The 288,358-nt window shown below is 42.1% G+C and overlaps 1 protein-coding gene across 1 annotated transcript; it reads right to left on the reverse strand.

Annotated features, from left to right (window-relative positions):
- Positions 1 to 1,996: 1,996 nt before the first annotated feature.
- Positions 1,997 to 194,519, reverse strand: ROR1 (receptor tyrosine kinase like orphan receptor 1). The gene is made up of 9 exons (XM_068961244.1): positions 194,444 to 194,519; positions 193,514 to 193,585; positions 138,897 to 139,184; positions 138,204 to 138,234; positions 39,401 to 39,528; positions 37,003 to 37,320; positions 34,648 to 34,893; positions 18,170 to 18,381; positions 1,997 to 3,424 (listed from the first exon to the last, which is right to left on the reverse strand). Exons 1-9 carry the CDS (start codon positions 194,517 to 194,519, stop codon positions 1,997 to 1,999), a joined length of 2,799 nt encoding a protein of 932 aa, XP_068817345.1.
- Positions 194,520 to 288,358: the final 93,839 nt, after the last annotated feature.

Here is a 288,358-nt window from a genome sequence, read left to right on the forward strand (position 1 = left end):
AGTAGATATTTTACTGGCTCATGGAATGCTAATTTCCCTTTAAGGGACTCCTAGAAAAACTCAGATTCACTGAAATTGTGTTTCCTTAAAATAATAAATATTCTTGGAAAAGAAATTGATTGTCATATGATATACAAAATTGTGGTTGAATCTTCATTATTAAACAGTTGCATAGCAACAAAAGGATACAAATATTCGCCTTTACCTAAAGTTAAAAAATGTAACTGCTGAATCAGCTTATTTATGCCGTAAAATTGTATTAATTTATTTCCAAATAAATCTGAATATAGCCAATTTTTTATGTTCACAATACCTACTGGTCCATGTTTGTTGTCTGAAGATTCATTGTTTGGGAAAATTGCCACACATTTTTGTAAACATATTTCTTTGATTTCTCATCTTAACTGAATTTGTTGTTTTACAAAATTGAAATGTCAATGTGCTTCTAATTATCTTACATTCTCTTTATCAAATATTATTGCCAGGAATTATTTTATATCCTGTAAGTCTCTTTGTAAGTCTCTTCAGCTGTAAAATTAAAAAAAATAAAAAATGAGACTTTGAGACATTGTTCTTAGAATAAAGGAGTTTTTTTTTTTGTTTGTTTAACAAGAGAAACATCAATCATAATATTCCTTTTTATATAGAACTTGAAACCCATAAGAACTCTAAGTTTGGCAAAAGATGTCTAGCAGGTAAGGCATGAGATGCACATTTGATACCTTCCTCTAACTAAGGCAAAAATGATCATTTTGCTTCTATTTACCAGCTTAAAAAATTCAGTTCATAGTAAATGTTTGATGAGAACTCAGTACTTGGTTTTCAAAGGTATGTAATATTTTGGAAATAGAATTCATAGTCTTTGGATTCCAACTAACTCTATGGATAAACTGTCACATAACTCTTGGTGCTGGAATAAAATCTGTGAACATTTCCAGATAAGAAAATAAAGTGTGAGAAACTTTAAATTAACTAGGTATTGATAACAAAGAGTTCCTCCTGCCCCAGAGTCCACTGATGGTGTGCACTCCCATACCTTGGACAACTCATATGCAGGAGGAGGCAAGTACAGGTGATCTGGTCTGTAGCCACACTTGTATTTTTCAATGTTACTGGTCCAGGGAAGCTTCTGTGAGGCTGTCCCCATGGGAACCCTGTTCCCTTCCCACAGATGCTGATCTACGCCAAGAGGCCGCTTTTCTGACTCTGCTGCCTTTGGTGCCTCATTTCTACTGCAACACAGAGAACTATCAACCCACAATCAACTTCAGCATCCACATCTAGCCTTCTTGTGATCTGATGCCCTAGTTATTTCAAGGGCTTGTGTAAACACACTGTGGAAAAGGCCTTCAAGATCAACAGAGGAGATTCACAGAGAAGCATACTCTGCACCTTCTCCAAGAAGCCCCACTGTATAGAAGGCTTCAGAAACTTAACACTTGTCTTAGAAACTTACACTTGTCTTATGGCTCGTTTCCATTTGGGATTTTAAATTTGGCCTAGTTTCCTCATTGATTCTGAACATCACTTCCACGCAAACATGCACAGAATCTAAATTGAATCAATTTAATTCCTGAAGATCTGTCCTAAAGAAAAGACAGCAGGTAGACAAATGCTATGGTATATACATTTTGGAGAGAGAACAGTCATGGTGACCAAAGGTGAATACATAAAGCACCATTTGACTTTCCTTTTTGGTTTGATACTTAGTCATAAGGTTCTTTTCCTCTTCACTGGTTTACAGTGTTCAGTACTTGAAACCAGATGTCCAAATCCCAATGCCAGGGCATACACCCTGATGGAGTGTTGATCCCACAACGTTTCTTTTCTGGCTGGTGTCTGCCCTGGTTGGTAAGACACAGTTAAACTTCACAGAAGATACTTGTTGCAGTGTCTGCTAAATGAGAACCTTACTTTAATAAAAATATTTGAATATAAATCTTTTCTACGACTTTCTAGTTTCTCCTGTATACCACATTTACAAAAGTCGTGCATTTTACAGTTCTGCAGAAATCATAGATTCGGTGTGTCCATGAATGTTGGAGTCTCCTAGCAAAGACGGTTGCTTTGAGTCTATTTTGTAGGGTTTTTGAGATTTGTTGCCAAAAACGGTGATACCCATCCCACTGGGATGATTTGGAATCGACATGTGTGGTAGTAAGGGAATATTTGCTTCCTGATTGGATCCTGATGAAGGCAAGCTGGTCACATGACCAGTACTAGTTGACCCACTGGCACTGCTGGGGGACCGACTCTTGGGAGGTGGGCAGTGCTGAATCACTCTGGGAGGGCCTGTTGGCTGATAGTGGGCAGCTGGAAACGCAGCATATCCAGGAGGTATTGGGTATCCATTGATGGGGATGAATCGCTGGTTCTGAGGTATTGGTGGGCTGATGAAACCAGCAATCTGGCCCTGTGGTGTAATACCCTGGCTCGGGAACATATAATTGGGATATCTGGGATTACTGAGATTACTCACTGGGCTGGCACTAAGGGAGGTTGTCTGAGTGGTGGCATTTCCGCCGGAAGGAGTAGTAGAGCTGGTATGACTTGAGAGTCCCTCCCAGGACCGAAGTCGGACATGAATATCTTTAAATCTTGGTCTCCTGGAAGGAATCTCATTCCAACACTCTGTCATGAGGCTGTACATCCTGGGTGGGCAGTCTTCAGAGCATGGCAACAACTGTCGTTTTCTCACCATTTCGATCACTTCCTGATTACTAAATCCATAATATGGCTGGAGTCCAAAACTGAAAATCTCCCATAAGACAACTCCAAAAGACCAGATATCTGAATCAGAAGAGAATTTGCCATACATGATGGCTTCAGGGGGCATCCAGCGAATGGGCAGCAAAGACTTACTCTGCACCCTGTAGTAATCAGCAGAATATATTTCTCTGGAAAGCCCAAGGTCTGAAATCTTCACATGAAGCTGCTCTCCAATTAAAATATTGCGAGCTGCAAGATCCTTATGAACAAAGAAGTGACTAGACAGGTATTCCATGCCAGCTGCAATCTGAATGGCAATGTGTAGAAAATCTCCGTGATCCAGGCTGGATTTTACAGTCCCATCTTCATCACTGCTGCATCCAACATCCGAATGTGGGGACCGCATGATGAGGAACTCATGGAGATCTCCCTGATTCATATACTCAAAAAGCATACACACAGGTTGTTCCTGAGTGACAGCCCCTAGAAGGCAGACAATATTGGGATGGTGTAGTTCAGCCATCAGGGAGGCTTCCTGTTGAAATTCTGTCCATTGCTGGGGGTTGTTATAGTCTTTCAAGGTCTTTATAGCAACTAACTGAGCATGGTCCATGCCTGGGAGATAGAGATGGCCCTTATAGATCTTTCCAAAAGCACATTCACCCAATTCTTCCATAAAACGTACAGCGGAAAGAGGCAGCTCTTTAGCCTTGCTCTGTATGGAAAAGAAAAGAAAAAAATGTTGTTTAAAGCATTTCCTAAGGCAAGATATCCTGGCATCTGAAAGGAGGGATGGGTTATATCGAGGAAGGTTCTATACATCAAATTAAATACAATGTTGTACATCTAGAAGTCTTTCAAATTGTTGGCTAAAACTTAGCCATAGGCAAATTTCTGTCCATCACTCACCTATCCCTCCATCCATACCCCCTGCTCCTACAGTGCTTCATTGCTATTGCCTAGAATCTTCCTACTCAAAGGGCAGTTTTGGGAAGAACAATATCAGCACCACTTGAAGCTCATGATAAATGCAGACTCTTGGGCCCACCTTAGACCTACAGAATCAGGATGTGCATTTAACAAGAGCCCAGGTGATTTCAGTGAACACTGGAGTGTGAGAAGCAGTGCTGCAGAGGATACAGCCTTCATCCTTAGCCTGGCTACCCCTCTACATGATGGCATCATTTAGCTGAATAGGTTTCCTTATCATCCACATGCAAACACCATGCTTATTCTTGCCTTACACCGTTGTTCTTCCAATGCTGTCCTATTTTTAAGGTGTATATTGAGCTAAAAGCCAGAGAAACCAAATAAAAGACTGTTCTGAGGTGCCCATAGTAGAGATGGGGAGGTTTGGAAGGGGCTCCTCTCTACTTTTCAAATCCTTGCTCTGAAACTCTCCCTGACCACTCTGGTCTTTGCCTCTTCTACAATCCCTCTAGCTTTACAGTCCAAAAGTCGCTACGTGCAGGACACAGTGAGATAACTGGTTACTTGCATGACCTCTGCAGACTGATAGTTCAGGTTGAAATTCTGCCCTCTCTGCTCACCAGCTGTGTGACCCTGGGTACAATATTGAATCACTCTGTGCCTCAATTCTCTCATCTATAAAATGGGATGATAATTATTGTACTTATCTTGTAGGGCTTTTGTGAATTTGCACAATGTCTGGCACATGGTAAGGGCTGTTTAACTTTTAGCAATTATTAACTCGCTGTTGCTATTCTTTTTATGAAAGAAAAACAACATTTGTCCATTTTATATTTTGTCCTTTCAATCAGATTTCAATTTTTTTTGAAGCGAGCCATTGCCTTCAAACCAACTGATTATCTCTATAGCTTTGCCAGTGAATTATTTACTGATTGACCTTAAAACAGGAGAAAGCAACTAACACACAATGAAAATAAGTATTAAGTTGTGACATTTGATCTGACAGTAAATGTCTATTATGTCATGTGTTTTTACTATTTTTGAAACTCAGCTCCAATCTATCCTGAAGTATAACCTAATTTGTTAGGGAAAAAGTTTAAAAGCAATGTATTTGTACATAAACTGGTTTTTAAAAATAATCCCATTAAATGGACTTTAGTCCTTATTTTTTAGAAAAAGAACTGCTGTGAGTATCCCAATTGAAGTTGAGAAATTTGCAAATACATATGGAATTCAGAGCTCTGTGCACACCGTTTAACAGTTTGGAAAATTAAGTAAAAAATTTCTCCAATTCAAACTGCTAATCTAGAATTCATGATGATTAGCTCTGTTCTAGGCTGATATTTTCCAGGGTAAAATGCCCATTAACCTAATGATAAGTGTAAATAAACTTGCAGCAAGATACCCACTTAAGTGAACAAAACAGAACTGAGGGTTTCCCTCAGAATTTTTCTTAATGATTTAAATGAATCCAATTTATGTGGAAGTCCCGAATGGCACGGAAGGTATTACTTTTGATCTAAACAGGATCCCCATGCTTTTGGTATTAGAGAAAGGTAACAGTGGGGTAATAAAGTACTTTTGAGGGAAACTGGGATGAGGAACTAAACCCAAAGAATATAAACTGATTTAAGCTTCCCAGGTGGTGCTAGTAGTAAAAACCTGCCTGCCAATGCAGGAGACATAGATGCAGGTTCGATCCTTGGGTTGGGAAGATCCCCTGAAGGAGGGCAGAACAACCCACTCCAGTATTCTTGACTGGAGAATCCCATGGACAGAGGAGACTGATGATCACAAATAGTCAGACACGACTGAAGCAAACTAGAATGCACACACTCAATGAGGATTTAGGACTCCCCCACTGAAGCTAACCCACAGGCAGGGTGGGATAATTCAAACCATTTGACCTTTGGATTCATATCAACACGAATCTGAATTTGCACTTTGGATCTGCTGCTTTTCATTAATAATAGTTAATATTTATATAGCATTTACTATGTGCCAGACACTGTTCTAAGCACTTGACCAATATCCTGGTGGCTCAGACGGAAAAGAATCTACCTGTCATGCAGGAGATGTACAGGGTTCCATCCCTGGGTTGGGAAGATCCCCTGGAGAAGGGAATGGCTACCCACTCCACTGTTCTTGCCTGGAGTATCCCATGGATAGAGGAGCCTGGTGTCTATGGTCCATGGGGTTGCAAAGAGTTGGACACAACTGAGCAACTAACATTACTACAACAATCCTGTGGGATAAGTCCTATATTATAGGTGACTGAACTTGGGTGACTTCTTAACTTCTCTAAACCTCTATTTCCATATCTATAAGATAATATAATATCTAGCCTCCATAATTCAGAGACGGCAATGGCAACCCACTCCAGTACTCTTGCCTGGAAAATCCCATGGACGGAGGAGCCTGGTAGGCTGCAGTCCATGGGGTCGTGAAGAGTTGGACACGACTGAATGACCTCACTTTCACTTTTCACTTTCATGCATTGGAAAAGGAAATGGCAACCCACTCCAGTGTTCTTGCCTGGAGAATCCCAGGGACGGCGGAGCCTGGTGGGCTGCCGTCTATGGGGTCACACAGAGTCGGACACGACTGAAGCGATTTAGCAGAAGCAGCAGCAGTAGCCTCCATAACTATAGTAGGGATTAAATCCAACAATGTATGTAAGCAATTTCCACCTAATAAGTGGTCTTTAAATCAATTTTATTATCCATATTAGGGAAGTAATCCAAAAAGTTGAGTCAATGCAAATGATTTAGATCTATTTACAGCCTTAAATAGGGCTTCCCTGGTAGCTCAGTTGGTAAAGAATCTGCCTGCAATGCAGGAGACCCTGGTTTGATTCCTGGGTCGGGAAGATCCCCTGGAGAAGGGATAGGCTATCCACTCTATTATTGTTGGGCTTTCCTGGTGGCTCAGATGGTAAACAGTCCGCCTGCAATATGGGAGACATGGGTTCAGTCCCTGGGTTGGGAAGATCCTCTGGAGGAGGGCATGGCAAGCCACTCCAGTATTCTTGCCTAGAGAATCTCCATGAATAGAGGAGCCTGGCGGGCCACAGTCCATGAGGTTGCAAAGAGTCGGACATGACTGAGTGACTAAGCACAGCACAGAGAAAGAAAGTGAAGTCGCTCAGTCGTGTCCAACTCTTTGCAACCCCATGGACTGTAGCCTACCAGGCTCCTCCGTCTATGGGATTTTCCAGGCAAGAGTGCTGGAGTGGGTTGCTATTTCCTTCTCCAGGAAGCACAGCACAGCCCAGCCTCAAATAGCTCTAGATAGCCATCTATGTTTAAAAAAAAAAAGAAAGGAATGTTTAAGTTTCTTGTTAATCTTTCTCTGTTCTCCTGTAGTTTTTGGTTTTTTAAAAAATTCTTTTAAAATGACAGAGTCTGTCTTGGAACCTGCGGGTGGGTAAGAATTTGAGTGTCCTGTGGCTTGTTCCTCTGAGGATTCTGGAAGATGCAGATGGAGGCGGAGGGAGCAAAAAAAAACCCACGGGGAAGAGTAGATGGTGGCAGATGGGAAAGGAAGCAAGCAGGCCAAACTTGTGTGGATGGGGAGAGAAGAGGAGGTGGACAGGACTTTGGCGCTGGCCTGACACATGGCCCCTGGGGCTTCATGGCTAAGGAGGCCAGCTGCATTCCCCTACACTGAGGTAAGCAAATTAGTTCTCTGGTATTCATCTATGGAAGAAGAACTTTTTACTCTTGCCATTTTATAGACAGAGAAAGAGGCTTAGAAAATTATCAAGAATTTTTAAGAGAGCCAAAACTGCTGTCCTTGCGTGTGTAAGGCCTTCTGTTTGAAACCAGAGAAGCCCGCCGGCCAATAGTCCCAGTTGGACTCAGCACGTCTCTGTCAGCTCAGCCTGGGGCCTGACACCTTGCAGGGCTGTGAGGTCAGCTTTCGGTGTGTGGTCACTCTGTGGAATGATAATTGTTCTTCTTTCTCCCTGTTCAGACACATGAAAAAAGTTTGTTTTGACTCCAAGTGTGCCTTGTCATAGCTTACCGATACCCAGTGGGGCAGAAGGCATATAGTCCATACCCTTCTCCAGCCGATAGAGGGAAGGAATAGCTCACAAGAGATAGTCATAACCAAATTTGGGGATTTGCTTTGGGAAGAAGCATGGAAAGTAACTAAAACGATCAATTTCACAAAACCTTTTCTTGGAACACCTGTGCAGCAGCCGGCATAGAAATACCCAGGAAAAAAAAAAAAACCAACCAAAAAACTGCTCAGAGCTTGGTTTCAGGGGAACGATTTACACAGTGATTTGCATTTTTTAAATGCTCAAGTTATTGGGTACAAATGAGTTTTAACTACAGACTCATTTTCAAATTTTACATAAATCCTGAACTAGTTAAAAAATCATAAAAATCCTTAAAGAAGCAGTCAGTAGACTGTATGGTGACGGCAGGAAATTAGCTGTATTGTTGAGGAACAGATGGTTTACATTATACAAACCCTTTAGGCTAAACTTGTTTAGGTCTGGCATATTGTAAATTATATTTTAGTAATGAAAGTGAAATGACCTCTGCTTGACCTCAAGTGGGGTTTGTCTGTTTGAACCAATGTAGTGGAAAACTATGAAAGAAAATGAAGTCATAAAGTTTTGGCAGTTCAATTTTGGCTCATTTCAAGTTAAAGGGTTATAAATCTGTTTAGTTTTTGTTTGACAAGTATTTGTCATACAGGGATGTACAAAATGTAAAGAAGTGTAAAATACACATGAGGCACGATGCCAAAGTAAACCAAGTACAAAGGAAAGCTGGAATGAATAGGGTCCTGGGCTCCTATCTCTTTATCACTCCCTCCATTAGTTGAATGACAAGATGGGCTCCGTTTATTATATGCTGTAAGGCAATTAAGTACCTTAAAACTGAAACAGGCTTTCAGTTTAAATGTTAACATTTTTACTTCTCAAAGTAAACACACATCTGCCTCAGTGCAGTTTAAAAAATTATAGAATTTTGGCGGGGGAGAAAAATCAGAGTTGATGTAGAAGTTGATACATTATTCTAAAATCTGATTGTATTTCTTCCCCTTGAAATTTCTGAAAAGCAACTGTATTCGGGCTTCAGTGAGCGCTGACCAGAAAGAAAACCAAGAGAGAACATTTTTAGATGGTGAGGTCTTAGATGTGAGTCCATATGAGTATTGTAGTCCTGTCTAAACAGCTGCTACAGAGGCCAGGCTTCTCTCACCTGAGTGATGAATGCTAAGTGAGGACATGTGCCCCTTTTACATCCATTAACTTGAAGTATGAAAGCAATGAACCATGGGTAGAGTTTTTTAAAAAATTGCAATTATGTAGATGGAAGATGGATAAGAGCAACAGACTCAGCAACTTTATCTCTCTCCACCTTTGGGAAGTTACACCTTAGGTGATAGTACACCTCTGGGTGACACAGCTTGCGACTAACCTGCTATTTCCTGCTCACTTTTGCTAAATGATTACCACAGGAAATGAGGTGAGGATTTTGTGATGGCCATCAACGTTGGCGTGCAGCATAGATTCCGCTCTGTGACTTTTCACCTCTACCCTGAATGGGGTACGAGTGATGGCTTTACTTTGAGTCCAGAGTGACGTAGAGACACAGATAGAAAGCAGAGCCCCAGGAAGGTGGTGTGAACCAGAAGCCAGGGTGGTGGTCCGGGACGGGAAGGTGGCCCCGGCAGCAGGGGCTGGGAAAGGACTGACGTTCATGTTCTTGCAATGGACAAGCCTCCTCCTATAGTCCTTGAACCCCTTACACTGGTTCCTTTCCGATCCCTCATGCCCTGCCACTGCTGCCCTTTCACAAATATCTTCCACTATACACACATGCCGATTCTAGCTGGATGCAAGTATCTGCAGGAGAGGGGTAGGCCCCACAAGCGGCATTTGTCCTCAGGATGAAGCAGACCGTGGCCCTATTGAAATTTCTGGGGGAAATGGAGTTTTATTTGGGATAATAGGAGGATACGACCAGGTTTGCTTCTCTTTGGAGGCACAATCTTTTATGAGAGCTATATTCCTTGCAGACTTACTCTCTGAATCTCAAGAACTGACCAGCAGAGTCTACACCAGAGCAGGTACTGGAATCCCCCCAAGGGCTTGTTATAACACAGATTGCTAGGCCTCACTCCTAGAGTTTCTAATTCTGTAAGTCAGATTCTGTAGTTCTGACAGGTTCCCAGGTGATGAGGATGCTCTGGGACTGGAAAAAATGAGAGAACCACTGGAATAAATGGAATATGACTTTTAAAAAGAAAGGAAAGAAAAGAATATGCCTTCTTGGATCAGACAGTTAATGAGTATCTGGTCTCTGCTCCTGGCATGAAGAATGACCACAGTCTCTGCAGAACCAATTTGAGCAATTCTGACTAATAGAGAACCGTAACACTCTGCTTTAGGAAGATGCTTTGGAAATACCAGCAGAGAAAAATCTGAGAGCCATCAACTAGTGTTTTACTGGGTTATATTCTGCATGGCTCCTGTCTTAGAGAGATTCAGGTTTTGAAATAGACATCACTTCATAGCTTGGGCCATGTCATCAGTTTATTCTATTTTCATGTGCAACCAATTATATAGGATACATTTTCATAGCTGGTTACCTCAGTCAACTGATACTATATATACTATATACCAAAGAATATACACATGGAATAGTATATGAGAAACCATTTAAGAATCACGAGGAGAGGGGACACAGCTCCTATTCTAGATGTTTGTAATCTGAGCTACCATGTACTGAATACTTGCCATGTGCCAGATGCTGAGATTATAATAATGGCTGCAAGTTGGGGCGAGGGGTGGAGTGTTTATGTGTCAGGCTATAAGTACTTTATACATATGAATTCCTTTCATATCACAATAACCCTATGAAATTGGTCACTATGACTATTATCCCCGTTTCACAGGTGCAGAACCTGAGGAACGGCAGTTAAGTGACTGCACAACTAGTATTTAGGTTGTAAGTTCAGACTCCAGGGTCTGTCTTCCTCATGACTACACTATACTCCCTCATGGGCTCTCTCATTGTTTAATGCATCAACTCATTTAACCCTCGTCACAAACCCATGAGATTCATACTATGATTTCTCCACTCTATGGATCAAGAAATTAAGCCCTTCAAGGTTAGGTAGCTTGCCTGTGGAAGCACAACTATTAAGTAGTAATGCCAAGATTCAGCTCCACCTATGTCTGGCTTCAAAGATGGAGCACTTTTCTGGAAAAAAGAGGGTGGTTTTCATTTGATCCTCAGAGGGCTCCACAATTTTAGAAGCATGAGTCCCACTGGTGTAAAAGTGGAATGTCAAGGTGTAATTAATTACTCTCTGGTCTCTGATGACCTAGACTTTACTCCGGCTGATCCTTTGTTGCTCACATTAGTTGACTGGGATAAGTGAATAAAACCATTCAACAGCAGCCTTTACCTGAGTTGGGCATAACAGCCCTGGATAGCATACAAGATTGAGAGTTTTCAGTATCTGAGAGGAATTCATTTGACTCTAAAGCTGGTTTTCCTTTCCTGTGCATTTTACTGGTTCTTAGGTAAACAGTGGTAGAATTGTGAGACAACCGACTCCACTCATAAATGGAAATGATTACATTCTAAAGCTGAAAGGCCACAACCATTGGATTTGGAGAGGTTATGGACATTTTCAAAGACTACAGCCAAACTAAGTGCCTTCTGGCTTCAGCAATCAAATCCTGGAGGGCGTTCCAACAATAGTTGGCCACATTTGCTCAGAGTTCAGCTACGCTTCTCTGGAAGTGATTTAACTTCAGAAACAGTTCTTTTCTCTGTAATGTAACTTTCTGATAGTTTGAATGTTTGGTGGTGACCAGGGTTGATTCTGTGGTGGGGTTACTTTATAGTGTTAGTGGGAGAGGGTCAATTCTGCCTGTAAAGAGGTAGAACAGACGTCAGCAATCTGAATGACTGCGTGAGCCACCGTGGGCTTGTAACTTGGGCTTGCGTGTTTCAGCAGCCAGAAAATTAAGGAACACTGGGCTCCAGGCCTGCTCACACCTGGGTTCAAGTTTTGGCTCTGCCACTCACCCGCTGAGTGACTTTGGGTAAAATCTTAATCTCAAGCCTCAGTTTTCTCACCTTCCAAAATCAGGCTCAAAATTAGTACCACCTTCAGAAGATTATTGTAAAGATTATATTGAGATAATGCATGTAAAGTACTTTAGCTTTTTCATAATATCCATTTATAATACTCATTCTTCCTAGAAGTAAAGCTTCTTCAGACATAGTTTAAGGCTGAGCTCAGAACTGGATGGCCCCCAATCCTCATACCACCACAGGGTAGAGACTATCCTCTCCATCCTGAGGGGTTTTATCCAGGGTGTGAACAGGATGTGGGGCAAAGGATTTATGCTCACTGGATGGGCACAGGAATACCAGAGCTATCTAAAGAGTTATCACTGTAATCTTTGCTCTGATCCTCTTGTCCCCAGCTAATGCTGTGGGCTGCTGAATCCTGTATCTTCCTCCCCCGCCCGCAGAATCCTGTACACAGCATTTGGTAGTTGACTAAAAGGTTTGCGGCTGTTCATATTATCGCTGTAGCAAACAATAATAGTAAATTCTAGCTGTTGAGTACCTGTGAGGTGCCAGACACACTATCTTGAAATGTCAGAAGTAACTCTTTTAGAGAAGATTGGTGGCTACTAGTGGTGGGGGGGGGGGAAAGGGGGGTTTTTTGGGTGGGCGGGACAAAAGAGGTAGAGAGAGTCAAAGGGTACAGTCATAAAATGTCAGAGGGATATAGAGCATGGTGAATACACTTCATAATACTGTACTGCACATTTAAAAGGTGCTAAGGGAGTAAATTTTAGAAGTTCTCATCACAAGTAAAAAGCTGTTATGACAGATGTTAGCTAGGCCTGTTGTGGTGATCATTTTGCACGACTTAAAAATATCGAATCACTATGTTATATACTTGAAACTAATATCACGTGTGTCAATTATACCTCAATAAAAATAAATTTAAAAATCTCTTCTAAGCACTATTTGTATCCTTGTTTTATAAATGAGAAAACAACGATCTCATGGCCAGTAAATAATGAAGCCAAGATTTATAATCATATCTCTTTGTCTCTAAATCCTTGATCTTTGAAGTATATCATACTACTTCCCAGAAATAAACCAAGAACAAATGTGGCTAGAAAGGTAAGTTAGGCCCAGAGAGTAAGGTAATTTAGGCCCAGAGAGACTCCTGGGTGCTGGGAGAAAGAACTTGATAACTTGAGATTAGGTCCTTTCAGATTGCTGAATTATGATGTCAACTGGGAGCTAAAGCAATGCCAGAGGATGAAATTAGCATGAGAGAAAGAAAGAGGAAAGAGAACTGACAAACATCAGAGGAGGCGCTCCTTTAGGGAGTCAAAAGAGCTAGTGAAGGAAACAGGAGGAGATAGGAGGAGAGCCAAGAGAAAAAGTACTTCAAGATGGTGGCTGAGAAGAATGCTCCGGAGAAATTAAGGAGGAAGAAGACTTAGGAAAGGTCACTGGATTAAATTGCATTCCTGGTGACTCCCCAGAGGCCATGTGAATAGCATGATGAGCTCAGAAGCCTTGGAGATAATGGCTTTAACAAGTGAGTGGAAAAGTTATTGAGGATGTTTTAGCAATAAGTGTAGTGACATTGGATAAGGACAGGGGTTTCCAAGGGGTCCCCCAATCACAGCAGGGCTTTTTAGATGAAAGCATGTTGCTAGCAAAAGGGACTGGTCCCAGGAATATAATCAAGTGTCAGTACATTCAGTAAAGCCTGAATACTTTGGCTGGAAAAGAAAAGGAGAGAGGAATAGTCTGGAAGTGAAGAAACAGAAATGAGGTGAGAAATAAAATACATGCCCTGCAAAATTCATTGCAGCACTGTTTACAATAGCCAAGATACAGAAACAACAGAAATGTCCACTGACAGAGGCATGCATAAGGAGGATGTGGGGTTTGTGTGTACACACACACAATGGAATATTACTCAGCCATTAAAAAGAATGAAAAAATGCTATTTGCATCAACACGGATGGACCTATAGATTGTCATACTGAATGAAGTAAGTCAGATAGAGAAGAAGAAATATTGTATGACATCCCTTCTATGTGGAATCTAAAAAGAAATGATGCAAATGAATTTATAAAACAGAAAGAGACACACAGACTTAGAGAATGAATTTATGGTTGCTAGTGGGTGGGTGGGGGGAGAGGGGTAGTTAGGGAGTTTGGGATGTGTACACTGCTATATTTAAAATGGATAACCAACAAGGACCTACTGCACAGCACAGGGAACTCTGCTCAATGCTATGTGGCAGCACGGATGAGAGGGGAGTTTGGGGGAGAATGGATACATGTATATGCACGGCTGAGTCCCTTTGCTGCTCAACCTGAAACTGTCCCAATATTATTAACTGGCTATATCCCAATATAATATAAAAGTTTAAAAACTAAATAAAATAAAATACAGCCACCAGTTTTAGAAAGCTATAGGCAAATTTTGCTTTCCCCCAAATCTTCCTTATAATCAGACAAGAGCTGCAGGAGTTTGACCCTGTAGCCCTCCCCCGAGTCTTCCTGCTCCTCATTTTCAAACTCCTCCACCCCTTAACCTCTCTGTGGATCTAAATCCCACGTAAGTGGGTCACATAGGGAAAGACAGAACTGGGTTAACCCTGAGCTTGAGGGGGAGGCTCTGCCCCTTTTCTAACTCCCCAGGAGGTGAGCTCCACAGCATTCCTCCCCCAGGAGACTACCCTGTGTTCCAGACACGACAGTTGTGGCAGGGTGGCAGGAGCTGAGGGGAGGCAAAGGGAAAGAATCAGAGAGATGGGAAGTTAGGGTTTCCAGAATTCTTGGGGAAGTTTCATTTTCTGTAGCACTTAAAAAAAAAAAAAATCCTGCTCAGATTGTAAAATGTGTAATGCAAGAAAGAATAACCCTACTTAGTTTCTGTATCACCAAGAGTACTGTCAGAGGATTTAAAAGATGGAAAAGATAGGAGATGAACTGATCCAACAGAAAGGATTGAAATCTTTTGCCGGCCAAAATAAAAGGAAAATAAACAAACGGTCCTTTGCATGAACACAGTTGACCTTTCTCTGAACAGCTGAGAAAATTGAGCCACAGAGAGGCAAACTGGCTTCTCAGGGTCATAGGGCAGTTAGCGGTGGGGCTGGGGGAGCATCTCTATTTCCTGACTGTTCAAGGCTCAGAGTTAAGATGCCTCTCTGGTCCACTGGCTTCCTTTCCTCACATATCTGAAGGAGACTCATGCCTCATCAAATTTTTAACTTCCAGCTTTCCCGTCTACCTCTCTGGGGACTCAAGCCAGGTCCTATCAGCCAGTCTGTCTGGGCTGCCTATTGTCTCCTCTGAGGGTATGGATTTCTAATCTCCCAGAGAAGCCTCTTCTTAATACAAACACTCAGTGTGGGGGAGTAGGGGCAGGGGTGGGTAAAATCAGCTCAGCAAGTGGAGAGAATGGAAAGAGATAGTTTAAAACCTGAAGGGCACATTCATTTGGATAAATAAGTATGAGGCCAGGGCCGACCAGCTTCTATCCTTCATTCCTTTCTCATCCCAGCCTTCAAATATCCTTTTGATTTTATTCTGGTAGGGTGTTTGTTTTCAGGACTCTTTCCGCCCCCTCTTTCTTTCTTATGTGTGTCCCTTCTTTTTAGATTTTATAGGTACATGTAATATTTATGTGTCGGTGACCTTTCAAACTAGTTTTAGAGATCAACTGTTTACATTTAGGAATTTTCTTTAAGGTCGACAAAGTCCTTTGTGCTTTTTCCAGGAAAGGCACTCAGTAAGAACCAAAACAAACAGCTGAATAAGTCAAATTTGATTGGAGCCAAATCTCTTAGGAGAGAAAGAAAAAAAACCTTAGCATTTGTTTTTGTTGTTCCCTCTCCCTCCTCAACCCAGTCACATATGCTCAAGCTATTCCTCCTTCCAGTCTGATTCAGAATTGTTGGTGAGCTGTTTAAGGCGAAACTCTAAGCCTTGTGTTAGAAAAATCTTGACACTGGGAGATTTTGCAAGGCATGCTGAGGAAATGGTCCAGAAATGATGAAAACAATGTTTTGCTTTACCAAGTCTTAGGGAAAAATTTATCCTAGTGTGTGTTACATTTGTCTCCATGACCATGGAGCACGGAGGACTGTTATTTCTTTGGCCAAATTTCACATGTCCCTGGCAGGACTGGGGCTGTATAACTCAGGCTTACAACTGTTATCCAGGCCTCCTCAGGAGGTCATTCACAAGCCAGGTGATGCCTGTGGTTAGCATTCAGCCCAAACTGACAAATGGAGTCATATTTAGTTGTTCGTTGGGCCGCCTACTCCCCCTTCACAGCACGATTTCTTCAGTAAAGAAGAAGAAATCATGGTGTCAGGCAAGTTCAAGGGCTTTACCTAGAGCTGAAAAATACTGTAGTCACATTTTATCTGTTCCACTTACTAGCTTTTTGACCTTCTGTAAGTTACTTAACTGATTTGCAGTCTTGGTTACCCTGGTTGTACAACAGTGATTATAATACCTCCCTTATGTAATGGGTGTGAGGATTAAATGAGATAATGAATGTAAAGTTCCTAGAATAGTTTCTGAAAATTTGTATCACTGAATACATATTTGCTTTTTCTGTGACACCACAAGCTCTCTGAGATCTTTATCTGAAAGATGATATAAATCCCAAACGTCATGCAGGTTGGACATGTGCTGCAAAAGAAACCTCCGATAACAATGGAATTAAGCTGCGGACTGAGGCTGACCTACAAAACTGATTATTTCTCCAATTGGAAATGACTTCTTCTATGACTCCTGCCATAGCAACAAGGAGCCCACCTCCCCAGGATGGTGGTTGCTACACAGTGACTACTGGAACCAAACTGATCTGGGCCTCACTTTCACCCAGAGTTCTGGTGTTTGTAGGGATTCTCAGCATTTCATAACAGAAATGACAGGGAAAGATTCTCACAGAACAAAGACTGTTGCATTACAAGTTTGAAATCATGGGATATGTTCAGGGTCAACTAGGTATGCCTACATGAACGTGCACTAATATTAACCCTTCTATTTTCTTCTATTCATTGTAAGGATTAAGGGTGCTATGATGTAACACGTTATAATATACGTAAATTGGCCAACAAGCAGCTAGGATATCAAGAGTTAAACCTCCCCCCCAACTCCCCAACCCATTCCCCAACCCACTGAGTGAACTCTGTGGTCTCCAGGGTCTGTGGGTTTTTTTCTGGTAAAAATTCACACTTAAGAGAACAGTTGTTTTGTTTGGGACAGAATGCTTAATGATGAATTTTTTAGCATTTAAGAAACCCCATAACCCTACCAACAAGTATGACTCTGCAACAGAAAAATATTTTAAGTATTTTAAAATTAAAAACAAATATCCAACAGCAAAGCAAAGTAAGATCAAATGAGAGCTATGTGTCAGGCTCAATTATGCTACTTATTGGGTGAAAGGATTGATTTGAGTGTGAAGGCATTTTTTTTCTCTAAAACTGTATGATAAAATGATGCATCTTCTCTTTATGAGGGTCAAAAGAATAATATAGTCTCTAACCCACAGAGAAGATAAATATTTGCTGAATGAATGTTCCTATGGAGTGGGAACATGAAGAAAAAGCAGGCTTCTGTGGATGCAAGAATCCTAAATTATTCAAATGAAATCTCCTTCCCGAGAGGCCTGAGATTGAGGTGCTGGTTTTCCAGAGAGAAAGCCTCTGTTGTATTTCAGCCCCAAGATGTGATGTTGTGTTCCATTTAAGGGAAGGGCCAGTGACCCTGGTTTCCTTGCCAGGACCTTGAGCAACCCAAATGTTGAAAGATGTGGAGGAAAAACTAAAAGGAAGTGGATTGATTTAGCATGAGAGAGGAGAAAGCTAAGGGGTATCATTAAACAGCATTCAAAGACTGTAGGAAGGACAAAACTTCTCTTAAAATATATTGACACCAAAGAGAAAGGGATTTAGGTTAGGCACGAAATAGATTTTTTTAAACTGTGGTAAAAAACACACAACAAAATTGACCATTTGAGTGTACAGTACAGCAGTGTTAATACATTCACATTGTTGTGCAAGTAAAAGGATTTTTTGACAATAAAGTTAGTAAACAGTGTTCGATTTCTCTCTCTCTCTGTTCAGCTCTTTTCAGTTTAATTGGAAGAATATGGGATTTCCTTTTCGAAAATTTAGAAAAATAGCTCACACTCTGAGTCCTGAGGGGCTGGTAGAGATGATCTCATAAGGGTTCCTTCCATTGCAAACTCTAGGCAAGGCAGTGAGGTGATCATCCAAACCCAAAGTGGTCACACTGATGAACGTATGCTCGATCTGCCTGGGACAGTTAGAGACGCATGCTTCTGCTGACAGTGCACTCTAGTATGAATACAGCTTCTGATTCTACATCATTTGATTTCTCAGCTTGGGAGGGTTACAAGTTTTGCTTTAACGTGAAGTCTATAGAATAAGTGCAGCTCAGGACTGCTAGTTTTACCTTGGGTTTATACGCGTTCAACATTGACATCTCTACATTTTGACCTCTGACGTGTTTTGGTTGCCTCTGAACAGGTGGTGACGATGACTTCTGGTTATTGCGACAGACACAAATGAAGAAGAAGAGCAAGGCAATGGCCAGGGGGATGGCAACACTAGGCACCAGTATGTACAGGATTTCCATTTTATTCTTCTCCTTGGAATCCTTTGAATCTGGGTGTAGAAATGGAAAAGAGCAAAAGTTATACTAGTTCAAATAACATCGAAATATTACATAGCAGAGCTTTAAAATGATCTCCTTATTCTTTAATACACACAAATCTTCTGTGAGAAAAAAGAACCCTTGCTTATTACAATTTGTTTCTATCAAACTTTCAATGTAATTTATTAAAGTTGTAAAGTTTAGAGTTCAAACGTTTAAAAATTGCAGAGGGACATTATGAAGGCTTCGCATGTGTGTGGGTCACCTCTGTTTAGCAGCAGACCTGCATTTCTCTAACACCTTAAAAGCTAAACGCCACATGGATGGACTGTATACATCCAGGAGTGTTAATGTAGACCACAGGGGTCTTCTTCCATTGGCTGCCAGCCCATATCAACCGCAATGTAGCGTTCCAGGAATCGGGCCCTTGTCTTGGCTGGCGTGGACATACAGGGCCAGTCCTGCATCTTCCAGAATCAACATCACCGAAGAATGCTGGCCCCAGGGACCACAAAGCCCCTAGCCTGAGAATATGAGGACCAGAAGTCAGGGCTCGCTCCATCTCTGCTGAGCTGTGTGGCCCTGAACAAATCATTCACCTCTCTGTGTCTTGCTCTTTCTCATTCACAAAAGTGAAGTATCTGTTTTTGGATGCTGTCTATAATTCCCTCTCTCACAGCATCACTGTATAACTTGACACTGTTTTGAAAGCCAAGGATTCTTCTTAAAGAGTTTCATATGAACTCAATAATTATGAATGGTAACCCTTTGAAGTATATTTTTGAAATCTGATATATCCACTGTTAGCATTGCTTGGAAAATAATATAATATAAAAGAATATATATAAAATAATATGTATAGAAGGACACAAGGACACATATTTTTCTTTTTTTGGTTTGAGTCTGACTGTTAAACTGATCACCAAGAACTTCATCAGCTGTCTAGTTTTAAGAAAATCCAAAGTGTGAAAAGTCAGAGTGACATAAATTTGAGAGTTGATTATTTACTTAAAAGAATTAACCATGCATCCATTCCCTCATCCTCCCATTTGCTCAGTTAGTCAATAAACAAAAGTTACTACTGGCAAGCATTCCACTAGGTACTGGGAATATAAAATGAAATACAACATGTGCTTTGCTCTTAAGGAGTTCATGATCTGGTAAGGAAAACAGAGACAAGATAATTACAATATGCTATTGGAAATGCTACAAGGGAAGTAGGGATAGAGGGGTGGAGAGACCCTAAAAGTCCCTTTAAGCAGTAAGCTTCCTCAATACATGTAAGTGAGAATATACTATACATAGCTTTTACTTGCACACACTTTCTTTGGGAACCTGCTGGTCAGTGAGCTATGGCAGTAATTAATCACACTTTCTATAGAAACAGACTCAACATGAGAAGTTAGGAAGGGGCACTAAAACCTGTCATCTGTGGGTTAACCCTCAGAGGAGCTGGGGGAAGGGTGAAATCTGCTTACTGAATATAATAAAAATTATAGTTTTAATATTTGTTGAGTGTTTTCTATCAGCAGAAAATCATGTTAGCTGTTATTATTACTAATATGGGCCACATATTGTTCCAAGCACTTTTCATATCTCACTCATTTTATCCTCACCACCAACCCCAAGGCATAGGCATCATCCTCATCCTTGCTTTTACAGATGAGGAAGCTGAGGGGCAGGGTGGTTAATTTACTTGCCCAAGGACATGTAGCCAGCAATTCAACAGCTCGGTTTCCTCTCCAGCTGGTCTTGCTTCACACCTCCTGCTCCAGTACACTAGACTGCCAGTCATTTGAGAGTGGCTGTTGTTTTGCACCTATTTTCCTGGTGTAGGTTTTCTCTTGTTTCATGGAAGTAGGAAGGAAGGAGGCCTGAAAGGTGAAGCTTTGCCAGGTATGATGCTTTTGAACTCTCCACTTGTACACTGTGGCAGGTGAGCATAAACCCAGGCATCTCTGAAGGTTGTTCTAATCATACTAGTCGTTGGGAACTGGGTTTTGGATGTTGTAGTAACACCTATGTCTGCATGTTTGTGGGTGGGTGGACAGACTGAGGGAAAGGAATGGCTATATCTCTTTATCTATCTATCCATCCACTTTACACAACAAAGGAGAATATGTTTTAGAGTGAGAAATCTCTGAAGACGGACTTTTTCATTATCTGTGTAAACTTGAGTAGGCACGTGGCTTCTCTGAGCAAATTCATCTGTAAAATAGGTCTATTTCAGAAAACTGTTATAAATCACAAGTGAAGAAATATGGAAAGTATTTTATTTTAGTACCTGTTACAGCTCAATCACATAATGTTTACCCTCCACCTTTAGAGTAGGAAGATTCAGGGAATAAAACCTGTAGGCTGGAAATTCTAAATAACAGTAAGCCAGAAACCTCTCTCTAACCTCAATTATTCAAGGGGGATAATACCTGCTCTGCCAACCTTGTTTAGTTCATAGGAGAGAGGATAGTCAGCAAAGAGTCTGGGAAACCTGAAAACTGCTGAGTAGTTATTCAATGCTGTTATTATTATTATTTGGAAAAGGAACTGGCAGCCCACTCCAGTGTTCTTGCCTGGAAAATCCCAGGGACAGAGGAGCCTGGCGGGCTACAGTCCATGGAGTTGCAAAGAGTTGGACACGACTTGAGCGACTAACACTTTATTATTATTACTAATTTTTTTTTGGAGCATAATTTGCCTTACAATTTTTTGTTAATTTCTGCTGTAAAGCAATGGAACAGGATAGAAAGTCCAGAGATAAACCATTGCATCTATGATTATTATTAACATTATAAAACACTTTCAAGATTCTCAGACCCCCTGGGGGGGAAGTGCCTCTTGTTATTCTTGGATTTTCAGTGAAATCATTTTGAGGGTAAGATTACAAAAGGAATGAGGTTAATTTAGCACAAATGTAAAGCTAGTCATTTTTCTGGCCACATTTTTAGCAACAAGAGAAACTAGGGCCCTCACCTGTCTGGCAAACAAAGGAGTCTATTCTGTACTCACTCCGTATCAGATTATTCATGGAACGCCTTTGACTGTAAACGGGAGGTCTGGGACAAATCCCCGTGTAGGTCTGCCGGAGAACAAACTTCAAGAAGCTAAATCCTTTAAAAATTGTCAAACTTGGCTCCCTCTGATTACACTGAGGATATGCAAACAAGGACAGTGTCTTCTTGCCAAGTGAAATAATCAAGCAGAACTCTACGTGGTCATGTTGGAAGTGATAGAAAACAAATTCAGGCCCATTGTAAGTCTTACTGACTACACGCTTCCTTTCCCACACGGCTCTCTGCACTTGGCTAGAAGGGGAGTCACCGTCTGGTTCAAAAAACTTCATATAAAAACATTCCACAGAACAACTAACCTTACTCATGGAAAATTAGAAAACTAACGTTTGCCCAACTTCTTTCTAATGTCCTAGCCTTTTTATTCCTCATTTTAACCCTGCACTTTGGATTACCTTGTTTTCTATTTTTTTTTTTTAAGTCTTTCTTGAACTTGTTACACTATTGCTTCTGTAATGTTTTGGCTTCTTGGCGAGAGGCATGTGGGATCTTAGCTCCTCGACCAGGGGTTGAACCTGAATCCCTCACGTTGGAAGGCAATGTCCTAGCCACTGGACCAACAGGGAAGTCCAGGTTATCTTGATTTCACATACAGGGAAACCGAGGCTGAGAAAGGATAAATTTGCCAAAGCTTGAACTAGTGTTGGAGAAGACTCTTGAGAGTCTTGATCTATAAGATCAAACCAGTCAATCCTAAAGGAAATCAACCCTGAATACTCATTGGAAGGACTGATGCCGTAGCTGAAGCTCCAATACTTTGGCCACCTGATGCGAAGAGCTGACTCATTAGAAAAGACCCTGATGCTGCGCAAGATTGAAGGCAGGAGGAGAACGGGTTGACAGAGGACAAGATGGTTGGATGGCATCACCAACTCAATGGACAAGAGTCTGAACAAGGTCTGGGAGATGATGAAGGACCGGGAGACCTGGCGTGCTACAGTCCATGGGGTTGGACACCACTGAGTGACTGAACAACGACAAAGGAAGTGGTGCAGTCAGGGTTGGAATGTAAGTCTGTCTTCGATGCCTCTGTGCTTTTTAAATTATATGACTAATAAAAATTAAAATACTGTATGGAATTGTTTTTCATCATTCTTGTTAAGATTCCAAGATTCCTTCTAAGTAAGGACTAATATCTAGTGGGAGTTATACTATTAAAAAGAATCACATAAGAACAATGGCCATTATTCTTACTATTCATTTTAAAGGGTAATAGACACCTCTAAGGCACTGCAAAGAAAACTGGCTGAAAATTAGAATGGGAAAGACTTTTAAAACTTTGGAATAACTGTTTAAAAGTTAAATGCACATATTAGTTACATCAAGTTAAATACTTGGGAATTTTGAAACCAACAATTTAGCCTGGACCACATGATTAATTTTCTTTTAAAAATCAACAATTTGGTATCACAGTTCACATCTGACATTCCTATTTTATTTTTACAATGATATTCAATACTTTTGATTAGTAATTAAATATAATGGAGAAAATACTTCTTTCTTCTCTTGGGGCTTACAGCAAGGTAAACACAATTTCTCATTCAAGAGGTACTTTTATGAAGTGAAACGTCATCTGGGATATTACTTTGAGTTAAAAAAAGAAAGTACTCAGATCTTAAATCTGGCAAAGGTGGGAAGAAGTCTTACAGAACCTTAGAATTCAAAGGAAATTAAACAAGTTGAATTATGATCTTGTCTGAAAAAATTTTAAAAACCATAGAAAACAAACAGAGGTGCCACCATTTATTATTTGAAAACTACAAAATAAGTGGGCCTGTGGCAGATGGGGGCCTGCACTGGTGATATTTAAGCATGTACCTGGAAACTGAAGGAGGAAAGGTGGCAAATAGGCCTTCAGTTGGCACATTGGGTCCAGCCACTCGCTCTCCTGACTTAATGATAGAAATACTAAGGAGATGATCTATTGCCTTATGTATTCTCAAATGAATTCTTTAAAAGACTCTGAATAGCCCATATACAGTGATTAACACTTTTCTCCTTGGAAAATGTTTTAACCACATTAAGTTAGGGGCAGTAACTCATCTGTGAGTACTTGAGAAAAACCTTAGTAACTGGAATCCACACAAGTTCACTAAAAGTTTCTTTAAATCTTGGGGCCTATGTTTTCTACAAAAGGAAAGAGTTGGGCTAATCTTTTAAATTAAAATTTTTTTCTTAAAAATCATGGTAAAAAAAAATGTAAGAAAATTTACCATCCTAACCATTTGGAAGTGTACATTTCAATAGTGTGAAGTATATTCATACTATTGTACAGATCTCCAGAATTTTTTCATTTTGCAAAACAGAAACTCTGTACTCATTGAAAAGCAATTCTCCATTTCCCCCTCCCACCAGACCTTGGCAACCATTATTCCACCTTTTGTTTCTAGGAACTAGACTACTTTAGATATTTCATGTAAGTGGACTCATATGGTATTTGTCTTTCGGTTGGCTTGTTTTACTCAGAATAATGTCCTTAAGGTTTAACCATGTTGTTGCATGTGACAAGACTTTCTTCTTTCTCAAGGCTGAACCATGATCCATCGTATGTAAGTACCACATTAAAATTTTTTTTTTTTTACCCATTCATCTACTGGTCGGCATTGACTTGCTTTCTGCTTTTCGGTATTGTGAATAATGCTGCAATGAACATGGGTGTGTAAGTATCTTTTTGAGATCTTGCTTTCAGTTCTTTCGGATGTATACTCAAAGTGGGATTGCTGGATCATATGGTCATTCTATTTTTAATTTTCTGAGGAACATCCATATGTTTTCTATGGTCACTACTGCAACATTTTTGCCTTTCTACCTACAGTGCAAAATGGTCCTGATTTCTCCACATCCTTGCTAATATTTGTTATATTCTCTATGGTTTTTCCAGCGGTCATGTATGGATGTGAGAGTTGGACTGTGAAGAAGGCTGAACGCTAAAGAATTGATGCTTTTGAACTGTAGTGTTGGAGAAGACTCTTGAGAGTCCCTTGGACTGCAAGGAGATCCAACCAGTCCATTCTGAAGGAGATCAACCCTGGGATTTCTTTGGAAGGAATGATGCTAAAGCTGAAACTCCAGTACTTTGGCCACCTCATGCGAAGAGTTGACTCATTGGAAAAGACTCTGATGCTGGGAGGGATTGGGGACAGGAGGAGAAGGGGATGACAGAGGATGAGATGGCTGGATGGCATCACTGATTCGATGGACATGAGTTTGAGTAAACTCCAGGAGTTGGTAATGGACAGGCAGGCCTGGCGTGCTGTGATTCATGGGGTTGCAAAGAGTTGGACATGACTGAGCAACTGAACTGACTGATTGAGCATATTCTTATGCTTGTTTTCCATTTGTATATCATCTTTGGAGGAATGTTTAAGTCCTTTGCTAACTTTTTAGTTGAGCTAATCTTTAAGGAGCTATATGCTCTTTGGATCAAAGGGGAAAAAAAACGAATAAAGGATGCAATAAAAGTCCTAAAATTTCAGTAAGAAATCACACCAGATGTTAAAAACTAGTTCTGGTACAGACACTTGTTCCTTACTAGCTTTTTATTTTCCCCCAATTTAAAATAGTGGCTCACATTTAAGAAAAAAAAGATTAAGAAAAAAAGATTCCAAAATCCAATAGGTTCTATAACATTGAATGTCTTTCATCTTTGATAGGATTATTTTGGAGTGATAGGGTAAACATGTCTAAACTTTAGAACATTTGATCAAGTGATTCATGATATCCTTATGGACAAAAGATAGAGGACTAGACAATAATATCAATAGATGGATTTGTACTTCATCACATGGCTATACTCTAATAGTGTTAATCAGCAAACAACATCAAATTATAGAAGGCTATCCTTGACAGGACCTGCCTGTTTAATACTGTCATCAATTACTTGATGATGACATGTTTATCAAACTTGAAATGGCCTGAATCTAAGGAAGATAATTAGTTGACTACAGAAATAAAATTTTAAAGGATCATACACAACAGGTTAGAATAATGACCCTCAAACCGACAGCGGAAATTTTATAATATCTTGGGAGTTAGGTTAAAGCCCTGCTTAGAGAAGTCCATGATTCAACAGATGTACTAAATAATTTTTGATATAACCAAACTAAAGACAAACAAACAAAAGAAGACTCATCAGTTTTAGTGAAGACTTGAAAGCTCAGCTGGATCTAGCAACAGCATGATGAAATTTCTGAAAAAAAGTTCATAGCTGGCCCTGATAGCAATGAAACATCCTTCATTGGCAGTACTGAGTCATGGTCAAGAATCATGGTCCTCTTCTGGTCTGTTCTGGTTAAAAGATGTCAAAAATTATTTCAACCCTAAGAGTCGTGTTTTTTAAGAAGGATTCTGGAGGAGCAAGAAACACTCAGAGAGGAGGATTGGTAAGGAAAGGTGGGAGGAGCTATATGCTCTTTGGATCAAAGGAGAAAAAAACTGAATGAAGGATGCAATAAAAGTCTCAAAATTTCAGTAAAAGATGAAACCAGATGTTCAAAACCAGTTCTAGTACACACACTTGTTCCTTAATACCTTTTATTTCCCCCCAGTTTAAAGTAGTGGCTCACATTTAAGGAAAAAAAAAACAAAAATCAGGAGATTTCACATACAAGTTTTAGCTTCAGGCAGACAAAGGCAGATTTGAACAGGGGGAACCAGCACATAACTTTGGTTAGAGAGATCACCTTGTCTCTGCAGGTCTCTGGCATGGCAGAAGTTGTTTGATTTCTATATTCCTTCAAGATGCTCTGATTTTATAAACGAAGTTGACATACCTTACTTAGACTCCCACTGAACTTTAGACTCTCTTATGAAGCAACTGATTTAAAGCCAGTGATGAATACTTCCCCTAAGTGTCCCCAGCTCACTAGTCTTAGTCATTTTCTATCCAGCTCTATGCTGAGGCTGATTTCTATGCACAGGATTAATGGGACTCTGGCTTCCAGTTAGGTCCAGCTCTTGGGAGGCACTAGCATGATAAAAAGAACCCCAGGGCAAGAAGAAAGAGTATGGTTGGTGTGTTTATTCCTCTGGCTCCCTTCCTGCTGGGTTGCAGAGGCTTGCCTGCCTGCCTCTACCAAAGGCCACAGCACACGCTGTACAGCCCTCTCTTCAGCCTCGGCTGTACTCTATGGGGAGGGGTAATCGACTCTTATCGACTCTCCAGGCCTAGAATGGTATTGCTTCACTCCTGTTAGCCCCAGGTCCTGCACCTTATTGGTTTACCCTAATCCTGCCAACACCTTTAAAAACCATATCTTTATAAAATTCTCCTTAGTCTACTTGCTTGTGCTTTTTGTTTCCTGCCAGAATCTTGACTGATGTAAAGCCAGTAACAACAATCACCATGGTGTTACAGCAGAGTTCTGTCACTCAAAGTTCAAAATGACAAGGAGCACTTCCTATTGGCATGGGGGTGGGCCCAAAGAGTTAAGGGCCTCCAAAAGCTTACTGCTAGAGTAGCTGACACACTAGGTAAGCGACTCAATATATACTGGGGACAATAAAATTTAAAAAATCCTCTTAGAGAAACTTATTTTATATTGAAACATGTTTGTGAACATGACTCAGTTATAAGTTTTTGGTAACTATTGTTCTTTACTTTGCTGAAAATATACAAAGACTGGAGACCAAAGTACATCTTGAAAATCTCTGGAGCACAAAAAAAACTCTTCCGGAAAACTTCAAACTATACAAAGCAGCGCTCTATTCCTTCCTCTTCTCCCCCTCCCCAACACCCAATCCGCTGTAATGTTCAATTTTAGTTTCAAGAAATGGCTGAAAGACAAATTGCCTTACAACAGGTCTTCTATGAAATATGGGAGAAGGCTGCTGACAGAGTGAGTTAAAAACTGCAGTGTTCACAATCTGGAAAACATCTGCCTTGCCCGAAACTGTAAACCACCACGTTGGAGAAAATGGTTTGTGACAAAGCAGAACCCAGGGTGGGTGTTTGTAAGGTTATGGGACAAGTCAGGGCTTTTCAGGCACAGAACTGGGCAACGTGCCCTTTGGCAAACCGGTGCAAGCCAAGGACTTAAAAGGAAATACAAAAGCAACAGGCCAGGTATGAAAACTCCACATGGAGCCAAATGGCTCACTACTTTTCGTATCAATGGGTACTCTTTGGTGAAGCTGGTTTAAGAGTAAAAACCGTACCACTGTTTGGAAGCTCTGGTTCTTTGGTGGATGAAGAAACCTTTATTTAGCAGTGATTCAAACACTCTGGCCTGGCTAGCAGAAGAATCAAGACTCATCCTGGTGGAAATAAAGGGCTGTTGCTGTTAACTGTTGTTAAGTTGCTTCAGTCATGTCCGACTCTGTGCGACCCCATAGACGGCTGCCCACCAGGCTTCCCTGTCCCTGGGATTCTCCAGGCAAGAACACTGGAGTGGGTTGCCATTTCCTTCTCCAAATAAAGGGCTAAGGTTTGAATATGAAAACATGAATGTAATCAAGGTTCTGCCTCCTCACTACAATTCAAAGAAAGAAATAAATAGGGGATCTTAATTAGTTGGGAAGACAGAAAATGTGGACCAAGGGAAATGGCCAGATCAATGCAAAAGGAGCTCCCAGAGAAACAGACATATTTCACAGCTTCCCTCTCAGAGCTGCATAAAACAGCAATGATAAGGGCTACAGTGAGACTGTGAGTTGGGAGGTGTGCCTAGGTACCACTTGGAAAGAACATAGGCAAATGTTTCTTTTTCAACTTCGTTTCCACCCAGTCCACAGTATTTGGCTTGGAAGGTGGCCACAGGGACTAGAGGTGAAAACGTAGCAAATGAAGGTTTGCAGGCAGGATCTCAGGGAAGATGGCCAACTCTGAGGACTGGGAACCCAGGGCTGCCAGGAAGGGAGGAGACTTAGGACTTAACGGGAAAAGGGCAGATGATGTGAGGCCTGTGTGGAGCTGCCAGGGGAATTAGTCCCTATCAGGCCGAGGCTAACACCCTGAACACCCTGGTCTCAGAGTAGATGTCTTATGGCTGGGGGCTCCATTCCTGCATCTGTGCAGCTTCAAGTAAGAAAATCAAAGACGTAGAGAGGGACTTCCCTGGTGACTTGGTGGATAAATCCACCTGCCAATGCAGGGGATTTGGGTTAGATCCCTAGTCCAGGAAGATTTCACATGCCATAGAGCAACTAAGTCCATGCGCCACAACTACTGAAGCCCGTATATCTAGAGCCTGTGCTCAGCAACAAGGGAAGCCAGCGCAATGAGAAGCCCGTTTACCACAACTAGAGAGTAGCCCCCAGCTTGCCGCAATTAGAGAAAAGCCCACACATTAACAAAGATCCAGCGTGGACAAAAATAAATAAATAAACAGACAAAGATTAAGAAAAAAGATGACCTAGAGAGCTCATAAGGATCAAAGGGAAAAGGAAAACGATAAAGGAATGTTTATTCTTCTGAATAAGATAGAATTTGTTCTTTAAGCAGCAGCAGCAGCAGCCTGGTGGACACAGGCTGGACCTTGAATCCTGTGGACCCAATCTTATCTTTAGTAAAAACAACACTGTCTCAGCTTCTCCATCCGTACAATGGAGGTGATACCTTTAACTTCATGGTTATTATGAGGGTTAACTCAACACATTTTATTGAGCATCAGCTAAGTCATAGGCCAGGTGCTATTGTAAAGAACTTCACACAGTGTTCAACCAATAGCAAATATTAGCACACACAGAAAAGCACACTACAGCACACAGGAACACTGGGAACTACAGTGTTTAAAGTGATTTGTACTTTGCCCCTCTGTTTCTCCTACTAGATTGTAAGCTACAGGAGGGCACGGCTTGTTCATAAAATCTAAAGCATAGTAGAAGTTCAATATATATACGTTGGTTTCAGTAAGTGAAAGAATAAATAATAACTGTTCTAATTGCTGGATATCTGGGATAGGAAAGAAAAGACAGGGAAGATGAGCGCTCAAGTCTGGCTCAAACTTCTTTTGTTCTTTCCCCTTCTCCAGGCGCTGCCTGGGCTCATGCACGCAGCCCTAGCTAAGCCATTTCTCAGAATTCACAGCAGACATATTTGGTTGTGTTTAATTTTATGTTCTGTCTTAGAGTAAAAGTTCACAGATAAAACGATCTGGGGCACACTGTTCTCAAATGCCTTTATTCTAGAAACTATAACAAATGCTCACATTCTGCATTTAATTAGGTCTATACTTCTTTCAGCCTTACTTAGTTGAAATGAAAACAAAAGATATCAGTAGGAAAATGAGAAACCCCATGGAGATTTTGAAGCCTCTTTAACTTTGACTTAACTAAAGAATGCAGGAAAATTCCCATGAGATTCCATCCCCTTGGAGAAGAAGGAGGAAAAGGACTCATTGCAAATATGCCCCATAAGCTTACACCATATTCTCCATATCTCTATCACCAATCTATCAATCTATCCATCCATCTATCCACCTACCTATTTATATACACAGACACACACATACATAAATCATAGAATTTACAAGATAGGCTATAGCTTTGAATCCTGGGTCCACTTCTTATTAATCCTGTGGCCTTGGACAAGTTATTTAACTTCTCTAAGTCTCATTTTTCTCTTCTTGGGTAAAATAAAACCCAACTCATACCGTTATAGAGCTACTGTGCATTCTGGGGTGTTCAGCAGAATCCCTGGCCTCTGCATGATAGAAGCTAGTAGCATTCCTCCGGGCTTCCCCAGCGACTTAATGTCAAAGAATCTGCCTGCCAATGCAGGAGGCACAGGTTCGATCCCTGGGTCAGGAAGATCCCCTGGAGAAGGAAATGGCGACCCACTCCAGTATTCTCGCCTGGGAAAGCCCATGGACAGAGGAGCCTGGTGGGCGACATACAGTCCATGGGGTCACAAAGAGTCAGAAACAATTTAGTGACTAAACAGCAGCAACAAAGCTTTTCCCAAGCCCACACAGTTGTGATGACCAAAATATCTCCAGATATTGCTAAATGTTCCCTGGAAGGCAAAACTTCCCCTGTTTGAGAACCATTGGTATAGAACAAAGAGTGAGTGGCCCCAGAGCCCGGAGACCTGGTTTCTATTAACTCATTTGTGTTCCTGGGTAAGTCCTACCACTTCCCTAGACCTTGGCTGTCTCATATGTTAAAATAGGGCAGGAAATTCCTGCTTTATCTTTCATGATTTTTCTAAGGATGAAATGAGAAAAAAAGCAAATGCTCTAAAGAAATGTTATAAAAGTAGGATTCTGTATGATTACTTTGTTAGAGGTGGGCTATTGAGGGGCAATTACAAGAAGCCTCATCTTGGAACAACAGCTGATGCCGACCTACTCTCTTTTGTAATTCATACCCTAGGGAGCCGCTAGCCTCTCAGCAGCTGTTTATTGATCACATGTCAAGGATTCCCTGTTCCTTTAATGGATGTATTTGTGGCTTGGCCTGAAGAATTCAAAAGGAACTGTTTTCTCTCAAAATGAAATGAAAATGTTCTTTTAAAGAAATTATTATTATAAGTGGTGAAAACTGGCTTGTCATCTGTAGATTTACCTGTCATCTAAATTTCTCTCTCATGTGACTAGAATTAACCAGTCCTCAGAATTCTGCAGATTGATATTCAGAAAGAAATATCTTAGGGTTTCCAACATCACTGAACTGATTAATACTATAGTAATATACTGAGAAGCACTGTGATGGATTTCTTCATTAGCAAGGGAACGAGTGTTGATGTCATATCATGTTATGGGAATCAGTGTACTGAAATCCAGAGAGCCTATTGTCATCCTTTGATTTATTTCTGAAAGATCTTTAAATGGGAAATAGCAGAGTGTCTGGGAAAAGAGCACGAACTTGGAGTTTGGTCGGAGCTATATGCAAATAGACAAGGGTTCAAGGTCCAATGCTACGAGTTATCTCCTTTAGACAAATACCGTGGTGGTAGGATATGTTAATAACATCTGTCCCACAGTGTGGTGATGAATTTTAAATGGAGATGAAGATGTAAAGCACGAAGCACCATGCAGGCACATGGTAGATAATATAGGTGGCCTTTCTCTCTCTGTCTAAGGTCTGAAAGACTGCTCGAGGGTTTTTTTCATCCCTCAGAGAGTGTTTTTGGTCTGATTGCCTAACGAATGCTGCTGAAATGAAAATCAATACTTTCTAGGTATCAAGTCTTGACTTAAACTAATTGTAATAAAGCTTGAGCCCAATTATCAACAAATCTTCCAGCTCATGAGTAAATTATCTCCCAATTTCTTTTTTATTTTTAAAAACTGTATTCCAGAATAGTTGGTTTATACTGTTGTGTTAATTTCTGCTGAGAGAAAGGGCCTCAGTTAATACATGTGTATCTTCTTTTCATTGGATACTGAACATAGTAACCTGTGCTATACAGTAGGACTTTGCTGTTGATCCAGCCAGTATATACTAGTTTGCATCCATTAATCCCAAACTCCCAATCCTTCCCTCCTATCTCCCTCTCCCCCTTGGCTACCACATATCTGTTCCCTATGTCTGTGTATTTCCCTACTTCAGATGAGGATTGCAGTTGGAAATTCTGGGTCAAAAGTCACCCACAGGACAATGGTGTTCACCTGCAGTCAAGTGAACAATGCATTTTTTTTCCTTAAAATCATTCATTTGGTTTCCTTAAGGACACAGATCAGTCTCCTAAGACAGCACAGTGGAGTAGCAGAAAGATGAGTCAGACAGACTAGTGGGGTAACTCTGTTGTTGTCTGAGCCTCAGTTTCATCATGAGCAGTATGTGCTGTGCTCAGTCACTCAATCGTGTCTGACTCTTTGCAACCCTATGGACTATAGACCGCCAGGCTCCTCTGTACATGGGGATTCTCCAGGCAAGAATATAGGAGTGGGTCACCATGCCCTCCTCCAGAGGATCTTCCCAACCCAGGGATAGAACGCAGGTCTCGCCCCATTGCAGGCAGATTCTTTACAATCTGAGCCACCAGGGAAGGGTTAATAATACCTGTCTCTGTCTCAGGGAGAGGGTGAGTATAAATAAAGCTTTGGAAACCTCAAGAATGATGCCTGGCACATGGGATGTGCTCAGTAATTGTTGCTATTTTCTCTGGCTCTCTGGCAGATTTTCACACCTACCTGATGTAGGAGAAGAGATGGAGCAATTAAGTAAGTGATTATAACTCTCCTTTTCATGTTGAATATAGCATGTGGGAAAACCATAAATTTTAAGTGCTCATCATTTAAAAAAATCCAGAATAATTTTCTTTGAAGTTTCCAATGGTGGCTCTGGAAGAGTTAATGTCCTAATTTGTTCTTTATGCTGCATATGAAGGCATTTTAAAGCCTAGTGCCATAAAAAAGGTCTGGTTACCTCCTTTTCAAAATGAGCATGTTGAACCATCCCTAAAACCATTTTGCAAGGGAAGACGATATGGCGTAACAGATAACATGTAAGAATGAAACTGTAGTATAATAGTTTCCCCAATTTTCATCACTGAGAATTCTTTCAATATTTTTGCTACTTTCCCCTAATGATCTCTGTAGTATATTTCAGCTTCCTGTTCTTTGTTTCACAGCATTTGTGCTAACTTCTACTGTATCACACACACTGCATTGCGATTGTAATATGAATCACATTTTTTCCTTTTTCAACCTCCCTACTCCACAACAGGCTCAACCAGTATCTGCTGAGAACAAGCATCTCTCTGTATGTGTAGTGAGTACGTAGGTGCACAGTCTGTTCAGTCGTGTCTGACTCTTTGAGACCCCATGGGCTGTGGCCCGCCAGGCTCCTCTGACCATGGGATTCTCCAGGCAGGAATACTGGAGTAGGCTGCCATGCCCTCCTCCAGGGTATCTTCCCAACCCAGGGATCGAACCTGTATCTCTTGTGCCTCCTGCACTGGCAAGTGGGTTCTTCACTACTAGAGCCATCTGGGAAGCCTCCGATACGTGTATGCACGCGTGCTCTGTTGCTGCACTCATGTCTGACTCTGTGACTCTATGGACTGTAGCCCACCAGGCTCCTCTGTCCATGGGACTCTCCAGGCAAGCATGCTGGAGTGGGTTGCCATGCCCTCCTCCAGGGAATCTTCTCTACTCAGGGATCAAACCCAGGTCTCTTGCATTGCAGGCAGATTCACTACCGCTGAGCTACTGGGAAGCCCTCTATATGTGTATATTACATACTAATTATAATTAGTTCCTCTTTACATATATACTGACTACATAAAAATTACACAAGAAAATATTTATTAAACATTTACTATCTTCCAGATATCATAGAGTTTTTCAGTTAACAACTTACTTCTTCTCTTAAGAAACCCTGAATGTAAATCGTTATTATTCCATTTTACTGGAGTGGCTTTCCTATGACATCCTGATGCTCCCCCATGCCTGGGAAACTCAAGTGATGTTATTTATGAGAACTATAATCAGGAAGACAAATTGTTAAAAAATCATCCGAAACTCCCAGTATCACCAACATTTTCATTCTCTTTCTCTTACCCTCCAAACATTTTCTAGAAAAAGGAACAAACTGATTCAGAAATTTCATTTTCTTCCTATACTTCTGCAGTATAAAAGGATGAGGCAAAGGACACAGTTTATCCACAGGTTGCCCTGGATCCCTGAGTACTGGCTACAGATTCATTCTCTCCTGTGGGTTTTCTCAAGGACACAGAAAAAACGGTTCCCTTTCTGCTTCCAATACACCTGTTGTGCTAAAAAAGGTACACTTGGACATGGGCCATCGTGGGTAACATCTCACTTCATGAATGATTGTGATAAGCTGCTTCTCCTGTACTTCCAGAGAGATGGGGCCTGTTATAACAACTAATACAACGGCCCCAGGAATAAAAGCAGTTTCCTCCTTGAGAGTGTGCTTTGGTACCCAAAAAGGTATTTTCTGCTCAGACAGCAAAATTTATCTCTCCTAGAAACAGAGTTAGAGATCAAACAAATATTATCAACCTCCTTTGGCCCCTTATATGATTCTCCTAAGGGAAGGGGCATAGAGCTGGGATCTTTTAAAGCAGGGGTCCCTAATCTCTGGGATCTAATGCCTGATGCTCTGAGGAGAAGCTGATGTAATAAGAATAGAAATAAAGTGCACAATAAATGTAATGCCCTTGAATCATCCCAAAACCATCCCCCCATCGCCTGGACTGTGGAAAACCTGTCTTCCACAAAACTTGTCCCTGGTGCCAAAAAGGTTGGGGACCACTGTTTCAAAGTGACTGAAACCATGAAAGGCAGTGATAGTATTTACCACATGCTGGGATGTCGCACAGGTCAAACTTATAGTTTTCATCCAAGGTGAAGCACCAGGGCGCTTCCTTCTGATTTCCCGGGTTGCGGCAGTAGGAGTGTCCTCCATTCAGCTCTGGGAAGCGGAGGGCAGTGAAGGTGTGCGTGTGGGGATACTGGGAATTCCAGGGCTGGCACTGGCGCCCTGATTTGGTCACACTGACGGTGCCCCGGTAGTCCACGCCCGTGCTGTTATAGCACTTGTGATCTGAAATACATGAAAGAAGAGCCCAAACTGTGAGAAACAGAGACAGTGCTGGAGCTCCTGGCCAGCAGTTTCTGGAGGGAAGACGTGCAGTTACCCACATGGCCGAGGCTTCCCCGCTGGCCGGGGCCACGCGGCAGTCTCCCGCATGCGGGGCTGGGACACAGAGCAGACCTTGAGGTGACCCTGCTGGGAGGATTTAGAGCTTATGCTTGAGGAAGGAAACCAGTCTCCACAATTATTCTTGATATGGAACACAGAAGAAAATCAGAACCGGGGCAGGATCCGGGGGCACAGGAGCAATCACCTAGTGAACGGTTCAGGGACTGCTCTTTCCATTTCTGCATTTCTGCTTGGTGACCTTAGACATGAGATAGATGGATGCTGCTGCTGCTTAGTTACTTCAGTTGTGTCCAACTCTGTGAGACCCCATAGACAGCAGCCCCCCAGGCTCCGCCATCCATGGGATTCTCCAGGCAAGAACACTGGAGTGGGCTGCCATTTCCTTCTCTAATGCATGAAAGTGAAAAGTGAAAGTGAAGTCGTTCAGTCATGTCTGACTCTTAGTGACGCCATGGACTGCAGCCTACCAGGCTCCTCTGTCCATGGGATTTTCCAGGCAAGAGTACTGGAGTGGGTTGCCATTGCCTTCTCCGAGATAGATGGATAGGTCATGGGATAAAGAATGTAGTCCTCAGAAGATGTTCCTTAGTAGCAGTGCACTAGGGGTTTCTGACAGGAGTTTGGCCATTGCTGTGCTGATACACTGGACATCTTCAACAAGCAGGTCCTATTAAATCCTCCTTCAGGGATCTGATGCTTGAAACCATGGCAAAAATCAATTAAGCTGAAATAAAGTGAAATCTGGAGGGGTAATGATAAGATGAGAGTAATAATAGTAATAACGATGGTATTGCTATTATATGTTAAGCATAGTTCTAAGCATTTTAGGTGCACTAACTTATTTAACTAATAAAAGAGTTAACTATCAAAAGGAAACGAAAACATTACCAGTCAGTAAAGTGTAATATAGATGGATGGGAAATGCACAGAAAACAGTCTTTTTTTGTTGGCAGTGAGAGGATGGAGGCAAATTCCCATATAGATAGATAGATAGATAGTGGTATAATATAATATAATGCAATTTACCATTAATGTATTTAGAACATTCAAGATATTGGGCAACCTTAACTACTATCTCATCCTAGAACACATACATCACCCCCAAAGGAAACCCTGTGTTCATTAAGCAATCACTCCACACTCTCCCCTAGTCCCTACAGCTGGCAATCTGCTTTCTATCTCTATGGAATTGTCCACTCTGGATATTGTATATAAATAAACTCATACAATGGTGTCTGACTTCTTTCTATAACAGTCTTTTTAAGGTTCAGCCATATTATAGCATGTAACAGGATTTTACTTTTTTTATGGATAAACAATATTTCATTGGGGAAGATCCCTCGGAGGAGGGCATGGCAAGCCATTCCAGTATTCTTGCCTGGAGAATCCCACGGACAGAGGAGCCTGGCAGTCTACAGTCCATGGGGTCTCACAGAGTCAGACACGACTGAAGTGACTTAGCATACAGCATGCAATATTTCGTTATGTGGATATGCCACAATGCATTCATCTACTTACCCACTGATGGACATTTGGGTTGCTTCCACCTTTTAGCTACGGTGAATAGAACTGTTATGAACCTTTCTGTACGAGTTGTTTTTGAACACCCGTTTTTAATTCTTTTGGGCCTATATCCAGGAGTGGCATTACTGGGACATACAATAATTCTATTTTTAAGTCATTAAGGAACCAGCAGCCATATTTTTAAATTATCATCTTCAAGTAACTTTTTGCAGAATGGCACTGGAGATTAGAGAAACTAATTTTACCCACTGGAAACTCAGCCCCCACATGGTATCTGGACCACTGGGAAGTAATTTTACTACCAACACAAATTATTACCCACTGGAAACTCAGCCCCCACATGGTATCTGGACCACTGGGAAGTAATCTGACTACCAACACAAATTATTACTGAGGATCAAGATCCAGTTTTCCTGGGGCTGCTGGCCCCTGAGGCAGCACAGAAGGTCAGGGGCTACCACCTACTTTTATTGATGGGATCCGCCATGGGAATTCCAATCCGGATACAGTTTGCAGCTTCGGGACTCTCGGGCTGGGGGAGATCTTCACAGTTTGGCAGTTTCAGCCTCATCAGTATCATGGGATTTGATCTCGCAAAAATGTACTCTGTTTGACACAGGACGTTTTCCAGGATTTCACATTCATCACGACACAAGTCCCTGGGCTTTGGGACTGACGAGGTTTCATCACAGTATGGGAAGGCGTAGTGACACAGGGAAGGAATGGCGAACTGAGAACACTTATCAGATAAGTGACTGGAGGTGCCAATCATGGTGAAGGCAGCTGGAAAACAAACGCAGTCATTAACCCCCAGAGGCAGCGTTTATCTCCCCTGGCTATCCAGTCAACAGACATCAGATGCAAACACACACTGGAAGGAATCTGCTATACTCAGACAGACAAGGCCAGCAGAAGGAGATTCATTTCAGATGTCTAAGCAGCTTACTTTCACTGGCTTGAAAAAAAAAATTTTGACTACAAAGTTTAAAAAAACAGGATTAAGTTACATATGTACTGTTTCCTAATAAAAAGAATTAATTAGGTTAAAGTACAATATATTTTTCATTTTTACTACAAAGCAACAGAACTTTGTGTTTCATCCGGTACTTTTTATTAGTTTTGTAAGGCTTCTAAAACATTTGACAGCTGCAGGGCAGAACTTGCTTTATACAGTGGCTGAACCCAATCACAGGATTTATTTAGTTCTGTGTCTTAGTTGTTGGATGACCTTGGGTAAGTGGTTTAATTTCCTTATAATTTGAAGACTTTTGATCCCATCTTCTGAACATGAGGCAACTCATTTGAAAGTTCTCAAAGAGCACAACTCAGTTGTCCAATGTATATTGTAGAATATCAGTGGTTGCTTTGCCTAATCTCTTATCCCCATACCAGCCTTTGCACACGTCTACTGACAAGGAGCTTATTCTCACAATGCAGCCTGTGAAGTTTATCGTATACTGGTTCCCAAAGCATGTTCCTCAGAACATTAATTATGTAGAATGTTAATAGTGTCTGAGAAACTGGGGTTCCATAGCTAAACAAGTTTGGAAAATGCTGGGTTAATCAAAGTTAGATGGATTTTTTTCTAAAAAGAAAAAACTGTAACACTCTCCAGTAAGCTGATATCTATTGAAAATGTCCAAGAGAGGATTATTATAAATGGGTGACCAAATATTTATACATTTATATCAGAACTTCCATTTATTTTTGTGAATACCTAGTAAAAAGTATGTTCAAGTGATTTTTTATTAAGTTGAAATGTATCTTTTATAGCTTCCCCCTACCAGTCTTGCTTCTCTGGAATTTCACGGACTTTCCTCTTGAAAGCCTGAGAGATTTAGCAACTGGCAAATACATCTTCCTATAGTTGCTTCTTCACATTAAATAATTCCCCTGGCCCCCTCTTGGTTCCCTCAAATTCCTCTTGGGGCATAGTTTCTGGGCCGTTGGCTATTCTATGTGTCTTGGGTTTGTTGTTGCCTCTCTTAAATCATAGGGTTGCCAGCTAAACTATAGGGCATCTGAATTTCAGGTCAACATTTGGGACATATACTAAAATATATCAGATGCAATGGGGTGTCTTCTATTTTCAGTGCTAACATTGGAAACCTTATTAGAATTTCAGAAAAGCCACTTTAATGTATTTAATGTACAGGGCACCAAGGCATAATAACTACACTAATGGGAGAGACACAGGCTGCTGTAACCATCCGAACAAAGTATACAAAATTGTGCACAGTGGCCAACACCACCTACCTTGTATGTGCTAGGCAGTGCTTCAGTATTTGATTTCCATTAAAAAGATCCTTTCAATTCAGAAACGTGAAGGGTAAATAGAGAAAGCTAGAGCAGGAATAGACCCATGATCACCTCACCTCCTCACTCACTTCACAGATGAAGAAAGAGATTTCCATGGAGAGTAAGATTTTCTTCAAAGTCACACTAATGGCAAAATGGGATTCATATCCAGAATTCTAACTCTAAATTCATCCCCTTTCAGTGGACACAATGTTATTTCCAAACAGTAAACTCTGTGAGGGCAGAGACATACCTGGCTTATTCCTCACACCATCACATCGTCCATGCCCAGCCCAGGTCCTGGTATGCCAAAAGCACTCAATAATATTTATTGAGTGTTTGAATGAAAGTGAGACTTCTCAAAGCCTCCTTTTCCTCCAAGGGCAACCTTTAATAAATTATTCTAATGTAAATTTCAGAACAGAGATTATATCTCTGGCTTCTTTATGGCCCCGTTCCTAACCCCTATGCCTTGACTAATCCTTTGTCAAGAGAAGGGCTCAATAAAACTTCTGGGGAGAAAAAGTGTTATGCAAAGTATAAATATAATTTCATTGCTACCAACCTGTGATCTGATTTTCTATTTCCCCTTGCATGTGCAAAGACTCCATGTAGACAGTGCGGTTGCCAATAAATCTTGCACAGGCAATCCCTCTGTACGGCTGACAGAATCCATCTTCTTCATACTCATCTCTGAAAACAGAGCACATACATAAGCTGGAGCAGGACACACACGCAGTTGGCGCTGACTGCGCGATGCCCCAGACAGTCACTAGGGGGCGCAGTCGGGCACAGTATCCTCAAGACTGGGTTAAGGACTCCGGCTTCCTCCTCAGTTCCATCCATCGCTTAAAACATCTGTTGGTCACATTGGTCAAGTTTCCTTCACCTCTAGAAATATCATCCTGAAGCACAAAATCATCCTTAAATGTGGGAGAAAACACTTTTATTTTCGCAGCTGGTGGTGGGCTGGAGGATGATGTAGTTGTAAGAGTAAAGAGGAAATGAGTTGGAAATCTGGGCACATGTTCTACAGTTTTTTGTTTTTTAAGCACAGATTATTTCTGTTTCATTTGCTACAAAGGGGTGGGCGCAATACCCCAAGACCTACTCAGACTGATATGTCAATTGGGAAACTCCACGGGGTGAGAAGCTGGGTGCCGCGGGAAGGAAAGCAGAGGGCAGTCCGGTTACACGGCTCCTGCTTGAGACCCATCACCCCCACTCTGCAGAGACTGTCCACGGTAAACCGTGGACTGGGCAATCTCAGATCAGTCACCAAGGCCCAGGAAATCCAGAGAAAATGTCAATGGAAACTTGCTTTCATAAGTTGCTAGAACAAAACAAAATCTTAAAAAAAAATTGTCTCCTCAAGTTATAATAATAAAAGGGAGGGCACAGATTTTATTCTGAAGATAAAGTGAAAGTCGCTCAGTCGTGTCCGACTATTTTCAGCCCCATGGACTTAGTCCATGGAATTCTCCAGGCCAGAATACTAGAGTGGGTAGCCTTTCCCTTCTCTAGGGGATCTTCCCAACCCAAGGATCAAACCCAGGTCTCCCGCATTGCAGGCAGATTCTTTACCAGTTGAGCCACAAGGGAAGCCTAAGAATACTACAGTGGGTAGCCTATGCCTTCTCCAGCGGATCTTCCTGACCCAGGAATCAAACCAGGGTCTCCTGCATCCCAGGCGGATTCTTTACCAGCTGAGCTACTAGGGAAGCCCCATTCTGAAGAAGGGGATACCAGAAAGTGGTGTGATTAGTGACTGCGGAGTAAATGGCTAGAGACCCAAGGCTGGAGATTAGGACCCAAGAAGGCAGGTTCAGCTTGAAAGGTCGGAGGCCAAAATCTCCCACTTGGGCCTATGATAAGCATAAGACAACCAGAGTACAAGGTATCAATATGGTTCTGAAAGGCAAACTACAGCCAAGCAGAAGGCTACCTGCCAGGCTTATGGTCTGACTTCTGCCCTGGATGCTCCTCCTCTGTTAACCTGACTGGAAGCAACATCTTGCCTGAAAGAAGTGCCATTTTTTTTTCCTCTTTGGTTTCTTCTAAGTTAAAATACTTTAGAGCAAAAGTCAGGAGAACAAATTCTCCTGCTGGATTTAACATCTGCTTATCCTTAGGTGTGATTCCCTGGTGGCTATGACAGTAAGGAATCTGCCTGCAGTACAGGAGACCTGGGTTCGATCCCTGAGTCAGGAAGATCCCCTGGAGGAGGAAATGGCAACCCACTCAGTATTCTTGCCTGGGAAATACCATGCACAGAGGAGCCTGGTGAGCTACAGTCTATGGGGTCGCAAAGAGTTAGACATCATTGAGCGACTAACACTTTTACTTTCTTATCCTTAGGCAACCTCTCAAATCCTCTGAGCTATGGTTTTCTTATCTATAAGATGAAGATAATAATTGACCTCCCAACCCTATAGGTCAAAGTCAGGTTGCTGTTTGTTGTTTAGTTGCTAAGCCATGTCCCTTTGCATCCCTGTAGACTAGCCTGCCAGACTTCTCTGTGCATGATATTTCCCAGGCAAGAATATTGGAGTGGTTTGCCATTTCCTTCTCCAGGGGATCTTTCTGACCCAGAGATAGAACCTGTGTCTCCTGCATTGGCAGGTGGATTCTTTACTGCTGAACCAAAGTCATGAGGATCCTATCAAACTGTGTAAAAGCTTTAAAAAAGTGCTACACAGAGGTAACATATAATTATTATTAAAGCCCTTACAGTTACCAAGAGGGCTTCCCTAGTGACTTGGAATCTGCCTAGAATGCAGGAGACCCAGGTTTGATCCTAGGTTGGGAAGATCTCTTGGAGAAGGGAATGGCTACCCACTCCAGTATTCTTGCCTGGAGAATTCCATAGACAGAGGAGCCTGGCAGGCTACAGTTGTCCATGGGGTTGCAAAGAGTCAGACATGACTGAATGATTAAGACTAGCAGGTACCGAAGAAGATATTTAAAAGATAATTATTTGCTAAGCTTCTGCTTTGTAAAATCAACTGTGTTCATAGCTCTGGCCTTGGACATCCACACCTGAGGGTTCAGGGAGGGAGTCTAGAAAGCCCAGTAGAATAGGAAACCATGTGCAAAAAATCTGATAGAGCTGATCCTTAAAAGACACTTGTTTTCAGCTGCTTTCTACTCCCTATTCACTAAAACAGTCAAGTTAAAGGTGGAGATGGGAGTAGTATCTCCAGTTCAGCCCCCCAAATAGTTTGTAGTGCAAAGCTCTTAAAAAACGTAACCTTTAAGTACACATACAAATGAATATATCATACACCTGACATAAAGACATTGAAATTTTAATGTTGCAAAATCCTGCAAGCACTCCACATGTTTACTTTCATAAATCCTAGAGTAATGTTGAAGCCTTTTTGGCTTAAATTTTACTTGGGTTGTAAAATTAACCCCACTTTTATTGGGTAACTAATACCATAAACCTATGGGGAGAAAGAAGTTTCTTGATGACCCAGCCTTGGATCTTGAAAACTGAAGTCCTGAGGCCAGAAAGTACCCCCCCACCATCACCCCCCTGCTATTATAGATGACGCTAGTCTATCCCTAGGCATTAGCAGAGTCCTGGATTTTTAAGGTGTCATTATGAGAACACTTCTTCCTCCCCCACATTAAATTCTCAAGGCCTCAATTTATATCTCTTGGGAGGACAAAACCCTGGAATTACCCCCAGATATAAATCCCTGACCTACTGGGAGCTCCCATATTTTATGTGTGAGGCTTAGGCTAAACTTCTTACCACCTTTCCAATTCGAGATTCTGAAAAGACCCTTTGAATACTGTTTTTCAGAATAAAATGGAATGCAATTCTTTGGCTGCCTTTTTCTTATCGAGGGCTTTAGATCTGCAGGTGTATTACATTTTTTATTGTGCCCAGAATTCTTAATACTCTGATCAGTCCAGTCTCTTGGGAACAGATATAAAAAACAAAGCAAACAAACAAATAAAAAAAAATAGTATGCAACATCAGCTGCTAGGGAGTAGTTCTCAGTCCTGGCTGTTTATACCATCTCCTTAAGAAGCTTTCGAAAATTCCTATGTCCAAACCCCACCTTGGACCCATTAAATCATAGTCTCTGGGGATGCAGCTTAGGTATTCATGCATTTTAAAAAGCTCTCAGGTGATTTGACTGTGGTCGAGAACCACAGCACTAGAAAAACAAACATGTCTTAAGTGTCTGCCACTCTCTGTGCTGAGTACTATGATAAGTGCTTTCTTCAAAGTAGCCCCTTGTGACGTTATTATCCTTATTTATCCGAGTGAGAAACTCAGGTTCAGAGAAGTTAAGTAACTGGCTCAGACTCACAAGGCCAGCAAGTGGAGGAGCTAGGATTTAATCACAAAATTCAAGCTCAAGCTTGACTACCAGGCCATAATAGTGCTCTGCTTTTCAATCCTACTTTAAAGTAAATCAGCCTAATAATAAGTAAGAGACTTTATAATGAGCCTTTACTCTGTTCCAGGCACTGTTAAATTTCATTTACATATAAAATCAATATTAAGTCATTTAATGCTGACAACTGTCTTATACAGAAGGTGAAGACGTAAGGGCTCCCATTTTACAGATGAGAAAACTGTAGAGTCAGAAAGAGCAGAAGAACTTGTCCACTTTGACACAGTAAGCAGAAGAACTAGCCCTGCCCCCAAACCTGTGCTTGTAACCCTGGTATGCAACTTCCTTCCAAATAGTTGTGTATGGGAGTTTTTCCACTGCTTACGGGGGCTCTCTACTGTGAAGGTGTTTTGGTGTCTGCTGGACAGAGGAGCCTGGCAGGCTACAGTCCAAAGGGTCACAAAGAGTCAGACACAACTGAGTGACTGCACATACACACATGCGCAAGTGGCGAAAAGCTTCTCTTTTAAAAGTCAAGACACAATCTCCTTTCATCCTTCCCATTTTTCCTGCCAGCCGTGCCTGGAGGGGAACAAACGCTCCTCCAACATTAATCAGCTTTATGCCTTTCTCCAGCTCACACTTCTTTCATCGCTGATGTCCTCCATGGTTAGCAAATTAAAAACATGAAGAAGCAAAGCCGTGAGAGCACAGGGGCACTTGCAGTGAGCATGCCCAAGGCTGCGTTCTAGGGAGAAGAAACACTAGGAGAGGGCAGACGGGATTCTGGCCATCCATCACATGCGCCAGCCACCTCGCTGTGATGTCAAGATGCTGGAGTGCTTTGTGAATGGCACTCATGATTCTTCTAAAGCTAATTTAGTTACTGGGTTGCCAGCCTCTACAACCTTCCAAATTTGCTGCCAGGTGATAGGGAAAAGCAAACACAGTTTGTCCCCACACCTCCAGGGTTTCCCCCTTCCCCAGAGCAAGGGGCTGATGAGGGGTGGTCACACAGGGTTGAGAGTGATGGCCACCAATGTGGCAGCAGTAGGAGTATCCACCCAAGAAGCACCACAGACCAAGAATGGGGAACATGCTGCCCATGGGAGTCTGACAGCGACTGTGGGAGTCAACGGTTGCACACTGCTGGGTGAACTGCTTGGGTCTGGAATAAGGCTCTCAAGCATTCTCCAAAAAAGAGAACAGTGCAGTGTATAGTAAGGGGCCAGGGAAGCCCAAGATGTAGTTTTTTGAGAAGGGGGAGCAGGAAAGGAGAGAAAGGATGGGTGGGAGGGTGGGTGAGGTACGGGGACTGAAAGGATGCAGAATACCCCAAATGGATGCCCAAATGGATGCCCAAATGGAGTTGTGCCAAGCCTGGACCAGGATAGCCCCGCTGTGTGCTTAGTCCCTCAGTCATGTCCGACGCTTTGCAACCCCATGGGTTGCAGCCCACCAGGCTCCTCTATCCACTGGGATTCTCCAGGCAAGAATACTGGAGCGGGTTGCTATACCCTCCTCCAGGGCATCTTTCCAGTTCAGGGATCGAACTCAGGTCTTCCACGTGGCAGGCAGATTCTTTACCCACTAAGCCACCAGAGAGGCCAGCTAGTGCTCTCTTTAGTGCTTCCAGGGGGGGACGGGGTTTCTGAAGGGTGCCTCAGTTTAAGGGAGAAAAGAGAGCAAACGCAACTGTTGTCTTATACACATGATTTCAAAAGAAACCCTTAATATGTATAGAGAAACTGGAAATCTGAATGAAGTCTATACACTACTTAGTAGTGAGTGTGCCTGCACATGCTCAGTCATGTCTGACTCTTTTGAGACCCCCTGGGCTTTAGCCCGCCAGGCTCCTCAGTCCATAGAATTTCCCAGGCAAGAATACTGGAGTGAGTTGCCATTTCCTTCTCCAGGGGATCTTCCCGACCCAGGGATTGAGCCTGCAACTTTTGCATTTTCTGCATCAGGAGGCAGATTCTTTACTAACACTGTGCCTCCTGGAAAGGTAAGTAGTAGTACACCAATGGTAATTCCTTACTTCTGATAATAGTACTATGTTGATGCAAGACATTAACATTAGGGGATAAGGGAATATGGAAATTCTGCACTACTTTTGCAACTTTTCTTAAACATAAATATTTCAAAAGAAAAAGTAAAAGAAAAAAGACAGACTTACAGTTATACACATATCCCCTTCCTGTTGAGCCTCCCTCCTCCCACAGAAGCAGGGGATATAGGTATAATTGTGACTGATTTGAGTTGTTTTACAGCGGGGATCAGCACAGTATTGTAAAGTAATTATCCTCCAATTAAAACATTAAAAAAAGAAAGAGTCTTACAAGAAGGTACGGAGATGGGGACCTTATTGTAGATAAATGAACAGGAGATGCTATGGTGTGAGGGTATCAGGAAGGCCTTCAGATGACCTCAATTATTCCTTAAAACAACTTTATTAGAATCCCTCTGGACCTATCCCTGGTGGCTGAATTCTCATCATGAACAGTTCACTTATTTGTAATTGGCCTACTTCTAAATTCAAGTACTTCCAGGAGAAATGACCTACTTAGGAAGGGCTCAGTATTGATGGATTTTTATTAGCTGCCATGAGCACTTTCATCTCTGTAGAAAGTTGTATACAAGAAGGGCAGGGCAATTGATGAGAGGTCCCTGTGTGAAGAAGAAGGCAATCTTCCTGACCTTGCACTTCAGTCCAGGGCTGGCTGAGGGCCGGTGAGATGACAGAGAAGGCAGGCTGGGAAGGAGGGGGAGGGAGTCTGGTTCATCAGTTACTAGTTACAAAGGGATCTTTTCAAAACACAGACTTGGAGGCAGGTCATTTCCTGCCTAAAATTCATCCTAGTTTCCGACTCACCAGTTACTTGCTGCAGTACACAAAGCTCTTCCCTAGTTCCTGCCCATTTTTCCAGCCTCATTCCCAGCCTGATGAGCCTGTGAACCTGATGATACCAGCCATGCTGCTGTTGACCTTGCTCGTCTCAAAACAGGAAATGCACTTTGCTGGCCCCCTGGCTTGGTCTACTCTCTTCCTGAGGCCTGGAGGGCCATCTATCTGCTTTCTCACCTCGTGATTGCCTTATCAGATGCTCCGAACCCCTCCTTCCCGGGAAAGTTAGTCACTGCCTACCCCACACTCCCGCCCACCCAGAACCTTTACCACACCACTCCCACAGACTTCTGAATTCATATTATGTTTGTCTGCTAAGTGATCCCCTTAGCACTACTCTAAGGCAGGGACCATGTCTGGCTTGGCTTCACAACTCCAGGGCCCAGGACAGTGCACAATACCCAACTCAGCCAACAAGTGCTGAATGAGGGAGAGGGTGCTGCTGAGAGCCGTCCTCCCCCCTGCACTACTGTGCACAGACTGACCTATTACAGCAGAACTGTAATAGACCTGATAGATGCGGAGATGACCTAGCCTAGCTCATAGATACGGACCCTCTCCATACCAGAACGACACTTCAAACTGGAAACCACTTTCTTCTGCGCCAGATTTTACACTGGGGCATGGCAGGCCTTAGTCAGTTGAACAGATTCTTACTGATGAGTGAGGCCCTAAACTGTTCTCCTATGAGGTACTAAGACCAGTTAAAATGCATGTCTCTCCTTAGGGGGAAGAGAATAGACTTAAAGACACTTTGCTAACTATAAAATCTCACTCAAAAGAATTGCAAACAAATACTTGTACACAAATGTGCATAGCAGGACTATTCACAATAGCCTCAAAGGAGAAACCACCTCAAATGCTCATCAATAGATGAATGGGATGGACAAAAGTGGTAGATACATTCAGTGGAAAATTATTCAGCCATGAAAAAGGCATGAAGTACCAAAACATGCTACATTGTGGAAGAGTCTTCAAAACATTATGGTAAATGAAATTAATCAGAAGAGAAAGGCCACAGAGTACGTGATTCCATTTAGGTGAAATTTCTAGAATAAGTAAATCCATAAAGATAACAAGCAGATTGATGGTTATCAGGAATAGGAGGAAGGGAAGAATAGGGAATAACTACTCACTGGATGTAGACTTTCACTTTGTTGTGATATAAATGTTCTGGAATGAGAGATGGTGGTATATATATTAGCTGCTGTGGAATTGCTCACTTTTAAGTGGTTAATTTTATGTGAATTTTATCTCAATTTTTTTAAATGAAAAAAATCTCATTTATACCCAAAGGACAAAGTAGAGGGAGGGAACAACAGTTGGAATTTTTAGCCTCAGAACTGGGGAGAGATTTTTGGGATTGTTTTTAAGCAAACTCACTGGCCAAAAGTGCTGGCAATTTACACAGTCCCAGCAGGTTTCTTTGTTCTGATTCTCTTGGTTCTTCAACTGGAATGCCAGAGACAGTGCTCTGCAAGCCCACAGCTTGGCAGGCTCAGGGGGGACTGACTGCCTCGAGTGAAATCATCCAACACTTCTGAATTTCCCCCACTTGGCACCTCTTACGAGTCCTATTTTGAGCCATGGAGATGAAATCCCATCGAGATGCCTGTCCCCAGAGCCCCGAATCTTGGTCTGAACGAAATCCATCACACAGTTCAAAGAGATGTAGTATTCCTAATTATGCTCCTTTTAGCAAAGCGTGGGTTATTTTCTCTCATGTGGGAAGTAATTTCACTTTATGAATGCAAATATAACTGGTAAGCTGTATTTGTTTTCCAAAGACCATCATGCTTCCCTTGTGGCTCAGATGGTAAAGAATCCACCTGAAATGCGGGAGACCTGGGTTTGATTCTGGGGTTGGGAAAATCCCCTGGAGAAGGGAAAGGTTACCCACTCCAGTATTCTTGTCTGGACAATTCCATGGACAGAGGAGCCTGGAAGGCTACAGTTCATGAGGCTGTGTGGCTCAGATGGTTAAGAATCTGCCTGCCCTGTGGGAGATCTGGTTTTGACCCCTGGGTTGGGAAGATCCCCTGGAGGAGGGCATGGCAACCCACTCTGGTATTCTTGTTTGGAGAATCCCCATGGACAGAGGAGCTTGGTGGGGTACAGTCCATAGGGTCGCAAAGTCGGACACAACTGAGTGACTAAGCATGGCACAGCACAAAGACCGTCACGACCAAAAGTGGATGAGAGGTACCCCTTTTTAAATCTGTAAATTAGGGCACATCTTAGCTAATCTGGTTAGAGCACAGCCACGGCAGATCCACACCCATGCTGCTTCCCAGGAAAGGCACTAGTAAGCTTGGGGCTGAGTGCAAAGCTTCCCATTTCAGAGGCTGGGTTCTCTCTAGGAAGGCAAAGTCAGATCTCTTAAAGGGGAAAATCAGGTCTATCTTTTCATTAAAGGGGGGGATACAAGATAAAATTAAGAATCTATGTAAGGGATGCAGAATTCTCCAATATGGATAAAAGCTCAGAGACACAGAAACTTGAAGAATAGAATATAATCTGACATGGTCTAAAAAAGTTGTTGCCTCTCCAAAATTACTTCCTTCCTTTTCCTGAGACAACTTTAAGCCTTGAGGCATCCTTGGTTAACTGCCAACCAGGAGGAGAGAAAATAATCTAAGTCATATAAGCTTTAACTGCATATACCTTGGAAGAGACGGCCCTTGGAGAAGAGGCATCAGGATAAATATAAGTGGAGACGTGGAAAGCGCTGGCTGGAGTGAAGGAGAGAAGGTGGTCTTGGACGGAGAGCTATCGGGGCCACTGAAAGTATGCTTTGCCTCAGGCTGGCTGTAGTGGAGAGATTAGAGGTTAAATATGGGATCCCAATGTTATCTACCACACTCTGTTTTTAAAGATCCATCTGAAAGTGGGCATCAAAGAGGGTAACGTGTTAACATACTTGACCTTTAAGATCAGCTTTCAAAGCGAGCCAATCAAGGCACATCAGCTCAGAGGGGTGATGACTCACAGAGAAGACTTCATCCTACAAGGCTGAGAATTCAGCCCACCCTAATCGCCCTTCTCTTATGGGAATTCTTCTGTGAGCACGAGCGATTCCGAGGTGCCTGTGTCAAGGAACACGTTCTGTTGCCCACACCTGGACACTGGTCACTGTTAACATTTATTTCCCTTAGCAAAAGAGTGCCTTGGTCTTTCTCATACCACTTTTTTACTTTAAAAAATTAAATAAAAAATTTTTAAGGTTTTTTTCCCCCTTGGCCATGAACCATTAAAACAAACAGATGAATAATGCTTTGTCATAGTTTCCAGAGCAGCACATAATAGTTACTTGTATCCAGCTTAGAAATGGGAAGGTACTGGCTTTGCTTCATAGAGATGTTCAGAAACACAAAAGTTGCATTTCACTTTGGAGAAGGAGCAGAACTACCCAGGTTTGTACCTCACAAGTATAATTTAAGGGAAAATTACATGTGTAATAGATTTTATTCCTATTTAAACACACTCTTGAAATGATAAGATTATATAAGTACAGTATTTTTAAGAATATGGAAGCTCACTACTCAGAAGAATGAGTGACTTCTGCCCCCTCCTGATTACTGAGGTTTTCGTGGTGGGGCAGCCTTGCACCTTCTAGGAAGCTCTAGAGTATTTGACTTTTTCTCTCATGTTGTTTAGTCTCTAAGTTGTAACCCCATGGACTGTAGCCTGCCAGGCTCCTCTGTGCATGGGACTTCCCAGGCAAGAATATTGGAGTGGGCTGTCATTTCCTTCTCAAAGGGATCTTCCACACCCAGGGATCGAACCCATATCTCCTGCATTGGCAGGCGGGTTCCCTACCACTGAGCCACATGCGAAGCCCATGAAGGGCCTGCTTAGCCCCTAAGCTTAGGCTGGCGCTGGGAGGGCACAGATGGATCTTGGAGCCCCCAAGTTCTCACCAGAAACCTTTTGGATGTTCTTTGGCAGTTCTCCAAATATTAGGTATTCAAACTACACTCTAAATTTGCCCGTTGAGAGTAACGGAAGTTCAGAATAATATGACATGCACACGTAGCAATCCGGTCAGGTTTTTTATACAATGTTTCTAAGATTGCTTTGATATTTTTCTCATTTTCCTTTTATGCCTAAGGCCATGGATTGAAAAAAAAGAAGGTTTGTGGAAAGAGCGGTAAAGGGAACTTAGGGATTTCTTAGGAGGGTTTTGATTTTGTCTTACTACTCAGAAGTTGGGTGAAACTCAATCCCCCATTTTCGCTTTTGTTTTGCCTCAGCTTTGTTTCCCATTCCTTCTGCTGATGGCAGTTAGGAAAGAACACTAACCTCCATAAAAAGCTGTGGTGACTACAATGCCTCCCCCAACACCAAATAATGCAATATAGAGGTGGTCATGGTCAAACATAAAAACATGTACACATTAAAAAAATGTAGAGGCAGAAATTCACATGAACATAAAGCTTGCTTTGTGATGCACTAAATGGGAACATGGTAACTGAACAAGTGGTACCTGTTGGACAAGGGGTCTCTGGGACAGAGTTGTGAATCCAGTGGGTTCCCTAAGGAGAAATGAGGAAAGAGGGTGGATTTGTGGCAGTGCTTTAACTAGAACGTGAAAGTGGAGAGCAGAGAGGTCTTATATCCTTGGTGTTGAGATACCAACAATATCCCTGTTCACCAGGACTTTAACATCACCTTCATTCCCCTTTATGTCCTTCTCTCTTTCTCTCTTTTCCAACAAGTTTGTTGAAGCCTTGTGCTGAAAATAAAAGAAAGGGTATCTAATTGAGGTTGGGAAGGCTTCTGGAGGAGGGGATAGCTTCAAAGAGGAATAGCTCAACAGATCATGGATTAAATGGTATGCCACCAAGATAAGTGGAGTTGAAATCAGTGAGACTTCATGGGACTAATGGTAGGGACAGGACAGGCCCAAGGGGAGGGTCCTCAGCTGCAGCGTCTGGAGGAGTAATGAGGTTCAACATGCCATTTGCTACTCTGTGGACTCAATCCTGCTCTCGTACTCCTTTAAAGTCCTTTTAACATGTTATTTCAGTCTGCTACCTCAAAATTATAATAATAGGAAAAATGGGGAGGGGATGGATTTTATAGATGTCAGAAAGTGATGTGATTAGTGACAGGAGAGCAAGTGGTGGAGCTGGAGAGTTAAGGCTGGGGATCAAGGCCTGAGATGGAAGGTTCAACTTGTTCACAACCTGCCACAAGGGCGATAAACCCAAGACACAGAGTAGAGACTCTCCAGCTGTTTCATGGAGAAAGCTGAAGCTATGTCAGAGTTGGGAAAAAATGGTAAGGTGTCTGCTGGGAGCGCGGGTATGTATAGAAGGGGCCGGTGAACTCGGGGCAGGCACCAAGCCTGTAGCTGTCCCTTGAGCCTGTCTGTTGTCTAGCGGAGTCATTCAGTTGGAACAAGCCCTTTCCAGCTTCTAGTGCAACCCCATCTAAAGCAGAAAGAACCAAGAGCTAATGGCTGTGTGACTTGAAGAAGTTTGCCAAGTAGCTGGATGGGCTGGAGTAAGACCTGGACTTTGGAGACCCACAGAATTGGGTGCAGTCCTGACAGCTGCCTTCCAGTTGTGTGTGGCTTTGCGTTAAGTATGTCATCTCCTCATCTATAAGACTAGTATATTAAATAAGATCATGTATACAAACTATTCATTCATGATAGTTGTTTATGAAGTATAAGTTCTCTTTTTGCTTTATCTATTCTAGAAATAGGTGTACTTGCCAGGTACTATTGTAGGCACTGGAGAAAAGAAAGCAGACAAAAAATAGCCATCCTGGTAGTACTGATCTTAGTTTAGGTTTCTGGCTGGAAGCTCTTTCTCTCCCTCCCTTTTTTATGCACCTTGCGGTTCCTTCTCATCAGACCAAAGATTACTCAGACGTAAAATGATGCCTGTGTGTGAACTCTGGACATGTTTGGGACAGAAGTAGGGTCTGGCTTATGAATCAGAAAGGACGAGACAGGGGCTAGCCTTTAAGAAGAGAAGTTTGATTAAACTACCCCTCCTTGGTCTGCTCCATAGACCCTGCCTCCTTTCTCATTGCCGGGAGTGGACCCTCTGTGCTCCATTCTAAGGTTCAACGACCATCAACTCAAGCACACGAACCTCATCCCTCTCACTTATCAATGGGTATTGCTCTGGCAATTGTCTGTCTTCTCAGCCCTGTTGCCATTTCCTCCTACCTCTGCTGGATTATCCCCATCAATACCCCAATGTGCTACAATATCTCCCACCTTAAACTCTCTTTGGCTCTGTTCAGCTACTTGCACGTTTTTGTGCTCCTTTCTATAGGACTACTCCTCTCAAGGATGTCCGCACCTGCTTTCCCCAGGTCCCACACTGGCTCTTGGAGAAGGCAATGGCACCCCACTCCAGTACTCTTGCCTGGAAAATCCCGTGGACAGAGGAGCCTGGTAGGCTGCAGTCCATGGGGTCGCGGAGAGTTGCACATGACTGAGTGACTTCACTTTCAGTTTTCACTTTCATGCATTGGGGAATGAAATGGCAACCCACTCCAGAGTTCTTGCCTGGAGAATCCCAGGGACGGGGGAGCCTGGTGGGCTGCTGTCTATGGGGTCGCACAGAGTCGGACACGACTGAAGCGACTCAGCAGCACACTGGCTCTCAGACCCACCCCAATCAGGCCTTTGCCTTGACATTCCACTGAAAGAGCTCTTGTCGAGGTCAGTGGTCTCCATGACCAAATCCAATAGTCAAGGTCTTCAATGTTACTGATCTAGCAGCAGCATCTGACACAGCTCATCACTCCTTGAAATAGCTTTTTTCACTCAGCTTCTAGACACTGTTCTCTCTTGGTTTTCCTTTCCCTGCTCTGGCTGTGCTTTCTTAGTCTCCTTTGCTAGTTCAAGATTTCAGTCACTGAGAACCCTAGAGTTCAGCACTCAGACCTCTTCCTCACTCTCTCTCTCTGCCTACCTGATCTTCCACTGCCCAAGCTTGAAATGGCCGTTTCTGTACTGCCACACTATTATCTCCAGCTGAGATAACTCTCTGAACTTCGGCTTCCCTATCTCCCCTTGAGTATCTAAAAGGAATTCAAACTCAACATGTCTAAAATTGCAACCTTTATTTCCCTCCAAGACCATTCTGGAACTCTTGCTCCACCCCAGGAAATAAAAATTCCTTCCTCCAACTACCCACACCCTGCTTATTTAACTTATATGCAGAGTACATCATGAGAAACGCTGGACTGGAAGAAACACAAGCTGGAATCAAGATTGCCAGGAGAGATATCAATAACCTCAGATATGCAGATGACACCACCCTTACGGCAGAAAGTGAAGAGGAGCTAAAAAGCCTCTTGATGAAAGTGAAAAAGGAGAGTGAAAAAGTTGGCTTAAAGCTCAACATTCAGAAAATGAAGATCATGGCATCTGGTCCCATCACTTCATGGGAAATAGATGGGCAAACAGTAGAAACAGTGTCAGACTTTTTTTGGGGGGGATCCAAAATCCAAAATCACTGCAGATGGTGACTGCAGCCATGAAATCAAAAGACGCTTACTCCTTGGAAGAAAAGTTATGACCAACCTAGATAGTATATTCAAAAGCAGAGACATTACTTTGCCAACTAAGGTCCGTTTAGTCAAGGCTATGGTTTTTCCTGGGGTCATGTGTGGATGTGAGAGTTGGACTGTTTAGAAAGCTGAGTGCCGAAGAATTGATGCTTTTGAACTGTGGTGTTGGAGAAGACTCTTGAGAGTCCCTTGGACTGCAAGGAGATCCAACCAGTCCATTCTAAAGGAGATCAACCCTGGGATTTCCTTGGAAGGAATGATGCTAAAGCTGAAACTCCAGGACTTTGGCCACTTCATGCGAAGTGCTGACTCATTGGAAAACACTCTGATGCTGGGAGGGATTGGGGGCAGGAGGAGAAGGGGACAACCGAGGATGAGATGGCTAGATGGCATCATGGACTCGATGGACGTGAGTCTGAGTGAACTTCGGGAGATGGTGATGGACAGGGAGGCCTGGTGTGCTGCAATTCATGGGGTCGCAAAGAGTCGGACATGACTGAGCTGAACTGAACTACCCATAGCAAAAACTATGACATTCTCCTCAATTTTACATTCTCTTACAACCATCTCCAAACCATCAGCCCATGCTTCTACCTCCTCCTTCAAAACCTATCCCCAACCTACCTTTACTGCTACCCTCTGGTTCAGGCCACCATTATCTCTGCATGGACTTTTTTCCCGTATACTCACAACTGTCTTCCTACTCCCACTCTTCGCCACCCTCCCCAGTCTGTTCTCAGTCTCCCTCTCAGCAGCTGGAGGAATCCTTGTGGACCTAAGTCAGTTTATGTCTCTCTCCTGCTCAAAGCCCTCCAGAGACTTCCCTTCACATGCTAAGGACACACAGGAGTCCTTACAATGTCCTTTCATAGGTTTCTGCTGCCCCTACTACTTCTCTGACCTCATGCCCACTACTGTCCTCTCGCCCATCTGATTATTACCTGTTACATTTAGTATCATCAGACATATTCTGTACTGATCCATTTAATTGTTTATATAAACCCTTCCTGGGAACAGCAACTGTGGTCTGGTCACTTGCATGTCCCCATTGCCTAGAGCAGCAGTGAGTGTCAAGTTGTTGACAGTGTCAACACAATAGATACAGACAAGATTAATGAGTGAATTAAATCTCTCCCACTTTTAAAAAATACTTTAACTTCTGTGTGGTGGCAACAGAGATGAACCTGGGTTCATCTCGCAACCTGAAATTTACAATTTCTACACTTCCCCACCCCAGCCACTCAACCTCCACATGCACTTAGTTCTGCTGAATGGAAGACACAAAGAATGGAAGGAAGGGGAAATGGGCATCCTTTAAGAGGAGCAACAGTTTGACTGGGAAACTAAATTGGCTTCCAAAGCACTTCTTAAATTTGACCCCTCTCCTCCTTCCAGGGGGCTTCCCTCATGGCTCAGTTGGTAAAGAATCCGCCTGCAATGCATGAGACCCTGGTTTAATTTCTGGGTTGGAAAGATCCACTGGAGAAGGGATAGGCTACCCACTCCAGTATTCTTGGACTTCTCTTGTGGCTCAGTTGGTAAAGAATCCACCTGCAATGCAGGAGACCTGGGTTTGATCCTCCCTCTAGGCTCAGGCACCCACCACCCTTCAGCTGATGACTCTCCTAACTGGGAGGCCAGCCTCTAATCTTCTGCTCTTCCAAATCCACCCTCCATGAAGCTGCCAAAGAGCATCTAAAATGGAAATCCGTGTCCTCCCTTTGGCTGGCAATTTTCATCAAGCACACTGCCATCCTCAGGTATAAAATACTGGCTCCTTCAATGTTAATGAGATTAGACACCCACAAACTTCTTAGCTAATTTAGTTTTCAAGTTAAAATGGTTCCCTCTTCTCTTTCTCCTTTCTTCCATTTACCTTCACAAGTTATCAAGATTGTACTCTTTCTTCAACAATATTCTCCTTATTGAAGTGAATTGAAAAAAGAAGCATGACCTTTGACTTAAAGCTATGAGTATCATTTGTAACCATATCTATGTGTTTATGAAAATAGTATATTGCCCCAAACCAGAAACAGCCACTAAAAAGGCAGGAAGGCAGGATGGACGCTTTCTGTACAGGAACCATGTGCCAGAAACTCTCAAGTTGGCAGTATTTTCTAGTTGAAGAAACTAAGGTTCAGAGATTAAGTAAGTTTCATGCCCAAAGCCTTAGGCTTCATTCTAAATTTCCTGCTGTTTCCACTATAAGAAATACTACAAAGCTAATACAAATATATGAAAATATGTGCACACATGATTTAATGAAAAAGAAACACCAAGCAGTATTTGCACAGATATGCTGCTATGTAAGATGGTTTTATGTATACAGACAAGGAAGGAGTTCAGATGGAAACAGTCACTCTTGATGTTACTGAACCATGTGTCCTCCAAATTGTCCCAGTGCTTAGCAATGAGATAGCCATTAGTTGAGAAATGTATTGAGGAAACAAGCTCAGGAAAAGGTGCTCAGCTGTGTGTATGCTTCTTGGACTTAGCAAAAGGGAGAGAATTTTGTAAACAGCAGTTGGTCTTCTGGAGGAGGAGAAGAAGGTGGCAAAGTTGAGGGAGATATCAGAAAGGAGGAAGATGAACAGAAAAGATTCCTCCCAGACAGTCTGGCTTGACACAGGGTCTCTCTATCCAGCAAGGAGCGTTCTCACTTCCTAGAAATTGACAGGAAAAATGCTGGCCAAGTAAGTTTCAAGTTTCTTTAGGGTATTACCTAACAAGCAGGATGCTGGGACTGATCTTGGCACAGATGAGTGGAAAAGTCACTGGGCTGGAAATCAGAAGACCAGGGTCCTTGGTCCTGATTTGGCTGCCAACAAGCTTTATTTCTATGTAACCTTGGAGAGGTCACTCACCCTCTTGTGTCCTAAGTTATTCTATTTGTATAATACAGAAGTTGAGTCATCTGATATACTCTTTCCAGTTCTAACCTTTTAAGGTTATTCTAGTCTAAGCTCTCATCATGTCCCATCAAGATGACTGCAGTAACCTCCTAATGTGTTTCTTGACCTCCATTCTTGACCCTGTAAATTGATCTTTCACACCATTGCAGAGTGAGCTACCTGATAGCTAGATCAGATCATCTCTTTCTTACAACTACAGTCACTCTCCACTGCATAAAGTTCCCTGGTGACAGTCCATTAATGTGTTAATAGCATATTAATAGAGGTCATAAGACCCTTGAATGTCCAACCCATCTACCTCTCTAGTCCATCTCCTGTCATTGCCCTCCTCAAACCCCAGGCCCTGGTAATAAAGAACAGCTTGTAATTTCTGAAGGGGCTTCCCAGGTGGCTTAGTGGTAAAGAATCTGCCTGCCAAAGTAGGAGATGCAGGAGACTTGGGTTCGATCCCTGGGTCAGGAAGATCCCCTGGAGGAGGAAATGGCAACCCACTCTAGTAATCTTGCTTGGAAAATCCCATGAACAGAGGAGCCTGGTGGGCTACAGTTCATGGGATCTCAAAGAGTTGGACACAACTTAGTGACTGAGTACAACAATAACATACTTTCTGAACATATCACACTATTAGTGACATTCGCACCTTGCCTGTTTCCTTCCAAGAAATGCGCGCTTACCTTTCTCCACCTGGCTCACTGTCCTTCATCCTTTCAGTTCTAGGTCAGGCTTAGCTCTTTTAAGATGCTTTCCTGAAACCCCTAGATTAGTCCATGAGCAGATTTGCTCTCTCCCACGTCCTGCACTTATCATTACACTATGATTCTTTGTTTTGAGCTGTGTGTTCCTCTACCAGGCAGAATGTTCTTGAAGTGCAGTGGCTTTCTTATTTTTCTTTATGGTCTTTGAGTGATATTCCCCAGCCTCACTCCTAGCAGAGCCCAGTCCGTTTAACCTGGTTTGCAGAAGGTGCCCAATAAATGTTTATGGAATTGCATGCTGTGCTTCCTAGCTGTGGCTGCACAGACGTCCTTCAGCCTGCAACACCAGCAGCCTTCAGCAAGCCCTCCTTGGAACACAAGCCCAAAGGTGGACCAAGGCAGTTTCATCCCTATTCCTTAAGTGCTCTTAGTCAACTCCCCCAGAGTCCCACCACCCCAGATTTGTGAGCTTCAGAGTTGGCAGGTCAAAGGCAGCCTCAGCACTCCCACTCCCTCCCACCTTGTTTTCTCTAAGCAGAAACAAAAAGGCGTCCAAGTGCCAGAGATCCAGGTTGCTGTTCCACAGGACTTGCAGGACAGCATCATATCTGACTCCATGAGGGTATTATTTTAAGCATTGCTAAACACCCCTAACCTATCAACTCCTGGCTTTGTAGTCATTTCCAGTTGGAATGTCTTTAGGCTGAAGAAAGACAGGTTTGTGAGAAGACATAAACATCTTTGGTGAGAGGTGACATATGCTTTCTCCTAGTGAAAGCAAGCCACTCCCGGAGACTCTGCAGTTTTTTGGACACTGCATAAAATACATCTCTTAGGCAATTAATTTCCTGGCAGGCTTTGAGTGAAGCAATTACTCCATGTTTTTCTTTGCCATTGTTCGAAAGTTTAACAGTGCATCTATCTCCTTTATTCGTGTCTGGAAGGCTAAAGACTACCTTGAAACCTCTGCCCCAAATGTATGTAAACACAGTGTTCACATGTTTGATTTAAATATTGACAAATTTTTTCATTAGTACATTAAACCCTCAGATTTATTCATCTTAAATGCTTTCCAGGAGAGTGACTCTGCCATCAGCATGACTCCCAGTAACTCAATACAAACTTCGTAAGCGGGCGAACCACGGAACCTGGTAGTCTATTGTGCTCCTATTCTGCGGCGAGGCAGCTGTGACTGGTTATGAACCAGTGCTGGAAATAGTGTTTGGAGCTTTCTTGGCAGGTTTCTTACATCGTTATTCAATATGAACTGCAAATCATATGCTCGTAGTTATGAAAATGTCAGGAAACTCCTAGTGTTCATGCTTTGTTTGACAAAGCTATTTTCGAGTCGTTCTGGAAGCCAGGGGCATCCAGCATTTGGGAGGGAGAGGGAACAAGCGGCCCCGCCCCCACCTTCCCTGCAGTATTTGAGAAGTTGGTAATTCAGTGCTAGATGACAAGAGCTCAACTCTGAACTGAGAGCCGGCTTTCGCACCGTCTCAATTAGTCCAGGATGTGTGTCAGGGCTACGAGAGGGCTGAAAGGAAATGCACGAAACTTGTTCACTTCTTGCTCAGTTTGGATCAGCCGAGGAGCTTCAGATCAGGGTCAGCAAGTGCTTGACTCTTACTCCTAGAGGCAGCGGAGCAACGCCCAGGGGACAGGAAGAGGAACAAAGGAGAGCCTAGAGAGAAGGGAGAGAGTGAGAGGAGGGAAAGTCAAGGGTTTGGCAGGGAGAGGGAGGGAGAGAAAAGGGCAGGGGAGAGGACAAAAAGGAAATGCGAAAGAAATGCAAAATAGGAGTTTAATATCACATCTCACACAAGGAACTACATTCCTATGATCTTTCAACACAGAGAATAACTTTAGAGTCTCACCACATTCTTGTAAGATATGTAAGGGTACACTTAATTTGAAAAAGCAAAGGTTGTCGTGGAAATTTTGGAAAACAGAAGCACAAAGAAGAAAGTTAAAATCCCCAGACATCCAGGACCCACAGAAAATCACTCTTAACAAATATTTTTTAGGCATACATATAAACACAGAAATGAATTCTTTTTAAAATGTGGAATTATACGAGACATGATTTCTTATTTTGAATGGAATATGTATTTTCCTTATCATTATTCTTCTAAAATTGGTTTGTAGTGGTTGCAGTGAAACATTTCGGTTGTATCCAACTTTTTGTTATTTACAAAAATGTTGAAGTGAATATCCTTGTGTGTGAATCTTTATACTCATCTATGATTATTTCCCTAGGCTGAAAACAATGAGTGGAATTATTTTCTAGGTCAAAGGTATGTAGATCCTTTAGCTTTTTTACATATATTTCCAAATAGTCCTCTATCACCTTGAGGTTATTTGATTCCTTATTTTAAAGATGAGGAAAGGGAGGAAGGGATAGTAAATGATGGAGGTAGGCTTGAATTCAGGTATCCTGGTCCCTGATATATGCCCCTGGACTCTATAGGCTCCAAGCTGCACTGTCTCTCAGCTATGATGATGAATAATCAGCAGTAGTTCTAACGATTATTTCTACCATCAGGGTAGGACAGAGTCTATTTCTCTGCGCTTACTGCTAACAAGTACCTGCTAAGGTACCTACTAGGTACCATCACTTTTTAAGCTCATATCTTGTTTTAATCCATAGTGAAGTTAAACATCCTTTTCATGTGCTTGCATGTTTGTAAAACATTTGTATTAGTTATGTAAACCATTGCACATTTTATACATCTTCTCTGTCTATTCTACTGTTGGTACATTATTCTTATTAGATGAGACTGAGGTTTTGAGAGACTGAACTGCTTGTTCAAGATCATATAGTGAAGTGGCAAATTTGTGTTTTTAAGTCGGTTTCATGTCATGCCAGGCACAGTGTTCTTTTATAAATTCCAAGGATAATAATGTCCTAAATCCAACAGAGGAAAACCAAATCCTCTGAATACCGCAGTAAATAAAATCAAGAAAATCCACAATAGTACAAGGAGGTGTACAGCCCTTCAAGAGAAGTATCGAATGTCTCTCTGGTCTTTAATCATAGCCACTGAATTGTGTGCTTAGATTATCTGCAGAGACATAGCAACAGCCTAAGAACCATGCTTATAATGTGTTTTTATTTGGGTGAGCTCTTCCTTCTAGATTGGCAGACTTAATAAACCTGTAGGGAGAAATGTGAGGAGAGATGCTGAGGAAGGTGGTGGTGTATTGGTTCACATGGTGTATGTGGGGATGGTGTATTGGTTGATGGTCTATTTCACTGATCAGAGAGGGAGGGAGGGTAGCTACCAAAAAAGCTGATTGATGGTAAGGGCACTCAGGATAGGAGTGAGCTCTCTGGAATGAGGGAGGTGCCATCTTGCTTTCCTCTCTACTGCTCTCAGTTCACTTGGAGTTATCAGGCTTCACTCTGAATACCAGAGTTCAAAAGGGCTCTACATCCACGATCATTCGTAGGCAGCAACAATACTCTCTTGGTGAACAGAACTAAAATCATGTCATAAGACCAGTGGCTGAAGGGGCGAGACAACAGGGGAGCCTGAAGAGGAGAAGACTTGAGGGAACATGGCAGCATTCTCCAGATGCATCAAGCACCCTCCGCGTCCTTTCTTAGACACGTGTGTTCTTCATCTTCCCTCCTCATTGCCTCATCTCCACCGTCCTGGCACACGGTGCTCAGTCAGAGAACATGTTTACTGACAGCCTACCGGGCACCAGGCACCGTTCCCACCCCTGAGGGTCCAGCAGTGGGCAGAGCCCAGACCTTAAAGGAGCATATCTCCTCAAGGTATCCAGTTCAGGGCTGCTGAGGAGGGGCAGACACATAGACGAATGAGTCAAAGACTGTACTCATCAGAATGGAGAGCAGAGGAGGACTATTTGGACCGAGATGGTAAACGAATGATGATCGCTGAAGTGGCTGAAGATAACCAGGAGCTGCCAGTGCCCTCAGAACGGAACTCAGCGGTCTGAGAAGTAAAGGCCAACTAGTTCCCTCTTTTCCCGTCTTCCTCACATCGCTAAATCTCATCTCCAATTAAAGATCCACCCAGTTAAACCATGTTGATGGTCCCCTGCTGCTTGTAGGATAAAGTGCAAATTCCTTGACCAGGTGCATAAGTTGTCTCACACTTGGCAGCCTATCTCCCTTTCTAGGCTTATCTTCTGCTGTTCTGACAGAAAGAAGAGAATCAGATAGATAAGTCCTGCTCAAGAGCAGCTAAGTGCAGGCTATGGGATGCCCAGGAAAGCAGCCTTCAGTGAACGTTATTCCTCCAACCAGCGTCAGGTGAGCGCCTGGCCGGCAGGGGTGTGACAGCAGATGGAGGTTCTAGTGCTCAAGGAGCCCACCCCATCAACTGTGGGTGATGTCATACGGACTGCTACCTGGCAGGGAGGAAATGGCAGGTGAGGAGGCAGCAGTAGCTCTATTCATTCATTCCACAGATACCCAGTGTCTGCTACGTGCCCACAACTATTCTAGGTATCAGGGCTCAGTGGTGAACCAAGCACAGGGCAGGAGAGCAGCCTGCGCAGCCAGTGCAGGGTCAAGGGTCTGTGAAGAATTTTAAAACGATTATAAAACCAGCTCTCAATTTCGTCTGCTGTTATTGCCACACTGAGCTTGTGATTCAAACAATGGCATATAAAATATTTCTCTCCATTGGGGAGGTGCTCCCACTGTCCTGCCCTTCCTACACCACTGCTGCAACAGTAAACGAAACCTCCCCCAGCCCCTGCCCTCACGGAGCGTGCACTCCACTGGGGGAGAGGGGTGGCTCGTCCCTCCTGCCGAGAGCTGCCCCTGGCTCACCGAGCAGGAGACCTCAGCTCGAGGTGGCGTGAGACTACGCTCTGGCCGAAGGGATGTGAGCCGAGCTGAAGCTCTGCATCCGGCTCTGAAGAAAGAAAGAAGGGACACAGGGGCAGGGGGTGAGGACAGAAGGAAAGAAGGAAGAAGGGAAGGGCGGGAGGGAGAGGGAGGAAGAGCGGCCTGAGTCTTTACAAAAGAAAGGAAAGAATGTGTTCCTGGCCAGCATGTGACTGTGAAGATGCTGAGGAAGCCAGCTAGGACAAGCTGGACGCCACAGCTTGGGGCGGGCAGAGGAGCAATACAGCGGCTCAGGGTGAGCGTGGGGAACAGAGCTCCCCTTCCAGCTCGGAGCAGCCTCCTTGGGACTGAGGAGAAATCAATTTCTGTCTTGTCTAAGCCACTGTATCTTTATCCACCTTTCTTCTTCCTTACTTCCTTTGTTTCTTCTCATTTATTACACCAACCTAGACAGTATACTAACCAACACTGAGAGATACGCTATATAGACAAAGAAAGGAAATACAGTTTGGCCGGTGATAACGTGCATGCAGAAAAATAAATCCGGGGTTAGGAGAAAGTAAGGGCTGGCAGGTGGGAGAGGCTGCAACGTCTGTGTTGGGGTTAGACGCGTCCCAACTCCCATGATCCAATACAATTGCCACTAGCCACTGGCACCTGAGTATGGCCAGCTGAGCCGTGTAAAATACACTCTGGGTTTCAAGAACTTACTACAAAAAATACATGCAAAATAACTCATTAATATTTTCATATTAATTACATGTCAAATGATAATATTTTAGCTCTACTGGGCTAAATAAAACATATTGCTAAAATAATATGTTAAAATGTAAACATTAAAATTCATTTCACTGTTCTTACTTTTTAAAATGCAGCTCCTAGAAAATTTAAAATTACACACGAGGTTGGTGTCTGTGGCTCACATGGTACTTCTGCCTAATGGTGCTGCTTTACTCTCCCACTAGGTACTTCTCATGATCCTCCCATCAGTTCTCCCCTAAGCCTTCTGACTCCACCATGTCACTGCCTCCCAGCTTTCCAGGATCCTGGTCACAGGGGAGAGTCCTGATCTTTCGATGTTAGGGTTTATCAAGAATTATCATGATTATTCAGTGGACTCTTTTAAGACCCAGAAAAGGAGGGCCCTACATGTATGCAGAATACACACCTGCCTCATTGGAGAGCAGTTGAGAAGGACCAAAGGCTTGTTGCCTCTCAAAAAACACATGTGTGTATGCTAAGATACTTCAGTCGTGTCCCACATGTACGACCCTATGGACTGCAGCCTGCCAGGCTCCTCTGTCCATGGATGTTTCAGGCAAAAATGTAGGAGTGAGTTGCCATGTCCTCCTCCTGGGGATCTTCCCGACCCAGGGATCAAACCTGTCCCTTATGTCTACCTGCACTGGCAGGAGCGTTCTTTACCACTAGCACCACCTGGGAAGCCCCTCAAAAAACACCGTTTTCCAACTGCTAAGTCACTTCAGTCGTGTCCGACTCTGTGCGACCCCATAGACGGCAGCCCACCAGGCTCCCCCGTCCCTGGGATTCTCTAAGCAAGAACATTGGAGTGGGTTGCCATTTCCTTCTCCAGTGCATGAAAGTGAAAAGTGAAGTGAAGTCGCTCAGTCGTGTCCGACCCTCAGCAACCCCATGGACTGCAGCCTACCAGGCTCCTCCATCCATGGAATTTTCCAGGCAAGAGTACTAGAGTGGGGATGCCATTGCCTTCTCCGGACCACCACAATACACAAACTTCCCCCACAGAAGGTATGCCTTTAAGTTCAAAGTGTTTGCTTCTAGAAGACCCTTGCTAAAGAAAGCTGCATTCAAAAAACTTCAATGCCATCATATCCGAGGGCAAGGGCTTGGAGTCAGACGAATTACGTTCACAGCCTAGCTCTTCCCTTCCACAGCCGAGCGGCCTTTGAATAACTACTGAGCCGTTTCATGCATCCACTTAATCTCCAGAGTCAGGATACCATTCCCCACACCTCACACCATGGTTTCACCTCTAATACACGTGCCGTGGATTTAGGCCAACTCATGGACGACAGACCCCAGGCCCCCAGCCATCCCTTTTAAGAAGCTGTTCAGAATTAGGAAGAAGGATTAAAAAAACCAAAAAGCATGACTACAAGGGTATGAATCACCTTTGCTTCACTGCCTCATGGAAAAGTTCTGCCAACAGGGAGAGGGCTGGGAAAGACAGTAAAAAGAGAACCACTTTCTCATTGAATGCACATGATAAAAGTGAAAATTCCCTTCATGCACGTACAGTGTTCTACCTGGAGGCCAAGGGGTCAGGACTAGGCATGAAAAAATTAACTGAAGCAGTTCTTCATGAAGGAAGAAAAACAAGGCATCTTGGTGCATCCTGGGTGAAATGTCCTTTTCACACTGGCCCTCAGGTTACCTCAGCCAGAGATGGCCTGTCAAGGTGATGCTGGCTGACGCACGATGAAGTGTTTCACTAACACTGTCAAGGCACAACGGCATTTACAGGTCCAAATGCTGCACCTTCATGTGTTGCTCACACATAAATCTGACCTTACTTCACAGAGCTGGGAGCCATTGAAATACCAGCAGCTTTCTGCCCAAAGTCACATAGGGGAGGAAGTGTTTGATGCTCACTCTCCCTGCAAAGTGCTGGAAGCTGGGTATTGTTAGCCCAAATTCTCTGAGGTCCAAAGGGACTCCTCAATGTTTCTCTGATCCAGCAAGCGTCAGATGAGAGCTAGAATCAATTTCAACTGATTATTTTTTAAAATCTTTATTTATTTGGCTACTCTGAGTCATAGTTGCAGCATGTGGCATCTAGATTCCCGATACCAGGAATTGAACCTGGGCCCCTTGCATAGGGAGCGAGGAGTCTTAGTCACCAGACCACCAGGGAAGTCTCAGCTCCAGCTAATTCTTAACCAGGTTGCCATGTTCTACCAAAACAGGAAGCACAGGAGCATGATGTTTATTCATTACATAATATTATATCAGATGGAATTTTACCTTGAATGTTTTAATCATTTATATGAAGAAAAATGCCAGGAAACCAATCTCTCTGGCTAGGACACAGACCTAAACATGATTGGAAAAGCCTTGGAAAGGATTTGTGCACAGCAGAGCCTAGGTGATGTTGTCCAAAGAGGACCGGATGGAGGAAGGCAAACCTTTGAGCCTCCTCTAGTGATGTGAGGACATTTTGAAAGCCTCTTGGAGTCTCACTTTGCTTATTAATGAAATGGGAAGCCTTACCCAAACCACCTTCCTCCCCACCACCCATGGTCTGGATCACAGGATTTTTGTATGACAAGGCATGTGAAAATGCTTTTGTGAGCTACAAAACCCTTCGTGAATGTACCAAACTAATCAGTGGGTGCAGTGGGTGACTTGGTGTGGGAAAAGGGCGAAGATTAGGGAGATTTGACTTTCTTTATTATTTTGGAAAATGTGATTTTTATCATTCCTTCCCTTCCTCATTGGTTTGAGGACAGAAAATTATCCATTTTTAAAATCCAAACCAAATTTTAAATTGAATTTAAATATAACATTGCAAAGTGGATCGTATTTCCAAAGCATTTTCCATACATCCTCTTATTTGATCCTCAAGGTCACTCTCTGAGGTGGATATTTTAAAGATGAGGAATATGAGATTGAAGAGATCGAGTAGCTTCTGTCTGACCCTTGGCTATTAATTGGAAAGATGGGAACTTGATACCAAGTCGGTTGATGTCAAATCTGATGTACTTTCCTCTTCATTCAGTTTCCTCTGAGCCCAAATTCCATTCTACCATCTCCTTCTATTCTCTGCCAAATATGTTTAGCAGAATATAATTTAACATCACTGATGAATCACTCATCTTCTTAGTTAATCAGGTGTCAGGTGAGGAGAATATTTACTTTCCAGCACTGTCCTTTATCTCAGAGAGTTCAAAAGACATGGCCTCTACTCCCAGGGAGCATGTAATCTTTCTAGACAGATAAGATATCAAATGTTGAAACAACTAGAGAGACAAGTGTGTTAAATCATATAGTACAGAACCTAGGTGTAATAGATTTAGTGCAGGAAAATGCCACAGGCGGCTGGGTGGTCAGGGAAGACTTCCTAGAAGAGGTGCAACTTGAGCTTCTTCTAAAAGTCATGGCGGAACAGAGGCCAGAGGCCAGATCTTGAGTCGTGGCCAAGTACTCTTACTATGAAGATTGGCATGAAAAGGAAGAGTAGATCTTACTTTTTCTTTATATCTTACATTTAAAAGATATCTTACATTTAAATACACTCATGTGTTACTTGGTTGGGGGACATGCACGTGGCGAGCAGATAGTTTATTGGTAAGTGTTTGTCATGTAAGAGGTTGATTTATATGTTAGTCAAAATGACCGTCACAGTATCAGTAAAATCAATTGACAACAGTGCTCAAAATGACATACTACTTTTGTGAAAGAGCTGTACTCTCCGAGGTAATACTCATAAAGGAAAAAAAGGCATTCTTTCATGTGGCTTTCTCAGAAATGCAGCCTGGCAATCTAAAAGCCCACGTTGTAAAGCTGCCCTCTTTGAAACCTCTTTTATATCTACCATGTGCAGATCCGCTAGGCATAACATTTAAAAATTGTGACACAAAACACAAAATGGCTGCACTATCCTTTCAAGTTTGATGCAGCCAGTTAAATATTCAGCATCACTGTTCATAGAAACACTTTTTGATCTGAGGAGATATGAAACCCAGCCATCCCGCAGCTGGAATGTGAAGATTCTGCAGAAGAGCGTGGATTAACTTGAAAGTACAGGGCAAATGGGATGGCCTCGTTTCCTTAGTGACCGAGAGTTCACAAGAAACCCCCTATTTGTTTCAACACATTGTAAATCTGTGTCCCCAGTACCAAACTTTGTGTCTGGTACAGAATAAGTATGTAAGAAATAAATGTTGAATGAATGAAGAGATGCTTTCTTTGATGATTTTGTACTTTATAGCGCCTTGAGAGTCCTTGTTATAAACATCGTAACGTCAACCAATTGTAGGCACATGGACGGCTCAGCACTTTAGAAAGATGATCTTATTCTCACCATATAACAATCACAAGAGGCAGATATTACTAGTCTCATTTAATAGACAGGAAACTGAGGCTTAGAGAAATGAAGCAGTCTGGCCAAGCTCACAGCCAGGCCCACGTGATATCTAAGTGCATGATGCCAACCTTTGTTTACAAGGCCACTTACCCTTGATGAGTGCATAAGGGTAGGAACAGAGAGAGACCCAAAGCAGAAAACAAGAGCAATATTATTAAAATCAGCCAACATTTATTAATATCAAGTATATATACTTTGTAAGAGATCATGTCTATCTCTTCTAATTATCACTACAACCCTAAGAGGTCAGTTCTATTTATCCCTCACATAGATGAGTAATCCCTGGGTTGTGAAGATGCCCTGGAAGAGGGCATGGCAACTCACTCTAGTATTCTTGCCTGGAGAATCCCATGGACAGAGGAGCCTGGCGGGCTATGGTCCATGGAGTCGCAGAGTCAGATATAACTGAAGTGACTTAGCTTGCATGCATGCACAGATGAGTGAAATGAGACTATTCACCTAGTAAGTAATGGAGCAAAGTCCCAGGTGTGAAACCATACAGTACTTAAAATTACTTTTCTTAAGAAAAAATTCCCAACCATCTTATTTTTGCCTAATTTACCCCTACTCAACGAAAGTTGGACCATAACAAAATAAAAGGCAAACAATTCTTTCTAAAATTTATTTTTGTTTTTTGCTGAAATGTTCCTGTGAATGGAGAGTTTATCACCTATTCAATGATGTCTTACTTGTGAAGAGAGGAGATGGATCAAGATAAAGATGGTTTGTGGTCCCTGCCAGGAATTCCCAGGGCTGACACTCTGATCCTCTCATCGTTCACCACTTCTCAGTGGGACTGAAAGGCAGTTGATGCCTATTTGAATCTTGTCAATCAGAAATGGCAACATGCCAGTCTTGTTAATGCCACCTTAAACCACTTCTCAGTTGATCTGTCAGCACTGTTGATAGCCCCGGCCCCTGTTGTAGAGCAGAAATGTCTACCTAAGCTTGTCTCTCTCACCTTTTCTTTAAAGGAACTGCAAGTCCATGGGGCCAGGCTATCTTTCGGTACTAACCTTCCAAGGAAGCCAGCTTAGTGTTCACACCTGCCAGGGGCACATTTGGTCTCAATGGCTGGGCCCCTCCCCTCCCAGTCTCCCCTCTGGAAACCACTCTCTCTCCTTTTGCTTCTCCGCATTTCATAGGGAGTATCCAATGGGTGCACACCAACTAACAAGTGGCTTATTGAGGAACTCTGCTGGTCTGACTCAGCTCTGTGCTAGTCATTTGCAAGCTGAGGATGGCCTCAAGCTGCTAAAATGTGGTGACAAATGAGCAAGAAGCAGCTGACATTTCCTAGCACCATCTGGTGTTTTGGTCCTTAGTTTGAGCGTTTCTTCTCTCTCCTTCCAGTAGGTGAGACCCATGTTGGGCCCAAGTTCACGAGTCAGGGTCTTACATGTAGAAAGAATTAAAGGCATGCGTGGTCAGTTGCTCAGTCATGTTCAATTCTGCAACCCCATGGACTGCAGCCAGCCAGGTTCCTAAAGGCACAGATATGCAATTTCAGGGGAAGAGGATGGATTGGGTTCCCCATGCCAAGAGCTATGCCAACCACCTTGAAATTTCCCCCTTTGAATCTGCATATGTTCCGATGAGTCAGACTGTTACTATCTTCATTTAATAGATGAATGGAGGAGGGTAAGGATGAGGAGAAATTTGTTAAATGTTCAAGCTGGATCTCCAATCCAGATCTGTCAAATTTCAAAAGAGAAATCCTTAGATAGTTTTAGCTTCATGCTTTCCTTATTAGAGACTAAGTCCTGGAACTCCCCAGGATAACTGTACTTGGGTCTCCTTTGAAGCGTACTCTTAGGAGCTTTATAAATAGGGGTTCTTAAAAGACATATGGAACTTGGGTGTGACATCCCAGGTACCAAGCTGGCCACATGTGTGATTGTCGCCAGTGAAAGCTTTCCCCTCAAACTTCTCTTTTCTTTGCCCCTCACTTTCCCTGATGACATGGAGGAGAAAGTCATGATGAGGGGTTGATCTGTCTTCCATTTTAAAATATTAAGACCAGCTTGGAGACTTCCAACATCCTTACCTAGGACCTAGAGAAGACCCTAGAGCAGTACACAGGCAGGTTCTTTACCACTAGCACCACCTGGAAAGCCCTGGTATTACCACACTGACCTTTAACTTCTTTTTCTGTAAAATGGGGCTGGTGACTCAACCACCTACCTTTTTAGCATACTGTGGAATTTCAGAAAGGTATATGTGAAAGCCCTCTGGCAACTGCAAAGTGCTAGATCGACTTCTACTAACAGATTCATTCTTTCAGTAAATATTAAGTGCTTCTTCGTGAAAAGCACACTGTCAGGCTATTTGGTGGATACAAATGAATAAAATATGATTTCTGTCCTTCAAGTATGTACATTGTTGAAAAGAAAATATGTTTATGCAAACAACTATAACACAATGTAGTGTAAAAAATATTCATCAGAAAAAGGAGAAACATAAGACGCTATAGCAGAGTAAGCAAGGGGGCTTTAGGAAGAGGGAAGAAGCCAGCATACTTAAGAGCAATCTGGGAGATAAAATCTACAAAACTTGACAATTGTCTCATTAAATTATGCATTCTTTCATCCACTAAATGTTTAGCAGAGGCTTATTATGTGCTGGTTACCATGTAAGTTATTAATACTAGGCCAGCAAGGGTACATTTCATGCAAAGATGGGCTCAATAAAGGACAGAAATGGTATGGACAGAAGCAGAAGATTTTAAGAAGAGGTGGCAAGAATACACAGAAGAACTGTACAAAAAAGATCTTCACAACCAAGATAACACGATGGAGTGATCACTCACCTAGAGCCAGACATCCTGGAATGTGAAGTCAAATGGGCCATAGGAAGCATCACTACAAACAAAGTTAGTGGAGGTGATGAAATTCCAGTTGAGCTATTTCAAATCCTAAAAGATGATGCTGTGAAAGTGCTGCAATCAATATGCCAGCAAATTTGGAAAATTCAGCAGTGGCCACAGGACTGGAAAAGGTCAGTTTTCATTCCAAACCCAAAGAAAGGCAATGCCAAAGAATGCTCAAACTACTGCACAATTGCACTCATCTCACACTCTAGTAAGGGAATGCTCAAAATTCTCCAAGCCAGGCTTCAGCAGTACATGAACTGTGAACTTCTAGATGTTCAAGCTGGATTTAGAAAAGTCAGAGGAACCAGAGATCAAATTACCAACATCAGCTGGATCATGGAAAAAGCAAGAGAGTTCCAGAAAAACATCTATTTCTGCTTTATTGACTATGCCAAAGCCTTTGACTGTGTGGATCACAATAAACTGTGGAAAATTCTGAAAGAGATGGGAATACCAGACCACCTAACCTGGCTCTTGAGAAATCTGTATGCAGGTCAGGAAGCAACAGTTAGAACTGGACATGGAACAACAGACTGGTTCCAAATAGGAAAAGGAGTATGTCAAGGCTGTATATTGTCACCTTGCTTATTTAAGTTATATACAGAGTATATCATGAGAAACGCCGGGCTGGAAGAAGCATAAGCTGGAATCAAGATTGCTGGGAGAAATATCAGTAACCTCAGATAAGCAGATGATACCACCCTTATGGCAGAAAGTGAAGAAGAACTAAAGAGCCTCCTGATGAAAGTGAAAGTGGAGAGTGAAATTTTGGCTTAAAGCTCAATATTCAGAAAACTAAGATCATGGCATCTGGTCCCATCACTTCATGGCAAATAGATGGGGAAACAGTGACTTTATTATTATTTTTTTAATTTTTATAAATAAAAAAATATATGCAAAGGCTAACTTTATTTTTGGGGGGCTCCAAAATCACTGCAGATGGTGATTGCAGCCATGAAATTAAAAGATGCTTACTCCTTGAAAGGAAAGTTATGACCAACCTAGGCAGCATATTAAAAAACAGAGACATTACTTTGCCAACAAAGGTCCATCTAGTCAAGGTTATGATTTTTCCAGTAGTCATGTATGGATGTGAGAGTTGGACTATAAAGAAAGCTGAGCACCAAAGAATTGATGCTTTTGAACTGTGGTGTTGGAGAAGACTCTTGAGAGTCCCTTGGACTGCAAGGAGATCCAACTAGTCCATCCTCCAAGCAAATCAGTCCTGGGTGTTTATTGGAAAGACTGATGTTGAAGCTGAAACTCCAATACTTTGGCCACCTGATGCAAAGAGCTGACTCATTGGAAAAGACCCTGATGCTGGGAAAGATTGAGGGCAGGAGGAGAAGGGGACAACAGAGGATGAAATGGTTGGATGGTATCACAAACTCAAGGAACACGGGTTTGGGTAGACTCCGGCAGCTGGTGATGGACAGGGAGGCTTGGCGTGCTGCGGTTCATGGAATCACAAAGAGTTGGACATGACTGAGTGACTGAATTGAACTGAATCTACCAAGAAAGACCCATTTCTCAAAAGTTCATGCTTTGGGACTTCCCTGGCAGACCAGTAGTTAAGACTTTGTGCTTTCACTGCAGGGGGCATGGGTTCAATTCCTGGTCAGGAACTAAGATCCCACATCCCCTGAGGTGTGGCCAAAAAGGCTGGGACGGGGGAAAGAAAGTTTTTTTTAAAAAAAGCTCATGGGCTCTGAATGGAGAAGTCACAGATCGGGCCTCCACCCCACTGCCAAGCCCCTATTCATGCAGGACATCCACTGCTTTGTGATGGAACCCAAGCATCTGGGGTAGAATTCTTGGAAAGGCACATCATGTAAACACCATTTTCTGGGACAGTTGTTGCCAAGCTGACCAGGGTTGGAAACATAAGGACTTTCTATTGATGAGCTTTGGGTAAACCACTGTAAAAAAGTGTTAAAAACCATCACATTGGACTGGCTTGTTCATTGTGGAAAAGGAACCCAGATCTAATACATGGTAACAAGGAAACAAGAATAACACAGGAAGATTTTGTTACTTTTAATCATATGTTTTTAGTCCACAGGTTTTCTGTTAGAGGGTTCAAAGAATTTGATCAGCTTTTTCCCTTCTATGTGGCACCTCATTTGTCACCAATGTTTTATAGATGGAGGCACAGAAACGTAAAATGACTAGCCCAAAGGTGTCATCTCTTTCCCACTCCCAGGTCCACCCTGCAGTGTGTCACTGTAGGGCCACAGACATGTTGCCATGGCATTGAGAGCATCACCAGCTTACAGAACGTCTTCCTAAGGCTTTGAGGGAGACCAGGAGACAGTGGCCAGCATGGTGGGGACCCATGTCCCTGCATGTTCTTGAGACATGTGTGAAGACTACTAAAGCTGCCTTTGCAATCCGTTTAGATTGTGGAAATAGGAATCTGGGGAAGCTGAATTTACTTTCAAGTCAACTGGATTAACACTAAAGTAATTTTCTTCATGTAAACCCAAGTTTAGGGTAATGCATGAGCTAAGTTTGGAGCAGGGGGCCAAGACACAGATTTCCTGAGCTGCAGAGCTCTTGTAGAGCTCAGCAGATAACAAAGCTATTATCCATGCAGAAATGGAAGCATCCTCAAATCCTGTCAGATGGCAGCCCTGACAAAAATCACTACCAAATGTATTTTTACACTGATTTGCTTTCTTGAGTCTGGCTCTTAAAAACAAAACATTCTCTTACAGGAATTTAGTAAAAACACAAGAATGCTGCTGTGAACGAAATCTCTAGGGAATGCTGGGGACTAACAACAGAGGATTTCTGACAGAAGAAAGAGATGAGGATTTGGAACAAGTTTCTGGATGGCATCATTGTCCTTTCTTTTCTTTCCCCCAGCTCTGAGTTTCTTAGCACGCATTTTGGAGAAAAGGATTTGGATCAGAAACCCAGAAATTACCTGGACTTACAAAATATGGTGTGAAAGTGTGTGTGTGTATGTGTATATATATATAAATGGTTTTAAGTTAAAGGTCTTTATCCTACTTCTCCTAACATATTGTTATCTACTCTTGGCCCCCTCCAGTGCTTTGTTGTATTCTGTTTCCAAGATATATAAGCCTTCTGAAGAGCTTGTGAGAGTGCTAAATTTATTTGCCTTCATTTGTCATCTGGTAAAATAAGGGAGCTTAACTCTCAAAAGGAGATGAAGGCACATGTAGCCAACGAGTACCATGTGATTTTCCATAAAATATCCTTGAACTATTACTATATTGAGTACCAACTTAGAAATCAAATCAGTCAATCCTAAAGGAAAACAATCCTGAATATTCATTGGAGGTACTGATGCTGAGGCTGAAACTCCAATACTTTGGCCACATGATGCAGAGAGTCAACCCATTTGAAAAGACCCTAATGCTGGGAAAGATTGAGGGCAGGAAGAGAAGGGGATGACAGATGATGAGATGGTTGGATGGCATCACTGACTCAATGGACATGAGTTTGAGCAAGCTCTGGGATATGGTCAAGGGCAGGGAAGCCTGGCGTGCTGCAGTCCATGGGGTCTGCAGTCCGACAAAAGTCGGACACAGCTGAACGAATGAACAACAACAACAACCAACTTAGAAATTAAAAACAAAAATAACCCTTGTTAGTTATTCTGTTTTTCAGGCAGGAATCACAGAATAAAGAGAACGGGAATCAGGAGATCTGAGTTCTAATCCCAGCTGTGATACTCACTAGCTGTCTGTCCTTGAGGTGATTTGAAGTTAGACAGATTTGGATTCGAACTCCAGCTCTACGCCTGACAGAGTGTGTGACCTGGGGGAAGTTACTTGCTGTCTCTGACCTTCCCTTTCCTCAGTGTCAAATGGAGGGAGTAGTACTTGCTAGTAGTTTCTCTTCCCAGATTACCATGTATTTACGTACACAAAAATCTGGTTAGAGTACACAATATGTACTGTGGCTGGCTTTTAGAATGGGCATAGGAGGAGGGTGAGCTGCCTTCATGATTTTGGACATTAGAATGATCTACCCACTGATTCTAGTTCTACTTGCTCATTCCCTCATTCCACAAATATTTAACGGTTTGTGGATGTTGTCCAGATGGAGACTGGACAGACAGTCCCCGGTAGAGGGCACATGGGCTCCGACGGGAGCCTGGGGAGAACTGAGGGGGGCATGTGACCTTGTACTGGGGGCCTCATCGTGGCTTCTCAGAGAAAGTGAGGTCTAAACAGGGCTGAGGGGGGAAAAGCAGGAGTGAGAATACTCCAGGGGTGAAGAACAGAACATGCAGACAGCATTGAGTAAGAAAGCACTAGCAGCCTCAGTCCACGATTAGTGTAGAGAGAGATTAGGGAGGGGCATTAGGGCTAGAAGAGGCTAGAGTGACAGAGGACACAGCGAATTAGGAATGGCTTTCTAAATCAAGGAAAGGAGTCAGTACTTTATCCTGAGGGCAAAAGAAAAACATAGGAAGACTCTTTACAAAAATTTTTTTAGCTAGGCTTCACAGCATGCGGGATCTTAGTTCCCTGACCAGATACCAAACCCGTGCTCCCTGCAGCGCAATGTGGGGTCTTAACCACTGTACTGCCAGAGCAGTCCCTGCACACACAGGAAGATTTTAAACATGATCATTTTGCAGCTGAGAGTCACTTTAAGCTCTATAGTTCATGGCAACTGGCTTGATCTCTCTTCTCAACCCAAGGGCAACCTACAGAATGCAGGTCTGTAATGATTATGATCCCATCAGAGAAGGGAACTAGATGTCTTGGTATAATATGTCTCAAACATACAAGTGATAAGTAAGTGCTTATAATCATTACTTTCCGTGCTTAAAATTTTACAAAGCCTTCTGAGTCTTTGGCCCTGCCCAACTCAAAGGCACTAACAATTTGCTCATTGCTGCCCGTATTCTAAATGCCATTCAGGGATATTATTTAGTGGTAGCAGATGGAAACATGTTTCAAGTATGTCCATGTGAGAGATCTGTAGGGTTATCTCTGGTCTGAGTTATATCTGCTTGAAGGCCAGAGCAAGACCTTGGATGTCAAAAGCCCCCAAAGACAACATATTCCTCACCCATCCCACCCCATCATAGAATGAATGAATGAATGGGAGAGAGGTAGGAAAGGAATGCCAGCAAGTTCCACAAAGCTCTATTTTCTCCCATGATGACCACTGGAGTATTTTTAAAATATCACATTCTTTCCCAGTGATTCTCTTTAATGTCTTTGTACTGCTAGTTCCCTAAGGAATTACTTTGTCTATTGCTAAATCCGGGACCACTGGCAGAGATTCTGGGTGCTAAGAAGTCTCCCTCTTTAGAAATTACTTTGATTCAACACCACGCATCCCCAAAGCTTAAACAGATTACTCTCAAGTACAGGGTCAGTCTTAGTGACAATTATAGGCCTGGGCTCTACTACAGTGCTTGGCACACAGCGGGTGCTGCAAAGTATTGATTGTCACCTGAATGGAATATTCTAGTTTATTATGTTTCCTAGCAGGAAGTGAAAGTTTTGTAGAACCCTTTAGGTTGAATTTGTTTTTTCTAAAACGTTTAAGTCTACTTTCTACTTGACTGTCACCTCCCTGAGGACAGGAAATAATGTCTCTTCGTCAGTGTTGGGGCCCTTCCTGAACCTCTTATTCCTGCTTTAGCACAATGCATGGCATAAAGGGAAGAATGAAATCTGTCACTCTATCAATAACAGACTTTTCTTCGTGCTTTGCTAACAGTGTCATTAAATGTAACAGAATCATCCTTTGCTAGCTGTGAATCGTATAGAACCTATGACTGTGTTTCTGCATTGGCAGTAAGAATCAGATGTCATGCCGATACCAAATTTATCAACGGTGCAACCATAGAACCCTGAATAAAGAACTTAATCTCTTAGTGACACCACCTTGTTATTTTAAGTGGGGATAGTAACTGCTATGCCCGTAAGATATTTTCAATAGCTTGAAGGAAATCCTGTGTGTGAAAATGCAGTATAAGCACTGTGTACAAAGTCAATAATGTAGGAAATGGAGCTTAGGACATGAGTCAAAAAGATGTGTAGAGCCCAAACTTGGCCACTGCTCAGAATGTGTGATAGCCCTAGATAAGTCACTTACGCTCTCTGAACCTCATTTTTTTCACACATAATCCCAGGTACAGCAGCCTCTTCGGACTTTCAGGACCAAAAGAAATAGAAAGTGTGCAAATAATGTGTAGACTGTAACGTAAGCTGTTTTTGAATCAATTGTTCCTTGGAGCTGATCTACAAAGAGTAGGAGTTTTGGCTGTCTCTGTCCTGATAAAACTCAGAACAATTCTTGGTGTGGTGTTATTCAAACTGGGTGTCCATAAGATGTACCTAAGAGGGTAAACTAAAGATGCAGACTGCCAAGAACACCCCGAGAGGTCTGATTCAAAAGAGATCCAGAAATGTGCATTCTTAACAAGCTACGTGTGGACTTCCCACCAGACATTGAGAGACATTAGGCTAGGGCTAGAGATATTCTCCCAAACAGAGTTAAGAAAGAGAGGGACCCTGAGGTTCCTGTAAAGCAGGAGTTGATATCAGAATTAACTGTGGAGCTTCATCCACATTCATGTGTCTTGGCCTCAGCCTTGGAGAGTCTGATCAGTAGGTCTGGAGTGGGTCCCAGATATCTGAGGCCCTTTAAAAAAATTAATCTCCCGTAGTTCTTCTAGATTTGGATTAGTAGGATGTCTAAACCTGCCTCTTGAGAAATCTGTATGCAGGTCAGGAAGCAACAGTTAGAACTGGACATGGAACAACAGACTGGTTCCAAATAGGAAAAGGAGTACGTCAAGGCTGTATATTGTCACTTATATGCAGAGTACATCATGAGAAACGCTGGGCTGGAGGAAGCACAAGCTGGAATCAAGATTGCCAGGAGAAGTATCAATAACCTCAGATACGCAGATGATACCACCCTTATGGCAGAAAGTGAAGAAGAACTAAAGAGCCTCCTGGTGAAAGTGAAAGAGGAGAGTGAAAAAGTTGGCTTAAAGCTCAACATTCAGAAAATGAAGATCATGGCATCTGGTCCCATCACTTCATGGCAAATAGATGGGGAAACAGTGGAAACAGTGACTGACTTTATTTTGGGGGGCTCCAAAATCACTGCAGATGGTGACTGCAGCCACGAAATTAAAAGACGCTTACTCCTCGGAAAGTTATGACCAACCTAGACAGCATATTAAAAAGCAGAAACATTACTTTGCCAACAAAGGTCCGTCTAGTCAAGGTTATGGTTTTTCCAGTAGTCATGTATGGCTGTGCGAGTTTGACTGTGAAGAAAGCTGAGTGCCAAAGAATTGATGCCTTTGAACTGTGGTGTTGGAGAAGACTCTTGAGAGTCCCTTGGACTGCAAGGAGATCCAACCAGTCCATCCTAAAGGAGATCAGACCTGGGTGTTCATGGGAAAGACTGATGTTGAAGCTGAAACTCCAACACTTTGGCCACCTGATGCAAAGATCTGACTCATTTGAAAAGACCCTGATGCTGGGAAAGATTGAGGGCAAGTTGGTGTCCATCACTGACTTGATGGACATGGGTTTGGGTGGACTCCATGAGTTGGTGATGGACAGGGAGGCCTGGCATGCTGCGGTTCACGGGGTCGCAAAGAGTCAGACACAACTGAGCAACTGAACTGAATGGAACTGAAACATTATTTTTAACAATTCCCCCAAGGGATACTCAGGATCCTGTAACAGTGACCCATATAACAGAAGCTTGTTGACACTAGTTGCCAAACCACTGCCTCCCATCCTTCTCTGGGCATAAACCCTAGGACACAGGACATCTTTTGGGGACTTCTCCCTGATTCTTGGCTTCAAAACTGTCATTAGTGATCAATATCACTAATTTCACTAGTATTCACTGTTTTGTTTTAAAATGTATGTGTGTGTTTTTGTGTGTATGTGTGTGGTGGGTACAGTGGAGGCTCATGAAACATAACTTGTCCAGGTTCAGGAGCTCCATAGAAATCCCATTGCTGGCTTCTGCCCACATCACTTGTCTCTTCATCTTAGAAGTGGAGAGCTGCAAACAGGGGGTTATTTGAAATTTTGCTAGTCTGCAGTCACCTCATGTTTTGTGATTTAGTACTTACAGCTAAAAAGTGATTGTGTGTGTGTGTGTGCGCGCGCGCTCGCTCAGTTGTGTCCAACTCCTTGCAACCCCATGGACTGCAGGCTGCCAGGCTCCTCTGTCCATGGTGTTTTCCAGGCAAGAATACTGGAGAGGGTTGACAGGGGATTTTCTACACCAGGGTATCTTCCTGACGCAGGGATCAAACCTGCATCTCTTGTGTCTCCTGCATTGGCAGGTGAATTCTTTACCACTGTGCCATGCAGGAAGCCCCCCAAAAATGAATAGAAAAGAAAAAAAAGAAAAACAGATGGCAAAAATGTGATGCTCAAGTCAACCCCTCTCCCAATTTGTACAACTGTATAATACAATGAAACCTCATTTATTTGCCATTAAAATGATTATGATTTAGCACAGGGCCAAATTTTGGCCACCGATGTTGAATATTTATGGCTGGCTCCCTCAGGAAATAGAGCGGGCTACAGAAATATGCCCTTTCTCTACCCTACCTCCACTTGATGAATGATTATTTTACTTGGTAATATAGTGAGACCAAATTTGCAAATACCTCAGAGGTGAGGCTCAGTACAATTACATTTATAAATAAGGGTTATTGTAATCAGCTCTAAGTGCAGGGCTTAAAATAGAAATCTAAAAAGCAAATTGATGAAAAAAAATGGTACAACTCAAGAACAGTACTTAATTTGCTGGCATTTTGAAATGTGTTTTGAAAATTTATTCACAAAGCCAGATTTTTTTTTTAAAGACCTCTTGTTTCCTTAGTTAAAGTTGGGAAAATACAAAAGTGAAATGTAATAGGCACCTTACAAAGATCATCTCAGTGATAAAACTGGAAGAGGAATTGGCTATGATGGCTCCACTGAGGCCCGCTGGCACACACAATGGCTCTCTAATCACCTAAACTAGTTATCAGTGCCCATAACAATTCTCACATCTGTTTAAGCTGACAGAGGGTTTTGTGGTTGAGAGAGCCTAAATATTACAACCAGACATCTCAAGTTCAAATGCTGGCTGTGCTGTCTACTCATGGCATGTGCACAAGCAAACTACACAACCTCTCTGTGCTGCAGCTCGATTTGTAAAGGTTATTCTAAAAATTAAATGAGGTAATGCATGTAAAGCACTTAATATAATACCTAGTACATGGCTGCAGTCCATGGGGTCGCTGAGGGTCGGACACGACTGAGCAACTTCACTTTCACTTTTCACTTTCATGCACTGGAGAAGGAAATGGCAACCCACGCCAGTGTTCTTGCCTGGAGAATCCCAGGGACGGGGGAGCCTGGTGGGCTGCCGTCTATGGGGTCACACAGAGTCGGACACGACTGAAGTGACTTAGCAGCAGCAGCAGTACATAACATGTGTGTAATAAAGGACTCTTCTGATTATTATTATCATTCTCACACAATCATTTCAACAACCACGTGAGAAAAGTATTATTGTTCCTATTCCAGATGAGAAAACTGAAATTCATTAGATAACATGATCTGTCAATTGCATGCTCCTTCTCCATGGCAGGAAGGGACTCTGGGAAGATGGACTGAAGCAGGGCAAAGCCTTCCAAACTTTTGGCACATGCACAAAAGTGAGAAGCAGAAAAAAAAGGCACATAGAGAAAACAATAGAAGACAATGTGGAACAAATGACTACAACTCTGCACCAAGAATAGATTATCTAGGAGGGAATAAGACATAGCCCTAGCACAGCACTGGGCACAAAAATCTGTGATTTTCTTTTCTGACATATCAGCATCCTCCTTGCAAAATCCCACCACACATGGTTTTCAGTAGAAATCATAATCATAATAAATTAAAACCTACCTATAGGAAGGCAGCTGGCTAGAGCAGAGATGACTGGCCAGAGGAGATGAACCCTGACTCCTGTTTTAACTAGTTTTAGGCTCTTAATCAAGTTACATTATCCCTCTCAGCCTCAGTTTCTTCATCTACAATATGGAGTTAATAACTCAAAGGATGTTGTAAGGAATGGTAGAAGGATTATATGAGATAATATGGGTAACTAATCCAGGGTTTCTCAACATCAGTGCTATTAATGCTATGGGCTGGAAAATTCTTGCAGGGGGCTGTCCTTTACATTGTAAGGAGCTGGCAGCATCCCTTGCCTCCATCCACTAGAGTCCTGCAGCACCCCTCCAGTTGTGATAACCAAAAATGTCTCTGCTGCTGCTAAGTCACTTCAGTCATGTCCGACTCTGTGCGACCCCATAGACGGCAGCCCACCAGGCTTCCCCATCCCTGGGATTCTCCAGGCAAGAACACTGGAGTGGGTTGCCATTGCCTTCTCCAATGCAGGAAAGTGAAAGTGAACTTGCTCAGTCGTGTCTAGACATTGCCAAATGTCCCCCAGAGGGCAAAATCACCCCTGGTTGAGAACCACCAGCCTAGTCCAGCGTCTGGTATATAATAGGTGCTCAATAAATGTAAATTTTCCCCTCCTTTTAGATGAAACCTCATATTTTTTTGGTGAGGTGAGGTCCAACTAATTTGGAATCTGTGTTAATTTAAATACTGGCAGGACCGAAGTACATATTTACAGTAACATGAAAAAATTAACAGAGTCCATAATAATCCAGAGGACATTGGTTTCACTTGTGAAATTATACTATTTATACACATTCATGGGAAAGTCATTTACATTCAATTTTTGTACTAAGTACAAACAGTTCTTAAACATTTATCAAAGCTCAAACCCACATGTACTATCAACCATTTTCAAGCAAATTTAAACTGCTAACTCTACTTCAAAGAACTGAAATGGCAATATTTTTAAAAACAGCTTATTTTCTGACTGTCCTCTAAGGCAGACTAATCTTTCCTTTTCATAAGCAGGTTGATGAGGTTTCGTTTCACACACATACCCAAAGTGGAAGATATTTTATAATTATCACATTGAGGTTTTCTAAGTTCTTACTGACTTTGAAAGAAAGGAATTCTTTTGCATAGCTAACCTAACGTCTTCCTGCCGACTTTTCAGCCTGTTTTCCATTGTTTAAGCTTCAGTGGGACATGAGACCAGCTGTTTGCGAGAATAGCTTCGTTCTTTTATACCTGGAGACTCTAAGCCATATCAGGCCTGGGCTAGGACTTCTACAGCTGTGCCAGTGGTTCTTAACAGGGGCCAAGTTTGCACAGCAGGGGACAGCTGGCAGTAACCGGAGATATTTTTGAGTTTTATTGCAACTGGGGGCCAAGGGCCTACTGGCACCTAGTGGATAGAGGCCAAAGATACTGATAAATAACCTATAATGCCCAAGGTAGCACCCTGGAACAAAGAATTATCCAGCCCCGATGTCAGTAATGTCAAGGTTGAGAAATCCCATTCTTGACCATATCTCTTAGATGATTGTAGCAGATGAAAGTGAAAGTGAAGTAGCTCAGTCGTATCCAACTCTTTGCGACCCCATGAACTATAGCTGACCAGGCTCCTCCATCCACGAGAGAATACTGGAGTGGGTTGCCATTTCCTTCACCAGGGGATCTTCCCGACCCAGGGGTCGAACCTGGGTCTTTTGCATTCTAGGCGGACGCTTTACCGCCTGAGCCACCAGGGAAGTCCTTTTAGCAGATGAACAGTGAATAAACTGTTAGAAACAAAGTCAATCAAATCCTGCTTGTCTGGCTTTGAGATACATGTTGCTCTCTTCAGGACGCCTTTTATAGCCTGATATCTGGAAGCCCTTCTCTGGACATCCATCGCCTGTGTGAGTCCCGCATCAGAGCACTTAGCACAATGCAGGCTGATGGTGGACATGTAACAACCAACAGCTGTGTAAATGCACAGCTGTGGGATCCAACAATGGGTCCTTGAGTTCCTGGGGCTCTCGGAGCTCCCCAGACATCCCCTCTGGACACATCTAACGTAAGCTCTGAGGCCTCGGGGGGCTGCTCCTGGCAGCACGAAGCGGGCGAGGGTGTGAAGGAGCTGGGTGTGCTCCTGTCACTCTTCCTTGTCCACACCAGGAGCTGGAGTTTATTTTCCTTCTCCTCCTCACACTGACAGGAATATAGATTTGGTTTCATTTACCATTTCACTTAATCGTCTGAAATGTAAAAACTGAACAAACAGATCTGATTCCACACTTTCCACACTCCTTCTTGTGGTGCTGCTAAAGTAGAGCTGTTAAAACAAACAGGAGGAATGTGGGGGTCAGGGTTCTGCTACTTGAAGCCTAGTAGCCATTTATGCCTCAGTCTCATATTTTCCCCCAACCTCGCCCAGCCCCACTCAGATTCTCAAGGGCAGTGTCTTCTCCTCCTCATTGCCTGGATATTGGAGGTGCTGCAGTTATTAATGGGCTCCAGCTCTTTTTGTCTGACTAATAACTATACAGCATACAGAAGTTTCCAACGGGGTGATAAAAAGATGACAGTTGTATTCAATCAACTTCTAAGATTCTTTGCTACTTTTTGATTAGGCCAAGCATGCTTCTATCAAGAAGCCTTTACACTGGGTGTCCGCTTTGTCTGGAATACTCTTCTTGCAGACAGACTAGCAGCTCAGTCCTTCGTTCGTGCATTTGCCCAAATGTCACCTTATCAGAAAGGCCTTTCCTAGCCAACGTAAGTCAGGTAGCCACTCTCGACCACATCACTTATTTCCTCTACTTTCTATTTCTTCTTAAACAGCCATCCCTCCCTGGCCTCACTGGCTTCACCCTCCAGAATGTGAGCTCCATCTAACAATCAGTATAGCATTTTGACACAGAAGGTCCCTGTCCAGTGATGGAATGAAAAGATGGATAGATAAATGGACTCTCATTACATACGATGTTCACTGTTGTACAAACAAGAATACTAAAGATGATTAAAATGAAAGAAGAAAAAAAGAACATAAGCTCCATAAGAGACAGAGCAGAATCCCTGCCTATTTCTTTCACTGTTTTATCCTTAGTTCCTAGAACAGTCACTGGCTCATAGCAGGTGCTTAACAAATATCTGTGGATTATGAGAAAATCTCAGCCAGTTTTGGTCAGGAACTTGTACCATGACCCCTTCTACCTCCTCCTCCCTTGACTCTACCAGCACATGAGGGGTTATTAAGTGCATTAGTTAAACCCTCTCAATCACTTCCACACATTCCATCTGGTTATTACTTAATGTTGATCAAATCAGCCTAGCTAAGAGCTCCTGAAGACTCCTTGGGAAGCAGACAGATTCCTGGTGAAGAGACTCCCTATTCCCTGCACCCACTCCCGCCCCCCATGGCACCGACACACGCTCCAATTCCTCAGGCACAGAGTCCCTTGAAGTTCTGGTTTTCAGATCTTTGTCACTCTGGGTATAACTTAGAACTCTTTCCCGCTTTTTGTACTCAGAGCAGCTGAACTGTTTTTCTCAGAATCATCATAGAACGTAAAAATAAAGGAGGGTTTCTACCCATAAAACCGTAAAACACTCTCATGGTTTCATCTGTGACCCTGAACCTTTCTTTTTTTCCAACCCTCTTTTATTTTTGTAAAAGAATGCACTATGTGCAGGCATCTGGCTTGTAAAAATAAATACAGTGACTGGTTTTCCCAAATAACTTGGCCTAATCACCGAGTGCCCCTGAAAAGACTTGTCTCCTGAGACGTGGCAATCTTATGAAGCCATCTATTTCACGGTCCAGGCACAGAGAGGGCTCTACCTAGGTTGAATTACAGGCCCCAGGGTGTCTGGATTTTGACTCTGGACTAACTCTGGACTCCATAGAATTAGATGTTTTCTTGTGGAGGGTGGACCACTAGCTTCACGATGCCCTTCCAACAGATTTGTTTTGAATTAGATATGTGTAGTCTTGATCACTCAAGGGCATGCACCAGCAGGGATTTTGATATGAGTCCAGCTTTATTTTACAACTGGACTTAAAAATAGAATGGATATTTTAGGAGTATTTATTTATTAAAATTAAGTGAGGATGATATGAAATCTTGGTGAGCAACAACCTCTAAACCAATGTATCAGTATTTGGAGATATTATTGATAGACATTTAAAAAAATCACTTTTAATCATTTTCAAAAATCAAAAGAGTCAATTGAATTCAATTTAGTTCAAGATATGATTATTAAGTATCTATTGTGGTAACATTTTAAAAAGTTTTTCAGAAATCTTTTTCCAATTTTTAAAATATTCAGTTCACTAAATACTTTAATTTATTTGCCACAATAAACCCATAAACTTCTTTTAGCAAAAATGAGCATGTGTTGCTTGAAATTTTTATTATCTTCATTACTTAATTTAGGGGAAAAACTATTAGCCAGTGTGTAAACTCTAAAACACTGGGTCAGCCAATTCATTTGTTTTTATCATTATTTCTCGATTTATGATCCACTAGAAAATACAAAGGGTTTCCCCAATGGCTCAGTGCTAAAAGAATCTGCCTGGAATTCAGCAGACACAGGAGACTTGGGTTTGATCCCTGGGTTGGGAAGATCCCCTGGAGGAGGAAATGATAACCTATTCCAGTATTCTTGGCTTGAAAAATCCCATGGACAGAGAAGTCTGTCAGGCTACAGTCCAAAGAGTTGCACAGAGTCAGACATGACTGAGCACACACACAGAGAAAATATAAACATTTTATTTCTGCTTTTATAGCTTTCAGTTAGAATGCAAACCCTCTGGAGCAGAATGTACCTTCAGTGGCCTCTGATGAATTCAGATGCTCAAATGGGCTTCCCCACCCTTCTCATGCTACATTAACAATTATAACTATACTAGCCACAGACGTTGACTGAGCACTTAGCAGCCATTAATGTCCACAGCACTTGGCCCATTGGCTTCCTAAGGGCCAAGCACTATGTGTTCCAACAAGCCAACGCATTAGAAGGACCACTGGGATTTAAGGCAGATCCCAGCACACAAGTGTGTGGGGCTTTGGCAAGACGCATAACCACTCTGAGCTTTAGTTGCTTCATCCTTGGGAAGAGGGTAAAAGACCCCGCCTGTCTTATGGAGTTATCTGCAGTTACATATGCTGTGAATGAAACATAGCTTAGTGCTGGAGGTGTGCTCTGATATTCAAGATCACAAGTCCATTCCTTAGCAAACTCACTGTATAATTCCAGAAGTGTATAAACCTCCTGTGAGGACAAGCTATGCCTCACTTCCTGAGCACTGGGGCCCCGCCTATAAACATTTCTTGATTAAGTGGATAATATATGTGAAAGTGCTTTAGGAATAGCAAAAAACCCTACAAGATTCCATTATTATTATTTATAACATTAATTCTCTTCCGTAACTTACTTCACCCAGAGCCCTAATGTTTATTTCTCATGGTTCTTGAGGAAATGATTTATTTATGACTAAAAGAAAATTATTCCAGGCTGATGAAGTCCTGAAGTCAAACAGGGTCTGCTTTAGCTCTGTAACAACCTTACAAAACTTATGCTGCCCCATATACAGCTGGGATAAGAGAATCTCTGTGAACAGAGATCCCCTCTGGCTGGACTTGGCAGGATGGGAGCTAAAGAATCACAGAACCTGAGATGACATCCTCATGGACATGGAGGGGTGATCACTGGGAAGAAACCTGAACAAGTTACCCAGAGAGTGATGACAAAGTTAGGCCTGCACCTAGCAAAGAGTTTTCACCTCTGGCTGGGCTGTTTTTCTTTAGCCTGGAGTCCCAGTTTGTGGCACACAGCTCCCAGAGAATGCTGGCCTCTGGAGGAATGGGAGAAGTAAGATAGCATCAGCTCTCTAAGAGAACTTGGGCTGAGAGATGAGTCAGAAACACTCCTTTTCTGTTTCTCCCTGAGAGAGTGAAGACCTTGAGATGCTTGAACTGCATAAACTGACCCATTCTTACACCATTTCAGAGGGAGTTTGTGAGGGTGTCTTGACTAAGGAGTATGAGCTGGCAGGAGGGCTGCCTCTGGATAGAGGTACAGCCCATTTAAAAACCCAAATGCTTGTGCTAATGGTCTTCTCTCAGACCATGCTGCATGGACTTCACACGCACTATGCATACCTCTGGGTCCAGTTAATTGGCAGTTTTCACTTAATTTCAGCACTTCCTTGGGGCCTCCCCAAATTACCTGGAACAAATTTATAAGAGCTGAAGTTCTTCTACAGCCAGCGAAATGTTGCTTCCCCCCACCCCCCACCAAGATTTTTTTTGGTGGGGGAGATATGGAACATTTTTTAAAGTCTTTATTGAATTTGTTACAATATTGCTTCTGTTGTTTATGTTCTGGTTTCTTGGCCATGAGGCATGTAGGATCTTAGCTTCTCAACCCAAGATTGAACCCACACCACCTTCACTGGAAGGTCCCAACCACTGGACTGCCTGGGAAGTCCTGAGAAACGTGACTTTGTAATAAGCACGTGACTGGGGCTGCTACTGCTACTGCTAAGTCACGTCAGTCGTGTCCGACTCTGCGCGACCCCATAGATGGCAGCCCACCAGGCTCCTCCGTCCCTGGGATTCTCCAGGCAAGAATACTGGAGTGGGTTGCCATTTTCTTCTCCAATGCATGAAAGTGGAAAGTGAAAAGGAAGTCGCTCAGTTGTGTCCTACTCCTAGTGAGGGTTAAATATAAAAGACAGTGAGGCAGATGTTAAGCCATGTAGATGAGTAGCAATTGTGTAAAGATTGAAGGAGAATGCTAGTTTTCTGAAGATTTGTCCATGAATAGCAATTAGTAAGTAGTCTTTACATCTTAAATGCTTCAAACTGTCCACCATGACTTAAGAGGTTTTAGAGCTTGAAAGTGCCAAGAGCTGGCTGTTGACAAGGACTACTTATCACTGAATAAGGACAGTTTGGAAATCTGGCTGATTCTGGCTTAACCAGATGCAGAAATGCACGCAATTCACTTCACTTCTCTATTTTTCTTGATAAAATGAGAATAATCATACCCAGAGTAGAATAACTTTGTTGTAGTCACAACATTGTTTTGAGGCTTAAAAAAGAAAAAAAAAAAAAAAGGTATATAAGTGTTTGGAAAATACACAAATACAATTCTACCTGGACTTCCCTAGTGGCTCAGATGGTAAAGCGTCTACCTGCAATGCGAGAGACCCAGGTTCAATCCCTGGGTTGGGAAGATCCTCTGGAGAAGGAGATGGCAACCCACTCCAGTATTCTTGCCTGGAGAATCCCATGGACAGAGGAGTGTGGTAGGCTACAGTCCATGGGCTCACAAAGAGTTGGACAAGACTGAGTGACTTCGTTTTGTGGTAGACAGAATAACAGCTCCCAAAGATATTCATGTTCTAATCCCCAGGACCTTTGAATACATTAGGTTATAGGGTAAGGAAGAATTAAGGTTGCAGATGGAATTAAGATCAGTGCTCAGCTGACCTTAGAAGAAAGAAACCATCCTGGATTATCTGGGTGGGTCCAATGTAATCATAAGCATCCTTTAAATGTATAAGAAGGAGGCAGAGAAGTCAGTGTTAGGGTAATGCAATGTCAGAAAGATTCTACTGCCTGTCGCAAGGTTTGGCAACGCACGGGACCAGAAGCCAAGGAAGGCAGACAGCCTCTGAAAGCTGGAAAAGGCAAAGAAATAGATTCTCCTTTACAGCCTCTAGAAGAAACCTTGATTTTCAGCCCAGTGAGACTTCAGACGTCTGACCTCCAGAACTGCAAGGGTGTTTAAGTCATCAATTTTGTGGACATTTGTTGTAGCAACAATTAGGAAAATCGGTGAGCACATTAGGAAACGAATACACCACCCAAGTGTAAGACAATATTCTCGTCATTATTGTTGACATTGTCATCATCCTTGACATCCTCATCATCATCAAGACTTTATTTCAAGTATGAGCCCGAGGATGAGGTTTCGAGCAAGATGTCAATTTGCCAAAATCCTCAGAAGCTAAACCCGATGGCTATGTCATGAGGGGGTTGCAGAGGGAGTTTATCTTTAGGAATGCTATGACACTGTTTCCATGCAAACACTGATAGCATCTTTCACACTATTTACTTATCTCACAAACCCTTTGTTGAGAATAAAAAGAGTACACTTCAGAGTGAATTGATGTTTAGCATATTATTCTTTAAGAGGTTTATTTGGAATATCTTTGCTAACATAGCTAAAGGATGTAAGCCTTAAATTTGGCTCTGCCAATTATAAGCTGTAATATTTATGGCATATCACTTCACTTCTTTGACCCTAGTCCCTCTTTTTGTAAAATATTCACGATTGAACTAAGATACTCTTTCTTAGATCTCTTCCAGGTTTAAGAATGTTGAGTCTAATTTCTATTTTATACAATGTGAGACCAAGACCTAACAGAAGTAAGTTTTGTGCTTAATTTCCAGTAATTTAGACTTTTGTGGGATAAGCATTTAAAGCTGAAGTATAATATACATACAGAAAACCTGAACAAATCATAAATATAGAGCTTAGTGAATTTTTACAAAGCAAACACACCCACATAACTACCATCTAAATATAGACATAGAACATTGTACGCTTAGTCGCTCGGTTGCATCTGACTCTTTGTGACCCCATAGGCTTTTCCGTCCATGGAATTTTACAGGCAAGAATTCTGGAGTGGGTTTCCATTTCTTCCTCCAAGATATAGAACATTACAGAGCCCAGAAACTTCCTGTATAGCTCTCTTAGTCATTCCCCACAGAAGTAGCCATTGTTCTGACTTCTATCACCTTATGTTAGTTTTTTATCTTTTTGAACTTCAGAGCAACTTAGTTAAATAATTTATATTTCTTCTTACTTGACTTTCTTGAAACATATCTGTGGAAATTACCCGTGTTGATGCCCATAGCTATAACTTGTTGCTTTTTGCTGCTATGCAGTATTTTTCTTTTTGTTGCTATCCAATATGCTATCACTATATCATACCATAATTTATTTATTCTAATGTTCATGGAAAGTTAGGGTATTTTCATTTGAACACTATAATAACTTAGATCCTGCTTTTAAAATTAATCTGTTTATAAAATAGAAAGCAATTTACTTAATTTAGCCTTGTCTTCCTAGCTGAATGATTTTAAACATACATATTTTACAAATTCTGGATAGGAGGGAGACCTCTAATAAAGTCAACAGGACCAGAGAAAGATCAACTTTCTCTGGATATTGTACCTTATCTGTGTGAAAAGGGGTTTTGCACACTGACATGTTTCTGTGTAGAGAGAGGAAAGAAATAGCTGACTGTTGAGGCCTCTAATAATGTCAGCACAGGATGGCTTGTATGCACAATAAGCATGACTGCAATTGGAAGGTAGTCTGACCCACCTGGAGAATCTTTAGAACCCTGAATTTGATGATACAGCACTGTCCTGTTTTGTGTAATAGAAACCACAGCTTAAGAAAGAAAAGACAGATGGCATGACATGGTGAAAAGGGTGTCTCACTGAACTGAAGGACAGGAATAAAACCTAGTAGCAAGCCATCACAGGATGTCTCTCCATGTCTGTCTCTGGTTCTCTTGTCAACGTTCAATATATTTGGTGAGTCAGCCTCTTGATCTTCTGTGCTGACTCTCTCCTGATCCTCATTCCTAGTTTAGTCCATTTAAGACCTGACTTGAATCAAACATGAAAATGATGGCTTCTGGAAGTCCCAATTTCTGGCTGATGTGAGGAGCAGGAGCGACAGGCAAAGTTCCTAGAGGAGAGGTGTAGTCGGCTAAGGTTTGGGAAAATACTCTCCAAGTGCTTACGAAAGATACACAAACTTTGGAGAGGGCCAGCTGGACAGTAGTTATTTAAGAAGACCTACAAAGTATCTCATGAAATCAGAGTCCAGCTTTATTACCTAAAGTTGCCACTTTAAGAAAGGGCTTTATCCCCCACCAAGCCCTAGTCTGTATTCTTTATCCTGTGGTGTAGGAGAAAGAGCAGCTTTTGAAATTGGATGGGACTAGTTTTCCATCCACATTCACCACTTCTGACTGAGTTTCATTGGACAAATCACTGAATCTCTTTTGGTCCATGTCCCGTATCTGTAAAATGTGAATAATAATAATGCCCAGCACATAAATTTGCTCTGGGAATTAAAGATAGATGTATAAGTATCAAGCATACTGCATGGTCCACAACTCTTTTTTCCTACTTTTTTCCAGTGTTAAAAGTTAGGTGGCATACAGTTAAGTTGAGGCAGTGGTAGGAACTGAGGCAGGGAGACTGAACTAGAATCAGAAGCTTTGCAATCTGACCCTGCATCTAGAGCTGTGGGGTCTTCAACCAGCCATTAAAACTCACTGTGTCTCATGTTCTTGACAAACAAAACAGGGGTTCAGGACAAGACTGTATCAGTGAGGTTATAACTGTTTCTGGAAGTCAGAGGTTTCCCCGTAAGTAGGTGTTGCTGAGTGTGGGGGAGGGCAAATAGCAAGGGAAGTGAAGTTTGGTAGAATTCCCCTACTTCCATCCCCTTCTATTATCTGTTTTATAAATTGAAGTTTTGTATCAGCCTTGTTTGGGGGTGGGGAAAGTATGCTGCTTAAAAAATTTAAAAGCATCTTGAAAAACACCAGATGACATGCCCTCTGGAGTCTTTCCTGCTCTAAAACATGGGGCTCTGCTAAATGCCTTCCATTGTTGGAGCCCGGCTACTTCCAGAGCCAGAAACAGCCTGGACATTTTCAGCAACCCATTAAGGTGTCTGTCCCGGGACAGTAGGAAAAACAAACCCTAAAAAGGGCCGTGGCTGAAACAGAGAGAGACTCATCCAACTTGTCCAGAAAACAAACCAAACACACCCTCTCAAAATGCATTATTAATATAGTAAAGGACATGTCAGCAGGACCATAAAGATGTCTCTTTCAAAGTGGATCAGCAACCTGGGCTCTGCTTTGATGATGGCTTGTGATTTCCTGGCGAACAGAGGACAGCTCAAGAGCGCAAGCTGTCCTACGTGGTCATTCTTACCAAAACAGTTGGCCCCGGGTGGCAACTGTGAAAACATACATGTCTTTCATAGCTCCACCACTGACAGATGTGTCTACACAGAAGATATTCACAGGGGATAACGGGTCTGGCTTGTGTATTTTGTGCTGTATTGAGCCAGGTAGAAAGTGGATGAAAAGGAGATTATTTTTGTGATAAGAAATTCATTCTTAGAGCAACAGCCACACAAGGAAAAGAAAGCCTCCATTCTTTCTATGAATGAAGATCACAAGCAGATAATTTATATATGAAATTAGATATGCCAAAAGGCACTTTAAAGATAATCTACTCCAGTAGTTTTCAAGCTCTTTTGGAATAGATTACCAAGCAGAAGCTCAAAAATGTGATAGAGTTTAAAAAGCAGTTTAACAAGACCATTTATTCCTTTTGGGGGGCCACAATGAGTGGTATGTGGAACTTCCCCAACCAGGGATTGAACCCATGTCCCCTGCATTGGCAGGTGGATTCTTAACCACTGGACCACCAGGGAAGTCCAAGAACAGTTATTCTGATTGAAGTAGAGATGGGGGAGGAATAAGTCAGCCTATTCTTACAACCATTTCCATGTCCCAGCATCCTTCTTGGGGCAGACCCTAAGGCAGCACCATAAATACTTGAGTGCTCCCCAGAACAGACTGAAAATCACTCACTAGTCCCACCTTGCCCATTTACTGATGACAAAACCAGGCACAGAGAGGCCAAGTGACTTGCCCAGAATTCAGGGCCTAATGAAAGGGAAGACAAGGGTTAAAGCTAGGCCTCCTGATGTCCAGCCTAGTGTTCTTGCCATTATAAAACATGGAGTCATTCTAACAGCTCACTTCTTAGAAGTCACATGATCAGATACCATTGGTTTATAAAGTCTCAATGAAGTTTTTTTGTCTTTGCTGGTCTAAAGGATATTTGGAAGGAAAGAAGGGAGAGAGCAGAGGAGGGAGGGAAAGGAAAATTAAATTTCAACATTAAAAGCATGAGTAACTCCCCCACCCATTCTAGAGTCATATTCAAAACTGTGGATAAGTAATTTGAAAGGGGGGGGAAATATGATATCAAAATGATTACAGGCTTAATAAATTCAATGACTTCAATGAGTCTTAAAGGAACTAAATGATCCAAGGCCCCAGGCCTCCACTGACTCATTCATCCAACTCATTAGACTCTTTAAGGAGATATTATTTGCTGCTGAAATATGGGAGTGAATGACCGCAGACCTCAAGAAACTAAGTTTTGAGGAGAAAAGGCATGGCTTGGTGCTACATCTTATGATGGGAATGGGTTGAGCAAAAGAAAGAGATGCAGAGGAAAAGAGAGATGGACAGGCGACTGGAGAGAGGAGAGGGGAGAATATTACAGTGGTCAGTGGCTGAGATGAGAAGGAAGAATACCAGGTAGGTGTGTGTGGGAGGACAGAACCTGAAAGAGTTTCTCCAGGGTCCCACCAGCCCAGAATGGGACATGTGCCCTGGATGACCAAAGACTGGAGACCAGCAGGCTGAGAGGGTGCTCTTTGTGATCCTAGGACACAAAGGGATAAATCTGTGATTTTCTTTTCCTCCCTAGCAGCAACCTCATCTATAAAATGTGCTTAAAATATGCTGAATTTTAATACATTAAAAGGAGTTTACTTATCTTCTCACAGTCTATAAGGCTAGTATTTCGGTCTGTGTTCAGCTGTCTAGGGGTGCTGATGCAAAGTGTGAAACAGCACGGCTCTAGTTTTGTTTGGTTGGCTGGACCCAATCTGTATTTTGTACTTTAGTGAGACATTTACAAACTTGTTTAGTGGCTAAGTTGTGTCCGACTCTTTAGCGATCCCATGAACTGGAGCCCACCAGGATCCTCTGTCCATGGGATTTCCCAGGCAAGAATACTGGAGTGGGTTGTCATTTCCTTCTCCAAGGAGATCGAACCTGGGTCTCCTGCATTGGCAGACAGGTTCTTTACTAATGAACCACCTCAGAAGCTCCCACAAACTTATATCACTATGCTAAAGTGCACCTGTTTGGGGTATGGAGGAAGCACTCACAGTTCATTAATTTTTTAAGTGGCCACAGGACTGGAAAAGGTCAGTTTTCATTTCAATCCAAAAGAAAGGTAATGCCAAAAAATGCTGAAACTATTGCACAATTGCACTCATCTCACACGCTCGCAAAGTAATGTTCAAAATTTTCCAAGCCAGGCTTCAGTAGTTTGTGAACCGTGAACTTCCAGATGTTTAAGCTGGATTTAGAAAAGACAGAGGAACCAGAGATCAAATTGCCAACATCCATTGGATCATTGAAAAAGCAAGAGAGTTCCAGAAAAATGTCTATTTCTGTTTTATGGACTATACAAGAGCCTTTGACTTTGTGGATCACAATAAACTGTGGAAAATTCTTCAAGAGATGGGCATACCAGACCACTTGACCTGTCTCCTGAGAAACTTGTATGCAGGTCAGGAAGCAACAGTTAGAACTGGACATGGACAACAGATTGGTTCCAAATAGGAAAAGGAGTACGTCAAGGCTGTGTATTGTCACCCTGATTATTTAGCTTATATGCAGAGTACATCATGAGAAATACTGGGCTGGATGAAGCCCAAGCTGGAATCAAGACTGCCAGGAGAAATATTAATAACCTCAGATATGCAGATGATACCACACTTATGGCAGAAAGTGAAGAAGAACTAAAGAGCCTCTTGATGATTTGAAAGAGGAGAACGAAAACTTGGCTTAAAGCTCAACATTCAGAAAACGAAGATCATGGCATCCTGTCCCATTACTTCATGGAAAATAGATGGGGAAACAATGGAAAGAGTGAGTGACTTTATTTTGAGGGGCTCCAAAATCACTGCAGATGGTGATTGCAGCCATGAAATTAAAGGACGCTTGCTCCTTGGAAGAAAAGTTATGACCAACCTAGACAGCATATTAAAAAGCAGAGACATTACTTTGCTAAGAAAGGTCCATCTAGTCAAAGCTATAGTTTTTCCAATAGTGCTGTATGGATGCGAGAGTTGGAGTGTAAAGAAAGCTGAGCGCTGAAGAATTGATGTTTTTGAACTGTGGTGTTGGAGAAGACTCTTGAGAGTCCCTTGGACTGCAAGGAGATCCAACCAGTCCATCCTAAAGGAGATCAGACTTGGGTGTTCATTGGAAAGACTGATGCTGAAGCTGAAACTCCAATACTGTGGCCACCTGATATGAAGAACTGATTCACTGGAAAAGACCCTAATGCTAGGAAAGATTGAAGGCAAGAGGAGAAGGGGACAAGAGAGAATGAGATGGTTGGATGGCATCACTGACTCAATGAACATGAGTCTGACTAAACTCTGGGAGTTGGTGATGGACAGGGAGGCCTGGTGTGCTGCAGTCCATGGGGTCGCAAAGAGTCAGACATGACTGAGTGACTGCACTGAACTGAAGTGATGGGCTTCAGACCCAGACAGATTGGTAATCAAGTCCTAGCCGTATCTAACCACCTACAGGATATTTGGACAAGCATTTAGCTTTACTGAGTCTCCAATGGGTATGAGAAGAAATGTATAAGACTAACAGGGTTGCTTTGAAGACTGCTTGAATTAATACATAAAATGGCCATTATTATAATAGGCCCATATCAGAGTGAGAAGTTGATATTAGAGTCCGTGCATAGAATTAAGCCATGCAATCAAAAACAAAAAGATGCTCACCAGGGGAAATAGGGAAACGTTTATGATATTTGTGAGCTAAAGAGTATCCCTTCTCCCACTCCCTCACCATTTTCTTGTCCTCGGAGTAAAACTTCACATTGATTTTCACTGAGGAAAACCACCCCAGCCATTTGCTTCATACCATAAAAAGGTATTTTTTTCTTTCTTACTCTGTGTAGTCAAGTGCAAACAGAATCCAGATTTTAGTCTGTAACAACGGCCATATGGAGGAGGAACTGATTTCCTCTTAGAAAACACTTAATTCTATAACACTGAGCTCTTGGGTCATTTCCTTGCACTCTGATGACATCATATCCCAACTTGTTTATTTGCTCATCTTTATTTGTTGCTCTACGTACATTTAACAATTGGAAGTACTTATGTACTGACTATACAGAGTATTAGAGAATTTTTATACTAAGGCAGCTTAGGGTTCATGAGATATTTGACATAATTAACATTTCAATGAATCAGCTAAAGTTCACCCAAACGTGACTCCTGAGATCCTTTGCTCTTTGGAATAGATATTTATGAACATGGTTCTGCTTCTCTCCAAAGGCCTGTCATGTGACCCTCTGGGTATTCTTTGAATGACCCATGAGACATACCTAAATGTGGAATAAATGCAATTGGTCTGGACATGGAGAACTCAATAGGCACTTCCTTTTCAATGTGCAAAAGAGTTGTTACATTTCCCTTATTCCACTGTGAATATCAAATATTTTCTTCCTTCCAAAAACTTTAAGTTGTGGCCAGGTTTTCACATATTCTTTTCTCATTTATGAAAAATCTAGATATAGAGACAGAAATGTGGCCTACCTATTGTTAACATTTTCAAAAAAGAAAAAAAAGTGAGCTTGATGTGTACATTCCAGTCTGTTTATTCTCTGGTTAATATCCCTCAACAGAGCCTGTCCATACTCACACTTTTTAACCAACTGGTTTGATTATTTAGCTGTTATCAAGCCAGCTAAAATGGTAAGCACTCACTTGGGAAATAAAACAGTATAACAAAGATGAAATGTATCAGAATTTTCAACATAATAATTTCTTTTCATTTTCAGAGTAATCCTCCTGAAAAACACCAACAGTTGTATTTAGTCACAATGGAAATATATTTTAAAACATAGTTTTAAAATGTTCTTAAAAACCTGTATCCAGAACAAACTAGATATGTCAATTTTAAGCTCTGCTCTCAGTTCTACAGGAAACATTGTAGAGATTGGTTCTCTGACAAAATTTATATTCTGCAACCTGCATTTCACCTCAAAGATTTCAAACCAGCCCTTAATGTCCTGAAGTGTACTGTCTTTTGTATTTTCATCCTCCTTATTTCATTTAAAGTAAGGCTTGCCTGAATGCTTTTCCCAACTACCAAGTTATAAGGATCACATTTCTCTGGGGCTGGTCTTTCTAATCAGACCTGTATCACTCAGCTCTCTTGGTTGCAAATGACAGAATCATGACTTGAAAAAAAAAGTAGTTTAAAGTAGTTTAAGCACTAAAAGAATATTTACTGGCTCACTAGCCAATGTCTGGGAAAAGTGGGGGTGGAGTGGTTCAGGCAAGACTGGATCCAGGGAATCAGGTACTCCTATCTGTCTCTCATCTCAGCTTCCTGGTTTTATAGCCACAGCAAATCCCAATTTATACTGCAATAACAAATCTAGAAACACAAGAGAGCTTTATTGTCAGCTCCATACTAGAAAAATTTTGTGAAAGGATGAAGATTGGTCTGACTTATATCATCTGCTCATCCTTGGACAAGTCTCTGTGCTCTGAGAGTTTAGCATTCTGGTGGCTATGCCCATAAGACTCATACAGTTGGGTGGAAGGGACCTATCTCCTCCAAAGTTGGAAAAGCTATTCATGTTTGAGACACACAAAATAATACTAGATCATTCCCTTCTGAATCATTCCTTATAGTGTCTCACACCCAGTAACACTGAGAAGCAAAAATTACAGTCCTGTTCTTTTAAGGAGACTGAATTGAATTGTATCTATATGAAAAAGACCATGGGTTTTAAGTTGGGTGCACACATTTTAATTCGTTGTCTTAAAACCACAACTGGCAAAAATGCAGCTTGCCAAGGTCTCACTCTTCCAGCAAGCCCCAGTGAAAGCAGTAGCTTTTCATTAAATAAACACAAGCATTCACAGGAGACCCAGGGTCCTAGTTGCTGCTCTCTGACCATCCTCACCAATGGAGTCATTAGCCACATGCAGGAACCAAACAAAACCCAGCTACACATGTAACTCATTTGTTATCCAAATCTTCACATTCAGAAATTATCAGTTGCTTGTTGACAGACTGATTGATCAAAAGTTCCAAAAGGACTAGCATTCTTTCCTTTCAGGGTTTTTTTGGGTTTGTTTTTATTTTAATAAATTCTGTCATGCAGCAGGTTTCTCCTCACTACATTTTTGTGCTTTTAGGTCCAGACCCTGGAAACTGCAAGCAGTTTCAGGGAGCCCTGCTTTACATCATTACCGCTTATCACGAGACAATAATAAATACATTTCTGTGTAGATCGGAGAATGTAAATGAAGATTAAGCCCACATTACTTAAGGTGGAAACTATGCCATCAAAACTGAAAAGAAAGGGTCAGTCTCCACCTCGTGTCCGGGACCCCTGGTGGCTCCAGCTGGGTTCTGTCTCACAGCAGTTGGCTCATGCTTTGGCTTTGTCCCATCATCTTTTCTCCGAATGGATGCCAACTGCTAATGTACCATGGTGGTTCAGACCCCAATCCGTCATGCTAATATTAATCTTTTTATTAAGTCAGTTATCACAAGCAGGTATGAACCTACCATTTCCTTCCTGACTTTGGCCAGTCTCTGATTTGTCACTTCTCTAAGAACACAGAGATTTCTTCATAAATTACTGTATTGAAAGAGGGTGCTGTTATGGGCTGCATGTTTGTGTCTACCCAAAATTCATATGCTGAAACTCTAACCTCTAGTGGGAGGGCTGCTTTTGGGAGAGGATTAAAGTTAGATTAGATCATGAAGGTGTGACCCTCAGATGGGATTAGTGCCCTCTTTTTATAACCAGAAGAGGAGACTAGGGATATTCCTAGTTATGTGCATGCAATAAAAAGGTCACATAAAGACATAATCCTGGAGGAGGACGTGGCAACCCACTCCAGACCATGAAGAATCCCACAGACAGAGGCGCGCTGGGGCTACAGTCCATAGGATCGCAGAGAGTCAGATACCACTGAAGCAACTTAGCACACGGCATAAAGACATAACCAGGAGGAGAGACCTTACCAAGAACCTGATCGTGCTAGCACCGTGATTCTGGACTTCCAAACTTTACACTGTGAGATATAAGTTTCTGTTGTTTCACTCACCCACTCCATTGCATTCCATTAGAGCACCTGAATGTAGATGACATTTTAAGAGAATCACAAAATAGAGAGTAGGGAAGGGAGCCAAGATACAAAATGATTTCTGTATCTGGATGAATGAATGTCTGGTAGCCTTAAAGTGATGCAAGTTTTAAATTCATCCTATTTTAAATTCTGCATATCATACAAAAGAGTGTTTAGATGTTTTCTCTGTTTCAGGTGGGCAAAGATTCTCTCATGGCTCAGGCAGGCCCTAGTACATGGTGGAAAGAAACTGGACTTTTGAGTCAGACCAATACCAGCATCCCAGCTCTGCTTCTTACTGACAATGAAAACTTGAGCAACTTTCTTAGTCTCCATAAGCCACAATTTCCTTACTTGAAAATGGTACATATAGCTGTTAACAGCATTAATGAGATGGTGTAGGTATAACATTCAGCAAAGTGTTCAATCACTGAAGTGGCAATAGTTAAGCCCGAAACAAACCCTAAATGATATTAAATGTGAACAATGAGGCTTTTCTGCAGCAGAGAACCAGCCAGATGCCCTTTACCTAGTGGGTTGTGCAGGATGGAGTGTGAAAAAGCGAAGCATTAGATAACAGTGCTGCCCTCAGAGGACTTATTGTCTAGCTGGAGGGAGCCAAAGGGAACACACACACACACACACACATACACACACACGAAACAGCAACAAAACAATACTCAATAGCAAAATAAAGTATCGAATTACAGATGATGACTGTGTATGTGAAAGTGGTTTAGAACAGAGGGTGGGTCTTGAAAGCTGGCATAATGGTTTCTAAAATATAGATCTGCAGTGGCACAGATGCTGTCAGCTTTATCCATTTTTCTATCCACAGCATGTAGACCAGCTTCTGGCTCTCAATGGGTGGTCAATAAACGTCTACTGAGTGAACAGATCAATGAATTGTTTGCATAATTAGTGGAAAAGCTCTGGACTTGGAATACAAAGACTTGGTTGGGACCTGCTCAAAAACTCTGTACCACTAGAGAACTTTCTTAGCCTCTCCGAACCTCAGTTGCCTTATCTGTAAAATGGCTATCTAATCCCCATCCACTGCATGGATTTGTTACCCAAATAAATACACATTTTCTGGGAAAGGCACTGATCAGCAGGCACTTGAAAATTGGCCATAAAAAATATGTAATTGTAAGGAGGAATTGGGGAACTTCCTAGGTGGCTCAGTGGTAAAAAATCTGCCTGTCAATACAGGAGATGGAGGTTCTATCCCTGGGTTGGGATAATGCCCTGGAGAAGAAATAGCAACCCACTCCAGTATTCTTGTCTGGGAAATCCCATGGACAGAGGAGCCTGGTGGGCTACAGTCCAAGGGGCATCAAAGAATCGGATACGACTTAGCGACTGAGGACACATGCAGGGAGGAACTGGAACCATAAGGATGGGGCACAAATTCAGGTAAGTGCAAAATAAGCAATTTTAATGCTGCATTTACCATGACGTCCTTTAACTTGGGCTCCAAGATCAGGAAGGGTATCCATGGAGTAACAGGATGGAAGGCTGTTTTTCTTTCCCTCCATGGTAACCAATGGCACATGCTTCATTGCTGTTAACAAGATCAATAAACTTGCCACATTCAGAAATCGACAATTAACCCCTTTTACAACACTTAAAGTCACAGGCCTCTCTATTTTATATAGCCAAGCAGGCTGCTGAGCACATGGGTTTTATTATTGCCCTCCCCTTCTAAAAAGAGAAAAAAAAATCTACTACTAATAATTTAACACCTTATAGAAACTGTCCCTCTCTTAATGATTTTGCAGGGGAGTCCTGTGCATTGCAGCTGTCTTTGCAAGGGCCACCTCCAGGTCCATACTGCTTGGGGGAACTATATTATCTTTGGTCCGGCTTACCTTTCTAAATGTTTTATGGTTTACAGCTGTGGTGAAAAGCATTTTGGGGTCGGCAGAGATTTATTCCCCTTTTTAATGTTTTTACTAGGCTGAATAAACACATTCTCGAGGAATGAAACCTCTGGCCATGTTGGGAATATGGAAACCTGGGCTCCACTCCGTAATGGCAGCTCTTTCGTGATGGACGCTTGCTTGTAACAATGGGTGCCATTGTCAGCTTTGAATGGGACAGCAGTCAGGAGCCCTAAGTGGGTTCCAGAGCACCCAGCCCACGAGCCCCCATGTTACAACCCTACCTGAAGTTGCCTTCCTTGCTGCAGCATCCCATTAACACCTGGACGAAAATGCTGTGTTTTAAGGGCTCTGGAGAGTCAGGGAAGTCAGGAATGCATAATCAATACTATTTCTTTGGCGCTTTAACATCCACCATGTGCTCATTTAAATACTTTTGGCAAAGGAGCCTAGATAAAGCGAGTCTTTTTCCCAGATTCAAATGAACTCTTAATTTTTATGAGGTTTGTAAAACTTCAGCAAAACAATTTCTTTAAAAGGGAAAAGAAAGTATTTCCTTAAGCTTGCTCATTCCGTTGATTTTGGCTGAGACAGCTCACAGAATGACTTGTATGCTATTAGAAATATTATTCATATAGTGATTTGGAGCTGGGTGGAATCAGAAAGTATTATAAATCTCTTCACATGACATTCCTACAAACTCTGCCAGGCTGAGACTGAAATAGGCTTGGAAGCCAAGAGGCAGCACCTGCACAGCCCACTACACGGCAAAAGCTGGCCTATCACTTGACCCTCTCAAGGTGTCTCCAAGCGTGGCTTCAAAGTCAGACGAATAAAGAGCTTTGTCTTGTTGCAAGGCTTTGGGGGGTAATTAGCAAGCATAAGTCATCCTTGCAGACATACCAGTTGGCAGCTTTGGAGAAACTGACATTCCTGGCTCATTTCTTCATATTGCAGTTAGTACTTTTCTCTTCATAAGAACAGTGTAAAGGCTTCTCCATGGACTGGCCCTTAGAGCCCATCTGGCTCATCATACTAACAAGAGTTGCTGCAGATGTTGATATTCAGATGATTTCAGGCTACTGTTCTGGGCTGTGCTCTAAATGTACGGTCATGTCCTAACATATCACAAGTTTGCAGATGTTAGATGATTGAAACAACTCTTTTCAATAGGAAAATTACTTTCGGGCTTCTCAGGTGGCTCAGTGGTAAAGAATCTGCCTGTGAATGCAGGAGATTCATGTTCCATCCCTGGTCCAGGAAGATGCGCTGGAGAAGGAAATGGCAACCCACTTTAGTATTCTTGCCTGGGAAATCCATGGACAGAGGAGCCTAGTGGGCTACATACAGTCCATGGGGTTGCAGAATCGGACACAACTGAGTGACTGAGCACGCAGGCAGATACCTTCATACTTAATAATAGTGACTTTTCCCCCTGCTTGCTCCTGGGAAGGAAATCTATGACAAACCTCGACAGCATATTAGAAAGCAAAGACATCAGTTTATCAACAAAGGTCAGTATAGTCCAAGCTATAGTCCAGTAGTCATGTATAGATGTAAGAGTTAGACCATAATGAAGGCTGAGTGCTGAAGAATGGATGCTTTCAATCTGTGGTGCTGGAGAAGACTCTTGAGGGTCCCTTGGACTGCAAAGAGATCAAATCAGTCAATCTTAAAGGAAACCAACCCTGAATATTCATTGGAAGCACTGATGCTGAAGCTCCAATACTTTGGCCACCTGATGTGAACAGAAAAAGACCTTATGGTGGGGAAGATTGAAGGCAACAGAAGAAGAGGGCGGCAGAGGATGAGATGGTTAGATAGTATCACTGACTCAATGGACCTGAATTTGAGCACACTCCGGGAGATAGTGAAGGACAGGGAAGCCTGGTGTGCTGCAGCCCATGGGGTTGCAAGGAGTAGGACACGACTAGGCGACTGGACAACAATAGGAATGTCAATAATAAAGGTTTCTTTTATAGCCAAAGGGGTTCAGGGACCAGGATAAAGCAATAAAGCTTAAATACCATGTATATCCAGACTGATGATAGAGAGCTTTCACTCAGGAGACCAACACTTCTTGTTTGATCTTATCAGGTCTCACATAAAACAGGGTGATTCTCTGTTATTCTCATCATCTTTATCATCCATTGTAATGAAGAATAAGTACAATGCCATCCAAACACAGCAAATGTGTACCTACACACTAGCTCCTTTCCTAAGCATGTTGATAATTACAGTAGTAGACCTCACAGTTTAAGATCCTTTCCCTGAACACTCAGGTTACCTCCTAGCTGGGAACACTCAAACTCTAAGAGAAATGTCAGTATTCATTTGTCCTTTCTTGCCAGTTAGAGTCACAGTCCTTTGGTTCAGTGTTTTTACAGACACCCAACTTCATGTATTTAAGGCAAGAATTTCCTCTGGGAATTCCCTGGTGCTCCACTGGTTAGGACTCTGTGCTTTCACTGTTGAGAGCGTGGGTTCGATCCCTAGTTGGGGACCTAAGATCCCACAGACGGTGTGGCACAGCCAGAAAGAAACAAAACAGTTTCCTTCACCCTATCACCTTTCTTAAGGAATAAATTATTGAGCTTGCACATTAGCTATTCCTGACCTTCCCCTCATCATTAAATAGTTTCTCAACCCAGCCTCTTAATTTCAAAGGCTTTCCTGGTCATTTTAGTTACTGGAAAACATAAGTAAGAAGTTCCTCATTCTCACCCATTATTCTCATCCTTCTCTGTGTCATTCCAACCATGTTCTTGTTCTTCCCTCCAAATTCCAGAGAAGAGGTTTCTCTCTCCCTGTTGACATCTAACCACCTGGCCTGAGTAGCTTTTCTCATCTCACTACCTCTAGGATTTTAACCCCACAATGGTTGTTTTTTCTCCCTAGCATCTTCCAGAAATGGTCATCTTACTTCTCTCTTAGCCCAGTTTCTCTCCTTTCATTCACAAACATTTTATATCATTACCTCCAGCAGCTTTTCTTTCTTTTTCTTCCTTCCTTCTTTCCATCTTTCTTTTTTTCTTTCCTTCCTTCCACCTGTCTTTCTTTTTATTTTGACCACACCACAAAGCTTGGGGGATCTCAGTTCCTCCACCAGGGACTGAACCTAGGCCATGGAGTGAAAGCCCAGAATCCTACCCACTAGACCGTCAGGCACTCCCAGTGTTTACTGTTGATTACCGTACATAAGGCACCAGTCTTTCCCTGAAGCAATCTCTCGATGTCAACCATAATTTCAGTTTCTAAATGCAAGATCTTAGACCCCACTCAGATTTTCCTTTGAAAAATTTGATCTGTTTATCACCTACTCCCCAAAAGCTCTCTCTGTCCTCCATGGTTTCTACAATCTTGTGCTTACCTGGTTTCCCTTCTAAATCTCCAATAACTCTCCTCCTCCCATAATGAATTTCCTTTCTCCTATACCCCCTTCAATGATGAGCGTCACTTAGGGCTCAAACCTTGGTCCTCCACTCCTCCCTCTGACTGTGATGTTAGGAAGGCCCTTGGGATTCAGTTCTCTCTCAATCCCGGTTGTCTTTAAGGCTTATCCTGTTTTCCCTTCAACATATTTGCATTTGGATATACGACCACCACCTGGGTCAGTTCCAGTCTTCAGGAAGCAAATGCTAAGATGGAGTTAAAAGAACAAGAGATTTATTAGGGGGTGATGTTTGTGGATGAAAAGTGGGGGAAGAGTAAAACATAGTCCTAGAATCTGAGAAACGAGAAGGGGAAGGAAGGAGGACTGGGAAGGAAGAGAACCAGATGGAGGTGCGGCTGAGTATGAGCCAGCCCAGTGGAGCGCTCCAGGGCACTCCCATCAGAGGGGCCAATGTGGGACAGAAAGGCTCAGCTCTTTTATCCCTTTGGAGATTAGTCACTGGTTGATTCTGAGCTGCCTGGGGAGAGTCTGACCTGCTTGCCTGCTGTGGCTGATCCCCAAGGTGCTGCAGCTGGAGGCTGTCAGCTAAGTGCCTTTCTTACAGCAGGCTCTCTCTCAAAAGGAAATCTCAGACATAATCCATGCAAAACTAAGCTTTTCCTTCCTTCTCCCCCACAATATATGCTTCCGTTTTAAAGGATCCTATCTCTGCTTTGGTATCAGCCTTCTTTCATCTTCCAAACTAGATAATGTCAAGTGATCTTTGGCTTTTCCAATACCCTTATCGCTTATATGCAATTTGGAATATACTTCTTTTAAAATACTTCTCAGCTCTATCATTCCATCTTTCTTTTCAATGCCACTATTTTAATCCATAAAAATTATTATTGTATACTGATTAAAGTTGCTTATTTTTTTCCCTGGCTCATCTTTCTCAGTCACTTCCTAAATGTTGTGATTTCCCAGGATTCGGTCTTTAACTTTTGTCTCCTCTCACACAACAGGCTCATCCTAGATGATTTTATCTGTTGATCAATCTCTACTGCAATGCCCGTGACTCCAAAATTTTTATCTCCAGCCCCAGTTTTGTCCAGAACTAAATCAATGTTTCTCAGACTCAAGTGTTATATGCTCTGCTTTCAAAAGGAAAGAAAAAAAAAAAAAAGCATTCCCTAGCATTATTCTGTTAAATGTTATATATGTACTAACAAAAAACTAAGTATAAACTTTTGGTAATAGCTTGGTTTCCTTCCAGACTTTTTTCTTTACATATTTTATATAGTTGAGATCTATGTGTGTTTATGTGAATGCTGTATCTTGTTTCTGCTTCTTGACATTAGAGCACAAGCATTTTCTTAGTCAATAAAACTCCTCACACATATTATTGTTTTCACTGGCACGTTTCATTCTGTAGATGTGTTGCAATGAATCTATCATGATGATGTCTAATGTTAAACAATAAAGCAATAAATCACTCTGTATGTGAAGTCTCATCCAAATTAAAGAGTATTTTCTCAGAATGGACTTCCAGAAACGGGAAGGTAGGTATATTCATTTCAGTGATGAGAAAATGTAGGTTCTAGGAATCTGTATGATTTCCCCAAGGCCATCCAGCCTGTAAAAGGTAAGGGGTGAAAACCAAAATATCAGCCCTGATTGATTTCTGTTGGGTTCAGGCTACCCCTGTAGGGTCACAAAAGGATGCTCTCCTAGGATTCTTCAGTGGGTAGAAGGCCTGGAATCTACAAAGGAATAACATCATCTAAAACCCTGAAAACTGTGGCATGATTCGGGATTCAGATGTACAGGTATAGGTAGCATGAGTTGTATGGGCCCTATCTGATAATTAGAAGATTAGGAGTGACCTAGTCAAGTACTATTATTAGTGTGTACTTGTGCTGAAGTCACATTTGCATCAGTATTACTCTCTTGGTCTTGTCCGGGCTTAGAAAATCGGCAGGGATCCTTCATTGCTAAGCTCTAATATCCAATCTTTTAAAAAGGATATGAGCCCTTAGTTAAAGTTAAATGGTGCCGTGCAGCTGTATCTGTAGCTTGTCCTCCATCCATACCCTTGGCACAGAGCTGTTGCGGTGAGGAGATATCCAATTCTGGTACCCTGAAAGTTATGGCATCACTGCCTTTATTCAGGGAGAGATCTGTTTCTTGTTTGGAACCCCATCAAGAAATGACTTTTCTAGCCAAAGAGAGCTAAAAATGTCCCCCTTATGGCTACAACATGAAGAAAGGAATGGGTGGAGTGTGCAGTTCACAGAGACAGAGCATTCAGCCATACAACAATTCTTATATTAGAAAATAAAAGCAGGCAGCTAGGATGTTTACAGAATGTGATGATAGCAAGTGATTTAGAAGAAAGATTTAAAAATAGACCAGGTTTTCTCAGCCTCAGCACTACTGACATTTTGAGCTGGATAATTCTTTATTGTGGGGCTGTTCTGTGCATTGTGGTGGTTTAGCAGCATTCCTGCACTCTACCCACCAGATGCCATGGGCATCCCTCTCCAGGGATGACAATCAAAACTGCCTCCGGACAATGTCAATGTCTTCTGAAGGTCAAAATTAGCCCTATTAAGAATCACTGAAATAGACTAATGGTTTCCAAAAGAGAAAGCAGCTGATCCTGATGGGGGCGGGAGCCGGCGGGAAGTGCAAATGAAAAGAAAGTTCTTTGACATGGAAGATGTACAAAGCATCTTTTGAGAATAGGACTTCAAATCAGATAAAAACAGGTCCTCCTTTAGTCACCCCAGCTACGGGTCTTCCCTAGAGCGTGGTTTCTGCTAGCCTTGACAAAAATCCTACCTGAGTTTAACAAAAATTCCAAGATTGTTTCTACAATGACTGAACTCCGTAAACGCTATTGAACATCACAATCAAGGTTTTCATGCTCAAAAAAGCAGGACAACCTGCAAGAATGTTGAAACTGGCTATCCTCTATTTTAATATTTCACTTGTTACAGAACCATAAAATCTTAGTATTGAAAGGATCTAAGAAGCGTTTTAATTAAGCTTACCAAATTTCCTGTAAAAGATCCTTGAGAGATGATTAGAACCTTTCACAAGGTAGATTATTCCGTCATTGGAGAACACTGCTTACTTATCAGTTTTTACGTTGGAGCTACAATCTGCCTCTGAGTAATGACCATTTCTTGGCATAAATCCACTCCCTCCTTTAGAAGTCTGAAAGTAGATGCTGAAGTCACCTATGAAGTCTTTTCTACAGCATCTCTTCTCCACTCAACCATCCCAATACATTCAACAGTTTTCCACATGCCATCAGCCATCTCCCCACCAGTCACTCTCTTCTTCCTCCTTTGAACACTGATTGCTTCTTCAAGATCCAGAGGGCTCTCATTAGCATCTCCTAATTGCACTTAACAATGATGCTGAACCCTCACTCCTGTCATCAAGGCCCTAAAATACTCCTTTACCTCTCATCCCCCTCAGAAGACGTCTCTCTAGCCTCACAGACAGAGCAGGCAACAGACACATACAACTCTCAAGATCATGTCTTTTCCTTCTGCCTCCTCCTATCTGGGTCCTCCCTCCCAGACTTATTCTTACAAACGTACCTACATCTTTAGGTCTCTTCTTTTCTTTCCTCTAATCTGAGGAGGATGAAGACCTGTCTCCACTCATCATTCTCCCCATTCTGTGTGTTTTAGTTTTTCCTTCTCATTCTCCCCTGCTCACAGCCTACCTATGGGAGTAGACTCTCCATCTCAAAACCATCCAACAAAGGCAGCCATTCCTCCCTCTGACTAGAGAACCACAGTACTGAGTCTCCTTCCTCCTCCTCTTAGTTCCGCTAAGAGCCGTCCATATCTATTTTTATATTTATTTCTTACTTCTCTACAGTCAACATCTTTACATCAGAATACTCCCCACATACTCCCTTTGCTCCACACATACTGGGGATCTGAAGGTCTCCAGACAGACCAATTTGATTTCTGTGCCTGGAACAATCTCTCCCCTTGTCCAGCCAACAATTTTTTAAGACCCTCAGAGGTCATCTCCTTTGCATGACCTTCCCTAAAGACGTAGAGAGATCATCAGACCACCAGATAATCAGTTTAAAGAGTTAAATAAAATAATATATACCAAGTGTTTGGTGTAGTGATGGACACAGGACAAATGCTTGATAGACTGCAGTTATTATTATTCTTAGCCTCTTAGGCAGACTCCATTTCCTTTTCTCAGGGGGTCCCTTACCATCTCTAGAACATTTCCTTGTGTTTGCCTAAGCAGATGACAATTTCTCCACCAGTTCACAAATATAAGGGCAGGGACACCATTTTTTCACCTCTATGTCCCAAACACTGAGCATAACGCCTAGTACTTAGTAGGAATTCAATTAATATTTGATGAATGAGTAAATGACAATTCACCTGCATGAGTACAAGGAAATTATTATGTTTTACAATTAACAAGGGTATACCAGTTCTGTGCTGATGGTTCTGGCCTTTTCAACAGTGATATTATATTTCAAACCTCCAGTTTACATCCATGAAATCTGGAATGGATTTGAATGCCAAAAAGAGAGTCAGCATTCCCTGAGACTGGTTCCTCGGTGGGGAGAACCACCATGCCGGATCCTGGAGGCTGAATGAACTTCTGGTCCTGGCTGGTGCTGTCTGTCCTTGGTGGATCAGGTTAGCCGTAACAGCCAGCCTCTCTAGGTTCAACTGTGGGCCAGCCGCTGAAGGTGGAACAAAAGCAGTATTGATGCCACTACTCAAAGCAGGCCCCTGGGCAAGGATCAGAGGACTTGCCTGTCAACTTCTCTCTTCCCAGACACAGCATTCAGCTCTACCTCCGCCTTCAGGAACTGGGGTAATGTCAGCCACCAACACACAGGGAGAGAGGTATGGTATGTTATGCCAGGTGTGAAAGCGCTCAAAGGAATGCTGCCTGGTAGCTACCAAGGGGAGATGAATTTTAGTGGATGTTTCATTCTCATCATGGTGTTGCTAATTGTTTTATTTAAGTAGCCAACACCACTCAGAGCGAAAAGGCTGTTTGCTAACTTTTTCACCACTGTCAGAATCCTTAAATTTTATATCCACCTTCCCCCTAAGACCTAAGCTTTAAATATTTTTGTCAAATATACAAATTTACAGTTTTTACAGGGAAAATATTTACATATTGAACCCTTACAGTGTGCCAGGCACTTTGTTGCTGTACTACTCTTTGCGTATCGTCTTTTATTCCTTATAGCAACCCTATGGGGAGAGTCTATTACTTTTTTTTATAAAGGAGAAAAATGAGGCTCAGGTAGTTTAAGTAACGTGTTCAGGACCACACACCTTATAAAAGATCTTATTCGTAGTCAATCAGTTTGTCCAAAGTCACACAGCTTTTTAAATAATCTCAATTAATTAATAGCTAATTAGGTAAAAATAATTGTCCCCCTTATTTTTACTAAAATAAGCATCTTTGTAAACTTAAAAAATAATTGACCAAATTTATTAAAATATAACATATAAATACAGTAAATATATTAAAACACCACTGTCAATTAAATCCTCTAATTAGCATAATAAGAATACAAATATTTTTTCATCTAGTTGATACAATTTGAAACAAATTTCTGGTATTAGTGATCCTGTACTGTTGAAAAATAAAATGATAAGAATAATAATATGCAGTTATCAATAGGACTTTTGAAATTTCATAAATAGTTCTTAGACTTTTACTATTTATCCCAAGTGTCTGTGGGGTTTGAGACTTCCAGGATGCTGTCACTGCTCTAGAGAATGGTTCTCTGTTGCTTATCCTTTGAAAACTGTTTCTCAGTGTACTGCATACATGCTGAGTGCCATTTTTCTTCTTGGTGGACTTTTCTAAATTCAGGCAAAATTCTGTCCATTGTGAAGGCACGCAAAGGTCTTTCCTTTGACCTAAATGCTTATCTGGAGAAAACACAATTTTAGGATTTCCTCAAGCTATTTGCATGATCCCTGAAGGTACAGATCATAAAGATTTCAAAGGAATTTTAGGACTTGGGGAAGAAATGCAAAGCTCACCTTTGCCCTTAGTTTTGTGCGTCCATCAGCCCCGGGATCTGTGGGCAGGGCTTACTGGTGACTCCAGGTGTAAGTAGAAGGGTCTGATTTCAAAGTACTTTAGGAAATTCTTACAGGGACCCAAGTAAGGGGTTAAGGCTTTGATTTGCAACAGACAGACTCAAATTGTTCTGCCGCAGAGTTCATCTGCCTCCAAGAAACAAGACTCAGAGAGACCAGGGTAACAACTTCCAGCTAAAAGATGCCAGTATTCCTCTTGTTCTGTCAGCAAGAAGGACAGAGAAACTGAGCTGACACTCAGACCCAAAATAAAATCTGCTTAAAGATGAGGCATGGAATATCACACCAGAGGGAATTCACTGATGGAAAAATAATGACAATCATAGCTTCTGGTGGCAGCCCATCAAGCCACCATAATCCACAATTTATAAAAAGTCTTTGCTAACTTGGGTGTGACTTACCACTTTCTGAAAAGGTATAGACAGAATCATAGGCTGAGCTTAAAGAAACAGTGGATCAGTAGATTGAGACCTAAACCTTTACAAAGAGCCACATGCGTTAGGGATGTGAAGTGCAATATTATTTAGAAATGACTGATTTTAGTCAGGAGAACATACACATTAGTGATGAGAGATAGGGAGATAAAGTCACTATTCGGAAAATATTTAAGGTACAAAGTTAAGTGTTTAAAAAATGGAAGCAGTTGTACATACATGGCTATTGCAATTGTGAAAGATAAATGGGGAAAATGATTCAAAGGCATTGGTATCATTTACTGAGTGTGTATTATGTGCCAGGTGTGCAATAAAGCATCAGTAATCTCCTTTCATCCTTACCAAAAATTTCTATGAGGAAGCTTCTATCAAGATACATCTTGATAGGATGAGAAAACAGGCTGAGAGAAGTTAAAGTAACTTGCCTAAGATTGCACTGTGGTTAACTGTCAGAAGCAGATACTCTTAACCCCTATTAGGAAGTTATGACTTTATTGCAGGAATGCATATATTGCTTATATGATGCTTTATACCTGCCTAAACTGGGAGCCCAAACAACTGTGGATTTTCCCTACAACAGAACTATCTGGGTAAGTTCAGACTTTCCATCCTGCGATTCCAAGTCCTCTGGTATCTGCCCTGACTACATGTTAGAATCCACTTCTCTTTTCTTGCCCGCAAAGGATCTTCCTTTGAGTTCTCCCAGGACCTCCTGCAGAGCACCGCATTCTCTGGGTCTCAACTAATCCTCTCTATCCTTTAGGACCCAGCTCAAGTTCAACCTCTGCCAGGAAGCCCACATACCCACACCGATTTCTGCCTCTCGACTTCCCACAGAACATATTTTCTGTAATTTAATTATGCTGCATAGTGTTCAATCCGTTGGTTGATATACTTAAGACTCGACTCTTTGAAGTTGGTGGTTCCTAAGAGTAAGATAACTTTATATATGTTTCTTTGCTATCCTTTCAGAATGCCTAGTATAATACAAGCTCCTTTAATATTTGTATTACTCAGAATTCTTAACTGCGAATAACAGAAAACTCCACCTGGAGAAGCTAAAAGCAAAAAAAGTTAGGGTAGAGGGAAGAGGTGTTTATGGGCTCATGTAACTGACAAGTCCTGTGGCTTGGTGCATGGTTGAATTCTCCAATACACCAACTTAGCTGGCTTGCGCATATGGTCATTTCAGCTTGGGAATTGGACCAGCTCCATCCAGACTGAGAGTGGACATTAAACAGTTTTCCCCAAAGGAATAGCAATCTGCTCTTGTCAGAAAGGATGAATGGATACTGGGCAAGCAAGAACAACAAATGTCCCTTACCTTATTGTATCAAATTCCTCAGTTCTTTAATACCAGTAATAATAACGGTTCTTCTCTGGTCAGGCACCAGACTGTAACCCCATTAGGAACTGCCAGGCAGTGACAGAGCTCTTATTAACCTGATCTCAACTGAAGTGAGCCAGGCCTAGGGGCAGAGCTACAAAGGAGAGCTTACAAATCTCTGACACAGCATTTTAATACCATGGGGGATTTTTTTCCTTTCCCACAAATTGTGTTAACCCTTCGGGAACAGGGGGGAAACCCCGTGTAGAGCTCATTAGTGGCTTTCCTTTAGAGCTCTTCAAAGAGGCCCTGTCATTTGCCAACGTGATTTTTCTTAATATTGTGCAGACGGCAGGCTAATCCATCTTCAAATGATCTAATTGACTCTAACTTTCTCTTAAGAAAGGCTGTGTGGAGTTGCAAAGTCTTAATTGTGGGGTGTATGCTGAATGTCTCCAAGATTACAGAGCCAAGCGCTCAAACCAAAGCTGGGGAATTTCCAGTGGAAACTTTCAGGGGAAGAAAATGAAAGGTGCAGAGTGGCAAACTGGGGAGCTTCATCACGTCCACTTCTGGGGCCTGAGTGTTCTTAAAACTGAAGAGATTCTCAACTTACTGCCTAAGAATTTCCACTCACGGAGGTTCCCCTCGTGACATCAAAGCCTCCTGCTTTCATTTATGATGGAGGAAATGGGGAAAATAAAGGGGCAGGCAGAGGAGTAGCTGGCATATTCCGGTTGGCTGCGCAAGTACAAGGACCCCAAGTGGCCAATATTTTCTTAGAGGTTGCCCTGGCCTTCCGCTTTCTTAGCCCAGCAACCTTTACACATTTTGCAGTGGGCTTAATTAAATAAAACAGATTTACAGAGAGGAGGTGAGCTAAACAGAGTGGGGGAAGGGAGGGAGGAGGAGGCTGGAGCTGGAGCCAGGAATTGCACGCTTCCTGTGGTGGTGGGAGGGGGACACACAGAGCAGGTGAGTTTAGCGCAGAGGCTCTTTTCAATTGAGCATTCCTTTAAATTTTGTGGACCTTATTCATTCACAAATGAATAAGTAGTTGTTTATTCATCACAACTACTCTGTGGGGGTTCAATTGTTTTCTGAATTTAATCAGAGAGAACTGTGGCTCCCAGTTGAGTTCTTGGCTGCAGCTGGGGCTGGGCAGAGCTGGGATTCAGACTTCTGACTCCAAGGTGGACACCATTTGCTGAGCATCCCCCTCCCAGACATGCCAGGAGGGTTATTGTGGGGGGATGGATCATAGTCACATGCAGGTTGCCCCTCCTATCCCTTAAGGTTCCTGGCATGTATAGGTATAGCTATTCTAGCTCTCCCATTCTCTGGCAGGCCTGGGGGAACTATCATTTTTACTAGGATGAAGTAATATATTAACAGTAAAATGGTTTCTGTCAACATCAGGCCTTCAGGTCTTTGTTCTGCCCTCCCCCCAAAATATATTTATATTGGCCCCAGCGTGCAATATCCCACTTTTCATTTGCATTTGCAATCCCTTCTGTCTCATCTGGTAGACAATCTGCAGGAAATCAGGCTGTAAAGAAACTGGCAGTGACCCTAAGGCACTTTATTAATTCCACTTTCATGTCCCCTGGGATGCTGAGAATAGGGGAGCAGTCAGGCTCCTGAAGTGGAGCCCCTCTTCTATAGAGATGTATCCATATTCCCCCACGTAATCCAGGGCCACAAAAGGAGTCTCCCTGGGCCATCTATCTTTAACGACCCTAAAGAAGAAGCCACAGAAAGCAGACTCCTAATAACTGGAATAATAGCAAACTTCCATTGAGGGCTTGTTACATGCCAGGCACTGTGCGAACTGAGTTACACACATTATCACACTTAATCTGCACAATCCTTTGAGTAGATGCTGTTATGATCGCCGTTTTTACAGAAGAGAAAACCTCACAGGTTATTCTGCAGCCCCAGAAGCTTTTATACTCTGAGCCAGGCCACACTGGAGTGTCCATGACTCATTCACTTATTGTTCAGATATTAATCAAATGCCCTCTCTGTGCCAGGGGTAGAGAACACAAAGATGATTTTCCCACAAAAATCAGAGACATATCCATGTCCCTCTCCCTGTAGTCCCCACTCATCCCTGATGATGGAAAAATCTGGGTGAGGATGAGACCAATAATATGCTTTATCAAAGCCCAAGGTTTATGAGTATGTGCACAGGGGCTGTGAAGGTGGGATGGAAGAGGGGGCATGAGTTAAATACCAGCTCTGTCCTTATGCACTGTTTGGTATTTTGCATGTATTTTCTCATTTGATTTCATATGTTCTGTTTACTTCTATTTATTGAACTTAAGATATTACACTTGCCTCCTCTCCAGGCCATCTCAGATCTTCATTCTTTGCAACTTACCTACTCCCATTTTAGACTAAGTCACCAAACCACCTATTTTTTTCCCACTGGGACTAATACAGCAGCCTCCTTACTAGCCTTCTGGCTTCTGTTCATGCAGCCACCACACAGCTGCCAGGGTACTCGTCTGTACATTAGAAAAGGACATTCCTTCAGCTAAAGCCTCCCACGGCTTCAACCACTCTTGGCTTTAGATGTCCATATCACACCTGCTTATCTTTCCAACCTCATGCCGCTCCTTCCAACCCTGCTCACCCAATTTCAGCCACCTTGGCCTACTTTCCATTCTGTGATTGTGCCAAACTCTCTCCCACTTCAGGGACTTTCCTCGAGTTGTTCTTTTGCTTAGAACAGTCTCTCTTCTCCCAGCTCTTCAAAAGGCTGGCTCGTTTCCTTCCTTCACATGTCAGTTCAAATGTCAACTCCTTGGGGGAAAAGTTTTGCTCACCAAGCTATGAAAGCAGCCCCTTTCCTACCCCTACCCCCCAATTACACATTACCCAATATCTTCCTATTTGTATCTGTACTTGTTGTCTGTGTTTGTTGTTTAGTGTCCTGATTCCCACTAGAATCAAGGTCCATAAGGACAAAGAATTTGCCTGGTGCTGTCTGTCAATGCATTCCCAAAGCCTTGGCCTGGCACACAGTAGTTGCCCCATTAATATTTGCTAAATTAACAATATTAGCAAGGGAACCTTCCCAAAGACTCTGAGGTGGACACCTCTGACATTTTTATTTTGTAGTTTAAGAAACCAGCCTGGGATCCAAACCCAGGTCTGTACAGTTCCTATGCCAGGCCTCTTGTTCTATGCCAGGTATTCTTCTAAGGCCATCAAAATACAAGGAAGATGCAGGCTACAGCATGGAGGTACCTTGAAGACATGCTTCAATGAAAGAAGCCAGACACAAAAGACTATATCCGGCATGATTCCATTTATATAAAATGTCCAGAAGAGGCAAACTCAGGGAGACAGAAAGCAGATTAGTGGTTGTCAGAGGCTGAGGGCGGGGCTTGGGGGATGGGGAGTGACTGCTTAATGGGTACAGAGTTTCCCTTTGGGGTGATGAAAATGTTTTGCAATTAGGTAGGAGTGATGATTGTACAATTGTAGCAGCAACTATACTAAGTGCCACCAAACTGTCCACTTAAAAATAGTTAGCGTGTTAAATTTTATGTTACGTATATTTTGCCATCATCATCATTGTCATTGTCGTCATCATCATAAAGGCAAGGAAGATTGCCCAGAAGAGCCAGGTACCCATAGCCATTTGAAAGCTGAGTCAGGGACCCACTCACAGTCATGGTCCCCTTGCTCCTTGCTGGCTGCAGATGTGGGAGCTGCCTCCTCCCATTGTCCTGACCCTCTGCAGGATCTGCCTGCCAGCCTCGTGGACTGTTTCACAATTAACCCTAATCTAAAAGAATAACATTTTACTTTGCAACTTCACAGTGTTTCTCTTTGTAATTTACCCTCTCTCTTTAATCAGGATGATCACCCAAACAGTCATTTATGTGTGTGTGTGTGTGTGTGTGTGTGTGTGTGTGTGTGTATATATATATATTTTTTTTCTACTCCAGGAGGAAACATAGCCTGTTGAATGTGGCTTTGAAATCCTGTCCAACTGCCACTCCCAGTTTTTGAATTTCTGTTTTTAGCCCAACACAGAAAACCGATTCAAACAAATACTATTCTGCAAAAGGAGTGAGTTCTGTAGTATTTTTTACCAAAGAAAGTCTCTCTCAAACAAAATGGAGAGGGGATGTAGTGAGGATTGGGGTGGAGCACTGTGCTGGAAGATGCCTCACATACCTGCCCAACACCAAAGCTAGAACATCATCCAGTCTCCGAGTTCAACAGAATGCTTCTCATTTGGTCCCCAAGTATCAAATCTCCCCGTGCTCTAATCACTAGAGGGCTTTATCAGGGTTACAAATCTTGACTTATTTTTCCTGAATTCAATGAAATAGGCTGGACAACACTAGTGAGATAGTGCTTTCAGGACTGTTTGGCATGAAGCCATGACGTGATTGTGGGTCAGAGGGGACTTACCGAGGGGCCATGGGTGCCTGGATTCAGGTCACTGTAAATGAATGAGCAGGTGGTACATCATCCAATTAGCACTTCAATAAAGGCCTACTAAGTGCCAGATACTGTGCTAAATGCATTATTTCATTTTAATGGAACAATTTACTCAGCCCCTACTGTGCACTTGGACTAAAGCATGAACAGGTGAGCAAGATTGCTGCCGCCACTGAGTTAATGATCTAATACATTCTAGAGCTGTGCTGTCAAATATGGTGGCCACAAAACACATATGTCCTTTGAACATTTGGTGGCTAATTCATTGAGAAAATGAAAACTTTTTTCAATTTTAGTTAATTTAAATTTAAAAACTGAAGTAGTGTAAAATACTTTTCTGCTAAAAACAACTTTATTGTTCTGGTATATTTTACTTGAATTGCTGTATCACCTAAGATTTTATTATATTTCACATACCAAGCAAGCACATTGCTTCCAACTTTACATGTTAACACATCACCAATCTATAAGGTATAAATACACTGATTAAATCCAGTGATTCTTTTCTGTACACCAGGTAACATTGTTTTGTGCTTATTTGAGTATTTTATGCATACAGCATGAATTATGGTGAAACCTATGTAAATCATATTTGGTAATTATTACTTTTTAAAATTTTTATTTTTACTTTATTTTGCTTTACAATACTGTATTGGTTTTGCCATACATTGACATGAATCAGCTACGGGTGTACATGAGTTCCCAATCCTGAACCCCCCTCCCACCTCCCACCCCATATCATCTCTCTGGATCATCCTCGTGGGATGATTTGGGAGAATGGCATTGAAACATGTATACTATCATGTAAGAAACGAATCACCAGTCTATGTTCGATACAGGATACAGGATGCTTGGAGCTGGTGCATGGGGATGATCCATATTTGGTAATTAAATTGAAATACTATTACAGAGTTAGTTAACTTTTCTAGCTAAAAATAACTATGGATGAACTTTGAAATTTAAAATGATGGCACACTCAGTTCAGTTGCTCAGTCATGTCTGACTTTGCAATCCCATGGAATGCAGCACACCAGGTCTCCCTGTCCATCACCATTTCCCGGAGCTTGCTCAAACTCATATCCATAGAGTTTGTGATGCCATCCAACCATCTCATCCTCCGTCATCCCCTTCTCCTCCTGCCTTCAATCTTTCCCACCATCAGGGTCTTTTCAAATGAGTCAGTTCTTCACATCAAGTGGCCAAAGTTCTGGAGCTTCAGCTTCAGCATCAGTCCTTCCAATGAATATTCAGGACTGATTTCCTTTAGGATTGACTGGTTTGATCTACTTGCAGTCCAAGGGACTCTCAAGAATCTTCTCCAACACCACAGTTTAAAAGCATCAATTCTTTGGTGCTCAGCTTTCTTTATGGTCCAACTCACATCCATACATGACTACTAGAAAAACCATAGCTCTGACTAGATGGATCAAATGGCATACTGCTGCTGCTGCTGCTAAGTTGCTTCAGCCATGTCTGACTCTGTGCAACCCCACAGATGGCAGCCCACCAGGCTCCTCTGTCCCCGGGATTCTCCAGGCAAGAATACTGGAGTGGGTTGCCATTTCCTTCTCCAAGATGGCATACTACTGATGGAGAATTTAGAAGCAATTTAGAAGAGACTACTAAGATCAGACAGTGATAGGAAAAGGAGACTAGAATAAAGTATGCTGCAAATTTCATGATGAATGTCAATTGTCAGAGTCAAATAAAAAGTTGTTTGTTTATTGTGCTGAGTTAAAGATAATAAAGTAGTTAATTCTGATGATGCACTTTCAGCAAATACACAGTGATTTTGATTTAAAAATTGGTCCCTATCAACAGTCAAAAAAGTATCAGTGAAATGGGTCATCTGAAATCAGAGTTAAATGCTGTACAAATGAAGGTGGTTTTTTTTTTTTTTACACTTTAACCAAATCTGAGTGTGTTTCTTAGACCTAGTGTAAAACTGCTTTGAGATGGAGAGATGGTAATAGAAATTATTGTTTTAGTTATAGACAGACTGTAGAATCAGAGAAGGCTATGGCAACCCACTCCAGTACTCTTGCCTGGAAAATCCCATGGACAGAGGAGCCTGGTAGGCTGCAGTCCATGGGGTTGCTAGGAGTCGGACATGACTGAACGACTTTACTTTCACTTTTCACTTCTGTGAATTGGAAAAGGAACTGGTAACCCACTCCAGTGTTCTTGTCTGGAGAATCCTAGGGACTGGGGAGCCTGGTGGGCTGCCTTCTATGGGGTCGCACAGAGGCGGACACAACTGAAGCGACTTAGCTGCAGCAGCAGCAGACTGTAGAATGTAAAACTTCTTTAACAAAGTCAAAGACCAACTGATGCATAATTTGAAAAATTGTGGGAACTTATCTTTTGTTTTAGATGAAATGAAAGTTACACAAGAAATTGCACAATTAATACTTTGGGTGTATTTTACTTTAAATGACTTCCAAATTCACAAAGAAATGTCAATTCGTAGTGCATAAAATGGAACTCTTGGTAGATTTTAATCTTTTACATTCATCAAATAATTTCACCTAGGTATGAAAAAATTAGTTTCTATCACAATGAATGGTATTCCAACTGTTAGGTCAAAAATCTAGACAATGGAATCTTAAAACAAGACTGATAGTTTCTTTATTGCTTAGTTCTGTATAATACATGTTGAAAATATCTGTGTTCAGTTTTATTAAGCAGACACTATGAAAGCATCATGCATACAGTTATTAAAATTGTTTCATATATACACGCAAATGGAATCATTGCCAGTTTACAGAAATGGTGAAAGAAATCAAAGGCAATCAATGTCATGATCTTGTGTTCATTGCCAGTGCTTGTTGACAGAATTATGGAAGAGTTTTGCAAAGATATACTTTGCTGTTGATTCTGACTACACACTTTCTTGAAATAGAATGAATGCTTGCCAAATACTCAATAATGAAAAACAAAAAGAAAAAATGGCAGAATGATTTATATTTTTCACTGATGTCTCAATGGATGTGAACATGTTAAACTTGCAGCTCCAAGGAAAGGAAAAGCTTACTGTAACCTAACTAGTCCAAGAGATGCCGATTGGATCCCTGGTTCGGGAAGATCCCCTGGGGTAGGAAATGGCAACCCACTTCAGTATTCTTGCTTAGAAAATTCCATGGACAGAGAAGCCTGGCAGGCTACAGTCCATGAGGTTGCAAAGAATTGGACACGACTGAAGGACTATGTGCAACCTAACTGGTCAGGTATGAGAATGCATGTTGTGAATGAGACTTCACAATACAAATCAACAATCATGATTTTTATATATTTAACATGAATTGATATGCAGAAGATTTTAATTATAATTGACAGAGTTTTATAAATTTACTGTAAAAACTAGAAGAAAAATTTGAAGAATGCTTTGTTGGTATTTATAAATTTAGTGTTGCATAAATATACCATTGAATTCAATATTAATGATACCAAGCTGATATAAGATTTAGTGAATTTACTTAATGTGGATAGACATAGTTTAGAAACAGATATGTTTATGTTTCAAAATCAAATCATTTCTTCTAAAAATGATTAGCTGGTTTTGTAATATGGATGTGAATATTAAAGAAAAGTTATTTGGGGGGTTATTGGATTCACTTTGGTTATTGGTTATTAAATTTGGTTATTGAAAAACTTTGAGAATATTGGGAACACCTTGGGGATGTGAATCTATGTTTTCAATTGTCAATTTTAAAATACAGATCAAGTATTTCTGATGGAAATTTAGTCTCTAAATTAAGATGTGTTGTAAATATGTTATACATTAGATTTTAAAAATTTAGAAAAAAGAATGCAAAATATCTCAATAATTTTTATACTGATCCCATGTTGAAATTATAATATTTCAGTTGTGTTGGACAAATATATATTAAAGTTAATTTCACTTATTTCTTCGACATTTTTAATGTGGGTTCAATTCAGTTCTGTCACTTAGTCATGTCCAACTCTCTGCGACCCCATGAACGCCGCATGAAGCCAAGCACGCCAGGCCTCCCTGTCCATCACCACTCCCGGAGTCCACCTAAACCCATGTCCATTGAGTAGGTGATGCCATCCAACCATCTCATTCTTTGTTGCCCCCTTCTCCTGCCCTCAATCTTTCCCAGCATCAGGGTCTTTTCAAATGAGTTAGCTCTTCACATCAGGTGGCCAAATTATTGGAGTTTCAGCTTCAGCATCAGTCCTTCCAATGAACACCCAGGACTGATTTCCTTTAGGATGGACTGGTTGGATCTCCTTGGGACTCTCAAGAGTCTTCTCCAACACCACAGTTCAAAAGCATCAATTCTTCGGCACTCAGCTTTCTTTATAGTCCAACTCTCACATCCATACATGATGACTGGAAAAATCATAACCTTGACTAGATGGACCTTTGTTGACAAAGTAATGTCTCTGTTTTTTAATATGCTATCTAGGTTGGTCATAATGTTCCTTCCAAGGAGTAAGTGTCTTTTAATTTCATGGCTGCAGTCACGATCTGCAGTGATTTTGGAGCTCAGAAAAATAAAGTCAGCCTCTGCTTCCACTGTTTCCCCATCTATTTGCCATGAAGTGATGAGACCAGATGCCATGATCTTAGTTTTCTGAATGTTGAGCTTTAGGCCAACTTTTTCACTCTCCTCTTTCACTTTCATCAAGAGGCTCTTTAGTTCTTCACTTTCTGCCATAAGGGTGGTGTCATCTGCACATCTGAGGTTATTGATATTTCTCCCGGCAATCTTGATTCCAGCTTGGGCAATCTAGCCCAGCGTTTCTCATGATGCACTCTGCACATAAGTTAAATAAGCAGGGTGACAATATACAGCCTTGACGTACTCCTATTCCTATTTGGAACCAGTCTGTTGTTCCATGTCCAGTTCTAACTGTTGCTTCCTGACCTGTATATAGGTTTCTCAAGAGGCAGGTCAGGTGGTCTGGCATTCCCATCTCTTTCAGAATTTTCCACAGTTTATTGTGATCCACACAGTCAAAGGCTTTGGCATAGTCCATAAAGTAGAAATAGATGTTTTTCTGGAACTCTCTTGCTTTTTTGATGATCCAGCTGATGCTGGTAATTTGATCTCTGGTTCCTCTGCCTTTTCTAAAACCAGCTTAAACATCTGGAAGTTCACGGTTCATGTATTACTGAAGCCTAGCTTGGAGAATTTTAAGCATTACTTTGCTAGCGTGTGAGATGAGTGCAATTGTGCAGTAGTTTGAGCATTCTTTGGCATTGCCTTTCTTTGGGATTGGAATGAAAACTGACCTTTTCCAGCCCTGTGGCCACTGCTGAGTTTTCCAAATTTGCTGGCATTATTGAATGCAGCACTTTCACAGCATCGTCTTTCAGGATTTGAAATAGCTCAACTGGAATTCCATCACCCCCACTAGCTTTATTCGTAGTGATGCTTCCTATGGCCCATTTGACTTCACATTCCAGGATGTCTGGCTCTACATGAGTGACCACACTATTGTGATTATTTGGGTCGTGAAGATCTTTTTTGTACAGTTCTTCTGTGTATTCTTGCCACCTCTTTTAATACCTTCTGCTTCTGTTAGAGTTAGGGTACTATTAATTTTAAAATTGCATATACAACTTTCATTAAATTTCTAATGGACAACATTGTTCCAGAAACACAGGTAAATATCACAGTGCTCATCATATTATATTCTAAGGGCCTTGAGAAAAAAGTGGGTTTTATGTGAGCATATAGAATGCTACTCAGTACAATCTTAGAGTACCTAGTAGAGTGTAGGGACATTAGAAACTGGTGGTGGTTCAGTGGGTAAAGAATCTGCCTATAATGCAGGAGACACAGGAGATGCAGTTTCAATCCCTGGGTCAGGAAGATCCCCTGGAGGAGCAAATGGCAACCGATTCTGGTATTCTTGCCTGGAGAATCTCATGGACAGAGAAGTCTGCTGGGTTACAGTCCAGGGGATCACAAAGAGTCAGACACGACTGAGGTGACCGAGCATGCATGCATGCAAGGAAATACTAGGCCATCTGTTGAAGTAACATATGTTTGTGATAACTGAAATGATAGTTTTTCCATTCTCTATAGAATATTTCCCATTCCAATAGCAAGCATTTGCATTTAGGTTACTTCACCATTGTCCAAGTTCTAGGAGGAGGTTCCTGACTTACTCACTAAGCAAAGTCAAGAGCATGGCCTGAATTGACCCCAGACTAGTCTTCTAATGTTACCAATTGCTGGCAGTGACTATGGAATGCATTTACTAAAGATAAATATTTTGTAACCATGAGTTCAACTTGGTTAGGGCAGGATATATTGGCCTGTCAGCATCATTTAGTAATAATAATTGGATTTATGATTTGCACCTGGTTTCAGTGGAGTCTTGGGGTTTCATCAGCTGAGATGTGTCCTGTGGCTGGAATGTGCCTGTGTGATCAGTTCACTAACAAATGACCTCCAAGATGAGCTGACTTTGGACTTCTCGGTACCCAGATGTTTCACATGCAGGCCAGTGGAGGTTTGAGACCTGCTGACAAAGGGTATTCTCTGCAATCAGCTGAAAGACAAAGTTTGCACCTGAGATCTCTGGGCCCCTTGCAGTGCATGTCCATGTCTTACTGCTGCTGTACTGTATCCCTTGCCTGTAATAAAACTGTTCCATGAGGATAAACTAAGTGTTGTGAGTCCATTCAACAGTTGAACACATCAGGGAACTAATGTACGAGGTCGACAATGGATCTTCTTCCCCCAGAGGAGGCAAGTAGCTGACTAACTGAAGCCTGAGCCCTGGAGTCTACGTGCCTTGGATCGGGTCAAGGCTTCACCCTTGCTAACTGAGTCTCTCTGTCTCTTTAAAAAAAAAAAAATTTATTTATTTTAGTTGGTGGCTAATTGCTTTACAATATTGTGGTGGTTTTTTCCGTACGTTGAGATGAATCAGCCACGGGTACACATGTGTCCCCCCATCCTGAACCCCTGTCCCATCCCTCTGGGTTGTTCCAGTGCACTGGCTTTGAGTGCCCTATTTTATGCATCAAACTTGGACTGGTCATCTGTTTTACATATGGTAATATACATGTTTCATTGCTATTCTCTCAAATCATCCCACCCTCACCTTTTCCCAGAGTCCAAAAGTCTGTTCTTTACATCTGTGTCTCTTTTGCTGTCTCACATATAGGGCCATCGTTACCATCTTCCTAAATTCCATATATATGCGTTAATATACTGTGTTGGTGTTTTTCTCTCTGATTTACTTCACTCTGTATAATAGGCTCCAGTTTCATCCACCTCATTAGAAATGTGTTCTTTTCTATAGCTGAGTAGTGAATACTCTATTGTGTATATGTACCACAGCTTTCTTATCCATTCGTCTGCCGATGGAGATCTAGGTTGCTTTCATGTCCTAAGCTTTTGCAAACAGTGCTGCAATGAACACTGGGGTACACGTGTCTCTTTCAATTCTGCTTTTCTTGGTGTGTATGTCCAGCAGTGGGATGGCTGGGTCGTATGGCAGTTCTATTTCCAATTTTTTAAAGAATTCCACACTGTTCTCTATAGTGGCTATACTAGTTTCCATTCCCACCAACAGTGTAAGAGTGTTCCCTTTCCTCCACACCCTCTCCAGCATTTATTGCTTGTAGACTTTTGGATAGCAGCCATTCTGACTGACATGAGATGGTACCTCATTGTGGTTTTGATTTGCATTTCTCTGATAATGAGTGATGTTGAGCATCTTTTCATGTGTTTGTTAGCCATCTATATGTTTTCTTTGGAGAAATGTCTGTTTAGTTCTTTCGCCCATTTTTTGATTGGGTTGTTTATTTTTCTGGTATTGAGCTGCATGAGCTGCTTGTATATTTCAGAGATTGATTCTTTGTCGGTTCATGTGTTGAAACCTAGTATGATGGTAAGAGAAGGTGAGGCTCTGGGAGGTAATTAAGTCATAAGGATGAAGCCCTCATAAATAGGTTTAGTGTCTTTATAAAAGGGACCCCAGAGAACTCTCTTTCCCTCTTCCCACTATATGAAGATACAATGAGAAAACAGAAGTCTGAAATCTGGAAGGGAGTTCTTACAGGAACCCAATCATGATCTTGGACTTCCAGCCTCCAGAACTGTAAGAAACCAATTTCTGTTGTTCATAAACCACTCGGTCTATAGTTTTTTTGCTATAGCAGCCTGGACTAAGACACTGAGTCACTTAATCTGCCTGAGGAGCTAATGATGCCTACCCTGAAGGATTTGATGAACCCATCCTCACCGTGCAAGGCCCATGCCTGGCACAGAACACTTAGTTCATGTTTACCACAGTTAGCAAATTCTGTCTACAGAATCCCAAGAAGCAAATTTCTAGCAGCTTTCTGTCCTGGTTTTAGCCTCCAAGAGTTAATAAATATTGAGATCTAGACTCTGAGCACCTCTGAGCACTCTCTACACAGTTTGAAAGAACTTATTATGATAAGAAAGAACACAGACATGATCATCAACTTTTCTATTTTTCTAGTCAGGAAGGTAAAGTGCCAGGCTATGCTGTGAACGCTACTGGATAGTTATAAGATCAAAGGACATAATAAAAATGTTCTGAAGATTACAGTCATACAAATACAAGAGGTCTTCTTATTCTTGTTCCTTTCTACAATCTCTCTTGGGAATTTTACCCCCTGTGAAGCTCTGTCCATTGACTTAGGCAAAATGACTCTTGTGACTACTGCTACAGTCCTGATCTCCATCCCAGGTCCCAGTTTCACAGTCTAAACTGTCTGCTGATGGTTTCACCTGAAGACCAGGCAGGAATAGCAGCTTTGAATGTGTTCTCTCTGACTGATAATTCCCCCCCTACCTTGCCTCTACCCCAGCTTTCTAGAGGCATGGAAATCAATCTGGGTTATTAATTCAGGTGCCGTGTGATCATGGATTCACTCCTCACAGTTCCCCTGCTTAGCTCAGCATCCACAAGGAGGCGGCCCCTGCAGGCTGTTAGTCACAGGCTTCCTGTGTCAGCTGACTTCTTGTAGAGTTCCCCTGATGGGAGGCATTGGCTGGTGTTTAGAAGTCGGAAGGAGGGCAGAAGCCAGATTGTTTCCCCCCTTCTTTCTGCCCTGGGCAATCAATGGGGGCACCTTCTCACGGCCTCAGTGCCCACAGGACAGGCTTGTCACCATCTCAACGTCCACAGATGACCCTACACTTGGGTTCTGGTAAAACCACCTCTTCTTTTTGCCCTGCAAGTCTAGGCATGGCTCTGGCTTCGACCTGTCACTGCCATTTGAGTAGCATCACCCACATTCTAGCACAGTCAAGATTATTCATAACATTTCAGTTTTTGTGTTTGTTGTAAGATTCGGTTGTTTCTCTTGTAAAGCTGTGGGTGGTGGTGGTTTAGCCACTAAGTTGTGTCTGACTCTTGTGACCCCATGGACTGTAGCCCACCAGACTCCTCCATCCATAGAATTTCCCAGTCTAGAATACTGAGTGAGTTGCCATGTCTTTCTCCCTTACCAACCCAGGGATTGAACTGGGGTCTCCTGCATCTCTGGGGTCTCTCTTTACCGACTGAGACACCAGGGAAGACTCTTGTAAACTGTATGAGTGCACTGTATGAGTGCACAAATCAGTAATGAGCCTCTATTCACAAGTCACACATGCAAAGTAGTGTCCTTATTTTCCTATAAGCCTTCAGGGCCTGCCAGTCAGACAACAAAAAAATTACTTAAAAATTTTTGTTTTGTTTTGGTCACATGGCCAGATCTTAGTTCTCCAACCAGGAATGGAATCCATGCCCCCTGCAGTGGAATCACAGAGTCCCAACCACTGGACTGCCAGGGAATTACTGATGGTTCTTTAGAAACACCCACATGAAGAGGACTGTCTTCAGTACCACCTCCTGCTGTGATCTCTTTGCTTAATTTCAAACAGAGGCACTCTATCCTCAAGACAGGAGCCTCATGAAGAAATATGGAAGGAAATTGTTGCTCTATTTAACATGAGGTGAGTAGAGCCTGCTACTGACCAGCAGAATGAATGGTTATTTCCTCTTCATCCAGGAGGGCACAGAACCACACAACTGCAGATCCTGGTGGTGGTGATGGGGAGGGTTGCTATGTGGAAGTTCTCTGCAAAGTCATTCTTACTGATTGATCTAACTACATACCACCATGCTTGGAATGGGCAGGAGGGATGCACAAGACAGATAAAAAAGAACAATTAACACCTCAAAGAAGAGAAAGGGAACCCAAGAGGAAATTACATGAAATCAGAACTTGAAAAGATCTCACTATAATAAAGGAAATAACAAATTGAGTCACTAAGTCATAAAAATATGTATTTAGAAGAACTCTTAGATCACACTGAACTCAAGTTCTTCAGTTTGAAAATAAAGAAACTGAGGCCCAAAGAAGGTAAGCATCCTGTGTAGGGTCACTGGCAAATAAATGACACAGAAAGGGCTAGAATCCTGACAAATGCCTTTTCTCTAGACCTTTGCTTCTCAAAGTATGTGGACGAGCCTCACTAGAGCCTGTACCTGGTGGGAGCCTATTAGAAATGCAGAGCCTCAGGCTCCACCCCAGACCTACACCTTTGAATCTGCATTTTAGCAACACCTCGGCTGACTTCCATGCAATTACAATCGAGAAGCAGTGGCCAAAACCACACTCTGATATCTCTGGGCTTTCTGTTCACTCAAAGCCAGAACTGGAGTAGAAATGTTCTCCATTTCTTGAAAAGTACTTGCTCTGTAACTTACAGTGAAAGCTTATATTAGGGCTCATAAAGACAGGAAAGAAAAGTTTAAATGATGTTGAATGAGGGTTTTTGGATTGGCTTTGCTGTCTGGCACTCACTGTATGACTTAAAAACAGTTTCTAAGAACCAGAAGCCTGGAACACAGAAGGAACTTGATAAAAATGTGTTAAGCAAATAATAAAACTTTGTTATATGTGGAGAAAATATTTCAGGACAGATGTTCAATTTAACACACATTCATTGAGCACCAACTTATATACTAGGTGCTGTGTTAGGCGTGGCAATATATTTATGACTAACTCACAGACTGAAAACCTCATAGCACAACACGTGCTCCTCAAAAACAAGGCCTTATCTTGCTTCTTCTCCTTTTAAATGTGCTCTGCACACATGACACACTTTGCCAATATTCACAAGTAAAGTTCTAATTGGAAGCTTTCCACACCCTATTCATACAGTGGGAATTGCTGAGTGATGGAGGTGGATTGGGATGTAAGGGCTTGGCTTCTCAACCTTCTATACTTTTGGAACCATCTCCCAGTGGGGTTGGTAAATCCTTCTTATCTAATCTCTCTGCATTCCCTCCCTCTGCTCCTTCTCTGCAGAGAACTGAGTTTCAAGGGGTTTGATGAAGAGATGGAGGTTAGCTACTTCACTGGAACTGTGGCCCTCTGTGTTCTGGGCCAGCTGCTGAGTGACTTACCCGTCTCCTCTCTACAGGGCACCTCCACCCCTGAACTGCCTGAGTAGCTGTGTTGAAAGTTATCCTTGAGTTTATCTTGAATTGAAAATTACATTATCATTTCCTGGGCTGGGCTAACGCCCAGCTACACTTCTTCACTGTGGCTGAGACTCGGAAGCAGATAAGAAAAGGAAAGAATTCATCAAAAGCTGGTCACTTTATCTTTCTGCAGAAAGGGACTAAAGCCAAAGGCCAATGAGAGGAAAGGAAATAGAGACTTCAAGGTCTCTGGTTGGGGTTCACATCTAGATATGTTGTCCAGAAGGACTAGCTGGAAAGAAGTCATGGTCTTTTTGCTAAAACAGCAATGATGATGATGGTGACATTAGTCAACATTATGAAGCTCCTAATATGTACCAGGCACAGTGCTACCCGCATTATAAGCATCTACTTATATTTTACCTTTACAACAAGCTTATGAGATACTTTTTCTTAACCATGGTCTTTCTCAGACTGATTCTTCAGGAGACCTCATAAGATGAAAGAAAAGAAATACAACTTAAATTCACTGAACTTTAATTATCTACCAGGCCCCATGCCAGGACTTTTGATGTGTAAATAGTTCACAGTGGAATAGTTCAGTCAGTCACTCAACAAATGCTGTTTCATTCATTGGAGGAATACTTACTGAATTCTATGAGGTATTAAGTAATTCATATTCATAGTCTCATCACTGCCAATGACAATTCTATAAGATAGGTACTATTATTGCCATCTCAAGTGAAAGTCACTTAGTAGTGTCCAATTCTTTGTGACCCCATGGACTATACAGTCCACAGACTTCTCCAGGCCAAAATACTGGAGTGGGTAGCCGTTCCCTCCTCCAGGGGATCTTCCCAACCCAGGCATTGAACCTAGGTCTCCCACATTGCAGACAGATTCTTTTCCAGCTGAGCCACAAGGGAAGTTAGATGTTGTCTTTCTCCCTCCCTTCCTCTCATCCCCTCATTCTCCTTTTTTTTAAATGAATATTTACTGAATGTTGGCTATGTTCTAGGACTGGGATAGAATGATATATGAAGCAGATAATGCTCTGACCTCATGAAACTTATTTTGCAGACAAATAAAGGCATAAAAAAGAAAATATTAGGTGGTGACCATACTCTGTATCAATGAAGCAGTTATAGGATAGAAAGTGCCTGGGGCTACTTTAGATTCAGGGATCATTTCTGAGGAGGTGACATTTTAGGTGGGCACTAAATAACAAGAAAAGAGTGACTCATGTTAAGATCTCGGAACAAAGCCTTTCAAGCAGAGAGAACAGCTAGCTCAGGAATCCTAGGGCCTGTGGAACAAGCCTGGAGAGTCCAAGGAACAGAACCTCCGCCAGCGTGGCTAGAGTTGAATGATGGTGGTGGAAGGCCAGAGGGAAGCAGGGAGGCTTACACGTCAGGGCAAGGAGTCGGAAATCTATTCCAAATGGGAAGTCCAGGGGAGTGAGGGGCCTACGAGGGCAGAAAATACTTTTAAAAGCTCACTCTGGTTTCTGCAATGAGAAATTGCTTATAGGAGACAAGGGTGGAAGAAGGTAAAGCAGTGCTAAGGTGGTTGCAGAATTTCAAATAGGAGAGTGGTGGAGAGGAGGGTCACAGGCGAGATGAAGAAGAGCGGGTGGAGGGTCAGAAGCACTTGCTGATGAAGTGAAAGGCCTGTTCTTTCAGGCCCCAGCACACTGGGGCGGCAGGTGGAGGGCAAAGATTAGCCTCTGTAGTTTCCACAGAGTTTGGCCAAAAGCTTGGCATTTTGTAGGTGATTGATAAATATTTGTTGGCCTGAACTGATGCTTAGTGTTTGCTGTACTGGGTCTGTTTGCCTGTTAGAAAGCTCAAGAGATACACCAGGAGGCCTAGGCAAACGTGAGTGATATAATATTGGGACTCCCCAGTTCTCGCAGGGTCCAATCCATCAATTTAATAATCCCTAAAGATTAAAACTGAAGAAGTTTAATATGAACTAGGTCCAGTTAAAGCCATTTAACTTTAACTTTTGTGAGCCTGTTAACTAATACAGGGATCAAAACATCTTCCCTGGAGAGCTGTTTTGGAGCAGAGAGGTGATATATGTGAGAAGTCCCAACCATTGCCTTATTTGGGGGAAGAAATTCAACAAAGGGAAGTTGCCATCATACGGAACAATACCCTGGGGCCTCAGAGGCCTCCTAAGATAGTACTAAACCTGTGGTGTCTGTAGACATCAACAACATGCCCTGGTGGAGGTGGGGGAATATGGAATGACAGAGGAAGGACCTAAAAAAATATGAAAATCAACCTTTTCAGAATTCTGGAAATTGGCCAAAGTCTTGCAACACTCTGAGAATTTATTCAAGAAAAGATCAGAGTCCTATGGAATTTTAACTTGCCCTATTCTCATCTGCCCCTTCTGAGTTCGGCAGTAACCTTGAAAACTGGCAGCTATGAAAGCCAGCAGCAGAGCGCTCACTGGAGGAGGCAAAGGGGTTTGCAGGGCCTCAAAATCCTGTTTGCAGAGAACTGGCATGATTTCACCTGTTGAGCAAGACTCTGGAAAAGCCCCTTTCACAGGGCTTGATTTTTTTTTTTTTTTTTTAACTGGACTCGGAACTTCTGGGTGGGAAAAGCCCTAGCCCCAGGACATTTGTTAAAAAAAAAAAAAAAACAACCTCATAGTTGCCTGGGCTAACAGTATCAGCTGGGGAAAAAATGGAGCCTAGCCAAAAAAAGCTCAAAAGCTCTCAAAGGGAGGATCTAAGGAATGAGACAGTTATAGGGGACTTTGAAAACCTCTGACATACTTCTGGAGATGTGGAAGGATGCACTCATATGAGGTCATGTGAGGGGTTGTGTGCATACGTAGGACAGATCCGAGAAAGCCTTAATCTCTCACCTCTGGCTAACTTCGAGGTCATGCTCAAGCAGGAAATGAAAGCAAAGATAGAATTATAAACTGGAGTGCTAAAGGGATTCCTCCAAAACACACATGGAACCCTTCAGCAAAGGGTGGGAGACTTATTGGTTTAAAGTAACTTCTGTCCAATTGTTAGCTGATCTCTGAGCTGAGCACAGACTTCTGTAGCATACGTGATAGGGAATATAGACTATTCAGAATTATTCCAGAAAAGTCACTAAACAAACAGGAACAACAAAACACAGCAACATCAGAAAGGAAGTGATCCGATTTCTAGAATTACCACAATACATTATTTAAATGCTCAGTTTTCAAAAAACAGTAAGTTCTTTGAAAAGACTGATGAAATTGACAAATCTTTAGTCAGACTAGCTAGTTTTACCAAGAAAAAAAATACAAGTTACTAAAATCAGATATGAAAGAAGAAACATCACAACTGATATTATAGAAATTTTAAAAATCATAAGTTAAACTCTAAACAACTATATATCAGTAACTGAGATAATCTAGATGAAATGGACAAATTCCTAGAAAGACACAGAACTTGACTCATAAACAGAAAGCCTGAATAGATTTATAACAAGTGAAGAAGTCGAATTACTAATTTTGAAACTTCCCACAAAGAACGGTTCAGGCCCACATAGCTTTACTGGTGAATTTTAGCCAAACATTCAAAGAAGAATTTTCACAAACCCTTCCTCAAAAATAGAAGAGCCTATTTCCCAACTCATTCTAAGAGGTCAGTATTATCCTGACATCAGAATTAAACAAAGACATTACACACAAAGAAAACTACAGAGTAAAACCTTTTATAAACATAGATACAAAACTCCTCAAAAAAAAAAAACAAAAAACACTAGTGAACTGAATTCAGCAACATATGTAAATCATCTGCCTGCAATGCAGGAGACTCAGGTTCAATTCCTGGGTCAGGAAGATCCCTTGGAGAAGGAAATGGCAACCTACTCCAGTATTCTTGCCTGCAGAATCCAATCCCATGGACAGAGGAGCCTGGCGGGCTACAGTCCATGGAGTCGCAAGAGTTGGACACAACTTGGTGACTAAACCACCACCACCAAAAAGGAATTATACATCATGACCAAATGGAAATTATTTCAGGAATATAGTGAAAGCCGCTCAGTCATGTCCGACTGCGACCCCATGAACTATACAGTCCATGCAATTCTCCAGGCTAGAATACTGGAGTAAGTAGCCGTTCCCTTCTTCAGGGGATCTTCCCAACCCAGGGACCCAACCCAGGTCTCCCGCATTGCAGGTCGATTATTTACCAGCTGATCCACAAGGGAAGCCCAAGAATACTGGGGCGGGTAGCCTATTGCTTCTTTCTCCAGAGGATCTTCCCGACCCAGGAATCGAACACAGGTGTCCTGCATTGAAGGCAGATTCTTTATCAGCTCAGCTATCAGCTGAGCCCAGGAATTTTAAGCTTGGTTTGATATTAAAAATTAATCAACATAGTATACCACACTAACATATAATAAAGGACCAAAAAATCATGATCATCTCAGTAGACACAGAAAAACATTTGACAAAATCCAACACCCTTTTATAGTAAAAAATATTCAATAAAGTAGGGAAAGGACAGAACTAAAGGGCATCTACAAAAAAACAACTGCTAGCATCATAAAGTTTTTCCCTTAAGATCAGGGAAAAGACGATGTCTGTTCTCACTACTTCTATTTAACACTGTACAGGAGGCTCTAGACTAGAAATAAAAAGCACATATATTGAAAATAAAGAAGTAAAGCAGTTTCTATTTTTACATAACATGATCATATGATAGAAAATACTAAGGAATAGGAATGGCAACCCACTCCATTATGCTTGCTTGGGAAATCCCATGGACAGAGGAGCCTGGCAGGCTACAGTCTATGGGATCACAGGAGTCAAACATGACTTAGCAACTAAACTACCAGCTACATATATACACACACATACATACATACAAATACTGAGCTTCCCTGGTGGCTCAGATGGTAGAGAATCCACCTGCAATGCGGGAGACCTGGGTTTGATCTCTGGAGAAGGGAACAGCTACCCACTCCAGTATTCTGGCCTGGATAATTCCATGAACAGAGGAGCCTGGCAGGCTACAGTCCATGAGGTCACAGAGTCGGACACAACTGAGAGAATTTCACTCACACCCACACACGCAGAGCTAATAAAAGAGTTTAGCAAGGGTATAAAATTAAATTGGAGAAGGAAACAGCAATCCACTCCAATATTCTTGCCTGGGAAATCACAAGGACTGAGAAGCCTGATAGGCTACACTCCTTGGGGTTGCAAAGGGTTGGACATGACTTAGCAAAGACATAAAACTGACATACAAAAATCAGTTGTATCTCTATAGAGTAGCAGTGAATAATCTGAAAATTAAGAAAACAATTCCATATACAATAGCAAGAAAAATAATAAAATATTTAGGAATAAATTTAACGTAAAGGAGTAAAATTATACACTGAAACCTATGAAACATAATTGAAAGCAATTAAATAGAAAGACATCTCATATTCATGCATTGGAAGATTTAATGTTTGGATGGCAACACTCTAAGTTCATCGATAGAGCCAATGCCATTTCATATAAAACATCTGGCTGGCCTCTTGGCAGAGATTAACAAGCTGCCCCTAAAATTCATATGGAAATAAAAGGAAACTCAGAATAGGTGAAAAAAAGTCTTTAAAAAGAAGAATAATTTTGGAGGATGAAATGATCAGCTTTATGCGTCAACTTGGCAAGGTACAGTTCCCAGTTTTTCAAACACTATTCCAGTTGCAGTTGTGAAAATACTTTTTAGATGTGATTAACATCTGTAGTCAGCTAACTGTAGGAAATCATCCTCAGTAAATGAGCAAGTTTCAGCCAATCAGTTGAAAGGCTTTTAGTGCAGAAGTAATAAGGTTTTCTTGATGAAGATGAAATTCTACCTGTGGACTGCAGCATGAGTACCTGGTGAGGAGTGTCTAGCCTGCCCCTCCTGCCACTCTATCCTGTGGATTTCAGACTTGGCTAGCTAGCCCACACAATCATATAAGCCAATTCTTTGAAATAAATCTCTTCGCATATATGTACATATAACATTTTATTGGTTCTGTTTTTTCAGTAGAACACTGACTGAAAGCGAAGACTCACATTTTCTGATTTCAAAACTTACTACAAATCTATAGTAATCAAGAAAGACTGTGTGGGGAACTGGCCTGAGGATACTCACATAGATCAATGGAGTAGAATTGAGAGTCCAAAAACAAACACATACATTTATAGTTAATTGGTTCTTAACAGAGTGCCAAGACAATAGGTAAAGAATAGTCTTTTCCACACAGTGTTGGGAAGACTGGATTTCCATGTGCAAAAGAATGAATCTGGATTTCCTATCTCACACATTAGGCAAAATTTAACTCAACATGGACCAAAAACCTAAATGAAAGAACTAAAATTATACAAGTAAGAAGGAAAGACAGGAGTAAACCTTTGTGACCTTGTTTCAGGCAATGGTTTCTCAAAGACACAAATAGCCAAACAAAAAATAACAATAAATTGCACTTCATCAAAATGAAAAACCTTTTTGTTTTAAAGAACATTATTAAGAAAATGAATATTTTTCTCCCACAGAGTGGAGAGAAGTCATATATCTGATAAGATTAGAGTATCCAAAATATGTGAATAACTCTTAAAACTAAAGAATAAAAAGACACACACACACACACACACACACACACACACACAAAACCAATTTTAAAATAGGCAAAGAATTCAAACAGACATTTCTCCAAAGAAGATGTACAAGTACCTAATGACCATATGAGAAGATGTTCAACATCATTAGGCATTAGGAAAATGCAAATCAAAATTACAATTGAAAAAAATCACAACTTCACATCCACTAGGATGGTCGTAATAATTAAAAATAAATAAAAGGAAAATGAGAGACGTTGTAACCCTCATACATTTCTCATAGGAGTATAAAATGGCACAGCCCCTTTGGGAAACGGTTTTGTAGTTCCTCAAAAAGTTAGATACAGAATAACCATATACCTATGGAATTTCATTCCTAGGTAGACATTCAAGAAGACAGAAAAGACACACACCCCACAAAAACTTGTACATGAACAGCACAGCATTATTCAGAATAGGTGAAGGTGGCAGTAATACAAAAGTTCGCCAATAAACGAATGGATAAAGAAAATGTGGAATACACTGGAATACTATTCAGCCACAAAAAAGGACGAAGTACCAACACATGCTATAATGTGGACAAACCTCAAAGCCATTACGCTAAGTGAAGGAAGGCAGACACAAAAGGACAAATACTGTGTGATTCTATTTACATGATATATCAAAAACAGGTAGATCCAAAGAGACAGAAAGTAAAGGAGAGGCTATCAGGGGCTGGGAGGAGATTCTTTCTCCTCCCAGGTGATGAAAATGTTTTAAAATAACGTAATAGTGAAAGTTATACAACACTGAATATACTAGAAACACTTTACAAAGGTGAATTTTATGGCATATGAAGTATATCTCAGTAAAATTGTTATTTAAAAAAGGAAAAAAAAAAGTAAAAAAAGAAGGCCCCTGTCCTGGGCGCACATACACAGAAAATAAAGTGAATGAGAGTAAAGAGTACACAGGGGATTCTCTGCTTCTAGGGTGGTGCCACTGAGTGCTGGCTCAGTGACCCAAACCTTAAACATCCATTTCCATGGTTTAACACTGCTCCGGTGCCAGGGATCACTTCTCTGCATCTTTCATCCTGTGTCCTTGAAACAGAAGACAACTGTGATTCTATCCTGTGAAGGTGTGTGGCACTGCCAGGGGTAGTGATGGACACGGCTTGGAGCACAGGGAAGATTGCAGTGGCAAAAGCACTGCAGTAAGAGACAAATTAATCAACTTGTCAACTTCTTTCCAGTTTGAATGCAATAGACTCTCATATAACAAACTATCATTCCAAATATAATCAAGCATTCATTTTCATGTATTCCCATCATTGCTTCTGAAAAGTTCTCCCAAATAAGGGTAATATTTGCAAGAGTTTCACATGGCTGAGATAAATTCTTTAATATTAAGCATTATAAGTTGAATCGTTTCTGCCCCCACCAAATTAACATGCTGAAGTCCTAATGCCCAGTAGCTCAGCACATGGTCATTATTTGGAAATAGGGTAACTTGATTACAGAGGTCAGTTGTTACCCTGTATCTGAGTTAACACAGGGTCATTGGGATGGGCCCAAATACAATATGACTGGTATCTTTATGAAAGAGGAAATTTAGTGACACACACAAAGGGAGAATGCTGTGAGAATATCAAAGTGGAAAATGGGGTGATGCATCCGCAAGAATACACAGTATGTGAAGATCTCATGTAAAAGAACATTGGCATTCATTTCGCTGAAATGGAGGCAATAAAAGAAGTTTTAATGGAACTAATATATAACAATCTATGAATTACTTATAATATCTCTGGCTCATGAACAGAGCATGTAGACATGAAGAAGAATCATTCAAGTGGTTAATTTTGACAGTTCCTGGCTTCTAGTCCTACACAAATTTTGCATGTATGTTTAAATGTTGCCATTATGAAAGTATATTTGTTAATGTGGGAGGACAGAACATATTTCACTGAACAGTTTGCTGGCTTGATTTACAACATTTAAATATGTAGATGTGTGGATGTGGGCCTCCACTTGAGTTTGTGCCCCAGGCTCCGATAATTGTTAGAGGTGGGCCAGGACCCAGCAATGACAGAAGAAAGCTAGCCCGCAGCTATGAACAGAAGCCAAACCAATGTTTCAAACTTGCTCTTGCTACAACCTAAAATGCCATCCTGGAAGCTTCGTGTGAAGACCTGATGCGTCCCTAGGGGGAGTAGCAAGTGCCTCACATGTTTTGTCTTTCTGGGCTATAATCCCAAGGGCCCTACAAGCCCGTCCCAGTCTAGGGATGTGCTGTGGCCTCAGCTCTCGCCAGGTTTCATAACACCTAATACATCTCACTGCTCTAAACATCAGGGTGTGTCATGCACTTGCATTTGATTTCCTTGCAGTAACTCTTATGGTGCCACCTTCAAGCGACAAGAGCAATCTTATAACCGCACTTCACTCCTGCCTTGGGGAAAGACTGTGCGGTTTGACAAAAGGCTTTCAGAGCGCTCCTCAGTGTGATATCCCCCACGGCTATTATTTTGTTACATTCTGCCTGTCTCCTTGTGGGAGGTTTGGCATCTTGTTGAGGATAGGGAAGGGAACTAGCATTCCATTTGGGAGTTAGTCTTATGAAGAGAGGAACTCTTGGAGATAGGGTGACTGGTGGCAACTGAGAAAGGAGAAAAAAGTAGGATCTATCACTAGTTTCTAAGGGAATGAAAGAAAAGGGTACCAAAATGCCAACTAGCAATGCCAAAATGGGGATGAAAATTGGGCTGCAGAAGGCCCTGTGAGATTTCCAACTTTGATTGTATTTTATTGCAGCTCCCTTCAAGCAAACATGGCAACTGTACAGTTCATGTTACTGCAGACTAACATGATAGATAAATGAACAGCTCACATAAAACAGAGTGCCTGACATCAAAGGATACTTTGAGCTATCACTGAGAATCTTTAAGGAACTTCAATAACCTTTCCATAGATATCAGCTCACAAAAGTGGTGTCCTATCTTTGTAAGAAATTAAAAATCATGAGAAAATAGACTAAGTTCATCAGAAAGGCAGTAACAAAGAAAGAATGAAAACTTCAAGAAGCAAAGACATAAAAAGGTTTAAAAAATACTTTTGATACTAAAAAAATGACCTCTGATACAAATACAACAGGTAGAAATTCAACAGCCCAGTGTTTAAGAACAAAGGCAGATTAGTGAACCACATTAATCAACCTAGGACAGAGATTATCAGCTGCATTTGAAACTCAGATTAACAGGAACAAACAAGGTACCAGAGTGGGAACCATTTTTACAGCCGGTAACAAGTTTTCATCTTTGTTTAAATAAGACTTCAAAAGGATTCCATATATCAACAAATAAGTGAGTTCATTTTAAAAAAAGATTAACTTCAAGAAACGCAAGGCAGAGTGACCACACTTCTGACCTGCTTTAAGATCAATCAACATTTTCTACCTGGGCAAGTAGAATGCAATTAGCACACGGGTGATTTTAAAGACTCTTTAACAGTCGCCTTTAACTGGCTGATGAAACAGCAGAACAGTGTGGCTGAAAGCCAGTGTTTATTTTTACCCATTACCTGTTTTATTAATGGGATTGTGGGCCACTGGACCTCCAGGCACACACAAATATATTAAAATATCCCACACTGTAATTAAGAGGCACAGAGGGGATTGGAGCAAATTAAGTGGTTGTTGTATTTGCCATTGGTTTAGTCTAGGTCAGGCATTTGGATGCTCTCGTGGCAGAGCCCAGTGAGTTTTACTTAAGAAATCCACAGAACATGAAATACATTTTCTTGCAGAGCAAGGATTTTAATAAGCAGGTCATCCCCCACCCCTGCCCAAATAAAAATATACATAAAGAAAAATCCCCCAAGTGAATACTCCTAGAATGAAAGAAGAGATTCCCTCAAACAGAAAAGGAAAGATGCAGCAACAATAGGGTCACTGAAAGAAACTGGATTTTGAGACTCGAAATGAAACAAACGTAACTCTCATCCAGACACTGGGCTTTCTTTTCCTCGGCAAGTCAAAACTTCTGCCTCTGAGTTCTTAAAGGGAATAAGAATAAAGTGATCACCTAGCAGATGACCTGCTCAATAAGTAAAGCATCAGGAATGAAGTACAGACCCTTTGAGGCAAAGGCTACAGTATAGGTTCCTAAGCCAGCACTGTTTCATTTTTTGGTTTGATTTTACCAAATCCATTGTAACTAAATGTTAGTTTAATTTGAAAATAATACATGTAAATAGACTCTTTGCTTTGATTGTTCAGAATCAACATTACCACAATTGAGATTACTGCCAGGGCTGGTCTCCTGTGAATCTTCATATCAAAGAAAAAGCAAAATGGAATGAGGGCAGGGCAAAATGGAATGAAATCTGGGAACACAGTGTTTTGACCCAAGCAGAGGACAAAACAGCCTTTGCCCCAGCAACCTCGGCGGAAACCCTTGAAAATGACTCGAAAGAAGATGCAAGTACTTACGAAGATCCTGGACTTGCGGTGGGAGGGGGCCCTGAAGAAATGAAAGAAAAAGAAAGGAAACAGTCAGCCTGGGTTATTGAAAGGTAAGCTTCAGTACAGTCAAACCATTACAATCTAAAGTTCTCAACCACCCCAAGGTGATATTTATTTTTCTGGAATTTATTATTTTGCTCCAGCTCCCCCAGCCACCTCTAGGAAAAAACATACCAATGAGATTATCCCACGGTTCAGAGCCTGAAAAATGCTAAGACCAGGGTTGAAAAATGAGTCAATAGAGTAGGCATTATCGTGAGATGCAGGGAGTTTCAGTGGGAGGCTGAATGAGCACAAGGATATTGATACAACCACAGGCAGGGGTCTTTGATGCCAGCTGGATCAAAAAGGGGCACGTGTGCTGGAAATCTTCCCAACTTCTCTGGACAAGGAACATCCTTGCTGAGAAGAATTCACGGGTGTGGTGATTTAGAACTGCAGCTGAGGTTAGGCCGATCTGGACCCTGCTCTTGCTCTGCTGTTTACTGGCTGGGTGACCTTGAACATGGTACTTAACTGCTGGTTTATGTATTTCTAAAATGGGTACAAGTGTTCCAGCTTCTGTGTTGCTGGGCACACCCAGTAGATGCTCATTTCTCCATCCCTCCTCACCCCCATGGAGGCTGAGTCAAAGGTCATCCCCTGTACGAAGCTGCTTACCGAACTTGACAAACAGGACTCCGGTGGTAGAAACCACCTTCTTGCCATTTGTCGCCACACACTGGAAGTAGCCTGTGTCTGTGGTGTCAAGGTTTCTAATCCGCAGTCGAGAGCCATAGTTGGTTGCCCGAAAGGAGATCCTCCGGGGCTCCTGGACCACAGGGGCATCATTTTTGAACCAGCGGATGGTGGGAGGCGGATTCCCCGAGACTTTGCAGTGCAGTTCAGCCGTCTGCCCCAGGGACGTGGTGATGTTATTCATCGGCTCATCGAGGGTCAGGTAAGAATCTGTGCGTACAGGGAGAAGCAGGCAGATGAGAGGGGCAGACCACCTCCAAGAGACCCAGATTCACTCTGTGTGTCCCAGACCACAGAGAGACTTAACAGGAGCAGCATGGTGGAGACAAACGATGCATGAAGTCAGCCCTTTATCGAGACCCATGACTACTAAAGAACCAGCCACCGATCCTGCTGCTTGGAAGGAAATGTGTTACCAACTGTGGAATAAAACCCGATTTTCAAATGATTATATAGTACCCATGGATAAATGGATTTTCCAGGCCAAGACAAAATGAACTTTTGTGTTTCAAAGTAATTAAAAAAAACTACGTGCTCCTTGTTACAACTGCAAATGATATAGTGAAGAAGAAAAAGAAGCAAAATTCACCTCAAATCTCCTCACCCCAAAATATATCCTTCTTAACATCCTGGCAAAGATCCTACCAGCTTGTCCACTTTTGATAAAAGAGAAAGCATGAAACATTGGAAAAGTAGGAGCAATATATTTATGTCTACATGGCCCAAGATCAGGAAGGATGCTGAAGATCTTCCTGCCAGTGATGGTATAACAAGGGTTATGAAGGCCAGGTTGCTAGCAGACAAAATGATGAGGGAATGAAACTATTTCCATAATGTTACTCATGTCAACCATAACACATTATAAAAAATAACTTCATGCATTCAATTTTTAATTGAGATATAATTTACATTCTATGAAATGTATCGATCTTAATTACACAGCTCCTCTAGTATCAACAAATGCATGTGCCTGTGTAATCAATGTCCCTATCAAGGTATAGAACAGGAGAACATTATCAATATCCCAGAAAGTACCCCCAAGATCCTTAATAGTCAATCACTCCTCCTACTCACAACCCCTCCCCCATGCCAGGCAACTATAGCTCTGATTTCTACCATCAGAGATTAATTTGCCTATTCTAAAATTCACATAAATGGAATCATACTGTTTTGCATTTGGCTTATTCTGAGATTTATTACATTAAACATTTAATATTGAATAAATTTTAAGCTTATTCTTCAATAATATTTTAAATATCATAGTTATGGAATCCAGTTGCAGAGTAAATAATCAGTTAAATTTTTAAAAACTAAGTACAACAAAGTTTAAAAATTGGTCAATTACTCAATAACATATATGGAGTTTTCTTTGACTTCATTTTTCTTGACCATTCATCCTTGGGTAGATCCCCCTCCTCAACACCTCCCATTGCCCTCTGTCCTTCCCCCAGTACAACCTGGGATGGCTTGCTAAGCAGCTGTCTTCACTGCTAGACAGTAAGCCCTTAGGGGCAGGCAGAATGTTTTGGTCATCACTGCGTCCTCAGAGATCCTACCATCTGGCAGCATTATCCAGTAGCACTTTCTGCTATAATGGACATATTCTGTAATCTGCGTTGTCTAACTGGTAGCTAGTAGTCACAAGTTGACCTATTTAGCAGATGAAATATGACTATAGTGACTAAAGAACTGAGGTGTTTTTTTTTTTTTTTAATGTGGACCATTTTTAAACTCTTCATTGAATTTGTGACAAAATTGTTTCTGCTTTTTGCATTTTGGTTTTTTGACCATGAGGCAGGTGGGATCTTAGCTCCCTGACCAGGGATCGAACCTGAACACCCCGCATGGAAGGCAAAGTCTTAACCATCTGAATGAAACAGAAGTCCCAGGAACTGAATTTTAAAATTTAAGTTAAATAGCCACAAGTGCCTAAGTGTACGGCAGCACAGGCAGAGCACAGTAAATTTGTTGAATTTAATAAAATTTTATTGATAACTTGTTTTTGAGATATCTAACTGACTGATTTATGCTAAAGCCTTTGACTGTGTGGATCACAATGAACTGTGGAATATTCTTAATGAGATGGGAATACCAGACCACATTACCTGACTCTTGAGAGACCTGCATGCAGGACAAGAAGCAATAGTGACAACTCGACATGGAACAATGGACTGGTTCAAAACTGGGAAAGAAGTACGTCAAGGCTGCATATTGTCACCCTGCTTATATAACATATATATAGAGTGCAGCCTGCGAAATGCCCAGCTGGATAAAGCACAAGCTGGAATCAAGACTGTCTGGGAGAAATATCAACAACCTCAGATATGCAGATGATAACACTTTAACGGCAGAAAGTGAAGAGGATCTAAAGAGTCTCTTGATGAAGGTGAAAAAGGAGAGCGTACAAGCTGGCTTAAAATTCAACATTCAAAAACCAAAGATCATGGCATCTGGTCCTATCTATTCATGGCAAATAGATGGGGAAAATGTGGAAACAGTGTCATATTTCATTGTCCTGGGCTTCAAAATCACTGCAGATGGTGACTGCAATCATGAAATTTAAAAATTACGACAAACCTAGACAGTGTATTAAAAAGCAGAGACATCACTTTGTTGACAAAGGTCCATATAGTGAAAGCTATTGTTTTTCCAGTAGTCATGTATGGATATAAGAGTTGGACCATAAAGAAAGCTGAGTACTGAAGAATTGAACCTTTCAAACTGTGGTGCTGGAGAAGACTCTTGAGAGTCCCATGGACTGCAAGGAGATCAAATCAGCCAATCCTAAAGGAAATCAACCCTGAATATTCATTTGAAGGACTGATGTTGAAGCTGAAGCTCTAACACTTTGGCCACTTGATGTGAAGAGCTGACTCATTAGAAAAGACCCTGATGCTGGGAATGACTGAGGGCAAGAGGAGAAGAGGGCAACAGAGGATGAGATGGTTGGATGGCATCATTGACTCAATAGGCATGACTTTGAGCAACCTCTGGGGTATGGTGATGGACAGGGAGGCCTGGCATGCTGCAGTCCATGGCATTACAAAGAGCTGGACAAGACTTAGTGACTGAACAACAACAATTGGCTAATTTAACCACTCAGATGACTGTAAATGCTTTCATAAAGGCCAACAATAAATCATTCACTATTTGCCTTAATTTTCCACCAAAAATTGGGTAGAGAAGTTGTCAAGGTCTGGGCAGCTCCACAGGAATGAGTCATTCATGTGAATGGCATGTATTGTGTTCCTAACATGTGAGGTGTGGTCAGAGAGTAGAAACTAGTTTACAGGTGGTTTTCTGGAGCTATTGGAATGGCTTTGCAGTTCTATTGGGAACCTAAAGAATGGATAACTATGTCCTCTTTGTAGAAAAGAAACATAGAAATAGCCGTCACACAACAATGGCAATATAAGCATAGTTATTAATACTTCATTGGGCAGATTCTGGAATTTGATTGTGTTGGAATCCAGTGTCTGTCCCCACTATCCTGGGTGACTTTGGGCAAGTTACTTAACCTTTTCTATACCTCAGCTTAACCAACTAAAAAACAGAAATAATAAAGAAGACTCTACCTGACAAAACTGTGAGAGGATTAAAATTAAATCAGGAGAGACTTGGAAGATATTTAAACTAGCTATGGCAAAGGTGAAAGTGAAAGTGTTAAGTCTCTCAGCCTGCCAGTCTCCTCTGTCCATGGAATTCTCGAGGCAAGAATACTGGAGCAGGTTGCCATTCTCTTCTCCAGGGGATCTTTCTGACCCAGGGACTGAACCCCAGTCTCCCACATTTCAGGCAGATTCTTTACCATCTGAGCCACCAGGGAAGCCCCATGGCAAAAGGTAAGCACTCAAAAATGTTAACCAATGATCTATTATTTTTATTTTTCTTAAATTCCTTTTAAGATTTTTTTTTTAATGTGGACCATTTTTATAGTCTTTATTGAATTTGTTACAGTATTGCTTCTCTTTTGTTTTTTTTCTTTTTTCACCACAAGGCATGTGAGATCCTAGCTCCACAACCAGGGATGGAACCTGCACCCCCTGTAGTGGAAGACAAAGATTTAGCCACTGGACTGCCAGGGAAGTCCCTCTGTTATTTGTATAATAACTTCTGTATAATGCTTTTACCTTGTCTCCTGTCAGCCTCTAACAATCCCGCAAAGTAGGAAATGCACAGAAATCACAATGCCTGGCTGCAGATAAGGAGATGTCTCAGAGATTAGCTGATTGGCCCTGTGGTCACACAGTAAGTTGTACATTATACCCCAAGCTTCCAACACTAACAGCTTTGGGTCCTCAGGCTCAGCCAAGCAGCCAGACAAAGTCCAACTGTGCCAGCTGGTTAGTTCAGTAGTAAAAACAAACAGACTCTAAGTCCTGCCATACGCCAGGGGCTTTGCCTTAATGTTTACCTGTCCAATACCCTGCAAAGGAGGAACTGTTACAGCTGCTCGACAATGAGGAGACACAGGACCAGAGCGGTTAAGTGACGCGTCAAGGTCTGGTTCAGCTTTCCCTGGTTCCAAAACCTAGCACTTTGCACTTCATCAGATGGCTTTGGTAGCTTGAGCTCCACGGAGGAGTGGGGATAGAATTCAGATTTCTTCCTTAAAGAAGAGCTGCGGTTTACACACTTCCACATACAGGCAGGGCTGTGATCTTCCCCTGCCTCCAGCCAGGATTATCTGGTGAATGGGTCTAAGATTTTGCCATGTGTTCTGACTGGTGTTATGGTTTCCCTCCTAAAGCCAAGCACCTCACTTGACCTGATATGCCCTGCAGGCCCTTCTGTTTGAAGCTACATCCTGTTTCCTGTCTTTTCAGGAGAACGGGTCCAGCTTTGAATTGGAGGGGTGTCTCCCATGGCAAGAGCTATACCAGCTCCCAGGTACTCCCACAGCTTGGCTCTCCCTCCCAGATTTCTACCTATTTTAAATATCAAAGCCAGCCAATATCCACCTCACTCCCCAGAGGCCAGGACAATAGTTTTTGAGTGCCAGGCATCTCAGTGGTGAGACATCACCACCGAGGCATCTCATGACTGCTGAGTTGTAGTCAAGGAAAACAAGCCATTTCTACTTTATTTCTTTGTCCCCACCTCCCTCCCCCACCCCCCATCTGCCCATAGGCAGTTGCCTAAAATCCCAGCAAGCTTCTTGGCCCTCATAGCATAAAATATAAAAGGGTGAATAGGAACTTAACTTCTTTTGCTCCCAAAGCCCAGTTACTTCGCGTGATACACTCACAGACACACAGTTCTTCACTTTTTCTCTTCTAGGAACATAGATCAGCCCAGAGACAGAGAGTCCTGTAGCTGGGTGGAGTATTTCAACCATTCTCTGAAAAGTGAAAGTATCGGTCACTCAGTCCTGTCCGACTCTTTGTGACCCCAGGGACTGTAGCCCATCAAGCTCCTCTGTCCATGGGATTCTCCAAGCAAACCCATACTGACCCAGGAATCAAACGGGTCTCCTGTATTATAATCAGTCTGAGCCATCAGGGAAGCCAGTATTCTCTGAAGCTGTACTCAAAATTTATTGGAAACAATTTAGTATGGGCTGATCCACCAGATGAAATCAACCCTCACAGGCTCTGAAACTGGAATGCCTAAATTTACATCCTGGTTCTGCTGCTTATCAGCTGTGTGACTTTGCGCAAGTTATGTAACCTCTCTGTGCTTCAAGTTTTGTTATCTGTGAAATTAGGCCAATAATTTTATCATCCTCATAGGGTTACTGTGAGGATTAAATTAATTACACACAGTGTTTTGAACAGGGTCTGGCACACAGCAAGCAGCATATGAAAGTTTCTGTTATTGTCAGGTATTTTTTTTCCTTTTTCTCACGAATAACTTATACTTAAAAATGGGGGATGATTATCCATCCAACTGATTACTTTCCTCGCTGAGTTCAGTTCTGAGTTTACAGAACAGGAGATCTGAGAAGTGAGGCCACCTGTCTGAAGCCACATAACTAGCACATTGCTGGCAAGAGTAGTTAATTTGTCTGTGCAGCTCTAAATCATATTTACCTAAAAACAAAAACAAGGGTAATAAGGCATCTTGAAATGAGAGTAGTAGCTGGTTCAAGCAGCATGTTTCCAGGAAGAACAAAGGAAATGTAAACAAATCTTTGTGTTCACTTAACAAAGGAGCCTTGCCATAAACACAGGGAATTTCGTTTTAACTTTTTACTAATAAAGAATAATCGGTTTATTTGCCATCTGTAGCTGCTCACTTAGTAAGTAAAACAAGCAAATGGTCTGGTCCTCAGTTTGGCAAAGACTGGAAGCATCAGAACAACATTTGGCTGAAACAACACAAAAGCATTTTGTGACCGGAATAAAATAAAATAAAAACGCATGTCTAAATCATTGCTATCACCCGTGTTGTTAACAAGCCCCTGGCTGTAATCCATTATCTTCCCAGAACTAGCTGGATCTTCCTGGAGCAAGCTCATGAGCCACGCAAAGGGACCCAACTCTCTGTTCTACACCCAGCACTTGTGGCTGCTGCAGGTTTTAGACTAGTCATTTCTTTCAGAGAACACTTGAGCCTCCCAGCGAAAACAGCCCAGGGCAGAGGGAATCTGTAAACTGGGCCTGATATCAGTTCTGCTGCTAGCTAGCTGTCAGGCAGTCCCTCACCTCCCTGGGCTTTGATGTCACGATCTACCACGTGGGCTTGTGAGGTTTGTACCTCCTGGAATAGTGTCTGCTTCCATAAGAGAAGCTCCAGAGCACTGGATGGCACACTCTAAGGAGATTCAGGATGGAGATAAAAACAAAATACTGGCCCTAATAGTTAAGGTGCATACCAAAGGAATACCTTCATTAAGCCCAGACTCTTGCCCTTCTCATATATAGAAAAGCACTAAATTCATTAACTTGATATATCTAATATTGATTTAATTAGCAGGAATCTTTTGATGTTCTTACTACCTGGTCTTTTTTGTTCATTTGGTTTTGGGGGACTTTTTAAAAATAAGTAGTTGGATTTTATTTTATTTATTTTTTTGTTGTGCCATGTGGCATGTGGGATCTTAGTTCATCAACAGGGGATTACACTTGCATCCCCTGTATTAGAAGCACATGGTCTTAATCACTGGACCACCAGAGTAGTCCCAAGGGCTTTTTTTTTGGTAAAGCTCCTATATATCTTGGCCCTTTCCATATCTCTTCAGAACTGTCCCCAGCGCTATCTAAGAGGCTGTACCCCAGACTTAAGTCCTCAGCAAGTCAACCAAATAAAATATAATTCTCAGTTTTTAGGGTGTTCATTTTTTTTAGTTGACAGCAGACAGCTGATACTGACTGAATTTGAATGCCAGACAAAGACATTTGGCTTCTACCTTTAAACCTGGCTATTAATACTGTTAAAAAAGAGAAAATAGGTCCAAAGTGGAGTCACTTGAAGTAAGTCCATGTCACCAAACCTAGACTTAACACCTAACTTAATTACAGTTTTAAGCTCTTCCAGGAGTAGACTTTTTTATTTTTAAAATTTTTATTGGAGGACAGTTGATTTAAAATGTGTTAGTTCCAGCTGTACAGCAAAGTGAATCAGCTATACATATACATATATCCACTTTTTTTAGATTCTTTTCTCATATAGGCCGTTACAGAGTAATAAGTAGAGCTCCTGATGCTATACAGCAGATCTTACTTAGTTATCTATTTTATTTATAGAATGTGTATATGTCAATCCCAATCTCCCAGTGTATCCCTTCCTCCTACCTGCTCTGGTAATCATGTTTGCTTTCTACATCTGTGACTCCTTCTCTTTTGTATAAGTTCATTCGCACCATTCTTTTTTAGATTCCATGTATAAGCAATATCATACGACATTTATCTTTCTCTGTCTGACTTCCTTCAGTCAGTACGACAGTCTCTAGGTCCATCCATGTTGTTGAAAAATGGCATTATTTTGCTCTTTTTATGGGTGAGTAATATTCCATTGTGTATGTACCACACATTCTTGGTATCAGAATGATCATCACCAAAAAAATCTAGAAACAATAAGTGTTGGAGACGGCATGGAGAAAAGGGAAGCTCCTCGTACACTGTGGGTGGGAATATAAATTGGCGTAGCCACTGCGGAGAACAATATGGAGATTTCTTTAAAAAACTGAAAATAGAACTTTTAGGTTGAGTATTTTTTTAGTCTTTCACTCTTGGGCATATATCTGAGGAAAACCTTAATTCAAAAAGATACATGCACACCAGTGTTCAATGAAGCACTGTTTAAATGGCCAAGACATGGAAGCAGTCTAAAGCATCTAACAGGAGTGGATTCTTGAACCAGTCAGTCTGGAATTAGCTGGTCAGCACTAGTGCAGGAATCTGCCTGATAGACCTTTGCTGTCCCCTAAAGGAAAGTGACCTTGCAATAAACAATCTACTCTGCTAGGAACAACCTTGTCCTGCCCCTTTCTACCTGTAAAAGTCTTGCATTTTGTACAGTTCTTTGAAACTCCTTTCTATCTGCTAGGTGGGATGCTGTCAACTTATGAACTGTTAAACAAAGCCAATAAGATTTTTAAAATGTGTCCATTTCACTTTTGTTTTCTAACAAATATATTTTTTTCGTGGCTTGATTCAATATCTGTGACAATGTGTGTTTGAACTATGGAAGCTTTCTCATCCTTCTTCCCCTTCTTTTGTAGATGACAAAGGCTGAAATGGCAGAGTGGGGAGTGGGAGATAGGGCATAATCTGGTCTGAGAGAGAAAAAATTCCAATTCTGCTGACTCCACCTCTAGCTCTGTGCCTCTGAATGAACTATGTCTCCCAGTGTGGTACTGGTAATAAAGACCATGGTGACAATGATACAATAATGATGATGATAAGAGCTAACATCTAAAGGGTACTTGTTACCATGGCAGCTATTGGGGTTACAAATCATTGTTATTGTTCCCATCTTACACATAAGATATCTAAGGCATGGGGATGGTAAAAAAAAAAAAAAGCCATCCACAGTGACAAAGCAAGTAGAAGTAAGATTTAAAATAAATATTAAGTGCAATCCCAACCTAAATCTCAGCAAGTTATTTTGTGGATATTGACATACTGATTCTAAAGTTTATATTAGAAGCAAAAGACCCAGAATAGCCAACATAATACTGTAGGAGAAGAACAAAGTTGGGGGACTGACATTACCCAACTTCAAGAATTTCTGTAAAGCTACAGCAATCAAGTCACTGTGGTATCAGTGAAAGAATAGACATTATAGGCCCATGAAAGAAAAGAGAGACCAGAAATAGAGCCCAGTTGACCCCTATGTGTAGTTAACTGATCTTTGACAAAGAAGTAAAGTCACTACAAAGGAGCAAGGATAGTTTTTTCAACAAATAGTGTGGAAACAACTGGACACTCACAAGCAAAAAATGAAACTAAACACAGAATTTACACCATTCACAAAAATTAACTCAAAATGGATCATGGATCCAAACATAAAAAGCAAAATTACAACATTCCTGGAAGACAACATACAAGAAAACCCAGATGATCTGATCCTGAGTATGGAAAACACTTTTTAGATATGACAAAAAAGACATGATCTGTGAAATAAATAATTTATACACGAAACTTTATTAAAATAAAAATGTCTGTTCTGCAAAAGACAATATCAACAAAATGAGAAGACAAGCCACAGACAAAGAAAACATTTGCAAAAGGCACATCTGATAAAATACTATTATCCAAAATATACAAAGAACTCTTAAAAGGAGTGGTAAGAAAGCAACCCCAGTAAAACATGGACCAAAATTTTTAAGGGGCTTCTCTGGTGGTTCAATTGGTTAAAGAATCCACCTGCAATGCATGAGACCCAGGTTCAATCTCTAGATTGGAAAAATATCCTAGAGAAGGAAATGGCAACCCACTGCAGTGTTCTTGCCTGGGAAATCCCATGGACAGAGGACAGAGTAGCCTGGCGGGCTATCATCCATGGAATTGCAACAGTTGAACATGACTTAGCAGGTCAACCACAACCACCACCAAGACTTTAAAAGACACGTCACCAAAGAAGAATAATTGCAAATAAGCATATGAAAAGATGTTCCACATAAAATATCTTCAGGTAAATGCAAATTAAAACAAGAAAATATCACTACACAGCCTTTGTATGTGTGTCTGACTCTTTGCGACCCCACCGACTGTAGCCCGTCACGTAGCTCCTCTGTCTATGGGATTTTCCCAGCAAAAATACGGGAATGGGTTGCCATTTCTTTCTCCAGGGGATCTTCCCAGCCCAGGGATCAAACTCAAGTTTCTTGCATCTCCTGCATTGGCAGGCAGATTCTTTACCAATGAGCCACCTGAGTTTGTCCCTAAACTATTGTTGTTGATCTACTATTTGGCTTAAGAGCAGACAGCTGGATTCTCCTCTTGCTGCATTCAATCTGTTGTAATATATTGTTCTGGTTGAAATATATGAGGAAAAGCTGGCTTCATACAGTTGGAGAAGAGAGGTACTTTTATAGCTTCTCAAATAATTTCAATTCAGTTCAGTAGCTCAGTCGTGTCCGACTCTTTGTGACCCCATGAACCGCAGCATGCTAGGCCTCCCTGTACATCACCAACTCCCGGAGTCCACCCAAACCCAGGTCCATTGAGTCGGTGATATCATCCAACAATCTCATCCTCTGTCGTCCCCTTCCATCCGGCCCACAATCTTTCCCAGCATCAGGGTCTTTTCAAATGAGTCAGCTCTTTGCATCAGGCGGCCAAAGTATTGGAGTTTCAGTTTCAGCATTAGTCCTTCCAATGAACACCCAGGACTGATCTCCTTTAGGATGGACTGGTTGGATCTTCTTGCAGTCCAAGGGACTCTCAAGAGTCTTCTCCAACACCACAGTTCAAAAGCATCACTTCTTCGGTGCTCAGCTTTCTTTATAGTCCAACTCTCACATCCATACATGACTACTGGAAAAACCATAACCTTGACTAGACGGACCTTTGTTGGCAAAGTAATGTCTCTGCTTTTTAATATCCTGTCTAGGTTGGTCACAACTTTCCTTCCAGGGAGTAAGTGTCTTTCAATTTCATGGCTGTGATCACCATCTGCAGTGATTTTGGAGCCAAAAAAAATAAAGTCTGACACTGTTTCCCCATCTATTTCCCATGAAGTGATGGGACCAGATGCCATGATCTTAGTTTTCTGAATGTTGAGCTTTAAGCCAACTTTTTCACTCTCCTCTTTCACCTTCATCAAGAGGCTCTTTAGTTCTTCTTCACTTTCTGCCATAAGGGTGGTGTCATCTGCATATCTGAGGTTACTGATGTTTCTCCTGGCAATCTTGATTCCAGCTTGTGCTTTTTCCATCCCAGCATTTCTCATAATGTACTCTGCATATAAGTTAAATAAGTAGGGTGACAAAATACAGTTTTGACATACTCCTTTTCCTATGTGGAACCAGTTTGTTGTTCCATGTCCACTTCTAACTGTTGCTTCCTGACCTGCACATAGGTTTCTCAAGAGGCAGGTGAGGTGGTCTGGTATTCCCATCTCTTCAACAATTTTCCACAGTTTATTGTGATCCACACAGTCAAAGGCTTTGGCATAGTCAATAAAGCAGAAATAGATGTTTTTCTGGAATTCTCTTTCTTTTTCAATGATCCAGCGGATGTTGGGAATTTGATCTCTGGTTCCTCTGCCTTTTCTAAAACCAGCTTGAACATCTGGAAGTTCATGGTTCACGTATTGCTCAAGCCTGGCTTGGAGAATTTTAAGCATTACTTTACTAGCGTGTGAGATGAGTGCAATTGTGCGGTAGTCTGAGCATTCTTTGGCATTGCCTTTCTTTGGGATTGGAATGAAATTGACCTTTTCCCGTCCTGTGGCCACTGCTGAGTTTTCCAAATTTGCTGGCATATTGAATGCAGCACTTTCACAGCATCACCTTTTAGGATTTGAAATAGCTCAACTGGCATCCTATCACCTCCACTAGTTTTGTTCATAGTGATGCTTCGTAAGGCTCATTTGACTTCACATTCCAGGATGTCTGGCTCTAGGTGAGTGATCACACCATCATGATTATCTGGGTCGTGAAGATCTTTTTTGTACAGTCCTTCTGTGTATTCTTGCCACCTCTTCTTAATATCTTCTGCTTCTGTTAGGTCCATACCATTTCTGTCCTTTATTGAGCCCATCTTTGCATGAAATGTTCCCTTGGTATCTCTAATTTTCCTGAAGAGATCTCTAGTTTTCCCCATTCTGTTGTTTTCCTCTATTTCTTTGCACTGATCACCAAGGAAGGTTTTCTTATCTCTCTTTGCTATTCTTTGGAACTCTGCATTCAAATGGGTATAGCTTTCCTTTTCTCCTTTGCTTTTCACTTCCCTTCTTTTCATAGCTATTTGTAAGGCCTCCTCAGACAGCCATTTTGCTTTTTTTGCATTTTTCTTGGGGATGGTCTTGATTCCTGTCTCCTGTACAATGTCACGAACCTCCATCCATAGTTCATCAGGCACTCTGTCTATCAGATCTAGTTCCTTAAATCTATTTCTCACTTCCACTGTATAGTCATAGGGGGTTTGATTTATTATTTAGTATTGTACCACAATTTCACACATGGTAGCTTTTTTTTTGGACATGTTTTTAATTGAAGTATAGTTGAATTACAATGGTTCAGGTATACAGCAAAGAGATTCAGTTATATACATTCTTTTTCAGTTTTTTCCATTTAGGTTATTACAAAATATTGAATATAGTGTGTTGTGCTTGAAGTAAGTCTGTGTTGTTTATCTATTTTATGTATAGTAATTTGTATATGTTAATACTAAACTTCTAATTTATCCCTCCTTCCTTTTGGTAACCATTAGTTTGTTTTCAGGGAGAAGGCAATGGCACCCCACTCCAGTACTCTTGCCTGGAAAATCCCATGGACAGAGGAGCCTGGTAGGCTGCAGTCCATGGGGTCGCTAAGAATCAGACATGACTGAGCAACTTCACTTTCACTTTTCACTTTCATGTACTGGAGAAGGAAATGGCAACCCACTCCAGTGTTCTTGCCTGGAGAATCCCAGGGACGGGGGAGCCTGGTGGGCTGCCATCTATGGGGTCACACAGAGTCAGACACGACTGAAGCGACTTAGCAGCAGTAGCAGTTTGTTTTCTATGTCTGTGAGTCTATTTCTGTTTTATAAATAAGTTTTTGTTTTTTTCAGGTTCCACATACAAGTGACATCATATGATATTTGTCTTTCTCTGTTTGGCTTATTTCACTTAGTATGATAATCTCTAGATTCATCCACGTTGCTGCAAACAGCATTATTTCTTTCCTTTTTATGGATAAGTAGTATTCCATTGTATATATACACTACATCTTTATCCATTCACCTGTCAGTGGACATTTAAGTTGTTTCCCTGTCTTGGCTACTGTCAATAGCACTGCTCTGAATATTGAGGTACATGTGTCTTTCTGAATTAGAGTTTTCATTTTGTTTGAATATAGGCCCAGGAGTGGAACTGCTGGATTATACGGTAACTCTAGTTTTTTAAGGAACCTTCATACTGTTTTCCACAGTGGCTGCACTATGGCATACTTTCCCGCCAACAGTGTAGAAGGGTTCCCTTTTCTCTATATCCTCTCCAGCAGACAAATGGGAGTTTCTTAAAGATTAGTTGTACTGTGAAATCTAAAACCATACCAATGAACTTTTCATAATCTGTTATATTAAAGTGGATTGATTTATCTTGGAAATTTAATAGATATTTTATCCACTTATGATTTTGCAACACCGTGCATTGTTCATTTAGAAAACATTGGCTCTCTGAGTTATATGGATCTTCCAGATATGAACACATTTATTAAGTAATATAGAAACATCACATCTATTAATATCACCATCTATCTCATAAGTAAAAACTGCCAAGCTCAATGTAGTGGCTAAAATTTTTCCTAATTTTAAATTTTTGCTGGAAAGCTCAAATTTTATTATTGGCAACTAATACTGTCTTCCAGTAGTCATGTATGGATGTGAGAGTTGGACCAGAAAGAAAGCTGAGCATCGAAGAATTGATGTTTTTGAACTGTAGTGTTGGAGAAGACTCTTGAGAGTCTCTTGGACTGCATGGAGATCAAATCAGTCCATCCTAAAGGAAAATAGTCTTGATTATTCATTGGAAGGACTGATGCTGAAGCTGAAGCTCCAATACTTTGGCCACCTGATGTGAAGAACTGACTCATCAGAAAAGACCCCGATGCTGGGAAAGACTGAAGGCAGGAGGAGAAGGGGATGACAGAGGATGAGATAATTGGATAGCATCACCAACTCGACGGACATGAGTTTGAGCAAGCTCTGGGAGTTGGTGATGGACAGGGAAGCCTGGCATGCTACCGTCCATGGGGTCACAAAGAGTCAGACACAACTGAGTGACTGAACTGAACTGAATACTATCTTATGTTTCCTTCAAGTGTTAGACTTGTTTTGTTTATTGTCAAGAATAACTAATAGTTATTAGTTTTATTATCAATCATTCTTTCAAGTAATAAAATGCTTTTCTCTGTGACAACCACCACAGTACTTCACCAGTCAGCACAAGTGCTAATGATTAATTCCCATTTCACCATTCAGAATATTAAAAAAGAATTAATAACTTTTGCTGTTTCATCAAAGATATTCTTAAGTGCGATTGGCTTTTTTTAAATTGAAGTACAGATGATGTACAACATTATGTAAGTTGCAGGTATACAATACAGTGATTCACAATTTTGGCTTTTCTTTAAAAAAAAAACTACACGTGCATGGTGGGAGAGAATACAGTAACTTCTAGTACCATTTGGTACAGTGTATTACCACTGTTTCAATTCATGCTAAGCCCCCAGAAATTTTACCTACCGTGATTTTTACACAATCAGGATGGGTAAGCTGCAGTTCAGTGAACTTAAAGACATATCCTAGACCTATCCCAGGTAATAAAAGGTAAAGTCAGAGTTTAGACTCTAAACTTGGTGTTCTTTACAGTCCACTTCACAGCTACCCTCTGCCGCTTTTCTGGATCTTGAACCAGTGTGAGGCTCTCAGAACAAAATGGTTTAGTTTAGTCCCCCAATGCTATAAGCTAGGCTTGTATGGTCTGCTTTCTATTTCTGAATAAGCAGCTTGGGATTTGAGGGCAATCCTAAGTGATTTTTGGGCTTCCCTGGTGGCTCACAAGGTAAAGAATCCACCTTCAATGCAGAGGACCTGGGCTCAATCCCTGGGTCGGGAAGACCCCCTGGAGAAGGGAATGACTACCCACTACTCACTATTCTTGCCTGGAGAATTCCATAGACAGAGGAATCTGGAGGGCTGCAGTCCATAGGGTCGCAGAGAGTTGGACACAACTGATCAACTACTGCACAGACACACACACTAAGTGATTTTGGTAGATCTGGGCAAAAGTTGGGGGATCTGAATTTTAAAAGGATGTTTATATTTTGTTTAATGTAAGGAAAGAAAATGCCAGTATTCTTTCAGTGCCACCATTTCCTCCATTACCCACAGAAGGTGATGATCACAGCTAACATTTTTATGAGCATTTACAAGGTGCCAAATACCATCCTCAGCACCTTGTACATATTAACTTACTTAATCTTGAAAACAGTCCTGAGGTAGACCCTATCCTTACCTTTTATTTTTTTCTTCAGAGATAAGGAAACAAGATACAGAGAGGCTCAATAATTACCAAGAGTCTTGCAGCTAGAAAGTGGCAGAGCCAGGACCCAAACCCAGACCTTCGGACACAAGAGACCATACTATTAGCCAATGCACCACTTCCCAATAATGCCAGACTGTAGTCTTTCATTGTCTCATATCACCCCTGATCAGGACTGTGGCATATCCTTGCCCTTTTTATGAGTCCATCCAGAACAAGAAAATACCCACTAGTACTGAGAACAACTAACCACTACTAGTTACTTATGTTGTAACTAGAAGTTATCATGGAGAAGGAGCTTTTTAAATAAACCACAGGCACCATGCATCTTGATGCTTAATTAACTTAAAAAGTGAACTATGAGAAAAAAGAAGTTAGTTTATGGGCTCTCTGGGAACTGAGACTCTTATTTCCTCCTTTTTGTATTCCCCCCAGCACTCCATGTGTTACATGGTGAACTTCGTAGGCATTTAATAAATGCTGGTTGATTAAGTAAATGGAAGGCTCAAGTGTATTCCAGGCAAATGAGTTTTGGAGACACCCCATTTATTTCTTACCCGCTTGACAATACGTCACATCCACAAATCCCTCCCAACATTTATTACTTAATTTTCAAAGTGCCCTCCCATTCTCCCTAGGGAGGGAGGCAGGGCCAAGAGTTATATTGCCATTTTGACAGGTGAGAGAAACCCAGATACAGAAAGCTTAACAGCCCTTTGCCATGGCAACCCAGTCAGTCAGCCAGGGAGCCAGTGACAATTAGGCTCAGGCCCGGAGTCTCCATACCAAAGAAGCACATGCCAGATCCTAGCTCCCTACAGGACCGATCCTTTTCAGAAGAGGAAGGAGGTTCCCAACATGAAATAAAATGCTTAGCTAAACATAAAGGAAGGCTGCCAAACACAGTTAGGTCATCACATTCGACTTTGAGAGAACATTCTGTTCATGCTATCAACCTGCACTCACTTTCAGCACACTTCACCATAAATATTTCTGACTCACTATCTCAGGAAATATTTTTTATCTTAATAAACTCAATGCAAAACATAATCTAAATCGGCTTGCACATTCTTGAGTCGGAGCCACAAGCTGCATTTAATAAAAATCAGTGGAAATAGCAAGGGACTTCTGAATAACCACGGTTCGTTATCTGACGTGGGGCTGCTGGGAAGTTCCCAACACAAGGGAAGCAGGAGGTCGGTAAGCTGAAGGTATGGACAGAGCCCGAGACCACTGGATGACCCCACTTGCTGGATCTTAGTTTCCACTGAAGAGCCTCTTTGGAGATACTATTCATGATAATGAACTGCGGCACGGTAATAAGGAACGTGGCTCTGAAGGCGGACTGCACGTCCCCATGTCTGAGTCCTTCCTCTCACCTGCTATTGTTCAACCTCTCTGAGTCTCAGTTTCCTCAACTGTAAAATGGGGCTAATAACTTTTGTTACCCTAAAGTGTTGTGGGATTTAAATGAGATCATCCTTCTTCGGAACATGAAAAGCATTCATTATAGGGAGCTAAAGCCAAAGATTCTCAACCCTCCAGAACATCACTATTGCCTGAGGAATAATAATAAAAGAAATTCCATGGCACCTGGGTCTCAGCCCTAGCAATTCACATTTAGTTGATCCTGGGTGGAGTCCACATATACGCATTTTTTAGATGTTGCTCAAACGATTCTCCTCAGCAGTGAACGTAGAACACTTGGCTAGAGTAGTGACAGCTATCTGACTACTGATCCTTGCTGGGCTTCCTGCTAAGCCCTGTTTTTATGGATCAAAGATCTCCAGAAAGATTCTCTGGTATTGATACATCCCTCATCGTTCCAAAGAGAGCAGCCCCGAGCCACTAAGCATGTTGCCTAAGGTCATGTTATTGATCAAGAGTGAAACCACAGCTCCAAACAAGACATCTGTCTTGAACTGGCCAGTCTTCAAGCCTGTCTCCAGTCAAGTACAGAGATGACTCAATGAGGATAAACATTTTTTGGCTGAACCAAGCTGCTGAAGACCATGGGACATGATGGCTAAACAAAAACAAAAACAAAAACAGTCCCCACAAACCCAACACTCTGGCCTAACACTCACATTATCTTAAAAGTTGAAGTACTAATGCTTCAAGCTGAGCTCAGGCTTGTGACCTCTGAGCAGGTTTAAAAGAGTGTCTAGCTACAGTTAACCAGGTAACTTTAAAAAGCAAAAGCAGTAGGTGGGGGCATTATCTCAGAATAAAAAAGAGGAGTCTAAGTGAAATGAGTTAAACTTATAATAAACAAAAAGAGTATCCATAGCACCAAAGATAACAAGCAGTCAATGAAGGCGGAGGAAACTCACAGACATCAGAAATGGTTCTCCAAATGTGCTCTTTATAGCAAACCTCCTATAAATCTGGACTAACAGAAAAGATGCCATCTTTATAGGTCCTTCCGTAGGAAGCACAGAAAGTGCATCTAGCAATTCAAAAGTTTAAAAAAAACTTTGCCACTACAAAGAGGTTTGTTTTAAAGAATAGGTCTTTTTTTTTAATAAGTAGGCCAATTGTATGTAAATAGACTCTTAAAAGCTCAGGAAAACTACTTTTTCCTCTGAAGTAGTTAAGATCTACAAAGAATGAGTGGCTGGCCTCCAGCCTTGAGATGGCTTTGCATTCAGGCTATAATTAATAAAGGTAGGAGGAGAGGGGAATAAACATATGTTGAACACTGATTCTATCAGGCCTTTACATACATTGCTGTATTTTATCCTTTCCAGACCCCTGTCATATCTACAGGTTTTTCTAGCCTCAGCCTAAGGAAGACACCCAAGGCTTCCAGAGGTTTTAGCATAACTAGGTCAGGGCTGTCTGTGACTGGACTCTGTTGTATCCTGACTCTTCCTTCTGCCCCTACTCCCAACCTGCCGCATCTCAATTTACTGTTTTATACCCTAGTGTCACTGGGCTTCCCTGGTGGCTAATATGGTAAAGAATCTGCCTGCAATGCAGGAAATCCAGGTTCGATCCCTGGGTAGGGAAGATCCCCTGGAGAAGGAAATGGCTACCTGCTCCAGTATTCTTGCCTGGAGAATTTCATAGACAGAGGAACCTGGCGAGCTACAGTCCATGGGCTCGCACATACACCCTAGTGTTACCAAGAACTTCTTCCATTAACACCTCACGTGAATCCATCCGGATGGTACCACCTTGTCTGGCAAAGATGCTGCGGTCCTCACCTGCGCTTACCATTACTCCTGGAGCAGGTGAGCTGCTAAGATCACTGGCCACTGCTAACAGGGTTACTCTAGTGACTTTTTTTTCCTAGTTGTAAACTTCTGTGGATTTCGGTGATTTATCGGACTACCCATTCTATTTTACCACAATGTCTGTTATTGTCTCATTTGAGGGTATCATTTTGTTACTTCACTTTGACCCTGTGCGCATATTTTGTTCACATTTAGAAATAATAAGAACACTTTGAAATGATGAACAGAAACACACTTAATCATCAGGACAATGACTTGATTTTTGACATGATCAATCTCTTTGAACTGAAATTCACCAGGACACAAGATTCCTGGCTTGAGGAATGGTCTCTGCTTCTTAGAGAAATATTCCTAATCTTGTTCCTGACTCCCTAGGTCTCTATCCATCCCAACTTTAAAATGGTGAAAAAAAAATTTAACCACTCTGCTTCCACCCCACCCCCACCCCTATTTTCAGCTGAATGCTAGGATGATAAATAAATTCATGGGCCTAAGAATTCTTCAGGTGCAGGGTAGATCTACATTCTAAGACGTTACTAGCAGCTTTTCCCCAATTCTACAAAATCAAACCAAGTAATACCAGCAAAACCATGAGCTATACCTGTTTCATTATAACATTGTAACATTGCTCTTGTTTAGTTGCTCCCTTGTGTCCAACTCTTTGTGACCCCATGGATGATAGCACACCAAGCTCCTCCGTCCAAGGGATTTCCCAGGCAAAAATACTGGAGTGGGTTGCCATTTCCTACTCCAGGGGATCTTCTTGACCCAGTGATCGAACCCATGTCCCTTGCATTGGCAGGCAGATTCTTTACTGCTGAGGGAAGCCCAGGGCTCTAACTTAGAAACAACAAAAAGCAAAGCTTTTGACTCCTGGACTCGGGCCCTGCATGCCACACTGAAAGCTGAAAACTGCCTTGTTTCCCTTTATGGTTGAACTATGAACCTTTGTAAAATGCTGACGGACCTTTGCTAGAGCAGCACAGGATAAGAGGGTCCACATAATGAACTTTAAAATGACTGGTGATCGTATCTAGAAGGCCAGGCCTGAGATACGTTTCTGGTTTGGACTGTGGCCAACACAAACAGAACACGTCATAAGTCATCTCTGCGATTTCAATACCGTGGCTAGGAGACGCCTCAGCATCAGCAGGATGTGTGACGCTTGCTATGGAAGCCTGTAGATGCTTCTACATCAGGGACAAGTAACGGCTGTGTGTTCAGCCCTGCTAGGGGGCTCTGTGTGAGGAAGAACCAAGCCATGTTAAGCACCTTCTGAGATCAAGTAGTCATGTGTGTTCACTCCACAGGCCTAATTCTGTTAACAAGCAGTTTGGCCAGTCAAGAGAAATTCTCAAGCATTCAACAGTTCTAAGTGGAGCCTGAGTGGTTTTCCAAATAAAAGTTTGCCATTCTGGCCAAGGAATTTCTCTTCCTATAGGGACCACACAGCTATACCCTCTCAGTCTCCTAAGGCCACATCTTGACTGAGCAGGACTCGAATGCCCTTCTGTGTCAATCCCAGCCTCCTAGCTCCACTCCATGAAGGCCAAAAACCCCATCTCAAGCTATCCCAGAAAATAAACTTCAGGGAACATGAAAGGACACACAAAACATTTTTCTCCCATCTCCATTCACTGTCCAGGATTTGTACTTCAACTTTTGAAGGCATCTTTTGACCTGACCACATCTCAGGTCTCCTGTTGGCAGGGCAATGCATCAGGGAAGTTCTTGTCACCCAAATATTCTCTGTCCTGAATGGGATGGTTTTGCCTTTAAAGTTGGAACCAAATTCCTCCACAATTAGAGATTATTGGCTCCACTGCTTTTTCAAGAAACCAGAAAAGTACTAAGCCATCTAGAATGAAAACTACAGGGGGTAATATTTTCTTAATATTAACTGCAAGCGGCAACAATCAAACACACAAGATTGAACGTTGGGGGTTGAACCAGGCTCTTTTCAGTGTTACAAGCAACTTAAATCTAGCACAGGTTTGCTCTAAACAGATGCAGAAAATGCTTGATGACTAAATGAACCAAGGGACTTAGGTACCTGTGTTCAAAGATCTCTCCTTCTGGCTATAGAGTCAAACAGTGAAAGAAACAATCATGATTGAGCGTGATCTGAGTATGTTCATGGTGACAGAGGACCCCAGAAGGGGGAAACTTAACCTGCTTTCTGGGCCAGAGGAGTCAGAGAAGGGCTTCCGAAGGAGATGACATTGAATAGGAGGTAAGATTTTTTTAAAAGGAAGAGATATGGCTTCTCTCCTTCTGGAGCCTCTTAAGATTCTGAAGGAAAGAAAAGGGATCTCACTTGAAAGTACAAGTCAGAGTGATCATAAAAGTTAAGCATGTGGTCAAGATAGTGAGTGTTGAAGGCATCAGGAGGGAGGGGAGGTGAGATTAATGTGGGCTGGCTGGGGGACTGTGTGGCAATGGCAGAGGGGCCCCACAGTCCCCTGCCTTTTGTCAAGCAGAATGTACAAGAGCCAGAGCAGAGTGGATGGGAGAGAAACCCCAGATTTCCTGTCCTCTTGCTGGGAATGTGCAGGCATTTAGAGGAGGGAAGGAGTTCAGAGAAGGAGAAAACAGAAGAAAAATAAGCAAACACTTATTAAACATCTGTGTAGGCACTGGTGCGGTACTTATCCCATCTTTTCTGGACTTCATAGAGTACTGATGGAAAAGAAACTGATAAAAATAATCAGAAGGGGAAGATGCAAGAAAAAAATGTTTCTGCTCTGGAGGGGGTGAGCACATCTAGCTATATAAGTCAGGGAAGGCTTGAGAGAGGAGGGAGTCACGCTCGAGCTGGGCCTTGATGGAGAGCAGAGGCTGGGAGCCAGAGAAAGCAAGGCTGCGGAGAGAGGGAGGGAGTGAGGGCACTGGGCAAGAGCCATACAGCTGTTGGGGACACGCAAGACACCAGCATTGATGCCCCTCCCAGCATGTCCCACATGCATCTGCTGCTACAGTGTCGTTCCTTCGGCTTCCTCACTTCCCCATGTTCCTTAGTGGGGTCATCACTGAGGCAGGAAGCTCTTCCTTCCGCAGGATTGCCCTGCACATGACACGGTGTTTACCAACATAGGCCCTTGCCCGGTAAATATCAGCTGCATCCCCTAATCATCAGGACAATGAAAAACAGCACCCACATATCCAACCACACTGAGGGTGCTTGAAGCATCTTTACATCATGGACTTCTTAACCATCACGTTAACAAATACCTCTCCAAGTCCCTCCTCCTCTGATACTGCTACAGCTCATCTTAAGGGGAAAATCTGTGTTCAGAGCTGGGCTTCCTGAAGTATGAAGTGGCCCAGCAGGGCAGGGAACATGTCAGTGAGGAGCTGGGATGGGGAGGGGTGGTTTCCTGGGGTTCCAATTTTGTATCACTATTTCTTTCTCCATAAATAGACACCACCTCAGATCTGGGAAAAAGCAGACACAAGATGATGGATTTCCATCAGAGACGGATGGGAAGGATGACCCCAATGGTTGAGTATTTAGCTCTACCTTCTATTTCTTTACTTTAAAAATAATGCTTCAGTGTACACCTTTATGCTTAAATATTTTCCCCCTTTTGTATTATTTCCTTAAGTTACACTTCTTTCTTGGTAGGGCCCAAATGTGAGTTTTCTGTCCATTCCTCCAGAGTGCCTAACAGGACCCAGCAATAAGAATATCATGATCAAATGACAGCCTCACCCTGCCGACTTGCTCAGACTAGCTCCTAGGCCACACATTCATAATCACCAGACACTGTGGGTGACTGTGACTAGGAGTGGCAAAGCAGACGGAAAGGATGTAACTGTCAGAGGGGCAGAAGCCAGAGGTTGCCAGAAAACCATGGCTCCCAACTCAAACTCAAGCTCCTCGAGGCCATGGATAAATGATTGATTTCCTTTCGCCTCTCCTATATGTGAAGAAGTAGAAGGCAGGGATGCAGAAATGTCTGCAAATCCACTGACACGCCTCTTATTAAAAGGCAGTGTCTGTGTCTTCATTCCTTGTTCCTGGAGGGGCCTCTGTGACTGTTCTGATGAACAGGAATGTTGCAGAAGTGCCACATGTGAGCGACTTCTGAGGCTAGATTAGAAAAGGCCACAGAGCCTCTGCTAGTCTCCCTTGGCACAGTTCCTCTTCAAGCCTTCAAGCACCATGTAAGAAGTCCAGTTTCTCTGAAGCCATCATGTGGAAAGTCCATGGAGAGAGAGAGAAAGAGCCGTCTTAGAGCCCCAGCTGTTTCAACCACCAGCTGTCTGAATCCTCTCAGACCAGACACTAGATTTGTGAATGACAAAGCCTTCAAGATAACCCCAACCCCAGCTACATCTGACTGCAACCACATGAGACTCTGAGCAAGAACCAGAGATAGAGTCCAGTCAACTTACAGAATCGTTATTAATAAGTGACAATTGTTTGAAGCCATTAAGTTTGGATTGGTTTGTTACCCAGCAATAGATGACTGATAAATAGTCTCACTTGAAATTCTAAGGAGTGAAATAAATTCTCCAGAATAGCAGATATTGATGGAAGACATGCCTTGTGATAGAGTCTGGGTTAGGAAGGGCAGGTAATGATTCATCCACAGCTCCTGCTTTCAAGGGGCTTCCAAGGGAGATAGGAGATGGACACAGACTATTAGAGATATTTAAGAAGAGAGCAACAAGAGAGGCACAGAGAACAATATATTCTGAGAGAATTCTGGATGAATTTGCTCTAATGATGGACTAGCAAAGGTAGCCAGGTGTCCTTCAGATGGGAAACTCCATGGAATGAAGTGAAAATAAGAATTTTAGTTCTACTACACAGTTAGGTTGTTGAACATAGAAAGCATGACTCCATGACTTGCCATAGAACAGGAGCTTTTGAACTATGTATTTGTTGGCTGGATATATATGGACAGTACTAGGGGGCCAGCTAGAATGGATGGAAGGCATTAGGGAGCCAGTCTAGAAAGAGTACTGGCTGGTTTAAGAACTAGAGGTCCAGGGATCAAGTACTGGCTGTGTGACCTTGGGCAAATCACTTCACATTTATAGTTTTCAGTTTCCCCATCTGTCTAATGAGAGGATAGGACTAAGAGATCTCTGAGGTTTGTTCCCAATTCAAAGCTTCCAGGGAGCACAAAAGAGGAAGTATGAACATTCACCTATTTGTTCACTAGGTCATCTCTGTAATCAAACACACACACATGCTTGAGAGAGTCAACCTATGTCTGTTAAGACTCTGCATGTAGTAGAAGCTAGCTCAAGCTAATTTAAGAGGGTGAGGAGGGACTGATGAGGTGGATGGGGAATTTAACATAGGATGCAAGGGTTTTTATGGCATTATGGCAAAGCATCCAGAGGAGCAGCAACCAGGACTGGAAAGCTGCTGGGAATCAGGTCAAGACTCTCCCTCCCACCTGCAATCTCTGATTTTCTCTATGAGTCTACTTATATCTCCTCTCTTTTGCAAACCAGCTTTCTTGGCTTTTCGACACACAACACAGATCCATGGCATGGCCCCCACATTCATCTCAGGGCACTACCAGCAACTCACAAACACTGACTGTTTGTCTCTGAATTCCAATTCCAAATTCTCAGGAAAGAGACTCTGGCTGGCTCAATGTGGTTAGGGCATCTCCTTCCTAATCCAATCAACTCTCCCCAGAGAGGTAGGGTTATATAACATAAGCATGACTGTTGAAGACCCATCTCAGTGGGTCCAGGGAGCAGTTAACAGATAGTGGGGCAGTTACTGTAAAGTAGGCAGGCTCCTTCAGACCTGTCTATTACAAAATTCAAGAAAATGAAAGAACTATTGTGTAGATTATCAATAAGGATAAAAATTCTCTAAATGAAATCCTTTCCAAAATCACTTCAGAAACTGACCAATTTCATGGAAAAACAGTTACTTTCCACTCTCACCCAGACCCTGTATAATTATCATTGTTTTCTAGCACATTTAGGATGAACCCTGTGAACAGTAAAGCAATGCCAACTCACAAGGAGACCTTCAAACTCGGGGTTGCCAGGGCCTCCTTTCTTGTCACTTTATCACATGAAGTGACTTGAAAAACATAAACAAATGCCTCCTCTGAACTCCACACCAATTACTACAAGCTATTGAGGGGTTTGGGTATCACTTTAGAAGCCACTCTGTTTGTGGACAGTCTAGCAAGAGAATTAAGTCAAACCATTAGGGAGATTCTACAGAAAGGTAGCTGCCTCAAGATTAATGCCTTTGAAAAAAGGAAAAGCAGTTATTTTTTGACATTTTGACAATCACTTTCAGATCTGGTTCTTATTAGTCCCATTTTTGCCTTTAAAAGTTTTTCTTTTTTTCCTTCCTTACTGAAAATATCAGGAAATTTAGAACAGAAACTTACAATAAAACATGTCCCCTGACCCTCTGATCTATCAATCTTTTATATAAACAAAAATACTTAGAGAAGCCTGGAAGAAGGCATTTCTTGGGAGTTACCTGATGTTAGTTGCTGTATTGATCATTACCTTGCAATTGCTTTAGGGGAAATGTAGAACAGAGAGAACAGGAGAAGACAGAGAATGAGTGTGCAAGAGGATATGTACATGCGTACGTGGCTGTGTGCAAAAGAGAGAAAAAGAGATCTCAATAACTCACTTTAGCTATAAATGCTTTAAAATCTTACAGATGCCAACAGGACACCCTCTTGCATAGTTTTTCTCCAATCCTTCCATTTTTGAAGCTATGCTGTTCACAAATGAGAAATTCAAGAAACACCAGTTCTGAAATAAAAACGAGCATACCACCAGTGGAAAAGCAAACAAAAGCAGCTAATGTACTGTAGCTAAAAAAATTTTCAAACAAAGTGGCAGTAATTTACTGCCCTTGCTCTTAGCTGGACCCCATGAACATAATCAGAACCTCCAGGACTGATGGAAAAGTATGATTTACAGTCAGTCTCAAGATAATAAAAGAAAATGAAAAAGCAAATTGTGCATGAACATGAAAGCTGTATTTCTTCTACTTTCAGCAACTGAATCAGATTTCCAGCCAGAATTTCAGAGTGAAATTTAGAAGTCCCTCAAGAAGCAAACTATGAGCCAAGCAGCACCCACACTCGGACACTGCCCCAGCATGCCTGAATGACCTAATTAATATGTGGAGATGACAGTGATTGGGAAGATGCACACCACACCATGGGTCTGAGTAGCTGTAAAGAGGTAGGCAGCCCTGGGTTTCAGTTCTGACTGTGTCACTTGCCGTCAAATGTCCCTGGGCAAATGTACCTCTCAGCTCTATTAATACCTGCCGCCTCAGATTGTTATGTGGATTAAATGATATAAAGTATATAAAGCTCTTGGGAGAGTGTTAAGCACATGTTAGTTTCAACAAATTCTGTTATAAATTATAACTATTACCCTTTGTTAAATGAGTTAGTATAGTTAAAGAACTTAAAATAGTACCTGATATATAATATTTATGTAGGTAAGTGCCAATATTTATTACTATACAATAAAACCTCAGTGAATCAGCATGTTTAGATAATGGGGTGACAAAGTTAATTTATTTTCATCTTAAAAACCTCCTCTTCAGTGTTCCAAGTTGTTGAAAGTCCTTTTGAAATATATTAGTCTACTTTCCAGGGTTAGTAAATATAATAGGCTAAGTATCCATTTAAAACTTTTGACACTGGATCTTACATGACTCCAGGAACATACATCAGAGGCTTTGGATTCCTGTACCAACTCTTATGTCTGTCAGCTGTGTAAGTTTAGGCCTCACTTCATTCATCCGTATGTGAGGATGAGGATATCTGTCATGCTTTTCCCCTGATAGTTTTGATGACCACAACATTTGTTATTACTGCTCTTTAGGACAGCCTGTTTCTATGGATGCATACACATAAGGGTATAAAGATTCTAGATTGGACCAAGGATGTTGTTGTTTAATTGTGGTAAAATATATGCAACATAAAATTTACCATTTTAACCATTTGTAAGTGTACAATTCTGGAGAAGGAAATGGCAACCCACTCCAGTGTTCTTGCCTGGAGAATCCCAGGGACAGGGGAGCTTGGTGGGCTGCCATCTATGGGGTCGCACAGAGTCGGACACAACTGAAGCAACTTAGCAGTAGCAGCAGCAAGTGTACAAATCAGTGGTATTAAGTACATTAATATTAGTGCAACCATCATCACCCTCCACCCAAAGGACATTCTTCATATTCCCCAACTAAGACTTAGTTCCCATTAAACAACAATTCCCCATTCTCCCTTCTTCCCCACCCCTGGAAACCATCATTCTACTTTCTCTATCAATTTGACTACTCTAGGTGTCTCGTATGAGGGCTTCCCTGGTAGCTCAGCTGGTAAAGAATCCTCCTGCAATGCAGGTGTCTCATATAAGTGGAAAAACACAACATATTGCTTTTTCAATAAATCCCTTATTTATTTTCTTACTTTTCCCATCTTTGTCTTGAAAGGCTGAGTGCAGAATACAATGTCAGTTAATTGCAGATTTCATTTTGTGGGTTCAAATTCTTGAGATTTTCAACCCAGCTGTGATTTAGCAGTAAAGACACATTGCCCTGATAGCATGATGTGGCCAATGACTCAGTCTGGTCTCAAACACAAGTTTGGAAGACTTCTCAGAGGCTAAGCAATGAGGACAAGGGAATGGGATCTGGGCCCACCTCCACCACACAAGTACTGTTTGATTAAATCTTTCTCCTCTCTGAGTCATGTCTGTTAAACTTGAGGCTGACTAAGTTAAATGATCCCAAAGTAGTGTCAACTTCATAGTCAAATGTTTTGATGACATTCTTCCCTTCAGTTCAGTTCAGTTCAGTTGCTCAGTCATGTCCGACTCTTTGCAACCCCATGGACTGCAGCACGCTATGCTTCCCTGTCCATCACCAACTCCCAGAGCTTGCTCAAACTCATATCCATCGAGTCAGTGATGCCATCCAACCATCGTATCCTCTGTCATCCCCTTCTCTTCCTGCCTTCAATCTTTCTCAGCATCAGGGTTTTTTCCAATGAGTCAGTTCTTTGCATCAGGTGGCCAAAGTCTTGGAGTTTCAGCTTCAGCATCAGTCCTTCCAATGAATATTCAAGACTGATTTCCTTTAGGATTGACTGGTTTGATCTCCTTGCAGTCAGATTGACTGGTGTGACTCTTGCCTTGGAATTTACTAAAAAATATCATTCTCTCTCTCCACCTCCATCAAGGAACCTCGTATTTTGTATAAAACAAATGGAAGAAGAGGAGCATTTCTGTGATATTTTTCCTGGGAAAATAAATCAGAGGCAAAAAAAAAAAAAAAACAGCAACAATAAAAAATTGAACTACTTTTAGATGTTTCTGGCACTTCATTCAATGTTGTCATCTCTTCTCTGACCAGGTGAAGTGGAGGTGTGGTGGGGCAAAAGACAGAATAGAGAGGATTCTTCATAGCACATGCCAAAATGTTGAAAAAACATGCATATACATACACATACACCCCCACACCAGTGAAGGCCTTGCTCAAATTCAAGACTATGACTTCACACAGGAAAGAGAACATTGAGTTAAACTATCTGAATTGAGAAGATAGAGATATACAATCATTTAAAAATTATTTCTAAACTTACACTAACAGGATTCTAAGGTCTAATATTGTTGAGTACAAAAAGCAGTGTAGCCAAATATAAGATATCATAGACCAAAACAGCTACATATGTGGAGTGAACAACTATCCTTATCATTCATAAACTTCCCAACTTGGATGCATTTGTATGAGGAGACATTTCTGGTCTGATAAGAGCCTGACTCTAGAAGAAGAACAAGACCTAAATTCTTATGGAGGAGACATATTCACACATGAATCACCCTGAAAAATTGTGGCTGCTTCAGAACATTGGCTGTGTGCAGCAGAAGCTGACAGTGAAGGGGCTCAGTGTATGGGTCCCTACTTTCAGCATGGAATGTAATCAGGATAGCAAAACTAAGTACCTTATCCATCTGACTTCTTATATATTTTGCCATTTTCTTCCCCAGATGAAATAGCCCTTGTTTGAAAACTGTTGCCATTATCTAGGCTAGGCTAGAAAATGGTTGCCACCATTTAGCCTCAGTCCAGTTCAGTTGTTCAGTCACGACTTTTTGTGACCCCATGGAATGCAGCACGCCAGACTTCCCTGTCCATCACCAACTCCCGGAGCTTGCTCAAATTCATGTCCATTGAGTTGGTGATGCCATCTAACCATCTCATCCTCTGTTGTTCCCTTTTCCTCCAGCCTTTAATCTTTCCCAGCATCAGGGTCTTTTCCAATGAGTCAGTTCTTTGCATCAGGTGGCCGAACTATTGGAGCTTCAGCTTCAGCATCAGTCCTTCCAACAATTATTCAGGACTGATTTCCTTAAGGATTGACTAATTTGATCTCCTTGCAGTCCAAGGGACTCTCAAGAGTCTTCTCCAACACCACAGTTCAAAAGCATCAATTCTTCAGCGCTTAGCTTTGTTTAAGATCCAACTCACACCTATACATGACTACTAGAAAAACCATAGCTTTGATTGACAGACCTTTGTCATCAAAGTAATGTCTCTTTTTTTTAATATGCTGTCTAGGTTGGTCATAGCTTTTCTTTCAAGGAGCAAGCATCTTTTAATTTCATGACTGCAGTCACCATCTGCAGTGATTTTGGAGCCCAAGAAAGTTTGTTAGTATGGGAATTTCCAAAGCTGTTTCCGCCAGACAGCTTCATAAATATGAACTAATGGAACCACCAACACATGAAATACTTTAATGATAATTTGCAATAATTTTAATAAGAGTTTTATAATGTATCTTTTCTAAAAAAGAATGACAGAAGATAGGTTTTATAGGTCTATTCCCATTAAATCAATGTCAGGGATTGAGAATCCCTGAGTTATAGCATTTTAGAAATAGAAAAGACTTAACTATTAATTATATCAATTTCCCCAAAGCATTCCTTCACGACTCCCTCCCCGGGATGGATCTCCATCCCTAACTCTTTTTTCTCTTTTTTTCTCTTTTATATTTTATCCTACCTCCTTTCGAAGAGAATGGGCTGCCTTTCTGGGTGCCTGGTGTCCTCTGCCAGTGTTCAGAAGTTGTTTTGCAGAAGTTGCTCAGCATTCAAATGACCTTTTGATGAATTTGTGGGGGAGAAAATGGTCTCTCCGTCCTATCCCTCCACCATCTTAGGACCAACCCCTCCCCCAAAGCATTCCTGATATAGCATTTCTAAAAAATGTTCACATAGTCTGCTTAAATACATTTAGGGGGAGGGAGGTCAATTCTTCATGAAGGAATGAGTGAAGGAGACTAACTCATGAGATTACACGAGGTCTTTAGACTTTCGGAACTTTAGTTTTATCATCTACAAAAGAAGAGAACTATTTTGTAAGGCTATGTGAGGGGAGAAATAATGTGTGAAGACCAACTCTTAAACTCTTGATTATCAATGAACATCAATTTTCTTCCCTTTTTTTTTTTTTAAAAAAGGTCTTTCATATACTGCACTAAAATGTACTTCTTTGTAACTTTAATCTGGTAGTCTCAATTCAAAACTGTCAGGGAACACAGAACCATTTTCTCTCTCCCCTCTGTAAGGCACCACTTCCAACATCTGAATAATCATGAGGCTTCCTGTAGCCTTCTCTTCTTCAGCCTGCTGCTGCTGCTGCTAAGTCACTTCAGTCGTGTCCGACTGTGTGTGACCCCCTTAGAACTAATGAATAACTCAAGTCATATCCTTAGGGAGTACCAATAGAATTAGGGGTAGGTCAGTTGAGAGAATATTAAGGCAGAGTCTCTGCTTTCAAGAGGCCTGAATGTATAATATAGTCTGGGTAAAAGAGGGACTAAATCAAAGTGTTATTATTGTGTAAGAGATAGAGCAACTAAATTTGATGGGAAAATCAAAGAAGCCTTCATGGGAAGTGACACTTGTGTTAGATACTCAAGAACTAGAAGGATTTTGAAAGGCAGAAAGCTTATGCTGGGGGAATAACAGAAGCAAAAGCATGGAGAAGTGAAAATGTAAGAGATGATTAAAGAAGGCTGCTATGGACTGAATTGTATCCTCCTAAAATCCATATGTTGAAGCCTTTACTCCCAATGAGACTGTATTTGGTGATAGGGCTTTCAGGATATAAGCAAGGTTAAAAGAGGTCTTGAGTGGGGACCTCATCAGATAGGACTTGTGGCCTTACACAGAGCAGAATCTCTGTCTCCCTCCTCTTTTTCCTCCCTCTCTGCTATTTGTTGGCACAGTGAAAAGGCAACCTTTGCAAGTTAGGAAGAACATCATCACCAGAAACAGATCCCTCATGGACCTCAGTCTCAGTCTTTCCAGTCTTTAGAACTGTGAGATGATAAATTTCCGCTGTTCAAGCCACACAGTCTATGATATTTATTACAGCAGCCCCCACAGACTAATACAAAGGGCAACTACTGAGGCAAATCAGTGAGTAAAGACCTAAGGGAAGAGTGGATGGGTATACTGACCAACCGGCAAGAGGAATTGTAAATGGCCAGACTTTGGAGACAGAGAGCCTAATGCTCAAATCTTGGTTTTGCTGCTTTATTAACTGCTTGACCTTAGGCTAGTTTCTCAACCTATTTGAACTTATGCCTTTTCTTTGTTAATGGTAGAAAGAGAAAATATATAATAGAGAAATATCAATAACCTCAGATATGCAGATGACACCACCCTTATGGCAGAAAGTGAAGAGGAACTAAAAAGCCTCTTGATGAAAGTAAAAGAGGAGAGTGAAAAAGTTGGCTTAAAGCTCAACATTCAGAAAACGAGGATCATGGCATCCAGTCCCATCACTTCATGGGAAACAGATCGGGAAACAGTGGAAACAGTGTCAGACTTTATTTTTGGGGGCACCATCACTGCAGATGGTGATTGCAGCCATGAAATTAAAAGACGCTTACTCCTTGGAAGAAAAGTTATGACCAACCTAGATAGCATGTTCAAAAGCAGAGACTATTTTGCCAACTAAGGTCCGTCTAGTCAAGGCTGTGGTTTTTCCTGTGGTCATGTATGGATGTGAGAGTTGGACTGTGAAGAAGGCTGAGCACTGAAGAATTGATGCTTTTGAACTGTGGTGTTGGAGAAGACTCTTGAGAGTCTCTTGGACTGCAAGGAGATCCAACCAGTCCATTCTGAAGGAGATCAACCCTGGGATTTCTTTGGAAGGAATGATGCTAAAGCTGAAACTCCAGTACTTTGGCCACCTCATGCGAAGAGTTGACTCATTGGAGAAGACTTTGATGCTGGGAGGGACTGGGGACAGGAGGAGAAGGGGACGACAGAGGATGAGATGGCTGGATGGCATCACTGACTCAATGGATGCAACTCTGAGTGAACTCCGGGAGTTGGTGATGGACAGGGAGGCCTGGCGTGCTGCGACTCATGTGGTCGTAAAGAGTCGGACACGACTGAGCGACTGAACTGAACTGAACTGAAGCACTACTTATGATATATATTATTCTCGACAATATATGTAAGCACTCAGTTCACTTCAGTCGTTCAGTCATGTCTGACTCTTTGAGACCCCATGAATCGCAGCACACCAGGCCTCCCTGTCCATCACCAACTCCCAGAGTTCACCCAGACTCACGTCCATTGAGTCGGTGATGCCATCCAGCCATCTCATCCCCTGTCGTCCCCTTCTCCTCCTGCCCCCAATCCCTCCCAGCATCAGAGTCTTTTCCAATGAGTCAGCTCTTTGCATCAGGTGGCCAAAATACTGGAGTTTCAGCTTTAGCATCAGTCCTTCCAAAGAAATCCCAGGGTTGATCTCCTTCAGAATGGACTGGTTGGATCTCCTTGCAGTCCAAGGGACTCTCAAGAGTCTTCTCCAACACCACAGTTCAAAAGCATCAATTCTTCGGTGCTCAGCCTTCTTCACAGTCCAACTCTCACATCCATACATGACCACTGGAAAAACCATAGCCTTGACTAGACGGACCTTAGTCGGCAAAGTAATGTCTCTGCTTTTGAACATGCTATCTAGGTTGGTCATAACTTTTCTTCCAAGAAGTAAGTGTCTTTTAATATCATGGGTGCAGTCACCATCTGCAGTGATTTTGGAACCCCAAAAAATAAAGTCTGACACTGTTTCCACTGTTTCCCCATCTATTTGCCATGAAGTGATGGGACCAGCGGAGAAGGCAATGGCACCCCACTCCAGTGTTCGTCTTCTGAATGTTGAGCTTTAAGCCAACTTTTTCACTTTCCACTTTCACTTTCATCAATAGGCTTTTTAGTTCCTCTTCACTTTCTGCCATAAGGGTGGTGTCATCTGCATATCTGAGGTTTTTTATATTTCTCCTGGCAATCTTGATTCCAGCTTGTGTTTCTTCCAGCCCAGCGTTTCTCGTGATGTACTCTGCATATAAGTTAAATAAGCAGGGTGACAATACACAGCCATGACGTACTCCTTTTCCTATTTGGAACCAGTCTGTTGTTCCATGTCCCGTTCTAAATGTTGCTTCCTGACCTGCATACAGGTTTCTCAAGAGGCAGGTCAGGTGGTCTGGTATTCCCATCTCTCTCAGAATTTTCCAGTTTATTGTGATCCACACAGTCAAAGGCTTGGCATAGTCAATAAAGCAGAAATAGATGTTTTTCTGGAATTCTCTTGTTTTTTCCATGATCCAGTGGATGTTGGTAATTTGATCTCTGGTTCCTCTGCCTTTTCTAAAACCAGCTTGAACATCTGAAAGTTCACGGTTCACGTATTGCTGAAGCTTGGCTTGGAGAATTTTGAGCATTACTTTACTAGCATGTGAGATGAGTGCAATTGTGCAGTAGTCTGAGCATTCTTTGGCATTGCCTTTCTTTGGGATTGGAATGAAAACTGACCTTTTCCAGTCCTGTGGCCACTGCTGAGTTTTCCAAATTTGCTGGCATATTGAGTGCAGCAAATCATCACAGCATCGTCTTTAAGGATTCAAAATAGCTCCACTGGAATTCCATCACCTCCACTAGCTTTGTTCATAGTGATGCTTCCTAAGGCCCACTTGACTTCACATTCCAGGATGTCTGGTTCTAGGTGACTGATCACACCATCATGATTATCTGGGTCATTAATCTCTTTTTTGTACAGTTCTTCTGTGTATTCTTGCCATGTCTTCTTAATATCTTCTGCTTCTGTTAGGTCCAGACCATTTCTGTCCTTTATCGAGCCCATCTTTGTGTGAAATGTTCCCTTGGTATCTCTAATTTTCTTGAAGAGATCTCTAGTCTTTCCCATTCTGTTCTTTTCCTCTATTTCTTTGCATTGATCGCTGAAGAAGGCTTTCTTATCTCTCCTTGCTATTCTTTGGAACTCTGCATTCAGATGCTTATAGCTTTCCTTTTCTCCTTTGCTTTTTGCTTCTCTTCTTTTCATAGCTATTTGTAAGGCCTCCCCAGACAGCCATTTTGCTTTTTTTGCATTTCTTTTCCATGGGGATGGTCTTGATTCCTGTCTCCTGTACAATCTCAGGAACCTCAGTCCTTAATTCATCAGGCACTCTATCTATCAGATCTAGATCCTAGTATGTAGCACTACCACCTGGCATATGGAAGGTACTTTATAAATGCTAAAAATTATATTATTTTAATTACTGTTAACATAAAACTGGCACTGAGGTAAGACATTAGAGAGATAGAAGATGTTCAGTGATCTCAATACACCTTAAAAGTATCCACTAGCTAAAAGATGATGCATTTTTTCTATTTCTAATGATCCTGAATGGTGGTCACATCTCCTAGAATGCCAGTAATAGAATCTAATTCTGAGCAAGGAATTGTTGTTTGCAGAACAGCAGGAACTATGGGAGAAAATGAACATGCAATTTTGACATTTATGTGGTTTAAGGAAAGAAATCTGGGGCATGGCAGAATGTGTCCTTGATATGCTTTCTGCTATGCAAACTTCTACGCATTCTGTAACACCCAGTTCAAACGTCACCACCTCTTCATAAAGCCTTATCCACAACTCACTCATATTTTTTATTTTTACCCTCTCCTTTTAGTCTGTTTCTCCCATGAGACTGTGAGCATCTTGAAGACAAGCACATATTACTTACCACCGTCTGGTACATAGTTCAACAAACAGTTTTCAAATGCATTAATGGGACAAATAGGAATGCTGAATTTAAAAAGTTCAGAGAAACAGAAAGAAGCTCAAAAACATGATCCTCAATTATATACAAGTGTAAGAGAGATAGCTCTCCATACTCCCAACAAGAAAAGATAAATCAGGTTGGGGGCTCTGTCTATATCTTTTCCCAGCCAACAGTCATATCAATGTCTTAGACGAGGACCAAATGAATAAGATACAAAGTTGGAAGGTGTTAAGTATGCTAAATGATAACATCAAATAATATGATAAATGAAGTATATTGAAATAAAATATGAATACTGGGTACTGGATCCAATAAAGGGAATTGGATACAAAAGGAATACAGTGAGTACTGTGATGTAAAATACTCATTATACAAGTATGAGAAAGGAGAAATGCAAGTAAACGGCAAAAAATAATAGAAGTTCACAAGAAGTTTAGCTAACTGTAAATTTTTCAAAAGTCAATAATAAGATGATGCTACCGGCTTAGAATTTTGGCTGAAAGAATAAAAATGCAAAAGGAGGAGATGGTGCTGCTGCAGCTTATGTGGTCCAGGTCTACTGGGAATACTGTGTGCTCACTCCAGGAAGCTACCTCTTATGGGGGAAGGATCTAGAAAACAAGTTAGGAGGAAAAATAATGAAAAGAACAGTAGCTGTTTAGGCTGAGAAAGAGAAGATTCTGTGGGCAATAGCCTGATAATGATAATGCACTACCACAGTCATGTATGTTCTCCCCTAATCCTTAAGGTTATCTCAAGACGTCTAGGTGTCCATATGGCAGATCCTCTACCTAAGAACAGAAAAGACCCCCAGAGACTATCTGTGATTTTATTCCAAAGTTCAAAGCAATACTGGAACTAATGAAGACATCTATGTAACAATAAGTTTCATAGCAGATTACTGAAATTATTATTAATGGCATTGATTTTGACCCTTGCTTCTCTTCAATGTACTTACAAACATCAGGAGATGTACTATGCCTTTCTTTATTAATCATAGGTTATAAAACACTGCTTCAAACAGTACACACACATCTTAGAAGCTTAAAACTAAAGAAATCTTGAGTCATAATCAGGTCATAAATGACAACACACAACTGCTCAGCTTGTTAAGTGCTCACAGTTAGAATGTGTATTAATAGGAATTTTTGAATCCTTGTTTTATAGGTGATAAAAAAATTAGGCTCCAAGAGGTTAAGTAATTGACTGAAGACCATACAGCTACTGGGCACCAGAGTGGAAATAAGGCCAATATGACTATGAAGAGCAGCTTTCATCCACTTTTCTGACAAGGTATAGACATGGTAGGAAGTGTGAAAATGAAGGCCAGTTGGTTCAGCATAAGAAAGACCATCCTAAGTTTAGAACTTCTCAAAAGGAAGAATAGAATAGGCTTCTATAATGTCACTAAAGAAAGTGCTCATGTAAAAGCTTTCTAATCAGAAAGTGTTCATATAGAAGGTCAGGGTAGAATCATGTATGAGGCTTTTAGAACAGAGTTAGGAATCAACTAGAAGACTGGGTTATATGATATTGTTGTTCAGTCACTGAATCCCGTCTGACACTTTGCAACCCCATGAACAGCAGAACACCAAGCTCCTCTGTCCTCCACTGTGTCCTGGAGTTTGCTCAAACCCATGTCCTTTGAGTCGGTGATCCTACCAAACCATCTCATCTTCTGCTGCCCACTTCTCCTCTTGCTTTCAATCTTTGCCAGCATCAGGGTCTTTTCCAATGAGTCAGTTCTTCACATCAGGTTGCCAAAGTCTTGGAACTTCAGCTTCAGCATCAGTCCTTCCAGCGGCTATTCACAGTTGATTTCCTTTAGGATTGACTGTTTTAATCTCCTTGTAGTCCAAAGGACTCACAAGAGTCTTCTCTAGCACAATTCAAAAGCATCAGTTCTTTGGCGCTCAGCCTTCTTTATGGTTCAACTCTCACACCCATACAGGACTACTGGAAAAATTATGTAGCTTTGCCTATATGGACCTTGCTCAGCAAAGTGTTGTCTCTGTTTTTTAATGTGCTGTATAGGTTTGTCACAGTTTTCCTTCAAGGAGCAAGCGTCTTTTAATTTCATGGTTGCAGTCACTGTCTATAGTGATTTTGGAACTCAAGAAAATAAAAATCTGTCACTGCTTCCACTTTTCCCCTTCTATTTGCCATGAAGTAATGGGACCAGATGCAATGATCTTAGTTTTTTGAATGTTGAGTTTTAAGCCAGCTTTTTCACTCTCCTCTTTCACCCTCATCAAGAGGCTTTTTAGTACCTCTGCTTTTTGCCATTAAAGTGGTATCATCTGCATATCTGAGGCTATTGATATTTTTCTGGCAATCTTGATTCCAGCCTGTGATTCATCCAGCCCAGTATTTTGCATGCTGTACTCTGCATATAAATTAAATAAGCAGGGTAACAGCCTTGATGTACTCCTTTCCCAATTTTGAACCAGTCAGTTTCTCCATGTCCAGTTCTAACTGTTGCTTCTTGACCCACATTCAGGTTTCAAAGGAGACAGGTAAGCTGTCTGATGCTCCCATCTTTTTAAGAATATTCCACAGCTTGTTGTCCATCTAAGGGGCAGTTCATCTGGGAGATACGGTTGACTCTGGCACTAGATTAATTTGTTGCTCTCTCTAGGGCTGGAAATATTATTCAACTTGATCCAGATTTTGAAAAGGAAGTGTTTACTTATAATATCTTCAAGAAAATGTAAATCCTTCTATAACCCTGGGGAAGAAAAGGCCTTCCTAACCATGACACCAAAGTAAAAAATAATGAAGGAAAGGACTGCTAGATTTGCTTTTGTAAAGTTAAAAGTTATCTATATGAAAAAGATACACATACCATAGCAAAATTAAAAACTATTTTTAAAGGTGCAGATTTCAAAGCAATAAAAAAGATAAATACATTAATAAAGTGAGAAAAAGGAATGAATATTCATTGAAGAAAAAAATGTCACTGAATGGAGAAAAAAATTCAACCTTACTTAGTTATCAAAGAAATGAAAGTTAAAATAACAGTGACATTCTATTTTTGCTTTTAAAATTGACAATGACTCAGAAAATGATAACACTTAGTTCAAGTGAAAATAAGTAGAATGGCATATTCTCCTACACTGTTGCTAGGGACTGTAAATATGCAGATAGATTTTAAAAAATTAAAATATAGTTGATTTACAATGTTGTGTTAGTTTCAGGTATATAGCAAAGTGATTCAGCTACGTACACACACAAACACACATACATCTATATATAAATTCTTTTTCAGATTCTTTTTCCATATGTGTGTGTAATGCTCAGTTGCTCAGTCCTGTCTGACTCTTTGCAACCCTATGGACTGTAGCCTGTCCATGGGATTTTTCCAGGCGAGAATACTGGAGTGGGTTGCCATTTCCTCCTCTAGGGGAATTTCCTAACCCAGTGATCAAACTCACATCTCCTGTGTCTCCTGCATTAGCAGGCAGATTCTTTACCACTGAGCCACCTGGGAAGCATACAAAATACTGAGAATAGTTTCCTATGCTATTAGGTAGCTATTAGGTAGGTCATTAGTTATTTTATATATAGTAGTTTGCATATGTTAATCCCAAATTCCTAATTTATCTCTCTGCTTCCCCTTTCTTCTTTGGTAACCATAATTTTTTTTTTAAATGTTTGTGAGTCTGTTTCTATTTTGTATATAATTTCATTTGCATCGTTTTTTTTTTAGATTCCACATATAAGCAATATCATATGATATTTATCTTTGACTTACTTCACTTAGTATGATAATATCTAGGTCCATCTATGTTGCTACAAATGGCATTATTTCATTCTTTTTTATAGCTGAGTAACATTACAGTGTGTGTATGTGTACACACACACATATATACTGGATATACATACACATATGCACATATATCCATATGTATGTGTGTATATATATATACACACACATACCACATCTGTATTCACTCATCTGTAATGGACATTTAGATTGCTTTCATGTCTTGGCTATTACAAATAGTGTTGCAATGAACATTGGGGTGCACGTATCCTGTTATCTAAACCTCGCCTTCTCCCCCATCCCTAGCCAAAACATTTGTATTTACCTGAATAGACTTTATCACAAAGGCAAGAACAAAACACTCACAAATAAAAAACAACGTCAACAACAAAAAGCATTAGAATCTGCCTGCGATGCAGGAGACCCAGGTTCAGTCCCTGGGTTGGGAAGATCCCCTGGAAAAGGAGGTGGAAACCCACTCCAGTATTCTTGCCTGGGAAATTCCATGGACAGAGGAGCCTGGTGCACTACAGTCCATGGGGTCACGAAGAGTCAGATGTAACTGCAGTGACTAGCACACACACTTCAATACACACACGTTACCAAGATTTCACCACTTACTTTTGTTTTCATGATTCTTTTAACACACATACTTGATAAGCAGTTGGAGATGATTTCTAGTAACTTAGTGGTTCTTTTTTTTTGGCCACACCACATGGCATGTGGGATCTTAATCCCCTAACCAGGGATCGAACCCATGCCCCCTGCAATGAAAATATGGAATCTTAACTATTGGACAGCCAGGGAAGTCCCTATTTAGTGGTTCTTGATGTAAAAACAAAGAATTAATGTAAGTCACTTTACAGTTTGCAGAGCACAACATTATCTCATTAGGATCTGATAATGATGTCAGTGGACATTATTCTGTGTGACAGATGAGGGCACTAAAGTTCCAAGAGGCTAAGTGACTGGCCCAAGTTACTTTAGTTAGTGGCCAGGCCAAGACTCTTACTTGGATTAGAGGCTGCAACACTAAATAAAAACAGCCCTGGCATGGAGATTTCAAATTCTTTTTTATAGCCCTCACAGTACCAGCAGTAAAGAATAATAGGATAAAAGCGTATCAATGTCTCTTTTGCTTATTTTGAATTTTCTTATTTTTATTTAGGCAAAATTCAAATAATGTGAAAGGAACCATTTTAAAGTGAAATACAAAATTCAGTGTCATTTAGTATATTTGCATTGTTATACTACCACCGCTTCTATCTACTTCCAAAATAGAAATCCCAGACTTGTTAAGCAGTTCTTATTCTCCCTCATCCCAGCCCCTGGCAAACAACCTATTCATTTTCAATCTCTAGGTATTGAAGTATTCTGGATTTTTTTTCTTTTTACATGAATGGAACATGGAACTTTTTGCATCTGACTTCTTTCACTTAGTGTAACATTTTTGAGGTCCATCCATTCTGAACCTGTATCAGTATTCCACTCATTTTCATGGCTGAGTAATATTCTGTTGTGTGCATACCACAGTTGGTCAGTGTAGTCATCCACTAGTGGACATCAACTGAGCGACTGAACTGAGCTGAATGGACATCTGGACTGTTTCTATCTTCTGGTTATCATTAATAGTGTTACTATGAACATGCAAGTCCATGTATTTGAGTACTTGTTTTCTATTTTCTTATGTATTCTACTTATATTTTATCTGACTAGAAGAGTACAGGATATTTATTGAAGAAAATGTGGAAATTAGAGGAAAAACACATATTAGAAAAATCACCTAAGGGTAACTAAGAATACCCTCTTCCAGAAAGGATTTTTGTAAGCTTATAATGCCATTCTTTTTTACCTTCCAATAATCATGGATTATTACTTTAGAACTAGGTAGTCATGGAGCGTATGGACTTTGAGGTCAGAAAAATCTGGATTTGACTCTTGGCTCTGCCATTTATGAGCTGAGTCACTCTACCTCTCTAAGTTTATTTTCCTGCCTAGAAAAATGGACATAATACTTACCTACCTCACGGGGTTTTGATGGCACATTAAATGGGATGGTATTGTGAGTAAAATGTCTAATACAGTGCCTGGGGTAGAGAGGGAATTCAAGAAGGATTAGCTGGAATAGAACTTTCCACACAGGAATTTGCTAATACCACCAGGAAGTGAAGCTCACAAGAGAAATTTTGTGTTTTCACCGCTCTGTTTTACTACAATGCCTGGCACACAGTTAGCACTCTATAAAAACCTGTTGAATGAATAAGTGAATATAAGAGTTGGGGGAAAGGACTGAAATTAGAGACCTGGAAAGGATCTCCAGGAAAACACAGCTTTCTGATTTCAGAGGATAAGTAAAGGCCAGGGATACAGAATTCTTGCAAATCAACTGGTATTCTACACAACTGTACTGCAAAGCCTGGAGTGGGTCAGGGTTGACGTAGGGCCCCCAAAATGAAATCATTTGCAGAAAATGGTCAGAAAATGTTAGTCTTAGTTGCAGCAATCAGGGTCAGAGCTAGGAGCCCTCTGAGGCACGCGGTGAATTGAACTTCCTAAGCTGCTGGGCCAGCTGAGGCTCAGGGCATTTTTTCAAAGCAAATGAAGCATTTGATGGAATAAACCCAAGCCAAGAGATATTAAAGCATGGGGCCTTGACAGGAACTGCCCTGAAGTAATATCACTTGGAACTAAAGAGATGATTAGTGAGCTTCTCAGGGCCCTACAGGAAATCTTACCTGGCACAGGAATGCAAAAATTTCCAACCTTGTCTAAAAGCAGTTGCCCACACTCCACTGCCTCAGAATGATGTCTGTAATGGGTTGCCGAGCTCACTGCCTGATGAAGGCCTTACTGCCTTCCTTCTATTGTGTGCCTTATCCCAAGCAAGAGACCTGCCTTGTATCTGGACTGGCTTCTCCTGAAGAGCAGGAGGACTAAAATGAAGCTGTAGATGTGTTACCTCCCAGGAAACAGGCCAGAAAAGCTGCAGAGCAACCCTGACCTCGGGTGGCTATTAGCTGGGCCTAGCCAAAGAGGATGTGAAAACCCTTTGTCCCAGGGTTACAGTCTGTTTTTATACAACTATGCTTTCATAATTCTCCTTTATATCATCTATCACAGGTTCAATTAAATTATTTTTAGTATAGCACATGTGTAAATTAATTGTTAAAATGTCTCTTGAATTTAGAGTGTATGTGTGCTTAGTCCCTCAGTCCTGTCCAACTCTTTGCAACCCCACGGACTGTAGCTCGCCAGGCTCCTCTGATCATGGAATTCTCTAGGCAAGAATACTGGAGTGGGTTGACATTTCCTTCTCCAAGGGATCTTCCTGACCCAGGGATTGAACCACGTCTCCTGTATCTCCTGCATTGCAAGCGGATTCTTTAGAGTTTCTGAAGGCAAGACCATTTCTGTTTTGTTCATTATTGCATCTTCAGACCCTAGAAAAGGCCTTGCCCATGGTAGGCACGCAATATACATTTGTCGAGCAAATGAATCTAACATATTCTAGTACAAATTCCAATTCAGTTTGGAGGCATTAGACTATATTGGGGTAAGGACATGGGTTTGAATTCTAGTTTCACAGCTTACGATATTGGGCAACTTGTTGAAATTGCTTTTATTAGTTTCCTGATTTTGCTGTAACAAATTACTACAAACTGGGTGGCTTAAAACAGCAGAAATTTATTCTGTCACAATTCTGGAGGCTGCAAGTCCAAAATCAGGCAGAACCCTGCTCCCTCTGGGGACCATATTCATTCCTTGCCTCTTTTCATCTTCTGGGGCATTGCTGGGCTGTGGCTCCATCACTCCAATCTCTGCAGCCTCCCCTGTGGGTCTGTAGAAAATCTCCCTCTGCCACATAAGGACACCTGTAGACAGTTAGGGCCCATCTCGACATGCAGGATGATCTCCCCTCAAGGTCCTTTTCTTAATTTAATTACATCACCAACACCTTTTTATAAATAATAAAAATTTAATAGGATCCGGGGATTAGGACATGGATATATATTTTGGGGGGGGCACTATTCAGTGAATTACATTTGTCTATGGCTCAGTTTGTTTATCCATAAAATGGACATAGTATCTCTTAGAATTATCATGAGGATTAGATGCAATAATACATGTAAGTCACTTTATGTGTTTACGGTACCTAAAAAACTCTCAGTATATGGCAACTGCGGTGTTACTTTATAAGGCAGGAAAATATTATTCTCTATGGCCACATAAAATAAGTGATGGAATTATGCCAACTCATTCAGACATCTTCAAAAGTATGTCAAGTCAATATCAGTGTCAATCTATCTCTATATTTATTTATTAATAGTCAGGTCTGGGACCTAACTCAGCCCTCTTACCTTTGTCATCACATTTGTACTCAAGACAACCTGGCAGACTGGTGTTCTCTCCCATTTTACAGATTAAAAAAAGGCAGAAAAAAAAAAAAACAACTCGAAAGTAAAGCACAATTTTCAAGAAATTGAGTTAGCCACAGAGCTCAAATATAAACCAAGGACTTCTCACTCGAAGCCCAATTCTTCTCTGTATTACCTCAGAAAATTAAGGACAGAAATGGAGAAAGTTCCAAGCATCTGTACCTAACTTGTTAGAACTTTATGGTAAGATCTGTAGATTAGCCTAGAATTCTATACCAGTGGTTCTCCAGCTTCGCTGCACATTAGAATCACCCAGAGAGCTTTTAAAGCCCTCAAATCAGACTGTGTATGAGAAGAGTGAAATGAGAATGGGGGTGGGGAACAGACCTAGGCATTGAATGTTAGTCACTCAGTCTTTGAGACCCCATGGACTGTAGCCCACCAGGCTCCTAGGTTTATGGGATTCTCCAGACAAGGATGCTGGAATGGGTAGCCATTCCCTCTCCAGGAGACCTTCCTGACCCAGGAATCGAACATGGGTCGCCTGCATTACAGGTGGATTCTTTACCATCTAAGCCACCATGGAAGCCCAGACCTAGGTATTAACAACTTTTAAAATCATCCCAATCACAGCGGGGGTTAAGACCTACAGGTCTATCAGGGGACCTCAAACTTTGATGAGAATCAGAATCACCTGGGAAGCTGATTTAACTATAGAGGCTTAGGGTCTTGTCTGCTTCAGTGAACCTGGATCTCTCCAGGTGATTCTGAGACTAGCAGTGTTAGAGGACAATGACTCTAAAGTTCCTTTCAATTCTGATGTTCTGATTTTCACCACTCATTTATTTATCTATTCAAACATCTGTACCAATTTGATGGACATGAGTTTCAGCAAGCTCCGGGAGTTGGTGAGGGACAGGGAAGCCTGGTGTCCATGGGGTCGCAAAGAGTTGGACATGACTGAACGCCTGAACTGAACTGACTAGAGTTAGAGCTACAGGGACACAGAAATAATACTTAACTTCTGCTGTCAAGGGGTTCACAGCCTGGCAAGCTACTCTTGTGGCTCTGAAAGCACTTTCCATAGTGCCCTTCCTGACTGACCCTCCTACTAGAACGGCTGGGCCATGAGGGCTTTCTTTGACATGAAAAAGATGCTTAATGCATATTCCTCGCATGAGAGAGGAAGGAGAATGAAAATGAAAATATATATGTGGAATCAGCATTCCCCAGCAGTCCAGTGGGGTATGACCACTTCCCTCACAGAGTAAGATGTGAATTTCTGTGGGGGAAGGTGGGGTCAGGAAAGATTTATTCCAAGTGATGAATCTGTACAGGGTATTTAAGGGTGGCAAATGGGTGGGAGGGCACTCTTACCATAGCGAATAGCAGAGTTTTCACAGTGGCTTGAAATAGGATGGGGAACCATGAGTGGCTGGTTCCAGAACACAGCAAGGAGAGGAGCGGGTGGAGCGACGGATGCTGGGGCAGGAGCCTCATGGCACTTTGTAGAGTCTCTTCTCCCTCCCTTGTCAAGCAAGAGGCCTCTCAGTCCAAATGTCCTTTCGAGTGCTCAAACAAAGGTTGACCGGTCCTGTAGGCCCAGGACTACAAAGGCCTCCTATAATCCCTGTGAGTAGGACTCTAGTCCACAAGTTTCTAGAAGCAGCTTGAGGCCAAATTCCAAAGCCATTTCTGAAGTGGGTGCTCAGGAAGGTCTCGAAGTAGGCAGGTTTAAATCCAATCATCGAAGACATCAGACAAAGACAAAGCTTGCCTGGGAGTATCAAGAAATGTTCTCTCTGCTGCGTCCTGATTACTTATCAATGCAAGACTGTGATTTGTCTTTGCAAGGAAAGGGCTTCCCAGGTGGCACTAGTGGTAAAGAACCCACCTGCCAACGCAGGAGATGTAAGAGATGCAGGTTCAACCCCTGGGTTGGGAAGATCTCCTGGAGGAGGGCATGGCAACCACTGTAGTATTCTTGCCTGTGAATCCCATAGACAGAGAGCCTCATGGGCTGCAGTCCATAGGGTCACAAAGAGTCAGACATGACTGAAATGACAGAGCACACACCCACGTATACGCTGAAAATAGTACCAAGGGAGCAAGGGATCTGAGACCCACGATAGGAGGTAGCTTACTCTCGATCCTGGTTCTAAATGGTAAGCACAGGAGCATAAACATCTCCAGGCTGGTTCGATTGCCGCTCTGTCTCAACTGGGCTGTAGTTGCTGGGAAGGGGGAGCTCTGTGCCCCTCACACAGCCATGCTGGCCATTTGCAGAACACCCGAGGGCCCAGGCCTCTCAGCTGAAAGCCCCACTGACAGGAGCACACCCGGGAAGGGAGAGAAGGCTGATGGAAGGGAGTGGTGCTGAGAGCCGGTGCTAGAACTGGAGTGACGGACTGGACAGAGTACTGAATGGGAGGCTGACTCCTTCTGCCCCAGGGCTGGTGTCCAGTGGTCAACTTCTCCCCTTGGAGCAGGCTTTGAAGGATCAAGATTATCCATAAAGGGTCCTTTCTGTTCTCTTTTATGACAAAATCCCACAGTTCTCGTCTTGGAGGTTCCCTTCCCTAAAGTGAAAGGACTTGTCAAGTAAAGCGGATTAACAAGAGTCCTGGAGAGAGGAGCTTGGTTGAAGAGGAAATGATTTCCATGTCACATGCTTCCATGCTGGGTTCCAGGCAAAGGGACTGAAACCTTGTATTGAGTCAGTGAGGGGTAGAGCAGACGCAGTAGAGTCAGCAAGAAGCTCCTTTGCTTCCTTATCAAGAAGGTATTTGTCTCACTGCTTCCAAACCCAGACCAGATTTCCCCCTACTTTTTAAAATCATTATAAAGCAAAAGGAAACTATGGGTGACCAGGAAAAGTTTATCTGAGGAGATGACAATTAGGTCAAGACACAAAGGAGGGAGAAAGCAAGAGAAAGGGGATTCTGGACAGTGCCATTGGTGAGGGAAGTGCTTTGTTTGTTAGAGGAAACTAAAGGAAGCCAGTGGAACAGAGACAGCAAGAGAGAACAGTGCAGAGTGAAGTCTGAGAGTCAGAGGCAACGCTGGATCATCAGAGCCCTGCTCGAATATACCCAACATCTGCCTGAGCTGGGGTTTCCTCACTTGTTCTGGAGTCCCATTGCTATCCTTCATGTAACCATTACACTTTGGACTTCTAACCTACAAAGTTTTTCTCCACAGGAGGGAGATTATTTGAAATATAGCCTTTCTTTGAGCATTAATGATCAGATTATAATCAATAATGCTTATCCATTCCACATAAAATATTTGACATATTTTTAAGCATTATACATACACAAAATTGGGGCTTCCCAGATGGCACTAATGGTAAAGAACATGTCTGCCAAACAGGAGATGTAGGAGATACAGATTCAATCCCTAGGTCTGGAAGATCCCTGGAAGAGGAAATGGCAACCCATTCCAGTATTCTTGGAGAATTCCATGGACAGAAGAGCCTGGTAGGCTACAGTCCATGGGGTCGCAAGGAGTCAGACACGACTGAAGCAACTGAAGCACACACACACACAATCAGTTTTCAAAAAATGTCTTTTAATAAAAACCAATTCCTAGAACATTAAATCTTGCATGGACATAAGAACATCTCCTCATGTTGCAAGGTGAAAACATAGGTTAGGAGATTCATCTGAGGTTCTAGCGGTTGGTTCACTAGAGCAGCAGCTTTGAACAGAATTATAATGCGAGTGACATGTGTAATTTTCAATTGTTTAGTAGCCACATTAAAAAAGATCAGGTGAAATTAATTTTAATAATATATATACATATATATAGTTGCTGCTGCTTCCTTTTAAAATTTTTTTTGTTTGTTTCTTACATGATAGTATACATGTTTCAGTGCCATTCTCCCAAATCATCCCACCCTCTCCCTCTCCCACAGAGTCCAAAAGTCCGTTCTAAACATCTGTGTCTCTTTTGCTGTCTCACATACAGGGTTATCATTACCATCTTTCTAAATTCCATATATATGTGTTAGTATACTGTATTGGTGTTTTTCTTTCTGGCTTACTTCACTCTGTATAATAGGCTCCAGTTTCATCCACCTCATTAAAATTTATTTTTAATTGGAGAATAATTGCTTTATAATGTTGTGCTGTTTTCTGCCATACAACAATGTGAATCAGTCATAAGCATACATATATCCCCTCCCTCTTGAACCTCGCTTCCAGCCCCCTATCCCACATCGCTAGGTCATCACAGAGCACCAGGCTGAGTTTTCCTGTGTATTTCACTAAATTTGATATATGAGAAATGATCATTTTAATGATTGGGTTTCTATAACCGTTTAAGTGATTGATTTATATAGTCAATAAAAAAGTTATTAATAAGGTATTTTAAGTCTTTTTCCAATGAGATAAGCCACTGAAATCTGGTTTAGGTTTTATAGTCTTACTAATCTCATTCTGGACTGGCCAAATTTTAAGTACTCAACAGCTACAGGTGGCTGGTGGCTATCATACTGGACCCGAAGCCTTATAGAAGAAGGATTGATAGGATTTATAGGTGAGAACATTGATGTCCAAAGGTAAATTGACAAGTCACTGAACTGGTTGTGGATTTGAGCTGTGAGGAGATTCTAAGTTTTCTGTCAAGTGCTCAGTCAATGGATCATACTACCCTCCCCTTGGGAATAAGAAGGGGTGGGGGCAATAGCATTACCTGCAGTGAGTAGCTATTTGCTCTAGAGACTGTGGTGGGACTGTGCGTGTGTGCATGCTTAGTTGCTCAGGCGTGTCCAACTCTTTGTGATCCCATGGACTGTAGCATGCCAAGCTCCCCTGTCCATGGGATTCTCCAGGCAAGAATCCTGGAGTGGATGCATGCGTGTGTGCTTAGTCACTTCAGTTGTGTCTGACTCTGTGTGACCCCATGGACCGCAGCCTGCCAGGCTCCCCTGTCCATGGAGTTCTCCAGGCAAGAATACTGGAATGGGTAGCCATTCCCTTTTCCAGAGATTGAACCCTGGTCTCCTGCATTGCAAGCAGATTCTTTACCATTTGAGCCACCTGGGTGGGACTTTAGACTCTATGTAACCCTTTGGAGTGATACTACTTCTCCCATTTTCTATATAAGGGTTATATAGCCTCCAAGTGCTTTTGCACTGGCAGGATGATATCAGTCTTTCAAAGGAAACAGTGCTATCAATATTTAGAAGACAATGCATAAGGTTAAAGCCTGTTGAACCTGGGTGGTTTAGAATACCACATGGATATCCCCAGAAATTCTTTTGACAAGCTGCTAGTCCTAGGAGGACTATACTTTAGCTTGCCAAGTACCAAGGCTCGTGATCCAGTTCATCCATCTCTGGCCCCTTCACCCACTGCCCCTGCTCCAGAAACACATAATTAGAAGACAAGGAAAGGACTCAATTGCCCCATGAGGTCTAGCTGTGAACCAAGCTCCAATGTAATTTAAATAGACTCTTTATGTACCAAGGACAAATCTAGTAACAGAGAGGGGGGACAAGAAGAAGCAACCACTCCCTGAGTCAAGGCCACAGCCCCTGACAGTGAGCTAAGGGGCTGAGGCCAGCATGTATCCATCTACTGCAACCATGCAAGCAGGTATGCTAGGGCACAACCCAAGAGTGACCCACAGATGTGTTAGTTGGCCAGGAAAACCATCTCGGCTGATAGAAACCAAGGCCTCTGCTGCACAGGTGAGCAAAAGGAAGCTCAAAAGCTCAGAGTCATAGTAACTCCAGAGTTCATGCTCATAAGAACCTTGCTGTATGCCTCCCTGCTATGTGTAAAGCTCTGAGCTGGTAGAGAAAGCTGGCTCTTAAAAAAGCAAAGCAGGACAAAATACCCCCAAATCTGGTCTGTCAGCACAGAGAACTATTGGCAGTTGGAATCAGGCCTCAGTATTTTTTTTTAAGCTGAGGCTCCCTCCCTTTCTGCTACCTACGGGTGCAATTTCCAGTGCTTTCTCCAAAAGAAACATTTGGCTTTCTATAGAGAACCTCTGAGACCTCATGTGACTGAAAATGGAAGAGGAGGAAAGAGGCCCTCCTCACGCCCCACCCCAAAACCCCCATGGGGAAGCTGAGGTTAGGCCCCTGTAGATCGATTTATTTTAGGAGGCACTTGGTTCTGAAGCATTTGTTTCAGAAATTACCCCTGTGCCCCATCAACAGTAGCTTTCAACGGCTCTTCCCGGGTGGCCTTGTCTCTTTTAAATTTCATTTCCTGTTGGAAAGGATAAACAGGTAACTGTTTAATGCCACTGACTGGACTCATTTAACAGAAAACCAGGATCAGCATGAAGCTGGGGAACCAGAGTGGGACTGATGGGTGAAACAGAGCTGAGAAGCCAGTCTGGGATCACAAGTGGAATAGAGCAGGTCGATGAACAGAAAGGCGTTAGAGAATACCAAGTGACAGCCTTTTATTTTACTTCTGCTCCATGCAAGGGCAATTGTCCCCCTGGAGGAGGGGATATGAATGCAAGGGGGACAGCGTAATCAGCTGCCATGTTGGGCATGGCTCCCTGGACTTGGCCTGGAGGCCTTGGTGGGAATCCTGGCACTACCACTCATCAGCTTTGCCCTTCAGCCGAGTTCTTTAACCCCCTTGAGCCTCAGATGCCTGTCTGTTCTACTGCACAGAATGCTGTGAATTCAAATGATGCCTTCACATGCTTGGCAAGCGCCCCACCCCGAGTAGGAATTCACACATAATAACTATAAATTGGCACAGATGGTGTTGGAACCCATACAATTTAACACATGTTTTCCACTACACACCAGGCACTGTGTTGGGCAATAAGAGCTGCCAAAGGATAAGAGAGCCCTGACTTGAAAAGAGATGGGCACAGAATTGATGATGTCAATACAGCCTGGTAAGGATTTGCAGCAAAACAGATATGGGGTGATATGGCACCCCCACATTAAATGTTTTGAGGTATTGTTGATAGCATGGTCAATGGGGTCAATGAAAGGACTCATAACTGTCTGTTTCTCCCTCTAGAAGGCAAAGTCCACCAAAGCCGGAATGCTGTTTTCGTGTCTGTCTAAGCACTGTGGGGAAAAGCAGGTGAGGGAATGGTTAAGGTGATGCGCTAATCTCTGAACTACCGTATTATCTTGAATCTATCTTTCAGTTCACCATTTCTCTCTACAGCTGAGTACATCCACTGTTTAACCCATTTGATGAATTTTTAATTTCTATAACTATATGTTTAAATTACAGAATTTCTATTTAGCTCATGTAAAATGTCTACTTTTCGATCATCTTATCCTGTACTTGCCCTATGGTTTCTATTTCTTCTTTTACCAGAAAACATGTTAAACATACTTACTCTCTCAAATTGATCTATTGCCTGTAGTTGCTAAGATAGGAACTTCTCCACGTCTTTTGTCGGACTCTCACTCATGGTGGCTTTTTCCCTCTCTTTTACACACTAAAATATTTAAAAGTACACTTAACATCAGGAGTTTTGTTGTTTTGTGGTTTTGAGTTTTTAAATTTTGTTTTTTGTGGGAAAGCCATGCAACATAAAAATGTTGAGACATTTTTATGACTTGGCTTTAGGCTGCCCCTCTCAGGATCTCATAGTTTAATCAATTCCAGACACAGTTTTTACATTATCTTCTTGGTTTGTGGCTTGTGTACTATAAGAGAAGTACCCCAACCCCATACCCATGTAGAGCATAGGCTGGGGGTTTAATTTTTTTGAGGGTGATCCCAGTGGGCCAGCACAGTTGATAGACTTCCCTACTCAATCTTCGGCAGAAATTCCCTTCTTTCATGGTAAGGCCCTTCATTCTTCATTGACAGCCTCGGTAAGGAGTTTGTTTCCTATTGCCTCAGCTCTCATCCCCATAGGATTCTGAAACTCCAGCCCCCTAAGAATCATACATATTTCCCATGTTTTCACAGGGTCTTTTGTTTCATTCCTTCCCACTGATCACTGCTTGCTCTTCATTTCAGGCACCTGGGGATTTCTTCTTTCTGCACACCAGCCTGGTGATGGATTTTTTCCCCCTTGTATATTTACACTAACATCTCTCTGTGATTGGAAGGAATGTCCCTTGACAACTCTATCTGACTAGAAAGATTTTATTATGCCTTTAGATACTAGTCTTTCTCTCTCAGCTCTGAGTTCATGAAGGACAGAAACCTTGGTCTGATTCATCTTTTGATCCTGATTCTTCAGACTATGCCCAGATCAGAGTAGGAAGCAATAAAGATTTCATCATTCAATGAACAAACAAATCAATTATCTTTCATTTACACTCTCAGTGGGAAATAGAGATCATATGCTAAATATCTTCTAGAGAAAGAAGACATCAAGAATCCCTGGAAAGTCATCCAAGCTCTCTGGGAGGCCATGATAACCAATCAAAGGGAGTTCGGCCACTGCCTTAGTTTCACCCTTTGACCAGTAGGTTCTCTACTCTTGATAGGACTTCTTTCTTGAAGGGCAACAGCTGATAATTATAGTGCTGCTGCTGCTGCTGCATCGCTTCAGTCATGTCCGACTCTGTGCAACCCCACAGATGGCAGCCCACCAGGGTCCCCCATCCTTGGGATTCTCCAGGCAAGAACACTAGAGTGGGTTGCCATTTCCTTCTCCAATGAATGAAAGTGAAAAGTGAAAGTGAAGTTGCTCAGTCGTATCCAACTCTTAGCGACCTCATGGACTGCAGCCAACCAGGCTCCTCCATCCATGGGATTTTCCAGGCAAGAGTACTGGAGTGGGGTGCCATTGCCTTCTCCGAATTATAGTGCTAGTCTGCTAGAAATTCATAGTCTGGCAGGCTAGGTTCTTACTGGTAGCTTTATTGCCTTTTTAGCACATACTGATGTCCTTCTGGGGCTTCCCAGGTGGCTCAGTGGTAAAGAATCCACCTGCCAATGCAGAAGATGCAAGAGACGTGGGTTCGATTCCTGGGTCAGGAAGAGCCGCTGGAGCAGGAAATGGCAACCCACTCCAATATTCTTGCCTGGAAATTTTCATGGACAAGGAGCCTGGCAGGCTACAGTCCATGGGGTTGCAAAGAGTCAGACATGACTGAGCACACACACACTGTGTCCTTCTAGAGCCATAACTGGAACTTGATCAGCAACATGTAATGTGCAAAGATATATACTCTTTTCTGTTGGTTCCATAAAGAGCTTGCCAAGTAAATTCACAGACTCGAAAGCCCCTGGCACAGTGCTTGGCACAGAGTAGGCACATTTAGTGCATTTATTTCTTCTTTTCCATTAAAAATATCCACAAATATTTGTTGAAAATCTATTGCCTCCTAAGCACTGTGCTTGGTGCTGAAGATGGAGAGGTGTAACATATACGCCTCTGTTTTAATTCTTACTTAGAAAAAGAATGTCCAGGGACTTCCTTGGTGATCTATGGTTAAGAATCTGCCTTGCAATGCAGGGGATGTGGGTTTGATTCCTGGTCAGGGAACTAAAATCCCACATGCCATGAAGCAACTAAGCCCGTTCATCACAACTAAGGAGCCAGTGTGTCATAACTAAGACCTGACACAGCCAAATAAATAAATATTTTTTAAAAGAAAAAGAATGTCCACATCAAATTTGACAATAAAAATTATCCCAAATGTCCTCTGATCTAAGGTGAAGAGACATCTCACCTCATCCTGCCACTATAAAATGCCTAAAAAGTATAACCACCAAACTAAACTTGCCTATTATCGTCTTATAAAGTAACAGTCTCTTTCCTTAGGGAGGAAATCCAACTCCCATTGAATACACAAGCAGACGAAGGAGAACTGATCATAAAAGGCAATTTTTGACAGTGACTTTTGAGCTCCTTTCATCACTATAATTCCAGAACCTAGAATCACGCCTGAATTAAATTAGAAACTTGATAAGACTGTTGAATCTGAGTATTCTTGCACATATATATGGATATAGCCCATCCATATATATGACTCTAGACACAGTAAGACTCACTCATCATTCCACACATATTTATTGAGAATTTCTTATGAATGAGAGTATGTACTAGATTTTTTGATAGAGACAGGAGAAAGAAAAAAAAAATAGATATCCTACCTACAAGGAATTTCCAGGTGTAAGGGCAAGATAGACAGTTATATAAATCACCATGATATAACAAAGAAAATGCTAAGAGATGAACATAAGAAAAGACTGCTGCTACTGCTGCTGCTGCTAAGTTGCTTCAGTCGTGTCCGACTCTGTGTGACCCCATAGATGGCAGCCCACCAGGCTCCCCCGTCCCTGGGATTCTCCAGGCAAGAACACTGGAGTGGGTTGCCATTTCTTTCTCCAATGCATGAGAGTGAAAAGACTGTGGGGTTCCAAATACAGAAAGGCTACTTCCTGCTGAGGGATTAGATAAGACCGTGGCTAATATAGACTATATGCTCAAACTTAAGTAATGTGTCACCTGGTAGCTCAGACGGTAAAGAATCAGTCTACAATGTGGGAGACCTGGGTTCGATCCCTGGGTTGGGAAGATCCCTGGAGGAGGGCATGATGACCCTATCCAGTATTCTTGCCTGGAGAATCCCTAGGGACAGAGGAGCCTGGTGGGCTACAGTCTATGGGATCACAAAGAATTGGACATGACTGAGCGACTAAGCCCAGTAGAGGGAGAAAGTGGGGACTAGCAAGGAAAGAAGGGTAACTCAGATGGAAAGAACAGCTTAGACAAAAGGCAGAAGCAGAAAAGCACAGGATATAGACAATGAAACAGAAAGTTGGCTGGAGACGTATTAAAGAGCAGTCTAAAGAGAAATAAGCTGGAAAGGTAGGATGAGCCAATTGCAGGGGGTTTGAACACGGCCTGATTTATCTTCCAGGATATAGGATCTCTATAGAGTAGCCAGTGCTTAGCATATGGTAGGGCTTAATTAATGCTACAACAGCCGCATAGCAGGAGCCTGTTCTCCAGCTGCACACAGGAAGTGGCCATCTGTACATGCAGGCAATTACAAACCTTCCAGATACTCTGCCCTGAACCCTGCAAGAACATCAAATGCTCACCGTAAAAGGTCACCCAACAAACATCTCTGATCAATCCTGGCTCAGGCAGAATCAAATCCTCTAAATAAGATCCACTGGATGCAGTGTCAGGAAGGTCAGAAACTACCCTTTTTCACATCTTGAAGCATTTTTACCATGTGGAACTCTTTAGAAGAAGAAGGGAAAGGAAAGAGAGAGGCAGGGAAAAAAAAAAAAACCCTCTCCAGAAATAATAGAATTCCAAGTAATTAAATGTTAACTGATCACAAAGTTAACAGGGGATTTATTTTGGCCCCTGCCTCCTTCTGGTGATCTAAAAAGCAGTTGATTTCAAGGACAGCCATGCCAGGATTAAACCTGGCGTTTCATGCCTCCCCTCCTCCACTTCCGCCCTGCATGTCCCCACTGTGTACCTTTGTCGAGCTCACTTGAAATGTTCCATGATGAGGTAGGCACTAACTCAGCAGTGACTGACAACTCTGTTTCTGAAAAGAAAGAGAAGGGAGGGGAGAAAGACAAGGGCAATATTAAATATAGTAACTTATGGACTGTTAGAAGCATTACAGGAGATTTCCAAAGGCCCTGCCTTCCGAGAGAGACCACGCAGTCCCATAGCTTATTAAACTTAAATGTCTGCTCAGCCTGCCAGGCAGAGGTGCCTGTATTATAGAGGCTATCCAGACAAACATACTGGAGGCCAGATTTGAGGATTTTTTCCTTTAAAACACAGGCTTGAAAATTAAATACAAATATTTCATTGACAAAAAACCAAACCTGCAGAAATGACCAAACATGATCAAATACAAACTCTTCCTTTTCTTGTTCAAAGACCAGTCTCAGGTTAATAGAGTCAACAGTCTTTCCATGAAACATGAGATCAACATTGCTCCTGATGCTGGTTTCATTTGTGTTTGTGAATTCATAGCATTTCTCTTAATAGACCGATTGATTTCTTTATATTGAAACCTTCAGTCAAGACAAATGGCAGCTAAGGATTTGAATATGGAGAGTAATTTGTGGTAACCAAAATTCAAAGGTAACTTTAAAAACCACCATAAATTAAAGCAAACATGCAAATCTAAAATATTAAGGACATGATACACTATGAAAATTTTAAAACTTTTTATGATATACTATAAATACAAACAATACTTTTATTTTTGAATATTTAACCCATGACACATCCTACTAGCACATTTTAATAGGATTGCATTAATCTCCCCTTAGGCCATGTACACACATACACATATACACACACACATACACACACACACACACGTATTACTGAGCTTTTGTGCCATGAACACACACACACACACACACACACACACACACACACACACTTGTATTACAGAGCTTTTGTGCTAGGCAGGATCTCAGAGAGCCCAGAGACTGGGTCGTTAGATCTGTGGCAGCCATGCGATCACACCCCCTTTCTTCAGATATCATTGATCAATTATGGATCCTTTTGCCTATAAACCTGGGATCTGCCTTACAGCCTTTCAACACGTTTTTTTGGGTAGCCACTGCAAATGGATCTGTGATAGAACGCAAGGCAGAGGAAGAACTAGTATTTAAACCTACGTCTGTCTGACTCTACCACCCACACAGCTCCGGGCAGCCCATGCTGCCCAGTTGTCAAGTCTGAAACCTGACTTGGTTTTCACTTACTTCTCTCTGGTTTTACCCTTTCACCAAGATAAGCACACTCTTCTACATTTCCTTATTTACTGATGGAGGCCATCTGCCACATGGCCATAGAAGCCGCATGCCGTCATCAGTGAGCTTTGCCAAGGACAGGATGTTTACCCACTGAGACCTTGCAGAGGCCACTTCTAGCTTGTCTACTGAGTCTCTAATCAACCTGCCATGCACAGCAGAGACAAAGGAGTTGTTTGGTTTGTGCAGACCTTCTTGGCTTTCTTCTTCCCCTGTCCAGGTGGGAAAGAAAACAGGTGGGAAAGAAAGTAGACAAGCCACACAAAACCTACCCACCCCAAAAGGCCCTGGTCACCTCCCACATCCTGAGCCAACAACAGCATGCATTCTTTTCAGGGGAACTGAGGTCAGATGGGCATTATGGCTGGGCTCTTAGAGCAAACAGGATTCCAAAATATGAAGCCAAAAAGGAAAATTTGCCCAAGTAAGAAAACTGCTTAACAGAAAGCCACAGGAGAAGGCAGTGCTCCTGCTATCAACCACTTGTCCTAGAAATGGGTGTTTCATGCAGGTGATTTTACCAGGAAGTGCTAATTGTCTACATTCTAGAGCCCTCCACGTGTGACTCCAACCACAACTCCACTCTGACCCCCCTGCTGCCGCCACCCACTTTGGCTCTTTGAATAAAGGCCCCTTGTTTGCAGTATTTTGGGCTATTGTGGTTCCTCTTATAAAAAGGCTCATCAAGCACTCCAGTACCCAGACTTCAGGGAGCTTGGGAATAGAAGCATGGCAGCCACGGCGGCCACTCAGGCAAGAAGCAAAGGGTGGGGAAGTGGTGGGATTAAGCCAGATCTTGACAGCATTTACATTCAATATTTTCATAGCTTCATCTTACTGCTGCTCACAGCTAAATTGCCAGAAACATAGGTTTCATTTTACAGTATTAATTTTATAGAAAGTTAGCTATATGTCATTTGGTTTTTCTAGCCTGAATTTGAATTGCTGATTGAATATAATTTGAGACTGATGACAAATGAATAAATTCTTGGCACTGCTAACAGTAAAACTGTTCCCCCACGTGTCCCTGGACACTAATTACCACTCAGTTCTTGGGCTACAGAAAAGATAATTTCAATTCATAACCTCATTAATTGTGATGATTCTGAGGAATTTTGTTCTCAGCTTCAAGATCTATTCCTTGAGATAACCACATGTTCAGCTCTTCAGATAAAATGATAATAAAAACAGATAAAATAGTTTTAAGTATGAATATTCTCCCTGACAAATATCTTCTTAGGCTACTTTTTTTTAAAGTAAGGCTGGATTATTTAATGTGAAAAGTTTAATGTTAGTAATTGTCCCTCACAAAAAATGATGTTTAATAAGCTTCCCCCTCACCTCCTGAAAAGAAGACTGACTCTTTAAGTGAGAAAAATTGAGCATATCTTGATTTAAGCAGCCTCGATTCCAAGGTCAGCAGCAGCCTTAGAGAGATGTGACCACCAGTCTTGACCCTACGGGACCTCCAGGGATGAATTCAGTTCCTCTCTTACTCTCTTTACTGTGGCAAAAGGATGAGATATTTAACTCCAGACTAGCAGCCTCTCTTTTTGTAACATCATTGTGATAATAGCAAATTCGTACATGCCAACTAGGAGACAGTAGACTTTTTAATGAAAATACACACCTGCATTAAAATACTAATTTCTGCCAGTTACTAATGTTGTGATCAGGACCAAGTTACTTAACATCTTTTGACCACTATTTTCTCATCTGGAAAATGAGCACAATACAAGCATCTCATAGGAAATGTGGTAAGGACTGGAGCAGATTATCGACCAAAAGTGTCCTGCATCCAAGAGGGTGCCCAGCATAGAGTGGACACTCAAGATCTTGCGTGCCTCGTCCTCTGTCTAGAAAGGCAGATGGACATACTCTGCATGGATATACTCCAGTTTAGTGGCTGTGTCACTGTTTCAGTTTGAAGTAACACATTTGCTGTACTTTAAGAAAGACTCTATTTTGCATGCCTTACTAATCCAAGACGATCTTTTCATTTTGTGAGGTTTTCCTGAATCAGTCACCAGTTCTCTTAGAACATCAGTGTTTCTATGTGGTTTTATCCAATTTAGGCAAATCCAGCATGTTTGAGAAAACTCCATCCCTTATCTTTCCTGACCTCTGCAGGAGGGCAAGCCATTCTTCTCTGGAGTTGATCAATAGGAGCTATTATCTTTGCAGTTTCACTGATGAGTGACTTTTTGGCACCGATTCTGCAAACCGTAAGGTTTTGGTATTTAAGCCTGAACAGTGGGAGTGTTATTTGGAGCAAAGGAAAAAAAATAATAAGCCTTGAATCCTTCTCATTGATAAAAGCCTGTGCTCTCCACAAGGATTACTGGTTCATCTCAGCAGTTGGCAGGGAGCAACCCCATGTTCACAGGATGCACAAGCTCTTCCAAGAAGCCCCCAGCCACGCCACATCCTGTATCCTGATCCAGTGACAAGTTGAGGTTATGCAGGCATGAACCAGCATTCTCACGAGACTGGTGGCCAGCCCTGTGGTCACAAAGGCCAAGTGTGAGGGAACAAGTGGCTATCCGAGGGCCTTTTCTGACCAGTAACACTGAGTTTACAGTGTGATAGCTGGGTGGGCCTTAGAGGCCAAAGACTTATTTAGCAAGCTATGTATTTTGTTTTTTGCACGTTTTTTGCTGCTTGTGTGTCACACTTTAATAACCAACCACTCTGGGGCATCCCCCTGCCCAGAGTTCACAAATTTATAACTTTTTGAAAGGGGTGCACATTTTAATGTGACAATCCATATGTGGGTCCTTCTCTCCTTAGATATAAAACTGAAGTGTCATACAGTGTTATTTTCAGTATTCTAATTTCTTACAAGTTCAACTAGGTCATGACTCAAGCCTAAGGATTTCTGGAGGTATCTTTACAGGGAACCTTGGAGGATTTGCAGGTATAGAAGACAAGAGACCCAGGCAATAGCTCCTTCAACAGGAACAATTCCACATTTCTCTGCATTACATATTCAGGTGAATGGAAAAGGCACCAATGCTTTAAACAAAAGATATTTTAATCCTCTTATCTGATACAACTTCCTCATCTGACATATGAAGCAAATTAGGCCCATAGCAGTCTAGAGACTTGGCCAAAATCACAGTTCTAAGATAGATACAAGCCTTAGAAATGGCTTGGGAACAAATGCATGCTTCAATAAAATAAATTTTTAAAACAGAAATAAATGCATATGGCCTTCTCATTGCTCTCCATCTTCCCTTGACTGTGCCCGTAAGAATGATAAGTCTCCTTAGAAACTGAGTTTAGAGAGCTGCACAGGGAATTTCCAAACAGCCAGCATCAGTCACACAAACGGGGCACACTGTCTTCTGTGGTAAAAGAAGGCTTCTGTTTGTGATCATTTGGGGGAAGAAGGTGGGAAGGAGACTTCAAAATCTCTGGTATGAAGTGTCAGTTTACACACAACATTCTTGGCCTTGATTCCTTCCTCCCACCAGCACCTCAGTGGAGAAGCCCACAGCCAGGTGTGTCAGCTTCACCAAAGGTACCTGTTTGGGAAAGTCACAATCTGCTCTCCTTAGAAGGGCAGGCAGGCCACATCTCCCAACAGCTCCGGGGGTTAGTCACCCTAAGCATTACTCCAGCCTTCAGTTCACAATCATCCTACATCTAGGGTCCTGCACGAGGGGCCCCTCCACTCTGGGACAGGAAAGTCAGAGTCTCCCTCACCCAGGGTGGGATACGCAGGGGTGGAGAATTACTATGCTCAGTGTCTACAATGGCCTAATCCTCAGGGACCTTAAATTTGGATGTCTAATGCAATCTTCAGAGACAGTTACCAGTACAGTCACAAAGAAAGAAGGCACAATCCTGCAGCCTTAAACTGTTCCAATCCCCATCGATACCACCTACAGATTTTTAATAAAATCTACAAAGACCTCGTAAATGGCACAATTTTGGTTCATGTGGCAGTCATTAATCTGTTGAAGAGAAATCTAAAATATACCAAATTCTGTAGTATTATTCATATTTTTATACATAGAGAATTGCAGAAACAAAAAAAAGTTGTCCAGGACAGTTGTCCACTGTCCTCTCAGTGTCTGAGAAGCTGACACTCAAGAGATCTTCTCAACAATTCCATAAGATAGATACCACTATTACCTTCATTCCAAGATTGGAGAGCCTGAGGTAGAGAATCAGGGCACCTGTCTACTCAGGGTGCTGGGGAGGGGTGGGAATTGTGTTCAAACCCAGGCAGTCTGACAGCAGAGCTAGTGTCTCCAATTATGCCAAAACAGGGGGTGGCTAATGCCCAAAGACGTAACCGCTTGCTCTCTAGCTTAAGCCCTCTCTGCTCCAGAGGACCCCTGTGAACTCTAAGTTCAGCAGAACTTAGTTTGACAACCAGTACCAGAGGCCACACTCCTCCCCATCAATGCTTGGCTCCCTAATTCTAAAACCCCCCAAGGTGGTGAGAGACACAGAGGGAAGAGAGGAGAGACTTTCTGAATCACACTTAAATGTCTTTTTTCCCTTGGAAATATTTCCTTCTTGAAATCTCTTGAATTAATACTATGGATCATATGTAGTTCTTGTACTTAAAGAATTATGTTACACAAAGCACCATAATGACATACATCTTCTTCAAAATGAATACACATATTTTTGAAAATTACCTTACTTAAAAACTACCATAGTTGGGGTCTCTTCCATGGAACTCTAGAGAGTCACTCACTCATTCATCCATAAATTCAATGCAACTAACACTTTCTAGGTATAAGAACTGGGATGTAAAAACTTGACCTGGTCCATAACATTTTTCAGAAACTTACAGTCTATTGGGAGGCGAGGGCTGTGTGCTATGTCATTTCAGTCATGTCCGACTCTTCACGACCACGTGGACTGTAGCCCACCAGGCTCCTCTGTCTATGGGATTCTCCAGGCAAGAATACTGCAGTGGGTGGCCATTTCCTTCTCTGGGGATCCTCCCGACCCAGGGATCGAACCTGCACCTCTTACATCTTCTGAACTGGCAGGCATGTTCTTTACCACAGAAATGGACAGATAGGGACTCCTCTTCCCACAAGTCATTACCCACACCCCCACCACAACTAGGCAAAAAACATCAAGAGTACTGAGTAAAATACCACAGGAAAAAATACAATATATAGCTGATAACTGCAAGGAAAGGACATTCTCAGGTGTCAAAAAAGAAGAAAACAGTTCAGTAGAAGCTGATGGAGAAGATACTTATAAACACAGGTCCCTCAGGCTAGGGGCTGCATTAGCAATACTCACTGGAAAACCAACCTTTGACCAGAGGGAGATGTACCTTCTTGCCTAAAGCCTTTATGAGAGCCCAGGAGATCTCCCCACTCTGAGGGAGGGGCTCGAAATACTTCCACCAATAGCCAGAGAAGTTGCTAGGGCGCTTGAGTCTACCTAGGACTTGGCTAGGATAGGGAAAAATGTCCCCACAAGAAATCAAAAGGGTGTATAAAGACCAAAGAGGTCACATGTACCTTTCACCCAGTTTCTCTCCAATGAAACTTATGTATTATTCTGTTCAGTTCAGTTCTGTTCAGTCACTCAGTCATGTCTAACTCTGTGACCCCATGGACTGCAGCATGCCAGGCTTCCCTGTCCATCACCAACTCCTGGAGCTTACTCAAACACATGTCCATTGAGTCAGTGATACCATCCAATCATCTCATCCTCTGTCGTAACATTCTCGTCCTGCTTTCAATCTTTCCCAGCATCAGGGTCTTTTCCAATGAGCCATTTCTTCACATCAGGTGGCCAAAGGATTGGAGTTTCAGTTTCAGCATCAGTCATTCCAATGAATATTCAGGACTGATTTCCTTTGGGATGGACTGGTTGGATCTCCTTGCAGTCAAAGGGACTCTCAAGAATCTTCTCCAACATCACAATTCAACAGCATAAATTCTTTGGTGCTCAGCTTTCTTTATAGTTCAACTCTTACATCCATACATGACTACCAGGGAAATCATAGCCTTGACTAGATGGACATTTGTTGTCAAAGTAATATCTATGCTTTTTAATATGCTGTCTAGGTTGGTCATAACTTTTCTTCCAAAGAGCAAGTGTCTTTTAATTTCACGGCTGCAGTCACCATCCTCAGTGATTTTGGAGCCCCAAAATATAAAGTCTGTCACTGTTTCCACTTGTTTCCCTATCCATTTACCATGAAGTGATGGGACTGGAGGCCATGATCTTAGTTTTCTAAATGTTGAGTTTTAAGCCAACTTTTTCACTCTCCCCTTTCAATTTCATCAAGAGAGGCTCTTTAGTTCTTCTTCACTTTCTGCCATAAGGGTGGTGTCATCTGCATTTCTGAGGTTATTGATATTTCTTCCAGTGACTTTGATTCCAGCTTGGGCTTCATCCAGTCCAGCATTTCTCATGATGTCCTCTGCAGAGAAGTTAAATAAGCAGGGTGACAATATACAGACTTGACTTACTGCTTTCCCTATTTGGAACCAGTCTGTTGCTCCATGTCCAGTACTAACTGTTGCTTCTTGACCTGCATACAGATTTCTCAGGAGGCAGGTAAGGTGGTCTGGTATTCCCATCTCTTTCAGAGTTTTCCACAGTTTGTTGTGATCCACACAGTCAAAGGCTTTGGCACAGCCAATAAAGCAAAAGTAGATGTTTCTCTGGAACTTTCTTCTTTTTTGATGATTCAATGGATGTTGGCAATTTGATCCCTGGTTCCTTTTCCTTTTCTAAATCCAGTTTGAACATCTGGAAGTTCACGGTTCACATACTGTTGAAGCCTGGCTTGGAGAATTTTGAGCATTACTTTGCTAGTGTGTGAGATGAGTGCAGTTGTGTGGTAGTTAGAACATCCTTTGGCATTGTCTTTCTTTGGGATTAGAATGAAAACTGACCTTTTGCAGTCCTGTGGCCACTGCTGAGTTTTCCAAATTTGCTGGCATATTGAGTGTAGCACTTTCACAGCATCATCTTTTAGGATTTGAAATAGCTCAACTGGAATTCCATCACCTCCACAAGCTTTGACCTCAGTGATACTTCTAAGGCCCACTTGACTTTGCATTCCTGGATGTCTGGCTCTAGGTGAGTGATTACACAATCGTGGTTATATGGGCCATGAAGACCTTTTTTGTATAGTTCTTCTGTGTATTCTTGCCACCTGTTCTTAATATCTTCTGCTTCTGTTTGTTCCATACAATTTCTGTCCTTTATTGTGCCCATCTTTGCATGAAATGTTCCCTTGGTATCTCTAATTTTCTTGAAGAGATCGCTAGTCTTTTCCATTCTATTGTTTTCCTCCATTTCTTTGCACTGATCACTGAGGAAGGCTTTCTTATCTCTCCTTGCTATTCTTTGGAACTCTGCATTCAGATAGGTATATCTTCCCTTTTCTCCTTTGCATTTCACGTCTTTCCTTTTCTCAGCTATTTGTAAGGCCTCCTCGGACAACCATTTTGTTTCTCGTCATTTCTTTTTCTTGAGGGTGGTCTTGATTGCTGCCTCCTGTACAGTGTCACGAACCTCCGTTCATAGTTCTTCAGGCACTCTATCAGATGTAATCCCTTGAATATATTTGTCATTTCACTGTATAATCATAAGGGATTTGATCTAGGTTATACATGAATGGTCTAGTGGTCTTCCCTGTTTTCTTCAATTTCAGTCTGAATTTGGCAATAAGGAGTTCATGATCTGAGCCACAGTCAGCTCCTGGTCTTGTTTTTGTTGACTGTATAGAGCTTCTCCATCTTTGGCTGCAAAGAATATAATCAATCTGATTTCGGTGTTGACCATCTGGTGATGTCCATGTGTAGAGTCTTCTCTTGTGTTGTTGGAAGAGGGTGTTTGCCATGACCAGTGCGTTCTCTTGGCAAAACTCTATTAGCCTTTGCCCTGCTTCGTTTTGTACTCCAAGGCCAAATTTGCCTGTTACTCCAGGTATCTCGACTTCCTACTTTTGCATTCCAGTCCCCTAGAATGAAAAGGACATCTCTTCTGGGTGTTAGTTCTAGAAGGTCCTGCAGGTCTTCAAAGAACCATTCAATTCCAGCTTTTTCAGCATTTCTGGGTAGCGTCATAGACTTGGATTACTGTGATATGAACGGTTTGCCTTGGAAACGAACAGAGATCATTCTGTCATTTTTGAGATTGTATCCAAGTGCTACATTTCAGAATCTTTTGTTGACTATGATGGCTACTCCATTTCTTCTAAGGGATTCCTGCCCACAGTAGTAGGTATAATGGTCCTCTGAGTTAAATTCACCCATTCCAGTCCATTTTAGTTTGCTGATTCCTAAAATGTTGATGTTCACTCTTGCCATCTCCTGTTTGACCATTTCCAATTTGCCTTGATTCGTGGACCTAACATTCCAGGTTCCTATGCAATACTGCTCTCTCCAGCATCAGACTTTACTTCCATTACTAGTTACATCCACAACTGGGTGCTGTTTTTGCTTTGGCTTCTTCTCTTCATTCTTTCTGGAGTTATTTCTCCACTGATCTCCCATAGCATACTGGGCACCTCCCAACCTGGGGAGTTCTTCTTTCAGTGTCCTATCATACCGTTCGTGGGTTCTCAAGGCAAGAATACCTAAGTAGTTTGCCATTCCCTTCCCCAGTGGACCACGTTTTATGTATTCATGTTTTCAAAACTTAGAATTTGGAACTTCCCTGGTGATCTAGTGGTTAAGACTCTTCATGGGGCCTGGGTTCAATCCCTAGTCAGGGAACTAGATCCCAGATGACACAACCGAAAAAAAGACTCTGCATGCCACAGCTCAAAAGGTCATGCATGCTGCAATGGAGATCACAGGTCCTGTGTGACACAACTGAGACCCAGCGTGGCCAAATAAGGAAAATAATTACCATTTAAAAAGTAAATTAGAAAACCTGGAACTTCACATTGTTACAATGTATGTGTATAGTACTCTATAATTTCATTACAACTATAGACTTGTATAGCTACCAATGCAATCAAGATGAAGAGCTACGTCATTACTGCAAAGATCTCCTTCATGCTACCCCTTTAAGAGTCATCCCCATCCCTCACTCCTAACCATTTCTAATCCCTGGCAACCACTAATCTGGTCTCCATCTCTATAATTCCTTTGTTTCAAGAATGCGATATAAACAGACTCACATAAGGCCTTGAGAGCCACCCAATTTCTTGTGTGTATCAATGGATTATTCTTTTTATACTGCTGAGTAGTATTCTGCAGCTCAAGTATACTACCACACTGTAACCATTCACCTTGGACATTTAGTTGTTTCCATTTTCTTCCTGTTAAAAATAAAACTGTTTCAAACACACTTGTAGCCTTTTGTGCTAATTTTTTTGTATTTGAGTAAGAGGGAAATTGGATCTAGAACAAAGGGGTTGCATGCAAGGGGCAATAATAAGCAAACAAGTTAGAAAACGTCTTAAATAAATTTGACAACTCTAAACATAAATCTGTGATGAGAGGTACAATAGAGGTCATCAGAGGGTTCCAAGGCAGCACTGACGAATAGTACAACTTCCAGTTTGGGGACAGAAATCTGAAAAGGTCAGAAGTTTTGAAAGACTGTTACAGTCTGAGAGGAGGCCTGCATATTAGAAATATTACAGTACACTAAGGGACATGCACATAAATCAACAATGGTCACACTCAGTTGTACAGAAACAGCTTTCTTCAAGAAGGAAACAAATAGTACTGTCAAAATCCAGGGGCTTCTAGGTTGGTTTGTTTGTTTGTTTTCCGTAAAGAAAAAAGGAAACATCTCAGCTAATCACTGGGAAGGCTGGTTCTTCCCGGGGTTAGTACAAAGTTATAAGAGAAACTTCCAGATGGCTCAAACCTTAATCTTCCCCAATGAGGAGTTCAAATGTACAGACCCAAAGTTAGCGCTCCCTCATCCACCCATGGTGCCACTAGACTTCATGGATGCTTAGCGCAACAAAAGAGCTGCTTTATTTCTGGCTTCAGAACAAGCTGGCAGAGACAGTTAAAAAAAAAAGAAGGAAGCGTGCTGAAAAATGTTTAGCTTAGAAATTGGTCTTATCTTCCTAGAGAGGTTTTATTTCATTTCCTTTCGGGTGCTGCAAACACCTCAGATTTCGAATGACATCAACAAACTTCACTCTTTTCTTCTTGTTTCTACTTGACTGCTTTTCCTTATAGGCTTTTCCCCTCAAAAGCACCTCCTGGCAGTTTTGCCTTCTTATCATCCTGCTGTGTCATCTGTCTTTGTCTTTTGGGGTTTGCCATTTATTTTCCCCCTTTGTACAGCCCCCACACACTTTCATTTCATATTCTATCATCCTTTCTGTAATAGAAGTCTATTACTCTACAATTGTCCCTGGTCAATTCAGTCACCCACATCTCAAAAGAAACAAGAGATGCAAGGAAGATGCTTTCTTAGCTGCAATTCCATGACAGCCTGAGAGTTTTATTTTTTTTTGCAAAACAAATGAAGTCTTGGTTAAGTCCTACAGGCAATGGGAAGGAAATTAAGTTGCGCCAGGTGTTCCCTAAAGCCATAGTGTATTAGCATACAGTTTAGAAAACTAGATGGCTGCAAAGGATTTCTTTAAAAACTCCTTACTTTCACCTGGAGTTTAATGTGATCATATTCACTTGTTCATGAATTCATCCATCCATTCATTCACTTGACAAATATTTACAGAGTACCTACACTGTACCTGACCGGTCAAGTCCTATCTAGGTGCTGGAACATACTAGTGAACAAAGTCAAGACTTGTTTTCTTCAAGGAAATCACTGTGTGGTAGGGACACAGAGAGGTAAATAAAGAATTACAACACCATATGATAAACACTGTGTATGGGATGGAGATTGGCAATGGGGAAGGGGGTTAATGAGGGTGGGGGAGGTAAAGGGGCTTAGCACAGTCTCAGAAGATCCTGTCCTGACCAAAGATTTTGGTGATGCAATTAATGGATGTGGTTTATGGAGAGCCAGATGCTTAATGGACACAAGGAGGCTGAATAATCTACTTCCTCTTTTGAATAGAACAGGATTGACTTCTGCAAAAAAGTGAACAAAGATTGAGACCTCTGCAGTGGGTATGTCTTCACTTGCCATAGTCACGTAACTGCCCTTGCCTGCAGAACTTGGCTACTAACATGAGTCTCCTATTAGAAACAGGGAATGTCTCTTCCAGCTTTAGTCATTTAGCTCCAGCCCTGTGCACTTCCTAAATCAATTTTTCAACCAGGAGTGGGTCTTTTGTGTCTTTATCTCCTTAGCAACATAAGTATCTGCTAGTAATGGAGGGCTAGTGTAACCTAAGAGTTTTTAAATTTCTAGTTCCTTTTACCTTTCTGATTTATACTTGGCTCTAGAAAGAGAGAAAATAATTGTCCATTCAACATAATACAACACACAAGCTAAATAACTTCTGCTCTAGCCAGACCAATAAAAAATGGAATATATAAAACAGAATACTTGATGCACAAATTTCATCTCCTTGAAATAGTGCAGTGCTGGCATCAATAAAATCTTTCTCGTGTTTGAAGTTCAAATAAGATACCTCTGTTTCCTACCTTAAGCTACGTTTAAATCGCAGCAAAACAACATGCAGTTTAATAGGAAAATATAATAAATCTGCTAACTCAGTGATATTCAGCTTTCTATTGAAAAGACAAAGACTGCACTTTTATTCTAATTTTCTACTTTGCAGTTTGCCCTCAATTCTATGATCCATGCGTCCTTCAGTCATCAGTAAGTGTTCTTCCTTTCATTCTGAGTCCTTGGCAAAAATCTTGAGGGCAAAGATCATGTCTCACGCTTCCTTTGTCTCCAACCTGGTTCTGACATGATCACGTAACATGCTAGATGAGAAGCACCATGGCAGAGGAACGAATGAGAGGGTTATATTGACTTCAGCATCAGACATGTTCAAATACTGAGTCTGTCACATACTAACTTATGACCTCAGGCAAACTACTTCATACTTCTAAACCTCAGCCCCTCATACATAAAACAGGCATACTAGTAGTGAGCTTGCAGGACTGTGATGAGGATTAACTAGGAAAATACTCAAAGATGAGTTCAGTGGCCAGCAGAGTAGCAGCTATCACTGATTGGTAAAGACTATTTTATTTACCATAGATACAACTTGAGGGGTATTTAATGCAGCAATTCCCAAACCCAGCTGGGGAGCGTATTAGACAAACACAGATTCTTGGACCTCCTATCCCTAAACTATTAAATCTCCCAAAGTGGGTCTTACATAACCAGTCTAGCATTGGTTCTCTACAGCCCACCAGTGTGGGGAAACTCATATAATGATATGCCTGCCAAAAAAATCCAAACAACACAAAAAAGTTTAACTGAACTGAGAAGTTTAATGTAATTTAAGAATCTAAGGTAAAGGGAGTTGGCTGATTTAAACGTAATTCTTGTTTTTGTCATAAAATCTCAAAGTAGTCAGAAATCTCATCAATACTGAGAGAGCCCAGTGAATATTAACCAAGGACAAAACTGGTACCACTTGAAAGTCTTTCAAAGCAAAGTATTTATGTTTAACTAGAAGGTCCTCTTAATTGGTTGACCAACAATTTGGCCAATTGGACTCTTGGGAGGAAAATTATCATTCTGTGAAGAGCAGGGCAGTTTTATCTCCACCAGTATCTCTCCATTACATGGGTCTCCAATGGCTGGGATTTTTATGTTTGTGAAGCTCTTCACCAAATCGGCAAACTGGACACACTCTAAAAATGAGCAGTCCTCCGACTGTAGGCATACAAAGTGAGAGGAACAAAACCCTTTTCAGCTTTGATTCTTATCCACTTAAAGCATTTACAAAGAGAAGGCCACTTTGGACACAGTGAAAAAGCTATTAAGATTTCAAGCACCTCACAGTAATACAAGTACCTTGTATTTAGGTAGCACTTTTCCTTTCAAGAAAGCCTGTACACAGAACAGACATTAGCTCATGACTCCACATGTGAAGGATCAAGGCCCGAGATAATCATACCCTGGTTGGAGCTGAAGAAACCCAGGATCGGCCAGAGAACTTGCCTAGCGTCCCCTGGCATGTCACCAAGTGCCAGGAGAAGGTAACCACCATCTTCCCTCGCCCAAACCTGGCTCCACACAAGCTGCTACCCTGCTGGTGAAATCTCATCTCCAGTATTAAGGTTTGGGTTTTCTCTAATCCCCTCTAGCACACTGTTAATTCAGTCATTTCAAAGTTCCAGTGAGTGGGGAGTAAACATTTTTTTAAACTATTTTCAGAAAAAAACTACTGAAAGTATAATTTGTATTTTCTGCCTGTCCCTGGAAACCAACTGTTTAAGTTAATGGGATTGAGGGGTGCCTGGATTAGTGGAAATTATTTTAATCAGAGGTAAATTTAGGAGGATTACTAACTATTATCCTACAAGATAGTAAGATGCTTTTGCTCCAGCCACATTAGCCTGGGCGTGTTGGATCTAAACGGCTGGCAATTTTCAAATACTTATTTTGCCTCAAATTGCTCCAGTTTAAAATGCTTTGCCCGTCTGGACTGGGTTTCCTGTACCATGTCATTATTGATTGCCTGGGGAGATCAATAATTAAAATTAAATAGAGGGAAACATTAAGCAGAGCATGCGCTGGGGCCAGAATCTCTTCCCAGAGCCTCTTAATCTCTCCCTCTTCTGAGATCACATATTGTTTTATCAATTCCTCTCTTAAGACACTTTACACTTTGTAAGGTGACCTACAATTGCTTCAGTGTTCTTTACTAAGATTGAAGGCTTATAGAGGCTGGAGATGAGATCTGACTTAACTCTACATCATACACAGCAGGAGCTGTTGACTTGTACACAATAGCAGGCACTCAACAAATGTCTTCTGAATGTGTAAGTGATATAATAGCTGCACTCCCCATGCGCTGTCACATTTATGTGTATGAAGTAGTGGGCAGATGGAAACGGCCACAATTCATTCCTCCTTGTACCTGCACCTTTCTGCAGTTTTTCACATGAAGAGATGCAGCCTACTTCCCTCGTTTGAATCTGAGCTGAACTTAGTGACTTGCTTTGGCTTACAAGAAGGTGTTGAGACCAGCCTGGCCCAGTTCAGACCAAAGAACCATCCAGCCAACACACTGACTCATGAGATAAATAAATGCTTGCTGCTTCTGGTCACTAAATTGTGAGATGGTTTGTTATGTGCATTATTTGTGGGTTATAGATACCCATTTACAGATGAGAACACTAAGGCTCAATGAGGTTAAGAACTAGACTAAAGTCACAGAGTGAAAAAGTCAGGATTTGAATCCAGTCTTTCTGATTCCAAAGCCCACAGTCTTTCCACTAAATAAACTGACCAGATTTGAAATATTCTCATGCATCAGAAACCAGTTTGAGAAACTAAAGACAAGAGACAAATGGGGCAGGAGCCTCTTTTCCTTGCTGTGAAGCAGGATCGAGCGCCACCCATCAGGGTGAACTTCCCTTGTCAGATAGGGTTGTGTGTTCAGTTCAGTTCAGTTCAGTCGCTCAGTCATGTCCGACTCTTTGCGACCCCATGAATCGCAGCACTCCAGGCCTCCCTGTCCCCATCCAGCCATCTTATCCTCTGTCGTCCCCTTCTTCTCCTGCCCCCAATCCCTCCCAGGGTTGTGTGTGGACAGCTCATTTGATTAGACTGAAGAGATGCAAAAGTACAGAATCCTTTTACAGAACGATCTACAAGGAATGATATTCACCCATTTGTAAACACAGAACCAACTTAGAGCAATTGCAATTCAAAGAATACTGACTTGGTCACTTGGTCATTCCCCTTGTGCAATATTCTTTTCCTTCATTCTTTTATTGGAAAGAAAAGTAACTTTGCATGTAGTTAATTTTGTGACTCTTCTCTTCCACCATCAATCTGCCATGTCTGTTTTGGTTTTCAAACCTGATGGAAATAGTTTGAATTGGTTCCCAGGTGCTGATATCTGTATCTGAAATGCAGTTCTACCTGCAGCCTTTAAGCAGCTGGGTATTTGTGGCTGCAGGCATGGGAAATTTCCACAACAGTGCAAGAGCATGCTTTGGATTTGCCAAAGAGCTCCTCTTATATGAAAAGGAAGGGCTCTCCCCCCTCCCAGAGCTGTCAAACAACAGCATTTCAGGAGGCCTTCCTGGTCACTGGCAGTGAACAGGAACGACCAGCGCTACTGTGCATGTGATGGATGGGGTGGCCTGTTCGCTCACGTGTGTCACCTACCATGATGGGTTACTTGATCGCCTGCTGATAAGAGAATGTTCTCAATAGCTGCTTTGCTCAGAGAAGGTGTATACCTTGCCCAGGGAATGGAATGTGGGCATCCATTTTCAGTCAAGGAAGTCCAAGGTATTTGGGGGGATTTGTTGCAGCTGGTGGAACTGCATGGGAGAAGGAAGCGAGCTGATGGGTCCTGTTACGCTGCCTCCCCCTGAGGTCACGGTGGAGGTCCCATAGCTGTCATCAGCCCCAGAGACCTCCTTCTTCTTCAGGCCTCCCCTACAAGCCTTCTCTGCTGCCCTTATTTTTCCTGACCTGCTGCCTCAAGGTCCCCATCAAGCAAGCGTATCCTTAGCACACAGGATTATTTTACTTAGCAATCTTGGAGTGAAAAGGGCTTTTCAAAGTTTGACACAAATCTAAAAGCTATAAAAAGAAAGATGATACATTGGATTGCGTTTAAAATATTCAATAAAGAAAAAAGAAGAAACTAGAAAGAAAAAATTATTACAACTCAAAAGGCAAAGGCCAGTGGTCATAATAGTAAACAAAACCTCTTACAGATAAACAAGGGGAAAAAAAGACAAGAATGAAGTAGATAAGAGGGCAAATGGAATGAATAGGCAATTTACAAATAAGCAAACATGTGGTTCTTAAACACATGAAACCATACTAAGATCACTTGATAATGTAAGAAATGTAAATTAAAATGTCAACGTGATGTGATTTTCCCCCAATCAGATTAGGAATTTAAGAAGCACTTGATATTTCTCTATACTGGGAGGGATATAAGGAAATAGGGACCCTTATATTGATAGGTAGGAGCATAAATTGGTATAACTTGGCAATGTCTATGAAAATTTTAAATGCAAATACCTTGTCAATAGCAATTCTACTTTTAGGAATTTATCTTACAGATGCTCTAAAATATGTATGAAATGATATTTATACCGTATTCTCAAAGCAGTATTGTTTATAACAAAAAAAGATTAGAAACAACCTACTCGCCCAGCTACATGGTTACCGGTTAAATAAATTATGGTCTACCAATATTTGCAGTGGAACACAATGTACCTGTTAAAAAGAATAAAGAAGCTCTGTATGTATTCATTAGGGAAAAAAATCACCAAAATATATCCTTAAGTTACATTTTCTAGAAAGAGCAAAGTACTGATCATGTATATAGAAAAATATCATTTGTATAAAAAGGAAAAAAATGCCTGTACTTTTATATTTGTGGCTATATATATATAATTTGGGCAATATATATAATGTTTGTGCATATATATACTGTATATTCTCACATATATGTATATATAAAGTAGCTATAAAATAGATATACAAAAATTGAGAAATGCCTACATCTGAGAAGGGGACCTGAGGGGCTGCAAGTCAGAATTCACTCTTACCATATATCTTTTTGTACTTAAAGTTTTTTTATACCATGTGCAAAATGGGGGAGTTTTTTAAAATGCACACTCAAAATGATTTCTCCTTCAGATAAGCGTTTCCCTTGAGGTATGCCAGCATGTTACAGGGCCCCAGAGGAAGTGCACCTGATCAGAGCCAGTGGGCAAGGAATAGACATGATCACCACAGGTTGCCAAGGGACATTGACTCTGAAGGCTCCAAGGACAAGTAGACATTAGCTGGGCAAACCAAAGGCTCTTCTGTCCCAGGGAGAAGAGTAAATCTGGGGAACTACACATAGTTCATTATATATGGCTGCATGTTCTTTTTGTTTTGTTTTGTTTTGAGCACTCATCTTCACATCCTCTGGTGCCAGGAACTTCCTAGGGACCTAGTATCTGCTGACTGGCATGCTGCAGTTCATGGGGTGGCAAAGAGTCAGACACGACTGAGTGACTGAACTGAACTGAACTGAATACTTGGTGCATCTCACTGACTGGTAGGTAAAGAGGACATGGGTCAGTAGAGGCAGGACCTTCCCCAATGTCTCCCGCACTGATAAGGGGTAGCTGTCACAGCAATGAGCAGGAGAGGAAGAGCGGAGTGGGGAGAGGACTACCACACATACAATGCTAACTGGCAGAACAACCCAACCAGAGCAATCCACGCATCGACGACAGTTTGAAAAGAACATGCATACATGCTTTCATAAACATTTACTGAAGTGTTACGGTAACACTTTTACCAATTGGGTATCCCTTCTTTGTGCAGATATTTCTAAGTCTTCCATTCTTTACCTTAAATAAACTCAAAAGCACTAACTCCCAATGTCTGCAAACTTCAAGGTAGCAGATCTTAATGGATATAGCAACTAAATCACAAAGTAAGGAAAGTGACACTGTGCTGCACTGGATACACCAACTTGACATGCTCAGTCGTGTCCGACTCTTTGCAACCCCGTGGACTATAGCCCGTCAGGCTTCTCTGTCCGTGGGGTTCCCCAGGCAAGAATACTGGAGTGGGTTGCCATTTCCTTCTCCAAGGGATCTTCCCGATCCAAGGATCAAACCCACATCTCTTGTATAGCCTGCATTGGCAGGTGGATTCTTTACCACTGTGCAACCAACAAAGCCCAAATTAGACACGGGGGACAATAGTGATCAAAATGGTGAAGAAGAGCTGAAGCTCCCTACTCTTCACTGGTGGCTGGCTGGTTTTCTACACTGCCAGGTGTGGAATGCCTCTGCTGGGATGCTCATCACCAGGCATGGATGACATTACCCCAAAGGCATTTATGGCAAACAGGCTAATTAAGAAGTGACCACATGGATTTAATTTTACAAACTAAGACCTTATTTAGCTGCATGTCAGCAACCTGGCAGCTGTAAATATTTGAAAAATGGCTAAAACTTTGGATACTTTTTTAATGTTCCGAGTGGCTGAAGAAGTTATAAAACCCATGCCATAAAGCTCATGCACATCAATTGTAAGGGAAACTACTAGTCCTTCCCTAAAGCCAGGGTTTGAGTTTACACATAGTTTTACCATACCTTTCAACTAGAATAGTGCCTTATGTTGGGAGTATTCTGAGTTCTCTATTAAAATGCCAAGAAAGTGAGTTGTTATCCCTTCCCCTTCACTACTTTTGTTTTTATAGAAAGGAAAAAACTCTGGCTTTTACCTCTTAAAAAAATATAAACATATGACATGTGATTTGGAGGATGATACCTGAGGAACTAGGTTTTCAAACACACAGCTGAATTGCCAAGAGAGAATACCATTCAATTATTTTATCCTACATAAAAATACAACTTCCCCTCTCTTGAAAAGAGATTTAAGATTTTTATCCTTAAGAGTAAAAGGTTCATAATAAAAATGAAAAGTCTTCTTGCATGTCAGAGCTTATAATGAAAAAATATTTAGATAAATCAGGCGTATAAATCAGAAAAATGCAGGATACATTTGACTACTCAGGAACTTTCAGAAACAGCACTGGTATTTTTCAGAGGAAAAAAACCAAATGGAGAATATGTGAAATGATGCAAGACTGATCCTAAATTGAATAAAAGCAAGTGCTACAGTCCTTGGGCATTCTGAGCAATGAAAAAGAAATCTTGGGAAGGAATGAGGGGAAGCTTAGTCTATTGAACTGATTCATCAGCACCCACAGATCCATTCTTCCTTATGGACATCACTGTTCGGGAATAAACTCAAAAGAATGTTGGGGGGGGGGCTGTGAAATTTCCAGTCAGTTTATTCCTTTATTCTACCAGACAAACTATGGTACAGAACTGGTTGAGGCACATGATGAGAGATCTAGAAACCACATTACTTAAGAAACAGTAGAAGAAACCCAGAATGTTTGGCCAAAGCAGACGACTAGTGAATGACTGATGGCTGTTTTCAAATATCAGACAAATGATACACAGAAGGAAGATATGGTTTATTCTGTGAGGCTGTAAAGAGCAGAAACAGGACTGATGGATTGAAGGTAACCATTACACAAGTTACAGAAGTTACACCAAAGTAGATTTAAATTGAAAATAAAGAAGATAATTCAACAATAAGATTCCTTCCCCCACCTCTGCAAATAGAATGATCGAATCAATTGCCACCAAAAACCCAGAAGCCAATATCCACTGATAGCCTACAGTTTTTAGATATCAAAATGTGTTTTAAATGAATTGTTTCATTCCTCCTCATAATTTAATAAGTTATTATTATCAACATCTCCTCTACTAATCATATTTTACAAAAAATACAAACTGAATAAAAAAATGAGAGTGATTAAATAATTTGTCTACACTCACACAGCAAATATGTGATTGAGCCAGGTTTCAAAGCCAGAGTACAAGATATTAAAATTATATTACATTGTTTTATTTTTTATTTATTTTTTTTTAGTGATTTTTTTTTTAATTTTAAAATCTTTAATTCTTACATGTGTTCCCAAACATGAAACCCCCTCCCACCTCCCTCCCCATAACATCTCTGTGGGTCATCCCCATGCACCAGCCCCAAGCATGCTGTATCCTGCGTCAGACATAGACTGGCGATTCAATTCTTACATGATAGTATACATGATAGAATGCCATTCTCCCAAATCATCCCACCCTCTCCCTCTCTCTCTGAGTCCAAAAGTACATTGTTTTAAAAGGAGTTTAAACAACAGAAAGTAACAAGTATTGGTGAAAAAAAAAAGAGAAAAAAAGAACAAGTATTGGTGAGAACATAGAGAAATTGGAACTCTTGTGCATTGTTAGTGGGAATGTAAAATGGTCCAATTGTTGTGGAAAATGGTGCAGTATTTCCTAAAAAAATTAAACATAGAGTCACCATATGATTCAGCAATTCTATTTCTGGGTATATACCCAAAATAACTGGAAGCAGGAACTTAAACATATATTTGTTCACACACGATCAAAGCAGCATTATTCATAATAGTCAAGAGTGGATGCCAGCCAAGGGCCCATGTTCAGATGAATGGATAAATAAAATGTGGTATATATGTACAATGGAAGGAAATTCTGACACATGGCTAAACTCTGAAGACATTTGCCAAGTAAAATGAGCCAGTCACAAAAGGACAAACACTATGGTTCCAATCATGTGAAGTTTCTAGAGTCATCAAATTCATGGACATAGAAAGTAGAATGGTGGTTGCCAGAGGCTGAGGGGGAGGAAGCAATGGAGCATTCTCATCTAATGGGTACAGAGTTTCAATTTGGAGAATCAAAGAAGCTCTGCAGATGGACAGTGATGACAGTCACCAAACAACTGAACTGAATGCCACTGAAAAGTACACATAAGGATGGTTAAAATGGCTACTTTTATGTTATGTATATCTAACCATGATATTTTTTAAAAGGAGTGAGATGTTCATGGCTGGAAGTGTTCGAGTAGAGACAAGATGTCCATATGTTAGGGATGCTGGGGAAGGGATTATTATTCCAGGAAGGGACTGGGTCAAGTGAACTCTGAGATTCCTTACAACTCTAAAATTCTCTGACAAGATAAGCACTTCATCCATTACAGAAGTAATAAATTGTTTTAGTTTTCCCCCCAAATACAGACTACCTTTTATCCTGGAGCTTCCCAACCTGAACTCTGGGACAGCTGGGCCCTGGAATTGATTTACAATGAGATTCTCTCATTTTTGTAAAGCATGTTACCAGCAAACCGTTTCCAGCTCCATTTTAATGAGGACCAATTTGTTATTTTTTTGGAAACCCCCGACTTCCATTGTTATAGAAAAGATACAAGAAAAGAAAGCCTAGGTCTTGCAGTTCAAGAATTAATGAAGGCCCTGAAACAATTATGCCTTAAATAAACAGAGGGTCTCCTTAATGTAAATAGACTGTATTTCACAGCAAATCTTCTTGAACAAGGGATTCATTTCAGCATGACAGAGTGGGCGATGCGGCAGGGCTATAGTCTGTACTCAATTTTCGATTTTACTTCCGTTGACGTTGACCAATGTACAAATAGCCTGGCTTAAAGGATCTGGGAAACACTAGGTCACAGTGTGAAATATATGCTAATATAGCACAATTTATATAAAAATAGAGGAATGTGAATAGCTAACTGAAGCCAGAGGTAGTGGCTCCAGCCAAGTGGAGACGGAGGCACATTGATAATGCAAAGAGAATGTTGTTCTCATTAAAACCTCCAGAACACTACCCTGAGGTTTTCTTCCAGTTTAAAGGCCATGATAAATTAAAACTGAACAGCCACTGCTCTCTGAAAGCAGGCGTGTGTCTCTGCGTGAGTGAATCAGGGTATGACATGTTAAACAACCTAAATTAAAAGTCAGTATGATACAAAGATTAACACCCTCAGCCCCCATGGCTGAAGAACTGACAGAATAGTGGGGAAAAGCTGAAAGTGTTTAACATTGCCACACGCATGACAAAGTAGAACAAGCATAGTTAAAACAACTGTTGTTTATTTAGTGTTTATGGGTCAGGCATGAGCATTTCACACTCATTATCTCATTTAGTCCTCATGATGTAGGTTAAAAACCAGTATAATATTTATTTATATAATACATTTTCTGCTGAAATCATTCCACAGCAAAACCAAGGCTGACTCATCTACGAGCCATTCCCAGAGTCAGGCAGGCTCTCAGACCTCCTACAGGTTCTGACTGCTTGGGTCCGTGCAAAGGCATCAAGGGGTAAAAACAGTACAGGCAGGAACAACAGAAAAGCCATTCATAGATTCTAGGGAACTAAGGAAGAAAACCCAGAATTTAAGGCCTAAAGGTGAAGTTCAAAATTATACATGATTCATTAGATGGTATGGGTTTGGTTCTCTTCTGCTACTGTCTGTCTTCCATGCCATAATCCACACACCATATGGTTACACTTTTCTAAGAATCCCTTGGTTAGAACCTTCACTGGGCATCAACTGTGCATGAGATAAAGTTTAAAGCCCTCAGCAGAGCATGCAAAGTCCTCTCTAATCTAGTTTCCCATTATTCCAGCTATGTTAAATTACAGCTCACCATTCCAAAGACACTTCACCTTTCATGCCTTGGTTATCTCTGCTGGGATGTCATTTCTGTCCCTCTGCCCTCCCCCAATTCTTTCTCCAATATTCATATTAGAACAGGAATCATCATTTACTACTGCACTTTTAGTGCAAGGAATAGAGTTGCTGCTGAGTGAATGTAAGAAGGAGGGAGTTAAAGAAAGACGTAAATGAAATAAAGGAGGGAGGTAGAGAGGAGCAAATTTTCTCTTATCTTTCAGTCTTCCAAGCAGACATCATGCCCTCCTCTGAGCTATACAAGAACCTAGTCAGACACCCTTTATTCTGTTCTCCAATTTCCTCTATTGCTGTGTTTCTTCCCTATCTATACTCTCAGCTATACTATCCTAAAGGCAAGGGCTGTGTTATTCTAGATAGCCAATGCTTAGCTGAGTGCCTAGCAGTAAACAAGAAATGATTGAATCCTTTTGAAGTTCTTATAAATCCCACTTAAAGGAACTCCTTCAGCTAGTAGTAACTTGGAGGTCTCAGTTAACATTTGGATTGGGTCCTGGGATCCAAGTTGGGCAGATCAGGTAAACAAACATCTGACAAAATTTGGTCCAAGTAAGGGCTCTTTCTGTTTTTGTGAGCCAACCTAGATTTAAGCACTGAAGCTCATCCTCCTTAGAAAACTCTAAATATCTTCACTCAGAAGCTGTTTATACACACTTTTCATAAACTTAGTTATCAGATTTCTCAGCCTAGAGTTGACTAGACACAACAAATGGAGAGCAGGAAAGGAGATGGAGGCAGATAAACTAGAAAGTACTCTGAGGAGAAAGAGAGGGGACCCAAGCACTCAGAAAGCCTAACAGACAGTGGGTCTGTATGCTGTGGCAGCACTGTGCAATAACTCACAATGATGACTGTGCATTATTGTGAAAAGGTAGCCCTCTTTACAACGACAGAGGCATGTGTGCAACCCCTTAAGGAAGACTTCCATCAAAAAGCAAACCATTTGGCATTCAACAGGGAATGCTTCTATTAGTTGGAAAATTCACTTAGGCAGAACAGCTAATGAGCTGACAATGCCAGATATGAAATGTGTTACTATAGAAACCCAAGAGGCTTCATGTTGGTGCATCTATCCATTTCCAGCTACCCAACACACACACAAAAAAGGGCCAAGAGAAACATCAGCATGAAAATACACATTGAGTCAAGATCCTAAACGCAATTCCAGGAGAGGCTATATTCCCAGTCAATCCCAAACCAACTACACAGCCTTGAATGGCCTTTTGCACAGAAACTCTTTCAGGAGCTTATGTTTGATACAAAGAAAGTCAACATGAAGTCAACAGCTAGCTCCAACACACAAATGACATTTACAGGACTAGCATCCAGTGCAGAATTAGCCAGGGATAATTCTGAGCCACAAAGCAATCACTATGCACTGAATTTAACCCTATGCCGTGAACCACCCTTTCAAGCATGGACAAATAGCAAGCTTTAAATGTGACAGCCTGTGGTCTGGCTTCAGGGAGAGAGAGGGGCAAATACTTTGGTGGGTGAGGGAGGCGGCAGCAGTATATAGGTTCCATAACGCTGTTCTTTCATTGACCATTCTCCTTCTTTCCATTTCCCTCTCCCCTCTAGAGGCTTCCCTGAGTCTGAGGTTCAATCTGGGACCCCTTGAAAGGAAACATTCTCAACATCCCTATCTCCTCCTATTCCGCCACCCTCATTCACTCCACGTTATTTAGACCATTCTTGCCCAGGCAATTAAGCAAGGCAATTTCACATAAATGACCTCATTTCTGTAACAAATTTGAAAATGACATGTTTCAACTTGGTCTTTATGAACTATGGGACACACAGCAAGAGTACATTAATACATAGACTGAGGTCTGTTTAGAAAGGCTTACATGTGCTTTGCTAAAAGAAAGAACAGGAACTACTATTCAGTAATCAACTACTGTGAGCCACATGGAGTGGGATACTTTGCTTCCCATTGTTTCTTGTTTGATCTTTGCAATAACCTGGCAAGGAAGCATTATTTAGTAAATGAGGAAACTGGCTCTGAGAAATTATTCTCAGCTCAAAATCCTACAGCTAGTTGATGATTCTATCTAGAGCCAGAATTCAGACTTGGGTCTGTTGGATCTTGAAGGTGTAACATACTTCACTCTACCATGCTTATTAAAGAATCAAAACATTTTCCCTTTGGACAGTTCAGTTGCTCAGTCGTGTCCAACTCTTTGAGACCGTATGTACTGCAGCATGCTAGACTTCCTTGCAGATCACTAACTCCCGGAGCCTGCTCAAACTCATGTCAATGGAGTCGGTGATGCCATCCAACCATCACATGCTCTGTATCCCCTTCTCCTCCTGCTTTCCATCTTTCCCAGCATCAGGCTCTTTTCCAATAGGTCAGTTCTTTGCATCAGGTGGCCAAAGTACTGGAGTTTCAGCTTCAGCATCAGTCCTACCAATGAATATTCAGGACTGATTTCCTTTAGGATGGACTGGTTGGATCTCCTTGCAGTCCAAGGGACTCTCAAGAGTCTTCTCCAACACCACAGTTCAAAAGCATCAATTCTTCAGTGCTCAGCTTTTAGTCCAATTCTCACATCCACACACGACTACTGGAAAAACCATAGCCTTAACTAGATGGACCTTTGTTGGCAAAGTAATGTCTCTGGTTTTTAATATACTGTTAAGGTTTGTCATAGTTCTTCTTCCAAGGGATAAGCATCTTTTAATTACCGGGCTGCAATCACCATCTGCAGTGATTTTGGAGCCCCAAAAAATAAAGTCTGTCACTGTTTCCATTGTTTCCCCATCTATTGCCATGAAGTGATAGGACCAGATGCCATGATCTTAGTTTTTTGAATGTTGAGTTTTAAGCCAGCTTTTTCACTCTCCTCTTTCACTTTCATCAAGAGGCTCTTCAGTTTCCCTTCACTTTCTGCCATAAGGGTGGTGTCATCTGCATATCTGAGGTTATTGACATTTCTCCCAGCAGTCTTGATTCCAGCTTGTGCTTCATCCAGTTCACCATTTATCATAATGTACTCTGCAGAGAACTTAAATAAGCAAGGTGACAATACACAGCCTTGATGTACTCCCCCAAATTGGTAAGGTGGTCTGGTATTCCCATCTCTTTAAGAATTTTCTACAGTTTGTTGTGATCCACACAGTCAACAGCTTTGGCATAGTCAATAAAGCAGAAGTAGCTGTATTTCTGGAACTCTTGCTTTCTCTATGATCTGACAGATGTTGGCAATTTGATTTCTGGTTCCTTTGCCTTTTCTAAATCCAGCTTGAACATCTGGAAGTTCTTGATTCACACACTGTTCAAGCCTCACTTGGATAATTTTGAGCATTACTTTGCTAGCATGTGAGAAGAGTGCAATTGTGCAGTAGTTTGAACATTCTTTGACATTCCTTTTCTTTGGGATTGGAATGAAAACTGACCTTTTCCAGTCCTGTGGCCACTGCTGAGTTTTCCAAATTTGTTGGCATATTGATAGCATATTAAATTTGCCTATTGCAGCCCATTTTAGTTCACTGATTCCTAAAATATCTATGTTCACTCTTGCCATCTCCTGTTTGACCACTTCCAATTTACCTTGATTCATGGACCTAACATATCGGGTTCCTATGCAATATTGTTCTTTACAGCATCGGATTTTACTTCCATCACCAGTCACATCCACAACAGGTGTTGTTTTCACTTTGACTCCATCTCTTCATTCTTTCTGGAGTTATTTTTCCACTCTTCTCCAGTAGCATAGAGGGCACTACCAACCCAGAGAATTCATCTTTCAGTGTCATATCTTTTTGCCTTTTCATCCTGTTCATGGTGTTCTCAAGGACTTGTCTAACTCGAAGAAACTATGAGCCATATTGTGTAGGGCCACCTAAGATGGATGTGCCATGGTGGAGAGTTCTGACAAAACATGGTCCACTGGAGAAGGGAATGGCAAACCACTTCAGTATTCTTGCCTTTTGAATCCCTTTGGACAAGGGGGACCTAAAGGAATTTTAATGCTATGGTCTGGTGTGAAAGGGGCTTCCTGGGTGGCTCAGTGGTAAAGAATCCGCCTGCTAATGCAGGACACTCAGGTTCACCCCCTGGGTCAGGAAGATCCCCTGGAAATGGCAACCCACTCCACTATTCTCACCTGGGAAATTCCATGGATAGAGGGCCCTGATGGGCTACAGTCCATAGGGTCACAGAAGAGTCAGACATGACTTAGCGACTAAGAAACAACTGAAGTGATAGTACTCTAAATCAACCCAGATGGGAATCCTGAGGGACCACAAGGTACCAGCTCCATACACCTGTCTTACTGAATATTTCTAAAGCCTTAAAATCAGGTTCAAAGCAGCTTCAAGGATAGTTCTATTTGGGGAATGTAATCAAAACTGCAAAACCCTGAAAAGGTATGAAAAGGCCACTTTTAACTTTCTTAGCCATCACTTCCAGAGGGGTCTTCCTGGGGTCTTCCAGGGTCTTCCCCTTTCTCAGCAGTGTGAGAAGAGAGGTTAGGACACTGCACAATCTTTTTCTCCAATCTCAGTATCAACCAATATCATCAATACCAAGCAGGGGACTTGCTACCAGCTGCCAGGTGTTGATAGTCTGGGGAAGTGGTAAAGAATAAAGAAATTTTAGAGAGCAATTCAGACTATCACACAGTATTCTCTGGGCCTTAGTTTCCATATCTGTAAAATGGAAGAAGGTGATAAAATTTCTTTCTGATGTTGTCATAACAATCAAAGAGATGATACATATAAAGTATAGATAGATCATAATACCTGGCACATTGTAAGCTCTTAATCATTACAGCTGAATATATAATAGTGCCTTTAACATTCTCTTCTTGTGTTGTTCATAAATATTTTGTGAGCTTAGTAAGTCACAGTAACAGCACAAGGTAATATTTACTGAGTGCTTAGAATGTGCCAGGCACTGTTTAAATTTTTTATTTAATCATTACAATACCATTAAAAGGTAGGCACTACTATTATTTCCATTTTACCAGTAAGAACACCAAGGCACACATAGAGAATCCGCCTCCAATGCAGGAGACACAAGTGATACAGGTTCAATCCCCGGGTCAGGAAGATCCCCTGGAGGCAAAAATGGCAACCCACTCCAGTATTCTTGCCTGGGAAATCCTGTGGACAGAGGAGCTTGGCAGGCTACAGTCCATGGAGTCACAAAGAGTCAGACACAAATGAGTACACACACACACACACACGTACATATTACCAAGTTAACCAGGGATGGATTGGATGTCCCACTGCTCCACTTGTTGTAATTACTTTTACTATTATCTTGTATAATTTTCATAGCTCCCATTGGTCCCAAGGGAATTCTCATTTAACTCCTCGAAACCAGGTCCTAGGAATACTCGAATTTATCAAAATCATATATTTTAAACTCCCAGAGTTTGAAAGGACATTCAATTCTCTGATACTTAATGCAGTCTCTTTAGTTTAACTTCCTGGCTATTTAAAGATGTCTTGAGCTTGCTCCAAGTTTACTGAGTCTCCCCAGAAAACAAAATCTTCTTAATGGCTTTGGTTTCACGGACTTCGTAAACATTCTTAGGATGATAAAAGGATCACATGTGGTGTTATCTTATTGAATAATGGTCTGGTGTGTCTTCTCCTAAATGAAATGTTGGAGTAATGTTTTTGTAGGCCAGTGATACATTAGAATAATACCATGTATTTATACAGTGCTTTGCAATTTTCAAAGTGCTTTCCCAATTACTGTCTCATTTGATCCTCACCACAGGCTTGCAAAGCAGGCAGGGCCACTGTTATTACCAGCCCCATTTTATAGGCAGTGTGGTCAAGCAGAGAGTATCCCGGGTTTTGAAGGAAAACAGAATAGGGTTCTGTTCCCTGCTCCTCAATATTCTAGCTGTGTGATCTTGAACTAGTTTCCCAAACTCTCCAAGCTTCACTCTCTTCATCTGCCAACTGGGCAGAATAATTTACAAGGTCATACAGAGGATCAAATGAGGTCATCAATGTAAAGCAATTAGAACAGTTGTCATTCAGTTGCTCAGTCGTGTCTGACTCTATGATCCCATGGACTGCAGCACGCCAGGCCTCGCTGTCCTTCACCTTCTCCCGGGGTTGATCAAACTCATGTCCATTAAGTTGGTGATGCCATCCAATCATCTCATCCTCTGCTGTCCCCTTCTCCTTCTGCCTTCAATGTTTCCCAGCATGAGGGTCTTTTCTAGAACAGTTTCTATCACTAATTATTTTACCATCATTATTATTAATTATTTTTAGTATTATTTGTTACTGGACAAAGCATCATTAAAAAGAGGAAACCAAAAAGGAGGCAGTGAGAGCAAAGTCCTAAAAATGAATTGGGCAAAGTGGGCCTTCATACCCTTTCAGGCACTGGTTGCCAAGGAAGGGAGGGTGTGACTCCAGGTGGGTGAGCCATGAAGAGATCCAGAGGAAGGGAAATGAACAGACTGCCCCCACTTCTGTGCAAGGCACCTTTGCTCTCTCAGAGCAAATCTGAAACCCTGGGCCATGCCCACCCTCCCCTGCCTTCTATCCATCTTCCCAGTGGCCAGGACCAGGTGGAGGCTCCTAGACAGAGAAATCCAGGACCCCAGACTCTCAAGACACCATGAAGGAGTCATGCATCAGCCCAGTCTACATCAGGATCCGCATCCTGATTGAGTCAATGGATGAATTCCCTTCTTATCGGAGTTGTCCTTTCAGAAGATAACAAGGGAACTCTCTCTAGGTGGGGAGAGGAAAGCACAATGTCAATAAGCAAACTCTGCCTTGAAGACAAACATCAATCCTAGCTTCTGGGAGGTCTCACTTAGCTCCACCTGGGATGCTTCTAACTTCTCTGGGCTTCCAGCCCCTATCCTGTCCCAGGACAGACTAGACTCCTAAGGTTGGGACCAAAGGTCCATGAGGCAGGAGCAGAGACAGGGGAGCTTGTGTGACTTGAATCCTCTTCTGGCTCCATTCTGGGCTCAGCAGGCTGTGTAGTCTGTTGGACCTCAGAGTCTCCATGAGTTAAAAAAAAAAATTATCACAAGAATGAAATGAGACCATAGATGTCAGCCCTAAGCACCATGCCTCCTATTGTTCAGTAGTTAAGTCATGTCCAACCCTTTGCAATCCCATGAACTACAGCACGCCAGGCTTCCTATGCCTCCTATGAAGTGAAGTGAAGCCACTCAGTCATGTCCGACTCTTTGCAACCCCATGAACTGTAGCCTACCAGGATCCTCCATCTATGTGATTTTCCAGGCAAGAGTACTGGAGTGGGATGCCATTTCCTTCTCCAGGGGATCTTCCTGACCCAGGGATCGAACCAGGGTCTCCCGCATTGTAGGCAGACACTTTACCGTCTGAGCCACCAGGGAAGTCCTATAGAGAAGATGCCTCCTATAGAGTAGATGAAAAAATAAATGATGGTGGTCAATTTTATATTTATTGTCACTGCTATTGTTGTTATTAATTACACAGAGTGATTCAGTTTTCTCTGATCTGGCAACATGAGTGATCCAGACAAGTGTGTATTTTTTCTTCTACTAACTCCCCAAATCAAAAGCCTCATCTATCCTTTCACAATCTGCTAATGTGATCACGACAGCTTCCTGGGCCCATTCCTGTAACTGACCTCTCCTGATCACCCACCCTGGCGAGCTATCCAGTAGAGAGGATTTTGTTTGTGGGCAGACAGCACTCTGGCCCCTGAGACAAGCATCCTTTGGCCCCCCTACACACAGCCCCAGAGTAGCTAAGGCCATCCCCACCTCCCTCCCTCCCAGAGCCAGGCAGCTGAAGCCAACCATGCCTTCCAGCTAAACGCAAACCCCATTTTCTAAGCTTACTATAAACCAAGTGAGACGTCTGTTGACAGATGGTAAAGGGCAAGAGATTGAAAGTGACCTTGCAGATAACAGCTGAGGTCTTGTCTGCCCAGGCCCAACCTGACAATTACCTTGCCCCCAAAATTATACCATTTATAGAAGCTTTGGCTAATCATAGGTGTAAGGCCAATGGTGGTACTTTTCTAAAGTAAATTCTCAAACAAAAGTGGGACCTTAGTATTTGGAGAAATTCCTCACTGGTCAGCAGGAAGGAGCACAAAAAAGGAACAGCAGTGATACGAGATCACACCGGTGCTGACTCATTATATTACGCGGATTAACTGTCTCATGGAGGTAGGGCCATGGCAGTGTAACTTAAGAGAACAGTCTGCATCAAGGATTCTCCTGGCCTCTCATTTCTGGGAGGGATTTCCCACCACCTTCACAACCTTGGGCTGTTTCTTCACATTCCTCAGGTCCTAGCTGCTTCATTCTTATATCAGAGAAATTAATACCAACTCTATTTTTTCTTTTAGCAAAAATGTTGGACCCTTGATGCAAAGGGTTGAGTTAATCCCTTTCCTTATTCCTTGTTCATTATCAACACTGGTCCAGGAAAAATCCCTCTCTTATTTTTCTGTTGATTCCCTTTAATCCATATTCTTCTCCTCTAGCCCACACAGCCACCCCAGTGTTTGATGTGTAATCTCCCAGTTCCCAAACATTCTTGCAAATGTGCGTTGTCATTCTGTGTGTATGTTGTTTTAATTTTTGTACCTGGAATTGAGTTTTAGATCCCTTTCTGTTACTTATCATTTTTACCCAGCATTGCACTTTCAAATTAATCTATGTCATTATCAGCATGTCTACATCATTACTTCCAACAGCTGCATCCTATTTAAGCTGGCCTTTTGTCCTTGGCCCTTTCTGGGCCATTCGATCATTCTTTCTGTAGCATAGACCCCGGAGGCTGACCTCTTCTACCTTGAACTGCAGTTTCAGTTCTACTAGCCTGCTGGCTCACTCTGCAGACCTGAGACTGCTCAGCTTCCAGGAGTCTGTGAGTCAATTTCCTAAAATACAGCTAGGATTATATAGTTGATTGGTTCTGTTCCTCTGGAGAACACTGACTTATAAAGATGTGTACCTAGACTGTCTCCAATTTCCTGCCACCATCAACAACACTGTGATCAAGACTCTTTACATGTTCCCTTATAGGAGTGTATGAGAATTTCTTTGGTTTGTATACCCAGAGGTAAAATTTTGGGGTCATGGAATGTATCAACTGTGCAGTGTTATGAAATATAATACTATAACAAAACTAAAACATTTTACAATTATTTACAGAGTGTTTACCATGCTCCAGACGCTATCTGTGTGAACTAGAGACAGAATAACCTACAAAATAATCCTTGTCCCTACTGAACTTTCAACAAAAAAGTATATAAGTGATCTGGCACATTGTTTTTGCCTAAGAAATGTGTAATTATCATTGAGACCACAATTATCTATATCGCACAGTTTATTGTCCACATTAACATGACTTTACTGTTCCATCAATCTTCATCAGCTTGACTTTACTATTCCAGGAAATTCTTGGCCAGGAAGATAAGGGTTGCAAATAACTTCCTGAAAACTCCATTTAATAAACATCAAACTGATCAACTTTTCCATTCTCACTGAGAGTGGTGTTCACTAATTCTAAACTATTACATCTTGATCCTTACACAATTCAATCAAGTCTCTGCATTCAAAGAACTGTCTTAACTCAAATCCCCAAACATCATAAATATCACAGCTTTTCCTTTTCTTCTCTTTCAAGGTAGTGTTCTCCCTTATCACAATAATAAATGCAGCTTTGGCCTTTCAACAGGTCATTAGGGTAGTTTTTTCAGGAAGCCAGCATCAACTACCTCTATAAAGCATGTCTTGCACTTCCTCTTTCCCTCCTTGAATGCAGAAATAAAAGAGGTGCTTTGGGATTAAAGTCAAGATCCTCCAATTATAATTTCAGCTGTACTGATCATAACCCCCAGTGTACACCCACCACAGATAGACAAAATAACTTCTGCAACATCAATAAAAAGGGAGGGCAATGGTTGATGATCTCTAAGGCACTCCCAACACAAACTGGTATAAAAATCTATTCAGGGAAATCATCAGCAAGGAAAATGTCAGTTTCTTAAGAGATTGACCTTAAGCACGCTTGCTAGGAAATGGCAACCCACTCCAGTATTCTTGTCTGGAAAACCCCATGGACAGAGGAGCCTGGTAGGCTACAGTCCATGGGGTCACAAAGAGTCAGACACAACTAAACAACTGAGCACTCTTGCTAAGATCTTAGGGAAGAGAAGATATGGACATTTTCCTTCTACAAAAGAGCTAAATATTTTGGTAGTGGCATACCACAACAGTATAACTTATGGGGAACGTGTGTCAGAGGCAGGAACAAGCAAGGCAGAGTCATATGGTGATGATGGTGGATATGACGAGGAAGATAGTGGAGAGTTCTCGCCATAGCACCTGCCATGTGCTAGGCACTGTTCTAAGTTGTATGAACTTATTTGAATCGTAGAACAATTCTATGAGGTCAGTATTGTTACTGTCTCCTTTACTGATGAGGAAATTCAGTGAAGATGAGCAATTATCCAGGACTGCAAGGTGACAGCCAGCTTTCTAGCTTCATTTTCTCATATCCCTTCGAAGGTGCTAAGGAATAAAGCCTAATGGCTGTTGAAAAGAAGAGGAAAAAGGAAGACATTGAGAAACCAGGGATTTGGATGTTCCTCATGCTGGAATGCTCTCCTAAATGGTGAAAAGTCAGTGATGATTTCACAGTACCATGGTTTGACAACAGTGTATATCTAGATAATGGTATGATATTCCCATAGGACTGGGGAGATGTATGTATCATATTAAGTCAAATTGTAGGTTCCTATTTCTATGCATTTCCTGAAGTTACATTGAAAGTTTGACTCATAAAGTGGGCCACATCTTCCCCTCTGAGCATTTACAGCTTTCTGAAGTCCCTGATTTCGTGTTTACACAGTCTTAGAGGACCAGGAAACAGAGTCAAAGGGCATCAGAATATCTGCATTCAAGCCCCAATCCAATTCTTTCCTGGCTGTTTCCTAAGGGTCATCTCTTCTACTTCTCTGTACCAGGAACAAAAGACAGTCACCCAACCAGCACTCACATCCAGGACATTACTTTTTGTCAATTCTGCTAAGTCACTTCAGTCGTGTCCGACTCTGTGCAACCCTATAGATGGCAGCCCACCAAGCTCCCCCATCCCTGGGATTCTCCAGGCAAGAACACTGGAGTGGGTTGCCATTTCCTTCTCCAATGCATGAAAGTGAAAAGTGAAAGTGAAGTTGCTCAGTTGTTTCCGTCTCCTGACGACCCCATGGACTGCAGCCTTCCAGGCTCCTCCGCCCATGGGATTTTCCAGGCAAGAGTACTGGAGTGGGGTGCCATTGCCTTCTCCATTGTCAATTCTAGCACCAGGCTATTGCAGGAGTATCTAGTTTTCATATGTGTTGTTATTTAACTTATAAATGCATGCCTTGACTCCCCAAAGGATTGTTAATTCCTTGAGGGCAAAACCTCTACCATATACTTTGCTGCTGAAACCATATAAAATACATACTTCTTTTTTTTTTTTTCAAATTCCACAGCACTATTAGCCCAGTGGATGATCAAAAATAATTTCCAAGTGAAGAAATGTCATTTCCAAGTCATGATTTATGTTCAGCCAATTAAATACTATCCATTTTAGCAATTGTCAGCATAAATTTTGGAAGATGGCAAGACACTGCATGTGGGCTGAAATAATGGTGGCCTCTTCTCTGATTCCTTTCACAGGTCCCTAGTACAGATAAGATATCACCACCAAGGAAATGTCTGGTGGAATACTGTCTCAGCAAATTACATAGCATCAACTTTGTGTGATCTCAAAGCCAGAGAGAAATTATATAATACTCAGAAATATGCTTTGGCACAGGGTGGGGGCACTGTGGCACCACTTCGTGTGTGTTCAGCAGTTTCAGCATCCTGTGATTTTTCTATTTCATACTTCCAGGCACAGAATAGAAAGAATTCTGCATAACTGCTTAACTGGTAGATTTGTTGTTGTTGTTTTAGTGGCTAAGTGGTGTCTGACTCTTTGCGACCCCATGGACTGTAGCCCACCAGGCCCCTCTGTCCATGGGATTTCCCAGGAGATAGCTGAGCCCAAAAAATAGTTGGTTTCAGAGAAATCACTCCGGCAATTAATTATGCCATCTTAGTTATTAATTCACTTTTTAAAAAACTAATCTTCCACTTTAAAAATCCAGATTACTGCTATTTCTAGGGCAGGAAGACACAGAGAGGCACAGCTGAATGATGGGATACTCTCAGGTCTAATGCTAGCATGATTCATTGAGAAGCTACAGTATTGTCAAACTACAGTACTATAAACATATACTCAACTTTTATTCATTTGGGAGATATTTCTAGCTTGTGAAGAAGCTAGAGTCTTTGCTCCAGCATCATCTTTTTTCCTCTTCCTTCTGCCAGCTATTTGGTTTTAATGTTCACTAGCACCCCCAAAGGAATGTGAAAAACAAAAAACTAGGAAATCAGGCTTCTGGAGAGCAGTTCTAGCAAATCACCTCCTGGGCTAGAATGACATTTGATCTGTGCTCTGACTGTTCTCCATTTGTTCCAGATAATAAAGAAGTAGCTCCGATGCAAATAGAACGCTGGGACTGGGAGAAACCTTGGAAGCCATCGCAAATCCATTTTGTAGATTATAAGACTGAGGTACAATGGGGCAAAATGCTTTGCTGGAGGTCACGTAAGTAGCCAGAGGCAGGGCTGAAATGAGAACTCAAATCTTAAAACTCAATTCAGTGCTTTCCCTTTAAATGTTTTAGTAAGTGTGGTAAAGACATAGGCTAGGAAAAAGACACAAAAAAATAAAAATTTATATATCTAACCCATTCTCAGGAAGATTCAAGTAACGTCCACATGGAAGACATATTCAATTAACATTTTACGAAAATTCAAGTAATATTGATGATGTTCGACAATATTTCTTCACCATCTATTATGTACTCTTTTATTTACGTTTTCTCATTTACTCTTCAGCACAGCCTAGTAAAGTTGGTTTCCATTTTGCTGAAAATGAAACTAAGGGTCAGAGAGAAAAAAGACTTGCTCAAGGGCACACAGCTAGTAAGGATTTAATTCTAGATTTTAAATCCAAATCCTCTGGCTCAGTACAGAGCTTTCTTACACATTTCAGTGCTTCACAAACTTCAAGTTGTAAGATTCTACTTCCCCAGTATTTTGTTACCAGAGCTACTTGTTGCTGTTTAGTTGAGAAGTCATGTTTAACTCTTTAGCAACCCTGTGGACTGTAGCTCACCAGGCTCCTCTGTCCATGGGATTTTCAAGCCAAAATACTGGAGTGGGTTGTCACTTCCTTCTCCAGGGGATCTTCCTGACCCAGGGATCAAACCCGTGTTTCCTTCACTGAAAGACAGATTCTCACTGAGCCATCTGGGAAGACCAATCAGAGCTATTACTGACTTACTATTTCCTTAGTTGATACACTGTTTTTACTCAAATAATTTTAGCCTTCATTTAAGATACAATCAGAGAAGGCAATGGCAACCCCACTCCAGTACTCTTGCCTGGAAAATCCCATGGGCGGAAGAGCCTGGTAGGCTGCAGTCCATGGGGTCGCTAAGAGTCGAACACAACTAAGCGACTTCACTTTCACTTTTCACTTTCATGCACTGGAGAAGGAAATGGCAACCCACTCCAGTGTTCTTGCCTGGAGAATCCCAGGGATGGGGGAGCCTGGTGGGCTGCCGTCTATGGGGTCACACAGAGTCGGACATGACTGAAGTGACTTAGCAGCAGCAGCAAGATACAATACATATGAAATTATGAGTTTAGTTGGTTAAATACATGAGTTATACAAGTTAAGCATAAAACAAATTTTAAAAAAAGTTTATCTATATGTCATCTGAAATTTCAACTGCAAACTACTCCACACTTTGAGAAGCAGGTACCTCCTAGGCAAGTTGTAAGGAATAAATATACAGCACTTAGAACACTTAGGGCTCTGTGGTCATTGTTTCATTTTCACTATTAGTCAAAGCTTCTTAATCTTTGCAACCACAAGACCCTCCTGAGATTTTTTTTTTTTTTAATGCATATTCCCAGACCCTGTTCCTGGATCTGGGATGAAGGCCAGGGACTGACATTTTAAACAAACATCCGGAATGTCTGTTGCTGACGCTTAAGTCATATGTCGGAAAATCTTGTGCCACGATACTGGAGACTATATGATTTACCAAACCAGGAGTCCCTTAGCATAATTTTCTTCATCAACACTTTAAATAAACACTGATGTTACTTCGGAGTCATCAGATCAGAAACCTGAAGTATCTCCATAGGTCTGTTAATGTAGACCCTATCTCTATAAAGTGCTCCAGCCACAGAAAATCTCCAACAGGTTGTTATCAACTTTGTTTTCAGAAATCCTCCTTTGGCAGCCCCTGTGCAAACCTCTCTTTTCCCTATGGGACAGAGGAGCGGTATCTGGAGGGTAGAAGTTCACTCTCTGTAGGCCTCGCATTTTCATGGGTGGAACTTCCCAAAGAGCAAAGTCATAAATATGCTCTCAGCAGCCCAGGGGGAGCGTTTGATCTTCTGCCCAGTGATCTCTGCTTGTCATCTGCTCAGCCTCATTCATCACACTAAAGACAAGGAGCTAAATGAGAGAGCAAGATCCAGTGTCAGGGATCTCCGCAGAGGAGACAGGACAGCCGTCACCCTGGAAGAGGCCAAGGGAGCAGGGGGCACAGAGGTGGAGTGATTGTGGCAAAGCCAGGTGGGCCAAGCAGGTGAGTGAGACCAAGAGAAGAGGGACCCAGCTCATGCTCAGCACTGGCTCCCTGCCTCTGAATGCCGGTGCTGTGGGCTGCATAGTCAACTCAATACTCAGCATTTTGAGGCAGAAAGTGGTAACCACCAGCCATGTATTGTTTAGCTCTTCAGTCTTTGGTAAAAAATTAAACTGCCAACACTGAATAAAAAGGAAATTGCACAAGCCTGGATTTCTAGTTTTTCTGAACAAATGGAAAATCTCATAACACTAGGCCTATAATCCAATGTGTCAACAATTTGATAGAGTTATACAGTGACCATTTCCACTAGATAGAATATTGATATCCAGTTGTGATGTCCACATCACTCTTCAAAAGATTACATCCAGCCTGCTTCACCCAACCACCTACCTGCCCTGTTGGCACTGAAGTTGGTAAACCATATGAAACCCACTTTACTAAGTGAAACACAAATGCTCCTTTCACATCATCTTCTTTCCTTCCCCGAACCTCTGTAGTTATAAAATGCCAGGGCCCAAAGCCTAACTAATACCTCATAGGTTCAGTAAGCATGAGTTGAATGAATAAAGAAATTTATTGAGCCTAAAGCTATGCTAGACATCTCAGGGGGTGATATAAAAATGAGCAAGCCTTGCATAAGACATCAAAGACAGAGTCTGGGGCAGAAAAAAGAGCATCAGAGTTGGTCTGACTTTGCTTTGTGTCTTTGGGCAAATCATGTAACCTTTCTGAGCTTTGGGTTTCTCATCAAAAAAGTAAACATGATTAGGCCTCACAAGTCTGTTTTAATGGTTAAACAAAAGAATGTCAGGACTAGAGGGAAATTTCCTATAAGTACACAGAAGTTAGGAATTGAAATATACATCAGAGAAAGCGGTGTAGGGCAAAGAAGGAAAAGTATATGATAGGTTGAGGACCTCAGAAAATGCTCCAAGAAGAAAATGGGTTTTAATCGGGGCCTTGAGACACACACAGGATCAGGTCTTATTGAGAGATGAGTGAGAAAATTCTAGGCATGAGAAAGAGTAAGAGTAGAAAGATACAGAGTAGACAGTAGGTTTGATCAGGACATCAAGGATGGCCCGTGAATGCCATGTTAAGCAGTACAAACTTGGTATCACGCAGTCTGCGTGTGTGCCTGCTAAGTCGCTTCAGTCATGTCCGACTCTTCGCAACCCTATGGACTGTAGCCCTTCTGTCCATGGGATTCTCCAGGCAAGAATACTGGAGTGGGTTGCCATGCCCTCCTCCAGGGGATCTTCCAGACCCAGGGATTGAACTCACATTTCTTAAGTCTCTTGAACTGGCAGGCAGATTCTTTACCACTAGCACCACCTGGGAAGCCCATCACACAATACTACCTACCACTGTAGGCGTGACTATGACTGAAAACAAGGTTTTCTCATCTGCAGGCTCTCCTTGAGCCTGAGCTAACTCTTCTTACTCACACCCACTCACCAATCAGGTATATAAAAGGCCGTGATTCCAGTGACCACACACACACACACACACACACCCTGCTAGCCAGACTCACACCCATCAAGCAGATAAAAGGCCATGATTCCAGTGACCACACACACACACACACACACACACACACACTGCTAGCCAGACTGTTCCAGATCCTCCCTTTATAAGCACCGCTATTAGAATGCTCACAATGAAGGGCTTTAAATCAAGCTAAGCAGCGAACTTTAAACTTGGCCCAACTTTTATAAGATTTATGAAAACCTTTCATGTGAGGTTTTGCAGATGATTTATTTTTATCTTCCTGGGTAATATATATTTTTAAAGCCCATAATGAGATGAAAGAAACTGGTAGATTTCTATATTACAAACAGTAGTAGAGCTACCCTGTTATTTAATAATCAAAGCATCCTAATACCAGTTGGAGTAAATATTAATGAGATTATTTAAATTATGAAAGTGCTAATGCAGACTCATTGCTTATTATGTGCCAAGCCCTGTTTTAAGTGCATTACATGTATTAACTCCCTTAATCTTCACAACAGACTATGGGTTATACAAGATCAGAATTATCCTCATTTTATAGATGAGGAAAACAAGACATGGAAAGGTTAAATAATTTGTCCAAGGTCATATGCCTAAAAGATGACAGAGCTGTGGTTTGAGCCCAGAGTCCACTCTTGAACCAAAATGCTACTCTGTCTGTTTTGAAGAACATCAGCATCTACACACGAGGTAAGGAAAGGGCCACAGAAGGCTTTAAGAGAAGGACTGACTCCATCTGGGTTTTCTGGGTTCAAGAGCAACCTTGGATAGTGTTTGAGGAAGAAGACCCTTAACAGAGAATGTCTTATTGCTGACAGACACCAGAGAAACATAGAAAATTGGAGCTAAAGCCCTTTGCACCTCAGCTAGGAAAGTGGTAAATGTAGTGGCTAAGAGTGAGGACCCTGGAATCAGACAGCCTGAGCTGGTTCCATGCCTCTGCTTTGTGTCCTTAGGCAGGTTACTTAACTTCTCTGGACCTCAATTTTATCATCTGTTCAACAGGAATAACCCTACTTACCTCATGGAATTGTTGAGAAGATCAAAATTTTTCATACAAGCAGTTAGAATGATGACTGGCATATGAGAAGCTCTCAATCAATGTTAGCTATTATTCTAATGTTGGCATTCCCCTCTTTCTGATCAGAATCTAACAAAGCAGCTCCATGTATAGTTAGGTTTATTTCATTTTTAAGTATGCTGATCTTAGGATTTAGTCACATCCATGTAGGGCCTATGAGCTCATGGAGTGGACCATCTAGGGTCAGTTTTCCAGACTGGAGCACCTCCTAATGGAAGAAAGATTTAACAGCCAGGGTTTGAGCCAAAGAAGGACCAAGAGAACAAAACAATTGTTCTATTTTATTATTATTATTTTGAGCTTCTCTTCATGCACAGATTCATGTGACCTGAGGAAATAAAAATTACTTGTTTCTAATCAATTGATTAAGTATCTACCATTACCTATTATTGCACTAGATTCTAGAAACACAAAAGGTAATGGCCCCTCCCCTCACAGAGCCCATGATCCGGTGAGAGAGGAACCAGGCAGTGTCTTAACAGTGAAGAAAGGGGGATGCACGGGTTGCTATGGGAACAGGAAGCAGGGGTGTCCAACCTACACTTAGGAACTTGGGGAAGATTTCCTGAAGGTAGTAATGCCTGATTCAAGATCTAAGAAATAAAATGGAGTGGTCCAGATAAGAGAGGGAAGGGGTAGCTGATGCTTTAAGATTTAAGGAAAACCAGGACAGGCAATGCGCAAAAGGCGATGGCACCCCACTCCAGTACTCTTGCCTGGAAAATCCCATGGGCGGAGGAGCCTGGTAGGCTGCAGTCCATGGGGTCATGAAAAGTCAGACATGACTGAGTGACTTCACTTTTACTTTTCACTTTCATGCATTGGAGAAGGACATGGCAACCCACTCCAGTGTTCTTGCCTGGAGAATCCCAGGGACGGGGGAGCCTGGTGGGCTGCCATCTATGGGGTCGCACAGAGTCGGACACGACTGAAGCGACTTAGCAGCAGCAGCAGCAGCAGCAGCAGGACAGGCAATGAGACTGGAGAAGTCAGGATGACCACAGCAAGCAGACTAGATTTTATTCTTTATCCTAAGGGCAGGGGGAGCCATAGAGATGGTGCTATGCAGAGGAATGATGTAATCAGAGGTACACTAAGAAAGACTAATTATCTGGAATTTCACATTCCTCAAGGAATGACTGGGAATTCCCTGGCAGTCCAGTGGCTGGGACTCTGCACTTTCACTGCACAGGGTCCAGGTTTGATCCCCTGTTATGGAACTAGGATTCCACATGCCACATGATGTGGCCAAATAAATATTTCTTTTCTTTAAAAAGAAATGACTGGCGGCTAGAAAACCTGAGGAAAAGAAGCAGGGATTAGAGTAAAGAGGGGACCAAAATGAACAATAGTTCCATAGGAATGGGAATCAACAGAACTGGATGGGTCATTAGATGCAGGAAAGGAAATGGAAGAGGAGAAATTTCTGGCACTGGATGGACAGGGGACTGTCCGTGTAGAGAGACAAAACACCGGAGAAAAACTGGTTTGGGTGGGGATGGGAGGAGAAGATGACACCAAACTCAGTCTTGGTTAAGCTGAGCTTTAGATGGTTCTTAGACACCCAGTGGGAGCTAACAATTGGCTCTGAGTTTGAGCTCAGAAGAGCAACCCAGAATGGACAAACGGATGGGAAGCCATCACTCAGCAGGTACTGTTTGGGATGATGGGAGAGAATGAAACTTTCAACTGAGAGCCTGGAATGTGAGAGAAGTACAAAGGTGGTACCAAACCACAAACAGCCCCAGAACTTAAGGGAAAGGTAAAGAAAGCAGGAGTTGCCAAAGAAGTGAAATAGCTTATCTGTATCCCCCTCCACCCCTGAGGGCATTAAACTTCATGAGGGCAGGTTCTCCCTCTCGTTCCATATTTTGTTCCCAGCACCTGGCACAGAGCCCGGCACAAAGCAGCAACTCAGTAAGTATTTCTTGAATGAAGTAAACTGTCTAAGTTCACACAACCAGAAAGCGGCACAGCCACAGTGGTTGGGATGACTCCAAACAGGATTTCACCCTCTGTGGGCTGAAAGAATCCAGGATAAAGTGATAAGGAAGGTTCCCCAATATGTAACTCTAGGATTCCAAGGATGGTCTTGCTTAGTACACCTCATCACAGAACACTTAATAAAAACTTACTCATTCATTTTGTTATTTCCTGGGTCTGTGCCACCTTCTGCACCACCTTGTGCTGAGTGAACGCTTGCAGACTTGATGGTTGTGCTGTTGTGGTCACCAGCAGAAGGGTTTACATGGGACCTTCTTTTTCTGCCAGTGCAGTGGACACGGGTCTCAGCCAGGCAGTTCACTGGATGCCACTCTCAGAACCTTCCAGAGAAGGGCCTGCTGCCAAGCATGAACCTACTGGGTGTGTACAATCAACTTCAGAGTAGGATAGCTTGATTCATCTCACTCTTTTCTGGTATCGTATTTCCCATGCATCCAAGAAACTGGCACTGATATTCTTAGTGTTCATTAATATCTATATTTTAGGTAAGGTTTTATATTTAGATAAAGCTTATCTAAATATATAAATAAGTTCCAAATATCTAAATTTATTGGGGTATTTAAATACCCCTATTTGCATAGGTTTCTGTAGTTTATATTTCTCTTAAGAAAATATTAGTCATGGCTATAAAACTCAGAGAGAAATGTCAACAGGAGAATAAAAATATTTCATAATCTTTTTATTCAGAAATAATCATTATTATCATTTGGGGTTATTTCCACTCCATTTCTACACACTATTTTAAATAGTTGAGATTGAATAAAATATGAGTATATTTCTTAATATATTATATTCTATTTTATGTATATACTAAATTTATAAAATCATTCTCCTCTTGCTAAGCATTTTCTTCTGTTTTTTCAATACTGAAAAATTGTTATTAATAACTGTGCATAAATTATCTATGTGTGTGTGTTAGTTGCTCAGTCATGTCCGACTCTTTGCAACCTCATGGACTATAGCCTTCCAGGTTCCTCTGTCCATGGAATTCTCCAGGCAAGAATACTGGAGTGGGTTGCCATTTCCTTCTCCAAAATTATCTATATTCTATACCATATCTCTAGAACAGATTCCTAAAAGTGAAGTACTAGGTAATTACTAATGTAATTATTATTTAACTTGCTTGATCTGGCAGAAAAACTTCTTACCATTTACCTGTAAATTATTAACAGATGCACAAGTATATTACACTTAGAGATACACTCATGCAGTCATACACACATATACTGCTGCTGCTGCTGCTGCTAAGTCACTTCAGTCGTGTCCGACTCTGTGCGACCCCATAGATGGCAGCCTATCAGGCTCTGCCATCCCTGGGATTCTCCAGGCAAGAACACTAAAGTGGGTTGCCATTTCCTTCTCCACATATACCGCTACCAATCTCTAAAGGCCTAAAGAGTACAAAACATCGTGAGGAATTATGTATCAGTTGTAAGAGGAGCTTCCTAAACAGATCTTGACCTAATCCATTTTCCAGGATTAAAAAAAAAAAAAAAAGCTTGTGCAAAACGACCTCACCTTCACATGAATAGTTACTCATAACATGTCATAGCACACCACTGGCCACAGAAACCCAAATGCCACAGAGGATCGTGAGGTGTCAGGGCCAGAGGGAACTCAAATATCCTCCAGTCCAGACTCCCTCTCCCACTGTATGGATAAGGAAGCTAAACCCCAGAGAGGAAGGCTGATTTCATCATCCACGTTCATGACAAAGCCACATAAATAACATAGCAAATGAAAGAATAAGCATGAGAGCAGGTGGCTTTAGGTCACTTCAGTGTTTATGAACTTCTTGCACATGCCAGGTACTGTGTTAAGTGTGGAAATACAGAAGCGACTACAGCATGGTCGATGATGGTGGTAGAGGATAGAAAGAGGAGAAGAGAAGGAGTCATCAAAGGGAACAGTGTTTATTTTCCCCTGTAGGACAGTATCTTTACCACTTCACCTTCCATTTTACGCAGGAATTGTTTTTCCTCAAGTTACCCAATAACCTAATGATGTTATTTCTTAAGAAGGAATAGAAACTTCTCATACTTATTCCAAGAATTGGATACAGGACATAAATAATTATATGCACTGGGGTTTATAAAATATTAGACTAATAACAATCACCTCTAAAACTGTTATGATTTACTGAGTAGTTACTACGTGCCAAACACTGTTCCAAGCCCTTCAATTACAATACAGTTGACTCTTGATCTACATGGTGAGTAGGGGCACTGACCTTCCAAGCACTTGAAAATCCATTTATAGTCAGCCCTCTGTATTCATGGTTCCTCAGTATCTGAGGTTCTGTATCCTCACATTAAGCAACCACGGATCCTGTAGTTCTGTGCTATTTATTACTGATGAAGATCAACATCAAAGTGGACCTACATGACTCAAATCTATATTGTTCAAGGGTCAACTGTAATTCATTTAGGCTGAGCCTCTACTAAATCATAGCAAGTCCCCTTAGGAACTCATCTGAGAAAATCCCAAACCTGAAGAGGCCAAATAAATTAAATTCCATAGAACTTAGAGAATTCCATCTGATAACAGAGCACAGAATCAAAGTGGAATGTAAGTGGGGAAAATACAGGTCACTGAAAACCAGGATGTCATGGCCACATGAAAAGGTGCTATTGACTGGCCCAGGAATTGATCTGAAGTGAGAATCTTTTAGACCAACTGCTTCAGTGTGTGTTCATGCTCCAGTTAAGGAGATTAGCCTCACAATAGGTAATGCCAGTTTCCTCAGTTGAAGTGGAGACTAAAATTTGACTAACCTGAAACAATGCTATCCTAGTTTTCAATTATATGGAAGTGTTTGCATAGGTGTGTGCTCACTCCCTCAGTTGTGTCTGACTCTTTATGACTCCATGTACTGCAGCCCACCAGGAATTTTGTCTGTGGAATTTTCCAGGCAAGAATACTGGAGTGGGTTGCCATTTCCTCCTCCCAGGGGATCTTCCCAACCCAGAGATCAAATCTGTATCTTTGGATTCTCCTGCATCAGCATGCAGATTCTTTACCACTGTGCCAGCTGGGAAGCTGGGAGGTTTTAAGAGGCAGTCAAATAATTAGAAAGCGTAACTAATTACAAAAAATAGAAAAAGAGGCTCTCAATGAGGACTGCTTGGTTGAGACGGGCAGGAAGTGTCATTTAGATGGAGGAGTGTGAGGTATGGGGTTTGGGCAGGACACCCACAGAGACTCATTCAGGCTCTCCTTAGCTTCATCCCATCTAAAAACTCACCCCAGACTAGGAAACTTTTTGAAGCTCTCAGATAGATCATACCTACCAGGTTACCTAGCAGGAAATTTTACAAACCTAGGCATCTGTTTGTCCCTGTGCAAATCTCAAAGACTTCAGACTAGAACAGACTGTTCTCATGAAAACTCAAGGTAGTGACTCTGTCAACACGCCGAACTCGGGTGTGTCCCGCAGTCCATGGGGAGCTACACGCATGAGACCCAGGAGGCGTATCTTGACATGCACAGCTGACGTTCAATGAAGGGGATTCCAGCTGTCACTTTGACAGTTCTGGGTAACTGAACCAACAGAGAAGCGACTCCAACGTGCTTTATGACTATCTTCTTGTTTGGCAACATTCAAAGAAGCTAACTGGGTTTTACCACACCTGAGACGTTACATGATAGAGCTTGAAGACCAGAATGATAACTGATTGTGGGGGACAGATATTCAGTGTTTGTCCTGTGTCAGGCACTGGACCCACATGCTGCTTCCAACATAGAATTCTGTCAGTAATAGTCCTGTTCCCACTTTAAAGAGAAATAAACTAAGGCTGTGAGGTTTAGTTACTTGCCCAAGATCACGGTTCATTTCCCTCAGTTATGCCCAACTCTTTGCAACCCCGTGGACTGCAGCATGCCAGGTTTTCCTGTCACAGAGTTGGATAATAATGAAGATGGATAAGAATCCAGGTCTGTCTGTGGTATGCGTTTCTAAAATCGCTGTTTCCCATACTTAGTTTAGGAGCACTGCAAGTTTAATTCATTATTTTGTCAACTAATCTGAAACCCAAGTCTCCAAAAAGGAACTATCCTCTTCATATGCAAGTGATAAAATAAAAACTTAGGGCTTCCCAGGTGGCACAGTGGTAAAGAATCCACCTACCAATGCAGGAGACTCAAAAGAGGCGGGTTTACTCACAGGGTCAGGAAGATTCCCTGGAGAAGGAAATGGCAACCTGATCCAGTATTTCTGCCTAGAAAATTCCATGGACAGAGGAGCCTGGTGGGCTACAGTCCATGGGGTTGCAAAGAGTCAGACACAGCCAAGCACGTGCACACACATGCACATAATAAACACTTAATCCCCAGACATAGGAAGCAGAACTCTACATGCCACATACTGAATATCTGTATCTTCCTAAAATTCATATGTTAAAATCTAATGCCTGATAAGATGGTATTAAGGGGAAGGATCTTTGGAGTGATTAAGTCATGAAGGTCTTTATGATTGGAATTAGTGTCCTTCTAAGGGGAACCCCAGAGAGCTAGCTAGCCCCTTTCACAATGGGAAGTTACAGAGAAAAGACAGTCATCTGTGAACCAGGAAGGAAGTCCTCCCCATCCAGTGAAACTGCTAGTGCCTTGACCTTGGACTTTCAGTCTCCAGAACTGTGAGGAATAATATTTGGTTGTTTATAAGCCCCCCAGTTTATGGTATCTTGTTATAGCTACCGAAAAAACTAAGACCTTGGGATTATACTGAATGAGGCAACAACAGCACAATAGTACAAAATAATCTCTCTAAGCACCTTATGACTCTCATTGGCATTGACTTTCAACTGTGCAAGTCCTGGAAAAGGAGTCCTCACATTGCCCTAAAAAAAGTCAGGGTTCAGTTTTTCTTCTTTTAAAGAAAATATTACAAGTTGCGGTCAGTTTGCTCTGATACATTTAACAAGCTGGGTGTTAAAAAATGTAATTCTGGGAAAATGTTAAGTATAGAAACACTGTTATTGGTTGCCAATGACAACACTATTTATGATAATAAGCAGCCAGTAATAGCCACTCTTTCCATAACTGACTGCTGACAATCCAGGTGGTCTAACCTTTCCTGTCCAGCCTCACCAGGAAGAGTGTAAGTGTAGCATCTAAAGTCACTGAGGAAGGACGGAGACTTCACTGGGGAGCTTTGGAATCATATAGGCCTGAAATCTCTTTTTTCTAATTGGAATATAGTTGCTTTTCAATGCTGTGTTAGTTTCTGCTGTACAGCAAAGTGAATCAGCCACACATACACACGTGTGCGTCACTTCAATCATGTCTGACTCTTTCTAGCCCCATTAACCATAGCCCACCAGGCTCCTCTGTCCACGGGATCTTCCTGGCAAGAATACTGGAGTGGGTTGCCATGCCTTCCTCCGGGGGATCTTCCCAACCCAGGGATGAAACCAGGCTCTCCCGCATTGCGGGCAGATTCTTTACTGCTGAGCCACCGGGGACGCCCACATATACACATAGGTCCCCTTAGATATGGGATTTCTTAATGTCTCCAAACCTCAGTTTCTTCATCTGTAAAATATAAATAATTCTTCTTCATGCAGTTGTTAGAATGAAATAATTGATGATACCTACAGTGCACGGTATATTTTAAAAAAGTTCAATAAACAGTAGCAATTAATACTAGTTTATTTTCTATTTCTTGTTATCTGTTAGGACATAAAGACTATGGGGAAATTTAAACACAAATTTAACACCTAAGGGCACAGTTAATGAACCTGTTCCCTTGGTTTTCAACTGTGAGCCTCTTCATGCCTAGCTAAGAAACTCATCCTCAGTTTTATTTATTTTTTATTAACTTTTTATTATATTTTGTGGTATAACCAATTGACAATGTTGTGATAGTTTCAAGAGAACAGCAAAGGGACTCAGCCATACCTATGCATGTATCCATTCTCCCCCTCAAATTCCCCTCCCATCCAGGCTGCCACATAACGTTGAGAAGAATTCCATGTGCTATACAGTAGGTCCTTGTTGGTTATGCATTTTAAATATAGCAGTGTGTACATGTCCCTCCCAAACTTCCTATAATCCTTAGTTTTAAAAAGAACTTCAGGTCATGCCTCTAGCCCACCATCTAGATGCTCAGACAAAGAAGGCTGGAGTGCATGAGCACATATTCAGAAATCAGGAGTCACCGCTGATTCCAGACCACCATGTGTTACTAACACTGCTTGGGTGAACAGTCAAAAGGGCCCCACTGCTGAGCATGCAAGCTTCCTGTGAATTAGCAGAACTAATTTCACACACACTGAGGAAATCCACAAGTTGGTTTGTATCACCTCAGAAATTAGGAAGGGAATGTTTCCTTCAGAACCTTTGAAGATCAACTATAAGTCCCTTATGGAACAAGAAATGTGATTTTTAAAAAATGTCCCTGTTTCTGGCACAGCACTAGATATCCAATAAGACTCATAAATATTTGATCAAGAATGGGCTCAATGAAAAATTGAATCAGACTGTAATGTCAGTTTTTATAGTAGGGACCCAGATTCCATCTATCTTACTGCTCTAACATCCTTAGAAAGACAGATAATGGGTACTCCAGGCACTAAATCTGCATAACTGAAAGGAAAAAGCAGATAGTAGAAAGAAAGGAGTCAAGGGTGCTTCCTCCTCTTGTCGTCCATGAAGTTCCAAGTGGCAGTTATCTTTGTATCTCATTGGCTAGAAATTAGTCACATGACCACACTTAGCTGTTAAGGCAACTGGGAAATGCAGACTTTTAGCTGGGAGGCAATGTATGAAGCCACAAAGCAGAGTTCTGTTTCTAAAAGAGAAACAGATACTGGGAGGCAACTAGCACTTTTTGACATATATGGTAGGTAGGTTACTATAATTAGATAATTAATTAATTAAATCATTCATTAAACAAACATTATTGAAATTTAAACTTTCCTAGATACCAGATACTGATCTAGGTATTAAGTGTATAAAGAAAACGCATGGCATCTATTATTAAGAAACTCACTGTCTAGTACATAAGGCACTATTATTAAGTTGATTGGGCAGCAAGTTCTAATATTTCTCAAATCCATGCCCTCCCTTCATCTTGTACCATATCCAAGTTTCAGCCTTCATCTGGTTCTACTGAGCCATCTTATTCTTGTCCAGTAAACAACTTCTGAATTATCTTTTTCTCCTTAAAGACATCCTTAAAGCTTCCTGCTTTAAATTCATCATGTGGCCCATCACATCTAGATAGAACCTGCATTCTTTCACCTGCCACATATTGTGTGGCTCACTGACCTTTCCAAGCACCATGACCACCACTCCTGCCCTGAACTTGCCCACAGATAACACAGAGATAGTTTGGGAGCACAGCCAGTGTCAAGATGCTCTCACCTCCACATCTTTCATCCTTCTTGGTTCTACCTAACTCACTCTCTCCATGCACCTATCAGATTATCACCTGATCATTATTCAAGACACAGCTAAGTAATCATCAACTCTAGGAGGCGTTGCTGCCCCCATCTCCTTCCTCCATCCATAGCTAGGCCCTAGCTTTCTGCTTCCTTAGCAGCCCCCATGTATATAGCTCCACATTGCACTGATCTGTGTTACTTTTCCATTCTCAGTCCTATCTTTTTAGTATTCCCAGTGCTTGCACATTTTGGCATCCATTCCTTCCTTCATTCATTCATTCAAGAGCACCCATTCCTTCCTTCCTTAAGAAGATCTCTATTAACAAGTTAGATCAATCTCCTACTCTCATGGACCTTGCAATTTTAAAGGCACTTAATAGGAGTTATAAGAAAAGAAGGAATGAAGAAGAGGGAAGGATTGAGGGAAGAAAGGGGGGAGGGAGGCAGAAAAGAAGAAAGGAAAAGGAGAGAGGAAGAAAGATGAAAAGGAAGAAAGAAAAAAGGGAGGTAATTAAATGTTAAGTCAGCCCTCTAGTGCACCAAATTGGTGCCTCCAGACAGTGCCTAAAATATTTGAATGCTGTTGTCACACTCACCTTAATTCTTCTCTTTCCCTAACTTAAAAAAGTACTTTTGGACTTAGTCCCCCAACACTTTCTGTAATACTACATTTATGCTTAGCTCTTCATTTTGAAATTGCCCCACTTTCCAAGCTTGATTCTCCTAATAATAAACATTTCTCCTAGAAGGTCTAATCCTTCTTGCATTTTTTAGAAAAATGAAACTTAAGCATATCAGTAATTGGCAATAAATGGAAAGACTGGAAGTTCAAAGGTTTAAATCAGTCTTTTGAGGGGCTCTCTAACACAAGCCCCTTCTAAGGAAACTAGATAGGAATGTTAATTACTTAAGCAAAGTCATGCATGACACACACTTACACCAAGTGTCTGGTCAAACTTTAACAACAAATGTAACTTGAGGTCTCCGGCTCATCTTTCTGCTAAACAGGGTTCCAGGATTCAAACAGGATTAGTGCCACAGACCTGTTCCTATTCAAAAATAAACCATTATAGAAAGTCCAGCATTTTATTCAAGTGGCCGATGGAGTTTCATGAATCCCTTCAGCTGCACAAACCAAGACCTTCTCCCTTGATGCTCTTGACCACAGGGCCACCACTAAGAAGCTTAATAGAACAGCCATTCCAGGCACAGCTTTTGCTTTGATGAAGCAGGAAGATACCTTCACCATGATGTGGTTGTGTGAAGATCTCCCATCAACAAAAGATCTCTCCATGAAGGAAATTCACACTTTCTCTCCAGATCAAAGTACTGAATGTTGCTATCTATTCATTCGACAAACAGCAACAAAGGTCCTCCTTGACATAAGACGCAGGTGGTAAAATCCCTGCCCTGCTGTCAAGGAGCCCAGCATCTGGTGGGGGAGGCAGTCAGTGTGAACACTGATGACTCAGTCTGCTAAACTGACAGCAAGGCACTGGAGGGACTGTGAGCGTAGATGGGAGACACTAATGGCAAAGAACTACAAAAGGCTTCTTGCGGGAGTGATGCTTGAACTGGGTCATTTAAAATGGGCACTGTATGCTAGAGATGGGGCTAGAGAAGACATATGCAGATGGGGAGGACACTTCAGGCAGAAGGGGCTGCCCGTGCAAGTGTCTGGACTCATTAAGGGATACAATGAATCCAAGGAAGGGGACTCAGTGCTGTTGGAAGGTAAGAAGTGGGGGTTGTAAGGAAGGCATTGGGAACTGGCACTGGAATGGTAGACTACTGATTCCAAGTTCCTTAGATAATATTGCTTCAATTAGTAAACCCACTGCCTAATTGTGCCCAGCAAAGAGAAGACACAGAACATGTAAGCTCTGAAGGGGAGTTTGGGGAAAAGAAACTCTGAACGTGTGATATGCTTCTACATTATGACCAAGAACTACACTCAGAGTTCTCTGATCATTCAGGAAGGAACAGTGATGAGATCCTCAGGAGGAAGGAGGCAGAAACCCAGATGATGGGAGAGAGCAAAGAAATAAATTTAAGCTACCTTACATCTCTGCTCTGAGCAGCAACTACTATTCCATATGTGTCAGCACTTGGTGAAATGAGAAATCCAAGCCACGGATCAAACCACATGAGACAGTGGGCTGCCTATCTGGAATCAACTCTTTCCTTATTCCTTACTAACAGAACTCCAGTGCAGCTAGATACAGCCATATGACAACTTCCGGCCAATAAGATATAAATGCAAGTGTTACGTGGGATGTAGTGAAACTCCTATGAAAGTAGACAACTGACGTGTGCCTCATTTATCCTTTTCCTTCTACTTTTCCCTGCCTGGAACATGATGTGATGAAGGAAACTCCAGCAGCCATCTTGTGAACCTGAGGATGGAAGCCCCGTGCTGTGGATATAGCAGATACAGATGGAGCAGAAAGTCCTGATAATGTCGTGGAGCCTCCATATGAACCGCAGATCACCACCTACTTTCAGACTTCTAGGTAAGAGAATACAACTTCAAATTGTAAAAGCTACTATACTCAGGTTTATCCTAACTGATCAGCTATGTAATTCTACTCTCTCTTCTTTTCTCTGGGCAAAGAAGAAACGCTGATCCTTTCCAAAAATGTACTTCTCTTACTTGGGACTAAGAATATGCACTTACTGAAAAAATGTGCACCTGGGGATTGAAACATTTATTTGCCATTGCTGCTGCTCCTTCCCCTGAAACCACAGTCACTTGCTTCTGTTGTCGAAACTGTCAAGCAAAGGCTAAAAAGTATAAAGGAAGAATGGGCAGCACTTCACAGCTGAGGGCCTCACAAGGAAAGAGAAGCTCTTGACGGGTATACTGTTGCTTGTGTACTAGGCAACAAGCAAAAGGATTTGCAAAGGAAGGGGGAAAAAAAATCAGAGCAGAGAGTATGAAATGTCTTTCAGACGTAGTTGCATAATCATAAACAATTCTATACCAATCAACAAGAAAAGGAGTAAATAAACCTGGATGGAACAGTATGACAGAATTCTGGACAGTTGTTAGAGGGATGAGGTCGGTGCTCTTTTAAATGCTGCATGGGAAAGATCATCAAGGGATATTGATCAGTGAAAAAACAGGTTCAAAACAGTCATAGAGAAAAGTGAAATGAATGAATGAGTGGTGAGGATGACTGACAGATAAACTGACTCATGCAGTGGATACAGTGTTTTGAAAACATGCTTTTTATTTCCTTGTCAGCAGCTTTCTCACAACTATGACCGCAGGAGATGGGGGGAGTAGGGTAGGAGAAGAGGGTGGAAGGGAAGCCCCCACCCTGCTGCCGTGGGGAAGTATGGGGAGAAAGAAGAGGCTTGTTGGCATCATGGACCTTCATCCCCAGCAATGGGCTGAAATTCCACGAAGAAGGAGGAGGACAGAGTTAGGCACTTGAGGGAGAAAGTCAAAGTCGCTCAGAGAAGGCATTACGCTTCTCGCCAGGAACTCTTGGAACGCAGGGGGACATCCACACCCAGAGGCCCTTTCATGACATGAAATTGCAACAGCACATTAACACTGGCACCTGAGCTGCAGGAGGGCATTCTAAGCTGTCAGTGACTCTCAGGAAGGTGTTGCAGGAGGCAGCAATAGACAGTAGACAGGTGACAGTATGCGTGTTATGGTTTTTAAACTAAGTAACATTTCCACCAAGAGAACTGCTTACAAGGTCACCAATCACAGACTTCTTCAATAAACAGCAGCCCACGACTGGACCAGCCAAACCCAAAGCAGAGGACGTGGAGAAGCCAGGGCTTGAATCCAAGTCCATTTCCCCCTCCAGGAAGGAGGCAAGGCTGAGCAAGACGAGCTAATTAATAAAAAAAGAGATTACACTTTCTTCGCACAACAGAGTGCAGTGTTTTCAACTCCATTACATTTGCATATGCATTCTTGAAAGTTCTGGAAGGATGGCCAAGAAAATGGTACCCATTTGACCTGTAAGAAATGGGACTGGGGAATCAGGGGCAGAGAGCAAGGAGCCTTCTTTCTTAGATTTATACGTTTCAGAGAGATTTGAATTCTTTTACCACTGCCTTCTGTTAATTTTTAAATGTTTGAAAATGAGTTTTAAAACTGTATTTCTCAGTGGAGTTGGTTCTACAAGCTTTCTCCACAAAGTACCAAGATGTTGACAAGCAATTCATAAAGTAAATACAGGACACTGATACAGGACCCCTCAGATACACTGAATTAGTGGGAGTTAAGAGAATTGGGGTGGAATGCGGGCCACTGCCTTGAGCCTGTCTGATGATAAACAACAGCCAATGTTACTGAATCCTTACTAATGTACTAGGTGCCACCTTAAACATTTCACCTATATTAGTTTGTCTACTTTCTCAACTACCTAACGAATTAGATTCAGGGACTCTGGGTGCAGATCTGGGAGTATTTGTTCTTGGGTCCCTTTCAGCTTCCTGAGGGTCATGCTCTGTTGATCAGTGATGCTCTTCCCTCCTTAGGAATAAATTTTGCCTTTCTGATGTTGGCGGTGCTCAGGCTGATGAGGATCAGGTCTCCCACCAGAACAATGCAGAAAAAACTTATCTAGAGATGAATTCATGCTGGGCCTGGGTCTAGATGCCCTCTTCATGCCTTAAGAATATTGGTGAGAGTTCCTTTTCCTTCAGTAATCATCTCATCCAAGCTCCAGACTGAACATGCCGCAGTCAGGAGTCAGGGTGCCCACAGAGCCAGGACAGCAGAGCATGTCACAGGGATGCAAGGACAGCTGGACCTGCCCTTGTGCCTTCTCTCACGACACAAGTACTCAATGACAAAAGTACACCATCCTAGGACTCAGTTCAGTTCAGTTCAGTTCAGTTGCTCAGTCATGTCAGACTGTTTGCAACACCATGAATTGCAGCATGCCAGGCCTCCCTGTCCATCACCGACTCCCAGAGTCTACCCAAACTCATTGAGTCAGTGATGCCACCCAACCATCATCCTCTGTCGTCCCCTTCTCCTCCTGTCCTCAATCTTTCCCAGCATCAGGGTCTTTTCAAATGAGTCAGCTCTTCACATGAGGTGGTCAAAGTATTGGAGTTTCAGCTTCAACATCAGTCCTTCCAATGAACACCCAGGACTGATCTCCTTTAGGATGGACTGGTTGGATCTCCTTGCAGTCCAAGGGACTTTCAAGAGTTTTCTCCAACACCACAGTTCAAAAGCATCAATTCTTTGGCGCTCAGCTTTCTTTATGGTCCAACTCTCACATCCATACATAGCTAACTACTGATGTCCTTCAAAACCAGGCTTGGCTGCTTTTCTAGCTGAGAGGTCCCTAAGTCACAGTTTCTTTATTGCTGAACTTGGGACAACAGCAGGAAGTGAGGCTGTCGTGAGAAAGTATTGATACATAAGCCTGTAATGCACACAGTGATACACACTGTAATGTACATAGGAGCATGCAGGCAGAAGGAAGCACAATTACTATAACTATTATAAGTATGATGACCCGCTTGTCTCAGAGCCTCGAATGGTAAGCTGCTCATCTAGATCAGATCCAGCAGAGGGGAGGGACGTAGAGGGTGGAGGAAGGAGCGTGAGAAGACCACACCATTCCCCACTTTATTCCAGGTCTGCTAAGGATGTAACATGCACAAAGCTTTCTTCTAGTCCTGAGGGAAAGATGGAATTTTGGCATTTTTAGTTTCCCTCCAAAAAAAGAAAAAGAAACAGGAAAACAGGAAGCCAGCTGAATCTATTCCTCCTCCTTTGATTTATGCCCCCCTTTTAGCTCGCAATCATTGTTTTTCAATTAATAATTTAACTGTCTCTCTTGAGAAAAAGGAGGGATAACTTATCTATTTTTAAAAAGAAAATAAGTCCAAAGGGTAAAGAATCTGCCCTCATTGAAATAATTCTCTTTAGAAAAGCTATAAATAAGATTTCTGATTCAAAATTGAGATAAGATTATCTGAGGGAGATGGGAGGGGGGAAAAAGCTGCCAAAGAAAAAAATTTATGCCTACATTAGCAAACTCCCTAAAAGGATTAGTTCTTTTCAGTTAAGAGGATTTTTTCTTTCTTTAAAAGGCCTCTTCTTAATTTAAAAAAAAAAAAAAAAAGGTAAAATTAATATCTGTAAACGCTTTCAGACACATGAACTTCATTTCACTTAACCTGACTGGCCCCGGGGTTCCAGTCTCTTCCGAGGTCCTTCTAACTGCCTGCCAAACCTCTCCAGGGTGACCCACACTCACTGTCCTCACTTGTCCCAGCCTCACCCTCTGCAGACCAGCCTCTGCTCACTCCCATCCCTCACCACTGAGAGCCTTCCCCATGATAATGAATCACCAATCCATTCCCCTTGGGCCCTCAGGACCTGACACAGCTGTCTACTGTTCCCTCCCTCAACCTATATCAGGCCCGTTTGCCTGCTGGTCTATGTGTGTGTTCAGTTGCTAAGTCATGTCCAACTCTTTGCGGCCCCATGAACTGCAGCATACCAGGCTTTCCTGTCCTTCACCATCCCCCAGAGTTTGCTCAGATTCATGTCCATTGAGGCAGTGATGTTATCTAACCACGTCAGGCTCTGCTGTCCCCTCTTCCTCCTGCCCTCAATCTTTCCCAGCATCAGTCTTTTCCAATGAGTCAGCTCTTCGTATCAAGTGGCTGAAGTATCAGAGCTTCAGCTTCAGCATCAGTCCTTCCAGGGAATATTCAGGGTTGATTTCCTTTAGGGCTGACTGATTATCTTAGACCTGCTGGCTTAAATCCTCCCAAGCCATAGCAAGAGAGTCTTACTAAAGTATGAAAGTCCAACTTCTAACTCCCGTCTTAAACTTCTTCTCCATGATCTCACCCATCCTCAAGATTTTATTTAATACTACCTTGGCAGAGACTGATAGCTGGCCTGAACACTTCATCCAAAATAATAGAACTGTACCTAGGAATCTGGCTTCTCAGAAGAAAGCTACATTTCCCAGTATCTCTTGTAACTGTCTGTGACTCTATGACCAAGTTTGGCCAACGGAATGTAAGAAGTGGGTACGCCCACTTTCATCCCCATCTCCCCTTCCCTCTGAATGGGCTGCAGGCATGCAGATAAACCATCTTGGACCACGAGAATGAAGACTACAAATTAGTAAAGGTGGAGAAACAATATAAGAGACTGGAAAGCCCCAAATGGCTTCTGCTCTGACTTCTCTTATATAAGCCACTATTACTGGGCGTCTTTGCTATAGCAACCCAACCGTGCCTAGTACTCTGTCACCATGATGGTTACACTAAACTCAAGTGTTTAGTTCAGTCTCACTCCTGGGACCCACTGCATCTTCCCCAATTTAAAGACTCTTTCTACTCAGCTACTAACACAGATTCAAGGAAGTCACTTCTTATCTATGATTTCTTATCCAGTCCACTTTCTTCCCAGTTCTTTTTTTGAGGGAGGGAGGGCAGAATATTTCCCTATTTTCTGTTCTGAAAACCTTCATGTTATCTTTGAATGCACTCTCTCCTTCTGGTCCCCCTATTTCTATTTAAGGTGGTCTTCAAAGCCCCTCAAAGCTACCCTCTGCTGTACAAAACCCCACCCTCACCCTAATGAAGGCCCTTGAGGCAAATCTCTGCTGCCACAATAACCACTCCCTGCCTCCAGCGTCCCCCATCTACTGCAACTCAGCACGAGTTACCATTTATGGAGCTCCTAATACTAGGTGCCAAGCACTGGGTTGGGCAGTATGTACCTGTTATCTCTAATTACAGCAACTGCTAAGGTACATATTGTTATTGATATTTTATAGATAAGGAAACTGAGGTTCTAAGACATTAAATAAAACCTGTCCAAGGTCACGCAGCTAGTAAGTGGTACAATAGGATCTGAACTCATGAATATCCAAGTTTCATTTTGCCGCTTGGCACATTGAAGCATTCAAAAATTAATCACTGAATAGATGGATGAATGAATGCCTCCTCAGACTCACTTGTCAAACTTCCTAAGTCACAGATTTCATCACTTAATTTTCGTTCTCCCAATACAGAGCTAAGGATTTGTTGTTTTGTTCTTCAGTTGCCCAGTCGTGTCTGACTCTTTGCAACCCCATGGACTGCAGCACGCCAGGCCTCCCTGTCCCTCACCATCTCCCAGAGTTTGCCCAAGTTCATGCCATCCAACCGTCTCATCCTTTGATGCCCTCTTCTCCTTCTGACCTCGATCTTTCCCAGCATCAGGGACTTTTTCAATGAGTTGTCTGTGCACACCAGATGACCAAAATACTAGAGCTTCAGCTTCAGCATCAGTCCTTCCAGTGAATATTCAGGGTTGAATATCCATAATTTTCATTGCTCCCATCCCTTAATAACTCTAAACACCATGCAAGAAAGAACAGGGTGGTTGCTATGCAATGTAGCTTTAGCGCAAGATTTCAAAGCTTGACCACCACCCTCCCCAAAGCCACCCTCAAGTAAATGCAAAATCTAAGTACAAACTCTTACTTGCCAGTGCTAAGACACATCTTCTGTCCCCTCCATCATTCCTATCTCCAACCAGGGAGCCATCCCCAGAACATTCCCAGACAGAAACTTTGGAGTCATCACGGTTCTATTTGTGGCATCCTGGAATTTACATACTGAATATTAAATTCCCTGGCCTGGTTGCAAAGCTCTCCCATGATTCAGGCAAATCAGCCCCAGCACTCTCCCAGAGTAGAACTTCAGCTCACGTCAGTGCTCACCTGTCACCTGGCCCACAAAACAGTCTGCTTTCAAGCTCCTTGCCTGGGCTTCTGCTGGGGCTCTTGCTAGGTCTTCTCTTAATGCTAAGCTCTGCCTAACCTGCTGGATCCCTACAGACCAAATCCAAAGTCAGTCTGAGCCTCTGATACCCAATATTCTCTCCTTCCCTAGACTCCTAAAGCACTGTCCATCCAAAGACTACCCACTGCTCTTAGAATGAAATGCAGATTCCTTACCAAGGGCCTCCATTACCCAGTCCTGCTCTCTTCCATCTCTAGCACCTCTCTCAGGAAGACCAGGCATGTTCCTGCTTTGGGGTCTTTGTATTTACTATTCCACTACCTGGAATATTCCTCCCCCACATGGCCCACTCTTTTGCCTCCTCTACATGTCAGTTCAAGTGGAAAGTGCAAGAAAGGCCTTCCTTCCTCACCCCTGATAAAACAGCAAATGCTCCCACCTCCTCCCACCACCACCCCCAACACATACACTCTGTGTCCCCCTTGGCTGACTACTTTTCACCACCTGGCACACTATATATATATTTCTCCATTTTCTGTTCTTTTCCACTGGAATGGAAGCTCCACTGGGACAGGGACTCAATTTCTTTCTTGGTTGTTAGTGCATGTTACTCAATGAATTAATATTGAATGAATGAACCCATGAATGAATGAATGAATCTAGCACCACACTCCCCCTTGAGCCTAGCTTTTCATACTAATTTTCATTTTTCCTTTAGGTTCTTCTGAGTTCCCCTGTACTACAGCACATTTGTACTCTATGTTGCCAGGAACAGATCTAGGCTTCATGGAGCCTGAAGCTTATATAAACAGGGGTGGGTAGGTATGTGTCTTAAAAAGAAAAATAGGCAGAAATATCATCAAATCTGTGAACTTAGTTAGAGGAGATCACCATTCATCATGGAAAAGGATGATAAAAATATAGTACAGAGCCCTCATCAAACAAACAATGAACATCATTCAATTTACTGGAAAGTCCTAGCATCTCTAAAGATAGTCTGTGGAATAAAGAAAGCCCTAGGACAAAGCCAAGAGCATCACCTGCATCACTTCCACAGAGATCCTTCTCACAGTGCCTTTACCTGCATCACTCTCCAAACTTCAGATGGCTCTGGTCTGGATACTCTCTTTAGGGAGTGTTCTCTTCAGTCCCCACCATCATCCTGCTATGTCTTCTTCATGTTCCTCCTCATTCACTGATGTGATCTTTATTTTCACATGATCTTTATTAATATTTCTTCTATTCATTTCTTGCCTATCTTTCCCACAAGAATGTCAGCACATTAGAGACTTTGTCTAGCTCAACAGTGCATGGGACCTGGAACAAGGTTTGCCAAACAGGCATGCTCTGAAAAGATTTCCTGCATAATAAAACGGGCCCAACAGCCAACTACATTCTTTAAACACCCAAATGATAAATAGGATCAGGGCAAGGAAACCAGGTGGTTAACTGTCCTCTTTTCCATGGCTTCTTGAGAACTCTCAGAAGATGGGTCATGACCATTCTACGGCTAATGACAAAGACAACAAATCACTATGCCTCTCACTGGGTCCCTTCTATTTCTAACCTTAAAAAGTTCAGCAGAATACTCAGAGAGAACTTCTTGCTCAGAAAGGATGCGAAGTTTGGGACTTTATTTCATACACTATCTTTGGAAATGCTAGGATGTTCTAGTAAATTTAATGACATTTATTGTTTGCTTGACGAAGGCTTTTGGCCGAATTTTCATCATCCATGATGAATAGTGATTCCCCCCAACTAAGTTTAAGGCTTTGATGAAATCTCAGTGCCATTTTCTGCTTCCTTCAGTCTGACTTAGGAATAGTTTAACCCCTATGGGGCATCCCTCATTAAATCCTTGGAAAGTGTAGGGGATAGCTCACTAGTTTCCAAATCAGTCTATCCTCGAATTCACCTCTGATGCTTGTGATTACATTTGAGAGGCCTGGCTTAGACCTATTTAACCAGAATCTCCAGAGGCTGGCAAAGCATTCTGTGTGTTTAACAAGTAGGCCAGATGAATCTGATGGATAGCCAAGTTTGGAAACCACCATGCACATATTAAGAGATTAAGCTAGATGAAGGCATCTTCAAGATAGTTATAGGACAAAGGTCAAAACAACTGGATCAACTCAGGAAAAATAAGTACACTTATGAATGTTGTCTAGTGAAAGGCAAAAATACCCATCACCACTGCCCACACACACACACACACACACACACACACACACAATTTCCCTTGGTCTGCACAAGTTTGGCACTGGTTGGACTGGGGTACCAAAGGAGGAGAATATTACTAGGGTCCTCAAATTCCCAGGTTATCCCCTTTAAGAAACTTAAGTACTTCTAGAAATGATATGAAGTCTTTCCATTTTTAAGAGAATGAAACAGATCACTGAAGGAATGAACCACTAAGCCGTTAACCCCTATTAGAATTCTAGCAGTTGCAAAGATTCCAGACAGGTCCTGGGAAGGTTGTCTAGGCCATGGTAGAGTGCAACAGAGAGAAGAGCACTGCCATCAGAATTCCTGCTGTGTTAATGTGGGCGAGCTGTTCCACCATTCCAAGCTTCAATTTTCCTTCCTGTATAAAATGGGCGTAAAACCAGGCTATCTCACAGAGTAAAATAAGTTCAGGTTTGTACACTAGACACTATTCAGATGTATCTGTTTCTTCTCCCCACCAATCCAAAGCCAGGCTCAAATCTTACCTCCTTGCTGGAACCTCCCCCCTTTGCCTCAGCTCGCACAAAAAACTTCTTTTCTCTGTGGGGACATTGTGGGCACAAAGAAGGCAGTTTCTCGGGGGACAGGTAAAGAGCAATTGTTGATCAGTGAAAATCACTGCATGAAACTGAACCTGGATCTGATTTTACTTATTTTGGCTTTCCCCTTCTTCATGCTCCTGACTCATCGTAAGCCCTTTCTCTACTAAATTCCCCACTCCTGCCTTCGTCATGTGGAAAGGTTCATATTTGTGCAAGGGTTGATGAAATCATATACATTTCCCTGCAATTCTGCGTCAAACACTGAGTTCTGCATTGTTAGTGAAGGATAATTCATTCACACACCATGTGATGTCACAGAACACGTCCTGTGTTACAGTGCAACAGTAATAATTTCTTCATTTTGTGTGTTCATCCATGTTCCCAGACTTCATGGCCGCCTCTTACCTTGAATGTCTACCAGTACTGACCGTGTGGCAGTGAACAAATCAGACAAAAATGTCTACCTTTAAGGAGCTTACGTCCTCTGAAAGTATCAGTTTTCCCATGATATTATCACTATCAGTTACTTATCAGGAAAATAAATCTTTCCTCTCAGCTGGACTAAGAGGTTATATCTGTGCATGCTCAGTTGCTCAGTCATATCCAACTCTTTACGACCCCATGGACTATAGCCCACCAGACTTCTCCGTTCATGGGATTTCCCAGGGTTGCCATTTCCTACTCCAGGAAATCATTCTAACCCAATGCAGAAGCCATGGGTTCAATCGCTGGGTCAGGAAGATCCCCTGGGGAAGGAAATGGCAACCCTCTCCAGTATTCTTGCTTGAGAAACGTCATAGACAGAGGAGCCTGGTGGTCTACTGTCCATGGGGTCGCAAAAGAGTCAGACATGACTTAGCGACTAAAACAACAACAACAAATAAAACATATACAAAAAACTGAAGAGTAAAGGATGAGCTGAGCTAAAATGTAAGTATAAATATAAGTTTTAATACTTCTTTTTTTTTGGTTTGTTTTATCCTTTTGTTATCCCAGTCAACCATCTTGCACAAGTCTAGGAAATGATTTTCAAATTCCAGGTCAGTCACTGACTACCTGTGTGAACTTAGACAATTTCTGTGCTTCAGTTTTCCCTGAAAATTGAAAAGTAAAATTTGGAGTGAGAGCAACACCTATCTTGTCATGCTACTGAAAGGGTTAAAATGAGATTATTTAGTTAAGAGACTTATTCCTGGTGTATTATAAATACTCATAATAATAGCAAGTGCTATCAGTACATTATTATTATTTCTAAGTGGTCTCTGTTCACAAGCACAATTTTGCAAGACAGTGTGTCTCCTAACACAAGACTGTAAAGTGTGAAGGACACGCTTCTCAGCCATTGTATCAAGTGTCAGAAGGGCCAAGGGTTCAAGACCCAACTGGGGATCAGATTCTTCATTGTAACAGATGTAGGGAGATCATTATGGTACACAGTATTTGTTCCCATTGTAAATCTTCTTGGTTTGACCCCCAGGAAGGATTTCTGGTTGATGCCAGTTCACACAGGTCTCAGCTGTCACCTTCAGCCTACTACCCCATCTCCTCCACAGGCTGCCTCGGTCCATGGGGAGCCTGCACTGGAGCTGGCTGGTACACACATTACAGCTTATTAAAGGACATGGAAAAGTGCTCAGGCCGCATTGCAGATCCAAGAGTCATTTTCAAATATCCCTGTATGGATGGGAATGCTTTAAAACTCAAATATGTTTTCCTTGGCAGAAGTACCCCCCATTAGATGCAATTTCTTCCTGACATTTCACAAATTGTTTTATGTCTGTGTTCTCTATAAGGACTGTCCATGGAGGTCAGAACGGAAATTACATTTCTAAGAACGCTCACATTAGCACACAGGGTAACGTTCAAGGCCCAAGCTAAATATCTCCAGCCTGCCAGTGCGATGATTAACAGGTTGGGCTGCCACACAGGGGCCTGGAGTGGGAGCGCTCCCGGACTGGCTGCTCCTCGGGCCAACGCAGCCAATGTGTGTTTAGTCTATCAGAGTATTTACTCAGGACGCCTATCACCGTGGAACCGAGACAGTCGTCTGAGAGAGGGCTGCCTGCATCCCCTGCAGGGCAAGGGTGGGGCGGGATGGATCTATTTTTTCACTGGATTTCATTCCCAGCCTAACTCGGTGTCCATTGCCAGGAAAGATGTGGTACACTGGTCAATTGTGGTAGCCTCAGGTGAACCTGATCCCCAAAAGTAAATCTTGCCCAGTCATGTCTGACTCTTTGTGATCCCTGGATGATAGCCTGCCAGGCTCCTCTGTCCATGGAATTCTCCAGGCAAGAATACTGGAGTAGGTTGCCCTTCCCTTCTCCAGGGGATCTTTTGACCCAGAGATCGAACCTGGGTCTCCTGCATTACAGGCAGATTCTTTACTGTCCGAGCAAACAGGGAAGTTCCAGAAGGGTAACAGGTCTGTTGAAGGCCAACTATCAACTCTAGGAACCAGGCATATAGTGGGACTCATCACCTCAATGCATGCCAAGATCATGCCTGGCATCAGGGCACCCCTTCTACCAGTCTTTCTGTCTTGGGTCACACATGTCTTGAGGGAGCAAGGACTGCCTGTTGCAGATACACAGAACCCTGATGGGGATGACAGGGGTCATAACTTAGGCTCTAGACCAGGGCTCGAATCCCACCTCTGACACTTAACAGCCATGTAAGTCACTGCAATGCTCTGAGCCTGGTAGCACCTTGGCATGCTTAGTCGCTCAGTCATGTCTAACTCTTTGTGACACCATGGACCATAGCTCACCAGGCTCCTCTGTCCAGGGGATTTCCCAGGGAAGATTACTGCAATGGGCTGCCATTTCCTTCTCCAGTTAGCCCCTATACACAGGGGAAACTATAACATCTTTTGTCAACGACTGCTTTAGACATTAAGTGAGAATAACACACGTTAAGATGCTCAATTATATGTTGAAAAGTTTGAATGCATTTGACTTTGTGCTATTGTCAAACAAAGTCTGAGGCAGTATAACACAGATTAAGCAGAGCACCCCCCCAGCCACTCCCCAAAAAGGTAAATAGACACTGGGAAAAAGAACTGGGAGAAAATTTTAGAAATAGTTATACCTGGAAGAGGTCTCTTCCTGCCCTAATCTCCCTTCCAGACCCCATGGGGATAAAGCAGAGAGAAGGAACCAGTAGGCAACTCACTGCTATTGTTGTTGTTTAGTTGCTAAGTCATGTCCAACTCTTGAGACCCCATGGACTGCAGCATGCCAGGCTTCCCTGTCCTCAACTATCTCCTGGAGTTTGCTCAAATTCATTAGCTAGTATGTTCTGGGAGAGAACTTGAACTTCAAGTGCCTGCCCACACTGAACACCAGTAGAAATGCCATCAGAAGCCTGAGCTAATGACATGTGATAGAGGCTGACTCTGGCCTGTGACAGACAAACTGCTAAAGAGCACAGAGAAATAAGCTGAGAATTTTCTGTAGCTGAAGCAAACCTACTTAGAACAGCAGGATACACAGAGGAGGAGAAGGAAGCCTGGGGAAAACAGGGTCTGGGCAGAACAAGAGGGAGATAGTTTTGTTCACTCCATGTGACCTAGGGTGCTTCCCAGTTCCCTAGAGAAACTGGAATTATCATCAGCACCACACTGTAGCTAGAGCTACCTATTAACTGTATGTATTTATGCTAAGGAAGCTCTTTATCAAACTACATAAAAAATTCAATTGACAATGTGGGTTGGGTTTGTTTCTCAAATTTTAGGTGAGGTACAAAGTGTAATTTTTAATGCAGAAAGTCTACCATTTCAGGGATTAGAATGTGGAAAGAGAAAGTAAAGCTCCAAGTCACACAATTCAGAGCTAAATATGTTTAGAACCAGGACAGTCCTAGTGGGTATGTTTGAAGTAACAAGTAAAGGTGGAGAGATGAGAGGGAGAGCAGGGAAGTGGATCTCAGCAGCAGTGTCAGCCTGGAACTAGAGGGACTAAGCATCAAAGAGCAGAAGAGCCTGTTTACCAAAAACACTCCCTCTCTTTATCGCTGTTTGTCAAACTACAAGTCCGCGCTCATGAGCAGATCATTAAATCAATTCTGTGCCTTTCTGCCAGCATAAAAAGAAAAAAATAAAACAGTAATGTACACTGCAATGGAACAGAAAAGAAGAAAAACAAATATTAGATTGACTCATACATAGGAAAGGAAAGCACTGTCCCCTGAAATTGTGTTTCTATGCAACTGAGTATATTTATGTATTAGTTTGCTATTTTTACTGGGACTTGATTTTTTTAAGGTTATGGTCCAAAAAGTTTGAAATCCACTGATTTACAAACCCTTAAGTGGTCTCCAGATGACACCACTTGAACACTGTCCAGTTTAGTCGCTCAATCCTGTCCAACTCTTTGCAACCCCATGGACTGCAAAACGCCAGGCTTCCCTGTCCATCACCAACTCCTGGAGCCTGCTCAAACTCATGTCCATCGAGTCAGTGATGCCATCCAACCATCTCATCCTCTGTCGTCCCCTTCTCCTCCTGCCTTCAATCTTTCCCAGCATCAGGGTCTTTTCCAAGAAGTCAGTTCTTTGCATCAGGTGTTCAAAGTATTGGAGTTTCTGCTTCAGCATCAGTCTTTCCAATGAATATTCAGGATTGATTTCCTTTAGGATGCACTGGTTGGGTCTCCTTGCAGTCCAAGGGACTCTTAAGAGTCTTCTCCAACATCACAGCTCAAAAGCATCAACTCTTCAGCTCTCGACTTTCTTTATAGTCCAACTCTCACATCCATACATGACTAGTGGAAAAACCATAGCTTTGACTAGATGGACCTTTGTTGGCAAAGTACTACCTGTGCTTTTTAATATGGTATCTAGGTTTGTCATAGCTTTTCTTCCAAGGAGTAATTTCATAGCTGCAGTCACCATCTGCAGTGATTTTGGAGTCCAAAAATAAAGTCTCTGTTTCCATTGTTTCCCCATCTACCTGCCATGAAGTGACAGGACTGGATGCCATGATCTTAGATTTCTGAATGTTGAGTTTTAGGCCAACTTTTCACTCTCCTCTTTCACTTTCATCAAGAGGCTCTTTAGTTCTTCTTGGCTTTCTGCCATAAGGGTGGTGTCATCTGCATATCTGAGGTTATTGATATTTCTCCTGGCACACTTGATTCCAGCTTGTGCTTCATCCAGCCCGGCATTTCTCATGATGTACTCTGCATAGAAGTTAAATAAGCAGGGTGACAATATACAGCCTTGATGTACTCCTTTCCCAATTTGGAACCAGTCTGTTGTTCCACGTTTGGTTCTTACTGTTGCTTCTTGACCTGCATACAGGTTTCTCAAGAGGCATGTAAGGTGGTCTGGTATTCCCATCTCTTTAAGAATTTTCCACAGTTTGTTGTGATCTACACAGTCAAACGCTTTGGCAGATGTTTTAAAACTAGTAGATGAAGTTTAAAAGATGCTTGCTCCTTGGAAGAAAAGCTATGACAAACCTAGGCAGCATATTAAAAAGCAGAGACATTACTTTGCCAAAAAGGTCCATCTAGTCAAAACTTTGGTTTTTCTAGTAGTCATGTATGGATGTGAGAGTTGGATTATAAAGAAAGCTGAGCACCAAAGAATTGATGCTTTTGAACTGTGGTGTTGGAGAAGACTCTTGAGAGTCCCTTGGACTGCGAGGAGATCAAACCAGTCAATCCTAAAGGAACACTGCCTAGCACCACACTAAAGTGGATGGTTTTAATATTTTCTTTTGCCTTATAGTCTCAGGCCTTCTAATATGTTTTCTCCTTGATTTCAATGGTTTTCAACCTTGATTCCATAGTAGAATCTCTTGGGATATAAAAAATTCACAATGCCCAGGGTCTACACCCAGCATTGTCTGATCTAATCAGTTGGGTGGGACCTAGCAAAGTATATTTCTCACAACCTCCCCAGGTCATTCTGACATGCAACTGAGCTTGCGAGCCACTGGATTAGGTCATTTCACCCTTACAACATCCCTGAGGAAAAAGCAGAGAAGAGTCAATTATCCCTACTTGAAGGATGACGAAATTAAGATTCAAGGCCATTAGGAGATTTAGCCAAGACTGTATACATGTCAGTGTCAGAGCCTAGAAGCCAAGGCTCCTGACCGAGGGTCCAGAGTGCCTTCCCTGTGTCCCACACTCACCACTTAACCCAACATCCTCTTAGTCTACCAATGAGAGGACAAGCAAAAGCAATTCAAATCTCAGAATTTCTTTGCACAATCTTTCTCGGAAATGCATCAACAAATACAAGTCCCTCCTTACTGGAATAATGAAATAGACCACTTAAGTAAATCAAGCCATTTGATAGAGGCCAAGAGAGCTATTGATACTAGTTTGCCTGTCTCCAAGGAATGAAACACTGAAAGGCAAGGGCTTAGAAATGAATGAAAATGTATCCAATGCACAATCAAATGAAAATGTTTTGGCCCCTGGCCAGGGATTATCTGCCAATTGGATCTTTTTCAGCGCCCTAAATTTAACCAGCTGGGATTCTGGTTTTTTTCCCCTCTTTTTTTGTAAGTCTCATCTTTTTCAACCTTCTGAAAGGAAGAGATTTCCTTTTAATGGGAAATCTGTATTTCATCATAAAGATGGAACACAACGTGCTTGGTTTAGCCAGTCTCCTGAGAAGTAGGTTCTTTGGTTAGCATACGCTTGGCATAAAAGAAAGACTTACATTCCAGCCAGTTTATTTATGGACTAGAAACTTATATCTGTGGAACTTAAGGTATAATCTCACCTCCATTTCCAATGTATTAATAATACTTTATGTTTGTAGACCACTCGATCACTTTTACAAATCAGTATAATCTCTAAATTTCCAACCTGTTCCAAAATAATGTGTGTGTGTGTGTGTGTGAAAAAGAAAGGGGGAAATTGGAAGAGTAAACCTGGGTATTTACGGTGGTTATGGCTGAGTGGAAATATGAGGTTTTTTTTTTCTTTTTGTTTGTCTGTATTATCATGTGTGTGTTAGTCGCTCAGTCGTGTCTCACTCTTTGTGACTCCATGGACTTCAGCCCACCAGGCTCCACTGTCCATGGAGCTGTTCAGTAATAAAATACTTTTTTTGTTTAGTTGCTAAGTCATGTCTGATTCTTTTGCATCCAAATGGACTGCAGCCCGCCAGGCTCCTCTGTCCATGACATTTCCCAGGCAAGAATACTGGAGTGGATTGCTATTTCCTTCTCCAGGGGATCTTCCTGACCCAAGGATCAATCCACCAGCATTGCCAGGTGGATTCTTTACCACTGAGTTACCAGGAGGTCCCATGGACAGAGGAGCCTGGTGGGCTACAGTCCATGGGGTTGCAAAAGAGTCAGACATGACATAGGGACTAAACAACAACAAATAAATACTTTAGCACTTTGCTATCTTAAAACAATTTTAACTGAGAAAGAATAATCATAAATCACATGTAAAAAGGAGAAATGACCCTGCTGCTGCTGCTGCTGCTGCTAAGTCACTTCAGTCGTGTCCGACTCTGTGCGACTCCATAGACGGCAGCCCACCAGGTTCCCCCGTCCCTGGGATTCTCCAGGCAAGAACACTGGAGTGGGTTGCCATTTCCTTCTCCAATGCATGAAAGTGAAAAGTGAAAGTGAAGTCACTCAGTCATGTCTGACTCTTAGCGACCCCGTGGACTGCAGCCTACCAGGCTCCTCTGTCCATGGGATTTTCCAGGCAAAAGTACTGGAGTGGGGTGCCATTGCCTTCTACCTGTAATCAAATGACATGGTCAAGGGTCTCGCTGCAAATGTGACCCACCAGCTCAAGTCAGTTAACCACAGGGCTCCAGCCTGTTGAGTGGAGCTCTTACCTGGCATCCACAGTGCCAATGCTTGCAATTAGCCAAATGAAGTTCTTTCCCGTTCTGCACTTAGCAACCACACTGGGGACTGTCAGGGGAAACCTGTTCCTCTGTGCCCATGTTAAAGACTGTGAAGGCCAGGGGTCCAGCCCGGAGCTACGTCCATGCAGAGACCATCTCTTCTGACCTGGGAGGGGCAATTTGGGATTGGATACTAGTATCTCGACCTGGGTTTGGGCCTCCATTAGGCTTCTTCTGCTTAAAAACTGTGACATAGGAGCAACCATCTTCACAGTTAGACTCCAAAGAATGTAAGGAAGGGCAAATCCTTTGGCAGCATCATTTCATGTGACAAGTCTAACTAGGAAGATAATGGTTGGGCTCTGGGATTGGTATAAAGCAGCCATGGAATCACTTCTCTGGTTGAGTCATGGCTGAGAGGGGAAAGAACTCCAGGAGGGGATGTGTCACCTGTTTGCCTATTCATTCACTTATTCACTCAACAAGCATTTCTGAGTAGCCCTCAGGAATGGCTGTTGAAGACAGTCATTACTTTGCGGACCACACAAAGGGCCCAGGAGCAGGGAGAGTGGGAAGTGAAATATAGCTCCACTCACCAGACTGTGCTTCCAGCAGGGGACTGTGGTCTTTCAAGGAAAGGGGGTCTTTTCTTCATATGAAAGCTGCCCAAGTCTCATGGTTGCAGAGCTGCACCTGGCCAGAGGGAGGGCCTTTTCCAAATTTCACAAATGTGTGACAGGAGCTGGCAATGGCTCTGCTCCTAGGGCCATGCACGGGGCTGGACAATGACGATACAAAGATGAAACAGCATGACTGCTTGCCCTTAGAAAATCAATCTAACAAAAGTGAATAGCACAATGAGGCTCACAATTACTATAAAAATGGTATGCAAAAATCATAATAGAAGCAAGAGAGAAAGAATGCCTATTTAAAAGCAATGTTTCATGCTGTTCACAGTGAAAGGTTCAGAAAGCAGGAGGAGAAGCAGGGGGAGGAAGAAAGAGAAGGAGGAATAGAGACAAAGAAGAAGGCAAAGGAGAAGAAGGAAGAGGAGAATCATGACCATTTAGTGCATCATCCCCTATGTGAAGACTGTTCTTACCAAACACAGGAACTGAGGCTCAGAAAAGCTGAGTGTAGCTGGTAAAAGGAGAGTGAAGATTCTAAGATTCTGAGTCAGGTCCTTCCATTTCCAAACCTTTGTACTTTCCAAATCATTCTGCTCCCCTCTGTTCATGTCATAGACACGTATGGGTCTGTGCCACTCTGACTCAGGAAGGACACTAGGCACAGGAGATATAGATTTCAGAAGCAGTGAAGAGGAACTAAAAAGCCTCTTGATGAAAGTGAAAGAGAAAGAGTGAAAAAGTTGGCTTAAAGCTCAACATTCAGAAAACGAAGATCATGGCATCTGGTCCCATCACTTCATGGGAAATAGATGGGGAAACAGTGTCAGGCTTTATTTTTTGGGGCTCCAAAATCACACTGCACATGGTGATTGCAGCCATGAAATTAAAGGACGCTTACTCCTTGGAAGGAAAGTTATGACCAATCTAGACAGCATATTCAAAAGCAGAGATATTACTTTGCCGACTAAGGTCCGTCTAGTCAAGGCTATGGTTTTTGCAGTGGTCATGCATGGATGTGAGATTCGGACTGTGAAGAAATCTGAGCACCAAAGAATCGATGCTTTTGAACTGTGGTGTTGGAGAAGACTCTTGAGAGTCCCTTGGACTGCAAGGAGATCCAACCAGTCCATCCTAAAGGAGACCAGTCCTGGGTGTTCATTGGAAGGACTGATGCTGAGGCTGAAACTCCAATACTTTGGCCACCTCATGCGAAGAATTAACTCACTGGAAAAGACCCTGATGCTGGGAGGGATTGGGGACAGGAGGAGAAGGGGACGACAGAGGATGAGATGGCTGGGTGGCATCACCAACTCAATGCACGAGTTTGGGTGAACTCCAGGAGTCGTTGATGGACAGGGAGGCCTGGCATGCTATGACTCATGGGGTCGCAAAGAGTCAGACACGACTGAGCGACTGAACTGAACTGAGCTGAGAGGGTCCTAGCTGAGAGCAGAAACTGAGGAGAGACTGCCTGGGTTTGAATCCCAGGCCACTTCCAGTCCCTATCACACTTTCGGGAAATTATAGGAAAAAACACTTTCTTTGGTCAGGTGCAGCTCTGGGTTTGAATCCTAGCTTTGCTCCTCATCTTGCCTCGGTTGCCTCCTCTGTAAAATGGAGATAACATTACCTACCTACTCGGGTATTGGTGAAGATTATACGAGATAATACAGGCAAAGTAACTGGAAGAGTGCCAGGCACAGAAAGCACTAGACAAGCTGTAGAGAACTGCGCAAGCATTAGGTATTAGCAGTTTTATTAGTGGTCGCCGTACCATTATCCCATAGGTTCGGGAGGGAGGAGGTATGTTTTAAACACAAGCAGCTGGTATATGGGGCTTCCCAGGTGGCACTAGTGGTAAAGAATCTGCCTGCCAGTGTAGGAGACAGAAGAGACTGGGCTTTGATCCCTGGGTAGGGAATATCTCCTGGGGGCGGGTGGCAAGGCAACCCACTCCAGTATTCTTTCCTGGAGAATCCCATGGGCAGAGGAGCCTGGTGGGCTACAGTCCATAGAGTCGCACAGAGTTGGGCACGACTGAAGTGACAGGCATGCATGTAGCTGGTATATAAAGCAGAAGGAGCCAAAGACTTGAGATCAATCCAGAGCCCTGGAAGTGAGGAAACATGTAGATTAAAATATCCCCAAATTTGTCTACAGCTCTTTGCAATTAGAAGGCCTTTCGCACACACAATGCAAAAAGGACTGTGACTATGTTATCCCCATTTGAAAGGCAAGGAGACTGAGGTGCAGAGATGATAAATGACTTGCCTGGACTAAGACACTTAAGCAGAGGCAGACGGCTGAGCTCCATTTGTTGACTTTACTGCAAATACTTTTCCTAGAGAACTCCCTCACATCCTTTTATAACCCAGTGGGTCAATTTTCAGCATCTCACCACCAGCTGCTCTATCGTGTGTGTACTTATTTGTTTCTGAACTACTGAAGAGTATGTGCATACATCATGCCCGTTCACCCCTTCATACTTAAGGATGTATTTTTTTAATAATAAGAATACTCCTGAAATTAAAAGGTGGCTAAGTTCTGAAGCTCTAATGCACAGCATGTGATGAGAGTCAACAATACTATATTATATACTTCGAAGGTGCTAAGAGACGAGATTTTAAATGTTCTACCACAAAGAAATAATAATATGTGACATCCATTGATGATTCTTCCCTAAACAATTCTGAGGTTGCAAAAGAGTGACTTTTCCAATTCTACTACTTTCCCTACATTTATCAGTAGGCATTACACTATAAGGAAGAGCCCTTTCTTTTTCCCCTGATATCTACTTATGTCCCTATCCTCCATCTTCCTATCACAGAACTGACTCATTGATTTTATTTAATGGTTTACAATCTGTTACTGTCCTTATTTATCACTCAAATTGTTCCAGATTGGACCAGCTAAATCCCCTTCAAACTGGTTCTTGTATCTTCTTGACATCACCGATTAGTTTGCTTACTTACTGGCACGAAACAGAATGTTCCAGGCTTAATGTGTACCTTCCTAGCTCCAGCAAATGGAATCAGCCTTTTTCTTTTTTTCTCAAGAATCCCTGGTTCTTTATGGGGGAGGGAGGTGGACAGTATAAACTGCCACTTCTAATTTTAGTCTGGTATGTAGTCATTGAATGAATGATTGAATGAATGAAAATCTGCCTTCCCTGCAGGACTCATGAATCACTGCAGAGCCAGAAAATCATCATCCGACTCTTCCTGAAAGATGGATCTATCAAAACAGAGCCTCTAATCCACTTCTTTCTGTAGGACACACAAGTCTAGCTCCTAAGCTCTTCCTGTCTCACTCCTGCTTTTGCCCTTCACAATAAGATGGGTGTAGAAACCCACAGAATGGTCCTTAGTAATTGAGAAAGCACTCAGGTAAGTGAATCTTTCTAAGTCTCAGGGATTCTTGGAGATGTGTTACAAGTGAAAGGTTTAGGAAAGAGAGCTGAGTCCACTGACTCAAAACATACAGGAAAGGGAACAAGAAATGGAGGCAATGTTTGGCACCAGATCCTCTAAGGACACTTAGAGTACTTGTAATTTCTCCCCTATGCTAGGTATTTTCATCTCTGTTTTTGTATATGCAGCTCAGAGCAGTGTAATTTTGCCTCTTCAAGATCACAAAGCTGGTGAGTTGTAAAATCAGAACTCAAATCCAGGGCCACCCAATGCCAGAGGATATGTTTTGAAATAGAATACAAAAGCCCATTTGATAGACTTTCCTTTCATTTGCATCTTTACTTTTAACCTACATTGTTTCTTAGGGAAAAATAATAATTTTCTGATTTCTGAATAATAACTTTATATCTGGATGTTTTCTCTCTCATGAAAATAAAATGCAGAATGTATTCCCCCAGACTGTTTATTTGCTCTTTGTTTCTGTGGATTCAGGTAAGAAAAGGAGAGTTTTCCCTCCTTAGACCACCTTTATAAAAATAACAACAAAAAACCCCTATACACTAGTATATCCTAACTCCGAGACACATTTGGACCTCCTAGGATCTTTAAAAATGTTGACATTCAGGTGTCTGCTTTAATTGGTCTGAAGCTGAGCTGGGTATCAGGAATTTTAAAAGATCCCCAGATGATTCTAATATGCTGCAAAGTTAGAGAACCATTGGCAGACACAAGGAAAATAAAGGCAATCACTTCTGTAAGGCATTCTGGAAATCAACTCCTTTCCCCTCAGGCTATGATGATCCAAGATATTTTAGGAAATGAAATTAAGGCCAAAATTTATTTCTTCATAAAATTATAAACTTTAAAATGAAAATTAACAATGTACAAAACCTTAAAGGCTAGCTTAGTGAAAGAAGTGATTAAAATTATGGGCAAAATTGATTCATGGAACAACAATTCAATTTTTATCGAGCAGGTCAGAGCAGGAGCATGGGGAATACAGTGGAGAGCAGGTGGACACACTCAGCATAAATGGAGTCTCTGGAGAAAGTCACCAAGAAGAGTGCTGGGGGGCCCTAGGAGTATGAAGTCAGGTATATGCCCCGTGGGATACCATGGAAGGCTTCTTTGAGGAGGTAAAAACCCCAGTTTAGCCTGGGAAGAAAAGGAGGAGTTACGTCTGGGAGGAGAGATGAATAGAAGCTGATGGTAGTATCTGAGCATGTGTATGCTCAGTCACTTCAGTCATGCCCGACCCTTTGTGACCCCCTGGACTGTAGTCTGCCAGGCTCCTCTATCCATGGATTCTTCTGGCAAGTATGCTGGAGTGGGTTGTCATGCCCTCCTCCAGAGGATCTTCCCGGCCCAGGGATTGAACCCACTTCTCCTACGTCTCCTGCACTGCAGGCAGATTTTCTACTGCTGCGCGACTGGAGAAGCCCCAGAAGAGCATTGTGGGGAGCCAATTATGACCCTTTTGGATGTCTGAGCCACACTCTACCTGTCTAAATGAATCTAAAGTAAGAGAAATGACTTAATCACTGGAAGAAGCAACCAGTCAAAATAAACAGCCTAAACAGGTTCTTCTGTAATCTGTCATATGAACATTAAAAACAGGCCAAAAGAATACTAGCTTCCTCCTCTGTCATAGTTCTCTCCTCTAAGATCAGGTATCCCTCACTTTCCAAGGGCAACACAGGACCATGACTTAACAACTGTATCGCCAATGGGGCCTTTCCCCCTCTCCAGTCAGGAGTAGGATTACTTGCTTCTCTCAGTAAGATGCCTAAGATGTCCATCTGAGGTAGCCTGCATTAGAGAGTGAGAAGTGTCATTGCACGTGCATAGGTGGATTTAAAAAAAAACAACAACAAACTTTGATAACATCTGAAGTTAGAAAGTGTCTGCACTCTTGAGTGAGCAATTAGTGATTAGGTAACATAAGCATACTAAAGAAAAGAGACATTCAGTTCAGTTCAGTCGCTCAGTCATGTCCGACTCTTTGCGACCCCATGAATCACAGCACGCCAGGCCTCCCTGTTCATCACCAACTCCCGGAGTTCACTCAGACTCATGTCCATCGAGTCTGTGATGCCATCCAGCCATCTCATCCTCTGTCGTCCCCCTCTCCTCCTGGCCCCAATCCCTCCCAGCATCAGAGTCTTTTCCAATGAGTCAACTCTTCTCATGAGGTGGCCAAAGCACTGGCGTTTAAGCTTTAGCATCATTCCTTCCAAAGAAATCCCAGGGTTGATCTCCTTCAGAATGGACTGGTTGGATCTCCTTGCAGTCCAACGGACTCTCAAGAGTCTTCTCCAACACCACAGTTCAAAAGCATCGATTCTTCGGCGCTCAGCCTTCTTCACAGTCCAACTCTCACATCCATACATGACCGCTGGAAAAACCATAGCCTTGACTAGACAGACCTTAGTCGGCAAAGTAATGTCTCTGCTTTTGAGTATGCTATCTAGGTTGGTCATAACTTTCCTTCCGAGGAGTAAGCATCTTTTAATTTAATGGCTGCAGTCACCATCTGCAGTGATTCTGGAGCCCCCAAAAAATGAAGTCTGACACCGTTTCTACTGTTTCCCCATCTATTTCCCATGAAGTGATGGGACTGGATGCCATGATCTTCGTTTTCTGAATGTTGAGCTTTAGGCCAACTTTTTCACTCTCCTCTTTCACTTTCATCAAGAGGCTTTTTAGTTCCTCTTCACTTTCTGCCATAAGGGTGGTGTCATCTGCATATCTGAGGTTGTTGATATATCTCCCGGCAATCTTGATTTCAGCTTGTGTTTCTTCCAGTCCAGCGTTTCTCATGATGTACTCTGCATATAAGTTAAATAAGCAAGGTGACAATATACAGCCTTGACGTACTCCTTTTCCTATTTGGAACCAGTCTGTCATTCCACGTCCAGTTCTAACTGTTGCTTCCTGACCTGCATACAGATTTCTCAAGAGGCAGGTCAGGTGGTCTGGTATTCCCATCTCTTGAAGAATTTTCCACAATTTATTGTGATCCACAAAGTCAAAGGCTTTGGCATAGTCCATAAAGCAGAAATAGATGCTTTTCTGGAACTCTTTTGCTTTTTCCATGATCCAGTGGATGTTGGCAATTTGATTTCTGGTTCCTCTGCCTTTTCTGAAACCAGCTTGAATGTCAGGGAGTTCACGGTTCACGTATTGCTGAAGCCTGGCTTGGAGAATTTTGAGCATTACTTTACTAGCATGGGAGATGAGTGCAATTGTGCGGTAGTTTGAGCATTCTTTCACATTGCCTTTCTTTGGAATTGGAATGAAAACTGACCTTTTCCAGTCCTGTGGCCACTGCTGAGTTTTCCAAATTTGCTGGCATACTGACTGCAGCACTTTCACAGCATCATCTTTCAGGATTTGAAATAGCTCAATTGAAATTCCATCACCTCCACTAGCTTTGTTCGTAGTGATGCTTTCTAAGGCCCACTTGACTTCACATTCCAAGATGTCTGGTTCTAGATTAGTGATCACATCATCATGACTATCTGGATCGTGAAGATCTTTTTTGTACAGTTCTTCCGTGTATTCTTGCCACCTCTTCTTAATATCTTCTGCTTCTGTTAGGTCCATACAATTTCTGTCCTTTATCGAGCCCATCTTTGCATGAAATGTTCCCTTGGTATCTCTCATTTTCTTGAAGAGATCTCTAGTCTTTCCCATTCTGTTCTTTGCCTCTATTTCTTTGCATTGATCGCTGAAGAAGGCTATCTTATCTCTTCTTGCTATTCTTTGGAACTCTGCATTCAGATGGTTATATCTTTCCTTTTCTCCTTTGCTTTTCGCCTCTCTTCTTTTCACAGCTATTTGTAAGGCCTCCCCAGACAGACATTTTGCTTTTTTGCATTTCTTTTCCATGGGGATGGTCTTGATCCCTGTCTCCTGTACAATGTCACAAACCTCAGTCCATAGTTCATCAGGCACTCTATCTATCAGATCTAGGCCCTTAAATCTATTTCTCACTTCCACTGTATTATCAGAAGGGATTTGATTTAGGTCATACCTGAATGGTCTAGCGGTTCTCCCTACTTTCTTCAATTTCAGCCTGAATTTGGTAATAAGAAGTTCATGATCTGAGCCACAGTCAGCTCTTGGTCTTGTTTTTGTTGACTGTATAGAGCTTCTCCATCTTTGGCTGCAAAGAATATAATCAATCTGATTTCAGTGCTGACCATCTGGTGATGTCCATGTGTGGAGTCTTCTCTTGTGTTGTTGGAAGACGGTGTTTGCTATGACCAGTGCATTTTCTTGGCAAAACTCTATTAGCCTTTGCCCTGCTTCATTCTGCATTCCAAGGCCAAACTTGCCTGTTACTCCAGGTGTTTCTTGATTTCCTACTTTTGCATTCCAGTTCCCTATAATGAAAAGGACATCTTTTTTGGGTGTTAGTTCTAAAAGGTCTTGTAGGTCTTCATAGAACCATTCAACTTCAGCTTCTTCAGCATTACTGGTTGGGGCATAGACTTGGATAACTGTGATATTGAATGGCTTGCCTTGGAGACGAACAGAGATCATTCTGTCATTTTTGACATTGCATCCAACTACTGTATTTCAGACTCTTTTGTTGACCATGATGGCTCCTCCATTTCTTCTGAGGGATTCCTGCCCACAGTAGCAGATATAATGGTCATCTGAGTTAAATTCACCCATTCCAGTCCATTTTAGTTTGCTGATTCCCAGAATGTCGATGTTCACCCTTGCCATCTCTTGTTTGACCACTTCCAATTTGCCTTGATTCATGGACCTGACATTCCAGGTTCCTATGCAATATTGCTCTTTACAGCATCGGATCTCGCTTCTATCACCAGTCGCATCCACAACTGGGTATTGTTTTTGCTTTGGCTCCATCCCTTCATTCTTTCTAGAGTTATTTCTCCACTGATCTCCAGTAGCATACTGGGCACCTAATGACCTGGGGAGTTCCTCTTTTGGTATCCTATCATTTTGCCTTTTCATACTGTTCATGGGGTTCTCAAGGCAAGAATACTGAAGTGGCTTGCCATTCCCGTCTCCAGTGGACCACGCTCTGTCAGACCTCTCCACCATGACCCGTCTTGGGTTGCCCCGCAGGCATGGCTTGGTTTCATTGAGTTAGACAAGGCTGTGGTCCTAGTGTGATTAGATTGACTAGTTTTCTGTGAGTATGGTTTCAGTGTGTCTGCCCTCTGATGCCCTCTTGCAACACCTACCACCTTACTTGGGTTTCTTTTACCATGGACGTGGGGGTATCTCTTCACGGCTGCTCCAGCAAAGCACAGCCAGTGCTCCTTACCTAGGATGAGGGGTATCTCCTTAGCGCCGCCGTTCCTGACCTTCAACATGGGATAGCTCGGGTTGCTCCTCCTGGCTGCCGGCCCTGGCCTCGGGCGTGGGTGGCTCCTCCCAGCTGCCGCCCCTGGCCTTGGGCTTGAGGTGGCTCCTCAGGGTCATCGCCCCTGGCCTCAAGCGCGAGGTGGCTTCTCCCGGCCGCCCCTGACCTCGGACGCGGGGTGTCTCCTCCCGGCCGCCACTGGCCTGGGACACGGGGTAGCTCCTCCCCGCCGCCGCCCTGACCTCGGATGCACTAAGCGCGAGCAGCTACGAGAGCCAGCTCACTAAGCGCGGGCGGCTGCCGTACTTTGCCAAAAAAGGTCCGTCTAGTCAAAGCTATGGTTTTTCCAGTAGTCATGTATGGATGTGAAAGTTGGACTATAAAGAAAGATGAATACTGAAGAATTGATGCTTTTGAACTGTGGTGTTGGAGAAGACTCTTGTTAAGTCCCCTGGACTGCAAGGAGATCCAACGTGTCCATCCTAAAAGAAATCAGTCCTGAATATTCACTGGAAGGATTGATGCTGAAGCTGAAACTCCAACTTTGACCACCTGATGCAAAGAACTGATTCTTTGGAAAAGAGCCTGATACTGGGAAAGACTGAAGGCAGGAGAAGGGGATGACAGGATGAGATGGTTGGAGGCATCACCGACTCAATGGACATGAGTTTGAGGAGGCTCTGGGAGTTGGTGATGGACAGGGAAGCCTGGCATTCTGAATTCCATGGGGTCACAAAGAGTTAGACACAACTGAGCGACTAAACTGAACAATCAGGGTGCAGAATGTGGAAGGTCTACCTGAACCACATTGACACATGATAACAATATTCCTGGAGTGGGAGAAGCGCAAACCCACAAGCCTGACAAGGTTCTGTACCAGCTTCAAATCTCAGTCCAGAGCAGGTATTGGGAACAAGGCTGAAACGGCAACAACGGATGGCCCAGGGCCAACAGAAACTCCATCCAGTAAACATTTCTTGCTCACTGACAAATGCAAAACATTGTGTTAAGCCTCCCTGGCTGAGAGCTAGAAAAACAAATGACACCTGTCCCTCACTCTCCAGAAGCCCACAGTCAAGTGAAGAGAGCTGAAAATGAATAACATCCTCACCCATCTCCTTGGCCAATTCTGAGGCATCTCCTAACTCAGAGACTACATCCTCTGCTCCTAGCTAAAAGTGTCAACTGAAGGTTCAGACATGAAACACACTGGGCATGTAATTAAAACTGGGCCACTGATGAGATAATCCAATGACTGATTGCCTCGTTTATTCATCAAAGGGCCCTGTGCTTGGCAAAAGCGATATAGAGGGGCCTAAATTACAATCCCTGCCCTCAGAGAGTTCACTTTCATCACGATACATCTGCTTGGTACATTACAAGTAGGCAGAGAATACATGTAGAGAATTACATTGATCCTGATAAGAACATTCAGTTCAGTTCAGTTCAGTTCAGTAACTCAGTCATGTCTGACACTTTGTGACCCTGTGAATCGCAGCACGCCAGGCCTCCCTGACCATCACCATCTCCCAGAGTTCACTCAAACTCATGTTCATCGAGTCGGTGATGCCATCCAGCCATCTCATCTTCTGTCGTACCCTTCTTCTCCTGCCCCCAGTCTTTCCCAGCATCAGAGTCTTTTCAAATGAGTCAACTCTTTGCATGAGGTGGCCAAAGTACTGGAGTTTCAGCTTTAGCATCAGTCCTTCCAATGAACACCCAGGACTGATCTCCTTTAGGATGGACTGGCTGGATCTCCTTGCAGGCCAAGGGACTCTCAAGAGTCTTCTCCAACACCACAGTTCAAAAGCATCAATTCTTCAACACTCAGCCCTCTTCACAGTCCAACTCTCACATCCATACATGATCTCTGGAAAAACCATAGCCTTGACTAGATGGGCCTTTGTTGGCAAAGTAATATCTCTGCTTTTCAATATGCTATCTAGGTTGGTCATAACTTTCCTTCCAAGGAATAAGTGCCTTTTAATTTCAAGGCTGCAATCACCATCTGCAGTGATTTTGGAGCCCCCAAAAATAAAAGTCTGACACTGTTTCCATTGTTTCCCCAACTATTTCCCATGAAGTGATGGGACCAGATGCCATGAACTTAGTTTTCTGAATGTTGAGCTTTAAGCCAACTGTTTCACTCTTTCACTTTCAACAAGAGGCTTTTTAGTTCCTCTTCACTTTCTGCCATAAGAGTGGTGTCATCTGCATATCTGAGGTTATTGATATTTCTCCTGGCAATCTTGATTCCAGCTTGTGCTTCTTCCAGCCCAGTGTTTCTCATGATGTACTCTGCATAGAAGTTAAATGAGCAGAGTGACAATATACAGCCTTGACGGACTCCTTTTCCTATTTGGAACCCGTCTGTTGTTCCATGGCTAGTTCTAACTGTTGCTTCCTGACCTTCATATAGGTTTCTCAAGAGGCAGGTCAGGTGGTCTGGTATTCCCATCCCTTGAAGAATTTAAGAACATTTGTGAGGACTTAAAGTAGGTGCTTATCAGTCTCTGGGGCTCAGAAGGGCTATAGCACTTTCCCCAGATATCTAGCTGGAAGTGACATCGGCAGGATGTGGTGTTCCAAGGCCAGTTCTCAGGTCATTATCTCCCTGACTTTGGTGGCTTGCATGTACACCAGCAGACAAGAAAGGAAAGAAGAAGTATTTTGTACTGAATAGAGCTAGGTATATATTTTTCTTTGTAATTAATTTCTGTTTTTCCAGCACTCATACATGTGTAGAAAAACAATTCTTGACTTAGTCATGTAACCCCCAGAAAGCTAAAATTGCAGCATCTGAGGTAAGGTTATTTAAAATAGAATCATTATTCCCCCAAAAGCATATACTCTATTGCTTAATACAACAATGAACACTCTGTAGGGAAAAAAAAAAAAAAAAGAAAGACTTCAGAAAGCAGCTGAATCTGAGGTGTCTACTTTTTTTTTTACTTTAGAGCACGCTCTTTCTTTTTAGCTTTAATAAGTCAAGGCAGGAACTTAATAGATTATAAATGCTTTGTGATGATGTCCTTGGAACCAATCGATTTTTCTCACTTATTTCTAGACAATACTAGATCAGCTGGAAAACACCAGTAGAGTTTTCCATAGTAACTCATGACACAAAAGACATCCAATCGGAAGGCTCAAGGCATTAATCCTTTCTCCATGATGGTCACTTACATTTCTTTGGACTGTCACTTTCAATCAGCAGGTAATGCCAATGGAATTCCAGTGAGAACTTAAATGGACTTTCCCATTTGACTTCTGGCTAATCTCCCTTTCACCCTCTCAGAAATGCCAGCAAGATTCAACCAGGGTTTGTTACCAAAGTCTTCATAATTTACAGGACTTTTTTTTTTCTCTTACATTTGAAACCTTAGCTACCTCATAAATAATTCCTTTTATCACAAGTGTAGATGTTCCTGTAATGCTCCCTGCAACTTGTCAAGTGTTTCAAAAGTTATCTCATGTGCTAGACAGAAACTGCTTCTGACCTCTGGGTTAACCACAGTTAACCAACAAATCTGACTGCTTTCAAGGCTGCCTCCTGCTCCACTTGCTGATTCAGGCTGTAAATTACTGCCACTCAGGGCAGTGACAAGACAGGGTACCAGGACCTTTACAGACATTGTACAGTTTGTGATTAAATATGGTCTTGGCTTCCTTTCTCAGGAATCAAGTGTGTGGACATTATATAATATATAATCCTGAGAAGAAGCCTTCTCAATAACCAAACCATAGAATTAAAAAAAAACAAAAAAAAACCATGGTAAATGATTAAGTTTTAACCACTTTGGAAGTTTTAGTTAGAGAAACTTAATTTTTCTCTAGTCCAATATAGCCAGGCCTGATGGTGCCTTCCTCTACAATAGTGGCTCAGCGGTAAAGAATTTGCTTGCCGATGCAGGAGATTTGATTCGATCCATGGGTCTGGAAGATCCCCTGGAGAAGGAAATGGCAACCCACTCTAGTGTTGTTGCCTGGAGAATCCCATGAACAGAGGAGCCTGACAGACTACAGTCCATGGGGGTCACAAAAGAGTCATGACTTAGTGACTAAACAACAATGAAGCTGCTTCCCTGTATCCCCCACCCAACACTAGTGTGCCACAACTGCCCATTAACTATGACGACTTACCATTAGCTGTGTCTCCTACTGGCTAAGTCTTCACTGCCCTTCCTCAGCAGTGGAAACTTCCATTTACCCACCCCAGACAACTCCAGCAGAACTTCCTCTAGGAGACCATGCCCAGCATTCCAGGGAAACCAGAGTGTCTCTCATCCATGTTCCCAAAGCACCTGGGACACTGCTGCTTCCACACACACTACAGCATACTCTAGTGATCTTTGTACACATCTGCTTTAATCCCTGCATAGTGCAGTATCCCGGTTTCAAGCATAGTCTTTGAGAAGGCAGATCCAGGGCTGAATGCAAGCTGATCTACTTGTTCTCTTTGGAGACTTGATCAAGTTGCTTAATATCAGGGAACTTTCCTTACTGTATTTGTTAAATGAGGTTAAAAATAGCCTCCTTCAAGCAGGCATTTGCTGTTCTGAGATGATTAAATGAGAAAAGATGCAGGAAGTGACTGGCACAGATGTTGTGTGAATGGCAGTTGCTGCTACTGCAACTTCTCCTCTTCCTCCATCATCATCATCAATATTAGTAAGTTCCAAGGCCCCATCAAGAACTATGTCACCTATTCACCATTCTACTTTAATCCCCTAAAACTGTGAGAATATAGGTACTCAACCATCTGTGCTGAGCTTTGAAGACAAAGATCATTTTACCAGTAGACAACAGAGCCTGGACTTGAGAAGTTTCAGAATCTTAGCCCACCTGATGCCAGCAATGATCTCCTGGACTGGTAAAGCTAAGTTATAAGCATGAAGCTTCCCTCCATTCTGTTTCCCTAACCAACGGCAGAAAATTAACTTCTGCTGTTAAAAAACATGTGTGACTGGACTGTTGGTCCACTGCTTGAGGCGCATGGCCAGTGAACACACAAAAGTTCTTTCAATCAAAGCAGAAGCATTTATCACCTATGATAAATAAGGAGACAGGGAACATTTATTACTCAAGACAAGTAAGGAGACAGAGAGGTATCTCTCCAAGCCCAGTGTTCTCAAACTGCTGGACCAAGAAAGTCCAGGCCTGGGAGACATGCGTATTCATGAGAGGGTAGGCATGATTATTTTAATGAGGTGACACTTACTCTGGGTAGCCAAAAATCTGCAAGCCAGTGGGTACTTGGTTGGTTGTTTTCACTAGGGTAGCTTGTTGATTGGAATGCACTGTAACGTTTTCAAAACATCCCACGTTTTGAACTTTCTGCCATTCAAAGGTTAGTTTCTTTCAAAGAACTCATTGGTATAACCAGATCTCTTCCCTCCTGCAGTCTAGCTAATACATGGACAGTAGTTTTTGTAGTGGGAGGGTGTGGGAAGTTGGATGAATTACTGAAATTTTTATTTTACATTTCAGTGAAAAAACAAACAGGTTACTTTAAACCATTTGGTTTACAGAAATTCTCCCCAAATCACACAGAGCTGGAAAAGGATGGCAGATTGCTAAATTCTGACCCAGTTAAAATGTAAAAGGATCATGACAAATTGCTTCTTGGCTCCCTTGTTTTTCCTTTGAAAAAATAATTTACAATGTGGAATGGGTTAACTCCCCTTTACATCATCTAAACCCTCAGAAAATCTATGACAGGCTCTGTCTGAAAGGCCAGTTTGACCCCACAGACCTGAATCTTACTACATTTTCTCAGGCCCAGACATTAGACACAGGCTGTCCATCACTCAAGACCCTGATGTCGCAAAACCAAAAATTTTTAAATAAACTTTTTAGAAAAGGAAACCCTGCCAAGGTCGACCCACATGTTTTCTTTCTGTGAAATTTAAATATCTGTTAAATTGGATTCTGCCCAGCAGTTCTAAATTTAGGTTAGAGGCTAAGAATTCAGTAAACAGCTTTATTCTTCAAAATCACCCCACGAGATCTATCCAGGAAATAAGTAAAGTTCAGGGTAGAATGTAGCCTTTCAACAATGATCACACTTAACATTTCTTTATATGCTTACTAGAGCCAGATACTGTGCTGAAAATTGTCAACACTATATGACAAGGCAATGAGGCTGGTATAATCAGCATCATGCCCATTATACAGATGAGCAGACTGGGCCTTGATTAAGTTCACACAGTGAGTATCAGGATTAGATTCAGATCAGGAGGGTGGAGCTCAGAGTTAGGATCTTCAACGCAAAGTACCAGGGCCCCCTGCTTCATGGCAGCCACCTGGTCCATATCACTGTAAGTTACCCATGGACTTTTAAATTTGTCCTTATCATTGAATCCCTTATATTTGCCATCACTGCCTCATTGTCTCTGTGACATTCAGTTCAGCTCAGTCACTCAGTCATGTCCGACTCTTTGCGACCCCATGAACTGCAGCATGCCAGGCCTCCCTGTCCATCACCAACTCCTGGAGTTCACTCCAACTCACGTTCATTGAGTCGGTGATGCCATCCAGCCATTTCATCCTGTTGTCCCCTTCTCCTCCTGCCCTCAATCTTTCCCAGCATCAGGATCTTTTCAAATGAGTCAGCTCTTTGCATCAGGTGGCCAAAGTATTGGAGTTTCAGCTTCAACATCAGTCCTTCCAATGAACACCCAGGACTGATCTCCTTTAGGATGGACTGGTTGGATCTCCTTACAGTCTAAGGGACTCTCAAGAGTCTTCTCCAACACCACAATTCAAAAGCATCGATTCTTCGGTGCTCAGCTTTCTTTATAGTCCAACTCTCACACCCATTCGTGACTACTGGAAAAACCATAGCCTTGACTAGACAGACCTTTGTTGACAAAGTAATGTCTCTGCTTTTTAATATGCTGTCTAGGTTGGTCATAACTTTCCTTCCAAGGAGTAAGCATCTTTTAATTTCATGGCTGCAATCACCATCTGCAGTGATTTTGGAGCCCCCAAATTAAAGTCAGTCACTATTTCCCCGTCTATTTGCCATGAAGTGATGGGACTGGATGTCATGATCTTCGTTTTCTGAATGTTCAGCTTTAAGCCAACTTTTTCACTCTCCTCTTTCACTTTCATCAAGAGGCTCTTTAGTTCTTTCTCACTTTCTGCCATAAGGATGGTGTCATCTGCATATCTGAGGTTATTGATATTTCTCCTGGCAATCTTGATTCCAGCTTATGCTTCTTCCAGCCCAGCATTTCTTATGATGCACTCTGCATATAAGTTAAATAAGCAGGGTGACAATATACAGCCTTGATGTACTCCTTTTCCTGTTTGGAACCAGTCTGTTGTTCCATGTCCAGTTCTAACTATTGCTTCCTGACCTGCAAACAGGTTTCTCAAGAGGCAGGTCAGGTGGTCTGGTATTCCCGTCTCTTTCAGAATTTCCCACAGTTTATTGTGATCCACACAGTCAAAGGCTTTGGCATAGTCCATAAAGCAGAAATAGATGTTTTTCTGGAACTCTCTTGCTTTTTTAATGATCCAGTGGATGTTAGCAATTTGATCTCTGGTTTCTCTGCCTTTTCTAAAACATAGGAACCAGAGATCAAATTGCCAACATATTACTCCTCTCTAACAGCTTGAGCCCACACTGAATCCTGAGTTTCCCAAGCCAGAGACAGAACAGAGGATGGAGCTGAGATAAGGCCCGGCTCCCAAGCAGTTTGGGCATCAGTCAGTCCTAATCATGCTTCTCTCTACTTCTTCATTCATAGCAGCTCACTGTACAGAAGCCATAACTATCCCATGCCCAGATGTTAAGATGTGGAACTTGTTCTGCATCTTGTATGTTCAGTTCAAGCAGATGGCATGTCTCACGTGAGATGTGTAGGCTCAACACACTCATGAGCTTGGTGGGTGGGTGATCTGTGGCCAGCTATGAATATGATTCCAGCCCCTCCATGGAGGTCTATGACTTTGGCTTTCTCACTGAACTTCTCAGAGTCCTAATTTCTTCACATAAAAATATGCATAATAAAGCTTTTCAGTTCAGTTCAGTCGCTCAGTTGTGTCCGACTCTTTGCGACCCCATGAATCGCAGCACATCGGGCCTCCCTGTCCATCACCAACTCCCGAAGTTCACTCAGACTCACGTCCATCAAGTCAGTGATGCCATCCAGCCATCTCATCCTCTGTCGTCCCCTTCTCCTCCTGCCCCCAATCCCTCCCAGCATCAGTCTTTTCCAAAGACTGTTGTAATTAAATAACACGGAAAGCACTTGGTTGTAGCTGGTGTCCAATAAATGTTACTATCTTTGCCCTTAAAAGATAATATCTTTTAATGACTTTCTAACCCTTCTGTTATCTAGCTAAAAGCCTGGAAAGAGAGCAAAGCAACCATATTCATCATTCAACCAATATTTACTGAGCACCTATGATGTTATAGATATGTGAATGAGGATTTAAAACCACACTAGCAATGGCAACCTACTCCAGTACTCTTGCCTGGGAAATCCCATGGATGGAGGAGCCTGGTAGGCTGCAGTCCATGGGGTCGCTAAGAGTCGGGCACGGCTGAGCGACTTCACTTTCACTTTTCACTTTCATGCACTGGAGAAGGAAATGGCAACCCACTCCAGTATTCTTGCCTGGATAATCCCAGGGACAGAGGAGCCTAGTGGGCTCCCGTCTATGGGGTCGCACAGAGTCAGACACGACTAAAGCAACTTAGCAGCAGCAGCAGGCTATCAAGGCTCATTTCTGGGCATGTTAAGGAATATTGATTAAGTTCCTGCCTAGAGGTAGGCACTTAAATGGAAAATTTCACTAACCCTCACAACCATTTGAGGTCAGTGTTATCAACTCTGTTTTACACATTAAAAAAATGAGGTTCACTCTGAAAGGCCCAGAAGCTTGACCAAGGTCCCACAGCTGTAAGAGGCAGCACAAGTCACACTACAATGAACCCTTTCTCAGGACCGTTAGTTGTTTCCTGTCATCTCATCCTTCCACAGTGCTTAATTTAGAGAAAATTAAAGGGAAGAGAAGTTCTTGTAACTTTCAACACAGAATCAATTAAGTCTGGCATGATCCCTGGTCTTGCTACTAGGCAGGGAAAGGGCATCTCTGGGACTCCTGGTGAAACTGTAGAGATGCAGAGATAAAGGGTTTCAGGACAGGTGGGCACAGAAGACTCAGAACTGCCTTGCCCACTCCACCAGTTCTTCCTGGTCCCACAACCTATTCCTCCAACCCTCAGGTCCAGTCTTCAAGCTTCAGGGAAAAACTGGTGGAATAAATACCCAGCAGATGACCAGATTTCCCTGAGGCAGCTGGGAAACACCCACGTACAGCAGCCCTTCCACATCAAGAGCCATAGAGTCAGCTGGACACAGGTTCAAATCCTGTCTGACCTCTAAGCCCACCTCTTCCCACTATTCTAAACAACTTCTATGTGAGGCTGTCTCCTGATCAGTGACTTACTTGAAAGCCCTGCAATACTGATGATGAGATGGACATATTTGCTTCTAAGTTAACTTTTGTCTTCCTCTGAGGGATGAAGCGTTAACATTTATATCACTTAAACAAAGGTCTTTATTCTAGGGGGAACTGTTATTAACATTTCGAGTGCCCTAAGTAGGATTTCACACTGAGGTGTAATTAGTTAGAATGAAAACGATGCAAATGTAATCACTTCAAATACTGTCTAAGTCTGCTTAGTGTTATAAGTTAATCAGGGCTTCCCTGATGGCTCAGTGGGTAAAGAATCCGCCTGCAATGCAGGAGACACAGGAGATGCAGGTTTGATCCCTGGATTAGGAAGATCACTTGAAGAAGGAAATGGCAACCTACTCCAGTATTCTTGCCTAGAAAATCCCATGGACAGAGGAGCCTGGCTGGGTACAGTCCAAAGGGTCACAAAGAGTCAGACAAGACTAAGCACGCAGGTACAGCACAATATTAATCAGTTGTGTCTGACTCTTTGCAACGCCATGGACTAGTCGTAGCCCACCAGATTCCTCTGTCCATAAAATTATCCAGGCAGGAATACTGGAGTGGATAGCCCTTCCTTTCTCCAGGGGATCTTCCCGACCCTGGGTCTTCTGCACTGCAGGCAGATTCTTTACCATCTGAGCCCCCAGTCATCGATGAACATTAATTACTAAGGGGTACTAGAAAAAATTTACATTGGTAAAGTGAGCAACACTCAAGAAATGTGATTGGCTTACAGCATAGTAAGGGCATCTCTATTCCAGCAAAAAGACTTAGGAGTAACACATGGATCAAGAATCCTATAAGCTCTGTGTGCTCAACACAGGGAGTCTACCTCCTGACACGGCTAGAAGACTAGCCAGCTCTGACATTAGAATATTATAGTGCTGGTCTCAGCCTGAACTTTTTATGCAAGAATGGTTGGTGGACCTCCAGGGCAGAGAGAAGGGACTTCATGGAGCCTTAAAGGAAAGAGATTTATGAGGATTTTTATGCTGACTGCCTAAAAAATGCTAATACTTGTGGAAGATTTAGTCTATGACTTGCTTTCATTGTAGCAGAGGTTACTGGGGAGGAGATATAGTTCCCAAACTAACCAAAAAGAACCTGACCTCTGTTGAATGGATAAGTTGAACTGGCTCAGTTGGCAACAGAATCGAATAAGCCAGAATCCCTGCCTTCAGAGTGAGAGAGAGGAAGACCCATTAAAAAATTCTAAAACTCTCTCTGAAGTCTTTCCAGGCAGTCTAGTGTAACTGTTAAGGGGCCAGGTTCTGGGTCAGATTGTTGGGTATGAATTCCAGCATGAGTTCCCCAACAGCTATGTGCCTCTCTCTCTTCACCTATAAAATGGCAATGCTAATTATACTTCTTCTTAAGGCAGGCAGGATGATCAAATAAGCTTCTGTAGGAAAAGTACAAAAAACTAAAGAAAGTCCTCAGTAAATGTAAGCTACCATTACAGTGGAGGGGAACTAAGAATTGCTTTTCAAAACACATGCAGTAAGAGTTAGCTTTTATTTTCTTATTTACCATTTACATTTGTTTACTATCTCATTCAACAAACATATACTGCATGCTTCTCTGATGGCTCAGATGGTAAAGAATCTGCCTGTGGTATGCTAGACCTGGGTTCGATTTCCTCAGTTGGGAAGATCCTCTGGAGAAGGAACTGGCAACCCACTCCAGGATTCTTGCCTGGAGAATTCCATGGCAGACCACAGGCTCACAAGGAGTCGGACACAAGTGAGTGACAAGATGACCATCTCATTCAGCAAACATATACTGCATGCCTAAGTACTGGAGGATACAGAAATAGATAAGAATTACACAACATCCCTCTGGATGGCTTCCAGTCTAATATGCAAGTCAAACAAGCAGACACAATCTTAATAAGATTGAAGTCAAAGTTTTATGGAGGCCACCAAAAAAGAGAAGAAGAAAGAAAATAGCTAACAGTACAAGGAGAATTCTGGGAAGGCTTCCTAGTGGAAGTGATATTTAAGATGGGCTTTAAGGAACAAATGGAATCTGGTCAGGGTAAATGTGCTCACACAGAAAACCATATGTTTTGACATTTCAAAACTTCCCTAGGTTAGGAACCATGACTTTCTTATCACAGCAATTCACATGTTAGATCCCCAATATTCAGTGCTTACTGACAGATGTAGGAAGTAAAAAGTATATTAAATAAGAAAGAGGAAAACAGAGCAAACATAGGAGGGGTTAGAAGACTGGAAAGGGTCAGGTCACAACCCTGCATCCCTGAGGCAGGAAGTGTCAATTGGCCTGTTTGTGTGTTTGCCTGTATAAATTGTAATGGGTCTTGAAAAATGTATCCTTTTCATCTGGGTCACCCAGCTGTGTTAAATTTCCAAACCCTTCCCTCTGATTTTTATGAGCTTTGTTTTTGGTCTTTTACCAGGACTGATCTGAGGGTACACTGTGTCCTTTCATTGTTCAGTTCAGTTCAGTTCAGTTCAGTTCAGTTCAGTCGCTCAGTCGTGTCTGACTCTTTGCGACCGCATGAATCGCAGCACGCCAGGCCTCCCTGTCCATCAACAACTCCCGGAGTTCACTCAAACTCATGTCCATCGAGTTGGAGATGCCATCCAGCCATCTCATCTTCTGTCGTCCCCTTCTCCTCCTGCCCTCAATCCCTCCCAGCATCAGGGTCTTTTCCAATGAGTCAACTCTTCGCATGAGGTGGTCAAAGTATTGGAGTTTCAGCTTCAGCACCAGTCCTTCCAATGAACACCCAGGACTGATCTCCTTTAGGATGGACTGGTTGGATGTCCTTGCAGTCCAAGGGACTCTCAAGAGTCTTCTCCAACACCACAGGTGAGAGAGTGGTAAAGAGTAGAGGGCCACATGGCTCAGATTCCCAAGGAGTCCCAAGGAATCTATCTCTTAAAGCCCTCTGAGAAGCTGAGAGGTGCAATATTGAGGTTTAACTTCAGCTTAATAACAATGAGAGCCAATCATCACTGAGCATTCACCAAGAGCCAGATACTGTTCTAAGTGCTTTACCTGTATTAACCTGCTTATTCTATAGAACAGCTAGATAGATGTCCTTAGCATCCCAATTTTATAGATAAGAACAGAGAGGTTAGTCTTGTAATCACAAAGTCACAGAGCTATTAATAGTGAAAGTATTTACATCCCATTTTCTCAGATGCAAATACCACATCATGTGACCTGGGAGAGACTGACAGCAAGTATTTCTAGAAGGAAGCCTCTACAATATTCCCAACCTTTTTGGCACCAGGCACTGGTTTCATGGAAGACAATTTTTCCACAGACCAGAGTCAGGGGGGATGGTTTCAGGATGATTCAAGCACATTAACTGTGTACTTTATTTCTAGTATTATTACATCAGATCACCAGGCATTATATCCCAGAGGTTGGGGACCCCTACTCTACACCAAGTCTTCTCACCACAAGAGTGAAAGGCGTATTCTGTCCATACTTTGGGACTTCTGTGGGATGCCAGCCATATCTGTTCCTCTTACCCGCAGAGCCACATTTGCATCTTGAGTCTGCATATGAGGCACTTCTGCCTTGCTTGCTATAAAATGACTAAGTTGCTAATAAAAGCAATGCTCTCACTGTAACTGGTGCCAACCCCAGTCTCTAAGTGCCAATGGCCTGTTGGCTTTTCCCACCAACTTTTCTGGATGTCTCTATGCAGACAAACCACCCAGACTGCAGCAAATGTTACTTGGAGAAGAGCACGTGCCAGGAGCAACAGGAAAGAGGGGCCCACCCTCATTGCAGATGGAGCTTTCCTAAGTAAATTCATCCTCCAAAATAAGTTAATTATTATTACCAAGAATTCTTATGAAGCTCACCATTGCCAAGTACTTCAAGATCAATTTCATGAGCATTTCCCTGACCAGCTCTATAAGATTGTATTGGCCACTTTACAGAAAGTATCGGTGACTTGCATGAGGGTGGGGATACAGGTACTCAGAGACAGCCTGAAGGTTCAAAATCACCCAGTCTCAGTGCACCAAATTATTAGGCTGGCTGGCAAAAAAGCGGGGGGGGGGGGGGGGGGGAACCTACTTGCATTTTGGTATCTCACTTGCCAAGATATCTCAAAGGGCTGTGAATATTGAGACATTTTGTTAGTACTGAAACAGACATCAGCCAATTTTTTAACTTTTAAAAATCCAGAATAGGCCAAGTGGTTGGGGCAACAAAACCAACAAGATCTTAAACTGCTCATGATCACAAAGGGGCAGCTAAGCCTAAAGTTGTCTAAAGGAGTGTAGGGCTTGGAAAACATGAAACTGTGTGCTTAACCCACTATTTACAAGGGACATGGACTGGACAAATTCCCCTGCTCCACTGAGACTCAGCTTCCTCATCAATAATGAAGATGTCAACATCCCTACAAGGCTGCTGCTAATATTTACACATGGGTTACTTTATAAAGAGATAAAGAGGTGTCCTTTATCTCTTTGGGATAAAAGGATTCCAAAAGAAGCATCCCCTTTGCTGGCCTGACCTACACAACTGGGTGCCTTCCTCAAGGGCTAATGATAAGACGTTCAAGAGAAAACATGGACAAAGTGAAGTATCCTTCCTATTTGGTTTAAACATCACTCCCTTAGGGAGGCCTTCCTGGTTCTCCAGGACAGGCTCTCCTACAAAATGCTCCCAGGCTCCCTGCTCTCTTCTCCTTGTTAAATGTTTGTTTCATCTGAAAATGCCTGTGCTCAAAGCCAGTCTCCTCTGCAAACTCTAATCTCAGTGAAGGTGGAAACTAGGTCTCTTGTGATTAGTTGCTTGAAGCCCAGAATTCAGCACGGAGTCCAGCAGGCAGCAGGTTCTTGCTAAATAACTGAATATACAAACAAGTGTTTGGAAGCAATGCGCTGAGGGAGGTGGCCTCTTAACAAGCAATGCTTTGAAGATGCTGATCTGTCTACTCACTACTATTTCACATTAGGTCTATCCATGATCACTGAATCCTAAGCTTCAGGCTGAAGACAAATATTGAATGCCTTCCTCTTATTTTTCTTAACTTGCTTGTATTTATTTATAATTTACAATAAAGATCACATTTATTCATTCAACCAATAAATGTTTGCTGAGTGCCTCCCATATGCCAGCCCTTTCTAGGAACTAGACATGTGATCATGAGTAAAGTCAGGGAATTGACCTTCCAGTGAAAGGACATACACTGCAAATTATTAAACAAATGAGCAAGAAAATTTCAGGCTATGATGAGTACATGAAGAACACTAAAACAGAGTAACATGTTAGAAAGTAACTCGAGGAGTGGACGTGATTTTCTGCTGAGAAATTGGGAGATGTCTCTAAAATGACATTTCCAGCCATGCCAAGATCTTGAGGAACAGCATGCAGGCAGAGGAACAAAGAGCAAGTCCAAAGGCCCACAGGCCACTGGGCTTGGCACATCCATGGAACAGAAAGAAGGTCACCATGACTGAAGCCCACAGTAAGCCTGGGGATGAGGGCCATGAGGTAAAGGTGAGGCAGTGGGCAGAGACCAGATCAGGTAACAACTTGGAGGCCAAAGGGTACAGATTGTTCCAGCATGCAATGGGAAACCACCAGATGGCTTTAAGGAAAGGAATGAAGGATCCTTTTTATACTTTAATAAAATCACTCCGGATGCTCTATACAGTAGGAGTATAAGTAGGGGACCAGGTAGGTGGTAGGTGGCTATTACAGTACTATATTATAGTATCAATAGTATAGTATTACAGTAATCTACACCAGAGCTGAGGCTAGTCTGGACTAAGGTGGTAGCTAGGCACAAAAAAACAGATTCAAGACAGTGTGCTGATGGATTATAGATGAGAGGACAGGGAAAGAGAAAAATCAAAGATGATGCGATCCAGAAGTCAAGCTACAATGATCCTCTTTGACTGTGTACCTATCAACAATCTGGCAACCCTGGCTCAATCAGCTCTCATACCTTTGAGGGAGGTGCTATCATTATTCGCATTTACCAGATGAGAAAACCGGGCTTTGCGGAGATTAAGTAACTACTTCAAACTAACAGGACTTTGTGCCTTTCAAAATTCCTCAGTGTCTAGAATCCTGTCCCAGTGGAAGATACACCATCTGTAGGAAGCCCTTTCAGGGATCCAAGCACTCCACTGGTATGCTAAGTACTCCGAGAGCACTAAGCAGGGCTGAAGTGCCATGCCGGGAAATCCAAGGGCAGGTATCACGTGCCATCTGCTGCACATCAGTCACTCAGGGGTATTCCAGCTCTGTGATCTCATATGCCCTGTGACGTGATGAGATGCATCATGGCCATCAGAGGATACCCCATCAGAAGCATAGCAAGCTGGCAGTTGGCATTATTATTGGCATTATTATTATTAGTTTCAAGAAGCTTTTTTCCACTGAGAGCCACTCCCCATTTCTGAACCTGGATGGTCAACGACAGTAGTTAATTCATTCAATATGGCGGTATGAGCGTTAGAGTCCGAAAAACTAGGACTAAAGTCCAGG

Source organism: Capricornis sumatraensis, chromosome 2 (assembly GCF_032405125.1).
Source record: "Capricornis sumatraensis isolate serow.1 chromosome 2, serow.2, whole genome shotgun sequence".
NCBI classification, from domain to species: Eukaryota; Metazoa; Chordata; class Mammalia; order Artiodactyla; family Bovidae; genus Capricornis; species Capricornis sumatraensis.

What these genes read in the sequence shown, in the direction of transcription:
- ROR1 (XM_068961244.1), bottom strand. Translation starts at nt 194,519, where the DNA reads ATGGCTGCCACAGATCTAACGACCCAGTCTCTGGGCTCTCTGAGATCC. An exon ending in AGTCCTGTTTGTCAAGTTCG is followed by an intron (nt 138,235 to 138,896) that starts GTAAGCAGCTTC and finishes TCATTTCTTCAG; the next exon opens with GGCCCCCTCCCACCGCAAGT. An exon ending in TGAACGCGTATAAACCCAAG is followed by an intron (nt 3,425 to 18,169) that starts GTAAAACTAGCA and finishes TTTTCCATACAG; the next exon opens with AGCAAGGCTAAAGAGCTGCC.